The 271788-nt window shown below is 45.6% G+C and overlaps 6 protein-coding genes and 2 long non-coding RNA genes across 11 annotated transcripts; 4 read left to right on the top strand and 4 right to left on the bottom strand.

Annotated features, from left to right (window-relative positions):
- Positions 1-3899: 3899 nt before the first annotated feature.
- On the top strand, positions 3900-21765 carry SKOR1 (SKI family transcriptional corepressor 1; the record flags this gene model as incomplete). Its single annotated transcript, XM_081887873.1, has 8 exons — positions 3900-5879; positions 9161-9260; positions 9886-9993; positions 13094-13165; positions 14642-14716; positions 16803-16877; positions 18649-18714; positions 21350-21765. The coding sequence occupies 8 exons, from the start codon at positions 3900-3902 to the stop codon at positions 21445-21447; spliced, it is 2574 nt and encodes an 857-aa protein (XP_081743999.1). The 3' UTR covers positions 21448-21765.
- Positions 21766-59287: 37522 nt separating this feature from the next.
- PIAS1 (protein inhibitor of activated STAT 1) lies at positions 59288-110633 on the top strand. Of its 3 annotated transcripts, none has more exons than XM_081888286.1 (14): positions 59288-59409; positions 81439-81883; positions 92043-92127; positions 93246-93293; positions 95467-95557; positions 96137-96271; positions 99454-99559; positions 100331-100404; positions 101310-101470; positions 101680-101810; positions 102138-102312; positions 103710-103852; positions 104443-104480; positions 105711-110633. In XM_081888286.1, exons 1-14 carry the CDS (start codon positions 59386-59388, stop codon positions 106005-106007), a joined length of 1953 nt encoding a protein of 650 aa, XP_081744412.1. In that variant the 5' UTR covers positions 59288-59385; the 3' UTR covers positions 106008-110633. The 3 variants fall into 3 exon arrangements, with proteins under 3 accessions (XP_081744412.1, XP_081744414.1, XP_081744413.1); XM_081888288.1 differs by lacking the exon at positions 59288-59409 and adding an exon at positions 59500-59593; XM_081888287.1 differs by lacking the exon at positions 59288-59409 and adding an exon at positions 68699-68905.
- Positions 109508-117413, bottom strand: CALML4 (calmodulin like 4). 2 transcript variants are annotated; one of them, XM_081888289.1, is made up of 5 exons: positions 117227-117413; positions 115331-115361; positions 113828-113968; positions 112484-112672; positions 109508-111461 (listed from the first exon to the last, which is right to left on the bottom strand). In XM_081888289.1, exons 3-5 carry the CDS (start codon positions 113892-113894, stop codon positions 111364-111366), a joined length of 354 nt encoding a protein of 117 aa, XP_081744415.1. In that variant the 5' UTR covers positions 113895-113968; positions 115331-115361; positions 117227-117413; the 3' UTR covers positions 109508-111363. The 2 variants fall into 2 exon arrangements, with proteins under 2 accessions (XP_081744415.1, XP_081744416.1); XM_081888290.1 differs by lacking the exon at positions 117227-117413 and adding an exon at positions 116984-117113.
- A 1345-nt stretch (positions 117414-118758) lies between these two features.
- On the bottom strand, positions 118759-131194 carry CLN6 (CLN6 transmembrane ER protein). Its single transcript, XM_081888759.1, has 7 exons — positions 131035-131194; positions 127524-127638; positions 126023-126121; positions 123737-123925; positions 123588-123643; positions 121393-121518; positions 118759-120487 (listed from the first exon to the last, which is right to left on the bottom strand). Exons 1-7 carry the CDS (start codon positions 131085-131087, stop codon positions 120196-120198), a joined length of 930 nt encoding a protein of 309 aa, XP_081744885.1. The 5' UTR covers positions 131088-131194; the 3' UTR covers positions 118759-120195.
- Positions 131195-135947: 4753 nt separating this feature from the next.
- On the bottom strand, positions 135948-137056 carry LOC309356692. The gene is made up of 2 exons (XR_014162888.1): positions 136459-137056; positions 135948-136151 (listed from the first exon to the last, which is right to left on the bottom strand). It is a non-coding gene; the product is annotated as an uncharacterized lncRNA (long non-coding RNA).
- Positions 137057-137755: 699 nt separating this feature from the next.
- On the top strand, positions 137756-142541 carry FEM1B (fem-1 homolog B). The gene is made up of 2 exons (XM_081888285.1): positions 137756-138152; positions 140825-142541. The coding sequence occupies exons 1-2, from the start codon at positions 137905-137907 to the stop codon at positions 142458-142460; spliced, it is 1884 nt and encodes a 627-aa protein (XP_081744411.1). The 5' UTR covers positions 137756-137904; the 3' UTR covers positions 142461-142541.
- A 3637-nt stretch (positions 142542-146178) lies between these two features.
- Positions 146179-236213, bottom strand: ITGA11 (integrin subunit alpha 11). The gene is made up of 30 exons (XM_081888419.1): positions 236009-236213; positions 224225-224336; positions 199639-199748; positions 198205-198296; positions 196682-196796; positions 194768-194895; positions 193396-193544; positions 191463-191607; positions 189582-189747; positions 188823-188893; positions 185716-185860; positions 184252-184400; positions 182148-182288; positions 180015-180218; positions 177605-177735; positions 177001-177167; positions 176250-176392; positions 175607-175717; positions 174345-174430; positions 172809-173016; positions 165859-165957; positions 160488-160564; positions 157108-157197; positions 156157-156247; positions 155954-156067; positions 154688-154774; positions 151990-152100; positions 151004-151099; positions 148868-148981; positions 146179-147749 (listed from the first exon to the last, which is right to left on the bottom strand). The coding sequence occupies exons 1-30, from the start codon at positions 236058-236060 to the stop codon at positions 147678-147680; spliced, it is 3576 nt and encodes a 1191-aa protein (XP_081744545.1). The 5' UTR covers positions 236061-236213; the 3' UTR covers positions 146179-147677.
- A 27077-nt stretch (positions 236214-263290) lies between these two features.
- On the top strand, positions 263291-267947 carry LOC309356414. The gene is made up of 3 exons (XR_014162776.1): positions 263291-263551; positions 263862-263941; positions 267006-267947. It is a non-coding gene; the product is annotated as an uncharacterized lncRNA (long non-coding RNA).
- Positions 267948-271788: the final 3841 nt, after the last annotated feature.

The following is a 271788-nucleotide window of genomic DNA, read 5'->3' as shown; positions in this document are numbered from 1 at the left end:
ACGAGACATGTGTCCCTTCTTCAGAAGGGAGGACGGGTTTTGCCCGACAATTCCTGCAAAGCTAAGAACTCACCGGGGTTCCAGTGCCCCCCCCCCGCGCCCGCCCTGCTGTCTATTGATCGGCTTATGAATAGTTAATTGGGCATCTTTTTCGTTGTATCTCTCCCCCCCTCCGCCCCGCCCCCGCCAGAAGATTGCCTGTTAAATCAACGCCTTTGCCTGAGGGGGAGATACGATCTGTCCTCTCTCTCTGGTTGTATATTTTTCGTTCCCAGAACCTCAGCAACCCTTATGCTTCAGTTCGTATTGTTCCCGGCGTCCGGGAGCGGAACTGTTATTTTGGGAGCGGGGAGGGGTTGCTCAGATTCCACCCACCCGCTTCCCATTTCTGGTTTTCAGTTGTGGTGAAGGAAATAAAAGTGGGACGCCAGAAGAGGGAAAAGAAAAGCGGGAGAGAGGCAGAGAGGGGGGAGAAATTCGCCTGCGGGACTCTGGTCTTTCTACACAGTTTGATTAGGGTTGCGGGGCAGAGACCTGAGCCGCCTAGACAGGTGGTAAAAGCTCCAGCGTTTTAGCAGCCTCTCAGCCCAGAAATACCTTCCTTTGCACTCTGTGCCCCGAGCATGCTGTAGCCTCCCCACCCACCCCCGAAATTCTATATTAACAGCCCCTCCTGGTGGGGTCGTCCCGCGTAACTAAGTGGTTCAGCGCCGCTGTCGAAGTCCAGGTGGTCGGTGAGGAGATGGAATGAAGATCGCCTTCCACTCCGTAGCGAAACATCGGCCGCTGCCCCTTTAATATCACCACACCTCAGGCCCCCTGCCCCCACGCCTCTTTAAGGAAACCAGCCGCCCTGGGGGCTGGGGGGGGTACACAGAGCAGGGAAACCGAGGAGCCCCAGTTGGCGCTGAGCAGGCAACAGTCGCGAGGAGGGGAGCTGAAACGGTTCTTCCTGGCGTGTAGCCTTGAAGGGGGGGTGACCTCTCCAAGCCTCCCTTTCGCTCCCCAGCCCTCCTCGGAAGATACCTGACCGGGGAAAGGTGTGCAAAAAAAGGGGGGAGGAACAAGTCCGCGCGCTTACCTTCTCGGCGCCCGCGGCGGCGGCTGCTTCGCACCGAATTTCCTCCTCCTCCCCCCGCAACGCCCCCTTCCCCACCGCCCCCCCCCCCAAAGCCGGCAATCTGTTTTTCCTTAAAGAAGCCCCGTCTGCGTTTTGATTGACTGGCGCCGCGGGATGATTGACACGCGCCAGAGTCCCGACGGCACTTCGGGTAAATATGTTGGTGCTGCTAAGTGGGAGTTGCCTTCCTATTATTTTAGCTGTCACTGGATCAATGTACAACGTCTTCAACTAAGGATCAGGATCCTCCTTTCTCTCCTCTCTCTCTCTCTCTCTCTCTCTCTCTCTCCTCCTTCCCTCGCTCCCTCCCTCCCTCCTTCCTTTCCTTCCTTCCTTCCTCTTTTTTTTCTCTTCCTTCTTCCCCCTCTCTCTCTCTTCCCGTGAAGCTTAGCCATGTGGTCAGCCTCCTGCTCGCATCTCCAAACCTACGGACGGAGGCAGAGGGCAGGCGCCCGCCTGGAGCAGCAGCCCCAATGAAACTCCGCGCCGCGGCCGGAGGCTCCTAGCCCGCCCAGGATTTGGGGCAGAGGAAACCGCCTGTTTGCCGACGGTAAGTCCCTCTCCCCTCTCCGCGTCTGCCTTAACCGAAGCTTGGTTGTTGTTTTTTTATTGGGGGGGGGGGGGAGAGAAATAGTACCAGAGACCGCTTGGCTTGGCACTCGCAACGGTTGCTTTTGCAAAGACAGCCTGGCCTCGGCTATTCTCCACCTGCCCCTGCAAAAATAAATAAAAAATAATCTCTCCTCCCCATATTCTTCTAATTTTGCAGGTTTGTTTGGGGAGCCTCGCCTGCCCGCCTTGCGTCTGTTTGTTGGTTCCTTTGATTTCCTGCTTGTTAGATTTTTGCATTCTCTGTGCATATTCGTTTTTAAATCTAATATCAATATTTCCTTCCCTTATTTCGGGTTTGGTTTTCTTTTCGCGGCCGCTGCCGTAGATCAGCCACTTTTTTTCAGAAACCTCCGCTTTAAAAAAGGGCAAATACAATTTAAAAAAAAACCCAGGCCCAGCGAGAGGTCTTGCTTTGCGTATTAATGTCCTTTGAAAATGTAATTAATTTTCACGTGAAGGCGCATTTGTTTATTTCGCGTTTCCCCTTTTCTTGTTATGTTTTAAACAATCTGTCTTCTGGTGGTTGGAGTCTGTTTGTTTGCATGTTCATTTTTATTTTTTGGCGGGGGAAGACGGAGATGTGAGATATGGGGGGGCGGGGAGGAAGTTTGTGTTCACATTTGAGCGAGGCACCGGCGTCTGGACTATTCTGTGTAATTACCACGAAAGCCTCTTACTTAATCCGGGGCGATCCTGTTTGGGTAAGCTCCTTCGCTTGGCTCAGGGTCCCCTTCTGCTGCTCCGCTTCCCCCCACTTCCTTCTTTTTTATTTTCTTTTAACGTGCCGGTGGAGTCTTTAAGTGGCACGGTTAAGTAATCTTCCTTGCTCCTAATCTCCTGTAAAGACATTAGAAAACGGGGGAGGAGGGGGAGGGAGACTTTCCAACGATGCGCAACTACTTTCAAGTCTGTTCCATCAACCCTATTTAGAAATTAGAGACCCATACAGGGAGGGGGGCAATAAAAGCAACTTGGACTGGCTTCCCCCACCCCAACTCCCCCCGTTTTCTGGTTGTTTGGAACCTCCTGGATCTTTTCCTAATTTTTCAACCCCCGCTTCTGTTTGGCAGCAGGGAAACCCAGAGTTGGTTGTGGGTTTGTTTGCTCTTTTTCTTTTTTGTTAAATACATCTGGCACCATGTTGGGGCCGGATTACTGCTCAGGCTAAGAAAGACAGCGAGTGTATTTAAACCAGCCTTGATCCTGGCCGTCTAAAGCGGGAGCGAGCCGGGCGCTTTGGCTCCGGATTCGCTTGGTAGCTCCTCTAACGTGTAAATACAATTGCCCGCTGCTCTAATTAAAGCCGCCTCCTTTTCTCCCGCCCCCGGTGGAAGCAATTGTCGTTTTCCTAATAGTGTTGTTGCTGTTGTGGTTGACTATATACTATAACATATGCACAAGGATTTACAAACAAAACAAACATATCCGCCCTCCCAAAAAAAGAACTAAGTCCTTTTAAAAAGAGAGACAGTGAGTGAATGTGAAGGAAAAACGGAGAAACGCAGAGAAAATACTTTGTTCTGGGAAGGCTGTCACACGCTCTCCCCAGTCACGCGTGTGACATTTTTGGGATGTGTTTGTTCGTTTCACTGTAAACCACCCCTGAAACCCCAGCCAGGGCAGTGTTTAGTCTCAGGCTCCACCAGGGTTGTGTGTGTGTGTCTCTGTCTTTCTAAAAACAACAAGCAACGTTTGTTTCTTTCCCAATATTTGTGGGGTTTCGAAATGTCTCTTTTGAGGGGTAGCGGCGGTGGAGTTTGATGGGGTTCCCAGGCTCCAACAATTTCCGATAGAAGGTCAAGAAGGAACCCCATTTCCCTCGCCTAAAAGGAAGGAGGAAGGGAGGGAGGGGCGGGTGCAGAGACAGGTGCTCCCCCCGCCACCCACCCAAGGAGTTTTTCGCCCGGCTGGATCGACTGGGCCCGGCTGTCTGTGAACTTGGGTCTGTCCTCATTTCTTTCCGGCGACGGCTCTTGCCTCGACGGCGAGCCTCTGGGCTTCTGGGGGTCGAGTCTCCCCTGCCCAGCCCCCTCCCCAAGCCGCGGCTTCCCCCTCCTCGCAGCCACCCCACCACTTCGTAAGAAAATGTTGGCAGCCTCCTCCCGCCCTGAGTGCTTCTTCTTCTTCTCCTTCTTCCTTCGCAGGAGCTCGGCCGTCTGGGGGGGAGATGGAGTCGCTGGCCGCCGCCAGTCAGCTGGGAACTGGGAGAGACTCTGGCTCCTCCTCCTCCTCCTCGCCCCACTCCAAGCAGGAGCTGCAGCCTTACTCGGGCGCCAGCCCCCTGAAGCCCAACCAAGTCGGGGAGACCTCCTTGTATGGCGTGCCCATCGTGTCGCTCGTCATCGACGGGCAGGAGCGCCTGTGCCTGGCGCAGATCTCCAACACGCTGCTCAAGAACTACAGCTACAATGAGATCCACAACCGTCGGGTCGCGCTGGGGATCACCTGCGTGCAGTGCACCCCGGTGCAGCTGGAGATTCTCCGTCGGGCCGGCGCCATGCCCATCTCCTCGCGGCGCTGCGGCATGATCACCAAGAGGGAAGCCGAGCGCCTTTGCAAGTCCTTCCTGGGCGAGCACAAGCCGCCCAAGCTGCCGGAGAACTTCGCCTTCGACGTGGTGCACGAGTGCGCCTGGGGCTCGCGCGGCAGCTTCATCCCGGCCCGCTACAACAGCTCGCGGGCCAAGTGCATCAAGTGCAGCTACTGCAGCATGTACTTCTCGCCCAACAAGTTCATCTTCCACTCCCACCGCACCCCCGAGGCCAAGTACACGCAGCCCGACGCCGCCAACTTCAACTCGTGGCGCCGCCACCTCAAGCTCAGCGACAAGACGGCCACCGACGACCTCAGCCACGCCTGGGAGGACGTCAAGGCCATGTTCAACGGCGGCACTCGCAAGCGGACCTTCTCCTTACACGGGGCGGGCGGCGGCGGCGGCGGTGGAAGCGCCTCCCACGCGGCCAAGAGCGCCCTTCACCCGCCGCCGCCCTCCTCCACAGACCTGCCCCCGGTGCACAAGAGCCTGCGCTGCAGCGGCGCCGAGGAGCAGCCCGGGGAGCGCGGCGGGCTGGGCTTGCCCGCGGGGGCGCACGGGCCGGCCGCCGCCGTGAGAAGCTACCCGGTCATCCCGGTGCCCAGCAAGGGCTTCGGGATGCTGCAGAAGCTGCCGCCGCCTCTCTTCCCGCCCCCCTACGGCTTCCCCGCCGCCGCCTTCGGGCTGTGCCCCAAAAAGCAGGACGATTCCCTGGGAGGCGCCGGAGGAGGCGACCAGGTCAAAGCCGGTGCTTTGCCGCAGGGCATGTTTTGGGGGCCGCCGCACCCCCACCCGCCCCAGCCTCAGCAGCAGCCGGGGGGCTCGGCTAAGGACAGCGGAGTCTACCCGTCCTTCCCCATGTTCTGGCCGGCCTCCGGGAGCCTCCCGGTGCCGCCCTACCCGGCCCAGAGCCAGGCCAAGGCGGCCGCCACGGCGGTTGTTGTGGCCGCGGCCGCCGCGGCCGCAGCCGCCGCAGTAGAGCCTCTGGGCCTGCGGAGCCACGGCCACGTGGAGCTGGAAGGGTCGGAGCCGTCGGGCAGCGAGCGCAGCAGCGCCACCCCACAGGAAGGCTCGGGCTCCGGGGCCGCCGACGGCGAGCGCTGCTCCAGCGCCCTCTCCAGAGCTGCGGCCGTCGGGGAGGAGGAGCGCTCCGGGGACGAAGCCTTGCTGCCCCCGCTGCCCCTGCCCAGGAAAGGCAGCTACCTGTCGGCCTTCCGCCCCGTCGTGAAAGACGCGGAGAGCATAGCCAAGCTCTACGGGACCCGCGAGGCCTACGGAGGCCCCACCGGCTGCCCGGGCTACCTCTCACCGGACTTCCTCAGCGAGGGTAGCTCCAGCTACCGCTCCCTCTCTCCGGGCAACGACACGGTGGACGAGCCCGAGGTGGACGTCGAATCCAACCGCTTTCCCGAGGACGAGGATGAGGAAGAGGTGCCCGTCGAGGAAGCCGAGGAAGCCTCTCCGCCCCAGCAGCTTCTCTTGACCGAGACCGAGGAGCCTCTTGCAGCCGTTGGCAGCGTCGGCGTCCTGGCGGCCTCGGAGAAGCCTGCGGAGAAGGCCCTGGAGCCCGAAGGGAGCTCCCCGGCCAGGAACAACAGCAGGGGCGGCTATGAGGTGCGAGGAGGGGTGATATGGGGAAGCGGGGTGGGAACCAAGGGCGGCGATGCCAGTTCCTGCCCTCCCGTCCTCGCCCCGAATTCCACCACGATGGAGAGAGCGTGAGTCGCTCAGAACTATGTCTGGGTGGCTCTCCAGCGCCGGAGTGGGAGGTCGCGCGCGCGGCAGGGGGTGTTATTGAGAGACTTTCTCCCAGCCATGGTTGCCAAATGCAGGTGGGTGGGTGGTTTAGGACAGGACCTCGGGCTTGTGGGACCTTCTACTTCGTTATTCTTGCTGATTTTCCATAACCTTTGCGCAAAATAGTGGTTAAGATGTAGGGAGGCTGGGAGCCCAGGCTCAGCCCAGCAATGCATGTTCCTAATCAGACGGGAGCTTGCAGTCCTGCCGGATAAGGACCCCCTGTCCTCCTCCACCCCCTTACTTGATATAAGCAGGCAGGTGGGAAGACGGGCCGTTTGTAGTTTGTTAAACAATTGGGAGTCTGAGTCATCCCTGGTCTAGAAGACCAAGAGTAAGAGGAAAGAGTGACCCTGAGCTCCGAGGTTTTGCTCGCGAGTGCAGCTCTGGATTTCCCAATAGACACACCAAGCACGTGCTTGGGGCACCAGCAAAGCAGGGACACGCGCTCACAAACCGATATTTTATTTTATTTTTAAGAATTTGACATTTGATTTTAAAAAAAATGCACCGAATTGGTTGTCTGTGGTCGGGGAAAATTGTTAGACTTCCTTTCATCCCACTACGTGCACTTCGCCCGCTTTTAGTATTGTTTTTATTCTGAGTTACATACTAGACTGGAGGGGTGCATCATAATCTTCTAAATGCTAAGGGCCTCTTAATCTGACCCTGCAGGAGCGCAAGGTTTTAGTGAACTCTGATAAAAGAGACTGGCATGCGGGGAGACTCTTCCAAGGGAGAGAGGAAGGAGGTCAGAAACCAATGGTTGGATCCAGCACCAGTCCTCGTCAGAGCAGACCCATGAAAATTAATGAACACGACTAACATAGGTCCATTCATTTCAATGGGTCTACTCTGAGTAAAACTTAATTGCGTGCGACCGAATGGCTTTCAGTTGCGGATTGAAAAGAAGTCTGAGAGGTTTCAAAGTTTATTATTATTATTATCTGCTCGAGTTGGTTGTGTAATTATTAATATATATATTTTTTAAAAAGATAGGTCAGGCAAGCAAAGGATGCTGGTCCAAGTGCTCCCACTTTAGTTGCAAATTACTTCCCACATTTTCAGGAGAAAGGCCGGGCCGTAGCTCAGGAGTAGTCTAGAAGACCTGTTTTGCATGCAGAAGGTCTCAGGTCGAATCCTGGGACCTCCAGGTAAAGCTAGGAGAGATCCCCGTTTCTCAACCCTGGAGAGCCGCTGCCAGTCAGTGCAAGTAATACTGAACTAGATGAGCCAATGACCTGACTTGGTATGAAACAGCTTTCCATGTCCCTGGGCAAACTCAGCACAAGTTAGTGAGTCCCTCCTAAATCTGCACTCTTAATAACGCATTGACGGGATATCCGTGGGCATAGAGGCTTGAGCCAGGCCAGCCCTGAACCACGTGATACGATTCTCCATGACTGTACCTGCCTGGGCTGGGAGAAGGCGGTGGATTGACCCTGATCGTAGCCGAAGTGTCAAAACAGTTCCAGTTCCGTTAATTTACGGCTCGGATTTGAAAGTCTGCATCCCACCCGTTGCCCAAAGACCGCAAATGCTGGGAAGGCACCTTGCGCTGTCTTCAGCACCGTGGACAGATCCCAGTTTGCAGCGCCGCGAAGGCTAGGAGTTGGGTTAAAGCTGCTTCCGGACGTCGGAAGACCGGCTGGTGGGCCCCATCTCTCCCGGAATCGAGGGGCAGATGCCATAGCAGGCATCTAATTAGTAAGAAGCCCAGAGGACTTGCCTCGCCCGCCCCAATTTCTCTATGGCAGAGGCGGTGGCTTTGAACCAGGTTGCTCCGGCAACAGCCAAAGGGGCGCACCGAGGCAGCGTTTGCGAAGACGCTTCGAATCAAATGGATTTGGGAAGGAAGCCCTCTCCCCACAGAGAGTTTTTAAATCATTGTGTATTTATTTACCGCGTTTCTGGCGCACCTTTTCCTCCAAGGGGCTCCAGGTGTGGTACATGGTTCTCCCCCCCCCATTTAATGCCAACAACAACCCTGTGAGGTAGACTAGGCTGAGTGAAGGCAGGGACTGGCCCGCTGTTGTATGAACTGACCCACTTGCAAAGACCCTAAAAGTCGGAGCGCAGTCCTCAGGCAAGAGACGCTGTGAGCCTGGAGCGAGGCAACGCAAGTTTCTAGTCCTCATCCCGCGCAAAACAGTTGACAAGAGAGTCAACTGAGGGATAGTTATCGACGCTAGGAATAAGCGAGATAATACAATACGAGTAGGGGTCAAGGGACTGCCACAGCGAGGACTGCCCTCCAGCCCGCTTTCTGTGGGGTGGGAGGAGAGCGGTGTCTCGCTTAGTTGAAAGGGAGAGTTCTCCTTTCAATATTAGGAAGTAGGTCTCTCCCTCTCTCCCTCTCCCTCCCCATTTTAACTACCTCCGGTGGGATTGGATCACCAGCATGAATCCTCCCTAAATCCACCCCACCCACCCCCACAGCTTCCTGGGTCCCCACACTCTTTAGACACGAAGTGTTTCAGGCACGACCCCTGGGAACTATAAGGACACGGATTACCTAGGAAGAGTCGTCACTCCCTCCACCCCCGGATCTATTGGCTGAAGCTGATAGAATTAAAGTACTGCTAGATTTGAGGAGCTGAGAAAGGGAAGGTGGGGGGGGGGTGATGCCGGGGGTGTGCAGGTCAGAGGGGAGAGAAGCTTGCAGGCTTTGGAAAACTCTTGACTTCCAAGGCTGACTCGGAAGGGGGCTAATTTTCCTCTACCGTCCCCAATAAATATACCTCTAAGAAAATCGCAGCTGAAGTGGCTTTTTCTGTGCTGGACAAGAGACCTTTTACACACACAGCCGCCGAACACGCCCCCCCACTCCTTTCCCTCTCCCCAATGGACAATTAGTTTTCTGAGTTGAGCTGGAGCGGGGTCTTGTTTTCGGAAAAGCTGGGCGGGGGACATGGAAAAGTTTCCAATTTGGCAGCGTTTGGAACGCTTTTTTTGAGGGGTGTGTGTCTCACTTATTTGCTTTCAGAGAGATTTTCCCACGGCGGCATAACATTAATTAACAAATAGAATAAAAAAATAAACAATGGAGCATAGGAAAAATAATAATAAATGTAAATGTTGCGCTGTTTCTTTCGCAGGTGTATCCGCAAGACAGAGAGGATCGGTCGCAAGCTCTCAAGGCCAGCACCCCTCTGGGCCCCCAGACAACCCCTTACCTCTGCACTCCGGAGAGGAATGGTAAGTATGAACCACGTGCCTAGAGATACTTTGAAGCATCATTGGCGGGATTTTTGTTTGATTCCAAAAGTCTTAATAATTGTCTGAATTGATGTCAAAACGTTTCCACTTCCTTAAAAAAGTAATATTTGGCCAGACGTTTCAAATAAACCAGGGGTCATTTTTTAAAAACAAAACTTTCACCTGCCAATATTGTTTATCTAATATATTGCTATTGGCTTTATTTATTTTTTTGTGGGGTGGGAGGGAGAAAATAGACTATACCCTGCAGGCGTTTAATCAAGCATGCTCTTTCCGGGGGTCGTATTGCAATGTTTTCAACTCTCCAAAGGAGGGACTCTGCAAAACCCACTTCTTTGAAGCGCAGCCGACGCCGCGCGCCCACCCCATAGAAGGAGGGCAGCTGGGAACGCTGCATGAGGAAGGAGTCGGTGCAAGGGGGGGGGGGTTAGAAAACTGGTGGGATAAAAGCTTCCCAAGGAGCAAGCTCCTTTCCTCGGCAAGGCGATTAGGCTGTCCCCTAAGAAGGCTTTAACGAGGACTTTGTCCTTAATTATGTAATTAAGGATATATCAGGCTCATACTTTCGTTGCCTGTGCTGCAAAATCGGTTTATTCGCTCTAAGAACCAGATAAAGAAGACAATCATTCGACAGCTGAGGATTTGGAGAGCAAGAAATCCTATCAGAACCAAAGGAGCGTCTCTCAGCCCAGCCCAGCCCACACCGACCGAGGTAAAATGATGTGCTGACTTTGGAAAAAGGAGGGTGGGCGGCCCTGAAACCAGCCCTTTCCCAACCTAGTGGCCTCCAGGTTTTGCGGGCTGCATCACCTCCCAACTTCCTATGGCCCTGCTGGCTGGGACTGATGTGAGTTGCAATCCAAAACAACTGGAGGACACCAGGTTAGCAAAGGTGTTCTTAAAGGCACCTCTTGCCTCGGAGACCTACCCTGCAGAAGTAGCGGCGCATAGGAGGTGGATCAGAGGATTCCAGGCTGTGCCCCCTGCTCTTGGAGGTGCTTAACCATCCTGCCAGGCCAGTTGTCCCCATTGGCTAATGGCCAGGTTCACCTTCAACCAAAGCAGGCTTCCTGGTAGCCGAAATTCGCTGGGATGTGCCCTCATTGCCGCCCCTGTTTTCATTGACCGAGATAATAATAAATTCCTTCACAACTGGAAGAGAAGGGTTGGTTGATGCTAATTGTTAGCAAAAGACTCGGTGCCTAGATTTGCTGGGGCTTCTGGAGTTACAGCCCCTAAAACAGCCTTTCTGGGCTTGGTCAGATGTTTTGAACCTCTAGTCCCACCATCCTCAAGCAGTCATGGCGGGACTCTTTGACCGAAACATCTGGCTGCACTCAGACGACCACAAACTTAGGATAAAAGGGAGCATCAAGGCAACCGGGTCTGCTATGAGTCCTGTTCTGGCCAGAGGTTTCACTGAGCCTCTGTACACCCATATGGGCTTTGTAAGTGAAAACTTTGCAGTAGTTCTCACTCATATTCTGTTGACGGGCTGGGAGAGAAATAGCTGTGAGCGGAAGCATTTTTACTATGTACTCAGTGGCAGTGAAAGGCGTGTTAACTTAGGAGCTGCATTCAACGAAGTCCTACTACGCACAGCAGAGACATTGATATGAATGGACCAAAGTTAGCCATGCTTATTAATTTCAGTGGGTCAACTCTTGAGTCCAACTGGCATTGGAAACAACCCTTCGTGTCAATAGTGGCTAATATTGACTTCCCAAGTAAATCATGGGGTGTCCCACCCCCGGTTTTCTTAACAACTTCAGCTGCTTTGAACTACAATTCCCGCCACCCAGCAGAGCTATATAATGCTGGAACTGATGGGAGTTGTAGTTGAAATCAGTTGGGGGCGGGGAGTCGCCAGGTTGGCCAAGGCTGTTTAGGGCTACTTCGATGGGTATAAAACTCCACCCGTCTCAGGGCTTCCGTCTAAACTTCAATGTGTAATGTAACACGAATGAAACTTCTCGGAAGTAAAAGTGCGTGTGGCAGAGGAGGGAAAGACGTGAGCCAGGATTTATTGGGAGGGGGCTTTATGTTAGGGGGGCTGAACCACAGTTAGCTAAATATTTTTATTGATTTACTTGATTTGGGGGCGGGCAACTGCCCCCTGCCCCCCGCTTGGCTACGCCCAAGTGAGCACAGTTCATCTTTTTTTTCAGAACTGATATATTGGACCGTAGCTAAATAATATAAGGCAGCCCTCCCAGTTTAAAAGGGGAGAAGAAACGCCAGATGTATTGGAGATCTCAGTGAGAGGTTTGCTCTCCCCCCCGCCTCCAATACATGGTAAATAAATATTTAAAGTTGAAGTTAGGAAGAGAGAACGAGAGAGAACGAAGGAATGGTGACGGTATAGCTAGATGTTACAAATCAAGGCCTCCTTAAACGGGGGAAGGGGGGCTGGGACTCCTCGCTGTCTCCCTTCCCGACACCTTCCACGCTTCTCTGTAATTTCGGTGATAAATTTTCCGCGCAAAGGAGCAGCGGGATTTGGCTGGGAAGAAACCGCTTGGTTTCCATTCAAGGGCGGCGGCTGCTCTGCCCCCCCCCCATCCCCAGCCAACCCGCCCTCTTGAAATTTTCATTCGGTAGTTAATTCAGGAGGGCGACACCTGGATCCCCTCGCGGGGCTGTTTCGACGCTTTCTCCTGCCAGAGTCTTTCTCAGCCCCTTTGCAACAACAGCCCGATTTACTCGAGAGCCAGTCCCGGGACTGTCTGTGGGATTCCTTGGAAATCGCCCCCTACCTTAAATGAAAGGTGGCAATGAGTAAGCCATTGGACTCGCGGGGCTTACTCTCCGGCTGAGTACACCTTAGGGTCCCACCCCAAGGACCCCGAAACCGCTTAAGCTGCGGTCTGGTTGACGTGGGAACGCAGGTCCTTTGCACAGTCTAACCTTAATGTGCAATTAGTAGCACCCAGCGTTTGGCGCAGTCTGCACATCTTCTGGGTGGCGTTTAGATCTGTGAACGGCCATTCACACGTGCCTATGGTCGGGTGGTGTGTAGGACTGATGCTGAGCGCAAACTGAGTCTGCAAGGAAGGAGGCGGATGGGATTTCTAAGCACATCTTAGTATGCCACTTTTGCCTTTTCAAAGCCATCTTTGTTACGTCTGGTCGTGTGACTAGCGGTGTGGGAGAGATGTCGCCATTATGCCCATTTTTTCAGACGAGGACTAAAGTGTCCAGTAAATGTGCTCCCAGTTCTGCCGGGTGTGTACCAGACTTCTAAAATCAGCTGTTACACGCTTTAAGGCTCTATACTGTAATATATAGAGTAGGTAAAAAGGAGGTACGACAAGCCTAGCAGGACCCAGGGGAGATGTTAGCGACCGGGTGCAAGCACGGTGTGCCTGGAAGCGATGGCAATGCTAGGAAGGCTGAGTTCACACGTGCGTGAGCATCACTTAACAGCTCCGCTCTTGAATCCCTGAGGCCCTGACAGGTTACGCGAAGCTCTTGCTGTTGGGCCAATGCCGGTCCGTCCACACGTGCATGTCATCGCGTGATATTGTAGGGACGATCGAGGTATTTTCTTTCAACGTGTGCACAAATGTCGAGAAGGACCCAGAGTCTCACATTAACTTTGATTATCAAATGTATGACAATCTCCACCAACTGCATCTCTACTTTTGTTTCCTCCAAGTTGTCCATTGCTACTGCCCGCCAAGGGCAGGTGATGGGGGGGGGGGTCCTCTACACTTGGCTCCTTTTGTGCCTTTGCCAGGGTGTGTGCGCGTTTTGGGGGGTGAGGGCTGAATCAGCTCTCACCCTTTGCCTTTCCTCTTTCCTGGCCACAGGAGACGAGGTGGTCAGCATTGACGTCACCGGGACTCAACTGGGGGAGAAAGATATTGGGAACCTCGCCAGAGGTAAGAGCGCCTTTTTGGTGGTTTTGCTGGACAAGGGAAGGGGGCGGGGAGAGGAGCGGGGCCTACGCAAAGAAGGTCGAGGACAATGGGAAGCATCTAAGGATAACTTTCACAAAGGGCTAATCCACAGCGATTCTCCCTCCCGGACCTCCTCCCCTGTTATCTTCTAGCTCAGTTCCCCACCCCCACCCTGGTGTTGGGGTGTTGGACTACAGCTCTCATCAGCTCCAGCCTGCTGGAGTCCAACCGAAGTGCTTCTTCGGGCAGCGTGCAGTTAAACTGTGGAACTCACTGCCACTGGAGGAAGTGACGGTCACCAACCTAGATGGCTTTAAAGAGGACTGGATGAATTCATGGAGGAGAGGGCTAATCGGTGACTGCCAGCCAGGATGACTATATTCTTCCTCCATAGTTGGAGGCAGCAATGCTTCTGAATCTCAGTTGCTGGAAACCAGAGGAGGGGAGAGGGCTCTTATGATTAGATCCTGCTTGTGGGTTTCCCATCTGTTTGGCAACTGTGAGATCCAGATGCTGGACTAAATGGGCCTGATCCAGCAGACTCCTCTTACATTAACCAACTGACCGGGCACCAGATCGGGAAGAGACTATAGCTCTTCTTTTCTTACATGCCTTGTTATTTAGGCAAACTCATTCTCTCTTTTTCCGTCGTCTGCCTACGTCCAGTCTCTCTTGTCTACACTCCGTAGCCCAAACGTCTCCCTCGCTTTTCAGACACCCGATGAAGCAAACGCGCTCCCTCCCGCATTTCGCTACCCCCCCCCCCCGTTTTTCATTCACGTTTCTAGGTCAGGAGACCCTGTTGGCTCGCCTGCCTGTCTTAATGTAGATTTGAGAGGGACGTATTAGCAGCGATTCCTCGAGATCTGTGGTCCATCGAACCTAATTTCTAGATCTATCTATCCATCTCTGGGGCGGCGGTGGGAGCCCGTTCATAATGCGCATTGACAGCCTCGCTATGGATTTCTGCTGTGGTATGGAATGGAGAAATTTAAAGGGTCTTTTGTCAGTATCCAAGCAGGAGAGTGAGATGGGTGGTTTCTCACCGGGTCAGGGCGCATCTGGAAGGAGGATCTTTACCTCCCCAGCCCAGATTTGCAGCTTGGGTTCAAGGAAGCCCGCTGACCTAGGAATCAAGGGGCTTAATTCCGAGTAAACAGGCGTTGGACTGCGCTGGTAGTGAAGATGCATTGGTGTATTTGTTTTGATTTCATTTTCTTTTAAAATAGCAACAACCCGAAATTAATAGAACAGCTTTTGACGAATTTAAATGCCTTAGCTGTCAATCTCTCTTTCTCTCTTTCTAATAAAATCTCTTATATTAGGGTTGGACTAGATGACCCTTGAGGTTCCTTCCAGCTCTACAATTATATGATTCCCCATGGGGAAACGAGAAGATTGGGGTCCACCTACCCTGACTCTCCCTCTGGGCTCAACCCAATATTCTTTTCTTCACAGATGAGTTGCAAAAACTCCTCATGGAGCAAATGGAGCTGAGGAAAAAACTGGAACGGGAATTCCAAAGTCTGAAAGGTATATCCACCGCCTTCTTAGGTCTCTGTAAAGGGCCGCTGTTTCTACAACGATTGCAAATAAAACATTTTATAAGGGGGAAATTGCATGAAGCGGATTGCAATTAATGGGTTGTAGACCATCCGATTAAAATGTACGCAAAAGGCCAGGGGAGACACGTTGGTTCATAAGGGAAAGCAAAGAAACCTCTAAAATCCACAACAGGGCAATACCTTTATTAGGAACAACGAACATTTTTAGGAAAGAGTGCGGAAGCTTTGGAGTTCTCCAGAATTCTTCATCAGGCAATCTTGCATTGTACCTGATGAAGAGTTCTGGAGAACACTGAAGCTCGCCACTGTTTTGTAACCTTTCGGTCGGTCCTAATAAAATTTAGTTGTGGGTTTTGAAGACTAAATGCGGGGTTCACTTGCGAAGTTTGCATTGGCGTACTTGCCCAAGCGGGTCTTTACCTGCCCTTTGCAGTTGAGCGCAACCCTTTCCAAGTCCGGTCCAAATAACACCGAGCTGACCAGCAAGCTCTCAGCATCTTTAGGGGAAATCGGAGTTCAGCCAATTGAAGGCGCCAGGAATTGATATCGAATATTCCGCGCTCTTGCCGTGGCTGAAGCAGCAGATCGATTATTAATTTGCTAATTTATAGGTTAACTCTTTCGCGCCTTTGCAGAGTTTCTGCTTGGCTCGAATGGTTTGGAGCCGAACTGCTGTATCTGTAAGGCGGATTCTTTGGAGGTACCTGGACTTCCCACTCCGAAAGGCAGGGGGAATTGTAGGAGAGAGAGAGGAATCTCCTCTTCCATTCATTCCCACAATCCTCTTTCCTGGGAGTAATTCCCATTAAACGCCCTCAGTTCTAGGAAGTGGGTTCCATGGAAATTAATTTGACTCACTGCCGAGTAACCGAGATATCGATGTTATTGAAGGGTGTGGAGAGCGTCATCCTCGTCGGGTGTTTAATCTGTAGTTGAACTGGAATTAAATATTGTCCTGCCCTCTAAAATAGCAGGACCGCTCCTTTCCTCATAAATTACGAGCGTAAAGAATTTCAAACTCGTTATAATTATGAGGTTTAAAATTATTGTTAACAGCTACGATGAAAGGAGGGTAATAATAACAAGAACAACAACAAAACAACAAAAGGACTGAAAATAGCTTTTCATGCAGGTGAAGCGCGCATTCCTCCATTCATACATCGCCCCTCAATTATTCTGTTTGAGAGATCTTAAAGATGGAGGAAGTGTCACTCAGTCCATGCATTTCGAAGGGTGTTTGATTCGGGTTGCGGACTCCTATAGCGAGGTTGCTGCAAGGCGGTTGCAACTATTAGATACGCCACCCAGACTTTTCTCCAACTTTTCAAGCCTAGCTGGGCGCGGACGGAGAAGGGTCTCGGGCAGAGAAGGCGAGAGGGCCTGGATTTGGGGCCGGACTTCAAGGTCGCCCAGACCTCCTTAGCTTTTGTCTTCACAACCGCTTTCAAAACTGTTCGCTTGTTTACAAGAGCGGCTGCTCCTCCGCCCTCCTTCACACATTGTCTTTTAAGGGAGGTCAGACGCCAAGATTCCTTTAAAGGACAGCGGGGGAGCGCAGAGCGAGAAAGAACCGGGATTAGAAGAAAAAGCGCCTCTGAAATGCTTTCTCTGTATTCTTGATTGATTGTGCGAGTAAACCCCATGAGTTAATCCGGATTAATACGGGAGTGCTTGTCCCTGAAAAATAAACGTTGAAATGGAGAGTGGGGATTAAAGGAAAATACACCTTTGAAATTGTTTTTCTGGGAGAAGCGGGGCGGGACGGGGAAAGGAAACTACCAATTAATCCAGATTAATACAAACCGGAGGTACCACTGTATATGGAAGTGAGGTGCCTTTGCACTTTTAAAAGGAAAAAAAGAAGCCAGTTTAAATGAAAACCTATAAACGAAAAAGCATGTCTGAAATTGTTTCTGTGTCTTTTGGATTGTGGCGGGGGTCTGCAGTTAATCCGGATTGATACATTCAGAAGCGCGGGAACAACGTTTGTATATATTCGCTTCGCCGGATTTCCTTTTTCCCGGGAGTAACAGATCCCTTTTTAAACCCCACAGATAACTTTCAAGACCAGATGAAGAGGGAACTGGCCTACCGCGAAGAAATGGTGCAGCAGCTGCAAATAGTGCGGGGTACGGGATGATTTTCCCTCCTCCTCCTCCTCCCTCTCGTACCCCATAATTACCCAAGCCAGAGCTCGCCAGTAAAGCCAAACTAGGAGAAGCCACCCTTCCCTTTCTGTTTGCTAAAGGATGACGACGACTATAAATAATAGTGGAATTTTGGCTCAGTGGCAGAGCCTCCCTGCCTGGGACCCTGGAGAGCCAGTGTAGTGTAGTGGTGAAGAGCAGTGGACTCGTAATCTGGTGAACCGGGTTCGCTTCCCTGCTCCTCCACATGCAGCTGCTGGGTGACCTTGGGCCAGTCACACTTCTCTGAAGTCTCTCAGCCTCACTCACCTCACAGAGTGTTTGTTGTGGGGGAGGAAGGGAAAGGGGAATGTTAGCTGCTTTGAGACTCCATAGGGTAGTGATAAAGCGGGATAACAAATCCAAACTACTCTTCTTCTTCTGCCAGCTCCTGTAGACTCTACTGAGCTAGAGGGACCAATGGGTCTAAGACAGTAAGATGCTCCCAATAATATGTGGCCACCTAAGTGTTTCTGCTTGTTTCCAAGACTTGCTTCAGATGGCTCCCCCTCCACAAGATTGCTGTGGGTCAGAGTGGGCATTCCAACCTTTTCTTTAAGCTCCTAAAACTCACAGGGAGCAGCCTTATGCAGAGTCAGCTCATGGGTCCATCATGATGTAGCTCAGGGATGTTTTTTTTAATATAAATATAGGTTTGTTGATTTCCAATGTATAGCAACAATGACACAAAAATGGCGGGGAGGGAATACAACTAGTTCGGTTTTGCTGACACTGCTTGGTAATGGCTCTCTAGGTTTATTAGACAGAGGACTTCCTGGTCCTACCTGGAGATGCCATGGGGATTGAATCTGGGACCTTTTGCATGCAAGGAGGATGGATGCTCGACTGCTGAGCTAGACCCTTTCCTAGAGCAAAATGGCATTGCTTTTGCTGCAAGAAGTTAGCAGGCCAAGCCCCCCTTGCAAATTGTTTGCTGCTACAATAAAGGTAAAGGTAAAGGGACCCCTGACCATTAGGTCCAGTCTTGGCTGACTCTGGGGTTGCGGTGCTCATCTCGCTTTACTGGCCGAGGGAGCTGGCGTACAGCTTCTGGGTCATGTGGCCAGCATGACTAAGCCGCTTCTGGCGAACCAGAGCAGCGCATGGAAATGCTGTTTACCTTCCCGCCAGAGGGGTACCTATTTATCTACTTGCACTTTGACGTGCTTTCAAACTGCTAGGTTGGCAGGAGCAGAGACCGAGCAACGGGAGCTCACCCCGCCGCGGGGATTCAAACCGCCAACCTTCTGATCGGCAAGTCCTAGACTCTGTAGTTTAACCCACAGCGCCACCTGCGTCCTGTAGCACTGCTACAATAAGCCTTAGCAAAGCCTCTCTCCAGCCTCCTTAAAAACTTCAACAGTTGTTGCTTTTCACTTTCTTTGGGGTCACGAGTGAAAGGCAGGATTCTTGTCCCCTTTCCGCTGAGCTGTCAAAGCATATTGTAAGGCAGTGTTTTCCAAATTTGGGTCTATTTTTGGACTACAGTTCCCATCATCCCTAACCATTGGTCCTGCTAGCTAGGGTTGATGGGAGTCGTAGTCCAAAAGCAGCTGGAGACCCAGGTTTGGGAAACACCAGTGTAAGGGAAGCCAGATTATTGGGGCCTTGAGAGATGAAAGGCAGTGTGGCCAGACAGGCTGTGTGTGGATCAAATACCCTTTCATTCCCTCTCCCAAATCTCCACCCGCCCACTCTCCTCTTTTCTTCCCAGATACCCTGTGCAATGAGCTGGACCAAGAAAGGAAAGCTCGCTACGCCATTCAGCAGAAGCTAAAAGGTTGGTGGAAATGCGGGGAAACTTCCCCCTCAAACTGCTGGTTTGGTGGGGCAGTATCGTCTGAATTTTATACATCGTCAGAGTTTCGTGTCTCTGCAAAAACGTCTCACCGGAGGGACTCCCCTCATCAGTATCAATGCAGTTATTCAATAGCAACAGCAATATCTTGAGTATACTGATATGTATATTATCAGATTGTGAGCATCATCAGATCCATTTAAATTATCTCCCACCTTTGCTCCAAGAAGCTGGACAAACTAAAACAGCAGCAGCAGCAACAACAATATTATTTGTACCCCATCCATCTGACTGGGTTCCCCCAGCATAAGCCGAATATAGTTCTCCTCCCCATTTTATCCTCACAACAAGCTTGTAAGGTAAGGTAGGCTGAGAGATGGTGACTGGCCCAAGGTTACTCAGAGACCTACATGGCTGTGTGTGAGGATCTGAACCCGGGTCTCCTAGTCCAGGACACTAACCACTGCACCACACTGGCACAGATTATGCTCAGGGGCTTGTTTGGAGTAGAATAGGCATCAATCTTGTGTATGGGACCTTTTCATTAGTCAAAGTGCCTCACAGATTGATGGTCTCTGTCTCCCTTTGAACAGCCCACAAAGGAACTAATGCTGGATTAGGACCTGGAAGACAGGGGTTCAGATCCCCACTTGGACATGAAGCTCACTGCGTGACCTTGGGCCAAACACTGCCTAACCTACCTCACAGGGTTGTTGTGAGGTTTAAATTGGGGGGGGGGGGAGGAAACCATGTAACCACCTTGAGTTCATTGGAGGAAAGGTGGGATATACCGTGTTTTTTGCTCTCTAAGACTCACTTTTTCCCTCCTAAAAAGTAAGGGGAAATATGTGTGCTTCTTATGGAGCGAATGCAGGCTGCGTAGCTATCCCAGAAGCCAGAACAGCAAGAGGGATTGCTGCTTTCACTGCGCAGCGATCCCTCTTGCTGTTCTGGCTTCTGAGATTCAGAATATATTTTTTTCTTGTTTTCCGCCTCCAAAAACTAGGTGTGTCTTGTGGTCTGGTGCGTCTTATAAAGCGAAAAATACAGTAAATGCAGCCAATCAATCAATCAATCAGGCAGGTCAGCTTGTTTCTAAGGCTCATTTCAATTGGGCAATAAGCAGCTCCATTCTATGCACATTTACTCGCAAGCAAGTGCCACAGATTTCAGTGACATTTGAAGGCCACCGACTCTTAACCACTTACCTGGAAGTAAAGCCCCACTGAACTCACCAGGATGCGCTTTTGTCTAGGCAAGCAGTCTTTACCAACCTGGTGGCCTCCAGGTGTTTTGAGCAAAAACTCTCATCAGCCCCAGCCTGCTGAGTTGCAGTCAAAAGCTCCTGGAGGGCACCAAGCTGGCCCTGTACCAACATATAGGATTATGCCTTTTAAGAAAGTATAAGGCATTTATGCCTCTTTTTTCCTCCTTCGAAGTTTCTGCAGTTTCTTGTCCTTCAGTCATGGAGGTGAAGATACAGAGAGGGAGGGTGGTTTGATACATTTTCAAGCCAGGATATTAATAATAACAACAATATAAATATAAACACTATTTTAATAAAACCAAGAGGTAAGATTTAAAAGGGATGTATGGTTGTTGACAATGATGAAGATGAAGATAATAATAAAAACTTATTTATATGCTGCCCATCTGACTGGGTTCCCCCAGTCACTCTGGGCGACTTTCAACAAATTAAAACACAATGCAACATCAAACATAAAAAACTTCCCTGAACAGGGCTGCCTTCAGATGTCTTCCAAAAGTCAAAGGATTGTTTATCTGTTTGACATCTGGTGGGAGGGCATTCCACAGGGCAGGAGCCACTACCAAGGAGGCCCTCTGCCTGGTTCTCTGTAGCCTCACTTCTCTCAGTGACGGAACTGCCAGAACAGAACCTCAGAGCTAGATCTTAGCGTCTGGGCTGAATGACAAGGGTGGAGCCGCTCCACTCCCAGATTGCATGGACCTCAAGAAGATTAAGCCTCCCTGGCTGTGATCTTGAAGGGCTTGGGGCCCTAAGGGTGTGTGCAATGGGGTTCCTGGATGCTCAATTGCTTAGGAAGAGCTGGGAAGATAGAGGGTCCCCCTCCCCATATTGCATTACCCCTGGCTCTGAGGAGGCCTAGTCAGTGTGTCAAGATTCCCCCTCACCCCCAACAACAACACTCAGGTGTCAAGGAGTTTTAATCTGTGCTTGGCCACATAATCATAGAATCAAACCCACTGAAATGCAGGCTATTGTTGTTTTAACTTTGTGAAACTCTTAAACTGTTAGTTTTTCTTATTGATAATGACATTGTTTTATCTTTTTTGTAAACCGCTTTTAGATTTGCTTTTTGCTTTTACAATCAAGCGGCTTATAAATTTTTATGAAATAAAGCAAAAAAAAAAAAAAAACCACGGATTTAAACACGCCCGTTTCCACCCACGAGAAATTAGTGTTGGGGCGCGGGGGATTGGCATGTGGGACGACTTACACTGCGTTTGACTCTCTCTCTCTCTCTCTCTCTCTCTCTCTCTCTCTCTCTCTCTCTCTCTCTCTCTCTCTCTCTCTCTCTCTCTCTCTCCTCCCTCCCTCCCTCCCTCCCCCTCCCTCCTGCATCCCGCTCCACAGAGGCTCACGACGCGCTGCACCACTTCTCCTGCAAAATGCTGACTCCTCGCCACTGCACCGGGAACTGTTCCTTCAAGCCTCCTTTGCTGCCCCAGTGAGCAACCCTCCCCACATCCAGCGCCCTCCCTCCCCGCAAAAGTCTGGGGCCGAAGCCGTCGCTGCAGAGAAGCGTGGAAGCGGGATGGGGGGGGAGGGGCGTGCGTGCCACACAAACTCAGACTCACGAAATCCTGGACGGGGAGGACGCCCGCGAGACACTAAGCCATGCCTGAATCGAAAGAAGCAGAGCTGTGTAAATAAGACAGGCGAGGGAATCCGGAGTGACCTGCGCTCCATTCCCCGCCCCCGTCGTGTAAATAGAGGCTGCGTCGGATTGTTCCGCCGATGGCATCGGGACCACAAGCAGACTGAGAAGACCTCGGAGAGGGTGGAGGGTAAGGAAGGCGGGAGAGGGGGCGGAGGCGAGGTCCTTTGACTTGGGGGGGTGAGACGGGGAGTCACCCCAGCGCCCCGCTCCGCCCAGCCCAGTTCCTTGGCCCGCCTCCGCCCCCCTCTCTCTCTCCATCTTCTTCCACTTTTTGGGTCCACGCCTCTCCACCCTGGCACAGACTTGGTCTGGGGAGGGGAGGGGGGGCTTCCAAGTGGCGATGTGCAATGGATAGAAGAAGCGTACTGTGATTTCCCCGACTCCCCCCGTCCAGTATTCGTTACGATTCTTTATTTATTTGCTGGTTTATTTATTCTGTATATTTATTTATGTTCCCAGCCCCCTCGACCATCATCTCTTGTAAACTGTTGATGTATAACAGCACTTTAAAGACAGAGGCCGGCGATCAGGACATACGCCTGGCGCCCCCGCCCCCCAAAAAATCATCGCCAGCGTCGGCCGCTCCCAGAACAGACTCTCCTCCCCCCGCCCCCCCTAGTTGTTCCCGGAGAAAATTTGTCAGGTGTTCGTTTTTGGGTTTTGTTTCCCCCCCGTTTTTGTTTGGTTCTTGTTTAATAAAATTCGACTTTTGAACAAAGTAGCGAACTTCGAAAAGCCACACGTGATTGGTGATGGATTTATTATTGGGGGAAGGAGGAGAGACCAGATCGAGGTTCAGAGCATCTGAAATGGTCTCTCTCTCTCTTTGCAAAATATGGACAACAGTTTTTCATCATCAGTTAAGGCTCCCTTGCAGCGGTGGAGCTGTGAGGTCATTTTAGATGCTGGACTCCTAGGAGCCAACTCCTAGGGACCTAGGGGTTTTCGGGCCCCCAATGAAATATTTGAGGGGGCCAGGTCCTCCCCTCAAGTTGATGAGCCTTGCCATTCAAATACTGTGCATGCACTGCATCATGTGATCGATTATGTGGGGTGGGGTTTACCTGCCCTCTCCCAATATTTTATTCAAGTTGGCACCCCTGGCTGGTGAATTTACGCGGGACCCCTCTTTTGAGGTATGAGGGTTCCCAATCACTTCCTTGTAGCATTTCCAGCTCATGTAACCGGGAGACTCCTCCAAAGTCGTGCCTTGACAGCACCCCTGCTTGAATCCTGACGTTTCAAGCCGAATACTGAGCGAGACCAATGGTCCATCAAGCTCAGTAGAGTCCACAGTGACAGGCAGCAGCTCTCTCTAGAGTTTCAGACAGGAGTTTTTCCTAGTCCTCCCTGGAAATCTTGCCAGGGATTGAGTCTGGGAACTTCTCCTACCGTGAGCTGAGGTCCTTCCTTAAGCTGTGATCCTTGCATTGCAGGAGGTTGGGCTTGATGATGAGGCCTTTCCAATTCTATGATTCCTGTAAAGATCGAATAGGATTTCAGCCCTCCTATCAAGGGCAGGTTTAAACAGGAATAGAGGAGTCTTCTTTAGACTGAGTTAGCACACATCTAGCTCAATATTGCCCACATTGGCTGACAAAGGCTTTCCAGGGTTTCAGATCCGCAGACTTTTGCAGCTTTACCTGGAGATACAGAAGAATGGGCCTGCGACATTCTGCATGCAGAACAGATGCTCTAGCACTGAGCTATGGCCCTTAGCTGCTGGCTGGTTTGCAGGAATCTCCTGTTTGACCAGCTAGTAAGCCAAGTCCGCAACTCTGCCTGAGCTGCGTTTGGGAGAGCAGCTGCGGGGGGGGGGGGAGGCCAGGAGTGATTCATGGGAAACGCCTGCAGCTCAGTGGTGAGCGTCTGCTTTGCCCCAGGTTCAATCGGCCTCATCTCCAGGTAAGGCTTGGAGTGTTACTTGTCTGAAAATCCTTGACAGCAGCTGCCAGTCCGTGTAGACAATGCTGAGCTAGATGGACCAGTGATCTGTGTTGCATTCTCCTGGGCCAAACCGGATAAGCTGCCTCGGACGATCCTAAACCACTTTATTACTTTCCTTCCAGCTTTGCTTGTTCGCAGCTCCTGGGGAACAAATATAAGCCATCTCCTGCCTGGAGCCCTGTGCTCATATCTGCCTCCTCCTCTTCTGCAGCATCGGATTGCTGCCCCTCCCCAAACCTGCCTGTTAGACACGAATTAAAAGAAACGTGAGAACAGCCGCCTTTCCTGCTTAGCGCAATTCCTCAAGCGCTCACTATACTTTCTTTGGCCAGCAGAGGGCGCCGGAATCGGATCCCCTGGGCGGGATTAATAGTAGTAGTAGTTGTAGCAGTAATAATAATAATAATAATAATAATAATAATAATAATACCACCTTGTGTGTTTCCCTAGCCACTCTGGCCGACTTCCAGCAAAATATAAAAAATAAAATATCAAACATTAAAAAACTTCCCTATTCAGGCCTGCCTTCAGGTGTCTTCTAAAAGTTGCGTAGTTCTTTATCTCCTTGACATCTGATGGGAGGGCAAAAGTGAAAAGATTCCATTGCGGATTGAACCAGGGATGTTCAGATAGAAGGCAATTGCTCCCCCACTGAGCCACAGCTTCTCTTTTGCTCCCGCTACTCACTTCCTAGTCTTCCTCTCACAGCTTAATTTGAACCAAGTCGCAGCATATTTTAAGCCCTGGGCCCCTTGGCGAAAGCAGGGCTTGCTGCTGGGATGTGTGATGGAAACAGCCTTTGAGCATGTGCAGAGTTCATTTTTCTAATTTCTGAACAGCCATGGCCTGACACTCTCTCTCTTCATTGCAAAACCTCTAAAATTAGAAAGAAGGCAGAATATTGAAGTGGGAAGAAACCCCCAGAAGTTGTCCTTGGAGGGATCAAACATAAGAAGAGGTGGGTGGGAGATGGCCATCTAGGGGCCACCCATAATTCTACCCCTGGAAATAAATCTGTCCTGGAAATAAATCTGTCCAATAAGTTAGATAGAGGCTTCTGTGGTGGTTCAACAGATGCTTAATAACATCATTAGTTTTGATACTGTCACCAGAAAATAGGTGTGTGTGTGCCTTTGTGGTGTAGTGGTTAAGAGCCGTAGACTCGTAATCTGGTGATCCAGGTTCGCTTTCCCGCTCCTCCACATGCAGCTGCTGGGTGACCTTGGGCCAGTCACACTTCTGTGAAGTCTCTCAGCCCCACAGAGTGTTTGTTGTGGGGGAGGAAGGGAAAGGAGAATGTTAGCCGCTTTGAGACTCCTTCGGGTAGTGATAAAGCGGGATATCAAATCCAAACTCTTCTTCTTCTTCTTCTTCTTCTTCTTCTTCTTCTTCTTCTTCTTCTTCTTGCCTAACACCCTGTCTAAAGGACTCAGTGTCCCCCAAGTTCGTTTTCGGTCAGAGACGAATGAGCTGAGGCAGGGTCCAGAGAAAGGAAGGCTGATTTTTATTTTTTGTTGCAACAGAGTCCGCCCCGTCCTTGCAAGGAGGTGAGGGACCAAGAATAAAGTGTGACATCTCTTTTAAAGGTTTGAAATTTTGGTGTAGAGAAGAAGGACTTCCTCTTTAAAACTCAGCGTCACAAGGGCAAAATGTCAGAAATACGTATAAGGTGGGGTTCCAATGGCTCAGGCAAGTCAAGGTGAGACATTCCTGAGGGTGAACAAGTTTTACATAGTTCCAGACAGAGTTTACACAAACCATTAATATTGGAAATAGGATTTCCTGAAGTTCCTTTGATATGACAACCAGGGTGCCCAGCAGGACCTGGAGATCCTTTCAGGTGACACAGCTGGGCAAATAGTACAATATTTCAAGACAATTGACACATATAAACTAAAAGGTGGGGAGGAAAACCCCTCAGGTACTTCCTGCGTGGTGTAGTGGTTAAGAGGGGTGGACTCATAATCTGGTGAACCATGTTTGATTCCCCGCTCCTCCACATGCAGCTGCTGGGTGACCTTGGGCTAGTCACACTTCTCTGAAGTCTCTCAGCCTCACTCACCTCACAGAGTGTTTGTTGTGGGGGAGGAGGGGAAAGGAGAATGTTAACCACTTTGAGACTCCTTAAGGGTAGTGAAAGGCAGGCTATTAAGTCCAAACTCCTCCTCCTCCTCCTCCTCTTCTTCCTCTGGCAGGCAGCAGCCTTACAAGATCTCAGGCAAGGGGAATCATGGAGGGTGTAGGGTCTCCCACAACGCAAAGAGGCATACATGACCAACAAGATCAAAAAGCAAGAATTACACATTTATAAACAATTTTACACATTGTTCCATAGAGAAATTCAAGTTCCCCTTGTTTTAACAAGCTAGATGTATCTGACTTAAACGGTGAAGAAAGGTGAGACCACGTGTTGTGTGGTGCTTTGGGGTGACATAAGGGTGCACTTGTTTTATGTGTATCCTGGGGACATGTGGTGAGGCACATGGAGGAACACAACAGAGGTATAGAGAAAAGAATAGCGGGGTATGCAGTGGGCATTTTTCTGGTAGCACATGCAACAGGCAGGCTGCAAGAATGGCAGACAGGCTGCAACTGGTTTGGTGGGTCACAAGGGGTTAATCACCTATGGCTTCTATCCCTGTGCCATTGCACAACCAATTCTTGATAGGTGCTGGACCAGCCTTGTTTGGACACCTTCAAGGCAGAAAAGAGATTTCACAGGTTCTTTAGTTGGCTTTTTTATATACAGTGGTACCTTGGGTTACATACGCTTCAGGTTACAGACGCTTCAGGTTACAGACTCTACTAACCCAGGAATAGTACCTCGGGTTAAGAACTTTGCTTCAGGATGAGAACAGAAATCATGCTCCGGCGGTGCGGCAGCAGCAGGAGGCCCCATTAGCTAAAGTGCTGCTTCAGGTTAAGAACAGTTTCAGGTTAAGAACGGACCTCCGGAACGAATTAAGTACCTAACCTGAGGTACCACTGTACATGCAGTTCTGGTCAGGAAAGCCTTCCTGGCCTTTGACCTAAAGACTGAGTGTTTAAAATAATTGCTTCTTGTTGTGTAGCCAGTGGTCATGTCCTCCCTCTCCTTCCTGAATTGTAGCGAAGTATTTCAGAACTGGTGAGGGCAGCAGCAATACAGATCCTTCCTTAAATTGCTGATTGATTGATTGATTGATTGATTGATTGGAGGCTCAACTGACTGGCTGGAAGCTCACTATTTTCCTCCAAGGCCCCCTTTCAATTGCATCTTTCTAAGATGCTCTGTCCTCCCCCCCCCTGGTTTATTTATAGGCCATTGGCGGATGGTAGAGGAGATGGAATGTTGGTCTCCAGAAATAAAATGCTTTCCTTTCTCTGGTAACTGTAAGCATTGCATGCACCAAAGGGCTTTCCTAATCTGTTGATATTTTAAAATTAAAATTGCTTCTCATCCTGCATCTTTGGAAAGAGAGGAGTGTGTGTGTGTGTGTGTGTGTGTGTGTGAGAGAGAGAGAGAGAGAGAGAGAGAGAGAGCTCTACACAAACAAATCCAAGTGCCAACTATTTTACACAATCATGTTCATTAGGTGACACTTTTAAGTTACAGTGGTACCTCGGGTTAAGTACTTAATTCGTTCTTAACCTGAAACTGTTCTTAACCTGAAGGCACCACTTTAGCTAATGGGGTCGCCTGCTGCTGCTGCGCCGCCGAAGCACGATTTCTGTTCTCATCCTGACGCAAAGTTCTTAAGTTACTATTTCTGGGTTAGCGGAGTCTGTAACCTGAAGTGTATGTAACCCAAGGTACCACTGTATTATGTGCGAGCATGCTAACATGTTTCTCATGTATCAGCTGATCATGAAGAGGTTGCATTCTTACCCCAGGAAGCTTGTGGGGCTTCCCACTGAGACATCTGGTTGGCCACTGTCAGAACAGGATGCTGAGCTTGATCTGCCTTTGGCCTGATCCAGCTGAAGGCTCTTCTTAGGTTCTTATGAGCATCAGACAAATTCATGGAGGTAAGGGCTACCTATACCTCCTAGCCATGAGGGTTGTGCTACCACTGTGGCAGGTAGGTTGCCTCTGAAAACCAGTTGCTGGAGAACACAAGTGGTTGTGTTCTTTTCGGTCCTGCTTGTGAGCTTCCTGTTGGGGCAGGATGCAAGGCTAGGTGTATCCTGGCTTGATCCAGCAGGGATCCTCTTACATCCTTCTGCTGTATCTGTGAAGGACTTTATCAGGTGTGTGGAATGGACCCCTGTTGGACATCCCAGGTATGCTTGGGTGTGCCTGAGTGTTGCACAAGATCATGCTTATATACCTAAGTGCAACAGACCAAGTTAAATGGAAAGGGTCAGGCCTCCAGAGGTCAAGCCAGGGATGGCCCCAGTTACTAGAATGGACAACATCTGGCTGAAGGCTGAAGAAAGGCTGATGTACTGATCTTGGCCAATCAGAAATAACAGCGCATGGGCTGCAGACGTAATCAGAAAATCTACCAGGCCCAAAACACGAGGCCCACAATCTGGAGAAGACTGAATCTGGTCTCACCCAGGGCTGGATTTAGGTTTGATGAGGCCCTAAGCGACTGAAGGTAATGGGGCCCTTTATAGGTCCAGCTGTCCATTGTCAACAACAGATTGTCACTGTTTTTGTGTTGAATATATGCTATATGGTAATTTATGGACCTAATAGGTATCTAAAGCCACTTGTACTTGTAGAATGTAGGCACCCTATATATAGAAAGGAGCAAACCAGTGATATTTTAGGGAGCAGGCTAGCAGGTGGGGCCCATTACTTACATCATAGGAGCCAACACAACACACAAAACAAAACATTGTTGCTGTATGTAGGTTTTATTTTATTTTATTTTTAATCTTATATTTTGGAAATGTACATCCAGTTTTTCCCCTTTAAATTTTTTGGGGGCTCCCAAGAGAGTGTTTAGCTTATACGTATATCCGGCATTGGTCTCACCACAAAAGGTAGTTCATAATACGGTAGGAAAGCTGTAAATACCTGCAGTCCTTCCCTGATCTAGGATTAGCTTTTGTTACTTTGACATGTGACGGCATTTATTTATATGTCTATCCATTGCATTTATATCCCACTTTTTTCTCTCCAAGGAGCTCAAGGTGGCATACATAGTTCCCCCCCTCTTCATTTAATCCTCACAACAAGGTAGGTAGACTGGGCTGAGAGAGGCAGTGTCTGACCCAGTGAACTTCATGACGGTGTGGTGATTTGAACCCTGGTCTCCCAAGCCCTAGCCCGACACTCTGACCCCTGCACCACACTGGCTCTCTAGAAACGAGAAACATACACTACAGCCAGAATGCAAGGCTCCGTTATTTGAGTCTCTCTCGGCTTTGCTGAGCGATGGCTTCTTTCAAGAATTTCTTTCCCTTGTCAAATGTGAAAGCTGCTATGTCCTGCAAGAGTAATACCAATTTCAACCCTTTTTTCACTCAACCCCCACTGCTGATGTCTCAGGTGGGTGGTGAGGGCAGTTATGCTCATTCGCTATTGAGAATGTAATGTTTTATACAGATACAGTGGTACCTCGGGTTAAGAACTTAATTTGTTCTGGAGGTCCGACCTGAAACTGTTCTTAACCTGAAGCACCACTTTAGCTAATGGGGCCTCCTGCTGCCACCTCACCACTGGAGCATGATTTCTGTTCTCATCCTGAAGCAAAGTTCTTAACCCGAGGTACTATTTATGGGTTAGCAGAGACTGTAATCTGAAGCGTCTGTAACCCGAGGTACCACTGTAAAGTGTGGCAAATCGACTGCAAACTGCTACCTGGTTATGGGTCTTTCACATTTCCACTTACTGGCTGTATAAACCATCCTTTGCCAATCTGGTGCCCTCCACACATTTTGGATTCCAGCTTCCATCAAAGGCAGCAATGACACAGCTCTAGGGGGCTGGATCCGGTGGGAGTTATAGTTCAAAGCTTCTGGAGGCAGAGTATAGCCATTGTGGCTTGTGACCATGGAGAGCCTTCTCCTCCTCCAGAATCTGCCCAGTCCTCTTTTAAAGCCATCCAGGTTGGTGGCCACCACTGTCTCCTGTGGCAGGGAGTTCCGTAGTTTAACTGTTTGCTGTGTGAAGAGAGTGGCAGTCCAGCAACCAAATCTCCCCCATGTCTGGTGTAGGCTGTTTGCTGAGCTGGATGAACTGACTCAGGTTGAAGCAGCCTACTATGGGTGTAGCCAGGATTTTTGTTAGGGGTTGTTGTTGTTTAGTCGTTTAGTCGTGTCCGACTCTTCGTGACCCCCTGGACCAGAGCACGCCAGGCACTCCTGTCTTCCACTGCCTCCCGCAGTTTGGTCAAACTCATGCTGGTAGCTTCGAGAACACTGTCCATCCATCTCGTCCTCTGTCTTCCCCTTCTCCTTGTGCCCTCCATCTTTCCCAACATCAGGGTCTTTTCCAGGGAGTTTTCTCTTCTCATGAGGTGGCCAAAGTATTGGAGTCTCAGCTTCAGGATCTGTCCTTCCAGTGAACACTCAGGGCTGATTTCCTTCAGAATGGAGAGGTTTGTTCTTCTTGCAGTCCATGGGACTCTCAAGAGTCTCCTCCAGCACAATTTGTTAGGGGAGGGGCAGGCTTTTGTTGTGGGGGGGGGCAGAACCTCAGATTTGTATTGAGCTTGATTGACTTGGGGGGCAGTTTCCCCTTTGCCCCTCCCCCGGCTACGTCCATGCAACCTCTTAAGCTTTTGATAAGGAGGACCACAGCCTATCAGTCTATAAGCCCTGTTGTTCTCACACTGTTGAAATGTCACCTCGCTGAGGCATTAACCACCCAACTATTGGAATGTGCATAATTATTGATAATTATACAATTTGTTGCTGATTGTGGTTTCTGGTATATATTTTAATTAGCTTCTGAAATTCTCATTAAGTAAAATGAAACATTAATAGGAAAAATATGGTGCCATTAAAAACCCGGAACGAACAACTGTGCCCATCGGATGGTGAATTAATTTAGTTTCGCATCGCAAGCCTGCCATCTAGTGGACGCAAGAGACAATTGCGGGCTCCCGAGGAATGCGGAGGCTCTCCCGAATCCTTCCTTGCACGTTTGCTCGAACTCACCCCCCCCCCCCCACGGTTTAATTTTACTAGATGCAATGGAATTTTTGCTCAGGGAAGGAAAATGTAGCCAAACACCGTTTGTCTGATGTTTCTCGGGGGTCTGGATTAGAGATAGTGCAGACTGAAAAGGGGTTTCGGGGCTGAAATTAAACCCTGGTCAAGGGTTGTGGCTTCTATGCGGGTTTTTTTTTTGCAGCCAAGCGCTGGGGAAGGGCTGTGGTTCAATGGCAGAGCACCATTCTATGCAGGAGGCCCGAAATTCAATCCCCGGCTTCTCCAAGGGCTGCCAGTCTGAGCAGGTAACAGTGTAACCGGAGCCAGTAGTCAGTTTCTGAAGAAGGTAGCTTCTTGCTGCTATATACCGGTAACCCACAGTCTTGCATAAGAGCCATTCTGAGAGCTCTCTGTTAAGGGAGAGGTCATTATGCTACAGTTGCCAACTGCTTGGAAAAAGCGACCCTATTTGCTCTTGTGCTTTTAGCGGAAGCTTCATCTGCAGAGTTCAGCAAATCAATCTTTTCATGGCATCGCAATCAGCCTTGTCAGCTGCTAATCATGTGTGCAGACCAAGCTGCTGCTTAAAGGCACAGGAGCAGGGGCTGGTAAATACGTTGGCAACTCCCCGCAGCAATATGACAAATGAGTTAACAAAGCACCCATTTATTTGAATTTTATTTCAACATAACCACCTGCTCAAACGATAATTCTGTGCAGGGTGCCAAAGCTTATGAAAATATGAGAGTTCAAATTAAAATTTTCAAAAAAGCAAAAATGAAACACCAACCCAACTGTTATGTGGGATTAGTATTTTCACACCACTTAGCTCTCATTAAAATGCACTTTGCTGACTGTAAGATGCGATTTCAAATGACACAACATATTAAGTGCTTAATATACTAGAAATTATGAAACTGATCTACTCTGTGCAATATGAAATAATTAGAGGGAATGAGACGTCAGCGGCTGAAGGAAGACCGGCACTGCCAAGTGCCTTCGAACAGCTGGAGGGAGACGGCAGACCCTGGAAAAGAAATGAAATGAACAGCTAGCAAGAGAGAGGACGCTCAAATCATTGTCCTGACACCAAAGTAAAAAGCACTTCAGTCGGACTGGCCTGTCTCTGAAGTTGTAATAAATTCAAGATTTAGGGTAAGGATGAGAGAAAGCGAGGGTGTCCATGGATTAATTGCTACTAGCATAAGAACATAAGAAGAGCCTGCAGGATCAGGCCAATGGCCAGTCCATCATCCTGGTCTCACAGTGGCCAACCAGATGCCTCTGAGAAGCGGGACCTGAACACAGGAGCACTCTCTCCTCTTGTGGCTTCTAGCAACTGGTACACAGAAACACTTAGGCAAACTCGGCCCTCCAGATGTTTTGGGACTACAACTCCCATCATCCCGAGCTAGCAGGACCAGTGGTCAGGGGTGATGGGAATTGTAGTCTCAAAACATCTGGAGGGCCGTGTTTGCCTATGGGTCTCCAGTGTCAGGAGTGCGTGCAGGAGCCAGGCCCTGTGACTGGGAGAGCCTTGTAGGACTGGGGCCTTCCTGAGTATGGCCTGGAAGGGCAAGGTGCGGCTGCACAGGTGAGGCTTGACAGAAGACTCGAAGCACCAGGTGGCCAGGACCAGGAGGGATATATAAGACCAGCATTTCCCTCTGGCTCTTTGCCTCAGCAGCATGTCACCCACCTAGCTGTGCTTCAGCTTCCTGACTCCTGGTATCCTGGCTCTTGGACGCTTGGCTTCCTGACTCCTGGTTTCCTGATTCGTGGACTCTTGGCTGCTTGATCCCTGGACTGCTGACCCTGGACTGCCGATTCCTGCTTCCTGACCTCTACCCCAGTCCTGACGTACCGAGCCGGGACTCCAACTGCCTGTAACTCGGACCGTGACATCCAGTTGCTTTTGGACTACAACTCCCATCATTCCAAGATAGCAGGACCAGAGCAGATAGGCAGCTAAAAGAAGTCTGGATGATTCAGGTGAGAGCCAAGTAGCCATATTTCTTGGCAGAAGGCCAAGCCTATCCCCCTTCTTTGCCGCCAACCCCAGCGTTACTGGCCAATTGCCACGCATGGCAGTTGGCTGGATCCTGAGCATGATTCACCCCCACCCACTGAGCTTCTCCTGGAAATACTTGTGAGGGTATCCCTAGTCCTGGTAATGCACCCTTCTCCCTGCAGCTATCATGTGCAATGCTCACAAAACAGCATCCAGCAGAGAGAGCATCCTGCTTGGGGGTGTGCAAAGGGGCTCTAGGTGTCCCTGAACTGCAACTCCCATCAGCCTGAGCAATCAAGACCAATGGCCAGGGTTGATGGAAGCTGTAGTCCAGAAACATCTGGAGGCAGAAGAGCCAACTCCTAGGGGCCAAGGTCCCTTTGCCCCCCCCATAAAATATTTTAAGGGGGCTGGGTGACCCCAAGGTTGGTGGGCATTGCTATTCAAATGGTGTGCCATGTCATGTGATTTATGTTAGAATTCCTGCTCCATGATTGCAGTCATGGGAGTGTTGTCTTTCACATGACGTGATATATTTTGACTCCACAGAGTAGGAAGTGACGAAGACAGGATGTTTGTGTTACTGTGTTCCGTGAAGTGGGACTATTGTCCTTTGTTCCTTTTCTCTTTTCTGTCTGATGCTAGAGAGAGAGGGAGCCATGTTGCAGTGCTCCATGTGGGTTTATATGTAAATAAAGTAGATTAGCCAAAATGCTGAGTTGCTGAGGTCTGTCACGCAGTTGTAAAGACTCTGCAGATCCCTAAGTGTCAGGGTCGGTTGGCAACGGTCGCTGTGATGTTCGGGCAGAAGAAAGCTTTTGAAGCTCCCAAACGATCAACCAGGTGCGAGAGAACATGCCAGTCAGACATGTGTCTCTGCCAGGGTCCTACTTGAGTATAGGCTGAGCTCCTGACAATTTATGTGGAGCAGGGCTTACCTACCCCCTCCAATATTTTATTCAATTTGGCACACCTGCCTGGTGTTTCCGCACACCTGCTTTATGTAATAGCAGCAGGGGCAGCCTAGTTGTTAGCACCACCTGTACAAGAAGATGCTGCTGTAATAATAATAACAACTTTTTACAGTAATTCATAGCCCACCCATCTGGCTGGGTTTCCCCAGCCACTCTGGGCAGCTTACAACATATATAAAAGCACAACAAAACATCAAACATTAAAGAAAATATCCAATACAAGCAACAAACAAATCAATAAATCAATAGAAACCAACAACAATAAAAACAATAAGTTATACCCAAATTAAAATAACCGCCAACCCCAACTAAACATTTAACCAACACCAACCCAACTTAAAAGAAAACACCAAAATTAGAACTGTTTAAAACATTTTTGCCAGTTGCCCCAACCCAAGAGTTGTTCCAGCAATGGCCCTCCAGCCTCTCAGGAGACTTTTAGCTGTTCAAGGTGAGTCTGGGCCCCGCCCCCTAGGCCAGTGAAAATGGGCCTTGCAGCAGGGAGCAGGTCTTCCTTCCAGCACTCATGGCAGCAGCCATGCCGCAGGGATGATGCTTTACAGGGGGTTGGACTAGATGCCCCCTTGGGGTCTGAAAAATACTCAGAGTCCCGTAGAGATTTCATGCTCTTTATCGCAGCTTGTAAAACAGTGACTGAACTGGCCCCCAAACCGCAGGCTTTTATAACATTATTTTACACAATGAGTCCTGTCTGATTGGCTGATTCTGCTTCCCTCCTGGAGCCTGATTGGTCTTTTCCTGCAAGCCAATCAGTTGTTGCATTCTAGGATCCTACTTGCCTATTGTTCTAGGATCCAAGCTTAGTTACAGTCAGTGGCGTAGCGTGGGGGGTGCGGGGGGGGGCCGGCCGCACCGGGCGCAACATCTGGGGGTTAGGGTTAGGGGGCGCAAATCCACGGGTTAGGGGGCGCAAATCCACGGGTTAGGGGGTGCAAATTACTTGCCTTGCCCCGGGTGCTGACAACCCACGCTACGCCACTGGTTACAGTGGTACCTCAGGTTAAGAACTAAATTCGTTCTGGAGGTCCGTTCTTAATCTGAAACTGTTCTTAACCTGAAGCACCACTTTAGCTAATGGGGCCTCCCGCTGCCGCCACGCCGCCGCTGCACGATTTCTGTTCTCATCCTGAAGCAAAGTTCTTAACCCGAGGTCCCATTTCTGGGTTAGTGGAGTCTGTAATCGCGTCTGTAACCTGAAGCGTCTGTAACTCGAGGTATCACTGTATATAACAGGGTCCCTTCTAACTCTACAGTTCTAGGATTTTATGAAAAGGGCCCAGACTTCTATAGGAATCTCCTACTGCAAGGGAGTCAAGAAGCCTCAGGTCTTCCAGAGTTGTCTGCCGCAGAGCCCCCCAAGTCAGATGATGGCAGCACCACGTCCTTGGCCTGGGAGGGAGGGAGGTCCTGGTTTCACAGGTTCCTTGAGGAGCAGTGGCCTTGAGTAGGACTGACCCTGCATGCCTTTCCTCTTCAGGTTCAGAGTTCTCACCTCCGGCAACAGGTGAGGAGGAACTTGGTTCCTCTTCCCAGGTAACTAGCACCTTTCCCTCTGCACTTGGCTGGCACACCATCCTCATGGGGTAAACATTATATACTTGAATTGTTTGCCACAGTAATTGGGTGTTTCAAACTTTTATTTATTTATTGCCTTTATATCCCACAAAGGTGCTCAAGGTGGCAGGCACGAAGTTTTAGGAGACTATTTTTTATTTTTTAAAAAATCAAGCTGGAAGTGGTCTTTGATTTCTGCTCTGTGTTCTCAGGTCTCTGTTGCCTGGTAGTAACAGTATTTCCTCCTTGGGTTTTTATTAAGCTTCAGTTTGTGGGAGCTTTGTTTTAGAGAGGAAGGTGGCACACTGATGTATCAAATTAGACAGATTCCTGAATAAGTAAGTAAATTTGGCTATGCTTACTGGAGCTGCACCCCAGAATACTAGGTTGTCAGAGACTGATATCGGCATGAGTTGGGGGTCAATATAAATTCAGGAGGATAAGGCCTGATGGGACAGGGCTGCTGCTCAGTGACAGAACATCTGCCTTGCATGCTGAACGTCCTGGGTTCAATCCCTGCTGGCATTTCCAGATAAAGTTGGGAGAGACTCTGAAACCTAGAGAGCTGCTGCCAGTCTGTGTAGACAATACTGGGGTTGATGGCCCAACAGCTCAATAGAAGGCGGCTTCTATTTTCAGAAAGGAAGCACTGCATGCCCGTAGTTGCCCACTAGGGGGCGCTGCACCCTAAACGAATGAGCAGAAGCCGTGAAGCTGAATAGGAATGGTGATATTTTCCACTGGCCGGCTTGACCCACAAGTCAGTAAGTGTGGATTAAGACGGAGTGGTTTAAGCCTGGAATGTGCTGCATGCATGCAACAGAGGGGTTCTGGCCCTGACCTAAGACCCCCTCCAAAGCACCAGGCCAGAGTGGGCACACCAAGGGATCAGGAGCAGTGTCATTCCAAGAAAACTGCTGTCAGAGTGCTGCTGATAAGGGCAATCTAGGGCACAGCCAGAGAGCAGTTGCAGCCAGGCCCTGAAGTGTAAGGAATTAAGGTGCAGTTAGTAAGCTGCCAAAGTCCACAGCTGGGCAGTCCACCTTGTTACGGAAGGGGGGGGGCATGTCTTCTTCACCTTCTTCACTACAATATATCCATTTATTCCCAATTGTCAATGTCAAAAGGGACTAAAATCTATAAAATCCATAGAAAATCAACGTGCCAATTTGCTCAATTTCTCTAGGACTCCATCACCCCTCCCCTGTCCTCCATAATCCCTCAAGTAAGGTGTCAAGACCCTAATCCTGTCAAAATCACTCTGCCAAACCTTCCCCCCCCCCCCCGTGCAATGCCAGGTGACAAACTATGCATACATGGACCATTGTCTTCCCATCACCCTCAGGAAGCGCTTATCTGCGCATATCTCCAGCTCTGCATATTCCCCCCTCCCTCCTCCTTATGTTAATCCGGTGTAACCCAACCTCTCCTTAATGTATTCATGATGTAACTGGGATGTATTTTGCACTGTATTCTGGGACATGGAGGGAGTTTCAAAAGTTCATGTCACCCCTTTCTCACTGTTCAATCTCGTCTTGAACCTGTTGCGCAATAAACCTTGGATCTCCGCATTTTGCTCCTGTCTGGCTGAGCTCATTTTCTTCCGCAGGGACCCGTGGACACTTAGTCCGACGAGCTGGGTGGCAGTGTAGCCCCGCACCCAGATTTTAGCCATAACAACCTGAAGGGGGCTGACTGATCTCTGGTTTTCAACATTTTGATATATATATCACCAGCTGAACATCTTGATATATCACAATGTCTGAAATAAGCTATGGAGTAGCTATGTAGAGGCATTGGCCAGCTTCAGGGTTTTCCCCTCATTGTGGTTTCTCCACAGCATATGCACATCATGATCTGTGGCATACATTGGTACCTTGGGTTACATATGCTTCAGGTTACATACGCTTCAGGTTACAGACTCCGCTAACCCATAAATATTACCTCGGGTTAAGAACTTTGCTTCAGGATGAGAACAGAAATCGTGCAGCAGCAGCAGCAGCTGAAGCCCCATTAGCTAAAGTGGTGCTTCAGGTTAAGAACAATTTCAGGTTAAGAACGGACCTCTGGAACAAATTAAGTACTTAACCTGAGGTACCACGGTATTGCTAGGTCAAAAATTAAGAAACCAATGTCACAACATGGACTTCAAACTGGTTTTGGACGATATATCGATATATCGTCCAGTCCTAGGTAGGAGTGCAGTCCTAGACTGTGGATTCTTAACTATCTCCTACCAATCTCTTAATCTCTTATCTCACAACTGCACGGTTAAAGAAGCACAAACCTTGCTATTGTCAACTGACTCCACGGATAACCCTAGCCTTAATCTCCAGCCCAGTAATTCAGTGTTTCCCAACCGGTGTTCCGCGGCACACTAGTGTGCCGCGAGATGTTGCCTGGTGTGCCGCGAGCGAGTCCAAAAAAGGTTGGGAAACACTGGTTTCTCTTTCAAAAAGGAAACGTGGGTTAAAGCGGCGACGCCGCCTCCCACTCACTTTCCTGCTCTGGCTTCCCTAACAGTTTTCCGAGTTGCGTCACTGCATCCGGCCCCCTTTTCCACATGTGACACGGGGCTGGAGGGAGGGAAAGAGGGCTTTACGTCGCGCACAAAGGCAGCCTCCTAGAAGCGCTCTGGGCCGGCGCCGTTTCACCGAAGGCACCGGAGGACCCCCACCCTCAGCTCCTTCAGAAAGGAAGCCCCACGGCTCCCTACGCCGCCAGGCAGCTCAGCTGACTGACGAGGACGTTCTGCGGCGGCGGCCGCCGCACAACCACCGCAGTTGCTGGCAGCGTCCGCAGCGCAATAAGTAACAGCGCCTGGTGCTGCCAACTCTTTTTCTCTCTCTCCCGCCCCACCCCCAAGCTCTCGCGCACCCCGCGTCAACATCGCCGTGCGCAGCTTCCCGAGCTTGAGGTCAGCCGCTGCACGCACGCGCCGGCTCGTAATCGGCTCCGGTTGTTGCCTTTCTCCGCCGAGGTCGGTGGACCCCGAGCCTAGGCTTCCTTCCTTCCCGCACCCCGCTTTCCGAAAACCGCACACCAGTTGGGCCAGTACATATTCCCCTCCCGTGACTGGAGCGGAATAGCCCTTTCTCTTCTTCCCCAACCCTTGTCGTTGGAGGAGTCCCTCAGTCCCTCGCTTTGCTGCCTCCTCCCCCCCCCACCCCCAAAGCTTGGAGGTTCCCCGGCAAGGGGGAGGGGAAAAAATTGAAAGTTACACTTTCGTGCGTCCCTCCCGGCGTGACGCTGCGCGCTGACGTCACGGGGCTGTAATGGTGGTGTGCCTCGAGATTTTTTTCATCAAACAAGTGTGCCTTTGCCCAAAAAAGGTTGGGAAACACTGCAGTAATTCATTTGCCTTTTCTCACCCATCAGTTTGTGTCTGATTCTCCAAAGGTTCCATCATTGTCAAAGGTTTGCAAATGATCAAATAACAGAAGCTGAGGACGTGACTACTGCCTTTGGCAACAGAGATGGTAGGTCTCTTGCTCTTTCCTCTTCACAGAGCATGCAAAACATACTGTACCTTTCCCTCAGAGAAAAAGTAAACAGACAAACAGAAAGCATCATCAAATCACTGTGCATGACAAGCTTATTGTCAATGACCATTTATAAGATTCCTGGGCTTAGTGGGTGTCCTCATGCACCGCCAGGTTCTGGAGTCTGGGGGTATGAATCACCCGGGGAGCACCCAGTCGAAGAGTCACGTAGCAGAGGAGAGCACCCTGTGCTGGCGTTGGGTGACTCAGGTTGCTAGATCAGCCAGTCTCCTCTTCCAGGGCTGGAAGCATTAACTGTGAATTCATGAAGGCTTTCATCAGCACAGCTGGGGCCTGGAGACATTCCTGGAGTTATGTCTTCTCACTCAGAAGGGAGGGAGAGGAGAGAGAAATTCAAAAGCAGGCAATAGTTCAGCCTTCCCAAGTAAAAATTCCAACCTTGCAACTCTTGCCAAGTTTCCCACAGGAGTCCAAATTACCAGCTGCTTTCAAAATTTCTGGCTGGGAGGTGGAGTCTTTTGATCAAGGAAGGGTCATGCTGGACATTTTCCAAAGGCCTTGCTATCTCACCCCAACCCAAAAAAAACTCAGTTTCCAGTTGGTTAATTGGCTGATGTAGTTTGGAATTCCAGCAGGGCTGAGTTTTAAAAAAGAAGGGAGGCTCACCACAGCCCTCAGATGCTGGAGGAAAGAAGGGTGGTAGTGAGGACACGGCACTTTGTTCATACTCAGATAAAAGCACAGTCCAAAAGCACTGATGAGCGCAGCTCACAGTCCCGGCAGCGTCTAGCAGAAAATCGCCCAGGTCCCCCACATGATGTCAGAGCTGCCTCATGGAACAATTAGAGGTGGTGGGTGGCACTGCGGGTTAAACTACAGACCTAGGACTTGTTGATCAGAAGGTCGGCAGTTTGAATCCTCGCGATGGGGTGTGCTCCCGTTGCTTGGTCCCTGCTCCTGCCAACCTAGCTGTTCGAAAGCACGTCAAAGTGCAAGTAGATAAATAGGTACCGCTCTGGCAGGAAGGTAAACGGCGTTTCCGTGTGCTGGTCTGGTTCGCCAGAAGCGGCTTAGTCATGCTGGCCACATGACCCGGAAGCTGTACGCTGGCTGCCTCAGCTAATAAAGCGAGATGAGTGCCGCAACCCCAGAGTCATCTGCGACTGGACCTTTACCTTTACCATAAGGAAGCCATCACACGAGCAACAGCACCTCCAGCAAAGCCCTCCCTAAACCAGCTGTTAAATATGAATTTTATTGAACCAGGGAGCTTGGCAGCCAGGTGGTAGTGCCTTTACTGCCTATTTGGGGCTTCCGGATTCCACCTTCATTTTGCCAATCATGATACCACCTTGGCTATGTTTAACCTGCTCCTCTGTGAACCTTGGATATCCATAGCGTAGTGGCAAATTCAGCAGTGCAGGGGTCCCTTTGTGATAGTCACAACCATGCTCCTTCTTATACAATAATCTGATAAATATACAATGGTAATAATTAGAGATGTACTGCAATGGTCAATGCAGATCTCCATGTATTTCAGCTGGATCTACTATTTTCTCAGCCTGTACCTGGGCAAATGACTTGGAGTGCTCCAATATCTTCCTTTGGAGCGACTTAATTTATGTTTTCCTTGAAGTTCCACACACATAACAGAAACTGAAAGCACCTTGTGTTTTTAGTGTTCCTGAATGCTTAGCTTTGGAGCATACAGAACATCTCCCCCTGTTGATCTTCCTGTGCATTTTCTCCAGAGCGAGAGTGGCTGACTCACCTCCTTTCACTCCAATCAGCTCCAAGGGTGAGAAGACTTCTCTGTGGCTAAGAAGCTCCCTTTCATGCTGATTGGGTGGCTCTTGGACCCTGGAGACTGGGACCCTGAGGAAAACCTGCTGCAGAAAGAGTAAGCAGGTCTTAGAACCCCCATGACCACTACACCCCTGGCTCTCCCTCATTCCTGCTACCTATTCTTGACCTCTCCCCTTCTCCCCCCCCCACGAGTCATCCATCATTTTCTTTTCACAGAACACAAAGCAACTTCCATCAGCCTGGTGTCCTCCTAGCTCTTATACTGCTGTTCTCAGTGGCCTTCATAGGAACTTGGATTTCAGTCAGTCTGTCTTCTAAAACAATGAATGATGGAGCAATTGCTAACCAATGAAATATAAAAAGGATTGCTGCAAATGCAATTTTCCATTGACCCACAGTGTGCTCTCTTGTTTCACAGTTACATCTATACTGAAACAGCAACAATAATACTGTCACTGAGCTACTGGGCCCAATTCTGGCATACAAAGCCTTAAATGAGCTTTTTCTAATTCCAACCATCTCTGACCCTACAATGGCAGACGAGGCCTTGTCGGTGCCGTCACTGAAGGCTGTTTGTGCTGACTCGCGACAGGGCCTTTTTGGTGGTAGTCCCCTGGTTGTGAAATGCCCTCCCTATTGAGGTCCCTGTGTGTCCATCATTACTGTTACACCCCTCAATCTCTGCTGAGTGGTAGCAAGATACCAGGGGTTTCGGGCACTCACTTAGGGCCATGTTTCTGTTGTGAATTCAGGGCATGGCGGAGGCTGTAGTTTTTTTTAAAGATATATGGTTTGTTTTACCGCTCTATACACCTGGATCTACATGGAGAGGAAGAGAGCTCACAGCATTACATCTCCAGAGATGTCTCTTCTCCCATAGCTTCAACCAACTTGAGTCCAGAGCAGCCAGCCATGCTCTCCAGTCTCTGGCTTGCAACCTCTCCAGTCAACAGGGCGTGCGTGCTCCCGAAGGGGGTGGCACGTGGTGCAGAGGGTGCCCTCCCAGGTGCGAGAAAGCCACTCGGGTGCCCAGAGCGGTGCGCGCACCCTGAGGCCGGAAGGGTGGAGCAAGCTGCCCATGGCAGACATTTGGTGCACCGCCTGCCCACAACTCCCAAGCCTCCCCCAAGCTGTTAAAACGAAGGAGGGAACGCCGTCAGCAAAGCAGTGCAGCTCCCCCCCTTGTCAGGAGTTCAACTTAAATTCGAGTAGGACCCAGGCATAGACACATGCCCAGCTGGTATGTTCTCTCCCTTCTGGTCGATCCTTTGGGAGCTTCATAATCTTTCTTCAGCCCAAACATCACAGCAACTGATGCTTACAGATGCCAGCACACTTAAGGATCTGCAGAGTTTGCACAGCTTGCATAATAGACCTCAGCAACTCAGCATTTTGGCTAATCTACTTTATTTGCATATAAACACACACGGAGCACTGCAACATGGCTCCCTCTCTCTCTAGCATCAGACAGCAAAGAGAAAAAGAACAAAGGACAATAGTCCCACTTCACGGAACACAGTAACACAAACATCCTGTCTCCATCACTTCCCACTCTGTGCAGTCAAAACATACACCATCATGTGATAGACAAAAATCCCATGACTGCAATCATGGAGCAGGCATTCTAACACCCCGTACCCCGACGGCTCGGGGTAGGCTTGGGAGTCGTGGGTGGGCGGCGCACTAAATGTCACCCCCCGCAGTGAGGGCACCTGTGGCAGTCCACCCCCCCTTCTTACGCCCCTGTCCCATGCAAAACGACACTCTTTTTTCCTGTCACCTCTCATCCCACCACCACCTTGGTAACCAGCCAATTCTCATGTCTGTCCCCTCCTCAGAGCTGGAGGAAGGACGGTTCTTCTGCATTGCCAATGGCTAAGTATTGTTTCTTTAGGGCTCTACACTTGGCTAGCTTGCCCAGGCTGGTTTGCATGAGCCGGCCCAGGGACCCCTTCTCTGGAAGAGCTGCAGCTTCCTATCCTAATTATTTCCTCTTCCTATTCCAATTATTAGCTAGATTCTGACATTCATTAATTTATTGGGTTTAGCAGGGGTCTCTTCTCCCCTTGCAAACTTATAACATCATTAACTTGCAAGAGGAATCTGAAAACATTCCTGTTTAACCAGGCGTTTGCTGGCTGAAGAATACTGCTCCTGGCAGCCTCCAGATCATTGAATTTTTTTTAAAAAAATTGCAATTGTTTTTAGAAGGTTTGAGTTGGTTTTAGAATGTTTTTGCTTTGTTTTTGTTTTTAAATTGAATATCTGTTTTTGCCTCCCTGGGCTCCTTAGAATGGTGAGATATAAATTCAATAATTAAATAGTAAGCAATAATTCTCTTGCTTGCAGCCAGAGACAGTGAGTGCAGCCCCTTAGGCCATAGACCTCAGAGGGGCAGAGTGGTGACTTTTGAGGGGCACAGTTTTATACATACTAGATTTTTTAAATTTCTTATACATTCCAGATAATATTTTACTTCTGTTTTATATTTTGAAGAATTTAATCATTTTTAGAAGGCATCTGTTTTTGAAAATTAGCATTTTATTTTACTTTTGCAGGTGTGCAAGAGGTTAAGTCTTGTCTGTGGTACAAAATAGCCTGGCATCACCAATGCTTGAAGCACATGACCCCACAGGCCAGTCTTCACCAGTCTGGTGATCTCTAGAAATGGTTTGACTCCCAATGTGCAAAAGCTCTGACCATTGGTCATGCTGGCTGGGGCTGATGGGAGTCATAGTCCAAAGCAGCAAATTGGGGAAGGCAGACCTAAACTTTCAGAAGTAATAATGCTTTGCTAAATAAAAATAAAATATAAAAAATGCTTTGCAACCCGCTGGAGATTGCACTCTTATTGCATTCTGCCTGCCTCCCTCTGCCTTCTGACAACCACAGAAAGCGCTAATTAGTGGGTGTTTTTAACAGTGCTCTGGAGACAAAGCTCTCAAAATATGATCATGTGCCCTGGCTCTGTTGCTACGCCATGTTTCTTTCACTCACTGCCAAAGGATTGTCCATTTTATTTTATTTTTGGAACCAGCTTGTTATTTCTGCCCATCCTTAAACAGATCCTCAGGACAAACGGGCAGATGGAGGCGGGTGTGTGTGTGTTTGAGGGGTGGTTAGAAGTCTTAGGTCTGTAATAGTAAAACAATTCACAATGTCTGAGGCCGTAATAGGGTTCCGCATCCCACCTTCCTCCTGGAAAAGAAAAAAGAGTTCATGGAGGAGGCTGAGATAGTGCACATTATATTGGATGATACATGTTTGAATTTTGGCAACCTGTGTGGAAAAAGGGACCCATGCTGGCGAGGCTGTAATCTTATGTACTGACCTCACTGAGGATAATAATAATAAATTCTACCTCACTTTTCCATCATTCTTTCTGCAACCCTTTCTTGTCTCATCCCCAGGTCAACTTTACCTCTCTGTCCCTTCTTATCTCAGCATGCTCTTCTCCTTGATTCTCTGCCTCTGTTTTTTTGCTCCCTCCTTCCTCCAGCTCCCTTTCTCCTCTACCAGCACTCTCCTGGGGTCAGGCTGACTTTCTTCATGGGTTCCAGTTACAGATAGGTAGCCGTGTTGGTCTGCCATAGTCAAAACAAAAAAAATTCCTTCCAGTAGCACCTTAAAGACCAACTAAGTCAGTTCTTGGTATGAGCTTTCGTGTGCATGCACACGAAAGCTCATACCAAGAACTGACTTAGTTGGTCTTTAAGGTGCTACTGGAAGGAAATTTTTTTGTTTCTTCATGGGATGAGGATGTAGGATTCAGAGTAGGGGAGGGGATGATCCACAGGGCCAGTCCGAGAAGCAACCTAACCAACTAGGAACCCTTCCCTAAGAAGAGCCTGTGGAGCCATCTTAGAAGCTCTAGGGCAGAGCCAGTTTGGTGTAGTGGTTAAGAGCGGTAGACTCGTAATCTGGTGAACCGGGTTCGCGTCTCCGCTCCTCCACATGCAGCTGCTGGGTGACCTTGGGCCAGTCACACTTCTTTGAAGTCTCTCAGCCCCACTCACCTCACAGAGTGTTTGTTGTGGGGGAGGAAGGGAAAGGAGAATGTTAGCCGCTTTGAGACTCCTTTGGGTAGTGATAAAGCTGGATATCAAATCCAAACTCCTCTTCTTCTTTTCAAACTGTGATCGACAGACCCCCATGGTCCATGTGCTTCATTTAGGTAATCTGCCATGCATCTGTGGATTTGTGGTTGAAGATGGAAGGCAACACAGCCATTGAATTATATATTCATATTGGTTTGAAAATAATGTTTTTATTGCTCCCTTTATTTCTTATTGTAATACAATTTAACTTCCATAGAATTCAAATTGTCATACAAAGTGAGGAATAAAAGAAGCAATAAAAATAAAAATAAAATTAACAGAGTGAATTACAATTCCTACAACAGGCAGAAAAAAATCATTAAGTGGTCCAACAAAACCCTCAGCAAATTTTGAAGTTATCTGTGGAGGGGAACTTTGGGGAACCTGTGCTATACTGCTACCACTGTGAGCAGAGTAAATTACTGCTGGAGCAGATTTTAAATAAAGAGGCTCCTTTCGTGGAAGGCAGAGCTAGCAAGTGAGTAGGGGCTGAAGCCCCTCCTTAAAGCTCAGTCTGAGGGTGGCTGGTGCTGAAGCAACATTCAAGTTCTGCTCTTATGGAGTCTCCAGCCTGACACCTGCATGGAGCTGTCCAGGGTGCTCCTGCCTTGTGTGAGGTCAGTGAAAGCGGGCCTTCTGACATCACACAAATGTGCAGAAGGCAGAGAGCTTAAAAGCTCTTTTTGTGTAGGGTTGTTGCCAGTGCAGAAAGAGCTCTTAAGCTCTCTGCCTTGCTTACCAGATTCTGGGATGTTCTGGTGCAGGCTCTGGGATGCTCTCGTGAGATCCCATAGCATCTTGGATAGCCCTACAAGATCTTGTGAGAGCATCCCAGAGCTCAGTAAACAAGACCTGCTTGGCGCATGGCTCTAGAAAGGTAAGGATGTTCATATGGGGCTGGTTTAAGGAAATGTGTTTTTGTGTATATGAGCCATCCCTGGAACATACTGTATTTTTCGCTCTATAAGACACACTTTCCCCCTCTTAAAATCTAAGGGGAAATGTCTGTGCATCTTATGGAGGGAATGTGTGGTCCCTGGGGCTGGGGGGGGGGGGGAACCTGGGCTTCCCTTGCCAGCCCCGACAAGCTCTGGGAGCAGCGGGAAGGCTACGCGCAGCCTTTCCGCTGCTTCCCGACCTGCTCTTTGGGGCTGGCGGTGGCTTTCCCAGGGCTGGCGGTAAGGGAAGCTTGGCTTTCCCCGCCACCAACACCACAACCTGCGGGGAGCAGCAGAAAGGCTGCCTGAAGCCTCCGGAGCGCGGTGGTAGGTCCCGCCGCGCTCGGGAGGTTTCGGGATGCTTTCTGCTGAAGCCTGGAGAGCAAGAGGGGTCGGTGCGCACCGACCCCTCTCGCTCTCCAGGCTTCAAAGATAGCCGCCTGAAGCCTCCAGAGCGCTGAAGGGGTAAGGTGCCCCTTCAGCTAAGGCGCAGTGCCCCTTCAGCTAAGTGGGAGGAGAAATGGAAGGGGCTCCGTTTCTCCTGCCACTTAGCTGAAGGGGTGCTGCACAGAGAGGGGGATAATTTTTTTTCTTGTTCTCCCCCTCTAAAACAAGGTGCATCCTATGGTTGGGTGTGTCCTATAGAGCGAAAAATACGGTAACCTCCACACAGGAAGTGATTATACTGTTTTCTAGGTGTACCTCTCAGCTTGTAATTATTTGGTTGCTTAAGAGCATGGGAAGGTGCCTCATTCTGAGTCAAACTGTTGGTCCACCTAACCCAGTATTGTAAGTGTTTATTGCAGCAGCTTTCCAGGCTAGGGGACACCCCCAGCTTTACCTGGAGATTCAGGACTTGAACTTGGGACTTGCACCTCCCTCCTCCCGTGATTCTTCATTTTTTACACATATAGAAAATTTAGGAAGTGAAAATAATGGACCCAACGAGGAAAGAAAAATGCTCACCTACCTGGATTTCATTACAAAGGAACACGAGGAGTTGCATTCAGTGTTAGTCATACTCAGAGTAGGCCCATTTAAATTAATGACCGTGACTGGCTTAGGTCAATTAATTTTAATGGGTCTACTCTGAGTAGGTCTTGGCTAGACACAACCCATTACAGGCAAGGCATACCCCCTGCTTGAGTTACTGGTGGTATAAATTCATGTCTGCATTTCAGCTTGAGATGTTTTGTGGCTTCCAAGGACCAAATGAATCCAGGTTTGCTCAGGGGTAACCTATTTTCCCATGGTTATCTCTCTCTCTCTCTCTCTCTGTATATATATATATATATATATATATATATATATATATATATATAGTGCATAACTGTATGTTCTGTAACAGCAGAGTGCTGATAAGAGAAGCAGACTGTAATTAACTGGCATACTGTAATTAACTGACAAGCTATTTACTCCTATTTGTTTGTGGGACAGACTGTCCTGAACACACTGGTATGCTTAAATCAAAACCCAAAGCATTAGATCATGCAAGAGTCTTAGACTGCTGTTGCGCATGAAAGGAGAAATGGCTTGTTCTAGCCTTTTGGGCTTCCAGTTCATTGCAATTTGTCACCCCACCCCCAGCAACGAATTTCCAGATGCAGTAGAGCTTCCCATTGCTTCGCAGTTTCTGGGATGGTCTCCCGCAAACTTCATTTTTGCACCACTTTTCAAGATTGTCCATTGGAAAATCACCTTCAAGTCAGGGAGGAGTTTCATTAATGACTCACCATGTGGGTTCAGACGTGCTTCTGACACCCCAGGCGCAATCTGAGATAGTCTGTGGCTTGTGACATCTGAGGACGGAATGTTTCTGTTGGGATACCAGTCCACTCTCCAATAGTATACCCAGATTTCTGGCTACTTCACCAATTCTTACAGCACAGAGGAGGAACTAAAATGTCTGTTTTCAGCAGAACACTTCCAGCCTCTGTTTAGGTTCAGGACCTAAGCATATGTTAAATTGGAGGCAGACTGACCATTGTGTAATAATAGCAGTAGTTGTATACATTAGATTGAGGCCTTTTATTGTACAAAAAGAAAGGAAAGATACCGTAATTTAAAAAGAAATACAATTTCATCCATACACGTAAGCAGGAAACATAAATATTATTTCATATTATCATGTATCCTTCATATACAAAATTATTTGATGTCCTTTGTTAATTGACAAAAAGAGTCAGTTAAAGAGTGCTGCATACACTGACTTCGTTTCTTTGGTTACTATTACATTTTAAGCAGAATGTCGGATTATATGAGTGAAAATAATACGTAAGGTTCAACACTATATTGGAATTTTAGTTTCCAACAATTAACTAAGGGAGAATGTTTTTAAAAGAATTGAGAGAAGCACAGGGTTTGGCAGTTTCTTGCCTGAAGTGTACGGACCAATTTCTTTCACCCCATTGTTTTCCCTACATTGGTATCCTACCATTCTTCCATCTTGGAGCCCAAGGGGGTGTCTGTGTCCAGTTCTGGGCACCACAATTAAAGAAGGATATTCATTTTCTCTCTCATGACGAGAAGAGGAGCTTGGCTTGTGTTTTCTTTCAAGCAAATTCTGTAATAGGGTATGGAAAAACATCAATGCTGGTTTGAAAAAGGATAAGTGTTTATACATTGTTATAGGTGGGGTTTTTTTGGGGGGGTGTCAGTCAGCGGTCCCTTCTAAGTCTGTGATCCTGTGTCTATGAGGTTTGAGGCAGACTGTCAGACCAGTTTCTTTGGAAGATAATGGCCTTAGCTGGCCAGTTAAGTACTGCCATTTACATCTCCAAAGACGTTGCCCTGTTGCCATTTTGTTGTTTAGTCGTGTCCGACTCTTTGTGACCCCATGGACCAGAGCACGCCAGGCACTCCTGTCTTCCACTGCCTCCCGCAGTTTGGTCAGACTCATGCTGGTAGCTTCGAGTACACTGTCCAACTATCTCGTCCTCTGCTGTCCCCTTCTCCTTGTGCCCTCCATCTTTCCCAACATCAGGGTCTTCCCTGTTGCCATAGAAACAAACAATTGGTAGGCCCTTCTTCAACTCACCTGCCTGGATGCCATGGCATCTTGGGAGGAAGAACAACAGGCGGGGGGGGGGGGACTGTGTGTGTGAGGGAGAGCGAGCAAGGAAGGAAGGAAGGGAGGGAGGGAGTTTTGGCTGAGGCTGAAAGTTGGAGACACAGAAACCTGTCTTGTTCTGGATTCAAAGCTGTGACTTAAGGCTTTCTTAGAAACATAATAGGAAAGCAAGTTCTATTGAGGTGTTAATGCTGTGAGCCCCTCTATCCTATGTTCAGGTTTCACAGATGTGTAAATAAAACAAAAAATTCTAAAGATATCACAGTCTCCATTGACCTTCCTTCCAAGGAATCCAAACTCTGGGTAAGTGCTGGAACCCCTGTAGTTTCTCACTGCTCAGATGTTGGGGTACATGCAACAATATGTTACATTTAAAACTGGGCATAGTTCTTCCTTTTACAATCTCAGGTAAGTAGCATAGAATTTGATACCAGGCGCATAATTTAACATCTTGAGAATCACAGGTCTCATCATTTTAAAAAATAAGTTTCTAGGCCTTATGTTTATTTGTGCATTTAAAGCATTTCCACCCTGTGTTTCTCCCCAGCAGGGGTACCAAAAAAATTGACAGAGAAACGGCCATAAAACCAAATTCAAATAAACCAAACATTACAAAGGAAATTAAAAACAAAAAAGACATTCAGAGGAGCCATTATTATTTAACTAAGAGAAATAAAAAAAGAGAGCAAGCATCCTCTGAGAAGCTAAGCAATAACAAGACAATAAAGGCAGAGTGTACAGCCAAAAATATTAATAATGATGAGATGCTCTTGAAATCGTGGAGGGCCAAAATCCGGAGGGGGGTGGGGCGTGTTAGAAAGAAGCCCGAGCCCGAGCAAGCCTCCTCCTTATTTTCCAGAAGGCGATGAGTAAATGCAATGAAAGAAAATAGACCCAATTTGCCAAAAGCAAAAGTGAACAGAGCAACGGTTGCTGTTACTCTCACTTTGGTACCATACACTACATTTGAAGAGGCTACCTTTGAAAGTGACCCGGAAATTACAACTAATCCAGAATGCGGCAGCTAGACTGGTGACTGGGAGCGGCCACCGAGACCACATAACACTGGTCTTGAAAGACCTACATTGGCTCCCAGTATGTTTCCAAGCACAATTCAAAGAGTTGGTGTTGACCTTTAAAGCCCTAAACGGCCTCGGCCCAGTATACCCAGTATACCTTGGTCCACCCCCATCGTTCTGCCCGGACACCGAGGTCCAGCTCTGAGGGGCCTTCTGGCGGTTCCCTCATTGTGAGAAGCAAAGCTACAGGGAACCAGGCAGAGGGCCTTCTCGGTAGTGGCACCCGCCCTGTGGAAGGCCCTCCCACCAGATGTCAAAGAGATAAACAACTACCTGACATTTAGAAGACATCTGAAGGCAGCACTGTTTAGGGAAGTTTTTAATGTGTGACATTTTAATGTATTTTTAATCTTTGTTGGAAGCCGCCCAGAGTGGCTGGGGAAACTCAGCCAGATGGGCGGGGTACAAATAAATTATTATTATTATTATTATTATTATTATTATTATTATTATTATTATTATTTCAGCCATGTAAAAAGCATGGGTTTCTACCTAAATTGACACCCCCCCTCTCTGTTTGACATTCAGGCAAGCAAGAGGCATTAACACAGTTCAAGGGGAATATTCCATCCAGGCAAAAGCATTCAAGGAGGGCATGGAGCAGGGTCAGTGAGAGGTGGAGCCTAGAGAGGCACCATGGACTGGGGGGGGGGGGGAGTCCTGAGGGCCAGACAGAGAGGCCTGGAGGGCCGCATTCAGCTTGCGCACCCAAGGTTCCCCACTGCTGAAGTGCATTGCTATGACTTGGGATATATATTCTGTATTTCTCTTACTTCACTCTCTCGCTTCCTTCGCCATTTTGAAAGGGAAGCCTCAACCCAAGAGAGATTTCATTTATTTTCAAAGCAACAAACTGTGCTAAGGGTTTGCAGAACGTAACCTTTGCCCCAGGATTCCTGCTGGGCACTATCCAACCACTCATTTCTATTAACAAGTCACCTTGAAAACATCTGGTCAAAGGATGGATCCCTTCCCCCCCCAAAAAAAAAGGGGGGGTGGAGATTTTTGTGTGCTTGGAACCAAGGGACTGACAAAAAGTTCTTTGTGAGGGAAATTAGAGATAGCAAACATGGGGGAACTCGTTGAGCTTGGGAAGCAGCTGTTGGCTGATGATTTCTATGGCACGTCGTCCAACAATGCCTTGGCTAAGAGCAATGTTTAGAATTCATATTGACCTCAAACCGCTGTATTGCAAATAATAAGAATAGTAGTTGTAATAATAATAATAATAATAAGTTTAAAATACAGTGTGTCTGACCCATAGCTAGGCCCTGTTAAAACCAGTTCAAAAGTCATAATTGCTAAGGCTATCAATAACTGTTGGCCAAGACCGCTATGCTCTACCTTCACAGTCAGTGGCAGAAGCCACAGAAGTCACTAGAAGCTGAGGGAGGGGAGAGGACTCTTGTGCTCAGGTCCTGCTTGAAGGCTTCCCAGAAGAGTCTTTTGGTTGGCCACTGGGAGAAGAGGACGCTGGCACAGATGGGCCATTGGCCAGATCCAGCAGGGTTCCTCTTATTACATCATATCCTTACCTCATTGCTTCCAGTAGGACTTAGTCACTCACAAGTAGCCAGGGCAGATGTGAGCAGAGTGGTTGGTGGCATATGCCATGTGATCAAGTCCCAGAGGAAATGCTTTGCAAAACAAGAGCTACTGCTGGATTCGAAAGCCGACTGGGCACCTAGTCTCATTTCTCCCTGCACTGTGAAATGGTTGCAAGATGGTGGTGTAGACCAGGCACAGGCAAACTCGGCCCTCCAGATGTTTTGGGACTACAACTCCCATGATCCCTAGCTAACAGGACCAGAGGTCAGGGATGATGGGAATTGTAGTCCTAAAACCTCTGGAGGGCCGAGTTTGCCTATGCCTGGTGTAGACGCTGCTGCCATGGGTCTTGGTCATGTGACCCCCATGGGTCCAGAGAAGGCACCATGTCCTCCCGCATCGTCAAGCACTTCACTCTGAAATGTTTCTCCAGTGTGGACATTCTCTAGGACAATATGATCAAGAAGATTGAAGTTGCTAAGATATATTGATAAAGAGTGACTGGTTCCTGGTGACATTAGAACACAGCTGATACTAAGTGAGCGGAAAACTCTAGAGCAGTACAGTGTGTGGCCAAATGGCTTACCTAGCCTGAAGCTCTGGATAAAGTGTGTCCAATACAGAGCTGTCTTTCCCATAGGGCTTAGTGGTGTGTCACACCAGGGTGCTGGCCTCTCAGGGGCACCTCAGCAAGTGGGGGAGCTGCGCGGCTTTGCCAGCGGCCTCCCCTTTCCCTGCATGCCTGCCAGCTGTGCCCCACCAACCATAAGGATGACAGGCGTGCAGCTTCCCTTCCAAGCTTCTGCAGGGATCGCTCTCCCACCGCGGCATGGGGGAGAGTTGCAACCCCCGGATGGCTGGCAGTGCGCAGCTACGGCCACCCCAACAGTATCCATGGTAATTTTGGGGTGCTGGGCAGATATTTGCACCCCAGCACCGCATCTGCTAAAGACCAACAGATACCATGGTGGACTTGACTGTGCCTTTTGTGACTATCAGACAATGCCCAACTGCCCGCTGGATGCATCCTGCCAATGGCCTAATCTGCAACCTTGAATTCAACATTCCCCAAGTCCTTGGCTGTGATGATATTACTGGAGAGCCTCTTTTTCAATGGGATGATAACAAACCACAAACTTATGAAGAGGCTGAAATCTTACGAAAATGAAACCAAACCTGCCCTTGAATATTATTGCCGGAAAGGAACAGAGGCCGACAATTTATCGTTTCCTTCAAACCAAGCTGCCTGATATGAGCTAGAAGGAATCTTCTATGAGCAGAGGAAGGAAGATCTATCACTGTATTGAAAATAGAGAAGCTAGTGGCCTAATGGCTAAGCTTCCAGAAATATATTGTCTGATAAATAGTAGAATCATGGGTAGCCTAGCCTCAGCTGTGTTTGGGCCATAGGGTTGTATTCAACACTGGTCTTACTCAGAGCAGACCCACTGAAATTAATGAGCATGACTAACTAAGGTCCATTAATTTTAATAGATCTACTCTGAAAAGGACTAGCATTGGCTGCAACTCATAATTATATTTTTATTTTATTTTTAGACATAGTGTGCTGTAGAGAATGTCTGGGTTCAAAATGCCCAGTGCCCATTGCTTTGAACAGGTCTTTGTAGGCGCTGCTGATTAATGATGCAAATCCCCCTTTAACTGAGCCACATCTTTGCTGCTCCACATATGATGTCAGGTCTAGGGCAGGTGGGCAGGGTTTGGCCCAAATGGCTTCGTGGGCCAAATGGGGGAGGCCTGACCTGCCTAATTAGGCCAGAAATTCTCCATTTCTTATGTAGTACTCAGACCTAAGACAAAGCCATTGAAATGTCTATCATAGGTTAAGGGCATTTGGAGGAGCTCAGAATAGGGTCATTTATCCTTGATAGGGTGCCTGCATTCTTCCTAATTTCTTTCTTCATAAAAACCCTCAAAGCAGTTTATAAAAAGATAAAACAATAAAATTACCAATAAGAAAAATTAGCAACAATAATTGAAGACTTGAAAAGTTAAAATAACTGGGAGTGACGCGGTGGCTTGACCTGAAAGCTCCGCGCTGCCTCAAACAGTCCACCCATTGCCTCCCCCTCAGCTGTATGGTGACAGAGTGGGAGGAGGCGGGCAGACACCTTAGATACCCCACGGTGCCATTGGGCACCAGGATCCATGGGGTCAGCAGATCCCGATGTATATCTTTCTTCCCTCCTGTTTCTGATTTAGACATTCACTCACACCTTCTTCATCAGCAGGGAGGAGAGTGCCATTTTGTGGTTTGCCTCAGGGGCCAAAATGTCTTTGGTAGGCCCTGCCAGCCAGATAAGAAACACTTTAGGCAGGCACAGCCTAGGGCAGAATCTCAAGGACCAGCTAGAGAGGCCTGGAGGTTCCCCACCCTTGACCTAGATGCTTGATGTGCCAAACCCGTTGAAGTGCCTCATCTTCTTGACTTTCAAATGTGTTCATTCTCTCTCTCCCACTCTCTACGTTTGGCATGGAGCCAAGTTACAGTAGGAAGAAGCAGCACTGACTGATCTCAAGCAGGGCATATATAAAACCAGCACTGCTAATTATTTTGCAGTAATTACCTGGAAATTATATGTATGTTGTTTGTGCAATAGTGGGTGCTGCTATTTTTGAACTCGCATTGTTATCCTTACTTGGTGGAGTCACACACTCTCAGAATCCATATTCATCACTGGACATGGTTGTTCCTCACCTCCCCATCCCAGCAGTTGGTGAGAACAGTGTAATTATCAGCTTGCACTAATCCAAACACCTTTGCTCCTTCATTCTTTACACACCCCTTCCTTTCCCTTTCACCTCCATATTCACTCAAACCCAACTCATTTGCTTGAAAGCATTTAGCAGGAATCAGGATAAGATGCTTGTGAACCTTTGCCTAGGTTCTAGAAATAGCTCCCAGTAGATCATTGCTGCTTCTTCTTCTTTTTAAAAAGAACAAACTTTATACGTGCTTTAATTATTATCTTCATTTAATTGCCCCCTTTCCCCACAGCTGTTTTGTGATCTAGAAATGTTGCACAACTCTCTTGGCACTTCAAAGGGAAAAATGAACAACCAACAAGCGAAAACAGTGGGCACTTAATGGCTTTGGCCAAACTTGTTTACAATCACCGTCCCTAATCAAACCATTACAACAGTTTCCCTTCCTCCTCTTCCGAGTGTCTAGGTGCGGTGTCTCCTTGCAAGACAGAACAAAAGCATCTGAAAAATGTCTTATATTCAGATGAAGATGTTCAATACCAAATCTCTCCATCCAGGAAAGCAAAGGTCTGTTAGTGTTTGATTTCTACATCCTTGGCCCTATTCAAGGACCCACAACGATGCATAAATATCCTAAGTGACTTAGGACCCAAATATCTGAAAGACCACCTCCATCCCTACCTGCTAAGATATCCATAGGGGCCTCAGAAGTTCTACCACTCTGAGAAATGCAGGAAATAGCAGCCTGACAGATGGCCTTCTTTAAACTGTGGTTTAAAAAATTGTGTCTAGCATCTTCTAAATGTGCATTTTATATTTGATTTCCTTTAGTAATGTTTTCTTTTGAAAATTTTAAGATAATATTTTAGTTTCCTTTTAATTACATTGCTTTCAACTTATACCTTACATTTTACTTTCTTCAGTAACGTTTTATTCTGGATTGCTTCATTTGATGAATTAATTTGTTATAAACTACTTTGAGATTTCCCCCCCCCCAAACATATAAAGTGGTATAGAAATGAAAGAAATGATAATGATTTTTATAACACAGTTAAATGATTCTGTGAAAACTTAATAACCCCGTCTTCAGAAGAGCTACACTAAATATGCAGGACTTCCGACAGGCTAAATAATATGCTGGACTTCCAAGAAGCAGAATAAGAGGAACCCCAGTGATCAGGCCAAAGGTCCACTTCATCCAACTTCCTGCTTTTTACAGTGGCCAGCCAGGGAACATAAGAGCTCGGCTGGATCAGGCCAAAGGTCCATCTAGCCCAGCATTCTGTTCTCAAATTAAATGTAAACTCCAGAAGGCTAGCGATGCTCATGTGAGATCTTGTGGGAACTAGGACGGGCTCTGTGAGATTTTGCGAAAGCATCCCAGAACTTATGCACTGCGAGCCTTGTATTGCACCAGGCCAAAGACCAGGGCAGAGGAAGTTCCTGCAGCCAATCGGAAGCTGCGGAAGCCCCGACAGACATTTGGCTTACAGTCACTTCCACGTTTGCAGTGTTCGGGAACTAAACTGTTCAAAAACCAAGGTATGGCTGTATGTGCACTCCCTGGAAAGTAACCCCCGTATAAGATGCAGTCATCCTGTATTATGTGGATGTTTTGATGATTAATATTTAGAATGCAAACAAGAGGCTGATCTTAGCTTTTTAAGGCTACTGTTGTTTTCTTTTGGAAGTAGGTGAACCACTCATCTTCACCCAGTTCCCATATGGTGTATGCCTATGCCTGTGCATGTGTTCATGCGAGTGAGACAAATTGCTCATATTCCAGCTTGGTCCCCTTTGATGCCATCTTTGAGTTTAAGTTGTCAAGATGAAAGGCCACACAGGAAGGATTTCTACTCATCTAGAGCATGTGATGATTAAATGCATTGTAGTAATTAGTGTTTACTACTAACAGAATTGGCATTCATATTCCAAGCATTAATTAACAGGGGAGGAAATAGAAATAGATCATATTTACACATCACAATTATTCCTCTAAAGTCTAAGTGGCTCCAAAGCAGAAGAATTTATTAAAAGCGAAAGCAGACTGAGGTATGTCCCCAAGGGCAACACCATCCATAGGGGATCGACTTTGAACAGAGAATGTGTGGATTACACAGTAATCCTGCACATGCCTACTTGAAAGTAAGTCCCACTTACCGCAATTCAATGGAGCAAGTGGGAATAAGATTGCAGCCATATTCTTAGATAAATGCACACTGGTTCTGATTGCTGTAATGAAACATGACTGCAAGGACATATAGTCAGAGTCCTGATTTCTGGTGAAAATGATGAACTAGATTTTTTAGTGGACTGTGGTACAGCATGGTATGAATTTCTTCAAATTGTAACTAAGGGGAGGTAAGTTTCTCAAGATGCAAAAACTTAGATTTACTGTAGCTACGATGAGGTGCTTCAGTGTTATCCATGGGGCAGATTCTTCCCCTTCATCTGAGGGCAACATGCTAACTCGGGAAGCACAGGTTAGGGCAAATGGCGCACATGCAGTTCTGTCCTTCAACCTGCAACCCGGCATCTACCACCTGAGGCAACTGCTTCACTGTGTCCAGTGGTAGGGACATCCTGACTAACACATCACATGGATTTTGTTAGTCATAGGCAACAGGAGGGAATGACATATGTATGGGCTGTGGTGTTCAGAAGCCGCGCTTAAACAGTGTTCCTTATCCTTGGAATTAGAGCGGCCTGGTTGTGCCAGATTCCTCCTCCCACATGGGTGGTGAGAAACTTTTCCTAATCATGTATATGGGATAAGTGTGTGCAATTACCATGGTTGAGTGCAGCATGGTGTACCCAAAATAGCTGACACCATACTTCTAAATGATCAGGTTTGGCTAGGGAACTTTCACTTTAAAACACCTAGAACTCTTACAGCACATTTTTGCCAGTCTTATTCTTTTTCTCTTCTGTACTGTTAGCTTCTCAGCTCTCAGTAATAAGAATTCACCTAGGAGCAAGTCATTTGCTTTTTTAAAAAAATAAAAAGAAGAATCTACACAGTACAAGATACAAAAACCTACAAATTCCTTGTGAGTTGGCATGGTTGAAAGAGAAAACCTGTAGGGATGAAGTCATGCGACTTGCCAGGAGGGAATTTCAACTTTAGAGACACACTCCCCCCCATTTCTTTTATCACTGAACAGTCTGGTATTCTACCTATGGAGATTGCTTCATGCACATATTTTGAGATATAGCTCTTCAGTTTATTGACGTAATCTGAGCAAGGTCTGCAAGGGATTCCCACATGGCAGGGTTAATGTTATCAGCCTTTGTGTCACATTTGCACACATCTTTTTAATGCAGAATTGGTCTGCCAACAGGCCTAGTTCTGAAGTCAGCTGGATCCAGAAGCACCTTGTCCACATCAGCCGACTGCATAAAGCCAAAGGGGTCCCTCCCCACAGTAACCTCTGGACCACCCAAAATAACCCTGTTGGCTGGCTACTAGAGGACACAATGCGAGCTGCAAAATGAGCATTCTTTGCAGCTTGCACTGCTACACAGTAGGCATGATTGTGTTTTCTTACTAGTGTTAGGTCAGCTTCAATGCAAAACATGAGCCATTTGTGCTATAGTCTTCGTCTGTTCTGTTTCACAGTCCAGAGCTCCTCAGAGTACCAAGGAGCTGCTCAGGCTCCAAAGCACCCAATATGACACTCAGAGCGTTTGTGCCAACCTTTCTGTTCCATAGCAAGACTTGGGCTTCAGGAGGATCACCAGCTTTCACCACTGGAAACCTCCCACCCAAGGATTTAGGAGTACATTAGGTTCCATCTGTCTCTGAGGGTGGGCTATCAGAGCAGGCCCACCACCCTTACAGGGAGAATTGCCATTGTCAGTTCAAAATTAACCAAATCATGATCTAAACATGACAAGGGAGTGCACTGCATCCCCCCGTCTTCTATAATTTGGGGCTAATATCACATCAAGGGTGTGCCCCTCCTGAATCTCTGGGCCAATGACAATCTGAGAGAGACTCACAGTTGTCATGAAGGCCATGAACAGCAGGATCCACGTGGATATTGATGCCACACAGGATTATCGTTTTAGGGGCCTCCAACAATACCATTGGCTAGCCAGATCAGGGATACTGCTGGGCAACAGGGTGGTCAGTAAACCAGCAGCATCCCCAATCTGTTTCTTAGGAATAAACTACTATCTGACGTTTAGAAGACATCTGAAGGCAGCCCTGTTTAGGGAAGTTTTTTAATGACTGATATTTTATTGTATTTTTAATCTCCTGTTGGAAGCCGCCCAGATGGGCAGGGTATAAGTAATAAATCATCATCATCATCATCCCTGGCCCAACATCAGGTGCCGACCATGTAAGTCCATCCCAAGATTAAGCATCAAGTAGATGGTGCTCTTATGGACAACACAACACCTCCACTGCAGCTCCCTAGTCTAGCCTGGTGCAGTACAGACAACGATGGATTTAGTTGCATCTGAATGACATGTGATCTCGCATGCATGGCACTGAACTTGGAAGTAGCCCCAAAACGTTGTGAATTGCCCTGAGATTGATGGGTACTGTATAGGGCAATATACAAATTTAATAATAATAACAACAACAAATAAGTCACGGAAATGATGAGGAATGGTGATGAAATGGGGCAGAGCAGGCTTATGCATGCTCCGCCGACATGCACGGGGGCCTGAAGTGTAACCACCCCCCTGCAGAAAACGAGGATTGCCTTTACTGAAAGCCCAGGTGAGCACAGCAGTGTAAAGTTCGGCCTATCCAGCTCGCTCACCCAAGTCTCAGTAATGTAAACCACATCTTCCAGCTCATGCACAATCAGATTGTGCACAAATATGTTTGTGTTATTTATTATTATTTTTATTTTTATTATGGACTGATTTAGCATTCAGAATCAGCACCACCAGACCAGAGGACTCAGCAGATATTCCGCCAGCAGATATTCTCATTGGTGGAGTGAGAGGACTGGAACAAGAAACAGAGACCAAACACTTAGGCCTCCAAGCACTAATAATAATAATAATAATAATAATAATAATAATAATAATAATAATAATAATAATATCCAAAGAAATAAGTAATGCTCAAAGTAGGTAGACTTGAAATGCCTCATGCCCTACTGATTTCAAAGGCTCCCCACACTCTACATCCCCACGCCAATAACGAGAAGTGACATTCATATGTCTGTTAATATCCGAGGGTGGCACGACGAGACGCCCCCTCCCCTCTCTCGTCCCGCCCTGAGGAGGGACCAACAAAATGGCGGCGGCGGCGCGCCGTTGATTCAAACGCAGCGCGCGGGGCGGCGGTGGTGGGAGGCGGCCTCCCGGCGGGGTTCACTGCGCCTGCGCCCCGCGATTCAAGATGGCGGACAGTGCGGAACTAAAGGTAAAGGCGCAGTTTCAAGCCGCCCCCCCTCCCCTCTTCCTCCCCCCCGCCTCACCGCCGTGGCTCTTCTCTACTCCCGGGCCCCCCTCCTCCTCCCCGCAGCAGGCCTGGCCCGGCGGCCGGGCGACCCAGTGGAGGAGCTCAGGGAGGGAGGGAAGGCTGGCTGGCTGGCGGCGATCCGGGGGTGTGTAAGAGGAGAGGGAAGAGAGGCGCTGAGGGAGGGACGGAGGGAGAAGTGAGGTGGGGGGGGAGCGCCTTTGGCTCACCCATTGAACTGAGTTTGCCTCCCCCCGTATGGCCTCCCTTGCTTTTCTCATCAGCCCCCACCCTAGGAAGCGAGTCTGCTCGAGTCTACTTTCCCTCCGAGGTGCTTTTCTCTCAACCCCCTGCCCTGCGAGGTTGGCCAGGGCTGAGGAGGAGAGGAGACCTCGTTCTCCTGCCCAAGTTGTGGGCGACTCTTCTTTCTCCCCACACCTGCATCAGATCAGCCTCTCTCCGTCTCTCTCTCTTGCTCCTCCACCTTGAGCTGGCTCAGTGGGTCCTCGCCCCCTTGAAGGCCACGAATTTGAGGAGTGCAGAGCAGGTTATGTGCGTCTCCTCCCTCCCCATCTCAAGAGGAAAATAATCTAAAAAGGGGGTCCCGCACAAAGCTGCCCCTTCTTTGACAAAGATGATCGTCCTATTCGCCTACGTGGGACGGAGTTTGTCCAGAATCTGGCTTCTTTCACCTACCCAGCTTTTGCCCCCTCTTTTCTGCCCCTCTTCCATACGTTTCTTCAACTGTGCAAGGGGCAGAGAACAAGGAGGAAAATGTGTCTTTACCTAATCGTCTTATCCCGAAGTTTTGACAGCTCTCCCTGACTTTTAAATGCTTAGTATTTGCCAGTGGCAGAGAAGGGTGCTTGAAAGGAGTGGAAACTGAGAGACCCCCCTCCCCAAACTTTCACTTTCAAAGGGTGGAAACTGGTTTTGTAGTAGATCCTTTTGATGTTCGTTCACATTTCCTTTTTTGTAATCCTTAACCTGGATTGCAAAGGTTTTATTACTCCATCCAAAGATGCTAGTGCAGTAGGCAGGGAACCCAAATTATGGGCGTGTGAGCAACAGCTGCCTTTCAGAGGAAGTAAATAAAACTATAAGCATGTGTGCATGCATTTTTTCTACTTCCCAAGAGGTTTGTTAAACCTACATTTTATTTGAAATCGTAGATGAAATGATCAAGGGTTTATTTTAATGGGAGTAAGAAACTGAATAGAAACTTTGGCTGTATTTAGATCCTTAAGCTCATGTGTTGGAGAGGGCTTTTTAGCTCATTTCCTGAGAAGAAATTCTCTCATGTTGAAATCTAAAGCGCTCTGAACTCTCTAGAGGGATAGTAGATAGGAGGAAACGCCCACCACCTTGGTTTCCTGTTTTAAAGTGAGAGGAAACCAAAAGTGCTGAATCTCACTTGCTCTTCCCTCTTATACACTGCTATTTTCTCAGTATAGCCTCCATGCATGACAGCTAGAGAAAAAAGAGTGAGCTTAAAAATATCTGAGATGATTTTGCAGCCAATCCTTCATCCGAATAAAGTGTGTGTGTGAGGTAGTATATATATTAAAAGCCTTTTCTGAAAGTTTTGAAATGCCCTACTCACTAAATGAGTGAGGTTTGATATGGCTGCTACAATTCTAGTTGCTTGCTGTGATTCCCCAGGGGGTATTATAGTAATAGATTATAATTTCCCTTTTTTAGTCCTCAACATACCCACCCTTGGTAAACACAAAGGATTGTTTTTTAAGTAAAAAGTATTTAGTATTTTTTTTAATCTGTTTTGAAGACTTGCCTGTTTACATACTATAAAATTCAACAATGATTACAATAGTCACATGTTAAATATTGAATAACAAAATGTGTCTAGGTTGAGTGGGGGTGTTTATTTTCCCTACATACTATAGACTTTTGTAATCATGATGTCTTTGTAAGCAAAATAGAAACCACATGTTTAATACCTTTTTATAGATAATATGTCAAAATGCATGTCAAATGCTTTCCAGTTAAAATTCATTTACCAAGGGATTATTTTGTTTACAGTGTCTCTCAGTGTCTTAATGCTTTTGGAAATCACACATGTTGCTTTTATGGCTTTTCTATCCTGGCTTTTCAGAAAGGTTCTTTGCTCCTTTGGGACATGTGTACACAGTGATGGCAGCTCTCTTTGTGAGGTGAAGATGAATGGATCCTGTTTATAACCTCCATTGCCTTTTGTGTTTGGGGTGTGTGGAATCTTGCTGCAGTAGGAGACTTAAGGAAGCCCAGTGCCCATTTCTGCAGGCAGCTTGTTGTAAAGCATAAAAAGGTTTATCTGTTTTCCTTCACACTTGGGGTTGCTTCATTAATCTTAGTGCAGTAAATACAGCAAGGTATTGGTAGCAGACCCTTATTGGCTAGGATGCTACATTTATTAGGTAGTTGTTTTAAGCTTGGTTGATCTGGGTGGCAAAAGATTTCCACCTCAATCTTTTACCTCTTCCTTCAATGCCTCTCCTGAGAGAGGGAATACATATATGTGTGTGCAATTCCTCCTCATGAGAGCTTGATAAAATTACTTGATGAATTACTAGATTGTGTTTTTTAAATAGATGCCATTGTCGGAGGCAGCATGCCTCTAAATATCATCTGCTGGTAATTGCTAACAGGGAGAGTCCTGATGCTCTCAGCTTCCCATAGTCATCTGGATGGCCACTGTGGGAACAAGCTGCTCCGCTAGATGGGCCTTTGGCCTGATACAGCAGGGCTCTTCCTATGTTTCTTTTTAAAAACTGGAATTTTATGTTGGTCTACTTTGGCTGCCCTCTATCTAACCTCCAGTTCCTATCTGAGTAGGCAAGTTTTTGTCCCCTCCCTCTAATATCTTTTCAATGCATATGCTAACTTTCCTTTCTCCCGATAATGCTTAACTTTACTGCTTATTACCCTTGCTTTCCCAAAAATCAGCATAAGGAAACTGAGATAGTTCTTCTCAATTTTCTGTCCTTACTGGTTTGTAGCCAGAAATGTGAAACTGACTTGTTTCATCAATCTTGTCCATTTGTTTCTTTTGGAGAGGTGGGCAGGGGTGACCCGCAGGCATGGCATGATGAAGGTTGCAGGCTTAAAAAAATGCCTTCTGTTTTGTTATCGAGGACAATCCTTTGTTTAGATAAAGCAACTTTTATTTACTTAAGAGGTTCTTTGTAAGCTAGCAGTCAAATTGCTGGGCAAAATATTTTCCCTTTTGAAATTTATATTAAGTTTCCTGCTTACCTGTGTTTGACATATTCTCAACCAAAAATTGAAGTTCTGTGACACAGGAAATGTCCAGTCCTTCTGCTTCTTGAGTTATGGGAAGAGTAAAGGTTAGTTTGTAGATTTTGTGAAAAACCCTACTTCAGGTGTCAGATGGGGCAAAGGCTTTATTGAGGGATGGCAAGAAGGGGTTATGGCTCACTGTAAATTGTCATAGAACCATGACCACAGTTTCAAGTAATTAATATTTTCAAGGATGCTCCCAAAGAAAGTAGGTGGGGGAGACTTTCCATCTTTTATGGCTTTCTAAGCCCTGTTGGATCGCTTTGATACCAAGCAAATACCCCCCACTGTAACTTGAATAATTATTTCTGCTAACTTTTGTGTGCAGTCTAAACGGAAATATTTTGTTCCGCCTCTTGTTAGTATTCTTAACAAGTAAGATAAATGCAGGCATTAAAATAAATAATCCTGACTTAGATTCAGAGTAAGTTGGTTGCACTTAGTACTCATTGAAAGCAGTGAGATTTAAATGGCGGCCTAACTAACTTGTCCCATTGATTTCAGTGGAACCTAAGTTCAGCTAACTTCAGTGTGGATCCAGCCCATTGTGTGTAAAACTGTCACTAAAAGCTGTTAAATTACAGGGAGATGTGTTCTTCTGTTTTGCTTTGTATTTTCTTAGTAAACATCAGAGCTGCCTCTTTTTGAATGTTGTATTCAAACTAAAACATTCTGAGACATTAAATAGCTTGAGTGCCAGATAGTCAGAATTTTTCTTCTGTCATTGAAAATTTCCTGTGTCCTAATATATCATCTAGTTACTTTTAAAATCAAACAGGTTCTGAAAACATTGGTTTCTTACCCAACATTGTTCTTTTTTAGAGGGTTGTGAATCCCCCAGTTCCTTATTCTTATTCACCTATGAGATTTTGTGTGTGTGCTGATATAATAGCTCATATTAAGAACATAAAATGAGCCTGCTAGATCAGGCTGGTGGCCCATCTGTATCACAGTGGCCACAGGATGCCAGTGGGAATCTTCAAGCAGGACCCGAGCACAAGAGCACCCTGGTTTTTCAGAAGCACACCATCTTGGCTAGTAGCCATTGATAGTCTTCTCCTCCATGAATTTGTCCTATCCTTTTTTAAAGCTTTACAGATGAGTGGCCACCATTGCTTCCCAAGGGAGTGAGTCCCGCAGTTTATGCACTATGTCAGAGCTTTCCAAATTTTTCATGTTGGTTACACACTTTTTAGACATGCATCATTTTGCAACTCAGTAATTCAGTTTTACTAGCAAACCGGACGTTAAACTAACCCCTTTCCAGCCCCGGGAGGAGCACGGGGAGCTTTCATGTGACACCCACACACTGCAGCCAACACAGTAACATGTCGTGACACACAGTTTGGAAAGCTCTGCACTACGTGTGGGGAAGCATATAAATAAACAGCTAGTTCTGGAGTAGTATGTTGTGTGATCTATGTGTGAATGTCTTCATTACACAGTTCTAGGTTTTCATAACATTTACATATAGATCAGAGTTTAATTATTTCTAAAATTTCATTGTTGATGCTGTCTTCTGAATGGATGTCAAAAGTGCATATTGAGAAGCTTCCGTCTTTACACTCTCATTTTAAAGGAGTGCCTTTGGGAACTGGGAAAGATCCTTGAAGTGTTTCTTGTTAGTTATGTTTCCTGATTTTAAGGAGTGATGGTGATGGAAGCTAAAGAAAGATTTTGAATTAAAATATCTAGTCATGTGTTCTTCTGTACAGGTGAATTTATGAATGTAAATCTCTCAGTTGAAATCAAATACTAGGCTTGTTGGATGTGAGGAAACTACTAACAAGCAAGGTACTTAGTATTTTTAGATGATAGTAATAATGAAGATTAGGCCTCCAAGGATGGAGAAACTTCATTAATAGCACTAGCAAAATAGCCAAATAAGCAGAAGCCACCATTTTCAGCTTTTAGTTATAATTTTGCTCAAACCATTTCCATTGAAGGTCTATCTAAATCTCAATGTTGGATACAAGCCGAATAATTTCACAATTGAAATTGTTTTAATGAGCAGCCCTTACCATGCATCTTCCTATTTACAGTTTTTCTTCTTGTACTGTATAATCCATGGTGTTTCTTCAGTGCGCTTTGAGAAGTCATCTTTACATTTTTATTTCTTCATGCTGAAGCTGCAAAGATCAAATAAGCAGCTGTGCATCACTGTAAAAATAATAATCCAGCCCATGGTACTTAAGTATGTTTGCCAATAAAAATTAGATTGCAAATTTCATGCACACATAAATATGAATAGTGTATGCATACTTGTTTGTGAAGGGTTTTATACTTCATTAGGAGTTCTCATCAATTATATTTACAGGGATATGGGGTGGAATTTTTATTCATGGATACGCTAGTAACTATTGTCTAATAAAGACTGGAAATTCTCATTGGCTTAAAGGTATTGCATATAGACAGAAAATGTCAGTGGTGGTTGCTGAAGGAGGCATGAGTCATTTGTAACCATTAGGTTGGTATTATTTTAACATTTATTTAAAGCAATTTTCAGATGTGGTGCAGAACAGAAATAAGCACTCTCAGTCCTAAATGCATTGCATGAAGTAAGCTGTATGGATGTCAATTGTGCTTGCTTCTGGGCAATGCCTTTAGGATTAGGGCATATTTTGGATAGATGGAAGGTGATGGGAGATGATGGGGTTTGATAAAAGCACAGAGTGAATAGTAGAAACTGCAGAACAGATGAAACTGGTAGTCTTGGAAAGACCAGGAAGTGATGCATTGGTTGAAAGGGATTGTGTTGGAAAAGGAAAATGGAGAGGCAGATTTCATGGAGAGGAGGCGCTGCAAAGAGGACAGACGAAGAATGAGAAGGTTTGGTTTAAGTACAAAGCATAGCAGTCTAAACAAGGATGATTGAGAGGTTGGAAGTCACACGGTAATCAACTGGGAGCCAGATACTTTGGGTACATGTGCGGTTGAGAGTGAGTCAGTCTTAATGAGTTTCCAAAAGTAATCTTAGGCATTATACTTTTTAAATTACAAACTTTATTGAAATTTTTAAAAACAATTACGAAGCATAAAGTCGAAACAAAATAAAAAAGTTCTTTCTAGTAGTACCTTAGAGACCAACTAAATTTGTTATTGGTATGAGCTTTCTTGTGCATACACACTTCTTCAGATACCTGAATGCATGCACACAAAAGCTCATACAAATAACAAACTTAGTTGGTCTCTAAGGTGCTACTGGAAGGAACTTTTTTATTTATTTTTACTACGGCAGACCAGCATGGCTACCTACCTGTAACTAAAGCATAAAGTGTTCTCTTCCAGGACAAATCCATGTACAGGTGTTAAATCTTGTGTGCAGTCATCTGCATGGCATCAAGACACTTGGGAAATGTTTTACATTACAGATTAAGCTCACACCCACAGGGTATACTTCAATCTAGAGCATTAAAATAATTTCTTCATAGTGCCTACTATGACAAGAGATGGGAGATTACTGTACTATAGTTAATATAAATAGAGACCATATGAAGTTAAACCCATCTTTCTTTGTTATTCCTCTTATCACCCTCTGATGTTGAGTTAAGTGCTCCATTATACTTACGATCATGCTTAGATTCTCACAGAATCACAATTCCCAGAATTCCTTACAAATGTGTAAAACACAGGAAAGTAGGTAGACCTTCTTGGCTGTGAGTCCTGGAGGATCTGTTCCCTGCCTTGCATTCCTTTTCTACCTGGTCTGGGAGGGTGGGGCCCTGACTGACTCCAGTTACGAAAGCTGAAGGGTGTCCAGAGCACTGTTTAGTCCTGTTGCGTTGGATGAGTTTCAGTTAATAAGGCTCAAGGGTGTGTACAATGTGCTTGGATCAGTCAGGGCGACCACTTGCATTCTGGATCCTTGTCCCTCTTGGCTGATAAAAACTTGCAGGGAGGGGACAGGTGACTGGGCCAGGGGAGGTGATTAATAACTCAAAACCTTGCTCGCTGTTTTGTGACATTTTGTAGTTGGTCCTAATAAAATTGGGTTTTTAATATTTGCATGCTACAAACATGCTGTGCCAGAGGAGTGACAGGAGAGGGTTCTAGAGGCATTTTGAATCAATTGAAGAGCACTGACCAAGTAGGAAGGCTTCCTGTACAACAAGAGATGTAAAATTTATGGAAATCTTGAAGCTATGGGGAAAATGGTAAATTTATGGAAAAAATAAAAAATGCAATACTTTTTTAAAGTACTCTTTACATATTGAAAATCACAAGTTTTCATTACAAATGAAGCTACAAACTGCTGAATCGTAAGGAACCTAGCATATCTTTGGTTTTGCCAGTTTATGAGGAGCAGGCAAAAACAGTAAAAACAGAAATCAACATTATAGTATAGTAAAACAAATGATAATTTATTCTGCAAATTATTTGTATTCTCTAGTCCTCTACAGTATCAAGCAGACATAATGCACTTATTTCCATAAAAAGATCTGAAAAAAGAGAGGAGGGGGAACAGAAGTAAACACTACATGAAATTTAATCAGTCTCTTTCTTAGCTATCACTATCTGTTTCTGTTTCTCTGTATTTGTCACCATATTTATCATGGACCTCTAGAAACTGAAGATTTACACAGATTGAAGCAAGCTTATACACTTTCACATGCCAATTTAGTTCTTGATTTCCTGTGAGTATTTCTGACCACAGACAAGTTATTGGAGGAATCTGAAGTAGGTAAGTACAATATGCTTGGTGGAATCTCAGATTGCAATCCTTGGCCAAATACCTGAACATGTTCTATACTCTGCAACTTTTGGAAGGAAGGACTAAAATATGCTACAGTGCCACTCTTCAAGTTGAGGGCCAAAAGCCTGGAGAAAAAGAAAAGCCCTTTTCTAGCAGTGGCACCAAAACATAAATAGTGTGTTTCTCCCTGGGGAAAGCAGTGCACAAATGGGGGGCCACAACTGAAAGGACCTGACCTCATGTTTCCAGCCTCCTGTTGGAAAGACTTTGGATAATAACCACAGGGTTCTGGTCCACAAAAAAGGCATTGTTTGACTGGATGTCAGTTCTTCCCCTTCCTTTGAGGGAAGTTCATTTGTCTGTCTTGCTTGAGATTGTGAATGTTCAATCATACTGATTTATGATTAATTTTTGTTGTATTTGGATACTTACTTTATCTTTGCACAATTTTTGGTAGTAGGATTTAGTTTTTGCTGGCGGGGGAATGACAAAACACCTAAAGCTGAAATATTTACCTAATTGACTTGTCTTCTGAGAGAGCAGTCCAGTTCCTGTCCTGATAAGCATCTCTTGTAATCCCCATTGACTGAGCACCATCAGTGTCCTTTACTGTGTATTTTGCTCTCTTGCTAGGAAACAATACTTAGCATTTTTCTTTTTGGAAAAGAAAGAAAAAGTGCAAGTTTCAAGAGCATCAGGCTCCCAGGCAAAGGCTTCTAGGTGGGAGAAGATTATGTTTGTCTCCTCTGCAATATTAGCCGCTAGGTTTATTTTCTTTGTCAGATTCTTTACTATTCACCTTTGAAGAAGTGCTGCATTGCTTTCTAGGCCTTTGGCTGCACTGAGATTTGTTAGAAGGCTCCAGGGCATGTGGATGTATAGAACAGAATTCTTTCCAGATGACGAAGGCTTTAATGGGTTATAGGCGTCACATAGATAAGGGAGAACCTAAACGTATTTCAAGGGGCTCATGCAATGTCCATCCAGATGTTGAACAATGCATACTCCTTTTGTGAAGGGTAGTATTAAATCTTTGCAGGGCAATTGTTTCTGAAAAGAGGTAAAGGTATAGAAAAAAGCGAACCTCAAAATGAGGTTTCATAACAGTAGGGAGGGGAATAATCTTAATTGCCAACAAAACTTACAGCCTAGCATTGTCAGGCAAGTTCAGGTCACAGAATTTAAATTTTGTCATAACTGACAGTTTCCCTTTAAACAGTTACAATGCTTGTGAACATTCTGTGGCATTAAACCAGCTCATCCAGTTGAAAATGGGGTGAGAGATGGTTGGCAACCTATTAAGAGTGATTTTCCCTATACAGTACAGTCTAGAAAAACTGGGTCAAGAACTTGTCAGTATGCTTCTGGAAACTTAGCTAGGACTTTGTCAATCCTTGAGTAATATTTTTTTTAGCTGTCCACATCACCAGTCAGATTAGAAAGTGAAAAAATTCTCATCCACAAATGGAGGTTATGTAATAATGCAACATTTGTTATGTAGCAGACTAATCAATCTATTGACCAGTATAATAAGTTGCAATGTATGTTGTTAGGCTTCTGTTTCTCTGAAGAGACAAGCACCTTCACTGAAATAGATTTACTTGATAGCAAGTTCCACTCAAACAAAATGAAATTCCACAAAGTGTGTGTAGAACTGCAGTGATGATTGCAGTAGTAAGCTGGCCTTCCAATCTGCCTGATGGATGTAAACTCACTGTAGCTTGAATGTCCATATGCATTTGCACCAACAGAAGTTGATCCAAATGAAAACAACATTTTAATTTGCAGTGGTTCTTGATCTGATGTTTTGAGGGACACCAAGGCAACAGCTGTTTGTTCATCTGTCACATGCTATTTTCCTATACATCAGGCGTATCCCTTACTTCTAAGTTGTATTTTTGAACTATGGATATGAGATTTAAATATTGTGAGGGGTACAACATATTGATGACCACTACAAAGGACCCTCATTGCATGTTAGAAAGGGTGCATGCTGGATAATGAGGCTGGAAAGAAATATTGATGAGCTGTTTCACTGAAATACCTTTTATCAGTTATGCTGAATGAGGTTGGAGTCTGGCAGGGGAGGCTAGGGAATGTATAATTCAGCCACCTATAAGCAGTTTTTTTGAAGGTTGCTTGTGCGTGCCCCCTTTATTTCCTACTCCAGATGCATTGCTCAAAACCATACAAGGCTATTCATTTCTCCTCCTCAAGAAAACTGGACCAAATCTCTGTAGGGTAACATTTTAAAGTGTTTTGCACTCATTTCAGAAGCACTAATTAGCACTGCTATAGTTGCAGTAATGGTGATAACCTGTTGTGTGCTGCTTGTACTTAAAATCAAGACATTTTATGTTGCAACTGAAAAGGCCTTCTAGCCAAAGACCTAATGATGGTAGAAAGCCAGCAGATGCTTACTGGGGTGTGTGGGTGTGTGTACGTTCACTGTCCAGTGTTTTTCCTGCTGAGCAGAGTCACATGTATTTTTTATTTTATTTATTAAATTTGTATACCATCCTTCACCTGAAGATCTCAGGGCGGTTCTCAGTATGTGGTCAGTGCAAAGAGCTTCTGACTTTTCATGTTGAGGCCAAGATGGCTAACTTGGATAATTTGAGAAGTAAAGAGAGATATAGATGAGACTTTCAGGGGTGTGGTGGTGTTCATTTGACGTCAATTTGATGTCACCTTGTGAGTTTTCTGGGATGTGGAGTCTTGGGACAGATGGGATCATAATGAGGAAAAGAGCACAGATGTCTAAAAAATGAGCATCCCCCTGGTGATGAACTGATATCCTCTCACAACAAGGATGTGCCTCTGAGGGTAATGCCATGGGGACTTCCCATAGGCATATGGTTAGCCACTGTGAAAATAAGATGCTGTACTGGGTGAGCCACTGGCCTGATGCATCAGGTTCTTCTTATGTTCTTAATTTTAGATTGTTTACTTAGGGACCTAGATTTGTAATGGGCATACTAACTGCAAAGTTACTTGTCTGCCTGATGCAAAGGTCTCAGTTGTCAAAAGTATTGGGGGGGGGATTTGTACCTCTGCATGGATAGTGACTGCATTGTTGTAGTCCTGAAAGGGAAAAAACAAGTTGCTAGATAGGATGGTAAAATTCAGATGATCTAAAACAGCCAGTTTGGTGTAGTGGTTAAGAGTGGTAGACTCATAATCTGGGGAACCGGGTTCGCGTCTCCGCTCCTCCACATGCAGCTGTTGGGTGACCTTGGGCTAGTCATACTTCTCTGATGTCTCTCAGCCCCACTCACCTCACAGAGTGTTTGTTGTGGGGGAGGAAGGGAAAGGAGAATGTTAGCCACTTTGAGACTCCTTCGGGTAGTGATAAAGCAGGATATCAAATCCAAACTCTTCTGCTGCTTCTTTTGAAGAAATGATATCTGTTCTACATGCAAAGTTAGCTAGGCAGGCAAAGCTGGAGATTTAAGTGTGTGAATAAGGGAAGGACGTTGGGAAGAGGGGTTTAGGCTTGTAAAGCATGGGAACATTTTGAGACAGGTCGACCTTGTATAGAAAATGCTCTACTTGTGTGTCTAAACTGTTATTGTATGCCATCAAAAAAAGAAAAAGGCTTCCATCAGATCACTGATGGGATCTGCACTGATGTTGGCTCACCATGGAAGAAATCCTAAGATCATGCTCAATAGCTCAATGAACAATTTGAGGCAGAGTGTTGTGGCAGATAAAAATGCAATCTTCAATACTTATACAACTTCCTGTTGCTGCTTTTGCATTCTACTTGCTTCCCCAACACACCTCAAGGCCCAAATAATTTTTCTCCAGACAGAGGCATGCTTTTGCTATGGGATGAAATGATGCAGAGCGTTCTCAAGAAGTATTGAAAGCAGAGTTAAACTCTACTCCAGATTATTGTAGTCATGTTTTCCAGTTAAAGCCGAGGGTAGAATGTCTTCAGCATTGGGCTCTTATTTGTAGATGACAAAAAACTGTGAACTCTTTATGGGCATAAAAGGATCCTTGATTATGAAGAAGAGAGTTGTTTTCAGGGTCAGTTTAAAGGCGTTGTTAGCAGTTGTGAGATTAAGGTCTTTAAAAGTATTTTGTATCCTTTCCAATGATTCATTGTCTTCCCACCAATACCTGCTTACCATCACTCTGTCTGTAGGGCCTCCTCCATATCCTTTCTCTTGCCCTCAGTTGTGTCTTTCCTCTCCACCCCCATTGCCTTGATTCTGTTGTTGCCAGCTTTATTTCTTGTCCTCCCATCTCCCTCCTTATAGTTCCATCTGCCCTCCTAATCCTTAGTGCTGGCTCACATCCTCTGTATGCTTCCTGTGCTCTTGCTCAAGAGCAGCTTTGAATATATTTGGCAGAAGTCTGTGTCTGTCACCACTCTGAGTTCCCCCTGCGTGTAGCTCTGCTACCTTCTTGCCAAGCAAAGCTACTTGCCATCTGGTAGTCTCACAACCCCTGCCCTGGACTTCTCCATCTTCCTTCCATAAAAGCTGTTTCCTTCTAGGAAGAATCCACTTCCCTCCCTGACCCAGGCCCTAACAGTCACCATGGCCCTCGCCCCACCCTCTTTTCTGCACACCATCAGTTTCTGTTCCTTAAATTCTTTCCCTCAGAACAATCTCTTCCCTTCCACCCAATAACATTTCTGTTTCTTTACTTCCCCTTTCCCTCCAGTGTACTTGAACAAGCAGTTTCTGTTCACTGTCCTGATTATCAATCTTCAAATTTACTGGGCGCATCCAGGTAACTTTTTGGATCCTGGCCAATGCATGGCTACAGGTAGCCTCGTGGGCAAGATGGAGGCCAGACTAGAAATGCTAAATGTAAATATTGACTTTATTCTTAAAGAATTACCATACACTGCCTCGCAAGGTGGTACACACTTACAATGTATTAAGTACATACTTATTGAAAAAAATCTATCAAACCTTAAAGAGCATTGCCACTGAGAACTTCACCTATATTTGTGTTTCCTTCTTCCATTTCTCTCTGTAATGAAGTACGGGTTGTTGGTTTTCAACTAGTAAAGTGACAGCTTTTATAGTGTTTATAACCTACAAAGAAAACTATATTAAGATAGCTACCTAATGGCACTGGACATCTTGGAAAAATAAATAGTGTGGGAAGTGGGAAATTGTCATTGTTGGTTTTTGTCAATACAGTAATCTTTTCCCCCATCATATGTGGTAAGGTAAAGGTAAAGGGACCCCTGACCATTAGGTCCTGTCGTGACCGACTCTGGGGTTGCGGTGCTCATCTCGCTTTATAGGCTGAGGGAGCCGGCGTTTGTCTGCAGACAGCTTCTGGGTCATGTGGCCAGCATGACCAAGCTGCTTCTGGCAAATCAGAGCAGCGCATGGAAACGCCGATTACCTTCCCGCCGGAGCGGTACCTATTTATCTACTTGCACTTTGATGTGCTATCGAACCGCTAGGTTGGCAGGAGTCATATGTGATAGAAATGTCTCAATGTGGAAAGTTTCTGGTGTTTGCTAACTGTGATACTTGCATCACTTTTAAATTGGAATAATGATGGAATAATAATTATAGTTATGTTAAGTTTTAGTACAGTGGTACCTCAGGTTAAGAACTTAATTTGTTCTGGAGGTCTGTTCTTAACCTGAAACTGTTCTTAATCTGAGGTACCACTTTAGCTAATGGGGCCTCCCACTGCCGCCATGCCGCCACCACATGATTTCTGTTCTCATCCTGAAGCAAAGTTCTTAACCCGAGGTACTAGTTCTGGGTTAGCGTAGTCTGTAACCTGAAGCGTCTGTAACCTGAAGTGTCTGTAACCTGAGGTACCACTGTATCCCAAAAGACATGGGTGTTGTGCATATTTTCTTCATAGCATGGTTAGTGCATGCCAGATGGTAGAAGGATAGGTGAAAACCAAATAAAGTTGAACAGATTATAAAGTAATGGGAACAACCAGGGATAATTAAAGTGATGGTGATGATGATAAAAAGGAGTATAAGGAAGTGCTTAAGTGGTTGGGGTCTTGTGGTCAAATACATCAAGGAACAGTCAGGAGTTGTATTTAATGTGAAGGCATGGTGTATAATAAAAAAAGCAGAATTATGATAGAAGTGAAGTTGGAGCGAGTGGGGAGTGTTTGTATTAGCTTAAGCTGTTCGTAAAAGTGATATATTAAGTGTTACTATAATATTAGACAAGTCATTCTAGTATTTTCCTTTATACTTGCTTGCATTTCCTTTTTTGTACACTTCAGTAATAAAATAATAAAAAAATTAAGTAATTTAAATAACCTGGGTGTCTGTGTCTTTAGATACAAAGAAAGAGCCATTAATGTGCATCTCATCTCATGTGGGAATTGGAGAATGGGGGAAATCAATGTTGAAACTGGCTCTTTCAAATTACTTATGGACTAGTAGACTCCAGTGATGGTTGCCAAAGTAATGACAACATTTCTCCAGCTGAATGGAAGGGAATTTGGGAGCAATCTCTTTTTTAAAGAACAAAAGGAAGATTAATCTGACAACCCCTTCTTGACTCCCTTGAAATAATGTCATCTTTATTTTTTGCCTTTTGTCTTGATTCTTACAAGCACTTTTAATTCTCCTCTAGACACTCCACGGTATACACTAAGACAGTGTCTAATGCTAATGTATTTTTCTGCAATTACTTGTCTTTAAACTAGGCTAACAAATAGCAATGTAAAACAGCTCCCATCTGCATGACTAAACACAACACTGGTAATAAAGATGGAAAATGCCAGCAAAGATGACTTTATTTTTCTAGCACTGAAATAAAGAATACTGTTAAAACCCACAGCCTTGTTTAATACAAAAAATAACAATAAAATTCTGCAAGAAAATAAATCTCAAACATCTTTCACTAGCATTACTCCCTTTCATTTCAATGGGGCTTTCCCCATGCCTATAAGACGTGAGGATATACTGTACAGTGGTACCTTGGGTTACAGACGCCTCAGGTTACAGACTCCGCTAACCCAGAAATAGTATCTTGGGTTAATAACTTTGCTTCAGGATGAGAACAGAAATCGTGCGGCGGAAGCGGGAGGCCTCATTAGCTAGAGTGGTACCTCAGGTTAAGAACAGTTTCATTTTAAGAATGGACCTCCAGAATGAATTACCGTATTTTTCGCCCCATAGGACGCACTCCCCTCCCCCCCAAAAATGAAGGGGAAATGTGTGTGCGTCCTATGGGGCGAATGCAGGCTTTCGCTGAAGCCTGGAGAGCGAGAGGGGTCGGTGCGCACCGACCCCTCTTGCTTTCCAGGCTTCGCGCAGATTTCCGTAAGCCGTGGGAGCCTGCGCCGGCTTGCGGAGAGTTGCCTGCATGCCATAAGCTGGGCGTGCTGAGCTCAGCGCACCCAGACTTCCTGCAGCTCTCTGCAAGGTGCGGGAGCCCCGCGGCTTACGGAGAGTTGCCTGCATGCCAAAGGCTGGGCGCAGCTCTCTGCAAGGTGCGGGAGCCCGGTGCTTGTTCTGGGGGCTGGGGTCGGGGGAAGCTCGGGCGTCCCCCGCCCCAGCCCCGCGCCTGGGGGGGAAATAATCCCCCCCTTAATTTTCCCCCCAAAAAACTAGGTGCTCCTTATGGGACGTTGCATCCTATAAGGCGAAAAATACGGTAAGTTCTTAACCCGAGGTACCACTGTACATCCTCATGTCTTATAGGCATGGGGAAAGCCCCATTGAAATGAAAGGCAGTAATGCTGTGTAATTCATATGTTCCATTAATTTTAAATGAAGCTTAAAGCAGAAGTGTTGGTGGGTAGATTGTACTAAAAAGACTGGCCTGATCCTGAGGCATACTGAAGACTCTGTCTTGGTTGCGGAATTTGGGGTACAAGTTTTGGAGACATGTATTTGGGCAACGTGCATCAGCTCATTGACTCCAGTCTCTTGGGCTGATGGCACAAAAGAAAACCATCAGTTAAATTCAATTTCAGCATATTTACAAGTGAGCATATCGGTCACATACCTGTTTAAATAAGAAATGTCTTTGTTTGTTGGCAGGAGGTCATTGGAAACAAGACTAGTTGGGCCTACCTTGGCAAGGAGTTCCCAATCCTGGGAGCAGTCACTGAGAAGGACCTTCCTTGAGTTCCTTCTAAATTTGTTCCAATGTTGGAACAAGAAAGAAGGACCTTCCCAAGAATCTCAGAAAGTGGTCTTTCAGATAACTTAGTCCCATGTTGTATAATGCTCCTGTAAGCTGTATAACAAGATAGTTGCATGATTCCTGTAATCCATCATCAGTCAGTTATCTGATTGCTGTCTTCAGAACCCACTGAAGTTGTTTCTGTTTTGTTTTGTAGGAGTTAGTGCTCAATTAATCTAGATTTTGGTCTCTGAGTTTTGCTTACAGTTGCTTTGCTGGAGTTTTAGCTTATATTGTTAGGAAATCATCAGGATTGTTCTGTGTGCTGTCAGTGTTACTTTGATAATATTCTAAGGGAATTAATGGATTTCATTTGTTTTCCTGATTTACCCGTGGGCTGCTGTTGGACTTTGGTGCTCTGTTTTGGATCTCCTGCGTGTACGTTGGTAAAATCCTTCTCTTACACCTCCTTCCTGCCTCCTTCCCTGCGTCATCCTTGATATGTGAGCTATGAACTAAGACTAGGAGAGAACCAGCCAAAGCTCTGAACAGATTGGCCTGTTCTGTTCTAGCTTTTATAACTGCAGGCACACTTCATTGGATGATGTTCTTTGGAAAAGGAAGAAAAATGTGAATGCTCTTTATCCCAGCCATGGTGATTTGGGGTGGGGGGGGCATTCTCATTCTGTATACAAAATCTGAAAGGAAGAGTCCTTTCCTTTCAGCTACCTGAATAGTACTTAAAGGTGAAGCTATGTGATACATTTGTTTATATATTCCCTCCTCCCTCACATTAGAACAACCCTTGGCTTTTAGCATTCCAAAACCATAAGGTAAAATGAAGTAAGTTACTGCCTGTCTGTCAAGGACCTGAGTGTCCATGAATTTTTTTCTCTCTTGCTTTCCTTTTGCAGTTCTGCAGCAGTGGATGATGATAGTCTTATAATCCCTTCCTAATGGGATGCTTAGGTTATAATCTTATAACTGGAATTTAAGGCAAGCCCATATATAATAGCCCAGGATCTCTATTATCCTTCATGAACCATTTACTGCTGTTCTCAGTGGTCTTAATATGAATCTCAATTTCCAGCAGTTTGTCTTCTAAAACAATGAATGATGGAGCAAACGTTAGTCAAATTGGGGGGAAAACAAGTCTTGCTGCAAGTAGGATTTTTATTGCATTTCCCCATGATGTTCTCTCTTCATTCACAGTTGTTGTTGTTGTTGTTGTTGTTTAGTCGTTTAGTTGTGTCCGACTCTTTGTGACCCCATGGACCAGAGCACGCCAGGCACTTCTGTCTTCCACTGCCTCCCGCAGTTTAGTCAAACTCATGCTGGTAGCTTCGAGAACACTATCCAACCATCTCGTCCTCTGTTGCCCCCTTCTCCTTGTGCCCTCCATCTTTCCCAACATCAGGGTCTTTTCCAGGGAGTCTTCTCTTCTCATGAGGTGGCCAAAGTATTGGAGCCTCAGCTTCAGGATCTGTCCTTCCAGTGAGCACTCAGGGCTGATTTCTTTAAGAATGGATAAGTTTGTTCTTCTTGCAGTCCATGTGACTCTCAAGAGTCTCCTCCAGCACCATAATTCAAAAGCATCAATTCTTCGGCGATCAGCCTTCTTTATGGTCCAGCTCTCACTTCCATACATCACTACTGGGAAAACCATAGCTTTTACTATACGTACCTTTGTTGGCAAGGTGATGTCTCTGCTTTTTAAGATGCTGTCTAGGTTTGTCATTGCTTTTCTCCCAAGAAGCAGGCGTTTTTTAATTTCGTGGCTGCTGTCACCATCTGCAGTGATCATGGAGCCCAAGAAAGTAAAATCTCTCACTGCCTCCATTTCTTCCCCTTCTATTCTATCTAACTCCTATCATATCAGACCATTATTTTTTTTGTTGGCTGGCTCTGATAGGAACATCAGTAGGGCATGAGGTTGCTGAAAATGTTAGGTATTTCAGCGCAGGAAGTTATTTCCCCTCTCTTTAGTCCTTGATTAACCCCCTTACATACCATTTGCCATGCTGGCTGGGACTGATGGGAGTTAGAGTTCAACATCTGGAGAGCTGCAAGTTCTTAGCCTCTAGCCATGAACAAGTTGGAGGGAGTGCTCTGCTGCTTACTCAAAGTTGCACTGCTCTGATCCCAAAATAACATCAATCTCATCATAGGCATTGTGCTCCTTTGTTCTTATATGGGCAGCATTACACATGTCCTCCTTCCAGACCAAACAGCTAGCAAGGGCGGAATATTCCTTATCTGTATACGACAGTTCACTGGCAGCATCCTGGACACCACATGCTCTGCTTCTTTAAGATTGTTCTTTGTGGTTTAGATAGAGCTATATCAGAATGATGACATCTGCTGTGACCTCCCTATCTTGACTGCAACATGTGTTCAAGGCTTTGCAGTGGACTATGGGCAAGACTCAATCAGTTTGGGTGTGGGGTAGCCTTCTGATAAGGTTTTTTAGATGTTCCTTCTTCTCTCTACATTGAAAAATCTGGATGGAAGGCTTGTCCTTCTAGCTATGTTGCAGAATTTGACAGTTTTAACAAAGTAGTGCCTCTTGATGGAAACTTTTGGATGACACAATGCAACAATTTATTGCACAAGATGGAAGTTCATTTTCTCCAAAACAACATTACACACCTGTGAAGATTGGCACTGCACAGTTGGAATACAGTTCCCTTTCCATGCCCAATTCTTAGAGATACAGGAGGAATAAGAGAACTGAATATTTCCCAATCCAGATACAGTGGTACTTCGATTTATGAACTTAATCCGTTCCGGAAGTCTGTTCTTAAACCAAAAACCTTTCTTAAACTGAGGCACGCTTTCCCTAATTAGGCCTCCCGCTGCCGGTGCCCTTCTACCATTCAGATTCCGTTCTTAGACCGAGGTAAAGTTCTCAAGCCAAGACACTTATTTCCAGTTTTGCAGAGTTTGTAAACCAAACTGTTCTTAAACCAGACTGTTCTTAAACTGAGGTACCACTGTACTTTTATTTCCGTGAGCATCCTCATATAAAGTGATGCTAGATGACTTGGTCAATAAAGAAGATGCATATGATTCATGAGGTGGGGGCTGAAGAAGGCAAGGTTAGGTTCTACATCTGATGAGAGTCATGCCATGAATAATGCAGGCAACCACCACATGGGAATTAGTATATAAAGTAATGTGGCCAAACAGGAAATATTAGGTTCTTGCTTACAGGCTAATTGGTAGTCTTTAACTTTATGAGGTGATGACAGAGTGTAAACAAACAATATTTCAGATAGAATGAAAGGACCAGTTGAAACTATTAGCATTTTTTTTTACTGAGAAATGGCTTTCCATCTCATTCTCTAATTTTGCTTCCTCAAATATTATATTAAATATGATTTTGTGTTTTTAATGTATTATATATTTGGTGTTAGCCGCCCTGAGCCCAGTCTCGGCCGGGGAGGGCGGGGTATAAATAAAATGTATTATTCTTATTAATGTTTATAGGGAGTTCCAGAATCTGGGTGCAGTCACTGAGAAAGCCCTCTCCTGTGTCCCCACCAAGCAAAATATTTGAAAACATGTTTTGTGTATGCCATATCACATAGAATCATAGAATTGTAGAGTTGGAAGGGTTATTGGATCCAACCCCTTGCATAGGAGGCTCATCAGCATTTTGGGCAGTTGGTGTTCTTCTCCTTACTTATTTACAGAACCGATTTTTTTTAAAAAGAGCTTTCTTGTGCTCTTTGAATTTCTTCCAGAGATTTTGGATTTGAATTTTTGGCTAAATGAAGAGGCGATTCACAGACAAACCATTTACACTATATGCCGCATTCTGTGATACTGGGGAGCAGCTTCATGTTGTCAATGGCTCCTTGAACAACAGAGAAATTTAAGGGATATCTGATGGTCCCAGTGAAGGCTAGGAAAAATTCAAAAAATTGAGGGGCAGACTATGTACATAACTGAGGGAATACTGAATTTCAAGCTACTACTCAGGAGCTTGGGAGTCTAGGTGCCTTGTGTCTTTTTCTTAACCACCATGATCTCTTCCATATAAGTCCAAAGTAAACTCTTCTCTTGAGATTGCTTTAAGAAAATGAAGGTAGACAGCACAGTCTATGTTTAGGGATATATTTTACAATTGTAGTAATAGTTGTGCTTTATTCAGTTTCTAGTAGGAATTAAGTGAGTTTGCTTGTTTTATCAAGGTGAATGTGGCATTCTTGAATACTTTTTTAGACTTCACAATCCACAGTTGCTCACTTTTATTCCTTAGGTTTTATATTTTCGTCCATTTATTAAGTTTTTTTTAAAGGATTTGTGTATCTTGCTGCACAACATATAGAAGAAATGGGGATAGATCATCAAACAAGTTTTTTGGGTCTAAAACACATTGTAGTTTTCAGTTGATTTAAAAGCCAGTTTGCTGCCTTTGAGAGTGTATAACCTTTTGAGCTTAAACTCCCCAAATTCTGGGCGTGTTAAGTATACTTTCGTAGATGGAAAAATATTTCAGACTTGTGAGCTCCACCCTTGTTTTTCTGGAAGCCAGTTCTGGAGATTTAATAAGGCTCAGCCTGGCCCAAAGAGGTCTAGATTTTCCATATTCATAGGTGTCAGTATAAAACTTCTAGGGGCTGGAGCAGATGTAATGCAACCATTTACTTGAGAGTTGCAGGTTATATATTGCGTCAGCATTCCTGCAGCTCCCAGTTCTTCTGTAGTAACCCTCAGTCTTTTGACAGTTTGGATATTGTGCAAATATGATGCATCATGCAACCTTGAGGGGGGAGTATAATGGAACCATGGAAAAGTAATTGTTTGGGATATGAGGCTATACGCTGTGTTAGATACTGGAAGGATGGGCAGGAGCTTCTGCATTAGCCTTGACTATTAAGAACAGAAGCAGACTATTTATTTGTGACATTTGTATGCCTCTCCATAGCATGAAATTTTCTGGGTAGCTTGCAATAAGTAAGTAAAAAGCAACTAAAATACAAACAAAACCATTAAGAGGATGGGGACGGAAACCTACTTTGATGCAGCGAAAGCACAACAGAACTTGCCACACACCCCAAGTTAAAGACAGATTTTAAAATCCCAGAGCTCCAGACAACCTAAATTATAAAAAGGCCCAGGTGAACAGAAAGGTCTTCACTTGGCACTGAAAAAACACCCGAAATGACACCAGGCAAACCTTCCTGGGAAGAATTTTCCATACCAGAGAAAAACCAATGCTGAAAAGGCTCTCTTCTCCCTGATGGCTGCCCACCTCGCTTCATTTGGCACCCAGGGCAGGACCTCTAGATATATTCTTAAGGTTTGGGTAAGTATATCTGGAAGAGTGGGATGTTCTAGGTAGCTTGATCCCAAGGCACTGAGAAGCTAGAATGGGTAGAACCATTTTTAGAGAGGAGGAGATCTTAGGGCAAATTGACTTATGCCTGCAGTAATGAAAGTGTTTCTCGGGATTTCTGCCTCAAGTTTGAAGAACATTTACAATCCACTGTGAATGGCTGCTTCTCAAACCTCATCAAAGTTAGTAGGGACATGGCATTTCATTCCAAAAGGGCTTGTAGGGAAGTTGTTTTTTTCCTGCAGCCTCTCATATCTGGAACTCTTTCAGAGAACAACTCTGTGGAACCACTCTGTCCCTTCAAACCTACGTTCAAAGCCCATCTCTTTTGTTTAGCCTTTGACTTAAGTCTTTATTCCTCACCCATAGCCCAAATGATGCCTAAATATGAGGAATTGCATTTTCTTATGTGTGTGTCTTGTTACCCTGGCCTCTCTCCTCCCTCCTAAATTATGTTGTAAGTTCCTTGGGGCAAGGTTCTGTCTTGCTTTGCTTATTCTGCAAAACACCTTGTACAATGATGGTGCGATATTAATAACACTTATCTTGGCTTTTTGTTTGTCTTCAAGCAAATGGTGATGAGCCTCCGAGTTTCTGAGCTGCAAGTACTTCTTGGATACGCAGGGAGGAACAAGCACGGCCGCAAACACGAACTCCTTACGAAAGCCCTGCATTTGCTCAAATCTGGTTGCAGTCCTGCTGTCCAAATGAAAATCAAAGAACTGTACAGGCGGCGGTTCCCACAGAAAATCATGACCCCTGCAGACTTGTCCATCCCCAGCGTCCACTCAAGCTCCATATCTGGTACTTTGTCACCATCTACCATTCCACAGCTTGCTTATGACAGCCACCCTGCAACATCACCTTTGCTCCCTGTTTCTCTCATGGGACCTAAACATGAACTGGAACTGCCCCACCTTACCTCAGCACTCCATCCTGTCCATCCAGACATAAAGCTTCAGAAATTACCCTTTTACGACTTGTTGGACGAACTGATAAAGCCAACCAGCCTAGGTAAGGACTCACCTCTTTGCCCTGGCCTTTGGCACTTGAGATGTGTATTTTAGGACCCACCCAATGCTTCTAATTGTCATTTGTTCTAAACGGTGTTTAATGTTAAATTTTAAATTGTTGTGACCCACCCTGGTGGTGAAGAGCAGGTAATAAATCATATTAATAATAAACAATGATTGTTACTTTTTACAAATGCCCTCATTGTGCATGGGGGTATAGGCAATAAATACAAGGTCATTAAGCTATACTTTTCCTTCCTTGGGAATGCTGGTGCATAGGTCTGTCGGTTGCCTTATCCAGTCTTTGTCTTAATCATTTGCTAATGGGAGGGGTGGGGCAGATGGCCCATTGCAAAAAGTTTAATCTGCAGGCGAGCAAGAGGGAAATAAGGTTACAGATACTGTATTGCCAGCATATGTAATTAAATGTCTTGAAGCTACTATGGGTGTAGCCCACAGTTTTGTCAAACATTTCACCCAGAGATTGTTTGAAGGAAGCAGTCATTTGGATACCTTTTCAAGAATGCAGTTAACCTACTATTTAATAATGTGAAGAGCAGGAAGTTTTGTCATAATCAGTTTACAGTGGTTCATTCACAAATTATTCTCCAAGGAATGTTTTATAGGAAGCTAGCTGTGGAGTACTACCTTAAATGTTGGTAAACATTTAAGTCTGAAAATCTATGAATTTAGCCTTTCACATAGATCCACAAAAGTTGGCAGTTCACAAAAGTCTGTGTGTTAGCTTATAATTTATTTTAGTCTTTTGGGAAACTCTTTAGTTCATACAGTTCAGATCTGGCAAGGCGACCTCAAGCTTGAAAAGGTGCTCCTTAAAAAATAGATGTGAAGATAAGCATTTTTCAAAGTTATTTTGTATTGTCATGGATAATGTTACAATGCATTTAACTGTCCTTGTCAGAGCATTGTTCTCAAATATTTGTTAGCACTGTCTGTCTCAAGGTAGTAAACAAATGGGTCTGAAGCACTTAGTATTTTGAATGTGCCCCTCATTTTTTTGGAACACTTGTTCAGTCTCTAAAAGGCTGATGTAAATTCCAGTCACTTGTGACTCTTCCTGCCTGGATTATAGCCAACCCTGCAGGGTCTCTGGCTTTCTATCTCTAGGCCCTTTCCTAGCACAACAGGAATTTTTGTTTTCATGCTGTCATCTTGGTGACTTGTGGAAGAGCTCAAGAAGGGTTGTTTCCTTGGGAAACAGATCCTAGGTCATTGTTACTCTTTGGATATATTTTATTTTGTCAGTGGAGTTAAATACTTTCTGGACAGGATGATTCCCTTTTTGAAATACTTACATGGTAACCATTCGAATTTCCTTCTGATCTCTCCACCCCACCCTTGTTTGGTGATGGCAATCATTAATGGCTTAGGGATTTGACCTCTTTGATATCTTGAGAAACAGTGTTCTACCCTGATAATTGTGAATGACACTGTGTACCTCTCTCTTTTAATGCATGTAACGAGGATGATAAGTTGGTTTAGTTCCAATGCTTACCTTGCCTGATAGCAGTTGTCTGTGGATTAGTGAGGCATTGGAACCTCTAATTGTTTGAAAGATGATCAACTCACTCTTGATTGTCTAAGAAACATGGGAATAAATTTCTTGCTAGTCCTGGCCATATTCTGCCTAAAACATTTGCAGCATCAATCTCACCCCATCACCATGCCAGTTCTGTTAATAAAAGGGCATGGTTACAGTGACTGCAACAAAGACAGATTTATACTCCTTCTGGCCCCAGGAGAGCTTTGATAGACCTGGTTTCCTAATGAGAAGGCAAGACAAACATCCCTGATTTGGTGGACCATAGTATCTGGGACACAACTGCTTGACAATTTCCTTAACTGTAGCAAAATTATAGCTACTTCCAACTCTAGCAACTTCTGGCATCCCTCTCTGATTCAAACTGATTAACAACATCTAACAACTTTTTATAAGGAACCATCTGGGCTTCCTTTTTCTCCTGTAATTTACATGGGAGTTCATTTGTGTTGAAAACTATGTAGCGGAAAATGTCATTTAACTGTTCTTTGAAGCAGTCCTCATTTTCCATGGGTTCTGTTGTGTAAGTTGATTTGTTCTTGCTTTCCAAATTACTTGCTTGTCTAAAGCAAGTCCAATTCAGCCTCATGCATCCCTACTGTAGAAAGTGTATGAAAGACTTCTGTTTCTATTTTGCTGATAAGGGCTGTTAGAAAAGAGTGTTGTGGTGACACCTAGAGATGGAGAACAAACATTACAGCACGGTTTTAGTACAACAAGCATCATAGATGAAAAAGCAATCTTTTAGTCCTAAAAGGTTCCCAGATAGCTAAGTGTAGAAAAGCCATTGCATGTATGCTTGTAGACCCATTTCAATGTCAGTGGTGTTAAAAGAATGTACGTTTGTGCATGAGACTTTTCTCCAAGCCATTCAAGGAGCCTTTGGAGAAGATGTCTTTATTTTCCACCCCATTCCCTAATCTGAATATGCTTTTCTTGCAGATTTATCTAATGAGGTTGTACATAAATCTCATAGGGTGTCTTGTTGAGAACAAACTGAACTGAACCTCCTTTGTTAATGCCCCAAGGAATCCCGGCTTGCCACATCTGGGTGTAATACCTTTAGCTATTAATAATAACCCAGTGCAATCCACTTAAATGATTCACGAGGATGAATGGGAGTGAAACCAATCTGTTTGTATTCTAGTTGATTTAAAAACACAAGCTGATCTGCCTCAGGTGTACATCTCTAACTTTGCACAATGCAAAAGTGTTGAATAAGGCTAAGGAGCATTTTCCACTGACAATGAGCATTTTGTAAAGGGCTTGGAAGAAGATTTCAGGTTCTCAGGCATGTAGACCATCTACCTGCTGTTTTTCTTTCTTTATTAGGGCACTTATACCCCACCCTTCTATGTCTGACAAATGAGCCACTCAAGGCACTTATGAATGATGTTTAACACATTTAGCAGTACAATCTGAAGAGAGTTTTTAAGTTCTGTTGAACATGCTTAGAAATCCTCCCTATGACCAGAAACCCTGATAAGGTAGTGTTTCGGCTTACAGTGAGGGTTCTAAGTATGTTCAACACACTCTTCAGGCATTGGCACTAAATGTACAAAGGTCTGGAGAGCAGCCAGCATGTCTGGGGGCATTGGGGCAGGATTGCTTGCTCCTGTCCCCATTTTAATGCAAATGCCAGAACGTGGCTATAGAGATGCATATTATCTGCGTGCTAGTGACTGCCAATTCCAGATCCCTGAGTGATCTTTCTCAGCAGTTTCATGTAGATGTTGAAGCTATGTGTGACACTATATATATGTTGTAGGTCACTTTGAGTTAACCTGCTGAAAAAAGGACCAATAAATTTAAGAAATAATAATATGCACCAGGAAGAACTAACAGGGTGCTATGTGGCTGTTGTGCACTATAACTCTGATCACCCCTGAGTGTTCATCTTGCTGGCTGGGGCTCATGGCAGTTGTAGTCCACAAAATCTAGATGACATCATATTGGCTATGCTTGCTTGTTTACACCAAAGGTGAAAATCTTGAGAAGGTATCTCCCAGCAGCAGTTCTGAAGTCTGTACTCTGTGAGGGACCAAAGCCACTGTTAATAGAGTGCTCTCAAGCCCCATCCATGTATGCCAGTAGTAGGGAACCTTTGGCCCTCCAAATGTTGCTGAACTACAATTCTCATAATTCCTAGCCATTAGTCATCTTTGCTGATGGAAGTTGAGGAGCAGCAACATCTGGAGGGCCAAAGACTGCCCACACTTGATGTGGGCACATTCCTGAGGGACACAACCCTGGCTAACGTCTTGTACCTATTGACCACAGTTTTGGTTGGTCAGGTTAGGTTTGCTATAAAAATATTCTGATGTATTTCAATCTTCTGTAAACATCTGTATCTTCAAACTGCAAGAAAGAGTTCCAGAGCTGGGTTCGCCAGCTCAAAATCTTCATATTGAAGACCTTGGCTAGATTTAGAAACTTCTGAGAACAGGCAAGTGGAAACATGCCATATTGGGTTAGACAAGTTTGGTCACTCTAGCTAAGCTCCTTGTCTCCAAGTGTGGCTAATATTAAAATGCTTGAGAGGAACAGGACAATTATCATTTTAACATCATTCACATTTTGTTCTTGGCAACCAGAATTCACTTACAGTTTTAAAATGAAAAATACTGTTTCCCAAGGAACCTGCTTGCACAAGGTAACTTGAAACCTAGGGTTCACAAATACATTTGCCAGCGAGCACTTTATTTGGGGTGGGGTGTCTAGCAGAGGAAACAGTTTTTTAAAGTTGGCAAAACAAAAATGTAGAGAGCGCCTTTGTTTTTGTTGGTGGGATTAGTATCATGGATTGCTACGCAAACACACTATTCCCTACCCCAGTAAAACCCTTCTTCTGGGCAGGAAGTACCAAAGAGATGTTTTGTTTTGAAAGGGATGTTTTGAAAGGGATGTTTAAGAAAATCAAGCATTATGGGCTTCTAGAAACTAGCTGGCTACCAAATCCAGGCCAAATTTGTGGGTCCCTGCTTGAAGCTGTGTGAATATTTGATATTTCAAGTCCACTTCTTGTTTTGTCAGTAAATAATACTTACCTTTTTCATAACCAATAAAGATTTTATTATGTGAATGGCCTGTGGCCCAAGCATTAATAAACTACATGTACATCAAACATTTTATTAGGGAAACTGAGAAACCCTTGTGGGGGGTAGGAAGCAATGGAAGAGAACATACATACAGTTTTATGATTTGTGATAGGATTTCAAAAGTTTTACAATTGAGTTGAAAGGATTTGCTGCTTTCTTCTGCTGTGGATGTGATATTCTAGTACAATAGCTACTCCTTTCGTACGGTTTAAAAAAACTTGGAGCTGGTATATTTTGCATTTCAAAGCTGAAATTCAAATGAAAACTTCAGTTTTACATTTTGAATTCTGGCAGACCATATTCAGATTCTACCTTCTATTATTCTAATATATTTTGTTCTAAATCTTTCCCTATTTTTAAAAATGAAATTAGGATCTTTTAATATCCTCTTCACCTCTTTTACTGCTGCTTCCCTTGCTCTCCTATCTCCTCTCCATCTTGAGGTAACAGGCTCTAAAACCGTGGGGGTTTCTCCATGCCACTCATTACTTGCAGCCCGCACTCTGGAAAAATCTGAGCCTCATCTGTTCATAGACCGACTAGCCATAAATCCAGCAGGCATTTTGTGTCCCCAAAACCCTGGGCTGCTTTTCTGTTTGACTTAGTGGTGTTTTGTTTGGCACTTTAAGAAGCATTGCTTCAAAGAAAAGTCCTCCTCAAGAGGGAACTGAAAGATCATAATGAGCCAGAAAGCAGCAGTGGATTTTCATTGTGTGTACCCACAATACAAGGCTTACTTTAGGCATTAATGCCATGTCAAAGAAGCATAAGTTTTTGGTAGAATAGTGTGTTTTTCCTTGGTGTCTGCAGTTTGTGTCTTCTGCATAGAGCAGCTACCATGTTGTCTAATGTATTCATGGCCACAAGCATGGCCACATTTGCTTACCAAGGCCAAGTGTCCCAGCCCAACAGCATGAAGGTCACTTGTTGAGTGCCTTGCCTCCATTAGGCTCTCAGATGCCTCATGGTATGAAGAGAATAAGAGACGAGCGTTGTTTGGGGTGTTATAGCTTTTCGCAAGTGACAGAAAACCATGCCTCTTCCACGAGCCTTTGCTCACCACCAATTATACCTCAGTCCTTGAGAATGTGCAGAGGGCTTGAGAAGGGTGGGGGGGTCTGATCTCATTTGCTCTGAGATTTGGAGAAGCTGAGAAACATCAAGAGTGTCTTACACTGTTCGGGTTTTTTTGAGGAAAATCTCACATCTCCCCCAAGCCTTCTGCATTTTCGCAATGACTCTCTGTGCAGAGAATTGGTGATGAGCACAGATAGGAGCTGGCTACTAAGCCAAGTGGAAATTTTGGGATCTTTACAAAACCATGCTGCCTTATGCCACCCACATTGCCTTCCACTGCTGTGGGTGATCCTCAAGAATACTACCTCTTTTCAACCAGTTCTAAGAGTTGATGCCTCTATGGCTCTTATTTACAAATGCTGGATTCTGCTAGTGGGAATTATGGCTGGCTTCATTCAGCAGAATCCTTAGGAGTTGCACCGACCCTTCTCCAAGGGCCCATGGCAGAGAATAGTATCTGTACCTAAATATAGGATCTTTGTCCTCAAAATGACACACTGAAGCTATTTGAAGGTATGGAGGAATGAGTGGAAATGAAAACACACACGCATACACAAAAAATAACCACACAAAAGGGAACAGTTTTCTCTTGCCCCTGTTGAGTCCACAGTTAGCAAGTGTCCATGGGCATGATGTTGCTATAGGTGTGCCATAGGCTGTGCATTATCTGGATGCATCAAGCCCTGGCAATACGTGTCAGAATTCTTGCAGGACTCTACTTTCGTTGAGCCACTGCATCTCTTATGGACCTTAATATGTTTGCTATAATGTTGTGCTGTCTCCAGGAGATTCCTTTTGCATCACTTTCTCAGAAAGAGAAATGCAATGCATCAATTCAGCAATAGAACTTTCTCATTTTAAATAAGTCGGAGTTTATTATACTATGAAACCTACCCAGCAGACAGTTACTTCCCTATACATTTTATCCTTAGTCATCGCAGTGAGCTCTTTAATTATTTAGCAATGGCCAATTTGCTAGGGAAGATGGAAGGCGTTCTTAGCTAATAAATTGAGCTGATGACCATTGAAATAGAGTGGTGCAGCCTGCTCTAGGCTGAATAGTACAGTGTTCATCAAAGGCAGTAGAAGAGCATTTCTGAATGATTATCGGAGGGGAGCTTTTCCCAACAGGGCAAGAAATATTTTAAAAGAGAAAGATTGTGGTGCTATATTTAGCCACTGGCTACTACCAAGGGAGAGAGAAGCACATTCTTTTTTTTAAGCGGAAGGAAATAGAGGCATCCAACTAGATTTTACAAATTTTCTTTCATGCCTTTACATTTGAAACATTTTCTCCTGTAGCTCTAATTGCATCTCTTAACCCCAGTCTTCAATATACACAATTTACATACACCTTCACTTGGCCAAACACTTTGTGTGTGTTTCACATGCATATCTTTTAATGTGCCTAAAAAGAAGAGCCAGGCAGTGTGATGTTGTGGATATAGTGTTGGATTTGCATTTGTCCAGTCAGCCATGGATCTCCTTGGGCTCTTATAGCCTTATATACTTTGCGTGGTACAGTAGTTGTATGATCTAGGGCAGCCTTTCTCAACCTTGGGTCCCCAGATGTTGTTGAACTACAACTCCCATCACCCCTAGCTAGCAAGGCCAGAGCTCAGGGATGAAGGGACTTGTAGTCCAACAACATCTGGGGACCCAAGGTTGAGAACCGCTGATCTAGGGAGAATCACCCATGTGTTGCTGTCAAGCTCCTGAGGGGAAGAATGAGACCTAAAGTATACGTTAGCCATTCCCAGCTTTGTGTCCCTCGAGACGTGTTGTATTTACAAAAGATCCCAGCTGGCACAGTCATGGTGGCTGGGGCTGATGGGAGTAGGAATCATCCAGCACATCCGGAATACACCATGTTGGGTAAGGCTGATATACTCACTAAATGAAAATAGATGATAGAAACTTTTATCTTTCTCCTCAAATAAATACTTTATATTAAAAGAATTTCTGCATTTTAGTACTGTAAAATAAGCCAGGACCCCAGAATAGTCTGCAGTGTTAAAGAATAAGCAATAACTGAGCCATAATCCTTCCCCCCTCCCCCACTATAAAAAGGACTCCTCAGCCATTTCCCCAGGGGAGATGGTTTTGGTTCTAGAGTTCTGGCTAGCTTCCATCTTGATGAATAATATATTGTTAGTGATATATTTGGCTCACTCTCAGTTCCCACTTACAATCAGGAAGATTATTTTTGCTTTCAGTTCCTTTAAATGGTGCAGCTTTGCAGCCCAGTGTTGCCAAATCTGCTGTCACACAAAATACGCCGGTGTAATGGTAGGCTCCGACTTTGGGGTCGCAGGTTGTAATACATCGTGGTGGTTGTTAAAAAATCCCAGCTTGGAAGGAAACCTATTTAGTCACTGCAGTGTTGCATCCTTCATTGAAGCTAACTGAGAAATGGAAAATGAATGTCTAGCTTTTCCCAGGATGCTTTTTTGTTTTTTGGTATTTTAATTAAATTACCCTGTTATTTGATGAAACATAGTCCCTTTTTTGTTGAGCTAATTCTTCATTGCCTTGTACTGCAAGCACTTGTTTGAACAGATGTATACTAAAAGCCTCACAGAATCAAAAGACCTAGGTATTTTGGAAGCAGATTAATTCATTGTGAATGACTTGATATGCTTTTACTCCGTGAATTACTCAGTGAATAGATATGTTGAAATGATTTACCATGTTACAGGTGCCAGTGTTTTTAGTGGGAAGAAATGCAGTTTAAGAAACTAGTCATTTGAAAAATGCTAAAGTCTATACAGCAATTACCTGATGACATCTATAGTGGAATAATAAGCTATTCTGATATTTCAGAGACTGGAAGCATCTGAAAGTTTATTCTGTTGGCTACTCTTAAGGCTTACCTCTTTGGTTCTTATGACCACTGTTTTTAAGTTCTGTATCAAATTGTCATGGTTAAGGCCTACATATAAATTTAAGATTTTAATATATATTGAGACTATAGAGATTGGCAGGGTGTGGGCGGGGGCAGGGAGGAAAGCCTGAAATATATAGAGAATACATAGTTTCCTGTCAAAGCTAAACTTGCTTAATTGCACTAAGCAACATGTTTCCAACAGCACAAGGATTTCCCCTTCTCCCCTGACACAGGATGCACAGGGGAGAAGGAGAGTGGGGATATACTGTTACTGTACCTTGCACCAGCACAACTATTTTGTTGGCTAGTACTGAGGTACCAGTTTTTACTATTTGATATATTTATGAAATTTGTAAACCCATGCATATTTGTACAAGCAAGGTGGGGAATATATCCAATGCTAGCTAGAGAGATGGGTGCAGACTGCTCTGTCCTATGCTACTTAAGTGCTTGCATTAGTGGAAAATAGAAGCCACAAAGTTGGTAATAAAGTAAAGTAAGTATAGTATTGGGGCTGAAACTGTTTTGTATAGCAAGCCACCAAACCTTTGCTAATCTTTAATATTGTATGTTACACTTTATAGCAACATTGAAAACATTTGGATTTTGTGTATGTCTTTATCATAGTGTCTACACAGGAATTAACATTTGCTGATATTGTAGGTCAGGAGTGGGGAACCTGTGGCACTCCAGATATTTTTAGCCTCCCAGCTTCTATCAGTCCCATCCAGCATGGGCAGTGGCCAGGGAAAATGGGAATTGGAGTCCAACCACATCTGAAGGTTAGCCACCCTGCTGTAGATTGTTTTGCACAAAGGTTTATGCACTACACATTTGTAGTGAGGAAAACCTTGTCTTATGAGCATTCCATTCATTCCAAAAGTGTATATATTTCATAGCAGTTATTTTTTCTAGTACATTACATTGGTACCTTGGTTCTTGAACTTAATTTGTTCCTGGAGTCTGTTCGACTCCCAAAACGGTTCGAAAATCAAGGTGCGGCTTCTGATTGGATGCAGGAGCTTCCTGCACTCAAGCAGAAGCCGCATCGGACGTTCGGCTTCCGAAAAAGGTTCACAAACCAGAACACTTACAGCATTCGGGAGCCGATTTGTTCGGTAACTAAGCCGTTTGGGAACCAAGGTTTGACTGTATTTCTCTTTTGGAAGCATTGAAAAAATATTCAAGTTGGTCAGGGGAGAAGGTAAGGGTGCATTATTGGGAGAAGTATCCAACTCTAGAATATATGTGAGGTTGTGGATCTTCTTTCTGATTATAGATGAAACGTGGGCCTGGCATTAAATTGGCCTTCTCCAACCTGGTGCCCTCCAGAAGATGTTGGACTACAACTCATATCATCCCTGACCATTGGCCATGTTAGGTGGAGCTGATGGGAGTTTTATTTCAACAACACCAGCTTGGGGAAGGCTGTGTTCATGGCTTCTCAGGAGAGGGTGGGGTGTTTGTATTTTCCAAAATGGATGAGTAGAGTGATCCTTCCTTTTGCACACTCAAATCTCCTCTTATTTTCCCATAGCATCCGATAATAGCCAGCGGTTTCGGGAAACCTGCTTTGCATTTGCCCTGACTCCACAGCAAGTGCAGCAGATCAGCAGTTCCATGTAAGTGGTAGTGATCTTTTGACACCTTTTAGTCCTGTGCATCTGAATTCTGAAATGCATAAACCATTTGAGAGAGAGACGGAGAGACAGAGAGAGCGTGTGTGTGTGTGCGTGTGCGCGCGCGTGCGCGTGCATAACTGTAAGATTGAAAAACAAGACAGATGTTTGGAATTTAATAACCGAAAGTGAGTTAAAAGAGAGTGGTAAGAGTAGAAGTGCAAGGGAGAGCTACAGTAATTTGGGAAAGGGTTTTTCTGTATGAGTAAATCAGGAGGGATTTGGAGATGGAGTATCCGTCATGGGAGTGAGGACATATTTTTATTTATTTACATGTTTTAGGGGTTTATACCCTCCCTTTCAACAAACCAAAATTGCAAGAAGAACTGTTAATCATGCAACACAGTGACCCACTGGTCCCATGGTATAGTCTGCAGGCACATGAGGCCACCACCTGGCTGCAGCTAAGCAGGTCCAGGTCTGGTCAGTGCCTGGATGGGAGACTACTTGGGAGCCGCAACTTTGCTCCCTTGGATTCCATGTCAGAAGAAAGGCTGGATATAAAATGTAAGAAAATAGGTAAGTAAGTAAGCAAGGAGAGCAATCAGTAGAATTAAAACAGGTTGGGTTAAAAGGCTCAGGAAAATAAAAGAGCTTGCCTGGTGAGCCTCCCAAGATGGATCCCAGGCTTTTTGAGGGTGTTGAAGCGTAGGCCTGTTTCCCAAAGCAGCATATGAAAGCACATTAGAGTCCATTGCCTGAATCGTTTAATGCGTGCTGGCCCAAAGCTGTTTTTATGGAATTACTATTATGTGTTCTGTTTGCATAATTGGGCAAAGTGATACACATTACAGGAAGCACTGCAGAGGTCAATTGTCAGTGAGCTACAGGATCAGATCAAAGGTTCATTTGCTCTAGCATCCTGCAAAGGTTGGTGTGTGTGTGTGTGTGTGTGTGTGTGGACAGTAAGGTATGATCCTGGCAAATAAGTCCAGTTCTGGTCAGTGATTCAGCATAGACTGTGAGTAGCATGTTTAACTTTTGAGACCTTTAAATACTCAGATCTTGCATTGGTTTATTGCAATGTACAGTCTTTAACTGATGTCTAATGTCTTTGCTAGGGATATTTCTGGAACCAAATGTGACTTCACTGTGCAGGTCCAGCTAAGGTATTGTTTCCCTACAATTCAGTCTTTGTTTTGGTGGACTTTGCCCCCCCTCCCTTAAATTCTCTACCAAGGATGGTTGAGATTTGCATATATGATCATGCTTATTTTACATAAATTTTATTTGCCCTGAGACCTCTGGGTATAGGGTGGTATATTAATAATAATAATAATAATAATAATAATAATAATAATAATAAATATTTATTTGAAATATTTATTGGAAATAATAATAAATATTATTTCCAATAATTGTGGAAAGAAGCACAATAACTCTATGCACTGTAAGCTCCATGCACACCCCCTTCCTAGTAATATTGGTAAACAGAGAAGCAGCAGTTCCTCATTACTTCCTATGTTGCTTTTACTTGCCTGTGGCAGAAGAATTGGCTGCTGCTTTGATTAATTCTGTCATTATCTGCCAGAGGAGGACTTGCACCTTGGTGTGTGTGTGTGTTCACGCACCTTCAGGGGAGAGGCTGTATGTGTTGTGGTTGAGAGTGCTTGATGCAGCCCAGTAGCCATTTCTAAATCGATGAGACCTAAAGCCCCAGAATGATGCTCTGTGCTAGTAGCTATGCCTTTTGATATCTGTGTGTCTTGCATCTGACATGCTTCTCACTTTACTAGCCCCTGATTCACTTGTGGCCCCACAACTCCTCTTCCCTCTTTCCACCCTGAAACAGGATCTGTGTTCAATGGATTCAAGAAAGACAGAGACAGGGAAAGATTGTTCACTGCTACCGTGCTTTCTGCTTAACACCTTCATGTGCAAACATTAGCCTTTTAAATCCATGTCTGAGTTTCAGATTGAGCTAAAGGCAGGTGATGGGGAGAATCTAAACTTCACCCTCTTTCCATCCCCCAATTTGCTAGCTGTTGATTTATTAATGTGGGGTATAATTGAGTCTCCTCAGGAGCATGTAATTTCATTCATTCTGTTTAGTGATGTTTGTTGAAAGGGTTGTAGCAGCCTCTTCCTCTGAATTCATCCCTCTGCCTCTTGAGGTCTGATCTTTCTTTTGTCAGCATCTTGGATAGGGAGGTGCCTGCAGACCCGCAGAGGAGAATCTAGCTCGTGCAGCAAGCACTGATATCAGGAAGATGAATGGAATTGGAGTGTGGCTGAACTGAAGCTCTAGAATCTTGACTGTGTGCGCCAGCAGTAATTAGAGAGAGCTGCAGCCGCGGCAGCTGTGGAGGTGGAAGAGGGAACAATAGGAAGGAATATCGCCATTGGTTGTAAGCAGCTTTCATAGGACTACGTTAGGTGGAAGAAGCCTGTGACAGGCTGCCTGCGGCACGAGCCCTTAACCACAGGGGTTACATGCAGGATCCATGGTGGAATCCATGGTGGATGGCTCAGAAATACTTTTTAACGGCTTTCTGTTTTACTCTGTAGCTTAGTTGGGTGCACCATCCAGAGAAGTTTTATGATATGAGATGGCATACAAATGACATAAAATTTGATTGGGGGCATTAAGCAAATCCTCTTCCCAATGGTGGCGATACCTTTTTAGGTCATCCAATGATTGAACTAGAGGACATGGTGCTCTGATGTGCATACAGCAGGTGTTTCCCCATTTTTGATGGGGACTGCTCCACACAATCTGTGGAAGACTCCATAAGAGTCTGTCTTTTCAGAAACATCTGTCATTCAGGGAATGAAGCTTTTGTGCTCCCCCCTGGGGGACCCAGTCTTGCTTCTCTTCCAATAGGAGTCTGTAGCCTGTCTGATTTATTAGCTTTTGAGCTCCCCAAGTTTCAAAGTCTGAAATATTTAATTCACATTATACCTTACACACTTGGTAATTGGATGCAAAATAAGATGTATGTAGATTTTCTTAGCTTACATAATTGTGTTTTTCTTTCTTTCTTGGAGTGGGCTCTATGCCACCATATTGACTCACGTAAAGTTGTGATTGTGTATGTAAAGTGAGAAATTGTGGGCTTACTGTACAGTGATAGAGCTGGTGGAAGCATAGCTGTCTGGCCTGGGTTGATGGTATTTGTTGTCAAAACTATCTGGAGGGCATCAGATTAGTGAAGGCTGCTTCAAAGCACTATGGGACACTGGCTCACAGATAATGATATTTCCTCATGTCACTTGTAGTATTTACAGACCCTGTATAGAGTTTAATATAAAATGTCCCTGAACTCACTGTCTTGTCTTTAGGTTTTGCTTATCTGAGACCAGCTGCCCACAGGAAGATCACTTCCCACCAAATCTTTGCGTGAAAGTTAATGGAAAACCATGTAGCCTTCCTGTGAGTATCCTCAGAAATTTGGCCAATAGTTAAAGATGCTTTCTTGGGGCGGGGGGAAAGAAAGAAATTGTTTGGGGGATATTGAAGTGAATAGTGGTGTCTTGAATTGCACCGGATAATTCAAGGCAATGCTACCGAAGTCTTGTATTGAAAGATTCAACAAGTGACACACAAGAAAAGCAAATGAGCTCTTCTGTGACTCCCACTTAACAATGCTTCATTGCCATTTGCCATTCACACCCTCGCTCACATATAGACTGGGGTCTAGGGAAATTTAAAGAGAGCAGGAGTGGGAGATCCTGAGAGGGACTTCGGAATCGTTTTACTCTGTATTTCCTGTCCAGTTCACTCCTCCTCCTGAGAGGTTATAGGAGGATATCAGGGACTGGATGTTGTTTCCCATTCATTAAGAGATGGAAGGCAGTGAGTAAGTAAGGGGAGGCACTGGTCATTGGGCATCAGATGCTTGCGTCTCAACCTCAGTTCCCTATCAATAAAAGGGAAGGTCATTCAAGGACAAACAAGGGGGCAAAAGAGAAGTTGCTTTGCATATTCATGGTGATGTATGTGTTGTTTCAGGGCTATCTTCCACCAACCAAAAATGGGGTTGAACCAAAGCGACCTAGCAGACCAATCAACATCACCTCACTTGTGCGGCTGTCCACGACAGTACCAAACACAATCGTTGTCTCGTGGACTGCAGAAATAGGAAGAGTGAGTTACAGTTGGCTATCAGAGGGGTGGGGGTGGGGTGGAGTGGGGGGGCTGTATGCATCTGTAGAAATTCATGGAATTTGACTAGTACTGTCAAGATCTAATACCTTTGTGGAAATCTTTCTGTAGTTTCTTACACTTTTATGTACTGACTATATCTTAGTTTACCTTGCTACATTTGAGTAGGGACCCTGAATGGACTGTATGTAGACGTGTAAGAGGGATATGGAATATAGACAGATTTATTTATGTGTTAAATTTGTTAGTTGTTTACAAAAAAAAATACATAAATTAAAACCAGGGTGGAAAAACCATTAAAACGCCCCGTACATTCTAAAAGGCCACGTACAGTTAAAAGCCAAAGATCTGCTTAAAATGAAATGTTTCTGCCTGGTGCCTGAAAATATTCAGCGATGGCACCAGACGAACTTCCCTCCACAGATTGGGAGCTACCACTGAAAAGGCTCATTATTTTGCTGTCACCCTCTGGACCTCCCATGGAAGTCCACGGAAAAGGGCCTCAGATGTTGATTGCAGGTTCCAGGTTGGTTCATATGGGGAGAGGCAGTCCTTGAGGTAATGGGTCTGAGCCACGTAAGGCTTTGTAGGTCCTTGATTGAGAAATAGAAAGCTTAGATAAGGAGATGGAGAAAGGATGTCAATATTGGATTTCCAAAGACTTACTGTAAGCAAAAGAAGAAGCAATCCCAGTGCCATTGCTTGACTCCATGCAGTTAACATTTAGAGCCCCCACATAAATTAAAGGGTCATAGAGCTGCATGGCACATTCAGTTTGGTAGCCACAAGACTCAAACATGATTGCCTTCTGGAACTTGTAATTAATTCTACAAGGTCTCATAGTGGGCGTTGGTATTTGCAATACCATCTGGGACTTTCAAACACAGATTTCCAGTCTGGATCAACGTAATTCAGGTAAAGGCATAATAACCTTGTTCCAGCTTCTATGCCATGTGACTTCTCTTCCCCACCCACCAAAATTTCCATCAAAACTTGCTGTGGGCAAGTTCCACGCTCTGTGGATTCAAGCTGTCAGTAAATAATGCTGTTAATTAGCAGCTCTTGTCTTTTGCCCTAATTGAAGCATTAAATAAACATGTAGCCCTCTACAAGTTTGATGGGGAAAACATTTATAATAACATACTAAGCAATGCTTAATAAAGAAAGGTTTGGCTTTGTTATATCTGGCCCTGCTTTTTTTTAAAAAAGCAATGCTGTCTACAATTGTGGAATCATAAAGCTGGACAGAATTGGATTCAGATTCCAGCAGGATCCTTTGTGCTTCTAAAGACCTTTGCCTTGAGAAATTTGAGCTCAGGAGAACAAGGCTTTTAGATCAGAGGATGTAGCTTCTAGGCAGCCCTGAGTCCCCAGGTTAATTTTTTTTAATTAAGCACTATCACCCTCCTCTGCTTTCAACTCGTTTTGAGGCTTTCAGGCAGGGCAGCAGGAGATTTAGCTCTAATGTATCTAGCAAAGACAGCTTGTTTGGAGTTCTTAAAAGTAATTTCTGCTACACAGAGCAATGCACTGTTTGTCAAACTTTCATAGCATACACAGAGGGAGGAGGAGCACACCAACAACAGGAAGGTGGAAAAGCAATAAGGTGCACACATATTTTGATAAGAAATCAGCATCTTCAGCTGTCTTTATTGGGGCAATCTGTGGAACACAAGCTTTAAAAGTAAATAAACTTTTCAACTGCATCACTAAAAATTCAATGCCTCCTTTAATGGAATGTCATCACAACCAACATCTTGAACAGAAGGAGTGACGATAGGAACCCACTAACATACCATCTTGCCTCAATAGCCGAGTCTCTTGAAGAATCAGGTTTTTCTGTTTACTGGAAAATGTAATTGGCAAACTAAGAGTACTGTGATGTCCATGACTTCAGAATTGGCTAATTTTATATGGGTGAATTCGAAGAGAAATTGATTCATTCACCTGACAATCTATTCATTGACACTGTTAAATGGTGGTGACGTATATAGGTTTTTCTACTTTGGAAGTGGATGTTTCTGTACCATCTGCTTATTATATTTGGATTAGCTGAATAGATAATTTTATTTTTCACTTCTGTTGTATTCTGAGAGTAGCCAAATTATTTTTAGATGTTTATGCCAAAAAGAATGGCAGATATAAATAATAAATAAAGGAAACTGCCAATTTCTTCTTTGAAGTTAGAAATCATTTTCCATATAGTCACAGCATAGGAATTCTGTAAGACAGTGCTAGCAGGCTTGCATTTGGAGTAAATCAATATATTTATTACTTTGTTTCTGATGTAACAGATTTACTTTTTAATTCCCCTGCATTGACTTTGAAGAGATGTTTAAATTAACTTTGCTGTCAGTGCCAATACATTTTGAAGCTGTTTGTAAACCACAGTTTTTACATTATTCAATGTTAGTGTTGCATCTGCTGGTACAAGAATATCTTTCTTAAGCACATTATAAAATATAAAATAACTTTATGTTTTAAATATTAGAGAAAATGGGCTTGTTTTACCCTTGATTTTTTTTTTTACAAAGTGTTTTTATAAGAGTATATTGTAGGAGTAATACATGCTTATGGTTAGTATTTTTAAGGCTTCTTTTACATTTGTGTTATGCTTGTAACTGTACTTACACCTTATGCCTTTATGTCTCTTGCAAAGACTTCAGTGTGCCATTGTTCTGCCTGCCTGCCAAACTGTGATCAGTTGGTAGATTTTGGAGTGGGGAAGGGGAACATGCGGAGTTTCCCTAATGGTCACAATTGTTGAGTTAGTCATTGCAATATTATTATCATTGGGTGATAGTTAGTCTCAATTGGACGCACTTTTTTTGGTGTTCTCTTGTTCCAAATTCACTGCCAACTGTGAGTTGATAAGGTAAAAGGCTTCATGCAGGGCACGCCTACTTTTATCCTGATTCTTCGCACAAGGTCTGTCTTTCGACCCTGAGCAAAAAAGTAAAAGCACCTGCCATGTTTTCCCCTGCTGGAATGGTGTAGATAGACATAAATGAGAGTTGTGTTGCACATGTTGCCAGTGAATTTTGCCTCTGGTTCCTGAGGGCTGAAAAAACGCGGTGGGTGGATGGGATTTGGACACATTAAAATAAGACGCATGTTCATTGGCCAAGCTGATTCTCATTTGTTCTTGCTTTTTTTCTATTCAGAATTATTCTATGGCGGTCTACCTTGTCAAGCAACTGTCTTCTACAGTCCTGTTGCAGAGGTTACGAGCGAAAGGCATCAGGAATCCTGATCATTCTAGAGCGCTAAGTATGTCCACTTCATGCATATTCCTTATATAAATGTCCAGATAGATAGACACAGTGATAACTATTCCTCATGCAGTTAATGCTGCCGTTTGTGATGGGGGCCTGAAATGTTCAGGGTGCCCAGAATGAAAGTTCTCTCCACGCTCTGATAATTCTGCCGCATCTGGGGTCCACAGTTTCTGTGGAACCCAGCTCTTAAGTTTCCTTTGCAAAGAAAAAACCTCAGAATATAAAGCCTCCTGAACTGGAGTGGGCTGGTCTGCTTGCTGTTTTTTGGGGGGTTGCTGAATCTTGGAAGTGAATGTTTGAGTGTGTGTGCTGGATTTAGGATTACCCTTTATGCAGCCAATGAAGTGGACTGTGGACCACAAAAACTGAAGTCATAATGAATTTACTAGTCTCTTAGGTGCCACAAGATGCTTTATAGTTCTTTCTGGGTTGGTGTTCATTCCAGACCTTTCTCCTTTTGCTCATTAGTTAGTCTCAGTCTAGGACCGTTTCTGCCTCCATGACTTTCTCTCCCTTTCCCACCTACAGTATCCCATGGGTGAAAGGTCAGTGCCTGGTGTCTTGCTGTTCTTCCACCTGCCAGCTGATCTTGGGGCTTCTAAGGTGGCAGAACATCCTAACTCCACCTACAGCAAGTGATGGTTTCTCCAGTTAGGATTCCTGTGCTGCTGATCTTTCCAGCCTTTTTAACCAATGTGCCTGATGGATCTTTTAATAGTTCTTTTGTTCCTCTCCCCACCCCCATTTCTTCTTTCCTTGACAGTCAAAGAGAAACTAACTGCAGATCCTGACAGTGAAATAGCAACAACCAGCTTAAGAGTTTCTCTTCTATGCCCAGTAAGTCTTAACTTCCCTAAAGTGGCTTTATTTGCTGTAGCAATGCCAATTTGAATAGAAGTTGAAAACCCAAGTTTAATTGATGCAAAGGGTCTTGGTGTTCAGGAGGGTAGAAGTCTGAAACTGGCAATATCCTCTTGTGAGAAGGGCAGGTAATTGGTATGGAACAGTCTCCCATAGCCTACAGCTCTTGTCAGCCTCAGCTGCCTGTAGAATGGGGCAGAAAGTTTCAAGTCAAATTTTAGCAGGAAGGATCTCTTTCCACTGTGAATGTCAGAGACAGCCTTGTCCAAGTTATGCCCCTTGCTGGATGTTGCAGTCCAGCAACATTGGGGGGCGCACCCAAAGGGTAGCCAACCCTGTCCTAAAGCAACCTCATTTTCCTGCAACCTGATAGTGGGGCATCATTGCCAGTTCTTGACTTGTAAATGGGACAGATAATTTAGCTGAGATGTATCAGAGGCTGTCCTTCGTCATGCTGAATGTGACAGTGATAAATTTGTAAGTTGCTTTACAGAGGTGAGAGGTATTTTTCTCAATCAGAGCACACAATCGCAGAGATGAAACCTGTGAACTCTGAGGCTGTGAAAATGGTTCTGTAGTGTATGGTTTTTGAAATAGGACTTGGACCAAATTGTGACTTGAGATATTGGGCAATATTTACACCAGAGGTGTTGATCAAAGAGACTCCACTGGGAAGATCATATTGGGGAGGTGAACTGATTGCTGCTCATGCAGACTGTGAAAGGAGAGTGTGCCTTCCGCTCTTATGTGTAACCTGAATCTCTTGCTTGACTTACCTGGAGTTACATGATTTTAAAATGCATCTCTCTTAAGCAGAGTCCTTTGTTCTTTTTTTGTAAATCAAGGCATAGAAAGAATGCTTTTGCTTTTTATTTTAATAGCTTGGTAAAATGCGGCTGGCGATACCCTGCAGGTCCCTGACTTGTTCACATCTTCAGTGCTTTGATGCCACTTTGTATATTCAAATGAATGAGAAGAAACCCACCTGGGTTTGCCCTGTGTGTGACAACAAAGCTCCTTACGAACACCTAATAATTGATGGGTAAGTACTTTTTGGAAGCCAGTAAAAGCTGGGTATAGTGAAGCAAGTAATGTGCCTGGAAATATTTTTGCCCTTTTTGTAAAGGTCTGAAACCACTGAGGTTGTGTGTTTTTGCCACCTCTGATGGATTTCAGAAGCATGAATGTTCCTTATGTGCAAATTCCTCCATGCTTTCTGGGTGAGATTCTAAGGAGGTTCTTTTTAAATAGGTTGTTTATGGAAATCTTGAAATACTGCACAGATTGTGATGAAATTCAGTTTAAGGAAGACGGAACCTGGGCTCCTATGAGATCAAAAAAAGAGGCACAAGAGGTTACTGCATCTTTTAATGGAGTGGAAGGTGAGTTACTGAAGTCGACTTGCTAAACTGTTGCTCCTGCTTTCTGACTTTTTCATTTTCTCCTCTTTGTTCTGGCTCATGATTTTGGTGCTTTGTAAGTGTGTAATTCCTAAGTGCAGACCTTACAATTAAGTCCTCTTGAGGCACACTGTTCTGGAACAGGTTGATTATCTAGATCAGCCTTGGGTCTATTTGGAGACCTCCAGATGTTTTGGATTACAACTCCTTTCAGCCCCCAGCATCGTATGGCTGTTTAACTGTATTTTAACACACACGCACGTTGCAATTACCAGTTGGGACTTCAGCACTGGACTGGTCTCTTTCTAGGTTGCTTAAGTTCTTCTGTGGATCATCAAGTGTCCTCTCATCAGTCAAGCAAAAATAAGAAAGTTGAGGTGATTGACTTAACCATTGACAGCTCATCGGATGAAGAAGAGGAGGAGCCATCGGCCAAGAGGAGCTGCCCTTCCCTGTCTCCTGCATCACCCATTAACAATAAGAGGTGAGGAGACACTTAGCTGCCTTGGGAAGTGGTGGGCTGCAGCTCAGCGCCCTCGATGTGAGGCTGTATAGGCAGAGCTCACTGTTTCATTTCATGGAACTTGTAAGCCATCAAAACCTTTCAACTTAAAAGCATTGGATTGTATTCAGCTGAAGTTATGTTCCGAGAAGACTCTCTGAAATTAATGGACCTCGGTCAGTCAGATCCATTAATTTCAATAGGCGTGTTCTGATTATGACTAACATGGAATGCAGACAGTGGCATTTTAATGGCAAATGTGGCCCTTCTGTTGCTTCTTTTTCCCATAAGAAAGAAAGTTGTTACCGGTTCTGGCAAAAAGACTGTATCCAATGCATTTTTACAACAAATAATAATTGAGAATTTCCCTGAGGCAGTACAGTTTCTGGACCTATAACAAGTATTGGGGCAATTGTGGAAGCTAGATGACACCTCTGACATTGTAACCAAGGTGATTAGCTAATCAAAATACAGTAGGGTATTGGCATGAGTGTATTTAATATAAGAATATATTTTGTTTTGGGAAGCATAGAAATACCCTACTTCAAAAAATTGCCTTTAATGATGAACTAACTGTACAGAGTCTTTTATGGCTAAGTTGCATGAGGGAGGGGGGTGGTTTCTGTTATGTGTGACTTTTTGTCTTGAGTTTCCATAAACAGGAAGTCTGAACTAGTTCACTCCCTGCCTCTACCCCTACCTTGCTGAAATTACAATGCCCATTTCCAGTTGCCGGAATACTTAAAGGAGGCTGGGAGTATAAAACCGAGTGAGATTTGAACCCCAAGCCTTCAGAGGTGCTCTCAGATATCTTCAAGTATTTCATTTCTGTGCTGTGCATAAGAGCTTGCCATTGCTTGCACACCTGTCCCTTTCTGGTGAATAAAAATTGCCCCCAGGTGACCAAATCCTTCACTAGCCCCAGTTCTGGAAACAGAAGCACATGGAAGAGCTCTTAGGTTCTCCCCTCCATGCGGTTAATGTTTGGCAGAGGCCTGTGCTGCAGAAATTATTCATGAGGGTTTCATACATCAACAGGATGTTGGACAAGGTGAGCCATTGGCCTGATCCAGCAGGCCCTTCTTATGTTATTAGGTTCTGAATTGTGGGGATAAGGATGGCAAGCAGGAGGTGCAAAAGCAAAAGGCAGGGTGAAAAGGACCCTGCAAGAGAACCTCAGGATTATTTGTGGCAGTAGTATATATGCAAAATCTAGCTGCATCAAACATTTGTCAGAAAGCATGAAGTGAAAGGAGCTGTCTTTTAGGAAAGACCACAAATGCCCAGCTCTGAACCCCAGGCTCTGTCTGTTTGGGATACTGCAGGAGGAGTCTGCAGGCCCCATCTTCTAAACTCAGGCTTCTGCTTCTGCTTCTTAGCATTTCAAGTATGCCGCATCAAGTCTCTCCTGTTTCAAGAACCCCGAGCCTTCCGGCTGTTGACACAAGCTACATCAACACGTCACTTATACAAGACTACAGGCACCCGTTCCATATGACACCCATGCCTTATGACCTCCAAGGTAGGTTTCTGACAGGACAAACATCATAGATAATAGTAATACCTGAAATTACTGTTTGGATATTTTAACTGTTTAAGAATGTTTCAATCGTTTTCAGAAGGCTTTTAAACATATTTCATATTATTGATATGTTTGCTGCCCCGGGCTTCTTTGGGTGGAATATAAACTGAATTAGTTACTGTAATTAGTAGTAGAGAAGCAGCCACCACATTACTGAGTGTGAGGTATTTGCCTTGAGTGATGGAGCCTTTCACAACCTTGCTACTAATATCCTTTTAAACTGATGGTGTTGGGGGTTGAGACTACAATCTAAGGTGTGCAGAGCATGGGTCATACAAGGTTTGGCCCCTTTTCATGGCTTCACAAGGCCTGTCACCAAAGGTTTGTAGCAAAAAAACCAACATACTTAACATATTTTTCTTTTTCCTGACATAATTTTGCGTAGGTTAGTTTAAGAGAAGCACTGTTTGAGGAAGGCTGGAGGCTAAGCAAGAGTGATTAGGATCTGTGCTATATTCTGCTTAAAGCTGTTTGATTTTGGGATGTGTGTTTAGAGAAAATGAACCTGTTTCATTTTGCCTTTTTCATAGGACTGGACTTCTTCTCATTCTTACCAGGAGACAATCAGGTAAGCTGCTAATGGGAGGCAGGAAACAATTCTAGAACAGTCACAAAGGGGAGTAGTTTTGATCTAATATAGGGAGAATTTCTTCTTAATACAGTATCCCAAATTGAAAATGTCAAGTGGCTGAAACCACCAGGCAGTATTATAAATTATTTTTGATGTGCTAGAATATCTTTGCCAGAATACATTATTCTAGCATTTATTTCCATCACTGAGGGGAGCACGCCTGCACAACTGGGATTGCACTGCGAAAGTATTGCTTAAAACTGAACATTTAACTTGTTTTTTAAAAAGCATTCAGGTCTTTTTCTTCCTTAAGGAAATGCTAAAGGACTCTGCGTGCATTTTGCCAGTAAAGTCCAGTAAATAGGAAGTGGGGCTTCTCCCCACAGTCAAGGTCTCACTTCCTCCCCATTATACTGCCTCCTCTGATTTCAGTAATCCTCTCAGGGAAACCTTGAGCCTGACCTTTTCCCTAGAGCATGACTGCAGAAAACCAGTATTCTTGGGGCACTCGGTTCTGTGTCCAGTTACTGCACCCAACAAATCCAACATGCCTGTGATCTGCATGCAGGAGTTTTGATGACCCTTTTATTTATTATTTTATTATTTCAAAAAAATTATACACAGCTTGAGTGTATAAATTGTATCAAAGCAGTTTACAATAGTAAAATCAGCAAAAGCAGTTTAAAACGTTCAAAAACAAAACAAAATCGGCAACAATCAGTAACCAGTTTAAAACATGCACCAACATCCTACATGTCTGAGTAGGCTTGCCAGAACAAAAATGTTTTTAGTGGGTGTCAAAAAGAATACAGTGAGGGCACCGGCCCTGATGTCAGTTGGCAGAGAGTTCCAAAGTGTAGGTGCTTCTATATTAAAATACAGGTTTCTTACAAGTGTGAAGCAGATTTTATTACATGGCACCTGTAACCTGTAACAGTGGCAGTTCTGGAAAGAAACTGAGCTGCCCATAAGTACTTGGAATCCCCTCTTCATTGGCCTGTAGCCCCCTGGCCTTTTAACCCTGTGAACCCACCTCTTTTGTCTTATCTATACTGTGCTGGTTTTGCTTTTTTTACTTGTGTGAGCATATTGCTGCAACCCACCCTTACGGTGAAGGGCGTGAAATAAAAACAGTGGAGTAGTAGGAAAAATATGCATGAGTACCGTTTATTAAAACCTGCTCTCCAGTGCCTCACAGCTGCCCTTTGTCCTCCTTCACATCTCCAGCATTATAGCACTTCTCTTCTGGCCGCTGCAGCCGCCGCCGTGTCTGCTTCAGATGACCCAGAACTTTTGCACTCCCGGTTTTTCCCCTATGCTTCGTCTCAGATGTTCCTGGATCAGTTGAATGCAGGAGGGAGTGCCACCCTTCCAGCCACTAACGGCAGCAACAGCGGCAGCAACAGCAGCCTGGTGTCCTCCAACAGCCTGCGAGAGACCCATGGCCACCCCGTGGCCAACAGAAGTAACACAGACCCAGCCTCTCTCTTTGGCGTCATGCCGGATATCATTTCCTTGGACTGAATTTTGTTGAGTTTTCACTGGACTAGCTAGAGGAGAGATCTGGGGTTTTGTTTTATCTTATTTTGTTTAGAAATGCAGACGAGCTTTTCCTTTTTGTAGGGAAAAAAATATTAAGATATGTACAGAGAACAAAACTATATTTTCAGTTGTACTTTTGTATATAAACAAAATATGGTTTGACTGGTAAAAAAATGACAAAAGCTCCCAACCTAGATTTTTGGATACGGAAGATTTTACACCAACCTTTCTGTCTCGAGTGTTCGTTTGTTTTAAGGCTTTGATTTTTAACTGCATCACTTTGTTTCTTCACAGTGATATTAATGGAAAAGTAATGGAGTGATTGAAGCTTTGAAAAGTTCTGGGAGGCTTCTAGTTCCAGGGAAGACAGATGGCACCCACAATAACTGGAGGGAATGGTTTTCCTCCTTAGGGCACAATCCTCTGGGAATATTTTCCTGCACAAGCACCATTGAAATGAATTAGTCTTGTGCCAGTGGATCAGGCCCTCTCTCTTTCGTTGTAATTTATGTCAATTCCACAGCATTCTCTGCCTGCTAAACTGGTTGTGTGGCTTCTTGGAATGTTCTTTCAGCTCTTTCTTCTGGTTCCGAACTTCTGTTCGGAACCTTCCTTGTTCCTTCACCAGACACCATATTGTTCTGTTTGTGTGTTCATCAGTTCTCCTCATGGGGGAAAAAATACCCACACTCCTGCATGTTGAAGCATTACCATTGGAAGGTCTCTCCGCTTTTGCATGAGGCAAAATGGCTTCTTAAAATCCTGCTGCCATAAAGGCATCGGTGATCCTTTCTTGTATGTTAAATGTTCTGTGTTAAAGACTTGCTTTCTTGAGGTCATTCGACATTGGGCTGACACTCAAACTTCCTTCCCCGGGACTTTAAAAATCTAAACTCCTACATCGTACTGTGCTATCAGGACTTGAATGAGATGATATCATTTGAAAAAAATGTATTTTGCAGCGGATAATAACAAATAGCACGCAGAGTCCATTCTGCAAGCATATTTGAACAATAGGCTCCAATCCTACGCACTTGTGCTTCAGAACAAACCTGCATCAGATTGGGCTATATTAGTGGCCGAACCCCACACAGCTCTTTTTTTAAGTTCAAAGTCCTTCCCCCTTTCCTTCAAATTTACCAAAATTTGTTAAAATCTTGAGGGTGACCCACCCCCCTACCTGCTTATTGGCTTCAAAATAATTATTGAATGATTTTGGCTTCTTCTGACTGAGCATGTGAAACTATATTTAATTCCCCTTTAGTGTTTGTGGGTCTCTCCCCCCCCCCAACTACCTTGAAACCTGTATGATTAATTAGGAAAGAGTAACTTGGGGATTATTTAAACTCTTCCTTTTTTACTAAATGACAGAACATGTAAACAGAGAGAAAGGGAAACTGTTCATAGTACATGGGAGAAAGAAGGGGAGGGCCAAGCAGCCATGTTGATGTATCCCAGAGCCCTCATTGGAGTGCAGATCTGTTCTCTGCTGTGAAAATACTTTATAGCTAGCTTTTAAAAATCTAGATTTACAACAAATCAGGAATGGATAGGAAGGAGGGAGGTAGCAGGGTTGGTTGTAGTTTTTTTCTTTTTTTGCTATACTTTATCAAAGACCATGTTAGCAATTTCTTTAAACCATAGCTGCAGAAGTTAGTATCTTGTCCCCCCAGCTCTGTTTTCAAAATTGTTTTTAAGATAAACTTTGCATTGATATCAAGCCACCACTTTTTAATAGGAAACAATCATTTCTTTTCAACTAATTGAGAGACAGTATAAATGTTCTAAGTGGGTTTTCAAATGTCCCCTTCGCCATTTTAAAAGCTGACTTGAATTTTTAAAATGTTTGTTCATATGTATATGTGTGTGTATATATGTATTTATAGATCTCTCTGTGTGTGTGTCTCAGTGTGTCTGTTTCATGCATGTGAATTCCATCACTGTCTGGCTGAAATGTTTCCTTTGACTAGTTTATAATTTATTAAATGTCAGTAAAATCTAAATAAAAGGAACACAAAAGAGGAATCCTTTCTAAGTTCAATCTAGCTTGGAGGCATCAGAAACTGATTTCTTTTTTAAAAAGTATAATGAAACTGGCTTAACTTAATATAAAATGTGGTCCCATTTTGTTGCAATTGGAAGGATCATTCCAAACACTGAAACAATCAGAGATTTGCTAACTTTGGAAAGTCTGGTCACAGTGTAGTTGCAGGAATCAAAATTGACAAGTGTTCTGATGAAACCCTGTAGCTGATGCTCTGCTTCTTAGCTTAAGGTGAATGCCTTTTATCAGGCACTTAAACATGAGTCTGGGTACCACCTGCTAAATACATTGTAAGATGTGGGTCTTGTAGCTTGCTTTGAATGCAGATGGCTCCAGCTTCAGTCTCCGCCAACTCCATGTAGAGCTGGGAAGGTCCCCTGCCTAGGACTCTGGAGAGCTGCTACCAGTCAGTGTTGACAATATTGAGCTATATGGACCAATAGTCTGACTCAGTATGAGGCATCTTCCTATATTGTTACCTGGAATATGTGGTACAGTCAAGTGCATGCAGATGATGGGCTGCAATTGAGTGTATTTATGACCCATTTATTGTCATGCAATGCAAGCATATATAAGTGTGCACTTGGCTACAGCATCTACACAAGGCTCCCCCCCCTACTCACCAAATGTATCTACTGCAACTCAAATGGTTTTTATCTGCATGTCTGTTGAGATTTTTGTACATCTGACAAAACAACTGTCGAGTCAGAATTTTAGGAGACTTTCCAACAATTCGTCAGGCTTCAAGGAATGCCGTACTCTGCTTTCAGTGCTGTTTGGTGTGTTTGAATGCTGGAAGTAATATTGTGTTTTACAGTAAACGGGAACTGCCTGAGAGTGCAATTATCTTCAGTGTGACTTGCCTGAATGGTGTTTGGGGGCGGGGGAGGATTTTGCCCATCCTCTTTCTTAGCCTGTGGGTGCTCGATAAAGATCTAGAACTGTGTAAGACTAGAAATCTTCTAGGACTGGTTCAGGTTTTTTAAGTCCAGTTAATTGTGAAATTAAAAGGTACCTGCTACACTGAGCCCACGGGTTTCCATGTTTCTCTCTCTCTCTGATAAGGTAAATGACACTTCTCACCACGGTGGGCAGTAAGGGGTGGGCATTGCACTTGCAGTTTGGGAATGAGAAATTTAAAAGCATTACAAATGAGACAAGGCACACACAAAAAAAGGTCAGTCAGTTAATGTTTAATGTGGAGAGCGCTTGGAAATTTATGGTAGCAAACCATTGTTTATATGTCTTTTCCTGCTCCTCCTGTCCTTCATACTAAGTAAAAACAATGAATCTTCCCAATTCAAACTGAATAGTGTTTCCTGGCCTCCCTTAACTTGGGTTTTGGGCCGGGGAGGGGATTTTTGATGTATTTAATTCCGGGAACCTCTTTTGAAAAGCTATTTCCTGGCCAGTGTGTGTGTGTTTTAAGTTGTTTGTGTGTTTTTTAGCCAACAATAATAGTTAATTGGGGAAAGGTTCCATTTTTGGCATTACCTGCAGTCTGTCAGTTTCTTTAAAATACTAATTTTTAAGAATTGCAGAGATATTTTTTTTAGTAACATGGAGTTAAGGCGTGTTTTTTAGTTAACACACAAATCCTGTTAAATTTGAATATGGAAAGCGTACTTCTTGCATTTCATAACTTGTTGGCTCACTTTTTTTTGTCCTTGTTTTTCCAAAAGAGAAGTAGAGGGATGTGTGCTGCTTGGATGTGTGTCTCACTTTGTACAAAAATTTTGGGGGAGTGAGTGAGTGAGTGAGTGAGTGTGTGTGTGTGTGTGTGTGTCTACACAAGTACACACAGATGCAAGATCCTTGTATAATAGCAGGGGTAGAGTGATTCTGAATCACTTCTGTGGGCATTACTCGATGCAGAGTTTGTTGTTGTTGTTTTTACCTAAAAGCAAAACCAAATTAAACCTTGCTAAGACTTAACTAGCAGTTTGTTGCAAAGTCTTGCAATATTTTCATTACTGCATTCCCAGATTTTCTTATCCCTATCAAACATATACCATACTCCCCTGGAAGAAGGCACTTTTAGAAACCTTCCACCGAACTTGTAGCTAGTCCTTGTTTTTTTGTTTTTTTAATGTGGTTAATCTTTTTCATTGCATTAAACATTTCAGGGTGTTTTCTTTTTCACAATACATTATGTCTTGCTTTGTTTTTATTATTTTCCTTTCAATGAGAGCTTAGATTTTTATTGAGAGAGAACCTGCCAGAGGCCCCCGGCTTGTGCTGCTGTTTGTTACTCTAATTAACAAAAGGGAAAACAATATGTAAATAAGCAGAAACTTTAAAAAAGTTATTCCATAAACTCAGATCTGTGATTCATTGCCTTAACTTTCTCTTAGTTTTCCATACAGCATGCCAAACAAGTTTTAAAAGTGGCTTTTAAATAAAATGTATAGTAGACCAATGTCAGTTTGTATAAAAGTATCAAGTGAAAATATTTATTACATGCATTGGAAAAAAATGGTTTACCCTACTGAATGTTACCTGTTTATGTAAAACATCTTTAGATGTAATAAAAAGCATTATTACGTTGTCTCTTCTGGAATAAATGTTGCTGAATTTGCACACTGTAAATTTACATCTGCAGGAAAGCTATTAGGGAGGTGTGCATGTCTGTTGAGAAGTCCTATAGGTAACCAGCACAAATGTGACACAACTGGACTCTACTGTGTCTCAATTTCTGCCAGTGGGTTTTGGAAGTACTCTTAAATCAGACCTGCTCAATTTGGGAGCTGTCTTCTGGCTTGGTAGATCATGCCCCACAGAGACAAGAGTGGTAGCCACTGATTGTGTGGGTGGTGGCTGCTCAGCACCTTCTGTGCTGTTTGGTTTTTAAAGCCCACCTTGTTTTGAAACAAGATTTGAATGGGCTTTCTCAATACAGGGAAAATAACCACACATCTCCTGCCAAGGTCAGGAGACACAACCCTGCTGAATAATAATAGTACATAACCTGCAAGTTCTTCCTGTACGCTACCTTAAAATTCTTGGCCCACCAACACAGGACTGAAAAATAACCCCAATTCCTAGGCACCTTGTTTTTAAAACACTGAAATTGAAGTGAAATAGGTGGTCCATTTTATACAAGCCCAGTTCCACTGGTTTGTTTGAACCAACAATTTGGGCCTGGGGAAAATAGGATCTTTACTATATAAATTTGAGGATTCCAAAAGACAAAGCATTTAAGGCAAGTAAGTGGGAGAGATCCCAGTTCCATCAAGCACCTGAAGGAGCACTGCAAGCCACAAGGACGACGGTTGCCCTTCTGTTTCCAATGATTCAGTAGTCGGCAACAGGGAGAGTAATGGATTGGACCAGGTCTTCATACCTGACTATTCCATTGTGGCCCACTTTGGCTTCCTTCAGGAGGTTGTCCACTGTAAACAATTGCACAGTAATTGTGGCATGTCAGTTTAGTTGTGCATTATATCTAGATTATTGTCTACCTTTTTTATTTTTCACGTGTGTGTGAAACAAGTGTAAACCATGTTACAGTGGGTCCAAGGAGTTTTCCCATTTCAAGGAATAGGTGGGTTACATTGTGCAAAGGCACAAGTCCAACAGCTTTCCTTCCCAATCCTGTTGGTCTCAGAAATTGACAACTTGTGTCTATTCCACTCACCCGCCTGTCTCTCTGGTGCTCCATATATTTACATTGGTGCTGTCAACCCAGTTTTCTCAAGAAAAGTGTGGGAGCCAGTGCCACTGCTAATTTAGGTAACTTCCTTAAGAGAAGTACCATTTTGAAAATGGGAAAGCAAAGGGGTCTGAGAGAGCAATCTAAATATGGGATTAGTTTAGTAATTAACCAAACTGGGGACTGGAGATGTTTCAGAAAAGCCTATGTCAATAGAAAGGAAATGCTTTTAAATATAACCAGTTGTTGTTGCTATTATGTATTGCATTTATATCCCACTTTTTCCCTCCAAACAGCTCAAGGTGGCGTTCATGGTTCTCAATCCCAGGAACCCTGTAAAGTTGGTTAGGTTGAGAGGCAGTGACTGGCCCAGGGTCATCTAGTGAGCTTCACTGGCGAGTTGAACTCTGGTCTTCGAGGTCCTACTCTGACACTCTAACCACTATACCACACCGACTCTCAAGTCAGACTCTGTGAAGCAGCCTTCTGCAACCTGGTGTCCTCCAGATACTTTGGACTGCAACTCCTGTCAGGGGCTGATGTAAGTTGTAGTCCAACGAAACATCTGGCTGATGGTAGATAACCTGGAAATGGTTGGAGAGTTTCTGCTTCACATAGTAAGCATACCCTTTACCTATTACTCCTGATCAATACAATATTGTTTAAAAAAAACCTGTTCGCTGGAGGCAAAATTAAGATTGAGGGGACACGTCAGAAATGCATGCCAGCCAAGAGAGAATCTCTCCACTAAGAACTTTTTACCTTCCTCCTTAGACAGTTTCTCTCCTAGATTCATCAACTTGGCCCTCAGCTCTGCCACTGAAATGAATCCCGTCTTCTTCCTGTCTGCCATCAACAGGGCCAAGAGGATTTCGTTCTTGGGATCTTCTTGCTGCATTTGCCTGTACATGATGGTCAGGAAAGTTGAAAAATCCATTTCTCCAGTCCTGTCTGGAAATCAGAAAAAAGATTGGGTAGTCTGCCTGAATTGGTTGTTTCTTGTGCCTAATAGGCCCCATGGAGGGGATCAAGCAGCCCATCATGGCTCATCAGCATCCGGACCTGAGATTTTTAATTTGTTCGTAAACGACCTGGACTTAGGGATGGTCAGTGAACTGGGCAAGTTTGCTAATGACACCAAGTGGTTCACAGATGTAAGGAGAAAAAAGGAGCTCCCAAAGGACCTCTCCAAACTGGGCATTAAAATGTTGAATGCAATTCAAAGTAAAGAAGTGTAAAGTGATGCACATTGGAAACTTTTTTTTTTCAAATTCCACATACATGCTAATAGGGTTTGAACAAAAAAAAAATCCTTCCAGTAGCACCTTAAAGACCAACTAAGTTAGTTCTTGGTATGAGCTTTCGTGTGCATGCACACTTCTTCAGATACACCATATGCACACGAAAGCTCATACCAAGAACTAACTTAGTTGGTCTTTAAGGTGCTACTGGAAGGAATTTTTTTTGTTTTGACTATGGCAGACCAACACGGCTACCTATCTGTAACTGGAACTAGGGTTTGAACAGGCAGTGGTGGGGAAATGAAGCCCTGTGAGGAACCGTGGAGGGAGTTGGGGATGTTTAGCCTGGTAAAGGGGAGTCTGAGAGGAGACATGATAGCCATCTTCCAATATCTGAAGGGCTGTCACATAAAAGAGGGAGCAAGCTTATTTTCTGCTGCTTCAGGGGGGAGGTAATCAAATGACAAGGAGATTCTGACTAAACATTAGGAAGAGGTGACTGACAGTAAGAGTGGTTGGACAGTAGAATGGACTCAGAAGGTGGTGGACTCTACTGGAAGTTTTTTTTTTAAGGGTTTGGATGCCCATCTGTCAGGGATGATTGATTCCTGCATTGCAAGAGGTTGGACTAGACAACTCTTTAGCTCCCTTCCCACTTTAAAATTCTATGATTATTTGACTCCAAAACAGCAGGAGAGAATCACCTTAGCTAACCTTGCTTTAAGCATTAAAATACTCTAGCTCTCAAACCCTTGGAAAGAAGCACCTGACCAAGAATTTTGGGGTGGGATCTAAGTAATTTGTACAGCTTGCCTTTGCTAGAAAGTGTTTATTAAAGCGCTGACTATGCCTACCCTTTACTTACCAACTTTCTGCAGCTGAAGGTGCCTGGCCACTTCTCCGGGGGTGGGGCTGCTCCCCAGACAGCGCATAACAGTGATGAGATCACTAGCATTGATCTTGCCTTTATGCTTCTTATCGTAGAGAGAAAAACATTCTTTGAACTCTAGTTGGGAAAAAGGAGGAGAGGAAGAAACCCAGTTTCACTGACACATCCTAAAGAAGGTGTGTGTAACCTTTGGCCCTCCACATGTTTCTGGACTGCAACTCCCATAATCACCCCTGGCCATTATATATGCTTATTGAGGCCCGATGGACGCTAGCTACCTTCTTGAATTATGGTGCTGGAGGAGACTCTTGAGAGTCCCATGGACTGCAAGAAGATCAAACCTATCCATTCTTAAGGAAATCAGCCCTGAGTGCTCACTGGAAGGATAGATCCTGAAGCCGAGACTCCAATACTTTGGCCACCTCATGAGAAGAGAAGACTCCCTGGAAAAGACCCTGATATTGGGAAAGATGGAGGGCACAAGGAGAAGGGGACGACAGATGACGAGATGGTTGGACAGTGTTCTCGAAGCTACCAGCATGAGTTTGACTAAACTGCGGGAGGCAGTGGAAGACAGGAGTGCCTGGTGTGCTCTGGTCCATGGGGTCACAAAGAGTCGGACACGACTAAACAACAACAATAGCTACCTTCTAGGAATAGTGAAAGTCCCTCTCTATCATTTCATTATATATTGTTTTCAGATTACTATAACCACTGCATGAGCAACACTTGGAAAACAACTGGACGAAACAGCAGGAAAACAATAATATAATGCTAACCCATTTCAAGGTAAAACAGCAACTTTTCCTTTGAAAAGCAGAGGAACCACTGTGAAGCTGTGCTTAACTTTTCACATCAACAAGGACTTTGTGGGTGAGAACAAGCAGCGGTTCTTGGTAGCTGAAGTTATTTATTATCTGTTTCTAAGGTAGTAGTAGTAATTATTTATATGCCGTCTATCTGACTGGGTTGCCCCAGCCACTCAGGGTAGCTTCCAACAAATTATAAAACCACAGTAAAACACCAGACATTAAAAAACTTCCCCATACAGGGCTGCCTTCAGATGCATCAATAGACAAGCCGTCTATAAAGAACTGCAAAAGACATTAAACTAGTGTTTCCCAAACTTGGGTCTCCAGCTGTTTTTAGATTGCAACTCACATAATCCCTAGCTAGCAGGACCAGTGGTCAGGGATTATGAAAAGCAGTCCAAAAACAGCTCGATACTCAAGTTTGGGAAACCCTGCATTAAATGGTGGCATCCTTGGTGCCATCATACCTAGTAAAGATGTGGGCACTCACTTCCCCAATATTTTAAAGACTTAAAAATGACCTTTCTCAGTGCTTCAATGAGAAACTTGTTGGAAAGAATTCCTCAAAATCTTCTTTGCATTCTTCCAAGGCAGAGCAGGACACACACAACAAGAAGGTAAGAACATTTAATTAGTTGCAAAGAGTGTTTTGTTAAAAGGTACATACCATTGATCTGATCTTGGGACAGGAATTTTGCCTGCAACACACAAAAGGAACAAAAGGGAAAGTTTGATAAATTAAACTGTAATCTGCAAAGCAAGAAACATCACCGTCCCAGTCATCTCCAACACACATAGACAAGCTAGATTCTGTCCCCCTTCATTCACCATTGTTTGGGTATTAATTGTCCTTTTCAGTGGGGTGTGCCACTCCCTTTGCCTGCCAGCTTGCTAGTCTCTTTGCCTTCCGCGTCTGACTTAGTATAGTCGAAGTCTAAAGTCCACCTGTGCCAACGAGTAGCAAGAAGCAGCAGGTGTAATAAATACTCTTTGCTGTCATGGATACAGGACATGCTGTGTGTTGGATTTCAGCAGCTACTAAACAGACAGTAAGTAGGCCATGGAAATGTCGATTTACTAGAAGCTGTTTTTCACCTCTCCATAGGTGTTTTTAAAAAACAAAAGCAAACAAACAAGGGTGACAGTTGTTAGAAAATGCCACCATACTAAAAGCAGCAATTACCACCCTGGAATCCCCCAAATGATAGAGCGCCTCAAAGGCTTGGTAATCCCCAAAAGATTTCAAGACACCTCATGCTGTGTTTAAATACCCACTAGTGCCCATTTGCTAATGCTTAATGCGATTGTTTCAGGAGGACACACGGAGGTCACTCAACCACTAGGAGTTAGCATGGATGAATCTTCCAGTGGAAGAAAGCAGGACAAGAGATTCCCACGGATGCTTAGACCTCACTTTAAAAATTTGGTCCCCCAAATCGTGCCAGAACACAGTACCCTTTCTCTTGGCCACTCCTCGTGACACCTAGCGAATTCTCTCCACGCAGGCTTCAACCAGTTGGGTGGGTGTGTGGGTGTTGAATTGCCTCTCCTACCTTTTCCCAGCTTTATGCGCTCAGAGACGGTAGGCACCCACCTGCTCGGGCCTTGCAGGGAGCTGTCATTCACCCTTTTTTCAATTTTTTTTAATTGATTTTCCAAATTTATAACAAATATAACACACAAAGAAAAAGACATTACATTACTAAAAAAGAAAAAGAAAAGAAAAAGACAAAAATATGAACCAATATTACTCTAGGACCCAATTTCATTATCATTGTTAACTGACTTCCTCAAATCCCCCCTATCTGAATTTCATTGAATCACCTTGTAACAGTTTTCCAATATCCTCTTTCTAATAAAATTAACTCCTTCAAATAACTATCTTCCTTTCTTTTCAACATTTCCTAAATCCATAATGTTTTACAATACATTCATACTCTAATCCTAAGCCATTTTGATACTTTCAAGTGACTTCTGTTGTTTTATATTACAATGTTTGGCTAAATAGTCTTTAAATTTATTCCAGTCTTCTTGATATTCCTCTTCTTTCTGATTGCGGATTCTCCCAGTCAGGTCGGCCAGCTCCAAAAAGTCTTAACATCTTCATCTGCCATTCTTCTACTGTTGGTAGTTCTTGAGATTTCCAATTTTTAGCTAGTAGTAATCTTGCCGCTATAATGGCATACAAAAACAATCTAACATCTTTTTTAGGCAGTCCCAATCCTATTATTTCAAGTACAAAGGCCTCTGGTTTTTAAATAAATGTATTTTTCAACATTTTTTTCAACTCATTATAAATCTTTCCCCATAAGTCTTTCACCTTGGGACACGTCCTGTCATTCACCCTTTGCTCTTTGCTGTGATGATGCACAAGCTGCTGTTGGTGCAGCTACACTGGAGGCCTCTACATCACCGTTGGCTCCTCTGCCTCCCATCCTAACCGGCTACTCCCTCCCCTCCCCTTCCATGGGTGCCTCAGGAGCCGCTGCTTCCACCCTCCTTGCACCCAAGCAAAGCCCCCTTCCTGCCCTGCATCTGCCACCTTAGCACCTTCTACATTTACTTCAGCATTTCACCACCAAGTACGTTCAGCCACTGCCCTCATGAGGAGGCCCCTCGCAAGGTGGGTAGCCCCAGCAGCAGCCTCCCCCTGCCACCGCAGCCTCAGGCGAGGGCCGAAGCGGCTGTGGCGGTCCGCTGAGCATGTGCAAAGTGCTGCTTCCTTTTTCCCACTCGGCTGTCCCTCCTCAAGCCATTTCTGGGCAGTGAGTACCTAGGAAAAAAAAGCACTGCCCAAAATGTTACTAGGATTAAATAGGTTTTTCTCCAGAGGGGGCCTTAGCCACGAAGGCAGGAGAGACGGTTAATGGTGGCAGAGCGAGAGACAACTAGGTCTGCCCCAGGTGGCCTCAGGTTGCTGTTTTTTAATTACAAACCAGTTGAGACGAATAGTGACTGTGCAAGGATAACATCTCCTGGGAATTTTGCCCTGTATTTATTAGGGAGCGGAGGGCTACCATTTGGATCTTCCTTACAAGCATCAATAATGCCTTAGGACAATTGCTCTCGGCACCTGAACAAATGCATTATGTGGAAACAAGGAAGTTTGGCTAAATAAATAAATAAATATGCCGCATAACCTAAAGTACGATACCCTTGAAAGAGGTGGAAATATGACCACTCCTGAGAATGTCCCTGGACCCCTACCACTCGGTTGCAAACACCCCCTTTTGGGGGAAAGGGGATTGAGAAGGTTGTGGCACCCAACCCCACATGGAACGAAATACTCATGGATGAAACTGATCGGATTGACCCATTCCAATTAGGGTTCAGGCCTGGGATTTTTATGGGATTGAATTAGGCTTGATTGCCTTAAGGATGACTTTTATTGAGAGGACAGGGGGAATGAGACCCTGCCATTCTTTGTTGTTTTCTCAGCAGCTTTTGGTACCATCGGCCATGATATCCTTCTGAATAGGTTCTGCGAGATGGACACTGTTTTGCAGCTGTTCCACTTCTATCTCAGGGTTGATTTCAGGGTGATTATTTCTTGACTCTCTGACAACTATGCCGTTGGCAAGAAATTATAAAAATGGGAGATTATTAGAGGTGCTGATGGAAGTCCAAAAGATTGTATAAGAGGTGAAATTTTGTGAAATGTATGACAACTTATATGTTTTAAAATGAATAAAAATTATATATAAAAAAAGAGAAAGGAAAGAAACTGAGGGAAAAAAGACAACTATGCTGTTGGGTGCCACAGGGCACCATCCTGTACCCAGTGCTATTTAACACTTGTGTAATGCTGCAGCTGATAGACCTGCACTGTCTGCCAGTTAGCTATCAGGCCAGGTTCAGGAAATGGAGACTTGGGACTCAGCTATATAGCTGCAAATATGTTTTAAGTGTGTTTTAAGTGCATTTTACAAATGTGGCAATAGTTGGCAATGATGAGCGTATGGCAAATTCAATATATTTCTCAAAACGCTTTTAAAAAGGCACTTCACAGTGTCACTTATATGTGTCTAGATTCCACCTTGGTCTATATTAAATGTGTGTTTTTTTTTTAAAAAAAATAAAATCTCAGCCCACAAAGACTTTAGCAAACTTTTATTTCTCTGCCCACAAACTCTTTTACATCCACTTAGTTTGGATCACACTCAGGATAAATGTACACAAGGCAAAGTCATGGAAGGCGAACAGTCAATGAAGATTCGGCCCAGGAATTTGAGGTTACAAAGGAAAGTTCTACTGAACAAGTCCTTAAAAAGTTTTGAAGAAATAACCGTGCACCTCCCTTAGAATTAAAAATTTTCTACCTGAGTATCAAAGGGGAGGAAAAGCATAGAGAGGACAACAGACAGTGGAACAAAGAGGGCATGCAGCAAGGAGGAAACATCCATTTTGACAAGTGGCAGAAATTTAGCCTTCCTGATCAGAGCTGTGCAGTATGCCTCAGTGGCCATTCTTGAGGTTCTGCTTTAGCATCAGGTTCTGAACATGGCTGTGTGCGCGTGTGCATGCACCTGCCTCTTCGACAGCCTTCCCCAACCTGGTGCCCTCCAGCTGCTTCAGATGGTGTGCCCAGCAGGGCTCTATGGAGTGATTTAAGAAGTGGGGTCCCCAGTGGGATCAACAGTATTCTTCCTCTTGCAAAATGATCAGAGGGCATTTCAAAATCCATTAAGATAAAGAAAACAAAAACAAAAAAACAACAACTCCCACTGAGATTTTCAGCAGTAGCTGCTCTCAAAACCAAAAGCAGACATTGGTGGGCCTCTCCCAACCCTGGGCTTTAAGAAAAAGGCAGCGAGAACTAAGCTAGACTGTACGGAAGAAGGAGATTCACTTCTTTTTTGCATAGTTTATTCTGCAGGATACAGGAAGGAAAACGGGGGACAAGTGGGTATGCATAGCGCTGAACCTGCCGTGACCATGGGAGGCCTGCTGTAGATGATCCTCTCTGGTTTCTGAGATCCTCACAGACTCTGCTGATGTGTTTACAAGGTTACCTTATCAGCCATAGGAACCAGAAGGATGAAGAAACCTAGAGCTCAAGCAGACAAATATTTCAGGTTCAATGGTGGGTCCCAATGGGTGTAAATAATTCTCTGTACAACCCACACATGCCCTTATTACGGACTAAGGCTGTGATCCTAAACAGACATAGGCTGCAACCCTAACACAATTTACATGGGCATGAAGCCTCACTGAATTCAACAGCATTTATTTCTGAGTAGGCCTGGCTTTATTTGCGAGTAGGCCCCAGTGAACTCAGTGGAGCTTGTTTCCATGTAAACCTGCATAGGATCACAATGCAGCACTTTATCTGAGCTACGTTAGGATTAGCCATTGAATTTTTTTTGGGGGGGGGGGGAGAAAGGAACTTCTCTTGCTCTGTACTGTGGGCCTGATCCACTCCACACACCATGCCCTCTTCAATGGTGCTTGCAACAGAGCAGACTTGGGCCAAGGGTTGCATTTTCAAATTCTCTCTCTCCGCCGCCCCCCCCCCCAACCAAAGAATCAAAGTTAAATGCTCTCCCCCTTTGCAGAGTGCAGGTTACTCATATGCAAGGTGTAAAAAGCCCATGGTTCCGGAATGTAGATGACGCCGGGGTATTTCTTCCTGAGGATCTTGTCGTTCCAGAGCCAGCCGACCCACAGGGCGATCAATACCAGTGTGATGATGAAGGAGTAGAAAAGGAAGCGTCCGTTGCTGTCCATGAGCAAGCCTTTCCGCTTCTGGTGCATCACCAGAGCCATCAGAGCAAAGAAGGTGAAGATGAAGAGGATGAAGATCTGCCCTTCCGTGACAAGGTACCTGCAAGCAGGGGGGAAAGGGACGGGGGTCAGAGAGCTTTTTCATACAGCAGGGAAGAGAAAGCAGGCAGATGGGGAAGGCGACAACATTCAGCACTAGAAGAAGATGCCTCTCAGGTAAGAGGTCTCCCAGGTTGGCTTCCCAGCACACAGTTTGTTTCTGATGTTTGTGCCCTGCCTTGCTGTACGAAATCTGAATCAAGGCAGGTTGCAAACAATTGTTGTGATAACTACTGAAATGATCTAGACCAGTGTTTCCCAAACTTTTTCGGGCCACTGTCCCCTTGGTTCCATAAACTCATCCCTAGTGGGCCCCCTACCCTATAAAAAGCACGATTCAGAATAGCAGTTTGCATGACCCTTCTAAGGAAGATAAGAACACAATGAAATTCAAAACGGTAATTAATTGCACAATTATTTTTTTTAAAAAAAGCAAATAAAGCTATCTAGCTTAATTAATTCAACAAAACTGGCTGCCCATCCCCTGATGAACATGATTCAGGGATACCGGCTTTTCAAGGTCTGATAGTCATTTACACCTCCAGTGCCCCCTGTCTTTTATTATTCCCTCCCGCAAAGGGTGTACCAAGCTCTTTGGGAACCACTGATCTAGGACCACTGATCTAGTACACCACGGTTAAAAGCAGCACCAGCAAAACCTTGAAGAAAAGCAACATTCCAGAAAAACAATTAAAAACAGATGTGTGTTACTTAAGAGTAACAAATTCTACTCTTCCAAGTTACAACTAGGGATCTTGGTTAAGATTCAGGATATTTGCAGTAGCCTTTGAACAGTAGCCCCCTCCCCCCCGATGATGCATCGGTGGCCTCATGTAGCTGTGTAGCATCTAATTGTGACTTCCCCCTCCTCCTCCTCCTCTCCAAAGCCACACCTGGCTCACTTACCAGTAATAGAGGCTGCTGGGCCCAATGAGGAGTAAAGCAGCCACAGGTATCCTCTGCTGCTCTTCTTTAATGGGGATGAAGCAGCCGGAAAAATAGATGCACAGGATAAGGAAGAAAGGGATGTACCTGCGAGAGGGAACACAATTACAACGGAGCCATCAGCAGACACTGTCAACAGGCACCTCCCCAGATTTAATGCAGAAAAGAGGGGTTCTTTGCTTCAGCTGTAACAGCATGAACACTGGGTGAAGTCTCTGAACAAGAGCATTGTAGTAGTAAAGGTCTGTGCTCTGTCCCTTTCCCCAGAGATCTGACCAGGTCCTCTGCAGATGGTTTCAAGCTGCTCCTTACAGCCCTGAGAGCCAGAAAGTTCATTCATTCATTCATTCATTCATTCATTCATTCATTCATAAATAAAGCAAACAAGCAAGCAAGCAAGCAGGCAGGCAGGAAAGCAGGCAGGCAAGCAAGCAATCCTTGCCCAGTGTGGTGCCCTTCTAAGAAGAGTCTGGCTGGTTCAGGACAGTGGCTCATCTAGTCCAGCATTCTCTTCTTACAGTGGCCAGTGGGAAACCTACATGCAAGACCTAAGAAAAAGAGTCCTCTTGCCTCCTGTGGTTTCCAGCAAGTGGCATTCAGAAGCATTGCTGCCTCCAAATGTGGAGGCGGAACACAGCCATTGTGGCCAGTAGCCAATGATAGCCCTCTCTTCTGTGAATTTGTCCTCCGGATGTCTTGGACTACAACTCCCATCATCCCCAGTTGGTGGGGGAGGCTGTTCTAACTAACCACTAACTTTAACCCTAGCTCTTAATCAAGTAAAAGCAAGGGCTGGCTTAGATGCTCGGTTTGTTATCTAATCGCAGCTGGCAACCACCCATGGCCATACGAACGAACGAAAGCACAATTGATTTGGGAGATAACACAGAGCTTCTGGGGAGGTCAGCGAGAGAAGTCTGGGTGGAACTGGATGCGAGGAATGGCTTAAGGAGAAAAGCGCAAGGGGGCCTCTCATGCAAGCGGCCGTCTTCCAGGACTTATGCAGAAGTTAAGAGGCATCAAGGACATTTCACTGCTCCTTCCGCAGCCCAGAGCAGTGGCTAGCGTCACAGGTCAATAACCAGAACCAAAGACGTCAAGTCTCTCTGAGCCAAATTCTGCCGCATATTAGCCAGGGATAAATGTCACCAATTTTACCAGGGAACACACTCAACAGAAGAAAAGGTTATCCGTTCAAGCTGCCTATCGCTGTTAAATCCAGAATGCTCATTTCATTTTGGGTCCTTACTGCTGCTCCCCCCTCCACTTCCCAGTGGAAGATCATTTATGTATGTGCTTTCTAAAGTCACGCCTTCCTCCTGTCAGGACTGTTTGAGAATAAAATGCGGACACAACCAGAAACGGACTTCTTATGCTACTGTTAATAGAGGGTGAGAAAATCCTCCCCCCCAAAAAAAAATGTGGGAGAGAGAGATCTGTAAAATGCACCTCCACAAGGGATCAAGTCAAAAGAGATGCACAGAGTTTAATTAAAAACGTGTTGTGGAGGCGAGGGAACCAGGCCAAGATTTTGGTTGTCAGAAATGATTTTTGGAAACCAATTGCAAAAGAGATACAAGGTTCAAGGTGTTGCTATTAGTATACAAAGCCCTTAACAACCTGGGACCACCTGCAAGATCGCCTTACCCCTTAAATGCTCACTCTGCTGTTTCGATTGGTGGAACTGGCCCCATTACAAGTGCCACATCATATCAGTTCCACATTTGCAAGCACTTGATCTTTTAGTATGGCAGCACCTGCACTTTGGAACTCCCTGCCACTTGACACCAGACAGATGCCTTTGCTGTACTCCCTTTGACACCTGCTAAAAACATTTTTGTTTAGACAAGCCTACCAAGAGATGTAAATGTTGGTGATTGATTTGATCTGTTTTTAGTTTATTACGGATTTTATCCCTTGAATGTTTTAAAGAGTTCTTTTTACTGATGATATTATTGTTTTATTTTCTTTGTAAGCTTTTTCAAAGTTTTTTTTTAAACAATTAAATGGTGTATAGATTTTATGAAATAAAATAGGAATTATTATTGAGTGGCATTTTCTCCTCCAAGAAAAGTGTGTGTGTGTGGGGGGGAAGCGAGGAACACCAGCACAATACCCCAACCTGATACGTGGGAAACGCCCTGCAGTTTACTTACCACATTGAATGGCCCAGATATTCATCATAATAATACAGCAGTTCAAATGAATCAATCTGGAAAGGAAGGAAATGAGAGTTAAGCCAATGCAAGTTTCCCAGCCAGCAGCAGAAACAAAACAGGCAGGAAGCACCAAAACCTCCCGTTACCAGTGTCTCCGGCTTGAGGTTTTTGATGATGGGGTTCTCCCGGACGGACAAGTGGAGCTGGTAGCCGCTGAAGATCAGCCGGTGGTTGACGGAGTCCCCCACCAGGTGGATGCTGGCTCCCATGACGAAGGTGATGATGCAGATGTACACCATGGACCGTGGGAGAGTCTTGGGGGACCTTTCAATGAGCTGCAATGGGAAACTCCTCTCAAGAACATGGAGACAATCAGACCCTGCCCTACACCTACACACACACACACACACCTCTTCCTCAGGCAAGCAGTGGTGTAGCGTGGGGGGTGCAGGGGGGGCCGGCCGCACCGGGCGCAACATCTGGGGGTTAGGGTTAGGGGGCGCAAATTACTTGCCTTGCCCCGGGTGCTGACAACCCATGCTACGCCACTGCAGGCAAGAGCTGGAAACATCCTGTAGACAGGACTCACAGTTCTTGGGTTCCAATGACTTTTTCAATTTCATTTGTTTTTAATTTCATTTGTTTCCTAAAGGAAAGGACTATTTTTAAAAATAAAAATTAAAGAGCAGAACTGCAGCCTCCACTGACCTGCAATTAATTCAACCACCCTTTCCACGTCAAATCAATTGATTGTTATGCATTAGCCTGAAGGATCAAAAGCGGCCAATTCCATTGCCTCCACTGCACTATTTGAGAGTGTTCCTGTGCCCCACAAGCAGCGGCTGATTCCACCCCCACCCCAATCTGCAAAGCTCTTGAAATGCAATTTCATATCAAATTTTAAAGGCAACGCCGGCCATTAAGTCATATAAGGCAGAATGAAACAATGAGACTGGTCCCAAATTAACTTATGTTACGAGTTGAACCCAGGGAAAAAGAGTAATTCTAGTTCCTATGGTTCAGAAACCTAAACATTCACACTGACCTAACTACTGCAGAAAACATCCTCGCTAGTTCTAAAGACCCGAATGTGTTTACACACACACCCCTATATAAACTCACCTTGTAATGTGCATCTGTTCAGCTCACAAGCAATTGTCACTCACCTGCTTGCATTTCAACAAGACCTTTTGTATGTAGTCATTATGACACAATTTTTATCTGAATGTTTTATCTCTGAGAACAGACACTCAAAAGGGGGTTGCTCCGACAGCTTATTTTGCTGAATCATTTGGGCTGCATTGCATAGCTGCTGTAGGGATTACAGCAAGATCACATATGTGATCACTAAAAAAAAGCTAGACAAATGCTAAGTATTATTAATTACTTAGCCCCCGTTTTCTGCCAGAGAAAAGCTGCTTTACTTATAGCAAACATTTGCAGTTATGCCTAATATTTCACGGACCAGCTTTCCCAAACCAGGTGCCTTCCAGATGCTCTGAACTCCCCAAACCCAGAAGATCCGGCCACCATGGCCAATGGTTAGGGATTATGGTAGTCTGAGCCCAACAACATCAAAAGCTTGGGGAAGGTTGTCATTGGTGAATGCTACCATGGCTGTGTTTACTTTGCTGGGCTCTGAGATGCCAACTCCAAGCTTGACATTTGCCATTAGTAACATGCTTCTTGGAGAGCTATTGTCATTTGTTCAACTGATGATGTGAAATGCAAGCAGCACTACCTGATGACACCCATCACAATCATGAAGCTCTACCATGTTAACAGTGACAGTTGACTGTATCAGTGTGTGTTCCGAGAAGCACTGTGCCAAAATCTGGCCTCCGATTTCGTAAAAGTTTTCTTCCTTTGCCACAAAAGTCTTCCAAAGTTCTACCTCAGTAACACAGCACTTTAGAATTTCAACAGGTGTGGGGATCTGAGCTTACTATGCCATTGAGAGGTGGCATTTGTGTTTATCTCTCCAGTAAATGTTTCTGCAGCCTCCCTGCAGCCTCCTGATCTGAAAAAGCTACACAGGAGGAGTTACTTTATGATGTTTTCCCCTGAACTTTTAACCAGAGAGCGGTCACCTAAGAAAGCTGCGAAGTAGACCACTGGCATGATGATTTGCACAATGAAAGAACAGACTCTCATGAACAATCTTAAGAGTAAGATGAACACAACAGAAACCCTGCATGCCACCCATGAGAATTTCATTGAAATTTTCTCTCCTCTGGTGCAATTTCTTTTCTCATTAACTGGTGGCACGAATAAGTGAACATGATAATTTTTTTGGCACAGAACTACTTCTGAGCACCATGGTTTCAGAGAATTCACTTTCCACTCTGATCATTATTCCCGCTATTCAGCCTTCCAAAACACACAAACAGATCTCAGCAGAAATGAGAGAAGAACACTGCTCAAAAATTTACCTTCAGAAGAATAAAGGGTGTTATGACATTGTAAGCCATGTGAAAATAATCGCCAGCACTTGGCTTGTTCAGGGGAAACCATTCCAACGGAAGCACGATCTGAAAGAATGGAAAACGGAAGAAGGGATGAGTTTCATCACTGACAGGCCACACTGAGCAGTGGACTTCTTTTTTAGTTTTATATTGTTATAGGGTCTTTTTGTCAAGGCTGGCCACAAAAGCCATTTCCTTCCTGCTTTTGTGCAGCAAAACCCAAGCGCAACAGAGATTGCAGTAAATGAAAAAGAGACCACTATATTCATTCATTCATTGCATGTACATCCTGCTTCCCCCCCACCCACCCAGATCAAGGTGGTATACTTGGTTCTCTTCCCATTTTATCCCCACAACAACCCTATGAGGTAGGTTAGGCTGAGAGGCAGTGACTGGCACAAGGTCACCCAGTGAGCTTCATGGCCAAGTGGGAATTTGAACCCTGGTCTCCCAGGTCTAAGTCTGAGACTCTAACCACGATCAATAAAACCCCAGTTCCTAACCCCATGTTGCCCCAAAAATGAAGGGCAGGGGTAGTGCGGGAGGATTTCCAGGCACAAGGAAGGATGAACACCCCCACCCCTTACAATTGCCCCCTGCATTCCTGCCTGATAACAGAGCTTTTTCAGAAGTTTGTGCCCATGTAATGAAGGGTGGGGGGCGGGGAGTGCTTTGTGCTTGGGTTACTGTGAGAATAAGATGCTGGACTAGATGGGCCACTGGCCTGATCCAACAGGCCTCTTCTTCTATTCATATTGGGAACAGGTAGAGACACTGCACAGAAGGCACCTTGAGAGGCTTCTCTCTCCCAAGGGATATCAGATCTGCTGCTTAACAGGAGCACACACAGCTTACCTTCATGTATAGTCTACTTGTAAATAAAGCATGTATCTTGAAATCTCTAGCGTTCTCTCTTCCAAAGAAAAGGCTGCCTAGGTAATGCTGTCCCAGGAATTTATGGATGTAAGAAGAGCCCTGCAGCTGGATCAAGCGTGTGGCCCATCTCATCCAGCTGTTCTCACAGATGCCTCAAAGGGAAGCCCCAAAGCAGGTCCCTGGCTGCAACAACACTCTCCCAACCTGTGATTCCCAGAAGCTGGCATTCAGAGGCATGCTGCCTTTGAAACTGAGCACAGCCATCATAGCTACTAGCCATGGGTAACCTTACCCTCCCTGAATTTGCCTAATTTCCTTTTAAAGCCAGCCAAGTTGGGGTCCATCAATGCATCACATAAAATTCCAGAGTTTAACTAAGGCACTGTGTACTTTCTATTGTCTGTCCTAAATATTTTAACATGCGAGGAAATGAGGAACTCACAATTCCTGGTTCTGGGAAATTCCAAATGCTGCGACCAAAATATGTTGTCACCCCCTGCCCCCCGGTCACATAGAGTGACCAACCTCTTTCTGCCCGGAACCCACATTTTTAACAGCCACTGGATGGCAATGAAAATGCAGCGGCACTCACCATGGCAATGGGGCGCCCAAAATCCAGCACCCAGTTCTGCAGAGTGAAATAAAACCACAAGTCGAAATGAAACCGGGGGTTCCTGCAGGCGTCTTCCTCTTGAGCCACTCCATGCCTGCCAAGGAGAACAGTTATTCAATAGTAAAGAAAGAGCTTTAAAAAGTGTTTGGAAACTTCAGCCCGCCCAGAATGCTGACTCAGACCAGTGACAGGAAACAGGTTACTCCACTGCGAAAACAACTTTCTGGATACAAGTACTTGTTAGAACCTATAAAGCCCTATGACTTGGGCCCAGGCTACCTGAAATCTCGTACCTCCCTACATGAATCTGCCTGGGTGCTAAGATAAGCACCTTCTCTCAGTCCCATCACCATCAGAGGCAAGGTTGGTGGTCACATGAGAGGGTGCCTTTTCTGTGGATGCCCCCATATTGCAGAATTCCCTCCCAAGAGAGGTCAGACTGGCTCCTTCTTTGTTATCCTTCTGCCAGCCTTTGTCATCCTTCCACCTTCCTGTTCAGACTGACTTTGGAAACTGAGGAGCAGGCGACGCTGATCACTGGGCAAATTGTACTTGAACTGCTGGTTCTAAAACGTGTTTTGATATATTTTAATGATTTTTTTTTTTAGGTAGGTTTTTAAAAATAATTTTGCATTTTACAATGTTTTTAAATGTTGGAAGCTGCCTTGGATCCCAGCTTGGGAGAAAGGTGGGTTATAAATACATTAAATAGTAATAATGTTACGCGCAACTTGCAAACACTTTAAATATAGAGGATGTTATGTACGGAGTTGAATAGGATCCAAATGCAGCAGTCTGATTGGTCCTAGAACAATAGGATTCAGAATGCAGCAGTCTGATTGGTCCTAGAACAATGCAGCAGTCTGATTGGTCCGCAGGAGCCACCCAATCCAGCTCCAGGTGGAAGCAAACAAAAGGAAGTTTTCACAACCACGCAGGGTTACCTGTGGTACTCAATGCAACAGAGCAACCTTTCCCAAGTTGGCACCCTCCAGATGTTTTGGACTACAACCCCCATCATCCCACTGGCCTTGATGGACCTGATGGAAGCTAGATTCAGAAACCTCTGGAGGGAGGCATGTTGGTGAAAGATGCAGTAGGGCTATGTCAAAATACTGGGGTGGTGGGTGGGGAAAAGTTTATACCTTGGCCAACCAAGAGTGGAATTGGCCACTTGCTGGACCACCTTTGGTTAACTCAAGTTCTCCCAATTTCTGCCAGTTAACCCCAATGTCCAGGTTTCCTGGGTAAAACCAGCTCTTCTCTGACAAAGAATTCAGAGCATTTAGTGGGCTCTCGTCAACAAATGCCTTTGGCTACACTGAGAATGTCAGAAGGGCCTTGCAACAGGGGCCCCATCCAGCATCCTGTTCAGGAGCCAAAAAGGTGCCTGTGGGAGGTTTGCCAGCAGGACCTGAGCACAAGAGCACTTTCCCCTCCTGCAGTTTGCAGCAACTGGTATTCAGAAGCCTCACAACCTCTGATGGTGGAGGATCAGGGTCAGCAGCCACTGAGAGACATCCTCTGAAATAGACTCGGAGTCAAGTGTGGATTTCATGCTCTTTATTCAGCTCATAGTAGTGAGGAAATGGAAGTTCCCCAAAAATATCTCCTTTATATACATTATTTACACAATGGGTCGCACGTGATTGGCTAATTCCTGGATTCTCCTGTAGGCCAATCAGGTTGCGGATTCACTTCCACCTGGAGCTGGATTGGGTGGCTCCTGCAGACCAATCAGACTGCTGCATTTGGATCCTATTCAACTCAGTACATAACATCCTCTATCTTTAAAGTGCCACAAAACTCATGTCTCTTGAGATGGCTGTCCCTCCCCATCAGCGGTCTCTTGTCTCTAAGTCAAGAAGCACATCATATAAGAGCCCTGATGGATCAGGCCAGTGGCCCATTTAGTCCAGCATCCTATTTTCACAGTGCCTGTTGGAAGCCCACAAGCAGGACCCCAGCATAAAAGCCCTCCTCGCTCCCGTGGTTCCCAACAACTGATTTTATTCAGAAGCACTGCTGCCTCCTACTGTGGAAAGTCAGCTTTAATGCATGTTTTATGGGGAGACAAAAGAGAGGGGCTTTCTGGGCTTAGATGCAACCTTTCCCAAACTGCTGCCCTCCAGATGTTTTGGACTACAATAAAGCTGTGCTGGCTGGGCCTGATGGAAGCCCAAAAATGTTGGTGGGGGCCACTTAAACTAGGTTGGGGAAGGCTGCTTTGAAGTAGCCCCTTTGCCCATAAAAGCCTTCTTGTCATTTATTTAGACACTGATGCGATCAGATAAGAGTGTAATTAAGCAGTACACAAATTGTCTAGAATGAAGAATTAAATTAAAAAATAACAAGTGAGAGAGTGACACTTAACAGTTTCATTAACTAAGTATTTGGGATGGTTATGGAATTCTGGTGCTGGATCTAGTTTAAATTTGAACTCCACAGAGAAGGTCTCAGATACTACCCTCAGAGGACTGAAGTCTTCTACAGAACTTCAGCTGGTTTTTAAAAACGTGATATGATGCAGTTTCTTCCACCAGACTGGAAATAAAGAATTTTTCAGGGTGCTGGTGTTGGTGGAAGGCTTTCAAAAATGCATACCACTTTATTAGTCAATTCAAGGAATTTATGTACCAGCTTTCATTCCGAATAGGAATTACCAAGGCGGTTCACAAACAAATTAAACAACCACAAAATTTCATAATAAAGCAAAGTTAAAATATACATCAGCACCAAGACAAAAATGTCTCCGTTTGGAAACTCTGCTACAGCTTGGCAAGTGGGTTGCGGAAATTTATTCTAGGAAAAGCATGAGATTCTGTCTCAGAACACGGATTAAATCCATCCAGTATTAAAAAAAAAAATCAGCGAGGAAAGTCGTTGATCCTCGGGGCTTATAAGAGAGGCCTTTCATTAATTCCTGCTACTATCATGCCTTGCACGATATATTCCGCCGCGAGGGGACTAGACCTGCCTGCTCAGGGAAATCCTTTTTTTCAAAGTACTGTAAGGATTTCACCACGGATAAGAACCAGCCTTGCAAAATGTGGGGTGGGCGGGGGAAATCCGCCCGCACCTAAAACGATTCCACGCAAAGAAGGCGGCGTTGCCAAACACCGTCTAAACCACAAGCAATGATAGGGTTTTGTGCAAATGTGGGGAGGGTCCCTGATCAAAGGCCCTGATTCTGGCCGCACTTTGCAGCAAGTGGCCTCCTGCCTGCGAGGCTCCACACTCTCTGTCCTGCCTGCCCCTGCGCGGGCGGCTTCCCCAGGCGCCCTCCCCAATCTCTGCCCGGCGCAACAGAGAAGCGCTGCAGCGCCTTCGGGGCAGAGACCTACGTCCCCCCACGCTTGCAAAGCCATAGGGCTGCGCTGCAGCCCAAGCAGCCTCCTGAGCGGCTGGACCAACGGGCAGAACCCAGGGGCGGAGGGGCTTGCAGGGTGCTGGGTTGGGAGCATCTCCCCTCTTCCGAGGGGCGACTCACCTGCCCGACGACGAGACCCCCGCGGCCGCCTGCCGCCTCCGCACGCCCGACATGGGGAGGGCGCTGGGGCTGCCTGGCCTAGCGCGTCTCCTGCGGGCGCCCCCGAGCTCGGGAGCCTTCCTCTCCGCCGCGGCTCTCCATGCTCGCCCGGGAAAGGAGGAGGAGGGCGGGGAGGGGGCGAGGCGGGGCCAAGCGGCCGGGGCAGGGCCGGGCCCGCCTCTTCCGAGGCTCAGCAGCGCCCGGCCGCCGCCGCCATCACCAGCAGCAGTGGCTGCGCGCCTTTACGCACGGGAGAGGCGCGGGAACGCCAGGAGGCGGAAAGGAACTCTGCACATGCTCTAGGTCTGTTCGTTGCCCGCCAGGGGTGGCCGGACTCCCATCATCCCTCAGCATTAGCTGTGCGAGGAGGCTGTTGGGAGTTGGAGACCTTGGCAACCGCTGGATAGACCGGTGACAAGCACGCCAGACGTTTAAAAGCACTCTTATGCCACTTTAAGATTCGCTTTAAAAAGCGGGCTTTATCACAGCACAAGCTGTCCCTTTGGATCCTAGCATTTTTGTCATCCTGTTATTATTTTGTTATTCAGCAACTGCCCAGCCACTTTCCCACAAAGATCTCATTACTCACCTGAGGGTTTCTGCACTGCTTACTATTGCAAGGTATTGGAAAACTCTAAACGCAGACCTGTTTGAGATCGGGATCTCACAACTCCAGGATTTAAGGGACAAACGGACGGCCAACGTCCAAAAGAGTCGAACAGACAAGAAAATCCCTACTTTTCAATCTGCCTGGAACAGTTTTACTGCATATGCAAAATTGATAGAGCATGGTTATTGGCCTCCAAGGACACATGGCAACTTGCGGAATGATACCTTTCTTTAAAAACTGAAATGATTAAAAAAGTTAAATGTAATTAAATTGACATTTGGTGCTTCTGTGTAGGGTGGGATGGATTGCTGAATATTGATTGTTGCTTCTTGAATAAATAATTGAAAAGGATTAAAAAAATTGTGGGATAAAAAGATTCATGGCTTTCCCTAAACAATCCTAGAAACTGTGGTTTGAAGTTCAGTAGTACTTGGAGGGCACCTGCTTGGCAAAGGTGGCTTTAGGAGTTAAGAGGATAAATCTGGGAGAGATTGCCTTGTTCCTATTGTCCTGTCCCAACCATCGGGGCTTGGAACCACCATTGCCAGATGCCCAGAGCAGAAGCCTTGTGAATACTTTGATGATTACACAGTGCTGATGTGCTTTTTTGTGCATGAAAGCCTTGGCAGACTTCAATCAATTAATTCTTTTATAGGAGGGAGCAGTCAATTCTGCTACAATATATTAAAATGCAAACTTGGAAATATTTTAATATATTTGTCCTGCTTACGGGATTTCTGGATGCATCTGGGCAACCACTGCTGGCAACGGGAGCTCCAAGTAGATGGACTTTCAGTCCAATCCAGGATGGCTCATGCTTTCTTGGATTCAATTTAAATTAGGGCTGCCATACGTCTGGAATTTCCGGGACGTAGCTGGGATTCAGCCGTCGGAAACAATATCTGGGTGGAAATCGCTGAAATGTCCAGACGTATGGCAACCCATGTTGGAAGTGTATATTTGGGCGAACTTCTTTCAAAATAGCTCCAAAACTTTCTTTTTAAAATTAGATTTTTGGCTCAACAATTTTGGCCAAACAAACGAACAAACTAACTAACTCGACAAATCTGCCCCCAAAAAGGGCTCAACATTAGTGTCTGGATTTTCACTTTCTGATATTTGGCAACCCTATTTAAATGGCACCCTGCTCCATTTCAGCAGTGAAGCATTTGCTGGTATGGAGAGCAGGTGTGAGAAAAGGTCTGATTATTGTATATTTCTGTGCAACTATTAATGGCATGTGAGAACTGCTGGGAAAATAAGGTTGGCAACACCTTAGCCCAGGCCCATCAAGATTCTTTCAACTTCCCTCTACAAAAAGTGTGGAGAACTAAAGGCAGGGTGGGGTAAATGTGGGTTTTGGGGCCACCCCCTCGCTAACTGTTCCACCCATTCCTTTTTTCTGGCTGGTGTCCTTTAAAATGCATTTTGCTTCTCTGAATGGAGGATGGAGAGAGATGTGGGTGCCGGGGGGGGGGGGAGGGGTAGTAGAAGCTTCTGACTTTTGCTTAGCTGGCATGTAGCCACAGTTGCATCTGTTGCTCCAGTTGCTAACCTGCCCATCATGAAATCATAATCCCAAGGCAGGTTGCAACAATCAAAGAAAATGCTGCCTCACTTTGCCTAATGGTAGGGTCATCCCTCACAACACAATAAGGCCTTCCAGGGGGTTGGACTAGATGACTCTCATGGCTCCCTCCAACTGTACAATTCTATTACTTAAAGGGATTTCATTCTAATTGGAGCAGTCAGTCCTATGACCAAAAGCAAGATTTCTGGCAGAGAGAAGCTGTATTTGCAGTACGTAGATCAAAAGCGTAGAAATCTTTTGAGTCTATGCCCTGCATCTGTGACACAAGGTCTCTGCATGCCGGGCTGAACCTTTGAGTGATGGATTTGATGCCTCTCGGGATAATCACCATCAGATTATCCACCCTGGGAGATTAGGGGAAGGGAGGGGAGGGCTATGCACACATTGCAGCGAGGTCATTCTCTTTTTTTTGCAATTTAGATCCAAGATGGTTTGCAGAGAAACACATCCAAGTGCAGTATTTTATAAGAAGCAACAGGATAGATGCAGGATAGTATAGCTCACAACACAGATATGGGGTGTGGTTAATGCCATGTGAACACCACTTCCCAAAGCAACACTGGGCATGGAGAACATAAGAGCCTGATGGATCAGGCCAATGGCCGATCTAGTCCAGCATCTTATTCTCACAGTGGCAAACCAGATGGCTGTGGGAAACCTGCAAGCAGAACTTGAGCACAACAACACTCTCCCCACCTGCAGGTTCCTGCATCTGGTTTTCAAAAGCATTACTCTCTCTGAAGGGTGAGGCAAAGCGTAGCCATCATGGTTGTTAGCCACTGATGACCTTATCCTCTCTGAATTTGTCCAAGCATTTATTAAAGCCATCCAAGTTCGTGGCCATGACTGCCTCCTGCAGGAGCGAGTTACATAGTTTGCACTGTGTGTACTAAACAGGATTGTGTACACAGCCAGAGGAGGAGAATATACACAAATGCTGTGTGTTTCAGGAGGGCGACTTGTGCTCACCATCCCTTCCTCCTGCTGCCACCTCTTTGATGTGATCCAAAGAACTACATGGCGCAACCAGGCCATTCCTCCCATGCATAATGCATGGCATTGCTCTTGCGCAGTTTCCACAGCTGACAGCGGCTCCTGTTGCATGACTTCCAATTAACTATTAATTTTGTTGTTATTGAAACCACGGCAAAACAATTGCACCAAACAGGCCCTGGGTCCAATTAGCAAGATCGCATTACTGACCGTGTCAGCTGGCTCCAGCAAATGACTAGTTCGTGACAATAGGTGGGTCCCCCTGAAAGCCTCGGGAAACAAAGACCGGCGTCTGCAACAAGAAAGCCGGAGGGAGGGCCGTTTCTCAGTGGCAAAGCATTGGCTTTGCATGCAGAAGGTCCTGGGTTCAGTCCCTGGTATTGCTAGATGGGGCTGGAGAGTCCCTAGGCCAAAACTTGGAGTCATTGCCAGTGAGTCTTGACAGTACTGAGCTAGATGGATTCATTGTTTGACTCTGTATAAGGCAGCTTCCTATGTTCCTAGGAGAGGAGGAAGAGGAGCAATGCCACTAGCCAGTGTCTGCAGAAGGAACACCACTGCCTGTTCAAGAGGATATCAAACCTGTCCCCACTACATCTGGCAGGTGCAAAGCGGTGCAGGTGTTTGTTTATACTGTGGTGGTCTCATAAAGCCAGCAAGGACCATTCCAGCATTCATCTGCCAGTTTCCCTTATTCTGACTTCCAAATCTTTTCTGGCACCTTCAAACCTTTAAGACAAATGTCTTTTAGACTTCTGACTGCAGTAGCATATGGTTTAAAATGAGAGACACATTTCCCTTTTTTACTCAAAATGGTTTTAAGTGTTTGAAAGAGTGTGACTAGCCCTTGGAGGAGCCCTCTCCCCCTCCTGTGTTTTTGTGGGAGTCAATGCTCTGGGCGTGTCTGCTGACTGACTGGATGGAAGCAAGCCCAAAGGAGGGGTTTACAGAGAAAAGGCAAGCTTTACACTAATGTTTACACCAACGGATAGGGACACGGGTGGTGCTGTGGGTTAAACCACAGAGCCTAGGACTTGCCGATCAGAAGGTCGGCGGTTCAAATCCCCGCAACGGGGTGTGCTCCTGTTGCTCGGTCCCTGCTCCTGCCAACCTAGCAGTTCGAAAGCACGTCAAAGTGAAAGTAGATAAATAGGTACCGCTCCGGTGGGAAGGTAAACGGTGTTTCCGTGCGCTGCTCTCGTTCGCCAGAAGTGGCTTAGTCATGCTGGCCACATGACCCGGAAGCTGTACACCAGCTCTCTCAGCCAGTAAAGTGAGATGAGCGCCGCAACCCCAGAGTCGGTCACGACTGGACCTAATGGTCAGGGGTCCCTTTATTTTTTCCTTACACCAATGGACAGTTCTAGTTGAGGAAGCCGAATTTACAGAACCGAGGAAGAGAGGAAGCTGCCTTCTAAAGTCAAACCACTAATTCATCTGGCTCAATATTGTCTGTACACTACAATCCACATTGCTGTCCCAACAGATGTTGGCAAAGGCAGTAGCTCTCCAGGCAGGGTTCTGTCCCAGCTCTGTCTGGAGACGTTGGGGATTGTACCCGGGGCTACCTTTTGCATGCGATGAAAGCATGCATTCTCTCCATAAGTTACAAGGTGTAGTGCCTGGCATTAGTGGAAAAAATTGCACAAAAACTTCAGAGTGCTGGGAGGGCAACAAAAATAAAGTTATTGGTGACTGGTTTCATTTTACTACATACTCAAATGAACATCATGTAACCTCTCCTCCACATTGTTAGCCTTTGGAATTCTTAGTACCCCACCCCCAGTCAATCTCTGGTTAAGTTGTGTGTTGTTACAAGCCTTCCTTGTCTTTGGCTTTTGTATTCCATCATTGTGTGATTCCTGTCAAAACCTGCAGGCATCCCTGCAAATACGAAAAACAGTTTAATCTCATGCTTATTGGACCTGCTGTAACCTAGGCTAACAGATTGCTCTCAGCAGAATGCTGGGTTTAGCTGGTTCATATCTGTTTTTATGTCATTTTTGGCACGTATATCTCAATATGCTTGTATCTTGCTTTCCTGTTGTATATGTTTCCAAAAATAAAATAAAAAATATACAAAACCCAGTCAGCCTGGGAGTTATCCTGGATCTTTGCATAAAGAGCACATGAATTATACAGTACTGTAATAGGCTTATTGCAGCAGCAGTTTTCATAGACAACAGCTCACCTCATCAGATACATGTAGTCTTAGTCTAAATAAAGTGCTACAAGATTCTGTATTGGTTTTGCTGCCCAGGTTCATTTTCTTCTATCTGTCCTGAATCTTCCAACATTCAGCTTCATTGGATGTCCATGAATTCTTCTGTGGTGAGAGCGGGAGAAAAGCTTCTCTCTCTCCACTTTCTCCATGCCACGCAAGATTTTATAAACGTCGATCATGCCGCCTCTTGCTTGACTTCTCTCTAAATTAAAAAGTCCGAAATGCTGCAACCTTTCTTCATAGAGAAGTCGCCCCACCCGCTTGGTCATTTTGTTTGCCCTTTTCCACCACATCCTTTTCAAATGAACACTCAGCAATTCGGCTTCCTCGACTAGAACCGTCCATTGGGGCAAACGCAGCGCGGCTCCAAAGGGGGTCCTTTGGGCACCTTGTTTGTTTTCCTCCCCAAAACCAAAACCAAAACTGGGATTCTCCTGGCAGAAATATGGAAACAGTCGAGCTCTGGAGGGCCCTTCCGGAAACGTGGCTCGAAGCAGAGAGGAGAGAAGGGCCAGAGCCATCCACGTGGCTTCCTTTCCCCCTCCTCCCTCCCCCCCACCGTCTCTTCCTCCTTCTTTCTTCCTCCCTCTTAGCCCGGCTATCTGTCCGCGGCCCTGCTTGGCTACGGAACATTTCTCCCCCGGGCGGAGGTTTCCCAGTCCGGCTCCGATTCCAGGGGGACCCGCCTGGCCATTTCCGCTTCCGGGAGCCGAGGCGCAGGGAAGGTGGGAGGGAAGGAGGGAAGCGAAAGCCGGTCCGGCGGCCGCGAAGGGCACCTGCGGCGGCCCGTAGCCGTCTGCGCTCCCTCTCCCGCTGCCATCCTCCGTCGCCGCCAAGACCGGCGCTTGGCGAGCCTTCCGGGGAGCCGCTGCCGCACCGAGAGGCCTCCAGTCCAGCTTCCCGGGCACTTCGCAGAGGCCTTCCGGGGAGCCCGGCTAAGGGAATTGGCACCCCTGGGCCTTCGTCTGTCCCGCTCCCCGGTTTGGGTTTGGGCTTCTACGGGCGGCCGCCGCCTGAGGCAGGGGCTGCGAGCTCCAGCCTTGCCTGGAACTGCTGTGCGTGCGGACCCAGGCAGAGCCCCTCAGCCAGGGTCCCTTTTGAGCAGGAGGGGGCATCGCGGGGGGTCGGCTGAGCCTGCCCCAACCCCAGTGAGCATGGGGTCTGGGGCTCTCAAAGGCAGGCGCTTGGGGGTGGCACAGCTGGCCTGAACAGTGTGCGGTGGTGGCGGGGAACGGCAGGACGACGAGAAGCCCCGGTGCCCCCCTTGACCCCACGGGGGTCGGCCCGCATGCACCTCCCCACTGCGGAGCCACGGAGGCGGAGGAGACGGAGGAGGAAGATCCCGGCTTGGCCCTGGCGCCGGCTGGGGAGATTGGTGGCTGGCGTTGGCGGTCCCGGGAGGAGCAGGCAGCCATGGAGAGCCTGGCGGGCTACGTCTACAAGGCAGCCAGCGAGGGGCGGGTGCTGACCTTGGCAGCCCTGCTCCTGAACCGCTCGGAGAGCGACATCCGCTACTTGCTGGGCTACGTCACCCACCAGGGTGGGCAGCGGTCAACACCTCTCATCATTGCTGCCCGCAATGGACACGCCAAAGTTGTGCGCCTGCTCCTGGAGCACTACCGTGTGCAGACCCAGCAGACTGGCACGGTCCGTTTTGATGGGTATGTACGTACACGTGTGGCACGTGGTCACAGAGGAGGCCTTGGGCTTCTTTCTAACAGGAGAAGATGGGATGGTCCTGTGGATTGATAAATTCAGCCTGGCTGTTGTGGTGCTTCCTTTCACTCAATGGAATATAGTAGGTTACATCATGCCTTCATTTGATTGGCATATGCTGTTTCTATAAATGATCTTCCAAGAATCATAAAAGTGGAAGGAGCCGAAAGCTGCCTGCTGTGAGGCAAGACCTTCCCCTGGATCAATTTACGTAACCCTACCTGTGCTGGACTGTAAATAAAGAACAGGCACAATGCAGAAAGGTACCTGTATAGACCAACACTTGAGATGACTTTACCAACTAATTCCAGATGATGCTTCAGGAGAAGGTGCACACAGATATGTCCTCTCCTGCCAGTCTCTAGCCAGAGCCTGGTCCTTTCTAATTTTTGCCATCGTATTGCAGTTGTGAGGACTAGGAACTCTTCCTTTCTCTCCTACATGCAGCAGTGGTTTGTAGAAAACAGTGTGGGGCACAGTGAAAAATGGGTGGCATGAGTTATCTAGCCTACTGGAAAAGATGCAGCTCATGGAATTGTTCAAAGTCCTGGTTACATTGCTTGGATACATTGACCCCCTTCATGTGTTACTTACACGAGGGACGCTTCACCTATTAAGAGACAGAGGGATCCCACCACTGTCCTGTTATCAGAAGGTGACTTAACACATAGAGCCTCCATGTGAGTAATGCTTGGAGGGAGCTATTGACAAAGAGCCAAGGTAAAATCAGGAATATATTTAAAAAGTGGTTCAAAGGCCTCACATGAAAGATTTCAGATACATTTCAGCTCCATATGTCTTCCAAGGCATGACAGTAATGCCAATTGGGGTCTTAAGATGTATATTAGAATTCTTACTTTTGGAAGTAGTTCTTATTCTTCCCTAAGGCTATTGAGCCAAAGGGCAAGCACAGAGCATTTGAACATGTAAGGATCAACATTTCCCATATGCCTATCTACCTGGTAATGGGGTGTTTTAGCTTTTGCCAAAGGCACTTGATAATTTCTTTCTGTGACATCGCTGAGGAGGTTGCTGGGAGCTGTGGGACACGCCATCAGAGAGGGGAGCAGAGGCTGTACCAAACTTGTCTCTGCAACCACACCTCCTAGCTGTCCGTTGCTCCTGTTGAAATGGACTAGGTATTATGATTGTGTTTCAGTTTCTAGTGAAGTTGACAGGATAGTAATCTGAGCATAGCTCTAAAACTATACAGAAATGTTTTCTTTTGGAGATAATTAAACAGCTGAGAATATTTCTTTTGAAGACAGAAAGCCAACTCTGGGGGTTGTCATATGGGACTACTCATCATCAGATTTGGGATGGGGGAGAAGGACAGCTACTTTCTGCAGCCTACTTATTCTGCTGCCATTCCAGTTATATGAATTAGACTTTTGTGGATAAGTCCCTCCTAACTGAGTTTTGCTGGAGTACCTCATTTGATTATCAGAGATTACACCACAGTGTAAGCCTCCTGAGAGTCTTTGTTAGTCACTTGTTGATCTTAGATAGTTTAAAGAGGCTAGGCCACTGTTGAGTCACTAGGGAGAACTCCAGAATCTCCCTTTTGAAAACAACTGACAGTGCTTGACACTGACATGCAAAGTAGGAGATGGTAAACAAATGGGTGGTAAAAAATATCCCTGTCCCTGCCTGCATAGGAGTCAAAGCAACAGCAACAACAAACATCCAAGGAAGCCATAGCTGTTGTAAAAATCCTCTGTTTCCCAGCCTCAGAATTATTTTGCGTGTTCTGCAGTAAGACTTCCTTCTTTCCTTTGAACTGCCTTTAAAACCAATTGCTTCTTTGTTGTCCCAGCATGTTCTGACAAGAAGCTCCCTCTAAATATAAAAGCTGTAATTGATTTAAACACATTTGTCTGAAAAGTCTTTTGGCCTGGGGTTCTTTATTCAGGCGTGGTGAGATGCAACTGACAGGTTAAAACAGTTTGAAAAATTGCTTAATGCTTTCTCCTGGGGTAGGCAGTGCAGTCCCAAGGCCAAAAGATGTTATCACTTTCCTATTTCTGCAACTGAATGTTTGGTAACTCTCTTTGCCTTCTCTTTACTAATATTTGGAATCACATTTGTCCAAATGTCATGAGGGTTATTCCACAGTATTTGGATACCTGTGACAAACTTTTACTACTAGGTGTATCCAATATGGCAAACACTCGGTGTTCTCTTTAGTATGGCTGCTGAATGCAAATACCACCTCATTAAGTGGTTGTTTTTGTTGTTGTTGTTTTTTAAACTATATTCATTATTTTGGTCTGAGTCCTCCCTGTAGCTGTTAGAAAGCTTGAGGATTGGTTGCCATCAACTGCAGGGTTGAGATGAATCCTGCCTCAGTTACAGATTGGATTCTATACATGTTTTGGAAAATTATGCCCCCTTTGCTAGAAGTTACGCTCTCCTCCAGATTAGAAATTTCATTACGTGTACTTGTCCAACTCTTCTGCCCACATCCAGCCACCCATTGTGAACCTAGCCCTTGCATTCCCTATCATTCTGAAATTCCTCCGCTCACTGACTCTAGACTGTTTTATAGGATATTATTTTGAAGATATTTTTTTTTTAATTGCACCAATTTTAACATCTGGTCTCTTTCTTTCCATAGTTATGTCATCGATGGCGCCACGGCCCTGTGGTGTGCAGCTGGGGCTGGCCACTTTGAAGTCGTCAAGCTCTTGGTGAGCCACGGAGCCAACGTCAACCACACAACCGTGACCAACTCTACTCCGCTTCGCGCTGCATGCTTTGACGGCCGGCTTGACATTGTGAAGTACCTCGTGGAGAACAATGCCAACATCAGCATCGCCAACAAGTATGACAACACTTGCCTTATGATCGCTGCTTACAAGGGCCACGTGGATGTGGTGCGCTACCTTTTAGAGCAGCATGCGGACCCCAATGCCAAAGCACACTGTGGCGCGACAGCATTGCACTTTGCAGCGGAGGCTGGTCACCTGGAGATCGTCCGCGAGTTGGTGAAGTGGAAATCTGCCATGATGGTGAACGGCCACGGAATGACACCTCTGAAAGTGGCTGCCGAGAGCTGCAAGGCCGACGTTGTTGAGCTGCTGCTGGCGCACGCCGACTGCAACCGCAAGAGCCGGATAGAAGCTCTGGAGCTCCTGGGTGCCTCGTTTGCCAACGACCGAGAAAACTACGATATAATGAAGACCTATCACTATTTGTATTTAGCCATGCTGGAGCGGTACAGAGATAGCGAGAACATTATAGAGAAGGAGGTCCTGCCTCAGATAGAAGCCTACGGCAGCCGGACAGAGTGCCGGACTCCTCAAGAGCTGGAATCCATTCGGCAGGACCGGGATGCTCTTCACATGGAGGGCCTCATTGTCCGAGAACGAATTCTGGGCTCCGACAACATTGATGTCTCGCACCCCATCATTTACCGCGGTGCTGTTTACGCAGATAACATGCAGTTTGAGCAGTGCATCAAGCTCTGGCTTCACGCCTTGCGTTTGCGGCAGAAAGGCAATAGGAATACCCACAAGGACCTCCTCCGGTTTGCTCAAGTCTTCTCTCAGATGATACACTTGAACGAGCCGGTGAAAGCCAAGGACATTGAGAGCGTCTTGAGGTGCAGCGTCTTGGAGATAGAGCAAGGGATGGCCCGGGTCAAAAGCTCTCAGGATGCTGAGCTCCACACAGCCATGGACAACTACGAATGCAACATCTTCACCTTCCTGTATTTGGTGTGCATCTCCACCAAGACGCAGTGCAGGGACGAGGAGCAGTCGCGGATCAACAAGCAGATTTACAACTTGATCCACCTGGATCCCAGGACGCGAGACGGCTCTGGCTTGCTGCACCACGCCGTCAACTCTGGCACGCCGGTGGACGACTTCCACACCAACGACGTCTGCAGCTTTCCCAACGCACTGGTCACCAAGCTCCTCTTGGACTGCGGCGCTGACGTCAACGCTGTGGACAACGAAGGGAACACACCGCTGCACGTCATAGTCCAGTACAACAGGCCCATTAGTGACTTCTTGACCTTGCATTCCATCATCATCAGCTTGGTGGAGGCCGGCGCTCATACGGACATGACAAACAAGCAGAAGAAGACCCCTCTCGACAAAAGTACCACCGGCGTGTCGGAAATACTCCTGAAGACTCAGATGAAGCTGAGTCTGAAGTGCCTGGCTGCCCGAGCTGTGCGGGTTTATCACATCAGCTACCACAACCAGATCCCCAAGACACTAGAAGAATTTGTTGAATTCCACTAGCCACGCCAACGGGGTGGTGCTCCTTCCCTTCCCGGAAAGGTCAAACTCTTGTCAATAAAATACTGGGCAGAGCTTTAGAAATCCCTTCTCCTCTCCTTTCTTTTTGGTAGCAGACACACACCAACCAGCCCCCTCGTAAACTGGCTAACATGGCTTTGATTTGCAAAAACCTGTCTTCCGATGGCAGAGCGAACAGGTTTCTTTTCTCTCTCTTAATGAACTGGGGCAGGGTGGAGAGTCAAACTCTAAAATGAGAATGAGTGTAAAATATTTTGATACTACGATGCACACGGGTTTTACCATTGACAGCCAAGAATGCTTTAAGCAGCTACCTGCAAAGAGGTTTTGCGTTTAATTAATTGAGCCAGCATGTTACCTATGCAGCAGTTTGGAAAGTCTTCTTGCGGGAGGGAAGAGGAGGAAGGGAAGAGAAAATGGAGAAGGATCTTATTGCTGGGATTTTATTAAAACATGCAAAGCAATCCAGGGAAATTTACTTCTCACCAGCCTGTTTTTAATGCCTTTCAGTTCCTACCAGAGTCGTCACTAACATTTAGTTTTAATTTCTGCTTGCAATGAGATGAAAATAACCGATTGTTTGGCTACAGAAAAAGGGAAATGCAGGTTGAAATTCAGATGTGTGAATGTGCTTGCCTATCAGTACATAAAATTACTAGTATTTATTTGGTTGTTGTTGAGGGGGGCAAAACAGGCATACCTCCTCAAATTCATTCTCATTTTTGCTGCTTTAAGATAAGTAGCATGCAGAAATAGCTTGCATTATTTGAGTATTGTTTTATGCGTGGTTCCCTGTTCCAGCTTCCCTCTGGTAAGATAAAACGTAAAGTGGTTAAGGCTGGATCTTAATCCCACACCTGAAATGATAACTGCTGCATTTCCTGAAATCTTCCAAGTAGCTGGCAAACAGGTTTTGTTTGAAAAAAATGAGCTTTTTTAAAATTAAAAACAAAAACAAAAAATGTTAGAAACCTGGCAGGGAAGGATCAGGGAAGAATAATTGTGTTGGCAGGACCCTGCCCTGAGAATCAGTTTCTGTCTTTTCAGCCCTCTTCATTATGGAACTCTTCAGAAAAATAGATTCCACACCCACCTGCACACGTCCAAATCATCCTCTCTAAAGGCCATCTTTTAAATCACTCACAGTACCTTGATTGTATGAAGAATGTTTGACCTGTGAAAAGCATCTCTCCTTGGCAGAAAACTTCAGCAGCCCAATGCCATTTTTTTGACAGGTTACTGAAAACACTTCCCATGATTTTAAATTCTACTTTCTAACTGTCAGCTGGGAAAAGAATGTTCTGCAGTCATTTTTTTAAAAAAACGGAACAGAGAGTTCAAATAAAAAGGGGCATTCTGAGCACAGGTATGTGTGTTTGTATTACAAATAAAATCTTGAATGTGAAACTTAACCCTGATGTGTCCTGCTACAAAGTGATTGGTAGCTGCTCTTGTGGGATGTTGGTAAGGAGCAGACCTCTCGTTTTGAAAAGAAGTGGTTTCATGCCATTGCATTTAAATTTTATTGTAGTTTGATTAATGGACAAGTCGCTCAGCTAAGCTCTGACCTTCTGAGCCTTAAACAAATAAGTTGGCCAAATATTGTGGTGTTTGTGTGGATGATTTCATTCTGAACAGTCTGAAGTCCAGGTCATTCTGCATTTCAGCATGTTGTTCATGGGGCTTTGAGGGATGGCCAAATTATATTAATTCCTCCTTGATGAAGTAGGGCAGAGGATGATTTAAAAGTTGCCAAAGCTTCCTCAGCACTTGTTTCCAAAACTCAAAATGCTGCTTTTCTCCCCTGAGAAGGTAAAAAAGAATGGCTGTGTGGTGGTAGTCACTAAAGTGTGAACTCCCAGATTCATGTTGTTGTCTCATTTTAATTTTGGGGTGCAAATAAGAAGCTTAGGGGTCAGTCCAAGCTGCCTCTCTTGATACAGATAATGTTAATGTGGTGAGATGAAATGCCACCAGTTCTCCTGTGAACCTGGTTCTGTGAACTAGCACACAAAGGTTCCTTTTCATAAGATTGATGCTGTATCTTGATTGGCAGCCTAGGAGCTGGACTTTGGCCTCTGCCAACAAAACAGTAGGCATGAGCTCTGTGAAACCTCCAATTCTGACCAAGTCCCTGGTCTTCCAATACTGCATGTTTCAATATTTTACCATATATATATATATATATATATATATATATATATATATATATATTCGTGTGTGTGTGTGTAGTATGCATGCAACATAGAAACAGTAAATAATAACATTGCTACAAAATTGCAACATTAAACCACAGAATCATAGAATTGTAGCATTGGAGGGGACCTTGAGGGTCAGCTAGCCCAACCGTCTGCAGCACAGAATAAAAACGAATTCATAAAGAGATAGGCAGCGTCCAACCTTATAGGTCAGGGAAACCCTGGTTAAAATGCTAGGTCTTTACAAGACGTCTGAAGCAGCTGATGGCTGCTGTTTCATTCATGGCAAAGAGAAAGACCTTCCATAATTACAGGGGCAGTAGTGGAAAATGCCCTTTTTTTGGGTCACTGCCCTATGATGTTCCACAGAGTGGAATTTCCCCATACAATCTAAGTGACATCACAGGTCTCTACAGGGGCAGGTGATCTTTCAGGTTGGCTAGCCTTGAGCTGTTCAAGGCTTTATTTTTTAACAAGATTTTTTTTTAAAAAAAATATCTGCACATCCCCCTTCACAGAGCATAAGCATGCCTGCAGAAGGAGGCAGCCTTACAGATGCTGACAGTGTGGATTATTTCAATGCTACATACTCTACCCACCCTTGTAAGTTCAATTGCTAAAAGGCCTGGGGGAGGGAAGGAGGGATATGGGAGCTTTGTATCCTAATCTGGGCAGCATCTGTCTCTTTGGAATACTCTGGAAAACAAACCATGAAGTCAAACGAGCTCAGTGGGGGAAGCAGAAAGCAAAATTGATGGTCTTTGCCAAGCTGGTCTCCTCCAGATGTTGTGGACTGCAACTCTCATTAGTCACATGGTTCCCCCCTCCCCCCCCAAAAAAAACACTCCCAAGGATGACTGGGTGCTTTGATTTGGAATGTCTCGTAGGGGGTGCATTGGGTTTTAAAAGACAGCTGGTGGTTTCGAGGCAGTGAGCTTGTTGCTAAGAAGATTCAAGTGAGTGAGGGAGGGAAGGAAAGCTGGCATGTTGTTACTAGGAGAAAGAGCACGGAAAGGTTGAGAACCCTTTTAGAATTTTGTACCTGAGCTCTGATCTAGTGGCTGTGGAGCAGTAGTTACATAACGGGGGGTTGGCTTTCCTGAAGGAAACGTTTGCTGGTGAATTGAACCAGACAGACTTCTAGCGCTCTGGGAGATTCCCAGGGTCAAATGTGTCCTGTCTTCTTCCCTTTCTGTGAGAGCAATTTTGCACTGCTAACACTTCAGTTAAGTGTCCTTGCTATGACAACTAAAAATAGCTGCAGCTATGTTAATGTCAGGCTGCTCTAATGCAGCCTTCACCAACCTGGTGTTCTCCATCTGTTTTGGACTACAATTCCTATCAGCCCCAGACAACAAAGTCACGGTGACAGGCTGGTGGGAGCTGTGATCCAAAACACCTAATGAATGTCAGTGTGCATTTGGGTTTTCTCCAACCAAGAGGCAAAATTCCTAGTTCCTTTAAAAAAAAAAAAGTCTTAGACAAATGACTGCATCTAAAACTTTCACTTTAAAAAGTTTTAATTTTCTTTTTACAAAATCCCACAAACCACAATCTACTGCTACAGCATTTTACATAGGTTACTGCATTCGGTGGAACTGATTTCTCATTTTCAGTCATTAATATTCACAATAGCATAAATAATTTTATTATGCAAAAGAAACAAAAAGGGTCAAATTAAAACATTTCCATCGTACAAAAGTATATACACATATAGTACATATTTTCCATGTGTTGCTTTTGGAAATTGCACAACTTGCGGGGAAACACTTCAAACTGGTTTGCTTTAGTCGACTTCAAAAACAAGAAAGGTAAACATTTTCAGAAAAAGTATATACAGCTGAGGATTGAAGGCTTGCATTAAGGTGCTTACAATTGTCGGTATCTGTGTTCAGTGCATTAAAAGAAGGCAATAAAGATCTCTCTCTTCAACTGCTCCATTTAGAGACTGGGAGAGGCACTGCAGAGTGGCGGACGGTCTGGCTCTGAGCTGGGCATGTATCCTGCACCCACCCCTTTGGAATGAATGGGAGTTTCATGTACAGAATAAGTGCCCAGTGCGTTATATCCTGCTTGGGCTCTTCATAAACATTTGGTGTAGAGCATCGGATAAGAATCTAGTAACTTTTTTCATTCATAGATAAACACACGGTGCCCCTTACTTGCGGCAGTCCCTTTCTTCTGACAATTAAGGGAATAGCTAGAGAACATGTGTCCCCACCTGCAAGTTAACTTCTGTTTCATTCAAGTTACCCAGCCTCTTACACGTTTTATGGATAACATGAATGGATCTTGCTTTTTAAAGCATTAACTTGCTACAGAGTCCTCTGGTCCAGAAAGAACCTCCCGTCCTCAAATGCTTTCAAATGCTGCACTATTTTGTAAAGGCAACTCCATTTGTTTCAAAGGCATGCTGTGTTGATATCTCAACTTCTTGAAGACCACCTGTGCAGAATATATCGGTCTGGTTCATTCTCCCATGGCATCTTGAATAAGCAGTTGCTGTAAAAAGAATATGTGAAGACCCATTACAAGTTTGCTGCTGCTGGTATCAATGCAGATCCAGGTTTTCCCCCCCTTTTTTGGTGGGGTGAAAAGCTTTCCCCAGTGAGATATGCTTATGCCATGAACGGATAAAAAGGACTGGAGCTCAGAGGCTTTTAAGATCACTGCAGAGCTATTCTGGCATGGTAGTTGTCTGCCTCGTGGAGCCAAGATTTGTCATTTTTAAGAAAGCGATGGCCACTGAAGGGTCCCTTGTCCCTGTAAATTTATTCTCCTGGCCGTTGCTGCGTAGCTTCCAGTGTCTTAGGCTGAAGGAAGCAATTAAAACCAGTTTGAAGTCCCTTTTTAGCCAGCTGCATCTTGCCCCTTGCAGGTAACACTGAGCAGTTGGGGTTGCTTTCATGAGAAGAGGTGGAAGGGGTGTTGAGGGATCTCATCATTGCAAAGGAAACTTGGCTCTGAGGAGCCAAGTGAGTCACTTAGGGAGATGGAAGCCTCAGTCCAAGTCCTTGGTGTTCTGGTTCTGGGCTGCGTCTCTCTTGCGGTTAGCACTTTTAAAAAAGCCAAGCTGCAGGAAAAGGAAGATAAAGAAAAACCCACCATTAATTTATATGCCTGGCAGTATTGATAGGTCACATGTAGCTGAGGCTCCCTGCCTCATCCAGCTGCATCTCAAACTCAGGACTCGCCTATATTTCTGCTTGACTTGTATTTTGACTGTATCATGTCTCAATTCATTCCCCTGGGTCTGAGAGCTTTTCTTGTAGTTCCGTAGCTGCGCCTTGTGAAAATCCAATTGCACCTGCCAAATCGGGTCTTCTCAGATGTGGGGAAAATCCAAAAGGAGATTTTGCTTAAATGAGTTCAGTATAGCAGGTAAGATCGCATTTTCACGAAGTACAGCTGCAGAAGGATGAGAAAAGCTCTCGGACCTGGGGGAATTGATGGGTACACAATATCAGAATATAGAACAGGCAACAATGAGGACCAGCCCAAACTCACCAATCATTACGTGACATCATGGTACAGTATTAGTTTGTTTATTAAGACATATCCTATCTTAGTGACTTCAGACTGGCTTACAACTGAATAAAGAAATATGCAAATGCATAAAAGGCCAAACATTGAACTAGGAAATGGTGGGTGGGTGGGAAGCAAAAAAGCAGAACAAAACCCAATCAGCTGAGTTTCTGCCTGTTACATGGCTCATATAGCAATCCTAGTTGTTAAACAAGGAAAAGGCCAAATGTTTAGCAGTGTGACTAATTTTCATGGAAATGAATTTATTGCTTTAATGGTAGGAATAGAGAGTAATGATTTTTGTTGATGGATTATTTTAAAAACTCCTATTCTTGTCTTCCCACTGAAAGGGCAGTTGGCAGACAATGACTTCATATATAAAGCTGGTTTTTGTGAGGAACATCTTTCATCCATTGGGGTCCCCATTGCCAGTTTTCAGCCTTCCCCAATCTGGTGCCCTCCAGCTGCTTGTACACTACAACCCCATCAGGCCAAGGGGTGGTTGGAGCAGTGGCAGACTTTGGGGGAGTCTCGGATTTCAGCAGCACCCTGTGTGACACTGTGTGACCATTACACCATAGTTGTGGTGCCCCCATGGCTCAACTCCCAGTGCAACCAAGCTGGTTGCGCTCCCCTAAATGCGCCTCTGGTGGGAGAGGGACTCACCTTCCACAGCGCCAGCACAAGGAGGGCCAGCAGGAGAAGACCACCTAAGGTGCTCCCAATGATGATCCAGATGGGGATTTGGGACTCCTCTACCTTGGAGATTTCAAACATGACCTGCAAGAGGAATACACAACAAGAACACTTGCAACTTTGGGGGGAAAAACCTTCTGAGGGTAAGAGCTGCCTGACAGTGGAATGAATGACCTCAGAAGGTGGTGGACCCTCCTTCATTCGAGGTTTCTAAACAGAGGTTGGACGGCCACTTGTCAGGGATTCTTTAGCTGTGATTCCTGCATTGTAGGGAACTTGCACTAGATTACCCATGGGATCTTTTCCAATGCTATGATTCTACCAACTGGAACCCCCCTCGACTTTTAACCTCCTTTGCATCCAAAAAGGAGCAGGGTGATGGGTGTGATTTGTATGGAATTGAAAAAGAAGAAACAAGTTTGGTTATGTGTGTTTGGGTTCACTGCAGAAGTGTACCCGTGACAAGCACATACTGACATCTCCTGCCAGCAGAGGGCACCAGTGCCCCGCTTTTCAGAAACAAAGAGCATGCCATAATGTTCTTCCACTCTGTGTCGTATATGCATTTATTTATCTCTTCTTCAAGGGCTGCAAGCACAAGTCTATTCAAGAGCATGAGGGGCCCTCATTGGGGCCTAATTCCGAAGGAGAGATGCTGGATGCAAAAGCTGCAGTTTACCCCTGTTGGGTTAAACTGGATTTGCAACTGCTGCTTTCAGATAAGGGCAACATAGCAGGACCCAGTCATTGCTGTTCTGCTCTGAATGGCTAGTGGATCAGGAACTAGCTTCCAGACTGCTGGAATCCAGATGACATTCTGCGGCCCAGTGGCAATTCCAGATATGGGGGTGGGGTGGGGAAGAGACAATTTTAATTGGGACTATGGCTTAGCAGGAAAGGATTAAATGCTTCCTGCCCTCTTGACACAGTTTAAAGGGTAGCAGGAGGAGGCTGATAGAAAGGCAATGCTACTTGGAAAGGGAAGGTTAAAGTGAGAGAGTTAATTGCTAGACAGGAGAGACAAACCCCAGAGAAGGAAATGGCTGGAGCACTCAATACAGGCCAGAACCAGCCCGAAACCCACAGGAAAGCTGCATGATGGGTCATCTGGGGAAATTGCACAGCTGTTTCATTGCTTTTTTTGGTCAGTTTTTCTGAGCTCTGGGTGGGGAAGCAGATGCTGAACAGGGAAAGCACTAGAAGAAGATGTTTTGTCCATGACTATTGGCGCTGTGGGTTAAACCACAGAGCCTAGGACTTGCCGATCATAAGGTTGCCGGTTCGAATCCCCGCGACGGGGTGAGCTCCTGTTGCTCGGTCCCTGCTCCTGCCAACCTAGCAGTTCGAAAGCACGTCAAAGTGCAAGTAGATAAATAGGTACTGCCCCAGGGGAAAGGTAAACGGTGTTTCCGTGCACTGCTCTGGTTCACCAGAAGCGGCTTAGTCATGCTGGCCACATGACCCAGAAGCTGTACGCCTGCTCCCTCGACCAAGAAAGCGAGATGAGCGCCGCAACCCCAGAGTCGGCCATGACTGGACCTAATGGTCAGGGTTCCCCTTTACCTTTACTATTTGCCCTGTAAAAAATGAGTGAACAAAGCATGGCTATTTCACACTATGTGTCTGGTGTAGATGCAACCTGAAATGTTACATTGGTAACTGAAAGCAAAAATTATTTGCCCTTCCCCAATTACCGTCTAAACCCGATGGCAAATTTTGTTGCCATCAAATTAGGAGACAAAATGATCTGAGAGGAGAGAAGAGGCAAGCCAAGAGATGCAGTTCACTTATGGATGAGAAACCGCATCTTTGACTGCAGGCTTCAGGGTTCCTTTGAACTCACTTAGCAGCAATTTCAGAAGCAAGTTTTCCTTCTTCCCAATAAATCCATCACCCCCACGACATACCACACTTCTCCAAACACAAATTCCAGTTCTGGTGCGTACCATTACTTGCCCAAGTTGCTTGTGGCCTCCCAGATCACGAGGGTTCGAACATGTGCTGCAATTCCTGCAAGGCAGCGGGGTTGGACTAGATGTCCCTTTGGTCCCTTCCAACGCTACAATTCTATGAGATCTGATGAGCACCTGTGGTCAAGCTACTCACCTGCCGACTGGGATCGTCCTCTCTGAAGACGAAGGCACTGCGGAACCCTCTCTGCAGGACAGCGTTAATCACAAATCTCAGCGACTTGAATTTCATCTTGAAAAGACAGGGCAAGATAAGAGTCACAAGAGGGGGCTCAGCAGTGGACAGTTCAGCTAGTCGGTTACTCAGCTTGTTTGGGGGGCCTTTTCACTGATCTGACCAAACCAGGGGTTGTGTCATTTGTAAGAGCAGCACTCTTTCCTGCCTGGAATGTTTCAAGTGATACACCAGGGAAAATAACTCTTCTGTGCCGCAGCATCACTCCCTTGATGTCTGCCCTGAGACCTTCAGGTAAAGGGCGGTATACAAATTTAATAAAATAAAATAATAATAATAATCATGTCTGTCCAAAAGCAGCTGGAGACCCAAGTTTGGGAAACCCTGTTTGAAACAGTAGTCCTAAAATTGTTTTTAACTGATAATTTAGTTGTTTTATTCTTTTTGTAAACCACTTTTAGGCTTTTTTAAAAAACAAACAAACAGATAAAAACAATTTATTGAAGGATGTGTATAAAAAAATAAAGACCAGAAAATCAAGCTGGCTGGCTTTATGATGCGTTAAAAATAACACTTTTCTTTAAACCAGGGAGAGTCTCACCCAGCACTCATCTTAGTGAAAAAGAGGTCACAGATGTTCCTGGCTTGACCTAATTCTTTCATTATTTGGTGTAATTAGCAAATGGTGTTGATGTGGCACTGAAGAGGATGACAAATCTTGTTTCCCAGCTACGTAGAGAGGGAGGATTCCATTGGGGACGGGCGGGGAATGACTAGCAGCTGAAAAAGCTGGCGAGAAAAGAGGAAGTTTGAAAACTTCCTCGTGGCCCAACTCCCTGGAGTCAGGGGCTAGTTCGGGATACAGCCCAGCCGCATAAGCACAATAATCTGCCAGCCTTCAATGGGGATAGCACTGGAAGCTACACTGTTTGCTGACTCGCCCTTACAGCTCTCAGTGACTTCATCCACAGATTTCCATGCAAGAGGAAGCTGACTTCTCCATTGGCAGCCAGATTTACACTGCAGTCTATGGATATCACATCAGAATTACTGTAGTTCTGGAAGGAGTAAAAAAGAAAAGAGAAAAGGAGTTAGAAGTGGAGAGGGCCAGAACGAGGCTCATTCCTCCCACATGGAAGTAGGACCAAAAGTTGACTACTGCAGTGGTCTGGGCAGGTGGGTGACCACCACTGGGCATTCTCTCAAATTTGCTGCATCCACAATGAGGTGGTCAGATCCTGCTCATGCTGGATGAAAGGAAGCACTTTTTCTTTTCTTTTAGCTGCACAGTGTTTCTCAACCTGTGGGTCCCCAGATGTTGTTGGACTACATCTCCCATCATTCCTAGCCAGCATGACCAGTGGTCAGGGATGATGGGCATTGTAGTCCAACAACATCTGGGGACCAGCAGGTTGAGAACAGGGCAGATAAAAGGAAGTTCTTCATAGTTAAACTATGGAACTCACTCCCACAGGAGGCAGTGACCAACTTGGAGTCAGGCTTGAGGAATCCTCTCCCTCCCCCGATGGCACCAAGAAGCAGGGAGGAAACAAGGAAGTTCTTACTTATGATTTGTTCACTTATAATGGTGCTGCCCAGGACTGACCTGCTGGGGGCCTGAAGGGCCTGGCCCTGCTTCTCTCTGCCTGGCTTGGGGCAGGGCCTGACAGGCTCCATAAAGGAGTGCTGCTGCTGCTGCTGTGGGGCAGAGAGGGCTCCATTTTTTTTGTTTTGTTTTCAAATTGCTTTTATTTTTCACGTGTGTCATTTTAAATTGTGATTGATATTAATGCTGTATTCTTAGTTTTAGATTTTATGATTTATGTGGAAATTGTTTTCCATTTGGCTGCGTATTTTTTTGATGTGTTTTGTTTATTGTTAATGACTTCTGTTATGTTGGTAATTACGTAAATCTGGTGATGTTGTAAGCTACCCTGAGCATTGTTTTTAGCTATAGAAAGGTGGCATAAAAATAAAATGATGATGATGATGACGAAAGACAAAGAAGTCCAGTCATTCATCAGTGATGGAGTTGCTCACACTGAGCTCCTCCTCCTTCCCATCTAAAAACAACACCTGCTTCTACGGCATGCGCCCATGGTGAACTGTCACTGTGCCCTTTGTTCTTAATGAATGGCGTGTTTTGGGAGAAGGGGGCTCAGTTATGCTGTCCAGTGACGTGTCAGCTAGCTGCTCTGTCTCCCCTCTACCTTCTCCTAACACCTCATAACTCTTCTGTTCGCCTGTCTCTGAACTGTTATCTTCCTCAAAGCCCTGCTGTAATTTGAGACTGCCTTCCTCTTCTCTGGAAGCTACAGGAGAAGGGCGGGGGATGAACTCCACCACTCCTCGTCCTCTTCAGTCCAGTCCCTGACACTTGGATGGATCTAAAAGAGGACTGGACAAATTCATAGAGGAGAAGGCTATCCATGGTTGCTAGCCACTCTGCTATGTTCTACCTCCTCTCAGAGGCAGTATTGCTTCTAAATACAGTGGTACCTTGGGTTAAGAACTTAATTCGTACTGGAGGTCCGTTCTTAACCTGAAACTGTTCTTAACCTGAAGCGCCACTTTAGCTAAGGGGACCTCCCACTGGCTGCTGCTGCTGCTGAACGATTTCTGTTCTCATCCTGAAGCAAAGTTCTTAACCTGAGGTATTATTTCTGGGTTGGCGGAGTCTGTAACCTGAAGTGTCTGTAACCTGAAGCGTCTGTAACCCGAAGTACCACTGTATCAGTTTCTGGACAGCACAAGAGCGGAGAGGGCGTTTGTTGCTCAGGTTCTGCTGTGAGAACAAGGTGCTGGATTAGATGGGCTTGACCATTGGCATGACCCAGCAGGGCTCGTATTATGTTCTTATGCCAGGCTGGCAATCCAAAGGTGGCCTGCCACACGGAATAAGCTGAGACGGGGAACATTTGTGATTCTCCGAATGTTGTTGGGCTCCAACTCCCATCAGCTCCAAAGGCAGGGAATGCCAAAAAAATGGTGCCTCTTTACATCCCTGGCCAATGGGCAGGGATGATGGGAGCTGGAGTCCTTCAACATCTGGAGGGCCACAGGGTCCCCATCCTCTATCATGATTGTTGCTCAGAGCATGCTTGAGCCCAAAGGGAGCTCCCCCCCACGGGACTCACAGCCTACTCAGGTTTCCTTGCTGTTTTGAATGACCTCCCCCTGTAGTCCTCTCCTTTGGACAGGCCTGAGAATCACTTGCAGGTGTCATCCTAAGCAAGATTGGGCTGCCCACACTCCAGACCAGTCAAGCAGCTTCCTAATGCACAACCTGATGTCCTCTGGATATTTCGGATGACAACTCCCATCAGCCCCCACTGAGGACACCAGGTTCAGAAAGGCTGGTTGAGTGCATCGGCCCAAAGTCAATTTGCTATCTGACCTCATTCTCCATGTTTGCTATGTAACATTAAAGCCAGGGAGGGCATTTCCCCCCCCCCCCAAGTCATAAAAAGTATTCATTGCACAGGAAATGCCGCGCAGGTTGTGAATACCTTGGCAATGACATTGCATACTTTTTAAATAAAAGATGGACCAGAATTTGAGCCCTATGTTCAAGTCTTGTCTCAGCACACAGGAATTGATTTTGTGTTTTCAGAAGTCCAGCACAGAAAGATGGGCATTACATACCAGCTGGGGGTGGCGCCCCAAGTCCTCGTCAGAGGGCGTCCTTCGATAATCTGTGTTGTTCCCCCCAATGTGGCATGTTATGTGTTCCTATAATAGAAGAGAAAAGCTGGAATCGCTCACTGGGAACAGAAATCCAAAAAAACACCCTGCAAAGAATGACACAGACTGGACAGCCTGTTTGGGGGATTTGCTCCCCCTGGGCACATCCTGGCCCCTAAAATACAGCTTCCGCTTGTGCAACCAGTCCGTCCCAAGGCAGCACACAAAATGTGCCCTGTGATTTAATGGGCACCTGGATTCCAGCAACAGTCCTTCTAGGAGGAAAATTCTTCCATGACCTTACAAGCTAGTCATTAAATGCCAGTGGGAGGTTTGGCTCTCTGCTGCTGCTGGCTCCTAATCTTTTCCACCTCCCCAGCCAGCTATGTGTGGAAGTGGATGGAGCCCTGAGTGCACAATTAATGCAGAAGGGCTGTAGCTCAGTGGCAGAGCACCTGCCTTGGGTGCAGAAGGCTCAGGGTTCAATCCCCGATGGCATCTCCACGTGGGGCTGGGAACGTCTCTTGCCTGAAACCCCTGGAATGCTGCTGTGAGTCAGTGTAGGAGATACTGAGTTAGAGGAAGCAATGGCCTGGCTTTAGTCTTAAGACAGCTTCCTTTCGGAGCCAAAAACTGTAATAATTGGGTCAGGAGGGTGACTATTAGCAGAACAGATGGGAGGAAACCAAAAGATGACACAACATCTGGATGGGAGGATGGTACAGCCTGCCAAATTTGCCATTGGGGGCCCAGTTTTATAAAAAGCGCTAAAGCTGGACACAGGAGACTGCCAAGCCAGACCACTGGGTTCCATCTAGCTCAATATCATTGACACGGGCTGGCAGCAGCTCTCCAGGGTTTCAGAAAGGCAGCCTTCCCAGCCCTACCCAGAGATGAAACCTGGGGCCTTCTGCGTGCACAGCAGATGTTGTGTCCCTGAGCCATGGCTCTTCCTGGTAAGCACCACAAGTCTTTACGTGAGCCAAAGGGGTTTGATCCTAGAACTGGAAGTTGCTTACAAGGGGTAGGGGAAAGTCTGAGCATCATGACACCACATTAAATTTGGAGGTTGATATGATCACACCATCAAATTTGGGGGTTGGGGGAAAACTCCCTACATTGTGGCTTCTTGCTGGAGCATCCTGATTTGTAACCCACACCTTAAAGTTCCTTTGAGGCTATTTTTAAAAAAATCCCTTAAGAATCACAAATAAAATTTCTAGCTACCTCATCCACATGGAAGCCTGCTAGCTGCAGAAGGCGATTGCCTCCCCGTGTGGCCACAGGGACTGTGATTTTGATAGCCATGGCATCAACAGGAAAGAGGCCCAGATTCTGCAGCTGTGAAAGTTGACAAACACACACCAGATCAATACCCTTCTGCAAGGGAACATCCCTCCTCCTCTTCCCCCAACAGGTTCCTTCACTACCTTAAAGGTACAGTTAAAAGGCGGGCCGATGCTGTCATATCTCTCCAGAGAATTGTTTGACTTGACCTCGTAGTAATTCTGGCTGGGGCTCCTGAATAACGGCAAAAAGGAGAAAACTCATCCATCCATAGTTCAATTACAATTTATTTTACAATTTATTTATTTACGGCTATTAGCCCATAAAATATGTACAAACATAAAAACACAGAAGCATAAAAACCGGTACATCTAACAACAGAAGGGGAACACCACAATGCAAGGGTGGTCATTGAACAGTGACAGTAACGGCTTGGGGCCCGGAAAGATCCAAGGGGCGGTTCACAGAAAAAGGAGAACTGGAGACGAGATCCGTCATGCACTCTCATCATGACTGTCCGATTAGTTTTTGGTCCATAGTTCAACTAAGGGTGTGTTCACATTTCTGTCTTAGAGCAAAGTAAAGTTGTTCCCTTCCCCCCTCCCCGCTGAGGATGTTTCACAGCTGAGCTCTTTTGCCCCTTAGTTCACATCAGCAGGGCTTCATTAGTGTCAGATTCATTTCTGTTTGTATACATCCTTTGGATGTCTTTATCCCATGCAAAGGTGGTCACACCTTGGCTAGAGGTGAATTAGGAACAGCTTAAGGGCTCCAATCAACACACCAAACAGTAGTACCTTATAAGAAGCAAGGCATTTGAAATGGTTTTTAATATTGTTCTTAATGTGCTCTAATCTGTCCTGGGACCTTAGGGTGAAGGGCAGGTAATTCATATTAGTAGTAGCAGCAGTAGCAGTAAGTCCAGGATACACCTACATTTTTAATAATGCTGTGTGAACTCAGATTAAAACCCCAACACTGGAAACATAGTGAGTGCCATTAAACAGGAGCATGAATGCACACAGTGGGGTGGAAATTTCAGCGTTAACAAATCAAAGCACTATAAAGACTCCACTCAAGGCCATCAGAAGTACCTGGTGAAAAGCAGGTCTGTTTCATACTTCAGCGGAAACTTTAGGAGGGCAGAATTGTCGTCTTTGGTGTTTTCCTGTTCCTCACTGTCACTAGAATACAGAAGAACCAGAAGCTCATTTAGGTGACACAGCAAGACTCAGAAGCCAGCAGATTAACAGGGAATGTGCTAATGTTGATGAGAAGGCAAAGGCCCCTCCAAACTGGTGCTTTTTTAAAGGTGTCTTCTACTACATCATTCGGTCTGGAGACTGAGGTCCAGCTCCGAAGGCCTTCTGGCAGTTCCCTCACTGTGAAAAGTGAGGTTACAGGGCCTTCTCAGTAGTGGCACCTGCCCTGTGGAATGTCCTCCCATCAGATGTCAAGGAAATAAACAGCTATCTGACTTTGAGAAGGCATCTGAAGGTAGTCCTGTTTAGGGAAGTTTTTAATGTTTGATGTTTTATCGTGTTTTTAATATTGTGTTGGGAGCTACCCAGAGTGGCTGGGGAAATCCAGCCAGATGGGCGGGGTATGTATTATTATTATTATTATTATTATTATTATTATTAATAATAATAGCCTCACAACGAACCTGTGAGAAAGGGTTAGACTGAGAGACTGACTGGCCCCAGGTCACCCAGGGAGTTTCCTGGCCAAGGGAGACTAGAACCCTGGTCTCCCAGGGGACAGCTACAGGATTTCAGCAGGAAGCTGCAAAATGTACACAGAGAGGAAATGGAGCAGTAGGTCTGCCCCAAAACTGTTCCAGGAGCAAAGAGCATTGAAAATGGGATGGAGGAGAACTGTCCAGACGCCACCATGAGCACAATTATTTGTGAATGTGCCTGGAGGGGCTGTAAGCAGCTGCCTGCTCAGATTCAGCTGCATGAGGAACGTTGTGGACCTAGGCTGCTTACAAGAAGTTCCTACTGAATGGGATTAGGAGCTGTTAGCACTTATAAATATACAGAGAGAGAGAGAGAGCTCAGTTTTTCTTCTGTGGCATCAGTGCCAGGATTGGCGCTGGTCCCCTTTCCAAGAGTAGCAATTTCTCTTACTTATACTCTGGGTGACTTTGGCAGTAGACAGAACTTTCCCCTTGCCACTCGCCAATACTATGCTGGCCTAGCGGGATATAGAGATGTATAAAAGGGGATTTCTGGCTGACACAGCATGATTCACGAGCTGTGCGAAGTTAATCCACTCTGCAGTTGAAGTGAACAGAATTTTTTGTCATTTTCCAAGTGCTCATCTTACCAATTTTTGACACAGCTCTGGGTTCTCTAAGTGCTCTCTCTCTCTCTCTCTCTCTCTCTCTCTCAATCTGCCCAAGTTTAAGGAACTTTCACCCACATCTGAAACATCGCCTCCACTGCCATTTCTGTGATAGCAATTTAGTATCCGTACCTTAAATGCACCTACGGGGAAGTAATTCTTTTAATTCTCTTATTCCCGCCCCCCTTTTTAGCAAAAATTCAAAACTGAGAGATGGTGACTGACCCACCATTGAACCCATAATAAGGTACTGTGCAGAAGTCCCATTGGATTGGGGATATTTACATTTTTAAGGGATGGAATGTGAGGTCTTTTTCCTTCCCTGCCCCGATTTCTCCAGCGGGTTTGGCACAATGCTGGAAAAGGTCCCTCTGACATCATACAGGGAATGGGAGGGAGCTATGATTTACAAGTGAAACTGTGGGTTTTCTAACCACCAAAGTTAGCTTTGTTTTCATAGCACCTGGGGTCTCTTAGGAGTGAGGGAGACCTGGCAGGTTTCACAAAGGCTCAAATTTTATAAGCAACATTTATTGGGCTTGTGTGTGTGTGTGTGTGTGTGTGCGTGCATGCACAGACAATGACAGCCTCTGTATTCCACTGTATATTTTCACAGCACAGCTAGACAATGCTCCCCGCCAAAGATATATACTAGCATAAAAAGGTAAAGGGACCCCTGACCATTAGGTCCAGTCGTGACTGACTCTGAGGTTGCAGCGCTCATCTCGCTTTATTGGTCAAGGGAGCCGGTGTACAGCTTCCGGGTCCTGTGGCCAGCATGACTAAGCCGCTTCTGGCGAACCAGAGCAGCGCATGGAAACACCGTTTACCTTCCCGCCAGAGCGGTACCTATTTATCTACTTGCACTTTGACGTGCTTTCGAACTGCTAGGTTGGCAGGAGCAGGGATCGATGCAACAGGAGCTCACCCCGTTGCGGGGATTCGAACCGCCAACCTTCTGATCGGCAAGTCCTAGGCTCTGTGGTTTAACCCACAGCACCACCCGCGTCCCTATTTACTAGCATATGTATGCATAAATGTATGCAATTTCCACAGTTTGCAGGAACCGAGGATTTACCCCGTGCTGGACAAGAGTCCACTCATGTGAAGGATGAGGACCAGCATCAGGACCACACTGTCTAAATGGTCACTTTGCTGTCTCTGGCATGGGGACATCCAAGCTTACTTCTGTCCCATTGTCAGTGATGCCAGTTTGGGTGGGTTGGGACTCCTAGAGGCATTGCTGGGCCTTGAAGCCATGCCCCTCATCTACTAGCCATGCCCATTCAGTTCCCTCTTGCCTGTGACCCCCTCCCTCCCTTTTAAAAAAAGAAATGGAATTTGAAATAGAAGAAACAGGCCACAATACATGGGGGCTATTTAAGTGCCTAGGAGAAAAGGCAGGACAGAATTGTAACAAATAAGAGGTATGTAAGCTATCTTATTTGTTTGGTGAATTAGTTGTTTCATAAAATGTATGAAGAACTTGATTGTAAATGAAATGATATTAAAGCAGTTTACAAAAAAAAAAAAGATTATCATTTTTTTAAAAAAGCAGTTGAAAACCATTATATAAAACCTTCAAAAATAATTGAAATCAACTATAAGCAAAAAACCAGGTTTGTACACACGCCAACATTTTGCATGTTTGGATAAGCTTGCCTAAATAGAAATGTTTTCAGCAGTCACCTGTTGCCAATAAGCAGGGAGTTCCAAAGTATAAATGCATGTGGTGGAGAGAATTCACAGAGAAAAGCTTTTCTGCCTCTCTCATAATGCCCCCAAAACCTGTCCACCTTACTTGGATGGCAAATAATTTCTGTGCACCCAGAGCATTGTGGAGTTCCCTGCCCACAGAGCTATTGAATGGTTGGGGTTTTAGCACCTGCAGTTTCATTCTTTTAAATACACCATTCACCAACTGCTGAGCCTTTGGGAAGAGGCAGGCTAGACACTCAGAAGCCTCTGAGTATACGTTTCGGAAGCCTCTCTGTTCTGACTCAGAAGCATCAGAGAGGGAAACAGCCTGGGGAAGAACGGGATGCAGGCAGTGGTGGTGGGGAGGGGAAATGAGTGGATGTAAAAAAAGAAAGAAAGAAAGGAGAAAAATAATGTTATTGCCGACCTGTTGGCAGTCAAAGAGATCTCCAGATTTTGGAGGAAAATAGATTTGCTGAACTCAAAATCCAGGCGAAAAGCCACCTGCAGAGATTGAAAACAGACAGATGCATTAAGGAAAACAACTCAGGAACATTTCCCACAGCCATCTGGAGCAAACACTAGACTGTCAGGACAAGAGTCCTGTAGCCAACGTTTAGTCATAAAACTGAATTGAAATTAATGGACTTGACCAACTTAGGTTAGGCGAACATTTCCATCAACTCAGTTTGAAATCAGCAACCTATCAAAGGTCCATCAGTCGCCCCTGGTGTATGATGTGAAAGTCATAGAAACATTCAAAGTATCTTATTTCTCAGCCAGACCCATTGGGCTCCATCTAGCTCAGCATTGTCTACACTGATTGGCAGTAGCTCTTCAGGTTCATGCCTGCAGTTGCCAGGGATTGAACCTGGGACCTTCTGGGTGCAAGGAAAATGCTCTGCCACTGAGCTATGGACCTTAGTTTTACCTTTCTGATTGCAACAGTGATTGGAGAGGCACTTAGTAAGTCTGATTAGTTGCATTGTGTTGCCCAGTTCACTTACACTGGGGGTGTTGCCTTGCTGAAAGTGGGAGGTTGGCTGCCAAAAAAAGACGCTCTAACTACATTTTTTTTTAAAAAAAGCCCCAGGTCTGTGCACAGCTGATTATAATATTAAAATTCCCCTCCTTGGGCTCCGAGGGCTGAATTTTCCATTTTTAGCTTCTATTTGCTTTGGCAGAGCTGTACATATTCGATGCCATACAGATGCATTATGATAGTATTTCATGGTCCAAAAGCACACAGGGCTGCTTTATTGCAAAGGCTAAATCTTAGCGCCGTGATTAGATCAAATCCATCACTGTCAATCCCTTGCCAAGCCGAGGTTTCAATCTTAACATTTTCTTTAGAATCTGGGAAGCCTCTCATTGCCTTCAACTTCTTCTCTGTCTGCCTGTAGATCTTCCAAGGCTTTCCTTCCAGCCTAAAGTGGATATGAGGGATAATTTATTTTCCAGGTAGATCATCTATGACAGCACAGTGAAACTTCTTCTGTTTAAGGAGTCAGGAGAGTTAGGATGGGAGAGTTCAGCTGCCCAACATCGTTTCAAGCCCTGAACATCCTCTCAGGGTCTCTGCTGAGGAATCCTGATGGAAGTTGTTATGAAAATGAAATAATGAAGATGTCTCCTCCTGGGCCAGGCCAGTGGTCCATCTTGGGTAGGACTGCCTTCTCTGACTGGCATCAACATTCCAAGGTATTCGGCAGAGAGAAACCCTTTGCTTACTTGAAGATGCCAGGGACTGACCTTCTGCATGCAAGGCAGGTGACCTAGAGGCCTCTCTTAAACCATCCATGTGCTTTGCATACAGACTTGAGCTTACATAGCTAAGAGCATGATGAGTTGATAAGCTGCCAAAAGAGAGGAACAGGCTAGTGTTGTCACTATGGGATTTATAGATTTTAAGTAAACTGGAGGACTCCATCAGCCTCAGTTTCCTATAAGTTTGCTTTACGTTATGGGATGGAACAAAGACTCGGCCTACTAGAGAATGATGAGGGAAAAATACTCAGTGTGTAGTTACACGATGGAATTCCCTCCCACAAGAGGCAGTGCTGGCCAATATCCTGAATAGCTTTAAAAGAGGATTAGACAAAATCATGGAGGAGAAGGCCGTCAATGGATACTAACCATGATGGCTATGCTTTGTCTCCACAGTTAGAGGCAGACACATGGAGCCAACTCCTAGGGGCTGAGGAGCCTTCAGTCCCCCCCATTAAAATATTTGAGAGAGCCAGCCCCCTCTCAAAGTTGATGGGCATGGCCATTCAAATGGTGTGCATGTGTCACATCATGTGATCGATTATGCAGCATGGGGCTTATCTGTCACCCCCCTCCAATATTTTATTCAAGTTGGCAGCACTGGAGGCAGAAATGCATCTTAATACCAGTATCTGGAAACAACGGGAGGGGAGAGGGCTCTCGTGCTCAAGTCCTGCTTGTAGGCTTCCCATTGGGGCATCTGACTGCCCCCTGTGAGAGCAGGATGCTTGCCTGGATGGGTAATGGTCTGATCCGGGAGAGCTCCTCTTATGTTCTTAATACAATCTACTTAGAGGTGAGAGGTGATATGACAGCTGTCTTCCAATATCTAAAGGGTTGCCCCATGGAAGATGGAGCAAGTTTGTTTTCTGCTGCTCCAGAGGGGAGGCCCCGAATCAATGGATTCAAATGACAAGAAAGGTGATTCTGACTGAACATTAGAAAGAACTTTCCGACAGTAACAACTATTCAACAGTGGGCTGGACTACCTGAAAAGGTGGTGGACTCTTTTTTCTTTTTAAAAAAGTTTTTATTTACAATTTCCGTTTATGCATTTTACAACAATTATTCAATCATAGTTTTAACTCTGACTCCCTACCCCAATTTCTGTGGGGGAAGGTGGTGGACTCTTCAATATTGCAGAAATCCCGGTAGCGGTCGTCTTTTAAACATATGACTCGCACTGCGCTGCCATTTTGCTTCACAGAGAAACCGGAAGCCATTCTGTCAGAGATTCTTTAGCTGTGATTCCTGAATTGCTGGGGGTTGGACTAGAGGACCTTTGGGTCCCTTCTGACAACTCTACAATTCTATGATTCTATTCTCATTCCATACTGCAGTCACATCTGGATTTGGCCAGAAGCTTTAACTAAAATGAACTATTCCTTGGCATAAACAAGCCATAAAAGGTAAGAAGGAATCCATCCGCCATGGCTACCAAGAACTATAAAGTGTGGAATCTTTGAACACTTGTGTCTCCCCAAACATCCTTCCTCGAATACGTAAGAAGATGGTCTGAACCCACAACAGCTCCAAGAATCTAACATGGGGCTGAAAGTGCCCCTGCTGAAAACAGGAGAAATCTGAGTCTAATATAATCCCCAAACCCAGTGGTTGCAAAACAGGAAAAAAAGGTGACTCATACAGCAGCAAAGGAATTTGGGGGCTAAATTACCCAAAAGCCACTGTCAAAGTGCTCCAGAGGATTAGAGCAAACGTTTTTGGAATCAGCCTTCTGGTTTTGACTGCCCAAACAAAGGCCTCTGAGGATTCTGGGCCATCTATAAGCAGCTGAAATTTCTTTGCTCACTGGTTGCTTCCTAACTTGGCTTCCCGGCGGAGCTCTGCAGCCTTGAAAAAGCAAATATTCCAATTATTTGTGTGTGTGTGTGGAGTCCTTAACGTCTCAAACTGAGCTGGGAAAGCAACTGGGATTAGGGTGGATGATGAATCTACTTAGAGCAACATCGCTCCATGAAATTCTGGAGAGGGCTAACCTCCCACCCTTGAAGGTTGTGCACCCCAGCACCCCGAATGGCTATACCATTTTATAATATGGTCAGTGGCATACTGCTCCAGGGTTGTGGGGGTTGAAGACCCGCTGCTATTTCTGCAGCAGGGTCCCTGTCTTCAGCATCCCAGAGGCACCCCAACAGCAGATAAGAGGAGCTTTTTAGCCCCTCTATGCTCCAAATGGGACGCGGGTGGCGCTGTGGGTTAAACCACAGAGCCTATGGCCTGCCGATCAGAAGGTCGGCGGTTTGAATCCCCGCAATGGGGTGAGCTCCTGTTGCTCAGTCCCTGCTCCTGCCCACCTAGCAGTTCGAAAGCACGTCAAAGTGCAAGTAGATAAATAGGCACTGCTCTAGTGGGAAGGTAAATGGCGTTTCTGTGCACTGCTCTGGTTCGCCAGAAGCGGCTTTGTCATGCTGGCCACATGACCTGGAAAAACTTTCTGCAGACAAACGTTGGCTCCCTCAACCAATAAAGCGAGATGAGCGTCACAACCCCAGAGTCAGCCACAACTGGACCTAACGGTCAGGGGTCCCTTTACCTTTATGCTCCAAATATAAGCATTTTATATTGGAAACTGCCTTGTGATCCTCAGATGAAGGGTGGTATAGAAATTTCATAAATAATGAAAAAATAATCATAGAATTGTTGAGTTAGAAGGGACCCTGAGTATCATCCAGTCTATCCCCCTGCAATGCAGGAATATGCAGCTCTCCATTACGGGGACTGAACCTGCAACCTTGGCATTCTCAGGACCAAACTCTAACACATCAGAGCTGTTTAGGAACACTGAAAACACAAGGTGTTTGGGTTTCAAGAGAATGGGGTGCAGGTTCTGTTATATGCAGTGGAATATCAAAGAAAACACAACTTAAAGTCATTCTGAAATGAACACTCCAATTCATGTGCAAAGAACATAGTTCTAGCTGAAAGGCAATTCATGGAGATCTGCACCAATCATTACAATGCATCCCTTATTATTATTATTGTATAATTATGAGATTATTGTATAATCTTAGAAGAAGAGGCATAGCTGTGACTATCACAAAGGGATCCTGCAATACAGAATGTGGTATATCTGCAGATTAATATACAATGATTCCACGGAGACAGAGCTATCAGAATTCTGGCTTAGGGTTACCAGCAGAGAAAAGGGTGCATTGTCAGAGGACCATGATGAAGAGACTTGTGGGACGAGCTGTGGAAGCTCTGGGAGCCTGATGTGTGTACAGGCCACCTGTGGAGGAACAGAGATATAGAACCTAACAAGGGCATCATCAGTGATGCCAGCGAGTCTCATGGTCTCAGAAACAGGTATGGATACAGTAGTGGACAAGTATTTCACCAACTCCCATCCTCCAGTTTTGTAGAATGGAGAGCTCTTTTGATGTTCAATGCAGGTGGAACACAAGAAGCTGCCTTGTTCTGAGTCAGACCCATTGGTCCATCTTGTTCAACATTGTCTACACTCTGGAAACAGCTGTCCAAGATTTCTGGCAGGGAGTCTCTCCTAGCCCTACCTGGAGTTGCTGCCAGAGATTGACCCTGGGACCTTCTGCATGCATCACTGAAGCTTTTCGTTTTATTTTGGGGGGTTACTTTCCCAGTGTCGGGAATTGCTGCTGCCCTACTCATTGGAAGGCAAACTTGCCTTAGACTAGCTTGGACCTTACAGCAGCTCTCTAAGAAAGAGGTGGTTGCAGTGGCATAGCGTGGGTTGTCAGCACCCGGGGCAAGGCAAGTAATTTGCGCCCCCTAACCCGTGGATTTGCTCCCCCTAACCCTAACCCCCAGATGTTGCACCCGGTGCAGCCGGCCCCCCTGCACCCCCCACACTACGCCACTGGGTGGTTGAGAGGCTGGTCAACAGCTCCTGTTTAGAGAAAGCTCCATGGTTTTTGCCTCACCTTGAGGATGTCCCCAAAAGCGGGCTGTGAGCTCAAGTTTGCCTTGGCTGCCTCCTTTTCCCTATTTTAGCTGGTGCTTGTTTTGTGCGCAGGTGCCCCAGAGCCTCTTACCTTTGCTTTGGCTCGGAAGAATGGATAGCTGACATTGCAAACCCTCCGGTTCGGATGCTTCTCTTCAGACACGCACTCAATATTAATGTCCAGGTCATCCTGAAACGGAAGGGAAAGAATTGACGCTAGCTTTGCATGGGAACTAGATTGCAAAGAGGCCCCCCAAAGCATTTTGAAATGCAGTCTCATTGCCTGGTATACCACTCTACCTTGCGTTTAATGAAACTACTCTGCTTCTTTAAGACGTGATATTTGCCCCTCACTTATGCCTTGGAAGGACAGTTCTGGAAACCCGCTGGGTGCTGTCTTATCAGAAGGCATACAGGCAGGTTGGCATGAGAAACAGTGCTTTGTAGGGAACGACCTTTACTATTGGTCACACTGGCATGTCCTAAAAGAGGAGTCTAGTGATTGCAAGTTACTTTGATCATACTGGCACTGTCCATTTAGGGCACACAGCACCCCCTATCTTCTGAAACAACAATGGGACACTAGCTCCACCCAAGGCAGGCTGGAGAACAGCAACAACTGACAAAAGATAGACAAAATATATTACAAGGACAGGAAGAAACACTAGACAGAATAATTGTCACACACAGGAAGGAGAAAGTAAATGCTTCATCTGTAGGCGTAGAAATCAAAGTGTCAATACGAATAGAAGTCATTAAAACGGCTGTTGCGACATAAAGGATATATTTGGACTGGAGCGTAATTGGAATTTATAAGATTTTGGAACACAGAAACAAGGTAAATCACTTAACCATCAATTCAAGTATGTGGAGGGCCACCTAAATTATATCATTTGGCATCTCAGTGATTGCTATTATTAATTGTATTGTAATTTGGCATTGTTATAATGAGGCTATTGTTGGATTGTTGTAATTGAAAGCTAATAAAAATTCTTATCAAAATAAAGCACAGCACCCCCTAAAGAATCCCAGGAATTGTAAATTTGTTAAGGGTGCTGAGATCTGTAGCTCTGTGAGGGCTTAATTACAGTTCCCAGGGAAGCCATGTGTTTAAATGTTATTTAAATATGTGGAGTTGATGTGACCACTGCTTTGTAAGGGAATCTGAAAATTAACACAGTTCCAGGGAGTTTTGTAATAAACCACTTGGGGCTGATGTATTTGTCCTGACGTGAAAGGTGATTTGCAAAAGCATTTTGACATGGGGGAAAGAACACACTCTTGGCTTCTGGATTCAAACTCAGAACCTCCCCCTTCTTATAGGAGATTCCTTTCATAATACAGTGGTACCTCGAGTTAAAAGCTTAATTCATTCTGGAGGTCCGTTCTTAACCTGAAACTTTTCTTAACCTGAGGTACCATTTTAGTTAATGGGGCCTCCCGCTGCCACTGCGCCGCGGCCGCACAATTTCTGTTCTCATCCTGAAGTAAAGTTCTTAACCCAAGGTACTTTTTCTGGGTTAGCCAAGTCTGTAACCTGAAGCGTCTGTAACCTGAAGTGTCTGTAACCCAAGGTACCACTGTATGGAATAGCTGAGAGCCTCGAATCTGTTTTTACAAGTCGACAAAACATTTCCTTTATTTGCTGCCCCTGTGTTTGTTCTGGTTTCGTCTGTTCATGTTGTTCTTTGGTTAAGTTTGGAGTAATTCATCAGTAAAAAGAGAGAAGCTTTTTGCACTTTTCCTATTTTGTGGTTAATCTTTCCTGCAATTTTCCACTGGCAGAGCCTTTTAAACCAACACAAGGAAGACACTTGATGCTTGGTGGCTAGAGCAAGCTCAGCATATTTACTAATAAAGAGGGAGAGAGAGCATGGCTTGTCCAAAGCTCGCGGCAAAGTGCTTACACACACTGTCAACACTTCACCATTTACTGCGAGTCTAGACGGCAACATTGGGAAGAGGACGTTTCAGAGGACCAGCTAGGAAGTCGTCACAATTGGGAGGCATTCCTATGAAAAGAAATACAACCCGCTGTGGCTGGCTTGTTGGGACTGGTGGGGCAGAAGGCAGGGAGGTCAACAGTAGGTGGCGCCAGAGCCAATGACAGATGGGGCACCCTGTGGCTGGTTGTGAATAGGAAAGCAGAATGGTGGGGCAGTGGCTAATTTGGCCTAATGTATGAAGCTCCTCTGAATGTAATTTTCTGATGGATTATGATGATGATCAGTGCTTTTTTCTAAAAAAAATATGCTTGGGGGTACTCTCATTTTCTGACTCATATTAAAATACTGCCGCAATAAGGCCAAACTTAGATTCACAAGTGTTTAGGGGAATGCGTCCCCCTGCGTCCCCCCAGAAAAAAAGCACTGTTGATGATAATGATGATGATTTATTTGCACCCCGTAAATGACTGGGTTGCACCAGCCACTCTGGGTGACTTCCAGCATGTATAAAAACACAGTAAAACATTAAACCTTAAAAAGTTTTCCTATACAGGGCTGCCTTCAGGTCTTTCCTAAGTGCTATATAATTACTCATCTCCTTAACATCTGATGGGAGGGAATTCCACAGGGTGGGTGCCACTACAGAGAAGGCCCTCTGCCCTCTGCCAAGCACAACCGCTTAGCCCAGCACTGTATTTCTATCAGCAGCCAATCAGATGTCTTTGGGAAGGCCTTGAAAAGGACATAAAGGTGACATCCATCAGCCCTTGCCTCTCAGCAAACTGGAATTCAGAGGAATACTGCTTCCATATATGGAGGCTCCATCCTGGGCCATTGTGGCTAGTTACGAGGATCATCAAATACCACATCAATGAATCTACATTTAGGCTCAGCATAATGACTGCTATGACTGCTTCAGTATCACAGCCTGTGATGTTGCAGTGGTAGCATCACAAGCCAAAAATGGGGGGGGGCATTCCAGTGGAGCAGGGACAGGAGTCAGCAACAGCTCATTCACGCTTCTTGAACCATTAAGTGAACCAAAATGCAGCCATCCTTTGGACCTTGCAGGTCTCCAAATGATGCAATGGAGCTCTCCAGCCAAGAGAAATACACAAAAAAGGCACACCTTTGTGAAAACAGCATGCAGAGCTATAGAACATTTAGGGGAAATTGCTTCCCAAGGTGTGCATATTAGGCAAAACTCGGTGCAAATTTTCACAAATGGGTGAAGATGGAAAAATGAGAAAACAGAGAGAAAGCTGCTGGCCTCATGCATGGAGGCACAGCAATGGTGTTCTATCCTAGTTGTAAAACAGGTAACAGAAAGAAGGTGTTGCAAAGGCGAGGCTGAGAGATGCAGTAGCAGGGTGCTTCACTGGGATTGCAGCTGACACTGAGGTGAATGGAGAACTGAACTGAATACAGTGGTACCTCTGGTTAAGAATTCATTCCGGAGGTCTGTTCTTAACCTGAAACTGTTCTTAACCTGAGGTACCACTTTAGCTAATGGGGCCTCCCGCTGCTACCACGTGATTTCTGTTCTCATCCTGAGGTAAAGTTCTTAACCTGAGGTACTACTTCCGGATTAGCAGAGTCTGTAACCCGAAGTGTTTGTAACCCAAGGTACCACTGTACTGGAAAAATATGAGAAACTGCGAGAAACCAAAATGGACAGATTTGCTCCTCTCTACTTGAAATGAAATGAGCCACTGTCATGGCTCCTTGTCGCTTTTGCTGCTCTCAGCGGAGGCAATGTGTATGGTTACAGCACCACTGTAAAAATGACAAACCCTAGAGGGCCAAGGCAGTGACAGAAAAGCTGCTTCATCCACAGCCCAGGCAAGCAACAATCTGGATGACAAAGGAGCTGACGTGGACACAGCCATATGAAAAGTATAAATCAGAAACATTTTTTCAATAAAGCATTCCCAGACGCTGGCTGGCTTCGAGGGCTGGCTGTCAGCAGAGTCCTATATGATGTCCCCCAAGTGCTGAGCAGATGCTTGGCAGGCCCCCCAAGCCTCCTTCCATCTTCCCTCCCGAGATCAGTAATTGCCGTGGCATCATCCATAGCCCAGTGCACAAAAACTATAGCTCATTCTCCGTTCTAAGCCCCTCGTTTCCAGAGAAGCAATAATTCAGTGCAAAAAAAATCACCTCTGACTGAAACTTGGCCATCAAGGCAAGCACAAAAGCAAAAGAGGAGGGAGATGCTTTTGAAAACCACCAGGAAAATGGACAAAGTCGTTAATCATTGAGGTATATTGAAGTTAAAACACCCTCCTGGGGCAAGTAGCAATTGCTTCTGGACAACTAGATTACCAGCTTTTCCATGCGCAGCAACGTGTGGAAACAAGAAAACCTGAAAGGGTGGAGGGTTGTGTGTGCATGTATAAATATTATTTCTACCATGCAGAGCAGAGAAAGTCATCTCTGCTGGTTGGGTATGAGGACACACACACACCATCTGAGCTGTGCATTTAAATAACACAAACAGCTGGAGTTGGGGGCAGCCACACTACGCTCAAACCTGAGAAGTTGACAAGGTGGTCAGAGGTCTGCTGTGCTTTTTATTCGTCCCATATTGCACAATGAAAGCACCTGCAAGCAAAGATCTCATTGACTCTGAGAACTCAGAAGGCACAGGAAATACTTTTGCAGCCTGTCAGTCTTCTTAAGGGGGGAAAAACAATTGTGGAGGGCAGAAAGAGAAAAAAACTTAAAGGATTGAAGAGGATGACATGGACTTGGAAGCACTCTGATTAACTCTTTCATAAAAATTAAGAGTTTGGGTTTAAATCAACCAACCAACCAACCAACCAACCAACCCATCCATCCATCCATAAGGGACCTCAGTGTCTCTTATTGAAGCAGTTTTCCTGATGAAAGACATCACTTTGTTGCTCAAAAGGATAAGGAGAAATGCATCACTGCCTATGCTGGATCACATCAAGGGCTCACTAATATTGGACAACTGCTAGATGCACAGGACTGTTGGGCATCTCCTCATTTGCTCCCAGCAGCCGCTACACAGCAAAGGCTGTTCCTCCATCATGGGCTAAGTGAACGCCAGCTGTTTAGCCCCATCCCCTGGCCTCAGAGGACCTCAGCAGGAACAGCGTCCTGGGAACTGCCATAAGAATGTAAGAAGGAGCTGCTGGACCATGCCAATGGCCCATCTAGTCTAGCATCCTCTTCTTACACACACCTGTGGGAAATCAGCAAGCAGGATTTGGGCGCAACAGGCCATCCTGTGATTTCCAGCAAGTGGGATATCAAGAAGTGTCTCCATCATGTGCTGCGTGAGTTGCAGTTGCTCTGCCCCACTCCCTCACCTTGGGGGTCTTCACTGGGCTCTGCTGCCTAGTAGCAAGGCAACACTAGTGAAGGTCAATCATCTTGTTGCTGTAGAGCTATTTCTCTCCCCAATACAAGACTCAAATATGATTTTTATCGTGGGAATCTCCTTCCAAGAAAGGCACTCACAAAGAGAGCCCTGATCACAGCAGGACCAAACCTTCTTGCTCTTGTTTGGGATACAAAGGAGGCACATCACCCCCTTCTTCCCTGTTCCCTCACCTGACTGTATGCTCAATCAGGGTTTTAAAAACCCTAGCAAAGCATTAGTCCTGCCCCTGAATTGATTTGGGGTTGGAGACAGAGTGGGTCAGGTTGGCCCAATCTGGGGGGCTGTGTGAAGCCTCAATAGCTGCCCAAGACCACCTCGGCTTCCTGAACTGGGGATAACTGGCCAAGGAAGCCGTGGTCCTTCAGGAATAAGACAGGTCAAAGGATTCTGCTAGGAGAACAGTGCCACATGGAGAGCTGAGGACAGGCTGGCTCTTGCATTACAGATGCTTTAGATTCTGATGGTGGGACTGTGTTTTACAAGGAAATGCATTTAATGAAAACCTGATGGCCACTTCTTCTAGATGGAGCGACTCTGGAAGAGGAAGACTTGCACGGCAGAAGCAGCGGGGATGCTCCAAACTTTTGCCACCCACCATCTTTCCCCTGAAACTCTTCCACCTTTCTCCTGCCCTGGAATGCCAGAAGTGGGTACGCGGTTAAAACATGTGTCTGGAATGAGGACGGATGACTTTGGCAAGGATGCTTTTTTATTTTTTCCCCCTGAGGCTAAATTCAATTTCCCCTACTTTTGCATCAGTTTGCAATTTTTCTTTTACGAAAAGTTGGCATGCGGGTGACGGGGGCATGGAAAATGCACAGTTGCAGTCAACATCACGCCCCGCTTGGTCCTTACTTCCTGTGATGCGAAAGCTCATAAGACCATTAAGAAGAGCCTACTGGATCAGGCCAATGGCCGAGCTGGTCCAGCATCCCATTCTCACAGTGGCCAACCAGATGCTGATTATGGGACACCAGCAAGCAGGACCTGGGCATAAGAGCCCTCTCCCCATCTGTGATTTCCAGCAACTTGTATTCAAAAGCATTACTGCCTCCAGTTGTGGAGGCAGAGCAGAGCCATCCTGGCTAGAAGCCATCGATAGCTTGTAGTCTCCATGAGTTTGTCTAATCCTCTTTTAAAGGCATCCAAGTTGGTGGCCAGCGCCAACTTCCTGTGGAAGTGAGTTCCATAGCTTAAATATGCACTGCTTGAAGAAGGCCTATTTCTAAATTAAAAAGTCCCAAACACCGCAACCTTTCCTTTAGGGGAATAACAGAATCATAGAAACATAAAGTTGGAAGGGTTGCAACCCCTTGCAATGCAGGAATTACAGCCAAAGAATTTCTGAGAAGATGGCCATCCAACCTCTGCATTAGCTACCCCTTCCAGTTTGGTGTCTTCTGCAAATTGGATGAGCAGCGCCTCAATTCCTTCATGCAATTTGTTTATAAAGGTGTTGAACAACAACAGGCCCAGGACAGAACTGGATGAGGAGCCAATAGAGAGCAGAGAAGCTACCACTTGCTTGTTCTTCCTCTTGTTTTGAACATAGCCAAAGGAACATTTTAATATTAATTTTAACCTCTTTTGCAAGCCTGGGCTTTGGTGTGCATGCATGACCCCCTCCCTGCAACTGTTGGCTACTTGTTTATTTCTCCTCCCTTCCATTCAGAGACTCCTTACCTTCTGGATCAAGCTGGCAAACTTCAGGTTCCTCGAGAACGAAATGTTTAGAACGGTGTTATATGCATTTTCTCCTCTGTTCTCCAGCGTAGCTTCCACTGCCACCCTCCTCCTGGCACTTTCTATGACAAAAATGGAGGTGTCAAAAGACAGCGTGTAGGCGGAGCAATCCGAATGCGACTTTCTCAGGACGCGTCTGCAATACTCCCTATGAAAAGAGCAAACATTAAAGCAGCAGCCCAGGAAGAAGCGTCCACCCTCCCTGCAACTGCGCATGAAGGAGACTCCCCACAGTCTCCCAAGGGGCAGCCTGTCAACGCCCAAAGTGCCTTGGTCACACTGCAGCACCAACAAGAAACAGGCAAGGGCCCAGCACTACAGCAAGAGGCTGAACAGTGAGGCATGTAAGACAATGGACCTGGAAGGAAGGCATTCATATGCTACATGGCATTCTTATCGGACAGTGTCCTGTGGGGTCTCTTAAACTAGAAAGGGTGTCCCCAATTTATTTTCACAAGCTCAATATAGAGAAAAGGCCAAATTACACATGTTAATCACACATTATTATTATTTTTTTAAAAAAGCTTTCTTGTAGTGCCAGCACGGGGAAGTTGGTGGGATTCCACAAGACGGTCTTCTCAGTGTTGGCACCCAGAGGCTGGAACTCCCTCCCTGTGGAAATACAGTTGTGCCTCTCATTGCTGTCCTTCAGCACCACTTAAAGATGGTTACAGTGGTACCTCGGAAGTCAAATGGAATCTGTTCCGGAAGTCTGTTCGATTTCCAAAACGTTCGGAAACCAAGACACAGCTTCTGATTGGCTGCAGGAAGCTGCTACAGCCAATCAGAAGCTGCGGAAGTTCTGTCGGACGCTTCCAACGAACATTCACAAACCGTAACCCTCATTTCCGGGGTTGCAGAGCCAAAACAGACGAGTACCAAGGCCTTTGGGATCCAAGGTACGACTGTATTTGTTTCGCCAGGTCTTTGGGAATTATGGAAAGCATCCCATTCTAGGCTGTTGTTTTAAAGAAATGGGGTTTGTGTGTGAAGTATTTTGGGATAGTGGTTAATTATACTGGACACCACCCATGGATTTCAACTGGAGGAACAGAAATCAAACAAATAATAAAATTATAATGCTGTTGTCACTTGTACTCTGAAAGAAAAGTAGCCAGAGTCCTCTAAATCCTATGCTGTGCTTCCGATCTGTGTTCCCAATCTGGTTCCCAGCCAAACCCCCCTCCCCTGCTCTGTTTTGTCCCTAAAGGTACTGCAAACAAGAGGAAAAGAAATGGCCAAATTCAGGATGACATCACAATAACCTATAAAATAAGTGTGAGAAATCTTCGGGCCTTCTGGTGTTGCTGAACTACAATTCCCATCCTCCCTGGCCATGGGCCATGCTGGCTGGGGCTGATGGCAGTTGTAGTATGGCAACATTTGAAGCATCAAAGGTTCCCCACTCCTGTTCTAAGAGTGGTAACCCTGTAATCTGATTTCCCAAATCCCTCTCACTCCAGATGAGCTACTCACATGGCAGTTGGGATATCAGTTTTAGCATCAAGGACCAAATTAGGGATGCAATGCTCGTCCTCGTTGCATCCGTTCCAGAAAGGTACCTATGAGGCAAGAAGGAAAAGTATTTATTTCCCAACCTTCGCCCTAAGCTCCCAGGATAGGTAACAACATTTAAACAGTTTAAAACAACTGACAATCATAAAAAATAAGGTGGGTCCTAAAAATGTGCATCCTCAAGTGTCAAAAGCCAGGGTAAAGAGGTGCATCTTCAGCATCCTCCAGAAGCTGTACTTTGTGGGGAGGGCATTCCACAGCTTGGGGGCCACCACAGAGCAGGCCCTCTCCTGGGTCACCGGCACCCTGCAAGCCTCTGAGGATTCTCTGGTTTTTATATGGAAGGATAAAGAAGATGTCTATAAACTAGGTACCCTTGGCAGTTCTGGGTAACCTGAGTTACAATACAATACTTTTTAAAAAACCATAGAAACAATACTTTTTAAAAAACCATAGAAACAATACTTTTTAAAAAACCATAGAAACAATACGATTTGATGTTGTGCCAGAAAGGTTGACCACACACATAATACATCTGCTGGCTTTCTGGTTGTCCCAACCAATATGTGAAGCCCAGAGAGGCAATTTAGTTAGCTCATACGTCTCAGCGTCTGGATTGAAAAATGAGGACCAGGTGGCTTCCATAAACAACAGGCTTCCCCTCCTTTCATATGTTTAGGCAGCCTTGCAAGTTATTACTGTTTGATTTATACAAATTTCAAACCACATGCAGGGGATCCAGTGTGGTGTAGTGGTTAGAGTGTCAGACTAGAACCTGGAAGACCAGGGTTCAAATTCCCACACGACCAAGAAAATCACTGGGTGGACCTTGGGCCAGTCACTGCCTCTCATCCTAACCCACCTCACAGGGTTGTTGTGTGGATGAAATGGGGGAGGAAGAGAGCCATTCACACCCACTTTGAGCTCCTTGGAGGAAATGCAGAATATAAGTGTAAAAAATAAGTAAAATAATAAAAACAACACACCTTGGTTCCTGGTCTGCTCTTCCACATTCCTCTGCCCCCTATACTTCACTGACCTGCCCTCCCCCCAATCCTCTTACTCTTGGGCTCCTGGCCCTGGAAGGCCAAACTCTTGTCCTGAATATTTCTTGGACACGGCCTATAGGGACAAGTTCCCAAACAGATCAATGGACAAAATACTCTGCAATGTTTCCAAGGCTGCCTCTCCACCTTCCCTCTAATGTAACGACAGTTACGCACAGCAACTTTTAGCAAGGTAGGCCAGCCGCCATCCATCACCGGTCCATTGTCAGGGCTACCCAGGGCATAATCGACAGAGAAAGTCACTGGCTTCACATAATCGGCTGTGTCCTAGGATAGGAGAAAGCAATCACCATTACCTTCAGTTTTCACTTTTGCAACAAGGGCCCAGCAAGCATAAGTTGAACGGGAAAGGTTTCTCCTTAACTATTCACCAGAGTTGTAAAAAGGCATGCAATTTGGTTGCCCGTGGCAAGTAGACATTGTCTCAAGGGAAACTCACCTAAACAGGTATATGTGAGCACAGTGGCTCATAAACATTTCTGTAGTTGGTGCATGATTATTATTATTATTTTTTCAAAGAGATGTTACACAAAGTTGGGCATATAAGGCAACATTTCTGGGTCCACTAATGAACTGGTATTTTGAATGCACCGCTCAAGACTAAACTGCAGTGGCATAGCGTGGGTTGTCAGCACCCGGGGCAAGGCAAGTAATTTGTGCCCCCTAACCCGTGGATTTGCGCCCCCTAACCCTAACTCCCAGATGTTGTGCCCGATGCGGCCAGCCCCCCCTGCACCCCCCACTGCTAAACTGCATTTTCTGGCAAGGAAATTCAAGTTTTAGAGATTTGAGCACATACCAAGACATGAAAATTCAGCTTATCACACCATTCTTGCCCTGCAAACAATGTAACCGTCTTGTGGGTGAGCCTGTCTCCATTCTCATCCAGATGGGCTCGTGGGATATACCGTCGCTCGTCAATGGTGATGTTGTAATTCAGTGCTGAAATGATTGGTTCAAAATGATTTGCACATGCATAGTGAATTACACAACCATAGTTTAGCAGATAGCTTAGTTGGTATAGTGTGTGGTGCTGATGATAATGCCAAGGTTGCAGGTTCAATCCCTGTAAGGGACAGCTGCATATTATTGCAGTTTTAATGTTGCGCAACAGAAGGATCCAACACAACAGTTGTGCTAGCAGAAATGCACTGCGCAACCAAGGCTGGATCTACACAGCTATAAAAATCGCTCTACAAAAAACCTGTTGTAAAGCTCACATCACAATTGAAAATATCACTGAGTTGTGATTTCAGCTCTACATCGCCATCTGGTGTCGCAATGTTATAATGCATTCATAATGCTGTATTTTGACTAATGTAGCTGAGTCCCAAGTTACCAGAAACTTGTTTATGCTTTCTCTTGAGCTAGATGGCTCCAATGGCACAAAACATTTTGCCAGTGGAAGAAGCAGACCTCTATGTTGGTATAACTTAGTGCTGCCTTAGATACACCCCCAAGTCTCTCTGAAGAGCAGTTTTGGAGAGGGTAGGGCACTGTCACCTTGTGGGGAGAGCAAATCTAGACAGAAATCTGGGCTCTCCACTTACTCACGCTTGCCGTCTGAAAATGAGCCGAGAGGAAAATGGCAGTGAAGCAAAGAAATGCAGACAGGCAAGTGGCGTCCTTCCCGTTCCGAGTGCAGTCCTTGTTGAAGATGTTGATCTTGAATGGCTCAAACCTGAGGCTGGCATTGATCCGTACCACACTGCGGGACCTTGTGGAGAAGAGGAAAAGTTTGATGATATCCTGAGCCAACCCGGAAATTCAATTACCAATTCAGATGTGTGGGTCAGAGTTTAAAGTAACCTAAATTTGAGTAGATCAAGTAAAGTAATTTAATTTTACATTTTTACATAAATTTGAATAGCACTTCTGTCTGCTGTGGTAAAACAGCAGTGGTACAGGCACTTTCCTAGCCACCTTGTCCAGAATGCCTCCCTCTGAAGAAAGACCCCCTTGGCCCTTTCTCAACGTGAGGCAGGGTTGGTGACCATCACTGCCTCCAATGGAAGCAAGTGCCGTAGTTAACAATGCACTGTGTGAAAAAGGGCTTGCTTTTTATCTGCCCCAAATCTTCCAGCAGTCAGATTCGACAAACAAAGTCCTGCTCTGAAAAGTAGCCCCACCAGCCATAAATCTTCCATAACAAACCATAATAATACAGCATTTCCCAGTGAGCCAACGGCGAGGTCCACAAGCCTGTCTTCATTCAGGTCCAAGCTGCCATGGATGCTGCATCCAAAATACATTAAGCCTGGAGAAATTTCAGCTGCCGTAATTCTCTGAAAAACGACAAGAGGAGAATCCTGTTCAGCATCCTGCTGCAAAGAGACGCCGTACGAAAGTGATGGCATGTTTTCACATTTTCTCTCTCGCAAGGGTGGTGTAATGGTTCTAGGGGTTGCTCGTGCGTAAGTTGTCGCCACACCTGGCTGGGTTACCTGAGTGAACCCTTTCTGTCCGGACAGCCACCCATCCGTGGCTGTCTCAATCGCTGGCAGAATCCGTCAGTGGGCGTTTCTTGAACTTCTTCCAGCAAAGAAGTTCTTTGATGCCGAGTCTCCTCCTACTCTCCCTGCACGGAAGTCTTCTGCGCAGGGTGGGTGTGGGACCCGTGCTCTCCCCGCTGGTCTCCGGCGAGGAGTCCTGGAGCCCCCTCGCCGATTCCCCCATCTGCCCCCCTTCTCCACTGGTGCTACGCTGATTTCCTTCCCCAGCAGATGGGCTGCCTCTCTCCCTACTGGGACCCTCTCCGGCATCCCTCTGGAGCCTTCCCTCGGCCTCTGGCTCCGATGGCAGTTCCCTGACAGGTGGGTACCCAAAATAATCCAGCAGGTACTTAAGAGTGTTGGTAGGAGTTGCCAGCTTGCTGAGGTTGTGCCACTGCTGCTTAGCTGGGATGATGCAAAGGCGAGGTCAGGGCTGTGTGGACAGGAATGCAGGAGGGACCAATCTGACACTCACACTGTTGATGCCCTGACCTTTGCTGCCTTCCTGCCTTGCCTCCACACCATCCAGGTAAGCAGCAGCGACTCTGCTGTCAGGAGGGCTGGCGCACTGCACTGCCCCACCACATTGGCACAACAACAACAACATATTTATTATTTATACCCTGCCCATCTAGATGGGTTTCCCCAGCCACTATGGGGGGCTCCCAACAGATTAAAAACAGAATAAAACATCAAACACTAAAAACTTCCCTAAACAGGGCCGCCTTCTAAAAGTCAGATAGTTGTTTATTTCCTTGATATCTGATGGGAGGGCATTCCACAGGGTGGGCTTTAAAGGTCAGGACCAACACTTGTGCTCGGAATTGTGCTCGGAAACATACTGGAAGCCAATGTAGGACTTTCAGGACCGGTGTTATCTTGCATTCCTTTCTGTTTGGGTACACGCAAGAGAGATGACCCTTTGAGTCCCTCCTAACCCTACAATTCTACAATTCTATAACAGCAAGTATGTTGGCAGCCTGGCCACCATTTTGCATCCTCCACAAGGCCCCAGGCTTAGCTTCATTCTAGCACATTGGAATGAGGATGATTAAATTTATTCACCAGGAGGTCACAATTCACAATTTAAATTTCATAATTAAAAACAGTTAAAACAGATTAAGGTGGACTTTAGACACACATTAAAAAACACTGTGAAAATGCTTTTCCTTAAAGCGTTTTGAAAAATATTTTGAATTTGCCATAAGCTCACCATCACCATCTCGTGTCACAGTATAATGCATTTAAAACACACTTAAAATGTTATATTTGCAGCTGTAATTACCAGAATAGCGTGTACCCTGAAAACACCCATCCCAGGTAAACGCCAGGGTAAAAAGAGGTACCTCTTCAGCGTTCGCCAAAAGATGTATAGTGAAGAAGCCAGATACACCCAGGGGCGTAGGAAGGGGGGCGGCAGTCCACCCCGGGGGTCACCCTGAGGGGGGGGTGACAAAATGGCAGGCGGCCAAGGGCTACACTCACTGTAGGGAGGCTGAGGACATGCGTGTGCTGTCGTTATGGGCGTTGCTCAAGTGCCATCTATATTGGCACCGCGCATGTGCCATCCGTATCGACGCTGCGCATGTGCCACTGGGCGGTTTGCCTTGCCCCTGTGGGTGGTTCGCCCTGCCCCTCAACACCCCACTCCGGGTGCCGGAGAGCCTTCCTTCACCACTGGATAAACCAGAGAGAGGCTGCCACTAGGCCCATGCAGAGCTTGTCTGAGACCCGGGACAGCAGTCTTGTTAGAATAAAGTTATAAACACAAACAAAAAAGCAACTGGTCCCTGGTGGGGCACCCCAAGCATCTTAGCCCTCTGAGGCCCTGGGCAAATGTACCCATGTGCCCCTCCCCCCGGCTGCATGAGCCTGGCTGCTACAGAGGAATGGTGGCTGCCACACAAAAAAAATATGGTGGATAATATTCAGAGAACATTCTGTACAGTGGCCTTCTTTTTCTGAGGTCAGAGGAAGGAAAAAAAAATCTCAGAATTTTTCCTCAGAAAAATGTATTCTTTGGTCATTTTAAAGAAATGTCTTCTTGCCTTCACCCTACATGGGAACTCTACCTGCTTATATTGCCGCACGAGGTTTTCCTTGTAGCCATGGAAGATATATATTGCTCCCTGATGCTCATCTTCAAGCGGGGCTCCCACAACGACATCGTTGTAGGAGTCCTGATTCAAATCGGAGACGGCAGCTATGCAGGAGCCAAACCTGGAGTTCTGGTAGCCTGGCAAATCTTCCAGAGTCCCATTGGAAACAAATCGATCCTTTGAAGAAAAGAGCTTATATATCACCCACGCCCACAGACATTGTGTTTTTTTCTGTCAAATGCCCCCAAATAAGCAACTCTGCGGAGAGAGAGAAATCCGACAGTTCAGTCTGGGCAGAAAAACGATTCACCGTTATGCAATATGTAAAGGTAGCTGGCAGAAAAAGAGAGCAAAACAACAATTGGCATTGTTTGATAAGGGATGGAAAGAGGAAAGGAAACCAAATACTCATTCTACCAATGTAAGCTCTTAGTTGAATGGATGAAGTAGCCACAACGGCTATGCTTTCCCTCCCTGTTGGAGGCAGTGAGTCCCTGAATGCCAGATGCTGGGAATCACAAGTGGTGAGAATTGCTGTTGCTCTCAGGTCCTGCTCGCATCTGGTTGGCCACTGTGAGAAAAGGATGCTGGACAAAACAAGGCATTGGCCCAATCCAGAAGACTCTTCTTTTGTTCCTATTTTATATACCGTATTTCTCGCTCCATAAGACACACTTTTTCCCTCCTAAAAAGTAAGGGGAAATGTGTGTGCGTCTTATGGAGCAAATGCAGGGGGGAGGCAGGCAGGAAAAGCCTCCAAGAGCCACACACAAGCTCCGCATGGTTCTTGCGGGCTTTCGCCCAGGAGGGAGAAGGGACCGATGCGGCCAGTCAGTCCCTTCTCCCTCCTCGTAGAAAAGCCTGCAGGAGCCGTGTGCTCCTTAAAGAGTGCACGGCTCCTGTGGGCTTTTGTGGGAGGTGGGGGAATTGCCATAAAGAGGAAGCCAGGACAGCGAGCGGGATCCATCCCACTGGCTGTCTTGGCTTCTGCCATAGCTGTGTGCAGCCTCTCCCGGCTGGAGAATCTGCGTGTGGCTAAAAAAGAAGCCAGGACAGCGAGCGAGATCCCGCTGGCTTTGCTCTTTAGGGCGGGGGGGGGGACCCAGGCTTCCCCCGGCAGCCCCGAGAAGCTCTAAAAACTAGGTGCGCTTTATGGTCAGGTATACCTTATGGAGCGAAAAATATGGTAAATGTTATTGATGTAGGGAAGCTTAAGCACCCTCAGGACTTGGAGTGAGAGGGTGGAGAGAGGGTGCTCAAGCTTTTCTGCCCCTGCTATCTCTAAAAACACTATTTGCCTTTGAAGGGAAGCCTTCATTGGTGCCCGGGGAAGTTTCCCTTGACATGCAAACAGGACCTTTGGAGAGGCAATTTTTGTCAGGACTGCAGCAGGGAGAGAAAGTATTTGATTTCTCCTCTCCTTCCGCTCAAGCTTCCCTGGTTTGCTATTTACATCATTAAAATTAATTAGGGCTGCCACATTTCAAGAAGTGAAAAGCCACACACAAACAAATCGTTGAGCTTTCTTAAGAGAAATTTCCCTAAGTTGTTGAGCTTGTTTTAGAAAAAGGCCAAATTGGTTCAGCTATTTTTGAGAAATAAGCTGCTTTTTGGAAATCTCCCCCAGACACTTCTGCCATTGAAATTGAACATATGGCAACCCAAATTTAATTATGCAACTGTATAAATTACATTGTACATTAATTGTATAAGTGAAACTAAAGTCATGTCCAGTTTGACATTCTCACGATACCGGGGATCGAACCTTGGACTTTTTTCATGTGAAGCAGATATTCTGCCACTGAGCTAAGGCCTTTCCCCATTTTGGCAATTAATTTTAGAACCAACATAGGAAACTGCCTTATATGGAGTCAGATCATTGGTTCATCTAGCTCAGTACTGTCCACACTGACTCGCAGCAGCTCTCCAGCAGGGCTCTCTTCAAGGCATACCTGCAGATACCAGGGATAGAACCTGGAACCTTCTGCAGCCCAAGCAGGTGTTCAGCTGCTGAGCCTCTATGGCCCTCCCCCTATAAGAGGTGGGAAATGTAAACAAATTATTAAATTGTTTTGTGCTTGTAGGGGACAAGACCAAGTAAATTACCTCTTTTAGGGTGTAGACATACACCTTCCCCCTCTCTCTTCCTTCGCTGAAATACATTGGTGCTCCAACCAACAAAACATCCGTGACACCATCGCCATTAATATCTACAGAATTGATTTCACTTCCATAGTAGGCACCAATCTGGGGGAAAAAGAATACATTGACATATGTGTGCATGCATGGTACGAGTGCTAGAGTGTTGTGTGTCTTTAAATCTCCAATTGCTTCCGAGAAATTAATGATCCCGTTGGAATGAGAGGTATTTCGAAACGGAAGCAATCTATCATCTCCTTGTCTAGACATCTCCCTCGGGAACAAAGAAAGGCAGACTCAAAACTTTGATCCTGGAAGATTAAGGATCAGACTCATGGCTTGTCTCTATGATGCTGCTTCCTGAGTTCATTCCTTTTTTGCCCAAAGACTATGATGAGAATGATTAATTTATTTATGATAGGATCCAAGCTGATTTGCAGCAAGTAAAATGCAATCTTCAAGTCTCACAGCTTCTTGACTGACCTCCAGGATGGAACATCTTTACAGACAATATTGTGTCTATGCTGAGGTATCTAGAAGATATGACATTGCTGTCTAACCCCATTTGGCTGTCCCAAGTGTCTGAAAATGCAAAAACTCAAGGTCACCCAGTGAAACCAAGAGACGAGAGGCCTTATACTAGCAAATTATTAATAATAATAATAATAAAATAAAATTTTATTTATATCCCGCCCTCCCCAGCCGAAGCCGGGCTCAGAGCGGCTAACAACAATAAAAGTAACACAGCATTCTAAAATCAATTCGTTTTAAAATCAATTCAAAATTAAAGTACCTATGGGCCTCATTTGTGTAGGAGAGGGGTGGGAAACCCCAGGCCTAGGGGTTGAATGTGGCCCCTCAGGACTCTCTATCTGGCCCCTAGAACTCTCCCCAGGCCACACACCTGCTTCACTCCCCAAGCGGTTTTGCCTGGCTAGAGTGTGCCCCTAATCTCTGGCAATGCCTCTTACAGAGAGGGGAATGGCTGAGTGAGTGCTGAAACTAGCCTACTGCACAAGCACAAAATTTACATGCGTTGCTCCACCCACTTTTACCTCTGGCCCCACCCACCATTGGGACATGGCACTCGGAAGGCTGCCCAGAATGGAATGTGGCCCTTGGGTTGAATATGATTCCCTGTTCCTGTTGTAGCAAATAGCGATGGCCACTGGCAACAATGGATTCCTTGGAGAAGAGGTCATAAGGATGGCATTCACTACCCATACTCCATCAACCTCTTGAAGGAGCTAGTACAGAAGTACGACCACACATTTCTCTGCAGTCACAGGGGGATGAGGATGGGTTTTTTTGCTTTAAAATGGTACTGGAGATTCTCCATATGTTGGATTCTATGTTCTGCTTATGGGAAATGGATAGCTCAGTTGGTTAGAGCATGGTACTGATAACACTAAGCTTGCAGGTTCAATCCCTGTATGGGACAGCTGCATAGTCCTGCATGGACTAGATGATTCTCAGGGTCCCCTCCAACTCTACAATTCTATGATTCTATGAATTGTCGCAGTGGATGCTCATACTACTACTACTACTACTACTATTACATTGAATTCATATGCAGCCCTATACTTGGGGGCCTCAGGACGGTTCACAGAATAAAATCAAGATATAAAACCACAAAATACCACAAAAATACTTAATAAAAATAAGAACAGCAACCCAATACCCCCGCCCCCAAAACCCACATTTTAAAAGGGCATAGGATGTAAATCGGATTAACCATAGGCCTGGTTAAAAAGGAAGGTTTTTGCCTGGCACCTAAAGTTGCATAATGAAGGCGCCAGGTGAGCTTCCCTGGGGAGAGCATTGCACAGACAGGGAGCCACTGCAGAGAAGGCCTCCTACCCTCCGAACCTCTTGAGGAGGGGGGACACAAAGGAGGGCCTCAGATGATCTCATGGTGTGGGTAGGTTCATATGGAAAGAGGCGGTCCTTGAAGACTAGGCACGGACCTTTGAATATACCCATAGTGAAATGATCAGTTTCATACTGGACTAACTGCCTTGATTAGATCTTCTGCAACCCCAAAGCAATGCCCCCCCCTTGCCCAATTTACCTGCTCTCCTTTCAGAGACTGGTGAATGGTCAGATTCCGGTTGGTGTGCATGGTGAAAATGATAACCTTCCCCGTGTGGTTGAAGCGGGGTGCTCCAGCGACGTAAATCCTGTCAAGTCTTGTCGACACCACTGAGGTGACGGTGTAACCTGCAGCACACACAGACAGAAAGACAGGAAGGCAGACAGAAAAGAAGGTAGCAGGTTATGCAGAGGGAATCACAAGAACAGCCCTGCTAGCAGCCACAGACAGCCTCATCTTCCATTAAAAGCTTTACCCTTCCACCCAGCTGATAAAGATTTTCTATTTCATCTGGCCTTATAACCTGGTGGGTTTATTTTGTTTTAACCTGGATCATCCTTTTTTTATTCTGATGCACTGTTTACTGGCTTTTGTAACACCTACGCCTGGATAGCTCAGTTGGTTAGAGCATGATGTTGATAACGCCGGTTGCAGGTTCAATCCTGCGTGGGACAGCTGCATATTCCTGCATTTCAGGGGGAGGGGTGGACTAATTTTATGATATCTATGATAACTGACTACCGTTCAATACATTTTACATCTTATCTTTTTTTGTAATATTTTTGATATGTTATTTCACTGTGTTGTTGGCCAGTTTAGGCACTGAGTACAGGGACGTGGGTGGCGCTGTGGGTTAAACCACAGAGCCTAGGACTTGCCGATCAGAAGGTCGGCGGTTCGAATCCCCGTGACGGGGTGAGCTCCCGTTGCTCAGTCCCTGCTTCTGCCAACCTAGCAGTTCAAAAGCACATCAAAGTGCAAGTAGATAAATAGGTACCGTTCCAGAGGGAAGGTAAAGGGCATGCGCTGCTCTGGTTTCGCCAGAAGCAGCTTAGTCATGCTGGCCACATGACCTGGAAGCTGTACGCTGGCTCCCTCGGCCAATAAAGCGAGATGAGTGCCGCAACCCCAGAGTCAGCCATGACTGGACCTAATGGTCAGGGGTCCCTTTACCTTTAATGCCTGGGTAGCTCAGCTGGTAAGCATGATGCTGATAACACCAGTTGCAGGTTCAATCCCGCGTGGGACAGCTGCATATTCCTGCATTGCAGGGGGAGGGGTGGACTAATTTTATGATATCTATGATAACTGACTACCGTTTAATACATTTTACATCTTATCTTTTTTCGTCATATTTTTGATATGTTATTTCACTGTGTTGTTGGTCACTGAGTACAGAAAAGCAGGATATAAATTCTTACAACAAATGGATAAACTGACAAAGAATCATGCAATTCACACAAGCTTCATCTCCCTGGCACTGTTGCTTCAGATGCCTGCCACAGTCCAGAGACTGGTGCACTCTACACCATGATCTGCTTACATTTTAGCCCCTCCCTAAGCAATTGCATAGTCTGAGGTCCAGAAGGGAGGAACTGCTTGTGTGAACCAGCTTGACCCACTTCTCTTGCCTAGCAATTGAAAAGAGGTGATTCCTCTTACCCAGATAAGCTCCGTGATTTTTCAGCTCCTCTGGGAACTCTTGGAGGTAGGATTCTCGGTGAGGAACGACTTTGCCGCTACTGGTTTCCTTGAGGACTGCTCCGTTCCAGTCGTAGGCACCCACAGCTCCGAGCAAAATCCCATCCTGGTCATGGGGGGAGACAAAGGAGCTATTGGCAATTTCTAAGGGCTCAACCACACTTTTGCTTGAGCTGTATTTTGATTATATTGTGTACTGATTAATCCCCCAGGGTCCAAGAGCTTTCTTTGTTGTTCCCTGGCTGTGTCTTGCAAAAATCCCATTTTACCCGCTGATTTAAAGCTCACTTATGCCAAATTTCCCTCTGGAGTGTCTGATAAGATCTGATTTAATGGATAAAAATGGATTTTTGCAAGCGGCAGCCATGGAACAATGAGAAAAGCTCTCAAACCAGGGGAATTAATTGGTACACAGTATGATCGAAAATGGGTCAAGTACAAGTATGAATGAGCCCTAAGATATTTGTACATGTATGCTTGGGGCATACACACACAGAGACAAATTTGACATTTCTATGTGCTAAAGATCTCGCCTCCGGATGTGACACAAGAAAGCACCAGAATTTCAGTGAAATTTTCTCCTAAAACTGTCTACACATTTGTTGCAAAGCAATTCCTAATATAATGTATTTTTGTATGCTATTTCCACAAATATATGCCTCTTTGAGCACACTTTACCCTAGCATATGCATTTTTGCACAGATTACTTGACTAAAGAACTGCATTGCAAAATTAAGAGAAGTGTGGTTTGATTCGTCTAAATTACCATAGTTTCCTGTGTATTAGGTGACTGGGATGTTCAACTGCTGTTCAGTTTTAGAGTTTTAGAGTTATAGAGTCTGAGCGCCGCCAGGGGCAGAGCGCACCTCCCTCCACTGCCTCTGCCATTACAGCAGCAGCAGCCCGAGGCAAGGCGTTTGGTGGGCGGGCGAGTGCCATGCTCAGAAGGACTTTCCGTGTCCCCTTCTGTGGGGAGGGAGGAGGAGCGGCGGCACAAAGGGTGCCTCTGCTCACCAGCTCCCTCTCCTCCTTCCCAACGCGTATACCCAGTGTATAAGACAACCCCCAACTTTTGGGGTGATTTTCCAGGGATTAAAAAGTCATTTTATATGCCGGAACATACGGTATGTAGGGTTGCTTTCAGATATGAACTGAATCAATTCGCACCCCTATCCATATCGCTATCCTCAAACTTTATTCATTTTCTACCTTTCTTCTATCTAGAGATTTAGAATTGCATACAGAATAGGGTGGGGAATTATGGTATAAAGTGTGTGTGCTGAATTTTTCTAACAGGCAATTCTGGGAAATTCTTTGTATGTGGTAGAGCTCATCTTCCTGAGCATGTTGGTGTGTGTTAGGCCATTGCTGCAATAAAGAGCTTATCCACACTGGTTTGAGCTTTAAAGCTTTGTGTCTGAATGCTCCCCCCCCCCGAACTTCCCCCATGAAAACCCGCTCCTTAACATTCAATCAGAGCAAACATCACTTCGGGTTTTCCATAATTGCCTTTTGCTCCAATTCAGCTTTAAAGAGCAGTTATTTGTGGGGAAAGCTCCAGATCAATAAAAAAGGGTGCACAGACATGGAGCTTTGAACTGTGGACTTTGCCTGGAAAGAGCAGAGGAAAGATCATTGTTGATAAGTCCTAAATTAGATGCTGAATCATTGATGGCCGGAATATTAGGCAATTGATGTGTAATTTTGGGAGCATTTTGGCAGTTTCCTAGACATCTTCTTGGCTCTTGTGTGTCCTGGTCTCTGTCCCTCACAAGGAACAGCCACCCGCACAGCTTCCCTTGGCATTCAACCGCTGGCATCGCTTTTGGTATTGTTATTTAAAACCGTCCAGCACATTGGCTTATAATCTGCATTTTAGCTACAGCAAGAGAAGCTTCCAGTATTTAAAGGAGCTCTGGGAATGTGCAAGGAAGCCTCTGCCAAGTCAGCAAGTGAAATATTCTGAGACCTGCCAGTTCCTCCAGACTTGTCAATTTTGGCAGTGCAACTCTAGAAAAAACACACACCAGGGAAAAAAATCCCCACCAGCATCAGCTCAGTCCTTGTGAAAAGAGCATAGTAAATCAATTTATAATCAAAGCTCCCCTTCTGGCCAAAAACTACCATAGGCTGAGAGTAAGGCTGTCACTGTTTCTTTCATTATGGCCAGAACTCCTGTGTCTTCAGCAGCAGTAGTGTAGGCAGAGATTCAACAGATGTGGCTTTGTCTAGCATGGAAACTGGAATGCACCTACTGGGGGTTTTTTTGCATGTCAAGCAGCTACATAGAAGGAACCAAGAGTTGTTCCCTGAGTCCTTGCAGAAGGGGAAGAGACGCAACTCCCAGAAACTCTCAGTAACTTCCAGGCATTTGGATCTGTGGGTACACTCATACCATACATTTAGAGCACATTTAGGCTTCCCCCAAAGAATCCTGGGAACTGTAGTTTGTTTGCTCTGTGGTAGGTAAATTGCAGTTCCCAGGATTAAAGACATGTATGGTGTGGGTTTATGCATATGCGTGAAAATCCAAATGGCAACTCCCTGCCCCTTGTGATTTGTTTTTCTATTAACTTCAACGTCCAACCATTTCTTGCCACTTCAAGTCTCTCATAACCTGCTGCTTCATAGGAGAGTCAGTCTTAGGAAGTCTTGTCCATGCTGCCAAGAACAATCCAGTCCAGAGATGGCAAAAATATATACTAAAAATGGCTTCATCTAAATTTTCAGTCAACACATTCTCAGAAATGGAGGAGCCATTCCTTGGGATCACTTTCCATGAGGAGCTAAATGAAAACATATCTGAACATTCCTGGCCCTTCGCTCAATGCTTTTGTTTCAAATTGCATCAGGAAATCAGCTTTTTTGGCCCACGGAGGAGCTGAGAATTCTCAGTGGCTTCCAGCTTTGGGTGCATAAATAATCCAGGTATCATCTGCTACCATACATGGGCCTTTAGATGCCCCCATCCATCACAACCGAAAAGCTCTCCGCATGCCAAAGCCACATGCCAAAGCCACATGAATCATGGTGGGGAAATGACAAAAACAAGAGTGTTATTCACTCACTTCCACAATATGGGATGAAAATCCCGTCTGGGACATTTCGAGGCCAAAGGATATCTCATGCTTGTTGGTGCCTGCAGACAAAAGGGAAAGGCATTTCAGGAATTGTCAGACACCTTCCATGGGGAAAAAACAGTCAGATGCCAAATAGGGACAATGGGAAAGGAAAAAATAATAATAATGAACTACCGCTTCCCAGCATAATTTTACAGCATTAATTTCTACAGTTTGGGGAATTAGGCGTCTGGAATTGACAGAACAGGAAGTAGAACACTGGCGAACTTGCATGAATCAAAATTTAACCTATGCTTTCTGAAATCTGGAACAAACTTCCACATAACTTCACAGCTTCACCTCTCATGACTGAGAGGTGACAGGACAGCCACCTTCAAATACTTGTCATGTCAGGTGGAAGATAGAGCAAGCTTCTTTTATGCTGTTCTGGAGGGTAGGACTTGAACCAACAGAGTCAAATGACAAGAAAGGAAATTCTGACTAAACATTAGGAAGAGACTAAATATTTCTGAGGGTAAGAGCTGTCTCAAATTTAGTCCTCCACATTTCTGCAACAGTTAGAGGGTTTTATTATTATTTTTAAAGCCCTTATAAAAATTCATTGGTGTTTTAGGGAAACACATGTTTGCATGCAACTGTGCCCAATATGCACATTTCTGCAAAAGGACTGACTAGCGTGACCTGCCTTTCAAAAGTGGGACAGGTGAGATGGAGAAACTTGAGGCAGTAGCAAACTCTGCAGCTCACCTTCCAAGCTGAAAATCCTTTCCCCCAGAGCGTCCACGATATCTTTGAGAGCAGCTTCATCAGTGACATTAAAAAAGTGTTTTTCATCTGGGTCACTCGCTATATATTTGATTTCTTTCAGGAAGGCTTCAGGGTTGATCCCTCTTCTGTTATAATAGCCAAGAACCTGTATTAGAAAGCAAAAAGATGTGCCTCATATTTTTTTCCGCAGAATGAAAGGCATTTGTCAAGAACATTCCAGTGCGAGGTTAAGGGCTCATCCAGATTTCCGCTCGTCTCATTGCTTTCCCTCAGAGAAACCCATTCTTTACCAATGAATTAGAACAAATGTCAGTTGGCTTTTCCAGCACTAAAGAGCTGAATCTGCCCACCTCAGGTCTACTAGGAGTGGCTCCTATAGGAAGAAGACCTTTTCAAGCCTGCTATCCCTAATGCTTTAAAACTAGAAATGATAGGGATAAAAACTGGGGACTTCTACAAGCAATGCCATGTGTCTGCTATACCTTTGGCACCAAAATGAACTTACCGTATTTTTCCGTGTATAATACGCCCCCATGTACAAGATGCCCCCTATTTTTGAGGACTCAAAATTAAGAAAATGGGGGGAGATTGCCCAGCGTTGATGAGCTTTTTTAAGGGAGGATTGCCGAAAATCACTCACCTGCCTGAGCTACGCTGCTTCTCACACGCATCTCAAAACCTGTTCCCTCACCGGCAGAAGCAGCCAATTGCCCGCCCATTTGCTGCAATGGCAGCCAATCAACAACAGCCCTTTCCACAGCCATCAATAATGCACCCGATAACCACTAACAATCTCCGGGTCGGAGCACCAACCAATTCCAAGTCCCCCAGATCCACTACCCATGTATAAGACAACTGCCAATTTTTGACATACTTTTTGAAGAAAAAACCCTCGTCTTATACAAGGAAAAGTACGGTACTTCTATGTCGGGGGGGGGGGGAATGCTAAGCCATGGTTTGTTTAGCCTAAGTGAGGTTTCTTTGAAAGTCTGAACCCAGCCTCAAACGTGGTTTGTTTTCTGGCAAGACCATGATGTTGCTGGATCACAAAAGTGTGGCTTGTTTTAACGATGGTTTGGTATTACTGTAGCTCTGAACCAAACAGCCTTGCTTAGCTAGGGTTTGTTCGCCCAGTTCGCCCTGGATGCTCACCAAGCTACAGAGGGTTCAGGCAAGGAGAGACTGTAAGCAAGCCAAACTTTGGAGGGGGAAAAGCATGGCTTGTTTGCTTTTCAGTGCAGTGACTCATGGTTCGTTGAGCAACCATAGCTTAGCATTATGTGCAATAGCAACCATTGCCTCCCTGCCCTTTATAATACAGTGGTACCTCGGGTTAAGTACTTAATTCATTCCGGAGGACCGTTCTTAACCTGAAACTGTTCTTAACCTGAAGCACCACTTTAGCTAATGGGGCCTCCTGCTGCTGCCGTTGGAGCACGATTTCTGTTCTCATCCTGAAGCAAAGTTCTTAACCTGAAGTACTATTTCTGGGTTAGCGGAGTCTGTAACCTGAAGCGTATGTAACCCGAAGCGTATGTAACCCGAGGTACCACTGTAATAACAACACCCCACTATGTGTAATTAATGAAAGGGAAAACTGAGATGGAACTGCCAGATATGCATTGAGCGTAACACATAGTTTGGCTCCCAGAGTGCACCTCTGAACACACTCCAGAAAACTCTGCAAGATCCAGGGTTTCTCTGACAGTCAAGTAAATGTCAATTGCGATCCTCAAAAGCAGAATGTCTGAAAACCAGCACTGATGGTTTCACCGGTGGAGAGCCCGATCCTGACTCTACATTCACTCTGGAGCAATTTTGGCCAAAGCTCCCAGTAGGTGGTGCCAAAAGGAGACTCACCGCAACAGCGTATCTGGTGACATTATCTTTCTCGCTGCCTTCAATCACCTTCTCGAGGTCGGGGCTGTCATGTGATTCTCCGTCTGTGATGACAATCATCACTTTCTTGGCGCCCTTGCGCCCGCCTTTCTGAAACGCCTCTGTGCTGAAATTCAAGAGATTATGGGGAGTTAACATTTCAGTTCTGCGGAAGTTTCCTTTGCAGATGAAGTGTGAATATCACAACATGTTCACAATGGCTGGTCTGGTTTCTATGGAGATTTTTTAAAGGGCTGAAGAAGCATCTTGAGGAGAAACATGGCGAATGAGAGACAAAAGTGAGAAAGAGATTGTCCAAGATCTTTAAGGAACCATTTCTATTACAGTGGTACCTCGGGTTAAGTACTTAATTCGTTCTGGAGGTCTGTTCTTAACCTGAAACTGTTCTTAACCTGAAGCACCACTTTAGCTAATAGGGCCTCCTGCTGCCGCCGCACCGCCGGAGCACGATTTCTGTTCTCATCCTGAAGCAAAGTTCTTAACCTGAAGCACTATTTCAGGCTTAGCGGAGTGTGTAACCTGAAGCGTATGTAACCTGAAGCGTATGTAACCCGAGGTACCACTGTAGGTTGAATTGAATGTTTCAGAACCAAAGCATGCCAAAGTTGCCTTATATCTAGGGATGGGGGAGAATTCTGATTTGTTATATTTATTTCTTTATTTCATTGCATTTATATCCCCACCTTTTCCTGCAAGGAGCTCAAGATGGCATATGTGGTTCTACTCGTTTAACCCTCACAACAACCCTGTGAGGTAGGTTTGGTTGAGAGGCTGTCACCGGCCCCCAAGGGCACACCCAATGAGTTTCATGGTAGAGTGGGGATTTGAACCCTGGCCTCCCAGGTCTTAGTCCAGGACTCTAGCCGTTATACCACACTGCAGTTCTCCAGTCAGGTGCTGTGTACTAAAGTGCATATATTCGGGTAAAGTGAGCATACCAAGTGAAGGCAACATACAACTATTCATTACGTAAGGGAAAGGGAAAGGTAAAGGGACTTGCTGATCAGAAGGTCGGCAGTTCGAATCCCCGCGACGGGGTGAGCACCCATTGCTCAGTCCCTGCTCCTGCCAACCTAGCAGTTCAAAAGCATGTCAAAGTGCAAGTAGATAAATAGGTACCGCTCCGGTGGGAAGGTAAACGGCATTTCCGTGTGCTGCTCTGGTTTGCCAGAAGCGGCTTAGTCATGCTGGCCACATGACCTCCCGGAAGCTGTATGCCGGCTCCCTCGGCCAATAAAGCGAGATGAGCGCCGCAACCCCAGAGTCGTCCGCGACTGGACCTAATGGTCAGGGGTCCCTTTACCTTTAACCTCATGAATACAAAAAGATACCAGCCATGCACAATAAAGTCCTTTGGGAGATCTTGAAGGAGAAAAATAGGTATATAGAAAGGAGACTTCCTGGATGCCAAGATCCAGGTTTGGAGCAAGTACTCTTCAGTGAGAGAACCCCAGCAGAGATTTAAAATCACAAAATATGCAGAAAAGTAAAGAGTGGAAATATAGGTTGTTAGATCTTTAAAATATGCCCTTGTGAGTTCCAGAGCTTTCCTCTTCCCCTAGCATAAAGAAATACCACATATTTGGCAAGTTACACATGGTTTACTTACAAATCCTCTAAAGGTCAGATTCATGGGCATTCAGAAAAAGTTGCGCAGGCAGTAAAACTTGGCTTAGTTACAGTGGTGAAAGTTCACAGTGGTGAAAGTCCAGGAACACAAGAGAGGTTGAGTTCATCAAGGTAAAAATAAGCTTGATTATCTTGCTCCCACAGTGATGGAGAGTGTCTTGGCTAAGCCTGGCAGGGCAGCTTACTTTATGGTATTAACCCCTTCATGCACTAATTAGACTTAAGCATGTTGGTTATCTGAAGCCGGTTGTCCCACATTGCTCACCGAGCAAATTCTATCCCAAAGGCCGTCCGGGTCTCTGTGCCCCCTCTCTGCTCAATGTGCCTGGCAGCTTCCACCACATCCTTCACAGACCTGTAGTCATTCAGATGGAACTCATGCACGGCATCTTCTCCATACTGGACGACTCCAACCTGGAATGGGGGAAAAGAAGGAGCACATGGTTTGTGGATCCTTTAAGGCAAAGGTAGCCAATATGAGGCCCTCTGGATGTTGCTGGACTACAATACCCATCATCTTTGACCAATAGTCATGCTGGCTTAGGCTAAAGCCCAACAATAACTGGTTACACCGGCTTTAATATATGTTGATACAACATTAATACAATACATATTTAGCATAATGAAGTGCTTAATAGCACAGATTGCTATGAGAATAATGCACGACACGTTAACAAGCTCCAGTTTCTGAACAAACCTGTCGTGATTTATTTTAACAGGCAGTCTTATACTGTACACACGATTTCTGCATTTAGCTCTTATTCCCGCATTGCAGGGAGCTGGACCATACAATCCTTACAACTCTACAGTCCTATGATTCTACATCCGATATGGTGCACATATTATGCCTGTGATAAGAACATAAGAAGAACCTGCTGGACCACTTCAGTGGCCCATGTAGTTCAGCATCCTGTTCTCACAGAGGCCAACCAGATGCCTGGGGGAAACTGGCAAGCAGGATTCAAACATAAGAGCACCTTCCTCTCCTGCCGTTTCCAGCAACTGGTACAGTGGTACCTCGGGTTAAGTACTTAATTGGTTCTAGAGGTATGTTCTTAACCTGAAACGGTTCTTAACCTGAAGACCACTTTAGCTAATGGGGCCTCCCGCTGCCGCCATACTGCCACCGCACAATTTCTCTTCTCATCCTGAAGCAAAGTTCTTAACCCGAGGTGCTATTTCTGGGTTAGTGGAGTCTGTAACCTGAAGCGTATGTAACCTGAAGCGTATGTAACCCGAGGTGCCACTGTATTCAGAAGCATAGCCATCCTGGCTTGTAGCCATCAATAGCTTTCTCCTCCATGGATCTGTCCAATCCTCTTTTGAAGCCACCCAAATTGGTGGCCATCAGTGCCTCCTGTGGGAGGGAGTTCCATAGTTTAACTATGTGCTGTAGGGGGCTGGACTAGATGACTGTTGGGGTTCCCTTCCAACCTCACGATTCTATGAAGCAATGCATTTGCTTCGTCCTGGGTAGCGTCTCTTTCAAATGCAAACAATATTCAACTGATTCTTGAAGAAAAGCACGGTGCGCTGGCAAGGGTGACGGTTCCTAGCACGCCAGCTTGGAAAAAGCTATAAAACATAAGATGAGGATGTGCTGATATGAGAGAAATTCCTCACATGTGTTTTCTCACCTGTATTTGGCCTGGTCCAATGTAAAATTTCTCCAAGATGCTGATCAGGAAATTCTGTACTTCCACCCAGGGGTAGATGCTGTTGGAACCGTCCAGGACGATAATTATATCCATGTATGTCTGGCATCCTGCGATAGAACAGGCAGGAGATCATTAAGAGATCTTGGCTACTTTCAGGAAGCGGATAAAGGCTTGCCAATATATATATATATATTCTTTGTCTCCTTTGGAGCAAGAAAGTCCTGAATCTTAGGCCAATCTTTCTCCTTTCCTGTTCTGAAATCTTATCTCCTGGGTTCTGCTGTGTTTCTTCTTTATTGAGGTTCCCTAAGGGTATATATATAAATCTATATTACATGTTTAATTGGTTTTATACTCTTCAAGAAACTCTGGGAACTGCAGTTCTGCGTGGAGGCGAAGGATAAAAAAGCCTCAGCAGCTCAGCAAAGTACAGTTCGCAGGATTATTAGGAGGGAGCTGCAGAAATTATAGTGATGCTTATTTAGTTATTTTATAAAATGTATTCACTGCTTGATTCTTTTTTTAAAAAAACATACACCTTTAAAGCAGTATACAAAATAAAAGAAAAATATCAACAAGAAAAAATAACAACAATAAATTAAGACTTCTGAAAAGTTAAAATAACAACTGCCTAACTACAGATTAAAACTCGCACCAACCTTCTTAACATCTGGGTAAAGGTAACAGTAAAGGTAAAGGGACCCCTGACCATTAGGTCCAGTCGTGACTGACTCTGGGGTTATGGCGCTCATCTCGCTTTATTGGCAGAGGGAGCTGGTGTACAGCTTCTGGGTCATGTGGCCAGCATGACTAAGCCGCTTCTGATGAACCAGAGCAGCGCATGGAAACACTGTTTACCTTCCCGCCGGAGTGGTACCTATTTATCTACTTGCACTTTGACGTGCTTTCGAACTGCTAGGTTGGCAGGAGCAGGGACCGAGCAACGGGAGCTCACCCTGTCACGGGGATTCGAACTGCTGACCTTCTGATAGGCAAGTCCTAGGCTCTGTGGTTTAACCCACAGTGCCACCCGTGTCCCATCCGGGTAGGCTTGTCTAAACAAAAATGTTTTTAGCAGGCACCGAAAAGAGTCTAGTGAAGGCACTTGCCTGATATCAATAGGCAGGGAGTTCCAAAGCGTAGTTGTTGCCACACTGAAAGATCGAGTTCTTACAAATGTAGAACAGGGATGATCTGGGACCTGTAATAGTGCCAGTTTTGCCAATCAAAGCAGTTAAGTGGGCATATATGGGGCAAGGCATTCTCACAGGTAAACCGGTCTCAGATTGTTAACGGCTTTATATAGAAACAGCTATTGTTACAGTAAGGCTGTGTGCTCCTCTGGCATGGCATAGGAACACCTGGATTCCACCAGTTTCTGGAAGGGGCAACATCACATACAACTCACCAGGGCATTGGGTTGGGCCTCTGCAATATACCTGATCCCATAAAGGGGCCGTAGGGGGAGCACTGCTTGAGAAGCAGTAAAAGAAAGTTGAAGCTAGAGTAACTTCCTAACTTATAGCATACTGAGAAGTGGACCCAACACCAATAGTCTTCTGTAGGAACTTTTCTTTTTATCAAAAAACTACATTGTTTTCACCCTGTAATGTAAAGTCATAGATATCCAAAACATGTCCTTTTCTCTTTCTTTTGGGTCTGGAAGGAAAAGGTGCCTATGCTTCGCTGCTGCAATTTTTACTGTTGCCGGCCCACAAAATTCCCTTTGCTGTCCTGCTTCCATTCAAGCAGAGGTTCCTAGCCCCCCTCCCTCAAAGTGGTGCAGAGAGAGAGAGAGAGAGAGAGAGAGAGAGAGAGAGAGAGAGAGAGGGAGGGAGGGAGGGAGAGAGAGAGAGAGGGAGAAAGGTCTATATAGCAGGCGCATTCTCATACTCTGGAGCGCTGGAGCCACAGTCTTGGAGAATCTGAAGTTGGAGTTCACCCTGGAGCACATTCCTGTGGTGTAGTAAGAACTTCCGCACTCATGAGACCAGAGAGGGCTGCAAGCCTGTGTGAAGGAGGGAACAAAACAGGGAGGAAGGTTTTAGAACTGCTACTGTCGGTTGTTGCTGGGATAAATTCTTCAGGACACGGGACATGCCAGGAGTCTCTTTTAGATGTTTTAGCCAGGCCCAGAAGGCTAAAAAAGGGAGTCAAAGTGATACAGGCTAGAATTCTTGTGAAGTTTAAATCTCTCCTTCCAGCACAGTGCCTAAATTGGGATGGTCTTCTCAGTAGAGATGGATGGATCTGCCAATATCACTTTCTCTGTAGGGTGCGTGCGTGCGTGTGTGTATACAGTGGTACCTCGGGTTAAGTACTTAATTCGTTCCAGAGGTCCGTTCTTAACCTGAAACTGTTCTTAACCTGAAGCACTACTTTAGCTAATAGGGCCTCCTGCTGCCGCCGCACCGCCGATTTCTGTTCTCACCCTGAAGCAAAGTTCTTAACCTGAAGCACTATTTCTGGGTTAGCGGAGTGTGTAACCTGAAGCGTATGTAACCTGAAGTGTATGTAACCTGAGGTACCACTGTGTGTGTGTGTGTATATTCCAATCTACATTCACATCAGTTGGGGGTTTTCTTTTGTTAAAATCCTCCTGAAAAGTCACCTGCATTTTAGTGCGAATTTCTCCTAATATACACACATTTTGCAAAGCGATTTCCCCTAATATATACATTTTCTGTATGTCTAACAGATGAGTTGTTCTGCAAACAGTACCCTAGGATATGCATTTGTGCACACTTTACTTGGCTGGAGAACTGGATTGCAAAGAAGCATGAATTTTTGAAGGGCTGCTAATGTTTCAGTTTACATATATTCCAGAAAGTGTGAATTAGGTAAACTTGCCTTTAAATGCAAACTGAATTGGATTTCTTCCTCATTCCTATTCCCCCAGTCATTGGACTGATTCTCTGAAGAGTGGGGGTGGGCGGGCTCTGTGTGTCTGTACAAGAATCTGTGCTGCCTGAACCCATCGTAGGCAAGCAGCCCCCATAAGGTTCCCCAAGACTGAATGCAACCCTCAAACCCAAAATAAAATAAAATAAAGGGACTAGTCACTTCTGCTGTAGATCATTGGCTTGAGCACAGCACCCCATGGTTGAATTCAACTGCACTTAACTGTCCAGGGGGAAGTCAGGTATCATATAAAGATAGGGCACAGACAAATTTAAAGGGGTGTGTGTGTCACATTGCCATCACCATGTTAACTTCCACTCTAAATGTGTTATTTTAAGAGAAGGTGGAAGGTGGAATGAGGATGAGAAAGATGGAACTATGTAGCTTTTTATTTTTATTTTAAACTTGGTCCTGTGTTGCAGGTTGGGGTTAAAAATGAGTCTTAGGCTTGTCACGACAGAAGACGGCAGCAACTCAGAGAACATCTGTAAGCCTACATGCAAATCATTCCTTACCAAAAAGCTGTTGTCTTTGGGGTTTGTGGTCAAGCTGAGACCCAGACGCATATTATCCTTGCGCTCCGACACATTGGAAAGAGTTACTCTTCCTTGGGAAAAGAATGCCAGAGTTAGGCATGTAGTGGAAAGGAGGAACAGCTGTAGAACAGGGAGCTTCAGAAAGTGTTTGTGCAAACTCTGTGCATTTTCCTCTAGCAGTTTTAATGCTTGGTTTTTCAGGAAGAGGGGCAGCAATCAGACCATGTATAAAACTGAAAACAATGTGCACTTACAGGAAGAGCCATAGCTCAGTGGCAGAGCATCTGCTTTGCATGCAGAAGGTACGAGGTTCAAATCCTGACATCTTCAGGTAGGGCTGTGAAAGGTTTCTTGCCTGAAACCTTGGATAATGGCTGCTAGTTAGTGTAGACAATACTGAGCTAGATTGATCAATAGTCTGACTTGGTCGAAGGCAGCTCCCTTCACTTACTCTCCCCTTTTGAACTTGAGAACTTGGTTAACTGGTAGCATCAGTCTAAAGCAGCATCAGCCTGAAACTGAAAAGGAACATTCAGAGCTGGTTGCCACCATGCTCTTAGGTCACCTACATGCCTTACCAGCATGCTTAACTCTAATTAATGCATGAAGGGGTTAAGACAATAGAGTAAGCTGTCCTGCCAGGCTTAGCTAGGTCACTTCCCCTCCTCTTAGGAGGAAGGGTTGCCAAGCTCTCTGTTCTCTCATATTCCTCCATGTGAACTCTGCCAGTAAGGAGGTCTAAACTGGATGCTCCAAGCTAAGACTGTGGGACTAAAGCAAGCCATCTCTGTGTTTCTATGCAAATTATTTAGAAAAATTTACCATTTTTGGAAGTTATACTGCCTGTGTTTTGTTGCTGTTGTATGGAAAAGCACATGAATCTGACATTTGAAGAGTTTATAAGTAAACAATTTTAAGCTTACCAAACATGTGGTCTCTTTCTATGCTAAAGGAAGTGTGGAATTTTAGGAACAACTTAGAAGGGGGTATTTTAAAGGTCTAACAGCCTATATTTCTATGCTTTGCAGCAGCATGTTTTGTTATTTTAATTCTCTCCTAGGGCTCTCTCACCAAACAATACTTGCCCCAAACCTGGATAGAGGCATCCAGGGAATAATATTTTTTATTATTTTACCATATCTATTTTTCATTTTTCATTTTAACCAACAAGATTGGCATTTCATAGAGGCCTGCTGGTTTCACTTCCCACTGAAAAATGTTCCAGGGCTATTTTGTTTAAAGACAAAATAGAACTGATCTAGTGGCAATCTTTCTTACCTATGCACAACTCAGAGAAGTCACTGGTAGCTATGGATTTGAAGATACATGTGCATTTGAGTGACCCTTAGCAATTTCAGTGGAGCACATACAGAAAAGATGCTCAAGGTGGTAGATTTTATCCCATGGGTTTACCTAGATTGAGCTTGGAACAGGTGCTGTTGGTTTCACCATTCACCGAACACTTGTACACATCTCCAGTCTTCTGTTGCCCACTGGTCTCATAAGGGGCTCCGACCACCAGCCTGGGGAGGAAAAAAAATTGAGGGAGGGGTAGGAGGAGGTCTTTTATTGGCCATTTCTGAACATCACACTTTTGACCACAAACACTGAAAAGCCTTATCACTGAATGGTCTAACAAAATACAGAATATAGCTACCTTATTGAAATATACAATAATTTATAAAGATCAACTATAAAAAAATGTATAGAACAATTGTCAGAGCTGCCTCTAGGTCCCAGCTCACAGAGGACCAACGCCAGCCGATTCCTCCCCCTCGCTCTCCATTTCCTCCCTCTCCCGTGCCTCTGCTCCTGAGCCCCTGACAACGATGGAGTATTTTTCTGACGTTTTGGAACGTCAAACACAAAGACAATCTACAACCATATAATTGTAACTGATAAAAAGAAGCAGCATTGCATTATTGTATTGCCTTTGTTGGTCCTTCATGGTCAGTTGTAGCATATTTAAAAATATGTTACAATAATAATAAAAATCAACAAGCATAGAAAGCCTCCGAATTGAGTGCATGCATAGGAATTGCTTACAATTGCCACTGTTTCCTTGCAGTCTGCTCCAACCCCCCAAATATTACACCATTCATTCATTCATTCATTCAGTCTTCACATTGGCATAATTTAGACAATAAAATCATAAAGGGGGGGGGAACTATCCATAAAACACTGGTAATCCAGATACATTAAACACATGAAAGTATTGCACCAAATAGCAATGCATTGTGGCCAACTCAGGGAAAATCCATTGAAATCAATGGGCCTAATTTAGACAGCTGAGATTCCTGCATTGCAGGGGGTTAGACTAGATAACACTTATCTAGGTTCCCTTCCAACTCTGCAATTCTATAATTGTAGTTGTGTCCATTGATTCCAATGGGTATTCTCGTATTAGAACTAGAATTGGATATAACCAGGAGTGGCTAACTTGCAGGCCACAGGCCACGTTAGTCCCCACCCTCAAAAAAAGGTTTAAATTTTTAACCAAGGTGAACTGAAAATACGTTGTCGGGGTTTGGTAGAGGACAGATAATAAATATCTCAAGTGTGCTGTGTATGCACCTCTGGATAGGGCCCATGCACTAAGCCAGTGCTGGGAACCTGTGGCAATCCAGCTGTTGATGGACTCCAATGCCCATCATCACTATTGGCCATGCTGGCTTGGGTTGATGAGAGTCAAGAGTCCAAGTTCATCCGGTTCCCCATCCTTGCACTGAGCCTTCCGTCCAGTTAAGTGGGCAGTTCCCTTTAAGAAACAAACAGCCTCCCCAAACCTTCCAATATTTGGACACTGTCTATTGCCTTGCTAGACCACATCATGCTGTAGTGTAGAGGATGCTTGCAGTCACTTTTGGATGAGAGAAGAGAGGAGATTCATTCCCTGCCCCCAACCACATTTAATATTTAAGGACAGAGTTCATTCAACTCCAGCAGAACCCCACAACAGCCGGGAATCATAAAGAAATCTAAACAATGACTAATTCCTGTTTGGAATGGAGATCTTTTTCAAATCACCCGGATCGAAATCTGGCAGGAGTTGAGAGTCTGGGGACTAAATATATCAGCTGATTAAAAAAGAGTTTCAATGCAGAGCAGGAAGCAACATCAGTCAGTGTAATTTCTGGGAAACAATAGTTGGTCTTTATATATGACATGGTGGATTAGATGGAAGGTCCCCCTTATCTTTGATGGGGGATCTGAACCAGGGGTTGGAATCCAGTCAAGCATTTCCACCCTACCCAGAAAAACATGAGGTACCACCCATTGGTACCGTGTCGGGGTTGGGTAGACTTGTAGAAGCTGGGCAGGCCTTCTTTGGCTGAATGCTTCCCATGGAGTGTGCTGCCTTCTGTTGCTCATGACCTGCTTTTGATGCTGCTAGAGCACATCATTGTATGCTACTGGAGAGCGCTGGCCCAAGGCTGGTCCCCTGGTAGAGACAGGAGAGGAGCAAGGCTCATTGCTTTTTCTAATATTTTTCTAATATGGGGGGCACACAGCTTTTTCTAATATGTCATATGTTCATATGATTTCTTGTCTTTTCTGTAATGTATTTTTATATATTTGTTCTTTAGTGTGAGACCTGTTAGGTGAAAGGTGACTAATAATTTCAATAAATGAATAAGACATTTTGCTGCCTGAGACAAAGGACAAGATATGGAACAAGCTTTTTTCCTGCTGCTCTGGAGGGCAGGACCCAAATCAGTGGATTCAAATGACAAGAAAATATATTCTGACTTAATAATAATAATAATAATAATAATAATAATAATAATAATAATAATAATTTATTATTTATACCCCGCCCATCTAGTTGGGTTTCTCAGTCCACTCTGGGCGGCTCTCAAAACAGAATATTTAAAACACAATAAAACATCAAACATTAAAAGTTTTCCTAAACAGGGCTGTCTTCAGATGTCTTCTAAAAGTCAGTTGTTTATTTCCTTGACATCTGATGGGAGGGCGTTCCACAGGGCAGGTGCCACTACCGAGAAGGCCCTCTGCCTGGTTCCCTGTAACCTCACTTCTCGCAGTGAGGGAACCACCAGAAGGCCCTCGGAGCTGGACCTCAATGTTTGAGCTGAACGATTGGGGTAGAGACGCTCCTTCAGGTATACTTAACATTAGGAAGAACTAATGAGCTGTTTCACAGTGGAACAGATGACCTCAGAAGGTGGGCCATTGCAGGTATTTAAGATGAGGTTGCATGGCCATCTGTCAGGGATTCTTTAGCTGTGGTTCCTGCATTGCAGGAGATTGACCATTGGAGCTCCTGGCAGCTCTACAATCGCTGCTGCTGCTGCTGCTGCTGCTGTTATCTACAACCCTATGATTCTATGATATCCTCCACCACACTTAAAGGCAACAGGCTAACTTAGGGCAGTGAGGGCACACACAGTTTGGCCCTACAACTCTCTTCCATTCAGTATCTTTTGCCTTAGGCAGCTGCCTCACTTTGTCTAATGGTAGGGCTGGCTCTAATACCGGAATACATCTATCATTCATGCAAAAGCCCTACCAAGGAATGTTTCTTCTACTTAGTGTTGTTGCAGGGAATCAATCAGGGATGTCAAATATCCCTCTGTATGGAGTGATGTGCCACATCTGGAATCCATGAGGGACCACTGCCAGCTGTTCCTCTGGATCTAGCTATGTGCAAGCTAGGCAGCTTTTCTGCAGCTCTTTCCTTTGGAAATGTCCAGGTCTCTGCTTCAAGAAGAGAGTGGCAGGTAAGGGACTGATAGATGGACTGTTTCTAAGTTTCATCTCTGAGACTGAGCCTGCCCCAATGATGATGATGATAATGTCATGCAGTCCTGATGAAGGACAAACCTCCGGGAAAGATTCCCCACAGGCCTTGGCATTATGGATTACTTTTTACTCAGAAGAAAAATCAAAATGCACTTGTTTTCAACCCAATCCCAACATCACCACCAGGCTGCAAAGGTAGCAACTGAACCGAGCATCTTATTTTTGAATTGCAAATAGGATGTCCAGCCAGCTAGTGAAGGAGGAGAGGAGATAAAGTTTTCAACAAACCGTGTTGACGCACCTCGTGGAGAACTCCTCAAATGCAGTTGTCAAGGCTCTGACATCTGCAGCAGCTAATCCCCATCTCCACCTTCAAAGTAACTGGGGGAATATTTCCATGGACGCTAAGTTTCCATGAGGCTCAATCACCACCGCTCTTTAAAAACTTAAAGTTCAACCCCAATGGAAAGCAATGTGTCATTGTCCAAGAAAGACAAAAAAAAATTATGTGGCTTCCTTTCATTTTAGGACTTTGCCTCCTTCATTGTCATGACTGTTATAGGTTTTGGTTTCCTCCATAGCTCTAAGCTTGAATGACTCATTTTTTAATGCTTTATATAGCTTTGGAATTGCGATGCCTCTGGAATTGGGTGGGAGAAGTTTAGGCTTGCTTAGGCAGCATTATTAAAATTCTAGAGGCAACCACAGAATGTTGTTGGATATCCAATCCATTCCCTCTTGAAATGAAGGGCCCTGCAGGAGAGGAGAAGACTCTGCAAAGGTGGCTGTTGGATTATCACTATTTTAAGAGACTTGTGCCAAGTTTCCTTTCGTTATCATCAGTGGGCCTCACAATGCAGCTTTCTTCTGGGCCAGAGTTCACCCCCTGCTATGGATTCCCTAATTCATGCTAGGTCAGAGAACATAAATAAAGCCTACTGGATCAGGCCAATGGGCATCTTGTCCAGCATCCTGTTCTCACAGTGGCCAACTAGATGCCTAAGGGAAACCTGCAAGCAGGATTCGAGCACAAGAGCCCTCTCCTCTCCTGTAGTCTCCAGGAACTAGGTAAAGGTAAAGGTGACCAACTCTGGGGTTGCGGCACTCATCTTGCTTTATTGGCCGAGGGACAGCTGGCGTACAGCTTCCGGGTCATGTGGCCAGCATGACTACGCCACTTCTGGCGAACCAGAGCAGCGCACAGAAACGCCATTTACCTTCCCGCCGGAGCGGTACCTATTTATCTACTTGCACTTTGATGTGCTTTCGACCTGCTTGGTTGGCAGGAGCAGGGACTGAGCAATGGGAGCTCACCCCGTCGTGGGGATTCGAACCACCGACCTTCTGATCGGCAAGTCCTAAGTCCTGTGGTTTAACCCACAGCGACTAGTTACAGAAGCATTATTGCCTCTGACTGTGGAGGAAGAGCACAGCAGCTCCCCACACTTACACAGCAAAGGGAAAAGTAATAATATTTAAACAATCAATGTTTATTTAATTACTTCATTCATGCAGCGGTTTGACTTCATCCCCAGAGGTGTACTTCATTGTCTCTCGAGACAGGCAGATGCCAACAGCAACTTCATTAAATAGCATATCTTACTGCTTCTGATAACGCCTAGAAACCATAATCATCAGCACAATATTGATATGCCGCTCTTTTGCCCGCCAGTGGCATATTAAAACCATAAAATGTCCAATAAAATGTCACCGTCAATCAAATCCATGTAAGGCAGAAAAATCACAACACACAAGGGCCAGGAGATACTGTCTCCTGGTCAGAAGTGCTCTCGCTAATCCTACTTTCCACACTCTTAGGGTCTAGAAACATGAAATGAAAAATACTTAAAAACAACAAGCCAACTTACCAAAAGTGGAACAATTAATGATGTTATTAATTGTGAACGTATGCATTATTTAGTATTCACCATGAACAAAAGCATTAATTGTGAATGTATGTCTTCACCATGAACAAAAAAAGTAGTCTATTTGAGATATTTATGTACTTCTTTTCAGGCAAACCTTATCAAGTGGTCTTAATATGAAATATTAAAAAGCATCGATTAAAACTATAGAAAGAAATGACAAGTTACAGGGGGAAAACATTCTGGATCAACTGCAGGACCTAGGTGAGGGTGGTCCAGTGAGTGGCCTGAGGGCTAAGACCTCTTTTGGTGGCCTTTGGCAACATTCAGTGCCCCCCCACTGCGCTCTCACTGCCTTCCCAGAGCCAGATAAGTGAGGTGTTGGGCTTTGGGAAGGAGGCATGAAGGCTCTGGCAGGGTCCTAGAGTCCCCCTTCCTCCTTCGCAAAGCCTAGTTAGCAGTTTCCCAGCTTTGGGAAAGAGGTGGGTGGGACACCAAATTGTGGGCTCATTCCCCCACCCCATGTGACAAGGCAGCGTGTGGCCTGTGGGTTCTGTGCTGAAGTACTTTTGCGGCCCACTTGGTATGAAAAGTTGGATTGCCCTGACCTAGATAGTCATCAACTCACCTGGCTGATGCAGTTGGCTACTTAGGAGCATCTGAGTGCCAGAGAATAGGCTGAATTCCTTGAAGGAAACCTGTGCTGTGCTTGAGGTGTGAATTACTAGCTGGTTGCTAGACCCTCCAAGCAAATCTTGCTTGTGGCAAAGCTTTTCATTTGCAAAACCCCACTTGCTAATTAGACACCTCAGAGTGATGATATACAAAACCAGATTCTTTTGTTGTAAAGGCATCAAAGCATGGCTGTTTTAAAGCCTTTTTCCCCCTTGCAGAATTAATGTAGTTTCCCCCCTTTTTTGTCTTAAATATCTAGCGTAAAACCAAACCAGCTGTGATGGGTCTGGTTATTTTTTCCAGTCGCTGTGTAGCATGCAATGAATGGACAGAGAATGAAAACTCTGGCTCTTATTTTGGCTCTTTGGACTTTGAAGCCAGAGGGACCTATTTTCAGCATCTACGCTCAGGGAAGGCCTGTAGGGAACTCTAGGAAATGTAGCTCTGCGAGGCGAATAAGGACCACGCGGGTGGTGCTGTGGTCTAAACCACGGAGCCTAGGACTTACAGATCAGAAGGTCGGTGGTTTGAATCCCGGCAACGGGGTGAGCTCCTGTTGCTTGATCCCTGCTCCTACCCACCTAGCAATTCGAAAGCACGTCAAAGTGCAAGTAGATAAATAGGTACTGCTCTGGTAGGAAGGTAAACGGTGTTTCCATGCTCTGCTCTGGTTCGCCAGAAGCGGCTTAGACATGCTGGCCACATGACCCAGAAGCTGTACGCCGGCTCCCTCGGCCAATAAAGCGAGATGAGCGTCGCAACTCCAGAGTCGGACACGACAGGACCTAATGGTCAGGGGCCCCTTTACCTTTACTTTAACAACTATTTGCACCCTTAACAAACTGCAGGTATTTAAAGTGATAGCAAAGCACTTTAAATACATGGTGTCAATGTGTCAAAGGCTGAAGAACTGTGTCTGGCTGAGGACAAGGTCTCTATGCTCTCCAGGGCAAATTTCACTGATGTCTGCTCCGTCTTGCAACTGTCACTTATTCCTAAATATTCCTTTGTCTACAAAAGAAGACAGGCCTGGTTCCTGGAGCCACGGGCAGAAGTGAACAATAACAGCAGCCAAAATGCAAAGAGCTCCTGAATTTCATTGGCATTTCAATTCTACATCTAATCAGCTGCTCACTGAAATAATAAACCGATGGGGGAAAGAGCTATACAGTTACACATGTTTAAAATACACACGTATATTGCATTTCCCAAAAAATATGTATGATTAATGTGAAAGACACCAGGGAGAGAAAAAAGAAACGGGTATTTTTGGAAAAGCAGACATGAAACAACAGAAGATCAGCTCGTTCTTTGCAATCAATGGAACAGTTAATCTCCGGCAGCAGCTCTGGAGCCACTAATTTATTCAAGATGGGGCTGGGCGGCAAATGAGAGCTGAGAAAGGGAGTGGGTTGCAAGGAGGGTTTCAATGGGTTTGGTTGGAAAGGAAGGGGTTGCCAGCACCCAACCACCCCTGAATTCGATTGAGTTTCCATTTAAAGGTGAACTTACTCAATTCACACTATCTGAAGCAATATGTTATCTTCACTCTGCTATTGATTTCACATGGTTCTTGGAAATTCGCAGCTTCTCCGAATTTTGCGACGCAGTTCTCCAGCCAAGCAATGTGTACAAAATTGCATATACTGGGGTATCATGTGCTTAACTGATGTATTTTAACTATTTTTAAAAAAATAGTTTGATTTTTTAAAATCTGTGTTTTGTAATGGAAGTGTTGGAAGCTGCAACTGAATCCGAGCTTGGGAGAAAGATGGGATATAGATAGATGATAGATAGAGAGATAGATGATAGATAGATAGATAGATAGATAGATAGATAGATAGATAGATAGATAGATAGATGATAGATGATAAATGATAGATAGATAGATGATAGATAGATAGATAGATAGATAGATAGATAGATAGATAGATAGATATAGATAGACAGATAGATAGATAGACAGATGCACGCACGCACGCATGCACGCACATATATATACACACACATTAAATAATATTGTAAGTATTAAGTGCACTGGTGTGTGGGTGTGGGATTCTGGTACAATACCTCCTTCTTCAGTAATATGGAACAACATGGCTGCTCTCTTGGAATGGGCCTCTAAAAATCCACAAGACTTGAGCAAAAATTGGAATTCTTCCAATGGGCGTTGCAAAAAAAATTCCAGGGCAGGGTGTTATATTACGTTTATAGGCTGGATTTGAAAAAGGACATTAGGGGCTTATCACTTTCAGTCAATTCCACCCCCTGCTCCAACCCCCCGGCTCAGCCAGCTTTCCCCTAAAATAAAATAGACAGCATTGTGATCTGGGGTCTTGAACCTGCATTTCCACAGGTGCCTGCTGTGTTCAGATCAGTACTGGGATGCAGGTGCTCCTATAAAACATTCTTATGCAAAGGTTTCCTTGCAGGATAATATATCAAATGAGACTGTTTGCGTGGCGAGTTCCCACCTCCCACCAGAAGAAATAAAGACACAAGACACCATAATTAAGGTTAATGGGTGAAAAATTGGCCACAACTTTATTGGTTACAGGTGCTGAGCAGTATTGGCCCAGGCATTGGTCCTAATCGACTATCCGGCTTCAGGCTGTCTGCTTGAGAGGCCGGGAAGGGTTAACACCAGCAGGGGGAGCCCTGCTGATGCACATCAACTAGGCACTCCCCCGGGTCACCGCTCAGGGGCGTGCCTTGGGCCCTGGTCTCCATAGGCTTCGGATGGGGCCACGCCCCCGGAGTCCTTTACCGGACTACCCTTCACAACCAGGGGTGGTGATGGCATTCCTCCCCCCCCAACTACATAACAATACCCTGACCAATGCCTCACCACCAAACCGTGGAAGTTGTGACGATTTGCTACGAGGTAGACGAAAAAACCAAATGGCCAGTGCCAATTTGCCAAGTGGAAAAATTCCTACCAGGTCCCTTAACGGCAACCAACCAAAGTGTCCATAACAAGGTCAAAGATAAACCCTAAAGGGAGGGTGGGTGGGAGATTCCCCAGCTGATCGGTGGCAAAGAGGAAGCTCCTCTGCCACGCTTGCATTAAATGCGGCAAGCCGCGCCCACTGAGCCAGCCGATACGCTGGCCAGGGGATGATGCGGCAGAGGATTCCCCCTGTACGCGCAGGGCTGTGAGCCAGCCTCCGTGCAGGTGTTGTGGGCGGGAAGCCCACAACCCCACCTCCTCCCTAGGGTCGGAAGTGGCTTTCTTAAACATATGATGAATTTTAGAAATAGCCCTTACAGCTGTCTCTCCCGCAATTGCAGTGGAGCATGTAGTCATCCTATTGCCTGTCTCAGGTGATTCTTTTTTTTTAGTGTACAGAAAATGAATCACAGAATTCAAGAGTTGGAAGGAACCCAAGGAGTCATCTAGTCCACCCTCTGCAATGTAGGAATTGCAACTAAAGATGCAAAATGTGACCCCCTGGTCCCTTCCAACTCTACAATTCTATGATTCTATGTACCATACAGGTCATAATTGTGGTTCTCCTTTGTAACCACCTTTCGTTTTTAATTCCCACTTTCCCTTCCCTTACAAGCTCAAAGTAGTTTGCTTTTCCAATGTTTAGGGTTTTTTCACTCCAGTTCCAAGCTCAGGCCCTCTCTGAGCATTGAGCCCAAGCTTATGCCTGTTTACTTGGAATCGAGCCCTACTGATTTCAATTGCTCCCAAGTCGGTGGGCGCAGAAAGATGGTCTTCCCTGCCACTTTTTACAGCCTTATTAGTGAAGGAACTGTTTGTGGTTTGGGAAAGAGGTTTTGGGGTTTTGCAAGATGAAAAGAGCCACAGGCCTTGTGAGAAAACAAGCTTGGAAGAGTTGCTATGCAGGCCGCCCCATGACCACAGAGTCAGCAAACAACATCTGAGCTGTGCTAACTAACACCTGTGAAACCAGACTGAGGCCATGTGGAAAATGAATTAGCCTTCCCTTGTTCAGGCCCTGGCAATGTCTAGGCTCATATCGATAGGGAAAAGAAGCCAGGATTGGTGGATGAGGACCCAGCTATTTCCATTTCAGAATGGGGAAAACCAGCATTTCATTTCTAAGAAAGAATGAGCAGGTGCAGGCAAGCATATTAGGGATGGGGAAGAAATATGATTCAGTTCACATGTAAATGCAAATCAACCTAATTCACACTTTCTGATGCAGGACGCAAACTGAAACACAGCCGTCCTTTGAAATTTGCGCTTCTCTACATTTTGCAGTATAGTTCTCCAGCCAATTAATGTGTACCAAAATACATACAGCATGGTAAAAGGTGCACAAAAGTGCATATATTGCTGAAAATGCCATACAAAAAAGCATATTTTAGAGAGAATTGCATTTGGAGAATTTTGCAGTACAGTGCTGATGAATTTTCAAGAGGGTTTTTAAAAAACAGTAATTTGCAATTGTTTAGTCGTGTCCGACTCTTTGTGACCCCATGGACCAGAGCACGCCAGGCACTCCTGTCTTCCACTGCCTCCCACAGTTTGGTCAAACTCATGCTGGTAGCTTCAAGAACACTGTCCAACCATCTCGTCCTCTGTCGTCCCCTTCTCCTTGTGCCCTCAATCTTTCCCAACATCAGGGTCTTTTCCAGGGAGTCTTCTCTTCTCATGAGGTGGCCAAAGTACTGGAGCCTCAGCTTCAGGATCTGTCCTTCCAGTGAGCACTCAGGGCTGATTTCTTTAAGAATGGAGAGGTTTGATCTTCTTGGAGTCCATGGGAATCTCAAGAGTCTCCTCCAGCACCACCTTCTGCCCCATCCAGGGCAAAAAGGGCTGGTATCACCTGGTTACTACAACTCCATGCTCTAAGAATCTGTGGCCCTCCAGCTGGTAGACTGTAGCAGGGTTTGATAACTTGTGGGTCTCCGTATGTTGCAGGCTCCAACTCCCATCAGCCCCTGCAGGCAGCATGGGCAGGGATGATGGGAGTTGTAGTCTAGCAACATCTGAAGGGTCAAAGGTCTCCTCACCTCTGTTTAAGCATCTCTTTTTTTAACTGAATTGTTTACAACTAGAATGCAACAGGTATTTCCGCAGAGGATGTGCAAAATACAATGCCATTTCCCGGAAGACCTTTCTTCTCATTTTGTTGGCAACTCAGGAACACAGGAAACTGCCTTATACCGATTCAGACCGTTGGGTCCATCTAGTTCAGTATTGTCTACACTGACTGGCAGCAGCTCTTTGAGGTTTCTGACAGGGGACATTTCTGGCCCCTACTTGATGAAATTGGGCATTGAACCTGGGACTGTCTGATTGAAAAGCAGATACTCTACCAAGTGGCTCCAGCTGGTTGCCTTCTAGCAGCTCATACCTTTCCTTAGGTTAAAAAAAAAAATGTTTCCCCAATGGGATAATCCCCACAAAAATATTCTCTTTAATCTTTAACAAGCAATGAGGTGACTTTACTTTCTTTTCCCAAGTCATAATGAGTGTTTTCTTCCTGTTTTAAATCAAGCCCTCTCATCCAAATCTGACACAACTGTAATCTAAACAGATGTTCTCAGTGACTGTGGCTTTGGGCTTGGAAGGGATAATTCTAATTACATAGCATCTTCTGAGGAGTGCATCTCTTAATTCACTGCTTGGCATATGGAAGCTTCTTTGAATCATCTCTCCATACTGCTTTGAGAGGGTGGGAGCTGATCTATAAAATGGGTTCTTCAAGACAGGCTGGCAGAGGTTGATGGGAGTTGTAGTTCAAAACATCTGGAGAGCTGAGAGTTGGGGGAATGCTGCTACAGTTAAAGAGCCCCATGTGCCAGCTACATTGGGGTTGTGATATATTGATAAGGGCTGCTTTGCTAAACCCAACAAAAAACACCCATTGGAGGCAATCATGAGTTGCATTATGATATCAGTGTTTCAGAACCAAAAATACTGCATAGAATGGTTGATGAATCAATAGTGCGATGCAGCAGCAAAACAAAACAAAACAAAACACACCAGCTAATGCATTTCTATGCTACATCAAAAGAAGTATAGTGTCCAGATCAAGGAAAGTCATATTACCACTATCTTCTGCCTTGGTCAGATTGAATCCTGATTTTGTCTTCTGTGGCATTAGTTACCCCTCTCAATTTTGTGTCTAGTGCAAATTTGATGAGCATTCCCTCAATTCTTTTGTCCAAGCCATTTATAAAGGTTTAGAACAACAGCAAGCACAGGACAGAACCCTGCGGCACCCCACTTGTCATTTTCCCCCCAGGATAATGAGGAACCATTAGTGAGCACACTCTGGGTTTGGTCACTCAAGAAGCTCCAAATCTACCTAACAGTTATCTTGTATATCCCACTTTTTACGAGCTTCCCGCAAGAATATCATGGGCGACTTTGTCCAAAGCCTCACTGAAATCAAGATACTCTACATTTACAGCATTCCCCTGATCCACCAAACTTGTAACTCTAAACCAATAAAGAAATGAGACTTGTCTGGCCTGACTTGCTTTTGGGAAACCCATGCTGGGTCTTAATAACCACATCTTCTTTTTCTAAGTGCTCATAGACCAACAGTTTAATTAAATCTGTTCTAGGACTTTTCCTGGTATCAATGTGAAGTTGACTGTTTAGTAGTGGAGTGAACTATAGTGGAATGGACAATTTCAGAAGGTGGTGGACTCTCCTTCATTGGAGGTTTTTAAACAGAGGCCTCCATATTTTGAATATATAAAGAGGGAGAGTCATACTCCTCCCATCATTCACTCCTCAATGTGGCTGGGCTATAGAGACTCATCTTAAAAACTTAACTACATGTAACTGCATCTCTGTATTTTTTTTATATATACTGAATATGCTCCATGTATAGTTGTTATTGTTTGTATGGTTATGTCTTAGTGCAGGGGTTGTCAACCTGTGGCCCATGGGCCGCAAGCGACCCATGGGGGCAATTTAACCGGCCCATGAGCCCCCCCAAACTGAGCCACCTGCTTGGCGAGTCCCCATGCGCTGTGCTAAACTGGCATGGCACATAGACTCACTTCCGCAGTGCCGGAAATCGCATGTGTGCATTCCCAGATGCCGGAAATTGCGCCTGCGCATGCCCAGACACTGGAAATCACACACGCAATCTGACCAATGGAGAGATCTCTGCGGGACTTTACCAGCCCAGGCAGGTAAAACCTTGCCGAGCCCTGTCTTAGTGTGTCCATATGTTTTTGATAAAATCAATTTTTTTAATAAAAATAGCAGAGATCTGTCGTGTGTGATCTAGCCAAGATTCCTGCTTTGCAGGGGTTGGACTAGATGACCCTTGGAGGTACCCCTCAATGCTACAATTCTATAATTCTATGATTAAGTCCATATGCGATGGGAAATATCAGTTGTGTTTACTACAGAAGGAAGGCCTATGGAAGCCAATGAATCCTCCTTTGCTTTCATGACAGAATACAATGGGACCTGTAGTTTGCAGTGAGCACTGAAATGACAATAAACCACAATCCAAGCAGGAGACAAAACCAATTTCTTTGGCGATCCAGAATTTCCAGAGTGGGGAAAAATATGTGCGAGAGCATTCTGTCGAAAATCTCTTTGGCTCCCGCAATTTGAAACAAATTCAGGAACAACAGTTCAGTTCTGGCAATGCTTTGTTATTTCTAGAGTTCCTTCCTATGTAGAATATTAAGTCCTGAGCTGAACTGGGCTGGGAGGGCAGCAGGGTGATTCACAAAGGTTTTCATATCCTTTTGAAAAGCGGGATCCTATTCTGTCCCTTTAATAGCCTTGGGAATGGCTGCTGTTAAAGTATGGAAACATCAGTCTCTGAGCTTTCCTGCATTTCATTTTTCTCTTACCTCACTTTTTTTTTAACAACTCCCCCTCCCATCCATGTGGGACCCTGCAACTCTGGATTATGCTGAATGCATGATGAAGTGGCCGGTGTTTCATGAAACCTAATGCTGCAGTTCATTCATTCATTCTTCATTAATTAAATAATTGTTATAAATTATTATTATTATCAGCCTTCCACCCTAAGGTCCCTGGGTGGGTTACAGCATTAAAATCAATTTAGAAAAAAATTAAAATAAAATCATCATTATTATTAATTTGCTAGTTGTTAAAGTGTCATAAGACTCTTTGCTCCTTTTGATGCAAAAGGCTAATACAGCCTGCTCCCCCCCTGTAAACCGTCTCTGATGTGCAACACAGATTCTTCCACATGGAGGGATATATACAGTATATATTAAAGGCCACATAGCCCCTTTCCCCATCTGTAGTTCAAGAAGCCCTTGACCCATGCGATTCTGTGTTGAACAAGAAATGAGGCTAAAATCGCCACTCATTTTTGCACTCCTGAACATCTACCAAGACTGGGGGGTGGGGGTGGGGGTGGGCAGTGGTGCAATTCATATAGCTAACCCTATCTTTTTTATTTTGTTTATAGGTTCATTTTCTCATTCTCTTTGCACAGTTATTTTGTGTGTGTGTGTAAAAGTTGCAACAACAAAATTAAATAACAACAACATTAAGATAATAAAGGGCTGTATCCAATTAAGTCCTATGTAGAGAGTAGACCCACCGAAATTAGTTGTGTCCACTAACTTCAATGGGTCTACTCTGAGTAGCCCTAACATTGGATGCAACCCAATAAGAATAAGAATAGTCTATCCTACCTACCCTCCTTCTCCTTCCCCTGCTCCCCCTCTCAAACCCCAAACTGGTGCATCCAGTCGCAAGCCAGACCACCAAGGACTGACAGCCAAGAAAGCTGGGGAAATGACTAACTCCTTTTCCAGATCAGCACAATTATTGCTGTAAATCTTCAGAGCAAATTTGATGCGGCTTCCCCAGAGTCCCTTTCCCTTTTTTTCACATTACAGTAAGACAGAGGACGTCATGTCTGCTCCTGTGATTACCCAAAGTATAGGAGGGTTTGCCACCAGCTCCTCCGAGCTCGTGAGGTAACCAACAACACAGGCCTGGGAGCCCTGCGGCTCTCGGGCTGGATTGGGCCTCTTTGAGATTCCTGCTCAGCCACGAAGCCGCTCTGTGCCATTTTAAGGATTAGAGAGACAAGAGACCGAGAGATGTAATGCACACACTGAAGAATGCTAGGCAGCAAGGGCTTGTCCTTTCAGGAGAGTGGGGCACAGCCCCACCAGCCTCCCTCTGTTCTCAACCAGCCCCCACCTGCCTGCCTCCTTACTTACAACCAGTCCAAGGTGGGGGTCCCCATTCCCGTCAGCTTCCTGCTCCCTCAGTCTCTGTGTTGCCTTTGTAGAACATAAGAAGAGCCTGTTGGATCAGCTCAGTGGTCCATCTAATCATCCATCCTGTTATCACAGGGGCCAACTAAATTGTGGGAAGCAGGACATGAGCACAAGACTCAGAGCCCTCTCCCTTCCTGTAGTTTCCAGCAACTACAGAGACATTACTGCCTCAAACTGTGGGGGAAGGGCACAGCCATCCTGGCTAGCAACTATTGATAGCCTTCTCCTCCAGGAACTTGCCTCATCGTCTTTTAAAGCCAACCAAGTTGGTGGCCATTACTGCAGACCCTCCAAGTGTCCCTATTTCCCAGGGACAGTTCTGGATTTACAGAAGCTGTTCTGGTTTCTGATTTGATCCCAGAATGCCCTGTCTTTCCTCAGGACGTCCCTGTTTTAATTGGAGAAATGTTGGAGGGTATGAAGTTGTGTGACCCTCAAGCCAAGGAGATAAGTAACTATACAGTAATACCTCCGTGAACATCCGCCCCGTCGAGCGTCCATTTCGGTGAATGTCTGCAGCAAACCTGGAAGTACCAGAATGGGTTACTTCTGGGTTTGCAGCTCACGCATGTGCAGAAGCGCAAACCACTCCGTGTGCATGTGCAGAGCAATGCTTTGTCAAGAGTCCCTTTTGTCGAGTGTCTGGGGCTCCAGAACTAATCCTGGACTCAAAACAAGGTACCACTGTATACTGAAGACAGCCCTGTATAGGAAAGGTTTTTTTTTAAAAAAATGTGTTTATATCTATTGGAAGCCACCCACAGTGACCGGGGCAACCAAGTCAGATGGGCAGGGTATAAATAATAAAACTGTTGTTGTTGTTGTGGAATAGGGCATTCCTATTTTCATCTGAGAAATGTTGGAGGGTACTGTGTCCTGTAGGAACAAGTTCCACAATTCATCTGTGTGCTGTACAGTGGTACCTCAGGTTACAAACGCTTCAGGTTACAGACTCCGCTAACCCAGAAATAATACCTCGGGTTAAGAACTTTACCTCAGGATGAGAACAGAAATCATGCGGCGGCAGCGGGAGGCCCCATTAGCTAAAGTGGTACCTCAGGTTAAGAACAGTTTCAGGTTAAGAACAGACCTCCGGAATGAATTAAGTTCTTAACCCGAGGTACCACTGTATAAAGATACATAAATGTTGCCTCTTATTCACCTTTTCTCTTAAAAAACAACAACAACAAAACCCTTCACATTTGGGGAAGGGGACAGGCCTCTCATGACTTGGACAGCTGTCACATACTTCAGCAACAGTAATCAAATCAGGGAACATAAAAACTCATTTCACCTTCCAGGGTTCAGGGTGAGTTTCATATTCACCGCCCGCTTTGCTCTCATGAGGAGATGCCATTTCTTTTCAGGATGAAAAATGGGCTGTTGCAAAATATCCGAGGCTAAAGTATGCAATTAGGTTGGACTTTTTTATTTTTAAAAGATGATCTTTCAGAATTAGAAAATGGTCACGTCAGCATTTGGAAACACACATGTGCAGCAGAGGCTGAAGGAGAGGAGAGGAAGCCAGGCAGACTCTTCCTTTTCCTGGAGCTGCAGGCGAGCAAGATCACCGGGGGAAGAGGAAATCCAAGTTTAATGGAACTGTCAGAGAAAAGAAAGGTTGGGGTGGGAGAAAGGAAATGAGATGAACCCTATGAGAGCTGAAGGCCTGATCTTTAGAACTCAGTCCAATGGTTTTGGGCCAGTGATCCACTAAGAGCCACCTTCGTAACCCAGATGGATGCTTGGGTAGGTAGGAGACCTGCTTCCATCGTAGGCTGAGTGAGTTTCAGCTTCTCAGCCCCACTCCTTCCCCCAAAAGATCTTCAGTAGGTCTTCTGCCTTGCAATAGTTTGTTGCTGTTGTTTAGTCATTTAGTCATGTCCGACTCTTCGTGACCCCATGGACCAGAGCACGCCAGGTGCTCCTGTCTTCCACTGCCTCCTGCAGTTTGGTCAAACTCATGTTCATAGCATCGAGAACACTGTCCAACCATCTCGTCCTCTGTCGTCCCCTTCTCCTTGTGCCCTCCATCTTTCCCAACATCAGGGTCTTTTGCAGGGAGTCTTCTCTTCTCATGAGGTGGCCAAAGTATTGGAGTCTCAGCTTCAGGATCTGTCCTTCCAGTGAGCACTCAGGGCTGTTTTCCTTCAGAATGGAGAGGTTTGATCTTCTTGCAGTCCATGGGACTCTCAAGTGTCTCCTCCAGCACCATAATTCAAAAGCATCAATTTTTTGGCGATCACTACTGGCTTGCAACAGTAGGAAGCCCCAAGAATGAGGACAAAAAAGCTGTCTGAATAAATTTGCCATCTTATTTCTGTTTATATGGCATCACAGAATCATAGAATTGTAGAGCTGGAAGGGACTCCAAGAGTCATCTAGTCCAGTGTTTCCCAACCGGTGTTCCGCGGCACACTACTGTGCCGTCAGACATTGGCTGGTGTGCCGTGGGAGGGAGGCGGGCGAGTCGGGCGGTGAGAGGCGGCGGCGGCGAGGATCCGCGTCGAGCCGGGGGCGGCTCCGCGGTGGTGGTGCCAAGCGGCGGGGCAGCGCGTGCAAAAGGGAGGAGCGCGAGACAGCGGAGGAGGAGGAGGCCGGCATGTCCGGGCAGCAGCAGCAACAACAGCAGCAGCAACTCCCGGCGACGGCTCCTCAAGCCCCGCCGCCGCCCCCTCCTCCGCCCGCTATCGCTGCCACCACCACAACAGCCGCCGCCGCCTCAGTTGCCGCCGTCCCTCAGTCCCTCGCTCTGCTGCCTCCTCCCACCCCCAAAGCTTGGAGGTTCCCCGGCAAGGGGGAGGGAAAAAACTTTCACTTTCGTGCGTCCCTCCCGGCGTGACGCTGCGCGCTGACGTCACGGGGCGGGGCTTTAATGGTGGTGTGCCGTGAGATTTTTTTTCAGTAAACAGGTGTGCCGTTGCCCAAAAAAGTTTGGGAAACACTGATCTAGTCCAACTCTCTGCAATGCAGGAATCACAGCTAAAGATTCCCTGACAGGTGACTATCCAACCCTGTTTTAAAACCTCCAATCAAGGTGAGGTCCGCCACCTTCTAAGAGAGTCCGTTCCACTGTTGAATGGCTCTTACTGTCAGAAAGTGCTTCCTGATGTTTAGTCAAAATTTCCTTTCTTGTAACTTGAATCCATTGGTTCGGGTCCTACCCTCCAGAGCAGCAGAAAATTAGCTGTCTCCATCTTTCATGGGACAGTGTTTCAGAGATCTGAAGATGGCTATTATATCACCTGAACATACCTCAAATTAATACAGAATCTGGATAAAATGGAATTATGAATGAACACATCTTCAGTTGGAACGTGGGTGGCGCTGTGGGTTAAACCACAGAGCCTAGGACTTGCTGATCAGAAGGTTGGTGGTTCGAATCCCTGCGACGGGGTGAGCTCCCGTTGCTCAGTCCCTGCTCCTGCCCACCTAGCAATTCAAAAGCACGTCAAAGTGCAAGTAGATAAATAGGTATCAATCCAGCTGGGAGGTAAACGGTGTTTCCGTACACTGCTCTGGTTCTTTTTTAAATATATATATATAATTTTTATTAACAGGCCAATCAAATCACATTATTTCCAAATCACATTAGTTCCAAATTATACAGCCAAATTTTTAAATTTTGTTGGGGGTACCCATACTTCAAGCTCCGAACGGGGGTCCAAGCATCACTTTTATTGCTGCTTTAATTAGACAGTTCTATCCAGTTCTATCCGGATAGTCTCTTTATTACTTTCTTCATCTTCTTGTTGTTATTGTATATTCCTTTCTTTGCGATCTCTGATAAACTTCACAAGCGGGTTGAAAGCAAACATCCTCTGTGTGGGTTTTACACTCTCCAAAAATCATATCACATAGGGACAGCCGCCATTCCACACCTCCGTAAAGTGGTTCACCAGACGTAGCTTAGTCATGCTGGCCACATGACCCGGAAGCTGTATGCCGGCTCCGTTGGCCAATAAAGCAAGATGAATGCCGCAACCCCAGAGTCTGTCAAGACTGGACCTAATGGTCAGGGGTCCCTTTACCTTTACATTTACATCTTCAGTGGAAATGGCTTTGGGTTTCATTATTCTGGTCCCAAGTATATAAAGAAATATCTGAAATATTTAAATCATTTGTTCAGGCTTCCCCACAACTGTCATTACTGAATATGTGGATGGACAGCATGGAAGCTTGTCACTCTGCAGAGCTTGAGACATGGATGTGAGTGAGATGCAACTAGGATTTCAGTAGCCCAGCAATGGAAAACCTTGGAAAACCACATCTGTCTTTGTGGTCTAAGAACTTATGGACTTTGGCTATTGCAGAGAAAAAAATACACATGAACTATGTGTTTCCAGGGGAATGGTGAATCCAGGCTGCTTTTATGTTATGTGATGAGATTTTATTTCCTATGCTTCAGGCTTAGATGCTCAGCATTCACCATCCACGCCAGCTCAGAAAATAGGGATGTCTTGATTTTATTGGTGTGTCACCATTTCTATTTCTTAATAGTTACTGTTTGTTGGTTTTGTATAAGGTATGATGTAATGCCCTGTTACTGCACTTTGGGGTTGCTAACAATGTTAATCGAGGTTTAGATGGACCTCTGGGTCTGATGCAGTAAAAGGCAGCTTCCTATGATCAGGGGCAGGACGCAACAGGCTGCTGCCAGCTCACAGCCATGCTAAAGTCCTGGATTTCTCCATTTTTTAAAATATCAGCAACTCTCTCTTCTGCCCATGTAAGGAGAGAGGGACATCATAAGGGGCCACCAAGTTCCACCTCCATACAAGTGGATTATCACTCTGGATTTCTTATCTCTGTGTTGTATGCCAGTGGCAACTCCAACCCATCCAGGCCTGTGTCAGAATCCCCTGCATTGACCCTTGCCAAGGGAGCCGCTTACGTTACCAGCACGTATGTGGGGGTCTGCATTCCATACACAAGTTTCAAAGGACAGCACACCTATCAAAAATGTCTCAGACCACTTCAGTAGCTACAACATGAAAACAACAGAAAAAGCAAGTGGCGTTGTCCAATGCAACCTGGTTCAATATCAACAGACTGTGACTGGGCTCATTTTGAAAGAAAAAGGAGGCTTATTTTGAAGGGTGGGGGAGAGCCAAGGCCACTTAATGAGGAAGGAATGAACTCAAATTGCCGATCTGGAAAGACAATGAAGAGAGAAGATGATCTAATGTGCTGGCTGGATTTTGGAGCAGTGCAAATTACGTCTCCCACCCCCTCCCTTGGAATTTGGGAATCTGGATTCCTTCTTTTTAGACTTTCCACTACCTTGGTTATATTTGAACCCCCCTCCTCCAAATGTGTAACTCTTGGCTGTCTGCCCCCGAAAGCCCTGCTCAGATCTTTTATACATGCTCAGACACAATAGAAAGAGACCAGCCACCTCTCTTCCGCTCTCTAAATCCCTCTAAATCAGCCTTCCTCAATCTGGTGCCCTCCAGGGGTTGCATTACTAATGTAGTTGTAGTAGTATAAGCAGTATCACCTGCCCTTCACCAACAAGTCCCAGGGCGGATTGCAACAATTTGAAATTCAGAACTGAAAAAGAGTTAAAGCAGATTACAGTCACAGGAATATGGTGGGCCCTGAAAGCACAGATCTCAGGCATCAAAAACCAGAGGAGAAAGAGGTGTGTCTTCAGCCTTCACCAAAAGCTGAAAAGTGAAGAAGCTAGACACACCTCTGTCGAGAGGGAGTCCCACAACTAAGGGGCTGCCACAGAGAAGGCCCTCTCCTAGGTCATCACTATCCTGAATTTCTGAGGGAGGTGGAACAAGCAAGAGGGCACCCCACCCCCAAGCCCTCCAACAGAGTGCTAAGTTAAAGTCACTTGTATACTTGTTCCCAGTGCTATTTTTCTAGAAAAAGAGGTGCCAGAACTCATCATGAACACCTCCCTTATTCTTTTATAATGACCATGGCACCCACCTGACAAGTGCTGGAACTGAGTTCCGGTGAATTCCGTCGGGGGGGGGGGAGCCGTTTGTTCTGCTGACAGAATGTTGTTGCACAAGAGGCTGCTGGTAACTTTGTTGAGCGACAGATGGCTTAATCTGTTGCATTTTGAATTTCTACCAGCACAACTGCCTCACTGAGATGCTCTGTTGTGCGGAACTCACCCACCCACCAGTACAAGAGCCCTTGCAGATGTTCTGAAGGACAACTTTGGTGGGGATGAGGGCCATTCCCCTCCCCCCTGCACTGCCGCCTGCTCATCTCTCCAGACTCATTCAGCACTGGAACTACCCTGGGCTGTCTCCAGTCGCTTCAGCAGCAGAAGAGGAGGAGGAAGAGGCAGTGATGGCTGGTGGCAAAGCATCCCGGGCTGTGGGGAGGCAAGGTAGTGGGAGGTCCCTGTGATATGGGCTCTGCCACTGCACCAACCTCCCTGCCACCTTGTCCCTTCCCTACTTGGTGTATTCTGTATTGGGAAGCCAGGTGAGTAACACCGTCTCAGCCTGCTGGCCGCCAACACTTACACCCAAAGGAGGCCCAAACTTCAGGCTCATGGCATTTACAGAACCAGTTTGGGATTTCTCATGGATTCCACATCTTATACAACCAAGACAGCAGATTTTTATTTATATGACACACATAAGTTATCTGAGGGAATTTCAAAAAAAAATATCTTTGGGGGGAAAGACACCAAAGAAAGAATCCAAGATGCTCAGTGAGCTTAAATTCCTCTTTAAATACTTGGTCGGATGCCAGGATTTGTAAGAGCTGTTATTATAACCATCTTCCCTCCACAGCCCAGAATTTCTCCGTTTGCCGTTCAGCTGTGTGATGGTGCCTTTGCTTTCCCTCTCGCTGGAATTCTGGAATCTTTGCAGGCTGCCTTTCAGGGATGGTCATCTGGTTTCCCTCTTAACATCACGCTGCGGCTTTGCTCTCTTTTCCACTGCGTCTGCCTCCTGCCAATTTCACATCTAGCAGAGCTGGCTGACAGTGGCACCGCAATCGCTGGGATACTGGATCCTTTGGTAGCGAAACATACGTCTGTTGGTTTTGTAGTATAGATGGCTTGTTTGTTTAGTGATTCATACTTTGTGAGTCATGGTGGGTTTACAATGGCTTCTTCCTCTTTTTTTTGCTTTTGGGGTAAAAACAAGAATCCTTAGCTCCTTATTTTATTGCATGGGGTTCATTTTAGGCATTTGAGGAGAAGGGAAGGAGCTTTCAGAGTTTGCTCTCTCTCTCACACACACACCCATTACACAAAGATGGCAATGTCTCCACAGATCTAACATCACAGATAAAACTTTCACACCACCTCAAAGAGAAGGTTTGTTACTGGGAATCCATTCACACGTTCAGCTGCCATGGAACACACACAAGGAGATGGGGGATCTTCCATTATAAGCTCCTTCTTCCCAATATGCCTTGGTGCAACCAGTAACCTCCAAGGCCCCTAACAAAACCTTATTTGAACAGGGCCGGTCCTACCATTAGGCAAAGTGAGGTAGAGGTCTCAGACGGAAGATGCTGAAGGGTGGCAATGAGGTGTTGAAGGAAAGTGCTACTGCCCTCAGCCAGATTGTTGCCATAGCTTAGTAGAAGAACATGTGTCTTGAATGCAGAAGGTCCCAGCTTTAATCTCTGCATTTCCTGGGGTAGAAACCCTGGAGAGCTGCTGTAAGTCAGTGTGGGCAATGGACCAATGGGTCCCAGTTGGTACAAGGCAACTTCTGATGCTCCTAGTCTCGACTTGGGCCTCTTATTCTCCATCTTCAGACTCTGACCAGATGCAGACACAAAGGGCTATACCACCAGCCTATTGTTCCTCCACCCATCCACATTGTTTACCACTTAGACTGATGAATTGTTCTGTGGAACTCAAAAGCCAGACACTATTTAGTGACATTTTGGTTTGCCTAAGAAATGGGTTGCCCCAAGGTAGATGTTCTTATAGGCCAGAACAGTTACCTTTGCTTTTTTCTTTCTTTCTTTTTTAATCACACACAGACTGAATTTCTCACTGAGAACTGGTGAGGCATCTAATAAACATGACGAGACTGGAAGGAAAGAGTGGTGGGCAAAGCAAATATATGCTGAAGACATTTGGGGGGAACTCCTGTTGTGTACATCTGATCCTCACAAGCAAAACAATGCCCTCACTGACCACAATGCTACCTCGGTAGTCTGAAGGGCTGCCTGGAAAGATGCTCAGATCTGCATCACTGGTCAAAGTCGCAAAACAGGCAGCTGCACAAAGACCTATCCAATGCAATGATCTTTCCCCCTCCTTGCTTCCCAATGTTCAGTCTGTGCTCTAAAGGCTTCAGACCAGGAACATGGGAACCTTTGTCCTGTGCTGTTCCACCCTTCCTTAAAAAGGAAGCCCAGGTTTTGCTGTTCATGAACTGAACTAGCTTCTTCCCTTTAGTTAAAGCCATACATGATTCCATCTGGACAAACAACACTTAGCATTGATATTTCAGGTGTTCACTACAGCTACCTCAAGGACTGCCTCTTCCTATATGAACGTACCCGGCCCATGAGACCATCTTCTGAGGCCCTCCTTTGTGTGTCTCCTCCTCAAGAGGTCTGGAGGGTGGTAACATGAAAACGGGCCTTGTCTGCAGTGGCTCCCCATCTGTGGAATGCTCTCCCCAAGGAAGTTTGCCTGGCACCTTCATTGTACACCTTTAGGCACCAGGCAAAAACATCCCTCTTTAACCAGGCCTTCCATTTTAATCCAACACCCTTTTAGAATATGGTTTTTTTGGGGGGGGGGGTTATTGGGTTACTGCTTTGGGTTTGATTTTATATGTTGTGGTCTTGTAGTGAAATACCCTGAGACCACTGGGTATAGGGCAGTGTGTAAGTTGAATTAACAACAACAACTACTACTACTACAATGCCTATGTTCACCTTGGTTTTCTGCTATGTGAGTGAACTTTTCTGGGTTCGGGCAAAATGCCAAGCTCGTGTGGTCTCTTTTCCCCTCCTGCATGGCCAGCAGGAAGATTTCTTCAAGGTTTTGTTTCTCTTTCAAAGAATTCTGGCTTTAACATTACATATAAACCAGGAATCATGGCGTACAAGAAACTATGGTTAATTAGGAAGCCAGCTTCATAACCTAGAGTTTGAAGTTCACTTGCTTAGCAACTAACCATCATTTATTGTACAACATATCACCTGAGTTGCATGTACCACTAAGCCAAGATTCCTTGAAAGCAAAATTGGAAATCCTTCCCCCACCTGCAAGGGAGGAAAAGAGTTAGGAGGGTGCATGATCCTGACACTTCGCTGGGGTTCATGGAGGTTTTTCAAGGAGGGTCTCACCATGGTTTTATGTTTCATGTGAGCAGGTAAAAAGGAAATGCAATTTACCAGCATTTGATTAAGGACAGTATTAGAGACATAATAAAAGACAAATGCCTTGCCAAAAGCACAGGAAGAAACATCACAGCATAAGCATCCCGTTTAGGCACGATGTGGTATTCATTTACCATTTCTTCCCATTGATTTCATGCTGTTGAACCGTATAGCCAAAATATGCTTCTTTAGATCCTGGAATAATTCGTGGCCTCTTCGTGTCAATGTTGAAGGCATTGCAGAATCCTGAGACAAACAAATATGAACAGAATTAAGTTGTGCAGCAAAGGGAACACAATGCCCGTTTTACATTCAAAAAATAAATAAAATGATTTTTTTTAAAGCCTGCAAGTGTGAATTTAATACTCCTCTCCCCGAATTGCAATTCTAAAATTCATTGTTTTTTAAAAACTAGAAGTTAAGTTTTTATGCTGGAAAATGTCAGTGTAATAATTAAGGCTGAAATGTTTCATTGTTTCATCAGTTACATCAATTAAGGGTGCAATGCAGTATAAACAGAAGCGGGTTCCAAAGGAACTGGAGAGACCTTGCTTTTCTTTCTCAGTGCCTGGACTTGGAGCAGGAATCAAGTCTTTATCTGGGCCAAACCACTTAGCAAGAGGATTATGTAGGGGAAGAGACAAGGGCTACCTGGCTGTGTTTATCTTCTGAATGGAGTTTCTGCCATTTCTCCCCTTCTGCACATATTGTATTTCTGGACAGTGGTGATAAATAAAAGAATAACTCTTGCAGTTTGGAACAGAAGGACCGTGATCATATTTTTGGGCTAAGTTTCCTGCTATAAATCCAGGGTGGAATTTTCATGTGACAGAAGATAAAGTTCTTTTTCATTTCATCAACAAAATTTATTATTTTTTTCCTGCACAGAGCAGAGCCTGGATTGTCTTCTGAGAATCTCAAAAATCTGGTGTTTACCTCTTACCGTTATTATGTCGATGAGACAATATTAACATTATTGAATGATAAGGGTGCTTGGTTCCTGAATGGGAAGAATGTTGAGCTGGCAAGGAGGGAGGCCTTTTGACATGCGATTGGCACTCCTTGATCCACACAGCAACAGCTAGAATCTATTTCAACGTGTCAAAATAGAGAGCTTACATCAGATTTATTTTATATAAATATAGATTTAAAATACTTCTATTCTGATGTCACAAGTCCCTGCATCCCACACCCCCTTGCAGCTTAAAGCAGCTGCTCTTTCCTTCCTTCAGGAACACAAGTTTTGCTCCTCCCGCTTTTGCGGTCCCTCTATCCCCCCATCAAACTAGAGAGCCAGTGCGGTGTAGTGGTTAAGAATGGTAGTCTTGCAATCTGGGGAACTGGGTTCGCATCTCCGCTCCTCCACATGCAGCTGCTTGGGCTAGTCACACTTCTCTGAAGTCTCTCAGCCCCACTCACCTCACAGAGTGTTTGTAGTGGGGGAGGAAGGGAAAGGAGAATGTTAGCTGCTTTGAGACTCCTTCGGGTAGTGATAAAGCAGGATATCAAATCCAAACTCTTCATGGGCAAAGAAAACAGATGACCCAGCACACCACTCCCTGCCCCAGAGTTCTTTTCTCCTTCCTCAAGAGGCAGCCTCTGCCTTCTCCAGTTTTCTCTTTCTCCTTTCCACGATTCCCTTTTATAAGCAATTGGGGGTGGGTGAGGGGACACAGAGAGTCTGGAAGCTTTCAGTCTCTCATGAGACTCACTCAGGGCTTGTGTGAAGACTGGTGGGTTTTCTTGCTTTTTATTTTGCAGTTATCTTCTGCAAAAGGAGGTGCCGAGGAAGGTGGCCAAGATGACCAAGGGTATGGAAACCAAGCCTTATGAGGAATGCTTGAAGGAGTTGGGTATGTTTAGTCCAGAGAAGAGAAGACTGAGAGGGGATATGATAGCCATCTTCAAAAACCCAAAGGGCTGTCCCACGGAAGATGGAGCCAACTTTTTTTTTTTGTACTGCTCCAGAGAGTAGTACCCAAACCAATGGACTCAACTGACAAGAAGGGAGATTCTGACTCAACTTTAGGAAGAGCTTTCTGATTGTAAGAGCTGCTCAACAGTGGAATTGACAACCTCAAAAGCAGGTGGACTTTCCTTCATTGGAAGGTTTCCAGCAGAGGTTTGTGGGCATCTGTCAGGGATTTAGTTGTTATTTCTGTATTTAATGGGGTTTGACTAGATGATACTTGGTCCCTTCCAACTCTACAGTTCTCTAATTCTATGTTACTGATACAGTGATTTTGCATTAGTGATGGGCTTATACTGGACCATTCACACAACATTCTGCTTTATTAGTTGTCTGGCAATGCTTCCCCAAAGTTACCACACTACCATCTGCAAGGGGGGGGGGGAATTCTTGCACTACAGTGCAACAAAACAAAAATTGCAAACCCAAAATACTTGTGCTATAAAAAGTGACAGAATTTCAGCAGGAAGCTACAGAACACAAGCCAGATGGAAATGTGGCAGCGTGTTCACTCCAAAACATTTGCGGCATACGCAGTATTGAAAATGGGAGAGTGTATGACCCCCCCTGATAACATCATGAGCACAAATCATCATGAATGCACAATCAAAAGAATTAAAACAGCCTCTAGCTGTGCTGGTTGGGACTGATAGGACTTGTAAACCAAAATATATCGAGGGCACCCAGTTGGTGAAGGCTGTTCCACAATATACACTGTGTGGCAACTCTTTTTGCTAACAAAAATGCAGCCTCGGAGGGTACTAAAAGTGGAAAGCAGGTGGAGGAAAAGGTCTTCTTAACCCTCATGTTGTTTTTCTGCTGAAAATGCCCCCTAGCTGCCTTCACTTCTCCACACCACACCCCATGGCAAAGACCAGTGTCATGGTGCCCTAAGGTTGCACAAGTTTCTTGCACAATTTTTTTTAACAACCATAATAGTTATGTGCTCCTATTGAATAGTCAAAGTGCCTCAGACATAGTTTAGTTATGTGCCTCAGACATAGTTACAAGAATGCCTCAGACATAGTTACAAGAATGCCTTAAAAGTGCCTCAGACATAGTTACAAGAATGCTTTAAAATAGTCAAGCATCATCATCATCATCATCATCACAATCACACATGCTTCAAAACTGACCCAGCACACCACTCTCTGCCCCTGATGAGGTTTGACCTGCTTGACTCACATAGGAGTAAAGAAAGATGACTTATGCCAGGTCAGACAATTGGTCAAATACAAATACAAATACCTTTATGGGCATTACGAGTTAAAACATTTCAAAACACTAGGATAAATTTAAAAGGGACAGGAGTGACGTTGTCGAGGATCACAAGGTACTAGATTGTTCTGCTTCAGGCAATTGGTCCATCAAGCGCAGTGCTTTCTACACTGATTGGCAGCAGCTCCCCAGGGCTTCAGGCAAGGGACATTCCCAGGTCCCAGCTCCGCACAGAGATGCCATCAGGGATTTGAACTTGGAACCATCTGCATGCAAAGCAGATGTTCTGTCACTGAGCTCTGGCCCTTCGACTCACAGTGCTCCACCATTCCAGCTTTTGTATTGTTGGGGGCTTGGGGGGGGGGGAGGTCAGTCGGAATGATGCCTTGCACCCCTTCCAATTGTTGAGATCAGGAACTCACTGTGGGTTAGAATTTAATAGAGGATTCTATTGCTGAACTAGTAGGACAAGTTTGCCCTGAGCTGGCCACTTAAGTGTTCTCATCAGCATCCCAAAAGAATGAGCTAGGTTGCAAGAGCTACAACTAAGGGATGGTGCCCTCCAGGCTAAAGGGTGGGCATTTCTTCCACCCCCTCACCTAGTTGCTAGGTAGGAGAACAAGAGTCAGAGAGTTGTGTGTGAGCTGAGCTGAAAGCAGGAGACAGAAAGGCATGCTTGCTTTGTGCTGGATCCAAAGCTGTGACAAAAAGAGAAGCAAGATCTGTTGCTTTGAGCCTCTCTATCCTATGCTCAGGTTGTAAAGGTAAAGGTAAAGGGACCCCTGACCATTAGGTCCAGTCATGACCGACTCTGGGGTTGCGGCGCTCATCTCGTATAACTTCCGGGTCATGTGGCCAACATGACTAAGCTGCTTCTGGTGAACCAGAGCAGCGCACGGAAATGCCTTTTACCTTCCTGCCGGAGTGGTACCTATTTATCTACTTGCACTTTGACGTGCTTCCGAACTGCTAGGTTGGCAGGAGCAGGGACCGAGCAACGGGAGCTCACCCCGTCATGGGGATTCGAACCACCGACCTTCTGATCGGCAAGTCCTAGGCTCTGTGGTTTAACCCACAGTGCCACCCGTATATCCCAAAGACACCACAGTCTCCACTAACCTTCACATTCCAGGGAATCTGAACATGGGCAAGCGTCTGGGACCCCTGGATTATCTCATTGCTCAGAGATTGAGGTGACATATAACAGTATGATTTAGGAGAAACCAGAAATATTGCCCTTTCTTCTTCTCCACCGCCCCCTGGAATGATCTTTAAGCAGCCAGAAATGAATGAGGAGATTCAAAAGAATGTTTGTTGCCATATCTAATTGCTGTCTTATAATATAGTGGAAATATAAGAGAGACCAAGGCAACGTCTGGTCTTTGTCAAAACAGAAAGGACTTGGCCCAGAGAAGAGGAGGGATAAAACTTGAGTTGAATTCACAGCCATCATTTGGACATGAGGATTGATGGGTGTTTTTCCTCACTCGGACTTTCGGAAAACCCTCATAGCATATTTTGGCTGGGGATACCTGGCAATAAGGCAAGGAAACCACCCTCTTCCTTGCAAGGTGACCCTCCTACCCTCTCCAGGTGGCCAGTTGCCTGCCCCCTCCAGAGGAAGGCCTATAGCTCAATGGGAGAGCACCTGATTTGCATGCAGAAGGTCACAGGTTCACCCTCCAGCAGCATCTTCAGGGAAAGATTCGCTGCCCAACACCCTGGTGAGCCACTGTCAATCTATGCGGACAATACTGAGCTAGATTGGACCAACAGTCCATACAAAGCAGCTTCTGAGCACCTAGGATTAACCTTTCCTTTAAGTATTGAATATGCCCCAATGGGAAGCCCACAAAACAGGGCACGGGTGCAACAGCACTCTTTGCCCTTGCAAATTCCAGCAGCAAGTATTCCAGAGTTATGCTGCCTGCAACTCCGAAGGCAGTACAAAACCACTCAGGTTAGTAGCCATGGATAGATCTACCCCCCCCTCCATGATTTTTTGCTTTTGCAAGCCATCCAGTTCACGTTTTGTATAGCCATCCAACACTCATGTGGTTCTTCCTTAGGGAGGTTCTCAATTTCTGGTTCTCCATCCAGAGCAACTTTTGTTAAAAGCATTAAATGCGCCGGTGTGCAAATTCTTCATGCCAAAGAGACAAATGCTTTGGCTTTTAAAAGAGTGGGGTGTGTGTGTGACAAGGAGGACGGCTTTGAATTGTCCAGATGACAATGGCTGTGCTTTATCTTTGGCCATGAGAGAACTTCTAACCCACACTAGGAATCAGGGCTGGTTCCAGGGTTTAGGGGCGGGGCTCCTGCCAACACCTTCTGGGTGCGCTCCCTCTCCCTTCCAAAGTGATGGTGAGAAGGAGCAACACCTCCTCTGCCTGCTCCCTTCCTCTGGATGACAGGAGGATGGCTCCAACAAACCAAGGCATCATCCTACCTTCAAGGGAAAGGCCAAAGGTGCGAAGGGAGTCAGTGTGACCTAGTTAGAATGCCAGACTAGGAACTGGGAGACACCAGAGTTCGAATCCCACACGCAGCCATGAAGAAGCTCACTGCCATTCGCTGCCTGTCAACCCAGCCTACTGCACAGGGTTGTTGTGTAGATCAATTCAGGAGGGGAAGAACCACGTATGCCACCTTGAGCTCCTTGGAGGAAATAGTGGGATATAATGCCTTGTAAGAAGGAGTAATTGCTGGTGGCCAGTTGATACGTCACAGAAGGGCTGGGTGCCTGGAGGTGAGGCAAAGCAAGCTCAGGGCAGGCAGCAAGGAGCAAATGGCAAGGAGCCATCCCTAAGAATAAGGTTTTATAGGGCCAGGTGGAATCCTATTGGCCCTTTGTGTCACCTGACTGCTGATAAGCTGGCTGCTGCAGTGCTGCCTTCCACCTACAGCACTGGTGGTGGCACTCAAATACAGCCGAGAATAGACTGTCGCCCTCTCCTGGCAAGCTGCCGCAATGCAGCCACCCTCCCAGCCAGAATCCCCACTTCTTTTGGCACTCAATTGGGTGCTTGGTCCTCCAGTGGTAGAAAGCATCTCCCATAAATGCAGAAGGTCCCAGCTTCAATCCCACGAGCATCTCCAGGTAGGGCTGGGAAAGATTCCCTGCTTGAAACCCCAGAGCTGCTGCCGGTCAGTGTAGGCAGTACTGGTCTAAATGGACCAATGGGTCTGACTCAGCATAAGGCAGCTTCCTGTGTTTCACTCTCAAGAATGAATCACACACTTACAGGAATCTTAAGGATGTACATTCACCCAAAACATGCCATTCAGACTTGAAATTTATGGCTTGTGATCATCAGGATTTCAACCCACTCACTTCCATATGTGAAGCTAAAAATACTGCGTAACTTTGGGTTACTCTGCTCATCTCTCTCTGTTCCCATTTTTTTTAGAGCTCCCTTTTTCTTTTCTTTTTTTCCTTGTTAAATTCTGGACGGTTCTGCGGGGAGTGCCTAGAATTAACAGAGTGAGCAAGTATGCTTATGAAAAAGAGGACGTTTCCTTCCTAGCATCTACGTAATGGTTGGAACTTAAGTATTTATTAACAAGTCACTATAGCAACTCCTTTAAGAAGAGGAGATCTATCCCGCTACTGAGGAACCACATAAATTGTAGAAAGTGACATGCACAATTATGGACAATGAATCCGTACATCAGCAGTTTTAAAAGTTCAAATTGGGCCGAGCAAGCCAGTGGAAATTCTGTAGGGATTAATTTATGCTGACATATTGGTCTGATTTGTTTATAATAAACGTCAATGTCTAGCCCTGAATTGGGGTTGTTTCTGAACAGTCTTGGAATAGTAAAGCTAATATGTGGCTACTGGGGGTCTAAAGGTTGATGTTGTTGTTAAGTTTTATTTTAACATACATGGTAAATATCATTAATCAGATAGGAAGTACATTAAATATTATCACCAGAAGAAAACTCTTAAGAAAATGGAGAGAAGTATTAAATAGTGACATTAATTCAAATGGTTAAATTAGCCTGCCCAAATATAATAAAGGTCAATCCTACCAGCAATAAGGTTGCAATATTAGGGTCTCAGGTAGGGTATAACTGGGGCCACAGAATTTTGCAGGTATCTTTCTCTGGGCAGAGAAGTAGGTGTGGAACATAGAAAGCTGCCTTCTAGCAGGTCATTGGTCCATATTGCTCAGGATTGTCTACATTGATTGGCTGTGGCTCCAGCCTTACCTGGAGATGCTGGGATTTGAACTTAGGTCTAGCTGCATGCAAAAGAGATGCTCTTCTACTGAGCTACCATGTTTCCCTTAGCACACATGAACACAGGGAGCTGCAGCCAGAATATTGGCCCATCCATTGTCTGCACTGGTTGGCTATTGCTCTCCAGTGTTTCAAAGGGAGCATCCTTCCCAGCCCTGCTTGGAGATCAAACATCTGCTGGAAAAGGCTGGGGCAGAACCACTCAGCGATGGTTGCTCTAGTCTAGCTACTGGGACAGAGCTGCAGCACCTATGTAAGGTTCAGCCTGCCTGCTGCTGAAGCAACACCTGAGCCCTGCTCCCAGGCAATAGTCATCTTGAGCCCTGCACGGAGCTGTCCAGGGTACCTTTGCCCCAACCTGCCTCTACTGAGGTCAGTGCTCACATCAGAACAGCTGGTGCCCTAGCAGGCCATGACAGGAAGCCTCCAGCTGCCCACCATTTTTAATTAAAAACATTTCTGATGCCAGGGCAAGAGTGACAGCCAGCTCATGCTATCAGTTACCTCCTCTGGGGTTGTGGGGTCAATAAGAGTAGCAAGAGGGGGTTGGACTACATGATCCTCAGGGTCCTTTCCAACTCTACTATTCTACTATTCTATGATTTATACTCCCTTCTGGTCCTTTCCAGAATAACTGGTATTCTGAAGCATTACTGCCTCCAACTACTAGTATCCACTGACAACCTTATCTTCCTCTATGGATCTGTCTCATCCTCTTTCAAAGCCATCTAAGTTGGTGGCCATCACTGCCTCCTGTGGGAGGGAGTTCTGTAGTTCAACTATGCACTGGGTGAAGAAGGACTTCCTTTTATCTGCATTGATGCAACAACAGTAGAATCCCCCCAAAACCATCCATCCATCCATTTTTCAGGGCAGTAAAATTGTATGCATGTGGGGAGGGTCCATTGAATTTGCTCTGGAGGGAGGCAAAACTATCAAACGGTTTTGGAATAGCAGGAAAATGATAAATTCTCAAGAAAAGTATCTTCCAATACTGAATGAAATTCTGTTGGTAGTTTATGCGCACAGATGCAAGACGACGTCATGGGCTAAGAGACAAGGACTACAGGAGCCATAGCTTCAGTCAGAGGCAGAGAACTTGAGATGGGTGGTAGTGGCGTTTTACAGAATATTCTCTGGGATTCCTGAAATTCTCCAACAGTTTGGAGAGATCCCCCAAAAAGAAAATATTCAAGCACTGCTAAGAGAAACACTTTCCTGAGATATTTCAGCCCAGGCTGGGACGAAGCCTCTCTTACTTCCTCCACATCCCTCCACAAAACCACCTTTTCCATTAAGCCTTTGGCACAACCCCAGAGGTCCCAGGCCTGGCTGCAACTAAGCTTATAACTAAATTAAAGAATGTGGAACTGAAATAGCCACATTGCATTTCTCTGTATAGCTGTGGCCTTAGTTTCCTTCCCCTTCTTCAGTTCTTTCTTCCATGCTAAACTCTGGAGTGTAAGCTCCTGTGGGGCAGGGACCTGACCTCTTGCTCTCTGTAGATCACTGAGCACACTGGCAAAGGGTAAAGGGACCCCTGACCATTAGGTCCAGTCGTGACCAACTCTGGGGTTGTGGCGCTCATCTTGCTTTATTGGCCGAGGGAGCCGGCGTACAGCTTCTGGGTCATGTGGCCAGCACGACTAAGCTGCTTCTGGCGAACCAGAGCAGCACATGAAAACGCCGTTTACCTTCCCGCAGGAGTGGTACCTATTTATCTACTTGCACTTTGACGTGCTTTCGAACTGCTAGGTTGGCAGGAGCAGGGACCGAGCAATGGGAGCTCACCCCATCATAGGGATTCGAACCGCCGACCTTCTGATCGGCAAGTCCTAGGCTCTGTGGTTTAACCCACAGCGCCACCTGCGTCCCGAGCACACTGTTGGCACTATGTAAATAAACAGCAGGAGCAACCTAAGAAGAGCCTGCTGGATCAGGCCAATGGCCCATCTTGTCTATTCTCTCAGTGACCAACCCACTGGACCAATGGGAAACTCACTAGCAGGACCCGACCACAAGAGCACTCTCCCTGTCAACAGTTTCCAGCAACTGGTATTAAAAAGCATAACTATCTTTGAATGTAGAGGCAGAGCGTAGCCATCATGGCTAATAGCTACCATTGCTGGACTGTAGCCACTGAGCACCACTGTGACAAGAACAATATACATTGCTGGACTATAGCTGCCTTCATCCCTGCTCATTGGCCATGCAGGATGGGGTTGGATGGATTTGGAGTATATACCTGTCCTAAATTAGCATGACATTCTGGAACTATGTCCCCCAGGTGGCCAAAGACTGATCTAAGTACAGTGGTACCTCAGGTTAAGAACTTAATTCATTCCGGAGGTCCATTCTTAACCTGAAACTGTTCTTAACCTGAAGCACCACTTTAGCTAATGGGGCCTCCTGCTGCCGCTGCGCTGCTGGAACACGATTTCTGTTCTCATCCTGAAGCAAAGTTCTTAACCTGAGGTAATATTTCTGGGTTAGTGGAGTCTGTAACCTGAAGCGTATGTAACCTGAAGCGTATGTAACCCGAGGTACCACTGTAACTGCAGGAACAAAATGTCTCCAGCTAGGAGCATTTGGACACAAATTATCCTGGGCAGCAGTGTTGAGTGAGAGCGGAAGCAGAAGGCAGGACCAGAAGATATCCCTGGAGTCAAGACCAAAACCAGACATACACCATAGGACAGGCTGACCAAGCCCTCAAGATGGGCACCACTGAGACAGGAAGTATACACTCCTTCCTGCCCTAGAGGAACCAATAGCTAGCCTGATGGGCAGAGCCAGACCAAAACCCAGAAGGTTCTTCTCTGAAAAGGCTGCAGTTTGGCACTTCACCACTTGGGGCAGTGGCAACAGCTCCTGACAGGTGGTTCCGATAACAACGGAAGTGTGGAATCAAAAGGGACCACTCCCAGCCTACTGGTAGGACAGTACCCCATGTAGCTCAAGCCCCAGGCAAATCTCCACCTATCCTTCAGATTAAACTTTTTACTAGGCTTCCGTAAGAATAGAAGGAGAGCTTGCTGGGAAACCTGTAAGCACAAGAGCCCTCCCTGCTCCTGTAGTTGTTGGCAAGTGGTATTCAGAAGCATTGCTGCCTCTGAATGTGAAGGAAGAGAATGGCCATCATGCCTTGTAGCCACTGACAGCCCTTTCCTCTATGAGGAATTTGTCCAATCCTCTTTTAAAGCCATCTATGTTGGTGAGCATCACTGCCTCCTATGGGAACGAGTTCCATGGTACTGCAACATTAATAGCAAGGAGACAACTTGCAGCCTTACAGCTGATTCCCTTTAAATGCAGGAGGAAAACACAAAACCTCAACTTTCCCGTCTAGTTAGTATTGTTGCCTGCCACTGGGGTGTAATGCGCAGGGCAACCTCTTCAAAGAGCACAGCGAGAGTCATGACTGAATCAAGTGCCACCCCTGGAAGAAAAAGGCTAGCCGGTCGCTGCGTGCAGCTGGGTTGCGGCAGGCACAACACAGCAACGTGTCCACGTGGAAAAGCGCAATACCAGCTCTCTCCATCAGCCACACTTTGTCTTGCTGTGGCTGCCTTCAGGTCTTGCCAGTTTTGTTCAATTTGGGAGAAAGGTACATATTTACATTTGAAACATTCCCAGAAATAGTAATGGACTGGAACCCCTCCTAAAGCCCCAGGGTTGTTCCAGAGCCACAGTTCCACTCACAAGCCGGAAAAGTTTCTCTTTTGTTTGAAAATCTCGCAGCAGAGCACCCTCCCTCCGTCCCCTCCCTTTGCTTCTGAGCTGGAACTGGGCACAGAACGATGTCAAACATAACTGAAGCAAACACGTCCCCCCTTCCATCAGCTCAGCCCCCTCCATACCTAACAGAGTTTTTAAGTTTGCAGGAAGGCAGCCAGCAAAAAGGCAAAATTTCACTCTCTCCCTTCTCTGCTGTAACTCAACACGCACGCCAGCAGCCACGCATCAAACCATATGTGGGGGCCAGGCTGCATCTTCTAAAATAAATAAAAGGACTGAGCACCTAAACATAATAACGGGTACCATCAAGTCGTTAACTGGACTGCAAAAGTTTTCAGCAAAGAAAGACTCTCTGAAAGTTGAAAAAGCAAAACAAAGTTACTTCATTTTGCTGCTTGAGGGGGGGGGGGGCTTAAAAAGGAAGCAGACTGAAACATTCAAAACTGGGTCTAGGTGCCAAAATCTTGAGATGCAAAGAACTTCTCGACTTCCTCCCTCTGAAACTTTGCAAGAATTTATACCCTTTGCATTTTAAAAGTGGAGGAGACACAGACAGCTCCATCATTACATGTTTTGGAGGCAAATCTCTCAGTTGCTGCATAAATAATAATGATAATAATGAAAATTTGGCAACTGCGTCTTCTTGCTGACCTAAGCACTTTCTTTCTCCTGAATTGCGTTTCTCACCCGCCACGGTGCACAGCTATGCTCCTGTATGAGATTCAGCACCACACACAGCCTGCCTTACCTGATAGGAGGCCGATAGCCCAAGCTACCACCAACTCTCTGTAGAAGTCCATGTGGGTGGCGGAAGTTTCTGGTGGTACCCGACCCAAACCATCCGCTTGAGACGCCAAGGCAGTGTGGCAGCTCCACTCCGAGGGGGGAACAGCTTTCTGCTTATCCCACAAGCCGTTCTTTGCTCCCTGACAGAAGCAGCTCTTGAGAAGGAAGTGGGAGGGAATAAATGGTAGGAGGTGCAGGGGGAGAGGAGTGGAGAAAGGACCAGGCGAGAAGCAGATTCCCAACACCCTGGAGGGGCCACCCTGGGAGCTGCTGGGATTTCCCTTTGGCTGCAGAGACTTGCAAGAACTTTAGGAGAGAAAAGGAAAGAATCCGAAGCAACTTCACTCAGTGGGGCTTTTGATTGCAACTGCAAACAAAACAGCCTAAGTCTGCAGTATCCACAATGCATGCATGCTGTTGAGTTTGAGGGTGTTTCTAAGGGGGGTGGGAACAAGGTATAGAATTCTGACTTTTGCAAATTCCTATTGATTTTCAAATGAGGTGGAAGGGGAATTTTATAAATGGGGGGGGTGTCCTTCAAATTAAAAAACCTGAAAAGGGTCGCATTCAAAATTCCAGATTTATTCTTTTTTAAAAAATGTGTTCAGAAATGTCAGCTCTGTTTGGGGGAATTCATTTTTTCCCCTTTACTGCATTTGCATCTCGCCTTGTCTCTCTCCAAAGAGCTCAAATTAGCGTGCATGGCTCTCCACATCCTCATTTAAACTTCACAACAACCCAGTGAGGTAGGTTAGGCTGAGAGGCAGTGACTGCCTTTCAGAAGGCAGCAGCTTCAGCATCAAATTGTGGTGGAATGCATCATTCCAGAAAGGGCAAGAAAATGGATGCATCATTTCAAAATATGGTGTCTACCCCAGGAAATTGGAGCATGTGTGAAAAAATTGGGGTTGTGTCATAAGAAAATCCTGCTGGATCAGACCAGGGGCCCATCTCGTCTAGCAGCCTGTTCTCATGGTAGCTGACCAGATGCCCTGAAGGGAAACCTACAAGCAGGATTCAAGCACAAGAGAACACAAGAGTGCCAGCATGGTGTAGTGGTTAAGAGCAGTAGTCTCGTAATCTGGGGAACCGGGTTCGCTTCCCTGCTCCTCCACATGCAGCTGCTGGGTGACGTTGGGCTAGTAACACTTCTCTGAAGTCTCTCAGCCCCACTCACCTCACAGAGTGTTTGTTGTGGGGGAGGAAGGGAAAGGAGAATGTTAGCCACTTTGAGACTTCTTTGGGTAGTGATAAAGCAGGATATCAAATCCAAACTCTTCTTCTTCTTCCTCTCCTGTGGTTTCTAGCAGCAGGTATTCAGAAGCATCTACTGCCTGTGACCATAGAGGAAGAACATAACCATCATGGCTAGCAGACACTGATAGCCCTTTCCTCCATGAATGTGTCCAGTTGTTCTTTCGAAGCCATCAAAGTTGTCATCCAGTATTAGTCCCACTCAGAAAAGAGCCACTAAAATTAACCTTCATCCATAGGTGCCAGCTCCCTGGGGCACTGGGTGCCCAAGCACCCACAAAATTCCCCATAAAGGGGCTGGGCACCCACAAATTTTGGTGCCAGGGCCATGCATGTTGCATGGCACCCATGGCCCCAGGCACCCATGGTTGCGGGGTCAAGTTGGCACTCCTGTCTGAATCTATTCATTTTAATGGGCCTACTCTGAGTAGGATTCAGTTGGCCACAGTTTTAATACTCTCATGTTGCGGGTGCCCATTCTGTGCTAGACTAAGGTTACCAGATTCCCCCCCCCCAATGAATCCGGGATCAGTTTTCAACTTCAATGGATTCTGTATGGGGACTAATTTGTAAATCCGGGGACTGTCCCCAGGAAACGGGGACGTCTGGTAACCTTATGCTAGACAGTTGGCTCATTGGGGGGAACTAGGGTTGGGGAGGGAGGGGGCTTGAGCTAGGCGCACAGTACAGGGTCACCATATCATATACTGCTAGCTCCGCTTCCAAATCCAACATGCAAAGTCAGGTCAAGACCCAGCAAGGCAAAGCCAACACAGCAGAGGGCAAGTCTGAATAAGGAAGATCAGGCAAAGCAGAGGTCACATTCCAAAAAAGAAGCCAGCAAGGTGAGCAGTACCTTGGATAGCTCCAATTAACACCTAGATCAGCCATCAGCCAAGGCAGGCTTGAATGTTGTTCTAGCAACCAGCAAACCCAGACTGAGCACTAAATAGACCTCTGAACAGCTAGCCCCTAATGGATGGGGCATCCACTTTTAAAAGGGCCCTGTCTATTTTAGAAACTCTGGACTCTGGCAGTGGGGGGGTGTCTATTATGGCATATGAGCTGGAATCCATTGCGTCTTAAGACTGAAAAGGTCCTGGCATTATGGACTTGTTTGGTGATGTGACTTCTGAGGAGGTAGAAATGTCAAAGGCTGGTTCAGAAGAAACATTCTCCTCCAGATTGTCATGGATGCTCTAGCTGAGATTCCTGCACTGCAGGGGGTTGGACTAGATGACCCTTGGGTCCCTTCCAACTCTATGATTCTGTGATTCTGTGACTAGATGGGCCACCAGCCGGATCCAGCAGGCTCTTCTTATGATTCTTTGTTCTTAAAGCAGATGCTGTACCTTCAGCCCCATTCACAGGGGAAGAAGGGAGCTTGTCTCCCATCACTGATCTTATCAAGAACCCCCTAATAAGTGCTTGAGGAGCTTTCCCCAGAACAGTATAGAAAGCATTGTTCTCAATGCCAGGCCCCTCCACCAGCCAATACTTTCTCCATTCTTCTTGGTGAGGAATCAGCATGCCTTCCATTTGTAGTTACTTCTTGGCATGTTCTTCCATGGGACAAGGCCCAGGATGCAGATCAATCAAGAGCAGCGGTAGGCAGCCAAAGGCCCCTCGGCCACAAGTGGCCCATGGGGGTCATTTAACCTGCCCATTAGCCGCCTCCAAACTGAGCCACCCACTCAGTTAGCCCCTGTGCACTGTGCTAAACAGTGTGGTGTGGGGACTCGCTTCTGTGGCACCAGAAATCATGTCTACACATGCACAGACGCCGAAAATTGCATCTGCGCAGACGCAGACACTGGACCATAAAGAAGGCTGCACCATAAATAGCTGGACCATAAAGAAGGCTGATCGCCAAAGAATTGATTCTTTTGAATTACGGTGCTGGAGGAGACTCTTGAGAGTCCCATGGACTGCAAGGAGATCAAACCTCTCCATTCTTAAGGAAATCAGCCCTGAGTGCTCACTGGAAGGACAGATCCTGAAGCTGAGGCTCCAGTACTTTGGCCACCTCATGAGAAAAGAAGACTCCCTGGGAAAGACCCTGATGTTGGGAAAGATGGAGGGCACAAGGAGAAGGGGACGACAGAGGACTAGAGGGTTGGACAGTGTTCTCGAAGCTACCAGAATGAGTTTGACTGAGCTGCGGGAGGAAGGAAGACAGGAGTGCCTGGCGTGCTCTGGTCCAGGGGGTCATGAAGAGACGGACACGACTAAACAACAATAGACACAGACACTGGAAATCATGGGTGTGCACGCTCTCTCACACACACAATCCGGCCCACGGAGGGATCTCCGCTGGAGTGAACCGGCCCAGGCGAAGTAAACCTTGCCGACCCCTAAGCAAGAGCCATCATCTACTGAAGAATTGATCCTGTGTTTCTGTCTGACCTGCCAACTATCAATGCAATAATCAAAACCGATCCCTGGCAACAGATGTATTTCCAGGCTGGGCTGTTTTGCCAAACCTCCACAGCCCTGTCTAGATTTCCTCCATGAAATGAATATCTTTCAAACTCTTCATGGCAAATGCTGGAAATACCTTTAGCAGACCTGTTTTTGAGACAGGAGACCCATTCCCAGTTTGGCTGAGCAACCTGCAAAGGATTCTGTTAAACATTTGTCCATACACATTCATAATACCCTCCTTTTATTTTATTTCTTTGCAGAAGCCCTACAGCTGAAAATCTGGCTCCCTTGGAAATGTCTCCACTGTGAACCTGTTCCAGTGGAAAGAAGAGAATAAGCTGTATAATATTGTTTCAGAGAATTAGCATTTGGACCCTGCCAAGATTCCTAAACAATCCACATCCATTTCTTTCTCTCTCTCTCTTTTTAGACCATCTCAAATGAGTTGGAGGATTCCTAAGAGATTGATAAATCCAGACAAATCGCAGTGTAACCCTTGACAGTCTGACGGGGCCACTTAAGGGTCTGTGTGCCAGATCTCGAGGGAACAAATGGAATTCCATTTTTCCCTCTCTCTTTTTTTTGCCAAAGTTAGTCTGATGACAAATCGGTGCCAAGAGGGAGGGGTGGGGTGGAGAGTCTTTCCTTCCAAGTTGGAGGGGGATCTAGCAAGTGGCTGGGATGTTCACATGGTCCTCATTAGCGAGGCTGGCTGCAGAGGGAGAAAAAATTAACTGCATAACTCCACCGGGTGCAAATTGCATCTTGACTTCCCTGCCTTCCTCCAGCCCACAATAATGGCAAACTCTCTTTCATTTGGAAAGTTTTTCAGTGTCCTGAGGCACACTCTGCTCCCTTTGATGCTTTTAGCATGTGCCCGGAGACTGGGGTTTCATGATGGGATCTCATCAAGGAATCTTGGAGCTAGAAAGGGGAAGCAGGTGATGTAAGTCAGGCTGAGCTCTGCCTGGGGATTCCTCTACTCCTGAAATAATATATCTTCCAGGGCAATGCCTCACTCCGGGCTTCTCTGATCATGCCTCATAAGCAGCTTTTGAATGGCCCTGAGCCTCCTCTCTGGAGAAGAGACAGCTGAGAGGTGATAGGATAGTCATCTTCTAATATCTGAAAGGTTGTCAGATGGAAGATGGAGCAAGCTTGTTTTCTGTTGCTTCAGAGGGCAGGATCTGAACCAGTGGATTCAAGGGACAAGAAAGGAGATTCTGACATTAGGACCAAAGGAGATTAAAGGTAAAGGGACCCCTGACCATTAGGTCCAGTCACGGATGACTCTGGGGTTGCGGCGCTCATCTCGCTTTACTGGCCAAAGGAGCCGGCATACAGCTTCCGGGTCATTTGGCCAGCATGACTCAGCCGCTTTTGGCGAACCAGAGCAGTGCACGGAAACATTTACCTTCCTGCCGGAGCAGTATCTATTTATCTACTTGCACTTTGACGTTCTTTCGAACTGCTAGGTTGGCAGGAGCAGGGACCGAGCAACAGGAGCTCACCCTGTCGTGGGGATTCGAACCGCCAACCTTCTGATCGGCAACTCCTAGGCTCTGTGGCCATGACTGGACCTAATGGTCAGGGGTCCCTTTACCTTTTTAATAATAATAATAATAATTTTATTATTTATGCCCCGCCCATCTGGCTGGGTTTCCCCAGTCACTATAGGCAGATCCCAACAGAGGACTAAAAACAGAATAAATCTTCAAACATGAAAAACTTCCCTAAACAACTAGACTGGCTAGATGGAGTCCCAGTACCAGCAAAATGCAGAATAGTACATCTGGAACACTTTTAAATGGACCTTGGTGGCTTCCCACTTGTCCTACCTGAAGTCTTGCATTCAGTAGTGCCATGATCAGTTGTGGAGTGCAAGAGCCAATGACGACAGCGCTCGTATGCTCCCAAGGACAGTGTATGAATGCAAGTAGCTGCACTAACCTATGACTGCCACAAAATAGTGAACTGGCAACGGGTAGCATGGTGGTTGCCATGTTGGAATTTGGCTGGAGTGACCTCAAACACTTGGTATAAGCAGCCTCCAATGCTCCCATCTTTCCAGGCATTAAAATCTGCTGAGGAAGCTCTACTTCTGCCGGATACATTTAAAGCACATTTGGAACACATTCCCCGCCCCCCCAAATTCTAGGGACTGTAGTTTGCTAAGGGTTGCTGGGGAATTAGATCTCTGTGAGGGGCAACCTCCAATACCCAGAATTCTTAGAGGAGGGGGAGAAATGTGCATTATTTAAAGGTACAGTTGTGAACACAGGCTCCGAGGAATCCCAAAGTTTGCAAAAATTCAAAATAATATTTTTAGGGAAATCACTCAAGAGGGACCCTCCACTCCAAAAAGGAATAACCCGTTGTGCTCAATGTGCACAGACTTCTGGCTGATTATTGGGGGAAGTGGAAAATTGGTTGGGAGGGGGATTATAAACCACCTTGGAGGGCGGCATATCTGGCTCACTAGGAACACTCAGCACTACAGCATTTTGTTGCAAGTCCCACCTGTATAACATCAAGTGTGGATTATACCTTGCCAGGAAAATCCGAGCCTTATAATTTCCACTGCGCACTAACACTCAAAGTCATTACAGTCTGAAGTGTGGCCCATACACTTTCAGTCTGGGGGGAAAGGGGGGAATTAAATATTCCATTAATAAAACAGGATCCGCCCCCCACCCCCGGAAATGCTTTCCATAAAATCCTTTATGTGGCTACAATGCCATGCACTGTATGGTTGTAATTATGATGGTTTTATCTTTTTCTCCCTGGAAACATTCGGCTGAGTGGTGTTTCTGCTACTGCCATTTGTCTGTCTGGAGGAATTACCCCTTTCGTAAAGGCTATCCGCCATCCAACAGAAACAGAGACTTACATTTTGCCATTTGCCTGCTTAATCCTTGCAAAGCACCACACATGGTTAAGTCCCAAAGGCAGACGTAAAAGCCACTGAAATCCCGAAGCCCAGGCAAACCGTCTGAGCCAGCAGCTCATAAAGTCATGCAATGTAAGGAGGAAACCTTGTTGAATGCTCAGCTGACTGTACTAGAGAGGGAGGCAGAAAAGGCAACCTCTGCCCAAGACCCCTTGCAGAGGCTGCAAGCCACCTTCTCCTGTGACCTAGAAGCAGGGAAAACCAAAGAAAGGAGGAAGATGGCATTACCACTTTTTCTCATCTTGGCCTCTTTATTCATATTGTTGCACATCAGCCCAATCTCTGAGCGGTGACAGATCCCAGGAGTTCCAGGTGCCTACCAAAGTCCGGTTTCCCTGGAATGAAGGTCAGAGGAGACTGGGGTGTCATTAGGATAGATGGTTTTAGTTACACATATATATGAGCTAAGCATAAGATAAGGGACATGGCTGGTGCTGTGGGTTAAACCACAGAGCCTAGGACTTGCCGATCAGAAGGTCGGCGGTTCGAATCCCCGCGACGGGATGAGCTCCCGTTGCTCAGTCCCTGCTCCTGCCAACCTAGCAGTTTGAAAGCATGTCAAAGTACAAGTAGATAAATAGGTACCGCTCCAGCAGGAAGGTAAATGGCATTTCCGTGCACTGCTCTGGTTCGCCAGAAGCAGCTTAGTCATGCTGGCCACATGACCCGGAAACTGTACACCAGCTCCCTCGGCCAGTAAAGCGAGATGAGCACCACAACCCCAGAGTCGGCCACGACTGGACCTAATGGTCAGCGGTCCCTTTACCTTTTAAGCATAAGATGGAGATGCTCACAGCATTAAACCCCCCCCCCCAACAAATCTTGCTTCTCCATTAGTTGCAGCTTTGGGTCCAGCACAGAGCGAACAGGTCTCTATGTCCCCAACCTGGCTTCCAGTCTGCTTTTAGCTCAGTTCACATATATCACACTGGCTATTGTTCTTATACCTTCTAACCGGGAGAAAAAGTCCACCCACTAACCTGGAGGGCCCCATCACTTAGTTGTAGCTCTTGCAACCTGGCTCACTCTTATGGGACACTTAAGTGGCCAGCTACAGTTGTCTCATAAGGAAACCTGTCTGACTTGTTCAGCAATAGAATCCTATCTTACAGTCTAACCCTCCCAGAATACAGGACCCCAAGAATTGGTAAGGACTCAGATCATCATCCAGACTGACCTCCCAAATCTACAACAATAGAAACCACATTTCTGTGTCCCCTTTACAAGAAGCAGGGCCAGAATCAAGTCAAGAGAAAGCTTTCATTTCTACTCCATTCAGAATTTGTTCCCCTAATGTTCAACTGAAAGCTTCCATTGCAAATTGCAAGTAGAGAACCATTCACCCATTCTCCCATCTGATAGCCCAACCTTCCCCACCCAACCTTGTGCATGCTTTTCAGATGTTTTGGACTACAAGTCCCATCAGCCCCAAGCCAGATAACACAGCCAGTGGTGTGGGAGTTGTAGTCCAATACATCCTGAGGGCACCAGGTTGGGGAAGGCTGTGATAGCCCTTCGGTTCTTTGAAAGGGGCTGCCATGTCTCTCCGCCACCCTGCTCTAGTCTTCCGTCTTCTCCAGGCTAAACATAGCCATATCCTTTTTGTTCTCATCTGCCTTGAAAGGTGGACATTTCCTCCTGATTGCCTTGATATATCAGGATAACGCGCGCGCCCCATTCCAAAATCCAAACCAAGGAAATGATAACATGGAAACAAAAATTGAGAAGGTGAACAAATGTTAACTTGCAACCATTAAACCAGCATTTGAACTCTTTGCACAGGAACAGTCTTGCACAAAAAGCGAATGAGTGACAGGCAACTCGGGTACCAGCTCCGACTCCAAGTTATTAGCAAGATTGCAAGATTTAGGACCTCGGACTCTCAGCAGCACCCAGATGGATTTCCTTTCTTACTCAGTTCCAGAAAACTGCCAGACAGGCATCACACTCGGTTGGATTTTCTTAAAAGAAACCGTAGGCCAGCTGGGGTTTGGGGGCTTGCTGTTTTATCAATCTAGGACCCCCTTGCCCCCACCCACACACGCCTTTAACCAGCTTTGCAGAACGACTCAAGTTTCTGCCTTCTATCCTTTTGGGTTCTTAGTGACCCTCTTGGCATCACATGTCAAGGAAACCATGGAAGGCGCCTCTGAGATGGGATCCCTTACTCACCCCTTGGCTAGGGATGGAAGAGCTGCCTGTGAAAAGAATGGGAGATTCTGCTGAGTCCAACTCAAGGCTGCCCGTTCGAGGTAGTTCAGTGTGATGTACTAGTTAGAGTGTCAGATTAGAACCTGAGAAAAGACGCAGGTTCATTTCCCTGCTTAGGCATGAAGTCCACTAGGCTAGTCAATGTCTCCCAGCCTAACCTACCTCATAGGGTTCCACAGGGAGGGGGCCACTACCGAGAAGGCCCTCTGCCTGGTTCCCTGTAACTTGGCTTCTCGCAGTGAGGGAACCGCCAGAAGGCCCTCTGCACTGGACTTCGGTGTCCGGGTAGAACGATGGGGGTGGAGACGCTCCTTCAGATATACTGAACTGAGGCTTTTTAAGGGCCTTAAAGGTCAGGACCACACTTTGAATTGTGCTTGGAAACGTACTGGGAGCCAATGTAGGTCTTTCAAGACTGGTGTTATATGATCTCGGCGGCCGCTCCCAGTCACCAGTCTAGCTGCCATGTTCTGGATTAGTTGTAGTTTCCAGGTCACCTTCAAAGGTAGCCCCACGTAGAGTGCATTGCAGTAGTCCAAGCGGGAGATAACCAGGGCAAGCATTGCATTGCTGAAATTTCTCACCTCTTGTAGAATTGGGGGTGCAGCCAATGGGGTCATCCAAAGAGGGCTTCTTGGTGGTCCCTGGGAAGACACCATTTAGCACAATGGTGCCGACATTATGGGACACAGTCCCTTTGCACATGCAACATGCATCTCTGATTTCTGATGCATGTTCACTATTTCCTCAACGCTTGCTTTTCAAGGTTACCTGGTGTCTTATTTCTGCCAGTCGATACAGAGTTGAATTTTACCTGAATTGTTTTACTGATTGTATTTTTAAAAAAAGTTGTGCGCCACTTTGAAAATTTGGTATTTGAGGTTTGTAAATTTTGCAAATGCAATAATGAATAAATACATGAAAGGGTGTGAGTGATCACCCAAATCCTCTCCCACCTTTTCCTCCTCTATTGCTCTCTAACTTCGGGAATTTATGTCTTCTGGTGAGTGAAAGCAGCGGAGCTCGACAAGATCTTACCTCCTGCCTTCTTGTTGCACCTGAAAGCCATTTAGCAGAGCTCTAAATAACGATAATAAAGATAATGACACTACATGAACTCACCGGGGTCTGCTAGAGACATTAAACTGGGGCAAGTGATCGGTCTCCCTGCCGTAAGCCTTTGGCAGCCTGTCTCGGCCTCACATTGTTTAATCTGCCCTCCCCCCTACCCCGTGCCTGGCTTGCGAGAAAGAATCTATTATGCAGCACCAGACTCTCAGCGCCGTCTTTACTGGCAAGGAGCAGGCGGTGGGACGGCTCTTCCATTGCAAGACGTCAATTTCAAAGGCAGTGGAGCTTCATTCCACTCAAGAAGAATGGTGGAGATTATTTGTCTTGGCTGCGAGCCCCTGATGAGCTCAACCGAAAAAACCCACATTGAAAATGCTTCTGGATTTGGAGCAGAGACGCAGTCTCAGAATCCAGACACTTTGGGTCAGACCAGGCATGTCCAAAGTCCGGCCCAGGGGCTACTTGCGCCCCTTAGGCAGCTTTCAAACGGCCCCCAGTGCCTGCCCACCAAAGCCATTTTCTTTTTGCTGGCTCATCATGAGCTCTTCCCTCTGCGCGGGGGCTGTGGCTAGCCCTGCGTCATTAGGGAGTCGAGGCTGCATCACTCCTTGGGTCGACCAATCTGGCCAGCCGCGGGGGGGGGGGAATGGCTAAATAAATAAATAAATACTACAGTACACGTTCGGGATGTTGATGCTGCAGCGATGCCGGTGGCAGAGGGGCCGCCGCCACCACCTTGATCCAGTGCTCTATTTATGTATAGGATAAGTAGGCTGTAGCCTAGGGCCTGTAAATCTAGGGGGCCTCGCCAGCCTGTCTGCTCCCCAGTGCCGCAGTCTCTCTTCTCCCAAAATTGCAAACCCAAGACTTCATGCGAGGGCAGGACAACTTGGGCCTCTAAATCTAGGGGGGGGGGCTCGCCAGCCTGCCTACTCCCTAGTTCTGCAGTCTCCCCTCTTCCAAAATTGTAAACCCAAGACTTCACGCAAGGGCAGGGCAACTCAGGCCCCGCAACTATGAGACTCAGGGCTAGCCCAAATTGAAGCAGTGGGGTGCAACTTGATTATTTTTTTTTGTAGGGCCCCAGTTCACAGCCAAAGTCTGCAAAATCTTATAGATATAAATAAAATCTATCTAGATTGCCCTAGTGCGGGCGACCCCTTAGGAGTGGCACAGGGGGCCCAGTTTGGCCAAATTGCTCCAATTGCCTTCAGGTTGGCCCTGATGAGACTGTGCAGGGGTTGGACTGACAAACCCAGCACCTTCTAGGTCCCTGGTGTCACTATTCAGAGTAGAGACTCAAGGACTTGTTATGGAAATGGGGGGGGGGGCACTTATTGGAAATCAGTTTTGTCATCTCTTCCCCACCAAACCCTGAGACAATGAGCCCAGCCACCTTTTATTCACAGTCGCATAAGCACTACGCTACAACATGGCCATAAACCTGTATGTTCAACAGCTGAAATATACACCCAATATGTAGCAATGGAGATTTATGTTACTGCTTTATGAATGAACACTGTGTTTTATGAATAGACTCTGTATTTTGTGAATTACCTAAGAGCCACCAATAGGGAACTCTAGAATCTGACAGCTAACCCATTGGGTACTAGCAAACAGCGACCCCTATTGCTGAAAGCAGGTAACCAGCAGGGAATGCTTCAGCTCAGCCTTTGCACTGTTGACTGAACACCCCCTGCTGTGCAGACAATGGAGAAAGCTCATAAATTGTATCCCTTCTGGCATGCTGGCCAACTCTATTACGCTGGTATAAACCTTGGTGCACCAGAAGCCCAGAATAGCAGCAAATAAAATCTGCTCGCACGTCAGTGACTAATAAGACTTGTCAACCAGTTCTTCCAAAGTCTTCCTAAATAATAAAGCTCCAAAATACAGGCCAAAAGAGAGCAGGTCTGGGAAGAGTGAGGCATACAATGGGCACCACCAGTGAAAAGGCCCTGCTCCATGTAGCTCCTGCCCTGTGATTTTATAGGGTGCCTACTTGCCCTCCTTCTTGACATGGAATGCTCTCTATTGGAGTCTCCAAGTCCAGTACAAAGACTATAAGAAGGGAGAGCAGGGACCTTTAAGTTCACAACAGCTGCTAAGCAAGCAAGCAAGCAAGCAAGCAAGCACACACACAGGTCACCTTTGTCACAGTCAGGAGGCCTATGTCCTGGCCAGGCCTGCACCCAATCTTGTTTCTGTACAATCTTGTTTGTCCTCAGTAACCAAAATTATATTATCGACATATACAAGCAGAAAAGTTGTTTTCCTTCATTTGAAAGGAATCATACAAAACAAAATGGCACTAATAAAGAAAAGTTCCAGGGTGGCAACAAAAAGCAAACTAAAAATGCTTTTGCTGTTCATCAAAATTATCCAACAATATCAAGTTATAGGAAAACAGGTAGAAATACTGTTTGTAATGAAGTGAGAGCATTAGTTTACTTGCTCAAATTAACAAATAAGAAAGTTTTGAGAATTTAAAGTAGATTACTTAATTGAGAAGGGGACTGTAACAAAAACACTGGGGCCTAATTTAAATAATAGAGTGCCTGGTATCTGGTGGGCAAACAAAAGCACTTGTCAGGATAGCTATGAGATTCAGGTGAGGGTCAGATGCCTTGTCAATCCAGCAGGTATATAACAGGACGGCCCGGCCTGCCCAGCTATGAGATTCAGGTGAGGGACAGATGCCTTGTCAATCCCAACAGGTATATAAGAGGACGACCCAGCCTGCCCAGGCCTCCAGCCTGCCCATCTCAATTGAGATGAATACATTGTAAAATCTCAGTTAATGTTAGTTGATCTAAATCAGGTATAAATATATTTGGACACAACAATATATTTTGGACACAACAAGTATACCTGGTGTTATGTTCCTGTTCATATGTTGTGAAATGTTGATAGACAACCTTCATTACTGTGTAATGTACTTTACAATGTTCCTGACATATATTTCAGCTTTCTGGATTTATTTTTCAGCTGGCCTTCAGATATGAGAAGTAGAGTGATTTAACACCTGAATAGATTTGTCATCCATGTGACAAAATGAAAAGTATGCCATTTGCAATAAACTTTGCATAAAATCTTAGCAAAAAAATTGCATTTAATTTTAATGATTCTAAGAATGTCAGACAAAATGGCCGGGCCTCGTGCATGTTCACTTCATCAAATCATGCCTCAGCTCTCATGATGTCTGTAGCTGCTGCTGCTGCTGCTGCTGCTGCTGCTGCTGCATGTTGTAGTCTCCATCATCTGGGACAACAAGTTGACAAAAGCTGCTGTAGAGTCTCAGGAGTTGAAGGAGCCCAGGAAAGGAGGTGCCAATAATAATGGAGAGCCTGTTTCTTTGAAGTTTGACCACAGTCACTCTTCTCTTCTGTCCCCTCAACACCTAAGTGTAAATGTAAGTTAAACCCAACAATTTCTGTGGGGAGCAATCCTAAAAAAAGGCCGGCCCTCATGCATGTTCACTTCATCAAATCTGGCCCTCTTTGAAAAAAGTTTGGACACCACTGGGTCAGACACATTTCCCTCCAGCATCCTCAAAACGACCTCTTGTGGAAGATGCTGGTATTTCCCCTGTTTGGCGCTGTGTGTCGCCTGAAGTTCTGTCGCTCTCCTGCCGTGAATGGCACGGTTCTGTTTAAAAAGCAAGGGTTGGCTCTGTCACAGGAGGGATTCAAGCACTTACAGGCATTTTCAGTTGACGCAGTTAAAGTGGCTTCTTATGAATTGATCTTAGAGTGGGGGTGGCTTGGGGGTCTTGAAGAACAAACCCCTGACCCCCAACATGGCTTCTAGAAGACTATTTGGGGAGTGTTTGTAGAGATGGATATGCAAATGAAATCCCTTCCAGCCGCCTTGTCTGTTTGCTTTGGTTACATTTCCCCCTTCAATCTATCTATCACTGTGAGCTTGGCTCTGCAATGAAGACTCTGCAATGGGCTCAGCCAGGACCTGGACACCTGTCTCTCTGGTAAATCATCTCATTTGGTGCCCATCCCTCCAAGGCCAGAGTCAACACTTACAGTGCCAAAACACAGGCAAGAGATGTCCATTCAGAAAGACATCTCTCCTCCTTTGCTATGACTGATCTTCAACAAATAGGCAGGAAGAATTACAAAATAATAATAATAATAATAATAATAATAATAATAATAATAATAATCCTGTGTCCAGGCAGAGAAGTTACTGCAGTGATGCTGTTCTGTCTCCTGCATGTGGTGTGAATGATGGGGTTAACAATTATGTTGTTGCTCCGTGTCTAGTTTCTTTTTAGGCCATGATTTTATTGCTAATCAGAATATGTGCATCACAAGCATTTACAAGGCATTCCATTGTCTCTCTTGCTCCTAATTCTTAAAAAAAGAAATTATTTAAAAAGCAAAACCAAAAAGGCAAAGCAGTAAATTTCTCCCTTTCTTTGTAACACGTTTTTTTTTAAGCAAGGGGGCAACTGTTTTGAGAGAAATGACTTTCTGACTTTTCTGAATAATGCCATTTCAGCTTTCTTCAACTTGTGCCCTCCCAATGTTTTCTGCTGAGGGTGATGGGAGTTGTAGTCTGCAACATCTGGAGGGCAACAGGTTGAGGACGTCTGATCCATTCTGTTTCTGTGAATCTATGTTGGAGGTACTGCTTTTATCCCTATATGCCTATGCAAGTTGACTGGCACATTTTAGGAGTGGCTTTTCTAGCTCCCAAATTAGATGATTATGGTCACACAAAAACTTTTTTTAGGTTTAAGCTATAGAAACACACAGTTTCAGGAGAGGAAAAGCCAGGCTCACAAGGATGAAGGCAGCTCTCCAGATTTTGACTCAGGAGGAAGGAATGATGGTCACTAACTCGGATGGCTTTGAAAGAGAATTAAACAAATTCATGCAGAAGAAGGCTATCAGTAGCTACTAGTCCTGATGTCTGTGTTCTACCTCAATTGTCAGAGGCAGTAATGATTCTGAATACCAATTGCTAGGGATCACAAGTGTGGAGAGCGCTGTTGTGCTCAGGATCTGCTTTCAGGATTCCCACTAGTTGGTCACTGTGAGAACAGGGTACTGGATTAGGTGAGCCATTGGCCTGATCCAGCAGGATCCTCTTATGTGTCTGGAGGCGGTTGGAGGATGGATGGTGGCTAACAGATTGAGGTTGAATCTTGACAAGACAGAAGTACTGTTTCTGGGGGACAGGAGATGGGTGGGTGTGGAGGACTCCCTGGTCCTGAATGGGGTAACTGTGCCCCTGAAGGACCAGGTGCACAGCCTGGGAGTCATTTTGGACTCACAGCTGTCCATGGAGGTGCAGGTCAATTCTGTGTCCAGGGCAGCTGTTTATCAGCTCCATCTGCTACGCAGGCTGAGAACCTACCTGCCCACGGACTGTCTTGCCAGAGTGGTGCATGCTCTGGTTATCTCTTGCTTGGATTACTGCAATGCGCTCTATGTGGGGCTACCTTTGAAGGTGACCCAGAAACTACAACTAATCCAGAATGCGACAGCTAGACTGGTGACTGGGAGTGGCCACCGAGACCATATAACACCGGTCTTGAAAGACCTACACTGGCTCCCAGTACGTTTCTGAGCACAATTCAAAGTGTTGGTGCTGACCTTTAAAACCCTAAACGGCCTCAGGCCAGTATACCTGAAGGAGCGTCTCCACCTCCATTGTTCTGCCCGGACACTGAGGTCCAGCTCCGAGGGCCTTTTGGCGGTTCCCTCGCTGCGAGAAGCCAAGTTACAGGGAACCAGGCAGAGGGCCTTCTCAGTAGTGGCGCCCTCCCTGTGGAACTCCCTCCCACCAGATGTCAAAGAGAAAAATAACTACCAAACTTTTAGAAGACATCTGAAGGCAGCCCTGTTTAGGGAAGCTTTTAATGTTTAATAGGTTATTGTATTTTAGTGTTTTGTTGGAAGCCGCCCAGAGTGGCTGGGGAAACCCAGCCAGGTGGGTGGGGTATAAATATTATTATTATTATTATTATTATTATTATTATTATTATTATTATTATTTTCTTAAGAATTTTCGCTAGGGCTATGGGTCAATGCCTTCATGCACTGAGAGATTCCAAAACTCAATGCTGAACAGAGCACTTCCAATGCACAACTCATGCTCACACCAACCTCTTTTCTCCACCAGCTCATATTGTATACAGCAGTTGCAACATCTGGTGATCTGGTTAGTTGGAGGGGGGGGAGAGAATAACATTTTCCTAATTTATAAAATGTTGTGGTTGGAGCATTCCAAAAAGGCCATCTCCCCACACCATGGGAAGGTGTCTCGACAGGCTGCTGCAAATGGGAAACAACTGTGTGTATTTAACCTCCTAAAAATAGATAATCTGGAAAGGCCCCCCTCCCTGGCTTTCTCCCCCATAAGAGCCAGTCTGGAGTCACATGAATAGAACACTTTGGCAGACCTCTGTCTTGCTTTGGTGGGTCCTTTCCTGGCCAATGTGCTTGCCAGATGCTCAGGGCAAATTCAAAGGAAGACCGCCTCTCATCTAAGAGAAATGGGAGCAGATCCAGGCCACTTCTGCCCTCCAGTTGCCCACCTGGTCCTACCAATCATTTCTCTCTATTTCCTGCACCCCATCTTTCTAGAAAAACAAGCCATTTATTGATCTACTGGTTTTAAAAAGGAAACAGGACATTCTATCCTTGCTCTTCCTGCTTTCAACCGCCTTGCCATATTTTATCTTTATTAAACTTTCAGGCAGATGATAAATCATTAAAGTGTAAGTGTGTGTGTGTGTGTGTGTGTGTGTGTGTGTGTGTGTGTGTCGTTAAAGGGTGGCGCAATCTTTCTGGCGGTGGCCTGTGAACACTCAGCTATCAAACATTGTCCCTGAGATGACACTACTGCCCTGCCCAGGGTAGCAAAAGTGTGCTTCTTTCCCTTCCAAAGCTGGATTGGTTTTTCTTTTTCTGAGTAGCTGGTGATAATTACTGCTTCGCAAGATATGGTGATGACTTGCGGAGCAGGGGGCTTTTATACAAGGCTCAACCTAAAACTGGTTGTTGCTGAAACAGCACCAGAGTGTTCTCTTACAGGAGTCAGCCTGAGCCTTGCAGAAGTCCTGCCTTCTAATGAGGTCAGTACTTGCCTCAGAACAAACAGATTTTGTGGGTGTCTTCAGGCAGATCCTCACCATATGTATAACACCCAACACACATTACAAAACACCTGTTAAAGGTAAAGGTAAAGGGACCCCTGACCATTAGGTCCAGTCGTGGCCGACTCTGGGGTTGCGGCGCTCATCTCCCTTTATTGGCCGAGGGCGCCGGCATACAGCTTCTGGGTCATGTGGCCAGCATGACTAAGCCGCTTCTGGCGAACCAGAGCAGTGCACGGAAACGCCGTTTACCTTCCCACCGGAGTGGTACCTATTTATCTACTTGCACTTTGCACGTACTTTCAAACTGCTAGGTGGGCAGGAGCAGGGACCGAGCAACGGGAGCTCACCCCATCGCGGGGATTTGAACCGCCAACCTTCTGATCGGCAAGTCCTAGGCTCAGCGCCACCCGCATCCCGTAAAAAAACAACAGCACCTGACTTGCCCCCAAAGAATCCTTGGAAATGTAGTTTCCCCCTCACCAAGATTCAAGCATCCTTAATGAACTACAGTTCCCAGGATTTCCTTGGGGGGAATCATGTGCTTGAAATGTGAATTGGGTGGACTTTGAATGTATGGCATGCACCTGCCCTTTCTTTATTAAACACAAGAAAGCCACTGTGGCGTAGTGGTTAGTGTGTTGGACTAGGATCTGGGAGACCAGGGTTTGAATCCTCACTCAGCCATGAAGCTCACCGGGTGACTTTGGGCCATTCGCTGCCTCTCTCAGCCTAACCTACTTTGCAGGGTTGCTGTGGGGATTACAGTGGTACCTCGGGTTAAGTACTTAATTCATTCCGGAGGTCTGTTCTTAACCTGAAACTGTTCTTAACCTGAAGCACCACTTTAGCTAATGGGGCCTCCTGCTGCCACTGCGCTGCTGGAGCACGATTTCTGTTCTCATCCTGAAGCAAAGTTCTTAACCCAAGGTACTATTTCAGGGTTAGTGGAGTCTGTAACCTGAAGCGTATGTAACCTGAAGCGTATGTAACCCGAGGTGCCACTGTAATTGAAGATGGGGAGAACCATGTGACCACCTCGAGCTCCTTGGAGGAAAAGGTAGGATAGAAATGAAATAAATATATGGTATATCCCAGGATAGCCCCTCCAGTTCTCCTGCCTTGGCCTAGACAATGCTCTTTCTACCAGCTGAGACCGAATGGCTGGGAAAGAATCTACTTTTGCACTGTGTGAGGAATAGCTTCCTTTTGTGTAGTCTTCTGCCAATCATTCAGGACAGACAAAAGACTGTCCTTCTTCACACACCACAAGGTTAAACAATGGAACTCCTTCCCACAGAAGGCAGCGATGGCCAACAACTTGGATGCTTTTAAAAGAGGATGCGGCAAATTTATGGATGAGGGAGCTATCGATAGCTAGTAGCCATGATGGTTATGCTCTACCTCCATGACTGAAGGCAGCAATGATTCTGAGTTCCAGAACCACAGGAGAGGAAAGTGCTCTTGTGTTCGAATCCTGATTACTAGTTTCCAACAAGCATCTGGTTGGCCACTGTGAAAACAGGATGCTGGATTTGGTTCGCTCCTTTGACCGAGTCCAGCTGCATGTCTGTGTCCTCTATCTTTAGTTCAACAGGACAAATGTCCCAGTTACAGATTAAAATAATGATAGGGCCGGCTCAAGACCTTTCACTGCCTGAATCAAAGCCCAAATATACTCAGCCCTCTATACTAAGGTAGGGTTACTGGACGTCCCCATTTCTCGGGGACAGTCCCCGGATTTGCAAATCTGTCCCCGGAGAAATTCCGTCCCCAGAATCTCCCCGAATTTCATTAAATGTCCCCAGGAAATGTGGCAGCGGCAGTCTCAGCAGCCTGGAGCCAGGCTTCATTGAAAAAAGAGGCGCACCGCTCGATGAGGGCCACAATTTGGCTCAGGAGAACTTCTGGAGCGGTAAGTTACTGGGTCCACCAGCGTCGCCCTTCGCCTCCCACTGCCTCTGCCGCCTAGCTCCTTCCGCAGGCCACCCTGGAGGGGAAGGGCAGCCCTGGGAAGGAGCCCAGAGCTGCTGGACTGAGGGGGCCAGAGGAGGCACCGCTGCTACGACTGTTTGTACCGCTATGGGCGGCAGGCAGGGCTTTCCCCTTCCCTCCCTTCGGACCTGTAATGTCAGGACGAGGGTTTGGCAGGTCTGTGGGCCACAGGTTGGGCCCAGTAGCCTCCAGCCTGCCTCGCTCCCACTTTTCCCTCCAGTGGAAACGAAGTTGGCAGGGAGGGGTGCCCTTCTTAGTGCCTCTTTCCCTGTGGCTGTGGGATAGCGATGTCCCCAGTCTCCCACCTGCTCCTGGCTGCTGCCCGTATGGTTTCCCAGTCCACGAAGAGGATGCTAGCCAGTGGGCCCAAGGTAAGTTGCTTCTTCTCGGTCACATGTGCTATTTGGGGTGCTATCCTGGTCCTTTGCTATCCTAAAAATGTTTCGCGAGGAAGGGCCAGTGAAATGTAGTTTGCTGCATTATTCTTTAACTAGTAGCAATGACTCCAAATTGCCATTGACAGTTTAGCGTACAGTGGTACCTCGGGTTACAGACGCTTCAAGTTACAGACTCCGCTAACCCAGAAATAGTACCTTGGGTTAAGAACTTTGCTTCAGGATGAGAACAGAAATCGTCCTCCAGCAACACGGCGACAGCAGGAGGCCCCATTAGCTAAAATGGTGCTTCAGGTTAAGAACAGTTTCAGGTTAAGAAGGGACCTCTGGAAAAAATTAAGTATGTAACCAGAGGTACCACTGTACTTGATTGAAACAGGTTACATTTCCATGGGCTCAAGATCATGGAATCATAGAATTGTATGATTGGACAAATTGAGTTATGTAAAATAAGGAAGATACGTCCTTGATGTATAGAATAGATTTAATTATGGATAATAAAGCATGAAATAAATTTTAAAAAGTGTCCCCGGATTTATTGAAAAAAATCTGGTAACCATAGCCAACCCACTTTCTGCCTCAGTTCCAGCCCCCATCTATATCCCGATATTGGTACCACCTGAACCAGGTATTTTCATTCTGCTGCACAGCACCACGGACCCAGATCACAGAGAACCAAATCGCCACCCAACGTCATGTGCATTGTTTACCACTAGAGGGCAGCCTTGTCCGCCTGACTATTCCCAAGTACCGCATGGTTGTTTACTTAACATCGGGCTGGAGCGCGGAGGAGTTTTGTGCGATGTGTACCTGGCAGAGCTGGCGAAACCTTGCACAGCCCACACTCCGTCTCAAAACCTAATGAATCTTATTGGCAAGAGCAGGTTCCGTACTGATTAAAGAACGCACTACTTCGGGCATTTAAAAACAAGAATTTTTTGTATTTTCTTGTTACAAAATTGCACGTGACATGACCAACAATATATGGGTCACTGGAAGGAGTGAAATACTACACATATTATTCTGCAGTACATAGCAATGGTAGGTGATTACAGCAAATCAGCAAATTGAGTTCTTCAATAAATCAACTTGGGAAACACAGAGGAACAGAAGTGCTCTAATGAGTGGTGCAATTGGAGCAATTTGACCAAATTGGGTCCCACGTGCCGCTCCTAAAGGGTCCCCACACCAGGGCAATCTAGATGGATTTTGCAGACTTTGGCTGTGAACTGGGGCCCTACCAAAAAAAAAAAAAATCAAGTTGCACCCTACTGCTTCAATTTGGGCCCCACTGGCTAGCCCTGAGTCCCATAGTTGCTGGGCCTGAGATGCCCTGCTCTTGCGTTTGGGTTTACAATTTTGGAAGAGGGGAGACTGCGAAAATGGGGAGAGGGCAGGTTGGTGAGGCCCCCTAGATTTAGAGGCCTGAGTTGCCCTGTCCTCACACGAAGTATTGGGTTTGCAATTTTGGGAGAGGGGAGACTGTGGCACTAGGGAGAGGGCAGGCTGGTGAAGCCCCCTAGACTTAGAGGCCTGAGTTGCCCTGGCCTTGCATGGCCTTGTGTTTGCAATTTTGGGAGAGGGGAGACTGCCCGCTAGGGAGTGGGTGGGCTGGCGAGGCCCCCTAGACTTAGAGGCCCTACTTATCCTATACATAAATACGGCACTGGGTCAAGGCGGCGGCAGCGACCCCTCAGCCACCGGCATCACTGCAGCATCAACTTCCCAAATGTGTACTGTAGTATTTATTTATTTATTTAGCCACGCCCCCGCTGGCTGGCCAGATGGTTCGACCCAAGGAGTGATACAGCCGGGGACTCCCTAATGGTGCCTGGGCAGGCGCTCGGGGGGGGGGGGGGCACAAGAGATTGCTTTTTCAAAATTGCCTGGGGGGACGTTTGAAACCTGCAAGGGGTCTGCAAGTGGCCTTCGGGCCAGACTTTGGATATGCCTGTCTTAATTGGTCCATGTCTGAAGTTTACAAATTAGAGAAGGCAAATGCTGGGGTTACTGTATACGGATTGTCTGAGCTGTAATCTCAAGTATCTCTTTAAAAAACTCCCTTCCACAGTAGCTCTATTTGCAGGCATTCCCATCACAGACATTGGCTACTACCTAGAATCTGGTATCCTCTCCAACATCATGAAGAGCTGTTGGGCTTTATAGAAGATAGGAGCCTTGGTGTTAAATACCACCCACACACAATTCCTAGCTGTTGCTGACAAAAATTTGTATGGCGGTTTTGTGCATAAATTGTCCCATTTATCCTCTTCAATGTTTATATCCCATCAGCTTTTTAGATTTTGTCGGGGCAAAACTGCTTCTTTAAAAGAGGGTTGTATAAAAGGGAAATTAATCCCTTAGTCAATATACCATCTCTTATTACTATCTTTTCATATTCTGTTAGTTTACTTTGTAGCTTCATTTTTAATCTGTGTATTTGTAAGAAATGATCTCAACTGACAGCCATGAAAACTGATTATTTTCTAAATGTGTTTGCATATTTGCTGCAGAATAGAATAGAATAGAATCATAGAGGTGGAAGAGACTCCGAGGGTCACCTAGGAGTCTCTTCCAGCTCTATGATTCTCTTCTATTCTATTTGTAAGAGAATGTTCTTTCCTATACTAATCTTTCAAGTGAGCTAAATGGTGTTCTTTGCATACCTTCACATTACATAATCTGTTTTTTAAAAATAAAGGATGGCGTTATATCAGAATTATAGGTACTTATAGGCATTTACTGGCATAAGATGGGCCTCAGCTCTAGGGGTAGAGCATAGAATCATAGAACTGTAGAGTTGAGAGGGACCCCAAGGGTCATCTAGTCCAACCCTTGGCAATGGAGGAATCACAGCTGAAGAATCCCTGGCAGATGGCCATCCAACCTCAGTTTAAGAAACTCCAATGAAAGTGAGTCCATCTCTTTCTGAAGTTGTTCAGATTACATTTTCTAAGGCTTTAGGAAATTCACAGAGGATGGGCCCCTCAATGGCTATTGGTCATGAGACATAAATGGAACCTCTCTGTTCAGATGCAGTCTACCTCTGCTTGGAGCCAAGAGCAAGAGGGGGCTGCTGCTGTCATGCTGTCCTCATGAGCTTCCCAGTGGCATTTGCTTGATCTCCTTTGGAAACAGAAGGAGAAGGATGGGCATCCAACAGTTTGGATGGAGTGGGCCTCCAAGGTCTGGGACAGTTCTGCTCATTTCATTTCTCTTCTTTCCCCCTTTCATGTGCAAAGAACAGGCTCAGGAATCCAGATGTTGTGCCAGGCGCCAGATTCTGGGAAGCTTACACAGGTCAGAGCAGAGAAAGCAGAACTATCTCCACCCTTCCTCGAGAGATAAGAGTGTCAGAACTCGCTCCTGCTGATGGTCTCCAGGCTGGCAATGGAGAAGAGGCTAGTAATAATAATAATAATAATAATAATAATAATAATAATAATTTATTTATACCCCGCCCATCTGGCTGGGTTTTCCCAGCCACTCTGGGCGGCTTCCAACAGAATATTAAAATACAATAGTCCATTAAACATCAAGAGCTTCCCTAAACAGGGCTACCTTCAGATGTCATCTAAAAGTCTGGTACCCTTTTCTCCCTGCAACGCACAATGCTGGAATGACATGGCTTTTGGCAGTGAGTTTCCTTGCGGGTGGCACTGTGGGTTAAACCACAGAGCCTAGGGCTTGCCGATCAGAAGGTCAGCAGTTCGAATCCCTGCAACGGGGTGAGCTCCCATTGCTCGGTCCCTGCTCCTGCCAACCTGGCAGTTCAAAAGCACATCAAGGTGCAAGTAGATAAATAGGTACTGCTCTGGCGGGAAGGTAAACGGCATTTCCGTGCGCTGCTCTGGTTCACCAGAAGTGGCTTAGTCATGCTGGCCACATGACCCAGAAGCTGTACGCCAGCTCCCTTGGCCAATAAAGCAAGATGAGCGCCGCAACCCCAGAGTCATCTGCGACTGGACCTAATGGTCAGGGGTCCCTTTACCTTTACCTTTTTCCTTCTGCAGGGCTACTCAGAAGCAGAGAGCTCCATCCCTTCCCATCTCCTGATCTGCTGTAGCTTTAAACACAAACCCCACACGCTCTCTCTCTCTCTTCCCCAAAGTGCACAGGCGTCCACACACCCACACGCCCCTTTGGAGACCCATCTCGGCTGTGTTTGTTCACCACATTCAGTTCATACTTGGCACGAGTAGAAAGGGCTCCAGAGCTTTCCTTTCAGCTCCCAAACCAAACAGGGATGAGATCTCCTTTAATCCAAAGCAGATGAGGGTGTTAATAGCCAGGGTTGTGGGAGCTGTTAAGATAAAGGCAATAGGTTCTTTCAAACAGGGTTTTGTTTTTGAGTGGGGAAACATCCTGCCTTGAGCAAAATTAGAACAGCTCCATGGATGTGGGGTGTGGGACAGACAGGGGTGTGCGCGATGCATCTGCTTTGATTCGGGAGGCAGCTGGGAGGCAGAGTGAACTAGACTGCCACAATATTCTCCTTGGGGGAAGATGGAGCCTGGAAAGGGGCTGGAAGTCAGCCGGAGACCCCAGGGTGAGGTCAAAGTCAGGAGGGGAGAATCTGCCAATTTCAGTTTCTCTCACTTTCTCGTTTTTCCAATCCTAAATTCAGTTCTTCCGTTTTCTGGACCAGTTTGCAATTATTATTATTTTTTAAAGGCCTCATTAAAATTCATCAAATTTCTCCTGCAGCACATGATTTATACAGTGGTACCTTGGGCTAAGTACTTAATTCATTCCGGAGGTCCGTTCTTAACCTGAAACTGTTCTTAACCTGAAGCACCACTTTAGTTAATGGGGCCTCCTGCTGCCGCTGCGCCGCCACTGCACGATTTCTGTTCTCATCCTGAAGCAAAGTTCTTAACCTGGGGTACTATTTCTGGGTTAGCAGAGTCTGTAACCTGAAGTGTATGTAACCTGGAGCGTATGTAACCTGAGGTACCACTGCATATGCAATTTTGCCTAATATGCACATTTTTGCAAAGGATTTCCTCCTAATACTATGCATGTTTGTGTTTTGTTTTTGCTAATACAGTCATACCTTGGTTCCCGAACAGCTTAGTTGATGAACAAATTGGCTCCCAAATGTCGCAAATCCGGAATAAATGTTCCAGTTTGCAAATGTTTTTTGGAAGCCAAATGTCTGACGCGGCTTCCATGGCTTCCGATTGAGTGCAGGAAGCTCCTGCAGCCAATCAGAAGCCGCAGCTTGGTTTTTGAATGGTTTCGGGAGTTGAACGGACTCCCGGAATGGATTAAGTTAGAGAACCAAGGTACCACTGTAGATGTGCTTATGTGCATGCTGCACCTTCCTTGGCTCTGTGCCCCATTGGGCAATTAGGCTTAACCCCCCCCCACTCCAAAAAGAAAAAGAAAAAGCTCCCATAGCCAAGTGGGCAGCATTGGGGGGGGGATTTGCAGCTAGAAATGGAAACTGGGCTTAGAAAAAGGTCCTCTTCATGCAGGAACAGAGATAAAGACAGACAGACAAGCAGACAGACAGACAGACAGACAGACAGAGAATATGAATACCCCCCACTCACTTTGGCCCTGTCCACATTTTTCTTTAGTCCTGCCCATTAAAAACTCTCACCCCGCCTATTCCTGGTATGGGCCTCCCAATGTATTTCCCTTGAGGAAATAAGGCCAAAAAACATTCTCCATCCCTGGCCAATACATGCACTTTTTCTTTTCTTTCTAAAAGGAAGCTGGCATTCCTAGAAAGCTGGATTCTGTGCCCAACATTGCAGTCTGCTATACAAAACTGTGTGAAACTAGAATAATCTTGGGTGGAATCTAGACACATATAAAAAAACGTTGTGAAAATGCTTCTTAAAAAAAAGTTTTGAAAAATATATTGAATTTGCCACAGCTCACCATCGCCATCTAGTGTCACATTTGTATAATGCACTTTACAACACACTTAAAACATTTATTTGCAGCTGTATAGTTGAGTCCTTAGATAAAGCTTCCCAGCCAAGAGAGCAATGAATGCTTGGAATGAGGTGCCCAGGGAAGAAAAGAAGACTGGGTGCTTGTTTGCAGAGGATGCAGTTGAAATATTGCAGAAGGTAGGACCAAACTGCATCCTTTCACCTTTGTCTTTCCAGGACCCAGCAACCCAGGCTGATGCAAAGCATGTGCAAAGGAGACCTCCGCTGACAGCATTCTTCCTTGCAGAGAAGCCACAGCTCAGAGCTCTGCTTCCCCAGGAAAAGAGGCCCTGATGCTCCCAAGCCAAGCCAGACAGGCTGTCTCCAAGATCATTGATCATTACGTCCTAATTGCTAGCATCCTCCATCGCTTCATCCTGTGCAGAAGCACTGCTGAGCAACAAGGATCTAGATGGAGAGCCGAAGTTCAAAAGTGCAAAGTGTAGCCCTGTTGGACCTTTGATGGTGGCTGTTCAGAACAGGGAGAAAGAGGAAGAAAGACCCACTGGTCTTCTTGCAAAGGCGGAGCAGATTTGAACCTCACTATCTTACTGCACATCTCTAAACCCTCTTTGCTGCCAATTGTAACTCAGAAGAACATAAGCAGAGCTTCGTAGATCAGGCCAATGGTCCACCTAGTCCAGCATCCTGTTCTCTCAGTGGCCAACCAATGGGAAACCCAAAAGCAGGATTTGAGCACAAGAGACCTCTCCCCTCCTGTGGTTTCCAGGAACAGTAATTCAGAAGCATTGCTGCCTCTGATTGTGGAGGCAATCATGGCTAGGAGTCATCAACAGCCCTCTCCAAATACCTGTTTGCAGGTCTGGTTTTAGCCACACTGCTCTGGAATCGTCACTGTCTATGCACCAACTTTTTTGACAGGGCACCTTGATTATCTGTCATTGCTGGCCTCTTGTAATTCTATGTTCTCTGGCTATTTCAGACTGGAGTTATGGTGACTTTTCAATTTGTTGTTGTTATTTTGTTACATTTATATCCCACCTTTCCTCGAGGGAGCTCGATAAGGTGTACATACTTCTGCCCCCTATTTTATCCTCAAAACCAGAGGCACCATCTAGGGGGCTGGGGGGGTCAAGGGCCCCCAATTTTCAAAGGGGGTCAGTCCCCCTCAATATTCCATGGCCTGCCAGGCTCCGCCAGGCCTACCTGCAGTTAGCAGAAGGCTGCACCGGCCTGTGAAGTGCTGGGAGACACTGTGGAGACTAGCATGCCTGGCACAAGGTCACACTGGCCTGCGCAACATCTCCTAATGCAGGGACTTGTAAGGCCTAGCGTAGAGCTTTCCTTTTTATATGTATATAAATTTTTTATTAGTTTTTCAACATATCATTTTCAACAGTAATTAAACATACTTCATATCTTATACCATTTTTTTGAACTTCCATCAATCGCATCTGAAAATTTTCCATTCTATTCACTAAATACAGTATACATTTCTTACTTCCACAATTACATTTAACTCATAACTGATATCTCTGTTCTTGCTCTACTTTGCAATGTTTCATACATTTCTCCTTACAAAACTTCTTGTAGTCCTACTAGAGTAATTTGTTGATTACAGTTGCTCTTCAAATAGTTTGTATATTTCTTCCAATCTTTTGTGAATCTCTGGTCCTGCAGGTTTCGAATCCTTCCTGCGTAGTCCATTAGAGTAGAGCTTTCCATGCTGTGTCGCGACACATTAGTGTGTCGGCTGCAGTGTGTAGGTGTCATGCGAAAATTCCCCACGCTCCTCCTGGGGCTAGAAAGGGGTTTGTTTAACCTCTGGTTTGATAGTAAAGCTGAACCACTGTGTCGCAAAAAGATGCAAAACCGAATTACTGTGCCACGAAATTAAGCATGTCTAAAAAGTGTTGGGAGATGTGTGTGACATCACTCATTGCATGTGTGATGTCACAAGTGTGCGCCAGGCCCCTTCAATCTTATGGGCAACCCAGTCCCTGTGCTCACAATAACAGCCCTGTGAGGTTGGTGAAGCCGAGAGGCAGTGACTGGCCCAAGGTCAACCAGTGAGCTTCATGGCCCAGTTCAAGATTTGATCCCTTGCCTCCCAAGTTCCTAGTCCAGCATTCTAACCACTACACCACATTGACGGTCTCTCAGTGCAAAGAAGGAGGTGAAGTGCTATTGAGGCTTTCAAGGGCTCTGTGCCTCTAGTAAAGTGCTTCTTGCTTGCAGTTTTATTGCTTCCTGAAGAGTATAGGAGCAAGATGAACGAGCAACAGCAGCTCTCCATTGCCTCACAGCTCCATTTTTCTCCCCAGTATTTCATTTTTAAAAAGTTAAATGGTGAAGGGGGATGAGAGGAAATTAAAACCCACACACACAAACACCCAGCAGCAACAGAAACTGACACTGGGACAAAATCAGCAGGAAAATTAGTACCCAAATAAACTGGACTGAATATTTTACTTTAACATTGGCAGGAGACTTGACTGAGCCGCCACTCCTCCCTGTCACTTCCACCCCCAGGATGATGCCCCCGCATGATGTCCCGGGTCCAGAGGTAAGAATGTTGGCCGGTTTGTACTGGGAGCTGTAGCCCAAATCATCTGGAGACTGAGGGAGGCTGCCCTAAGTTATGCAAGCATTGAACTTAGCAAACTATAATACGGGATTGCCTCAACATTTATCACCTAGGATTTAAAAGCTGGCTTTCGAACCGCATTCCCAAAGGCTCGTTGGAAAGGCTTCAGCATGGGAATGTCTTGCATTGTTATTTTTTTGCCATTTTCTTCCTCCCTTTGGCTGTCAGTTTTGTTTCCACCCAGACAGGCATGATACAAGGAGGCAAAAAAAGCCGAGTTCCTTCCCTGCCAGAATCCTGGTATTCCGGGAATCCTGTCCAGCAACCCCGAGCTCATTTGTCGATAACGCCAAGCTGGTTCAAAGGCTCCTGGCCAGCAAAGTGCATTAAGCCACAATGACAGGAAAGGGGCCCTCGGCATCCGCTAGGAAGTCTTAAGTTATTTTGGTGGGAGAGGCAAGCGCAGCCCAGGGAGGGAAGGGTCTATTTCTCCTCTAGTGTGAGCAATGGAAGGCGTGCTCCCACTTACTTTCTGCAGCGTTCCCACTCTGTAGGGCGAGTGGGCAACTGGTTGATTTATTCAGAGAGTTGCGCACACACATCCCTCTTTAGCCTTTGGGTAATGCAGTGCTAATTTGCTGATTTATTTAATTTCTATCCCAACCTCTTTCTCTAAGGAACTCAAGGTGGTGTATGTGGTTGTCCCCCTCCCCATTTAATCCCCACACAGCAACAACCCTGTTAGATAGGTTAGGCTGAGAGAAGCAGAGACTGGCCCAAAGTCTTCCAGTGAGCTTCGTGGATGGGATAGCTCAGTCAATAGAGCATCAGACTCCTGATCTCAAGGTCATGGGTTTGAGCCCCTTATAGGAGAACAGGTTCCCATATTGCAGGGAATCAATTCTATGATTCCATGGCCAAGTGGGGGCATCTGAGCCCTGGTCTCTCCCAGGTCCTACTCTAACCATTGCACCACAATGGCTTTCTATCCATTAAAGCAAATGGAGCCTTGCCCCACCAACCTCAGCCAAAACCCCACCTGCCTGCCTTCTTACTTATTATTATAATTAAACTCTTTCAACATATAACATCATACAAGCCAGCGTTTAGACAATAAGTGTAAAATAACATCCGAATAAACTAATGTTCTTATCCCAGACTACTAAGGAAGGCGATAAACAGTTTATGTGAACCCAAAAGTTTTATAATGTGAGTCCTCTGTTTTCTTTTTTGTGTTGTTGTTTAGTCGTTTAGTCGTGTCCGACTCTTCGTGACCCCATGGACCAGAGAACGCCAGGCACTCCTATCTTCCACTGCCTCCCGCAGTTTGGTCAAATTTTCTTTTTTTAGCCATGTACTAAATAAAACTGTTCCGATCGGCTACAAAAAGAGTATTTGTGCTTTAAACCTTGTGCCAATTTTATTTTATTATTGTTTTCCCACAAGTGCAATTTTGCCGTATTTTTGTTGCACCAATTTGTCAGAGAAGCCCCATCTAAGTTTTTCCAGGATCCCGTCATTATAAGCCTGCCTGTTAGCAGAACAGAATTTATTTGAGGTTTGAGTTGCAGGTTAATATGGTTTCTGGTGAAAGAGTTTAGGTGCAACAGCTCTGGACATTTAGAAACATTGTGTCACGTACAGTAATTGCTTTTATGTGGACAAATACTTCCTCCCAGAATAATCAGTTTGGGGCGTGGCCTTGCCTGCCAGCTTCCTCCTCCTTCTTAGTCTCAAGTGTTGCCCTTGTAGAACTCAAGGATGGGGGCAAAACCAGAATCAGTTGACTCTGGCGCCACCTACTGTTGGGCTCCTTGCCTTCTGTCCTGTCAATGGACATCAGCTACCACTAACAGATCTTGTAGGTTTTTATCTTGTTTCAAAAACCTGTTTCACTAGAGGGGAGGAGAGGGGCAGAAAAAAATGCATGTGCAGACAGTATAAGAAGGGAAGCTTCCCTCAAATCACTCCACCGATTTGGCCTCCTTAGCAGCAAGCAAAACATTAATGAGAACCACTGCTAGATCTCTCTTTCCTGCAGTAAAGAAGCGAAAAGAGATTCTGCAAGTTTAATCCTAGCTGCACTGTTTTTCTCTTTCCCATTTTAACTCATTTTATGTTAGATTTTTTTTTGCATTTTGTTGTTTGTTCGTTTATCTATACAATTTATATGGTGCTTACCTACAATAGTCTCTAAGCGGTTTACATGATAAATAAGTTTTACATGATAAATAAATAAAATAATCAATTACCGTATTTTTCGCTCTATAATACGCACCCGACCATAACACGCACGTAGTTTTTAGAGGAGGAAAATCCGCAGGCATGCCACCCGTAGGCATTCCCTCCATAACACGCACAGACATTTCCCCTTACTTTTTAGGAGGAAAAAAGTGAGTGTTATGGTGCAAAAAATACGGTAAATAAATAAATAAGATAAGAATCAATTAAAACTATAAAATCGAACATTAATTATTTGGTAGGCATCGGAAGCTCACTAGGAAGGCAGCCTGCCTGATATCAGCTGGAAGGGGGTTACGTATAATTAATGGACCTATGAATGTGCATTAGATAAGAACAGCCTTGGTGTCAACTTGGCACCCTCCAGGTGTTCTGAACTACAACTCCCATCAGCCCAGAGTTGTACAGAACATCGGGAGGCCACAAGGTTGGGGAAGGATGTGGAAGAACCTAAGTAGTTAGTTGCTGGATCAGGCCAGTGGCCCACATAGTTCAGCACCCTGTTCTCATAGTGGACAAGCAGATGCTGCATTGGGAAGCCTATAAGCAGAACCTGAGGGTGCAACAGCACTGAGTATCTTATTTTTCCTTCTTTTGATAATTTCAATGTGGGGAGGTGACAAGAAACCTTCCCCACCGGGTACCAGCTGACCTTGCTATGCCACTGGCAGTGCTTTCCCCACTTGATTGACTCCCCGAGGGAGCTTAAGACAGTGATGCCACTTATCAGGTGCTATGGTTATATGTTTATAAGGAAGTGAAGGCCTGACCACCTTTCTCTTTGCCTATTCCCATTTTACAGATGGTAAAAGAAGGTCCGAGACTAGCTACCTAACCAGGTGCACAGGCAGACTTCTTGGCAGAGCAGCGCTTGAAGCTGACCTCCTAAATCCAAGCTGAACACACTCTCAGTTTCATTTTTGGTTTTACCCCAGAGGCACACACAGCGGGAACTGCTTTCCACATGTCCCAAGGAGGAGGATTGTATCCGCAAATGCTTTCCTTGAGGCACAATTTCAAGCTGAGAGCCGGAAATGGCTGGGGGAGCTAATTTTTCACCCTCTCCATTTAATTGCTGCAAGACAAGTAGAAATTCAGGAAGTGAAGCAAGGGCTTTGAATGATTGGGAAAGCTTGGCCTGCTGCCATTTGTCCACAGGGAAGGACTCTGGCTCAGTCACAGAGCACCTGCTATGCAGGCAGAAGGTCGCAGGTTCAATTCCCAGTAACATCTCCAGGTAGCACTGGGGAAATAATTATACTTGAAACTGTGGCAAGCCACTGCCTGTTGGAATAGGTGTACCAGTGGTCTGGTTCGGTATGGGAAACAGACAGCATCACAGGTATAAAAAGTGATTTATAATGCAATTTGGAAAAAACAAGCAAGAAGTCTCAGTGAGATCTGTGGCAGCCAACTGAAAGGAACTATCCAGTTTTATTTCTGATGGAGCGTGAAACAGGATGTAGTCCAGGATATCTCATCTAACATTTCATATAGAATGGAATAGAATTGTATACATAGAATTGTATATTTGGGAGGGACCACAAGGGTGGTCCAGTCCAACTCCCTGCAATGCAGGAATCACAGCTAAAGATTCCCTGACAGATGGCCATCCAACCTCTGATTAAAAGCCTCCAGTGAAGGAGAGTCCACAACCTTCTGAGAGCATCCATCCCACTGTCCAACAACCCTTACTGTAAGAGAGGTCTTCCTAGTGTCTAGTCATAATCTCCTTTCTTGTTAATTGTATGGGAATGTTCAGGGATGCAGGAGAGAATATATTGTCTGACAATAGCCTTTCCAACTTCTGTTAACAAGTTCACAATTTAGCAGAGTAACATCCCCCCCCCTTTTAAACTTGCAGCGGATGTGTTTGCTCAGGCTTGCTAAAGCCTCTATAATAACTGTTCTGGTATTTCCCCCTTATTCCCTCATAAAAGATAAGACATGACACAGTCTTCTATAAAAGTATAAAAAGGTTTACTCACACATCATTCTGTTCACAATAGGATCCCAGAAGGCAGACTTAGCTTAGAAAATAACATATACCTAGAAACTATCTCATAAGAAAACAGTCCCTTTGTCCTCTCTTGGGTAAGCAGATGTTGCTTCTTCGATGCATGTAGTCAAAAGAGAGAGAGAGATGGCTGCCCTGCCCTGTGCTTTTGTCGTTACCTGCACAGGTGAGGCCACACCCACCTCTAGTCACATGCAGAGGAAGTCTGTCCCAGCCCAGAAGGAAACAGGAAGTTTACCTGCTGGCTGGACAAACATTCCTCCCCATGTGTAAACATGTTCACTCTAGGAATGTTGTACTTGACTGCTCTTGTGTTTCACATCCCACAAATTGAATCCCTTGGTTTGGGTCCTGCCCTCTGGAGCAGAAGAAAACAAGCTCGCTCCATCTTCCATGTGACAGCCCTTCAGAGGTTGGAAGATGGCTCTCATTTCACCTCTCAGGCTTCTCTTCTTCAGGCTAAACATGCCCAAGTCAACCATTCCTCATAAGGCTCGGTTTCCAGACCCTTGATCATCTTGGTTGCCCTCCTATGTACAGACGTTTGAGATGTTTGGAGAAACCATCACACAAACTGTGGCGTCCATATGCACACAGACACACAAACATTTTATATGTGGCCTTAAATTCTTCGCTTTATTTTTCAAAATATGTTCTCATTGCTTTGGGAGGCTCCTGTGGTCTTGTCTATTGTTTCTCATATGCCTGGGGACCTTCTCCCTTGTTTTTGTTGGCTCAGTGTAAGGCAAGCTTCCTGTGTTCCTTTGTCGTGTAGATATCAAAGGCATGGCAGTCCCTGCCTGAAGGACATAAGCAGAGCCTGCTGGATCAGACAGATGGCCCATCTAGTCCAGCATCCTGTTCTCACAGGGGCCAACCAGATGTTTATGGGAAACCCATAAGGCTAAGCAGCACAGGAGCACCAGAGCCCTACACCCTCCTGTGGTTTCCAGCAAGTGGTATACGGAAGCATTGGTAGCCTTCTCCTCCATGAATTTGTCCAAGTTGGTAGCCATCACTGCCTCCTCTGGAGCAAGTTCCATACTTTAGCTCTGTGGCATATGAAGACGTCCTTTCTTTTATCTGTCTTGAATCTTCCAACATTCAGTTTTATTGGATATCCATGGGTTCTAGTGTTATGGAGAGAGGGAAAACAACCCCATCTGCACCGTGCATGATTTTATAAAGTTATATCACACCACCTCTTTGCTCACCTTTTCTCTAAGCTACAAAATTCCCAAACTCTGCAACATTTCCCCTTAGGGGAGTTGCTCCATCCCTTCGATCATTTTTGTTTGCCCTTTCCTGAACTTTTTCTAACTCTGCAATATCCTTTTGGAAGTGAGGTAGCCAGAGCTGTGCATAGTATTCTTTTTTTTTAATGATAATTTTTATTAAGTTTTCCATTTTAACAATCCAATCAAATCACATGTGCCTAGTATTCTATGTGCTGTCACACCATATAGTTGCATAACAACATTATGATATCAGCAGTTTTGTTTTTGATTCCTTTCCAAAGATCCCCTAGCATGGGATTTGCATGGGATTTGATAGAAAAGTTGGCCATCCCAGAGCAAGAGACAGGACTTTCCAAAAGGGCAGACAGGAATGCTTGGCTGCTCAGGCCTCGGGTCCACAACCCTTCAGTAAGCCAGGTGGCCAATGAATGCCTGGAGGCGAGGGCGTCTTCCGCCTGGGCTTGCAAGTTACTCAGCCAAATATTGCAGGATGCAAAGGCCATTTTCCAACAGAAGGTAAAGTGGTCCCCAAATCAAACCTGAATGCAAATCCTAGGAGACAGACAGACAGACAGATAGACAGACAGGAGAATGACACTCATCTAACCATTCAGAAGCAGCAGAGGCTTTGCTAGGAACATAAAACTTATCAGGGCAGAAGCCTCTAGACCAGGGGTCAGCAACCTTTTTCAGCCGTGGGCAAGTCCACCATCCCTCAGACCATGTGGGGGGGCCGGACTATATTTTGAAAAATAATAATGAATGAATTCCTATGCTCCACACATAACCCAGAGATGCATTTTAAATAATAGGACACATTCTACTCAGGTAAAAACATGCTGATTCCTGGACCATCCATGGGCCGGATTGAGAAGGCGATTGGGCCGCATCTGGCCCCCGGGCCTTAGGTTGCCTACCCCTGTCTAGACATCAACATACATAAGCACTTCCATTATATGCTAATTCATAGGTACAGAACCAAAGTTTAGAATTTGAATGTCAAAGAAGGCAAACGGGCTAATTCTCCATCCAGCTTAATTCTTCAATTAATTTGCACCCCAGATTAGTTCCTCTTAGGTGCCCCAAACCCTCTCAATTAGTTTCCCAACAGATCCTGTTCCAAATGAATTCAATTCCTGTTGCCCCCCAGTAACCATTAATTATCATTCATTAGTCCTATTCATTCCCCACCCACCCCCACTATTTCAAGATAAAGTCACCTCGAAGCAATTCATTTCCCCAATGAAAACCCTACCCAGTAAATCCCCCCCCCAATCTAAAAGCAAGTTCCTTTGATTTCCCCACCCAAAAACAGTCAGGGCACTTACAAAAAAGATCTAAGATACAACCCTCTTAAGCCCATTCCTAGCAATGTTCCTGAGAGGCAGCCCTGACCTGGATATTAAGACGGGCATGGATCAAAGTGATCACCTGGCATGGCCCCCACGCTTTGAGAATCTCAGCAGCAGAGGCCACTGAGGTTTCCCTCTGAGCTTCTCCACAGATACTGGTAAATCCAATTAGAGGGCCATAAGAGGGAGCTGTAGGCAGCCCCCTTCTCCCCTCTGGCAGCCAAGGTGTTGGAGACCCACACTGCTTTGCAAAGGGGAGTTTAATGCAATGCAGTCCAAGGAGATTTGGTGTCATTGCAGATTTCTGCTCAGGCGCGGTTGTCTGGCTTGCCAGGAGGGGACACACAGCAGATGCCAAAAACAGGATTAATTTCAGCAGGGCGGCAGCAGCAGCAGCAGCAGCAACATGCTTAAAAGTGCAGCTCAGGACTCCTAATCTGCACACACAGTCCTGGCTGGGTTTCATCATTCCTGTGAGGCTACAACAGCAGCCTTCCCCAGCCTGGTGCCCTCCAGATGTTCTGGACTCCAATTCCCATCAGACCCAACTGTAGGATGGTGGGGCTGATGGGGGAGGCGAAGCAACCCCATCGAAACATTAAAACACCCTCAGTTAAAATGTGCACCAAAATAAGCCTGTCCAAACAGCACAACAGGTAAGACAACAATTTAAGCAGGTGGTTTGAGCCAGAAAAAGAAAGGGATGTTTACCTAAACAGGTGCATCTTCAGGGGTCGGCGGAATGCCAATACTGATGGGGACTTTCCTATTTCAGCAAGGAAAGCATTCTGCATAACTGGTGCCACCACATTTTTGCAATTGATTTTACCTTCTAGTAGGCAACATTTCCAGGTTGATGAGCCCCATCTGCCCCTCATTAAAGTGAGGACCAAATTATTTTACAGTGGTACCTCGGGTTGAGTACTTAATTCGTTCCAGAGGTCCCTTCTTAACCTGAAACTGTTCTTAACCTGAAGC

This window comes from Podarcis melisellensis (assembly GCF_964234715.1).
Source record: "Podarcis melisellensis genome assembly, chromosome: 14".
Taxonomy (NCBI): domain Eukaryota; kingdom Metazoa; phylum Chordata; class Lepidosauria; order Squamata; family Lacertidae; genus Podarcis; species Podarcis melisellensis.
Note: the sequence above shows the minus strand (reverse complement) of the source record. Positions and strands in the feature narration are given on the sequence as shown.

Coding starts and splice junctions, on each gene's coding strand:
- PIAS1 (XM_081888286.1), top strand. CDS start 59,386: ATGGCGGACAGTGCGGAACTAAAG. Junction 96,272..99,453: donor GGACTGCAGAAATAGGAAGA/GTGAGTTACAGT, acceptor TTTTCTATTCAG/AATTATTCTATGGCGGTCTA. Junction 101,811..102,137: donor ATCTTTTAATGGAGTGGAAG/GTGAGTTACTGA, acceptor GTCTCTTTCTAG/GTTGCTTAAGTTCTTCTGTG.
- CALML4 (XM_081888289.1), bottom strand. CDS start 113,894: ATGCGCTGTCTGGGGAGCAGCCCCACCCCCGGAGAAGTGGCCAGGCAC. Junction 112,673..113,827: donor CCTTCAGCTGCAGAAAGTTG/GTAAGTAAAGGG, acceptor TCTGATTTCCAG/ACAGGACTGGAGAAATGGAT. Junction 111,462..112,483: donor GAAACTGTCTAAGGAGGAAG/GTAAAAAGTTCT, acceptor AATTGTTTACAG/TGGACAACCTCCTGAAGGAA.
- CLN6 (XM_081888759.1), bottom strand. CDS start 131,087: ATGTCGGGCGTGCGGAGGCGGCAGGCGGCCGCGGGGGTCTCGTCGTCG. Junction 123,926..126,022: donor CACCCTTTATTCTTCTGAAG/GTAAATTTTTGA, acceptor TTCCCATTGCAG/CTCATTGAAAGGTCCCCCAA. Junction 121,519..123,587: donor TATCTGGGCCATTCAATGTG/GTAAGTAAACTG, acceptor TCCCTCTCGCAG/GTACATCCCTTTCTTCCTTA.
- FEM1B (XM_081888285.1), top strand. CDS start 137,905: ATGGAGAGCCTGGCGGGCTACGTCTACAAGGCAGCCAGCGAGGGGCGG. Junction 138,153..140,824: donor GGCACGGTCCGTTTTGATGG/GTATGTACGTAC, acceptor TTCTTTCCATAG/TTATGTCATCGATGGCGCCA.
- ITGA11 (XM_081888419.1), bottom strand. CDS start 236,060: ATGGACTTCTACAGAGAGTTGGTGGTAGCTTGGGCTATCGGCCTCCTA. Junction 180,219..182,147: donor ATGTCTACACCCTAAAAGAG/GTAATTTACTTG, acceptor TTTTCTTCAAAG/GATCGATTTGTTTCCAATGG. Junction 175,718..176,249: donor AGCTGAATTTTCATGTCTTG/GTATGTGCTCAA, acceptor CTCCTATCCTAG/GACACAGCCGATTATGTGAA.